General features: G+C 46.6%; 1 protein-coding gene across 3 annotated transcripts; it reads right to left on the bottom strand.

The window, feature by feature from the left end:
• Positions 1-79,171: 79,171 nt before the first annotated feature.
• On the bottom strand, positions 79,172-254,897 carry LOC147689514 (uncharacterized). 3 transcript variants are annotated; one of them, XM_086936903.1, is made up of 5 exons: positions 254,670-254,750; positions 249,124-249,203; positions 234,576-234,623; positions 167,597-167,657; positions 79,172-84,766 (listed from the first exon to the last, which is right to left on the bottom strand). In XM_086936903.1, the coding sequence occupies exon 5, from the start codon at positions 83,573-83,575 to the stop codon at positions 82,196-82,198; it is 1,380 nt and encodes a 459-aa protein (XP_086793029.1). In that variant the 5' UTR covers positions 83,576-84,766; positions 167,597-167,657; positions 234,576-234,623; positions 249,124-249,203; positions 254,670-254,750; the 3' UTR covers positions 79,172-82,195. The 3 variants fall into 3 exon arrangements, with proteins under 3 accessions (XP_086793029.1, XP_086793028.1, XP_086793027.1); XM_086936902.1 differs by lacking the exons at positions 167,597-167,657; positions 254,670-254,750 and adding an exon at positions 254,802-254,897; XM_086936901.1 differs by lacking the exon at positions 167,597-167,657 and having other exon boundaries at positions 254,670-254,855.
• Between the last annotated feature and the right edge of the window lie 33,461 nt (positions 254,898-288,358).

The raw sequence follows: 288,358 nt of genomic DNA, 5'->3' as shown, positions 1-288,358 counted from the left end.
CTAGCCAGACATAACATTGATGTTGCGATGTTACAGGAGGCCCATCATACCCCTAAGTCAGACAATAGGTTTGCAGCTGCCTGGGCAGACAACCACTTTTTTGCTGGATGTACCTATTCCCGAGAAGTTTGTATAATGATTCACGAAACACTCCTGTTCATTTCCCACACTGTGCTCAAAGACCCGGAGGGCCAATATTTATTAGTGGCAGGATCAATTGGTGCGCAGTGCTTTCTGTTTGTAAATGTCTATGCCCTTAATGTTGATGCCAGAGATTTCGTTTTTGGCCACTCTAGGTGTGGCAGGGTATACTCAGACATGAGTCCCTTTCTCACTGCTCCATCAGGATTCAAGCAAGCCGGGCCGAAGAAGGCTGAAATGCCAGAAACCGGTCCCCGGTAGCTTGTCTCCTTTCTGGTGAAGAATTGGCTTGGTAGTTTACTCTGCCCTGTTCCCATGATGCACTGGGCCAGGGACAGACTGATTTGCATATAGCCAGGTTCTGAGCTGGGATGGGGCAGTGAGATAAATAACGGTGATGGATCAAGCCCTGATCTTTGAACTGGGTAAGAGTGGTCTGTTTAACTCAGACACTCTGTTCATCACCACCCCCTTTTCTAAATCGTTTTTGGCCACTATAGGTGTGGCAGGGTATACTCAGACATGAGTCCCTTTCTCACTGCTCCATCAGGATTCAAGCAAGCCGGGCCGAAGAAGGCTGAAATGCCAGAAACCGGTCCCCAGTAGCTTGTCTCCTTTCTGGTGAAGAATTGGCTTGGTAGTTTAGTCTGCCCTGTTCCCATGATGCACTGGGCCAGGGACAGACTGATTTGCATATAGCCAGGTTCTGAGCTGGGATGGGGCAGTGAGATAAATAACGGTGATGGATCAAGCCCTGATCTTTGAACTGGGTAAGAGTGGTCTGTTTAACTCAGACACTCTGTTCATCACCACCCCCTTTTCTAAATCGTTTTTGGCCACTATAGGTGTGGCAGGGTATACTCAGACATGAGTCCCTTTCTCACTGCTCCATCAGGATTCAAGCAAGCCGGGCCGAAGAAGGCTGAAATGCCAGAAACCGGTCCCCGGCAGCTTGTCTCCTTTCTGGTGAAGGATTGGCTTGGTAGTTTAGTCTGCCCTGTTCCCATGATGCACTGGGCCAGGGACAGACTGATTTGCATATAGCCAGGTTCTGAGCTGGGATGGGGCAGTGAGATAAATAACGGTGATGGATCAAGCCCTGATCTTTGGACTGGGTAAGAGTGGTCTGTTTAACTCAGACACTCTGTTCATCACCACCCCCTTTTCTAAATCGTTTTTGGCCACTATAGGTGTGGCAGGGTATACTCAGACATGAGTCCCTTTCTCACTGCTACATCAGGATTCAAGCAAGCCGGGCCGAAGAAGGCTGAAATGCCAGAAACCGGTTCCCGGTAGCTTGTCTCCTTTCTGGTGAAGAATTGGCTTGGTAGTTTAGTCTGCCCTGTTCCCATGATGCACTGGGCCAGGGACAGACTGATTTGCATATAGCCAGGTTCTGAGCTGGGATGGGGCAGTGAGATAAATAACTGTGATGGATCAAGCCCTGATCTTTGAACTGGGTAAGAGTGGTCTGTTTAACTCAGACACTCTGTTCATCACCACCCCCTTTTCTAAATCGTTTTTGGCCACTATAGGTGTGGCAGGGTATACTCAGACATGAGTCCCTTTCTCACTGCTCCATCAGGATTCAAGCAAGCCGGGCCGAAGAAGGCTGAAATGCCAGAAACCGGTCCCCGGTAGCTTGTCTCCTTTCTGGTGAAGAATTGGCTTGGTAGTTTAGTCTGCCCTGTTCCCATGATGCACTGGGCTAGGGACAGACTGATTTGCATATAGCCAGGTTCTGAGCTGGGATGGGGCAGTGAGATAAATAACGGTGATGGATCAAGCCCTGATCTTTGGACTGGGTAAGAGTGGTCTGTTAACTCAGACACTCTGTTCATCACCACCCCCTTTTCTAAATCGTTTTTGGCCACTATAGGTGTGGCAGGGTATACTCAGACATGAGTCCCTTTCTCACTGCTCCATCAGGATTCAAGCAAGCCGGGCCGAAGAAGGCTGAAATGCCAGAAACCGGTCCCCGGTAGCTTGTCTCCTTTCTGGTGAAGAATTGGCTTGGTAGTTTAGTCTGCCCTGTTCCCATGATGCACTGGGCCAGGGACAGACTGATTTGCATATAGCCAGGTTCTGAGCTGGGATGGGGCAGTGAGATAAATAACGGTGATGGATCAAGCCCTGATCTTTGGACTGGGTAAGAGTGGTCTGTTTAACTCAGACACTCTGTTCATCACCACCCCCTTTTCTAAATCGTTTTTGGCCACTCTAGGTGTGTCAGGGTATACTCAGACATGAGTCCCTTTCTCACTGCTCCATCAGGATTCAAGCAAGCCGGGCCGAAGAAGGCTGAAATGCCAGAAACCGGTCCCCGGTAGCTTGTCTCCTTTCTGGTGAAGAATTGGCTTGGTAGTTTAGTCTGCCCTGTTCCCATGATGCACTGGGCCAGGGACAGACTGATTTGCATATAGCCAGGTTCTGAGCTGGGATGGGGCAGTGAGATAAATAACGGTGATGGATCAAGCCCTGATCTTTGGACTGGGTAAGAGTGGTCTGTTTAACTCAGACACTCTGTTCATCACCACCCCCTTTTCTAAATCGTTTTTGGCCACTATAGGTGTGGCAGGGTATACTCAGACATGAGTCCCTTTCTCACTGCTCCATCAGGATTCAAGCAAGCCGGGCCGAAGAAGGCTGAAATGCCAGAAACCGGTCCCCGGTAGCTTGTCTCCTTTCTGGTGAATAATTGGCTTGGTAGTTTAGTCTGCCCTGTTCCCATGATGCACTGGGCCAGGGACAGACTGATTTGCATATAGCCAGGTTCTGAGCTGGGATGGGGCAGTGAGATAAATAACGGTGATGGATCAAGCCCTGATCTTTGGACTGGGTAAGAGTGGTCTGTTTAACTCAGACACTCTGTTCATCACCACCCCCTTTTCTAAATCGTTTTTGGCCACTATAGGTGTGGCAGGGTATACTCAGACATGAGTCCCTTTCTCACTGCTCCATCAGGATTCAAGCAAGCCGGGCCGAAGAAGGCTGAAATGCCAGAAACCGGTCCCCGGTAGCTTGTCTCCTTTCTGGTGAAGAATTGGCTTGGTAGTTTAGTCTGCCCTGTTCACATGATGCACTGGGCCAGGGACAGACTGATTTGCATATAGCCAGGTTCTGAGCTGGGATGGGGCAGTGAGATAAATAACGGTGATGGATCAAGCCCTGATCTTTGGACTGGGTAAGAGTGGTCTGTTTAACTCAGACACTCTGTTCATCACCACCCCCTTTTCTGAATCGTTTTTGGCCACTATAGGTGTGGCAGGGTATACTCAGACATGAGTCCCTTTCTCACTGCTCCATCAGGATTCAAGCAAGCCGGGCCGAAGAAGGCTGAAATGCCAGAAACCGGTCCCCGGTAGCTTGTCTCCTTTCTGGTGAAGAATTGGCTTGGTAGTTTAGTCTGCCCTGTTCCCATGATGCACTGGGCCAGGGACAGACTGATTTGCATATAGCCAGGTTCTGAGCTGGGATGGGGCAGTGAGATAAATAACGGTGATGGATCAAGCCCTGATCTTTGGACTGGGTAAGAGTGGTCTGTTTAACTCAGACACTCTGTTCATCACCACCCCCTTTTCTAAATCGTTTTTGGCCACTATAGGTGTGGCAGGGTATACTCAGACATGAGTCCCTTTCTCACTGCTCCATCAGGATTCAAGCAAGCCGGGCCGAAGAAGGCTAAAATGCCAGAAACCGGTCCCCGGTAGCTTGTCTCCTTTCTGGTGAAGAATTGGCTTGGTAGTTTAGTCTGCCCTGTTCCTATGATGCACTGGGCCAGGGACAGACTGATTTGCATATAGCCAGGTTCTGAGCTGGGATGGGGCAGTGAGATAAATAACGGTGATGGATCAAGCCCTGATCTTTGGACTGGGTAAGAGTGGTCTGTTTAACTCAGACACTCTGTTCATCACCACCCCCTTTTCTAAATCGTTTTTGGCCACTATAGGTGTGGCAGGGTATACTCAGACATGAGTCCCTTTCTCACTGCTCCATCAGGATTCAAGCAAGCCGGGCCGAAGAAGGCTGAAATGCCAGAAACCGGTCCCCGGTAGCTTGTCTCCTTTCTGGTGAAGAATTGGCTTGGTAGTTTAGTCTGCCCTGTTCCCATGATGCAATGGGCCAGGGACAGACTGATTTGCATATAGCCAGGTTCTGAGCTGGGATGGGGCAGTGAGATAAATAACGGTGATGGATCAAGCCCTGATCTTTGGACTGGGTAAGAGTGGTCTGTTTAACTCAGACACTCTGTTCATCACCACCCCCTTTTCTAAATCGTTTTTGGCCACTATAGGTGTGGCAGGGTATACTCAGACATGAGTCCCTTTCTCACTGCTCCATCAGGATTCAAGCAAGCCGGGCCGAAGAAGGCTGAAATGCCAGAAACCGGTCCCCGGTAGCTTGTCTCCTTTCTGGTGAAGAATTGGCTTGGTAGTTTAGTCTGCCCTGTTCCCATGATGCACTGGGCCAGGGACAGACTGATTTGCATATAGCCAGGTTCTGAGCTGGGATGGGGCAGTGAGATAAATAATGGTGATGGATCAAGCCCTGATCTTTGGACTGGGTAAGAGTGGTCTGTTTAACTCAGACACTCTGTTCATCACCACCCCCTTTTCTAAAGAGATTTCTTTACTGGCATCTCCTCCCACATAACTTCTATACCGGTTGATACTATAGTATTTGGGGGGGGGGGGGGGACTTTAAAGTCACACTACAGCCTGGAGCGGACACCACCGGCACTGGACACAACTCCAAGCCTTGCTCTACGAAGGAGCTTCAGGCATTTATACATATACACCTGCAGGCGGATGCCTGGCAATACCGATACACGGCTGCCCGTGGATATTCATTCTAATCGGCACCACACAGTAGTTGGTCCTATATCAACTGGTCTCTAGTCCCACGCATGTGGGTGGTCGTTTGCTAGACCCCATTTTTTCTAACATTGAGTCAGCTATTGTGGCGATCCCCACCCTTGTGGGCTGGTCGGACCACCTGTTGGTGGAAATGTCTTTTCCTATATCTGAGACGTTCGGCAAGAATGCTCAGTGACCTGTTTTCAAACGCCCTTGGCGGAAATTGAGATTAGAGGATTTTCATGCACTTCTTAGAGCTGACCCTGTGGGTCCTTTTAATAATGTTGAGTTAGGTTATGAGATGTTTTGTAACTGGATCACACGGGCGCTGGACTCCCTCATCCCGGTGGGCTGGTTTGAGGGTCGTACTCATGACTCTAGTCCTCGGTACAATGAAGCCTTGACTAAATTAAAGAAGGCTTGTGAAAGAACAGAGCGTGCTTGGAGGAAAGACTATGACCCTGGGAAAAAAGCACAGTACTTGGCCGAACTTAAATTTTACCATAGAGCTGTATGTAATGCTCGGGCGGCCTACTATGCCAATGAGATCAAGCTCAGCTCTAACCCTGCTAAATGCATTTTTAAGATTTTAAAAGACCTCAGAGCCAGAAAAAATACGGCGCCTGTTATTACATCGGAACGTCAGTGTGAAGAGTTTGCCTCCTTCTTTGTAGAGAAAGTGCAGGCTATTTATAGGTCTTTTTCCCCTACGGCCTCTCCCCTTAGACAGTTTTCTTCAAGACCATGTCCGAGCTCTAATCTTATAGTTATCCCTGAGATTTCCCAAGAGGAGCTGACTAGGCTGTGTATGAAAATTAAATCGGGCTCTACAGCGGATCCCTTAAAGCCTGCTCGTTTTATGGAGTCTTTTTAGCTTTTTTTAGCACCTCTCTGCCAGATAATTAATTCCTCCTCCTCAGCCGCGGTGCCATCACGATGGAAACAGGCATGGGTGTCCCCCATTCTTAACCCCTTCCATGCTAATGACAAGGTCAGCTCGTCATGGGTGTTACCTGCGCTGCGCTTATGACGAGCTGACCTTGTCATGAACAATGGGAAAATAAAGATCCAGCACCCAGCGGGAAAACCCTTAGCAGCCAAGGTGTTAAGAAACCATCGTTAGATTGAGGAAATTCAAAATCTTCATTCTCAGGGGTCTTCCTAATATCAATAAAGAACTTGACACAGAAGCTGAAATATGAAAATACATCTTTATTAAATTTAATAAATGAGGCCACGTCACACAGAAACCGTAGTAACTGAATGAGGTAGTCTGAGGAACACAGAAAACAGAGGCTTTTTATATGTTTTAGGGTTAAATGACTCAGCACAAAGTAAGGGGCAGTCCTAACTTTTGCAAGCATGCCAAAAAAAACAACATTCCTTCTTACACAAGCTGAACAAACCCATAATAAAAGACCACAACCCATATCGTAAACAGGTCATAAAAAGAAGGAACAGAAACAGATGACAGGTAGGATAAGGGGTGTGTATGTGCATACCAAACTTTACAATCTCCTGTGCTCTGATCCTTAATCTTGATCAGCTACTGGGCAAGGAACTGGCTTAACAAGGTCAGCTTCAGGCAACAGGGTCAGTTCACTCAGGTCATCCAGCAGTCAGCTAAAGTCATCAGCCTATGTGAGGGCAACTAAAAAATGGCTGCCAGGCACAAAATGGAACCCAAGGATTCAGAACGAAATCTTTAAATACACAGTGAATCCATCGGTGTAACATGATGAAAACACTCATACTTGCTGAGCTCACTGTTTACGGTTCGCTGTTACCAAAATCGTAACAGAACCACGACCTTTATGACCCAGGTTCAGAATTCACGGAACCTCAAGATGCGGCCAAGCCTGTGAACCTTAGGCCTACATCTCTTCTTACCTCTGTGGCAAAAGTGGCGGAGGCTCATGTTAATATCACCTTAACTAATTTTTTGCAGTACAATGACATTCTGGATGCGTCGCAAAACGGCTTCCGCTCCGGCCATAGTACCGAGACTGCACTCCTGGCCATGAATGAACACCTGCGGACCATTCTTGACTCTGGTCAGATGGCGGCACTCATCCTGTTGGATCTTAGTGCCGCCTTTGTAAATGTAAATGTAAATGTACATGTATTTATATAGCGCAAATTACCCACATCGCAGGCATCTAAGCGCTTGCTTAGGGAACCCGTCCTGGTATTCCCCTGTGAGATAACCCCGGCAGGGTATCCACAAGGTGAAAGCCAGGCATCCCGCCATGAGGGGCCGTTGTGGAGATTAAGCAAGCTATTGCCCAGAGTCGCAGAGTGTGAACCCGTGAGTCGAGTAGGCACCAGAGTGAGAATTATCGAGTCCGTGGAATTATTGAGCCCAAGCCCCGTCGAGGTGGGAAATTGAACCCTGGTCCAGGGCCGATCCCAGCTTCCGGGTCTGCCGCCTCTAACCCCTGAGCCACACTTCTACACCTTGACACGGTCTCGCATGGTGGACTGTTACAACGTCTAGAGGAGGCAGGCATTACGGGTCGCGCTCTCGAATGGCTCAGATCTCTTTTGATCGGAAGTTCCTTCCGAGTATCTGCTCCCCCATTTCTATCTCTTGTCCATTCCATTGAGCAGGGCTCTGCTCTTAGCCCCACAATATTTAACCTGTATGTCCAGCCTTTAGCTACGGTCACCAGGCAGTGGGACCTTTCAATTGTCTTATATGCGGACGATACGCAGCTGGTGGTTGCATTGGCTGAGGATTCCACCTTAAACGCCTCTAGGTTCAGAGATGGCCTGAGGGCCGTGGCCGAATGGATGACCACTAACTATCTGCAGTTAAATGCTAGCAAAACTGAGGTCCTAGTTGGTAAAGAATGCAAGCCTGTGGGGTGAGCATTGGTGGCCGAAGTCGCTAGGCAAGACTCCTGAACCCAAGGAGGAGGTTAAGAACTTGGGGGTGTGGATGGACTCCTCTCTTAGCTTTCGAATCCACACCAAGAAAGTTGCCGGGACATGCTTTTGGTCTCCTACAAGGTCTTAAACCCCTTCTGAAGTTTTTTTAACCCTCAACACGCCAGCTGATTGTACAGTCGACTATTCTATCTCGGCTGGATTATGTTAGTTCCCTGTTATTGGGGGCTAATCAAGCTGAGATTACCCAATTGCAACTGATTAAAAATGCGCGGCCAGAGCCTTGCTGGGGCTTCCTCGGTTCTGTCCCATCTCTGACACCATTCGGAAACTTCATTGGCTTCCCATGGTGGAGAGTATCCAGTTTAAAACTCTATGTCTTTCTTTTAAGATACTGAAGCTCGCTAGGCCCAATTTGCTTTGCAATTTGCTGACCCCGTATGTTCCATCTCGCGCGCTGCGTTCTGTAGGGCGATACAAAAGGTGATGATGGACGGAGCATTTGAGCAAATCAAACACTCAACCCCAGTCAACTGATCTGGGTTTAATCCATCACTATTCTTTAGCTCACTCAGCCACCCCAGTTCAGACATGGCCATATGCAAATCAGTCCGACCCTGTGCCTCATGGGAACAGTCCAGCCCGAACTGCCAAGCCATGTCTTCCCTGGACCGGAAACAAGCATCCTGGTCGGTTTCGGATTCAAAATCCTCATCAGCCAGGCTATCTTGAATCCAGTGGCCAAGTGAGCAAGGGACTCACGTCTGAGCATACCCTGCCAACTTAGGGCGAACAAAGCGATAAACAAGCATTTGCAATGCAATAGGTCTCGCATTAGGAAAGTTTGAGCTATTGGTATTGTAAATGACAAATTTTGTATTTATGTGTTGGTTTTGAAAATAGCTAAATTAATAGCTTTGTCATTTACAATGGCAATAGTTATAACTTTCGAAAATGTGACACCTATAGCATTTGTAATGCAATGTATGTTGTATTTACGTGACTTAGATGTATTTATGTTACAAATAACAATGGCTTTTAATTTTTTAAATAATTAATACTTAACTAAAAGGTATTGTAATGTATAATGCCAATAGCTTAAACTTTTGTAAATAACTTGTGTGAAGATTATGTTCAATGTATTTTATTGTGACGAAAATCCAAGAACAGAAGCGAAAACATTTAACATCTTTTTATGACATTTGTAATAAAGCTTGAAACATTGACAGAACATATTTGAACCAGTTGTTGTTGAATGGTTGCACAGATTGATGCTGTGGTGGCGATGAGTGATGTTGTTTTGGCGACAAGTGATGCTGTGGCGTTCAGTGATGCTGTTGTAGCGCATAGTGATGTTGTGATGCCCCTGAGTGATGCTGTGGTGGTGCTGAGTGATGCTATGGTGATGCAATAGATAGAGTGAGTGCGATAGATAGATAGAGGGAGGGAGGGCGATAGAGGGAGGGAGGGCGATAGAGGAAGGGAGGGCGATAGAGGGAGGAAGGGCGATAGAGGGAGGGAGGGCGATAGAGTGAGGGAGGGCGATAGAGTGAGGGAGGGCGATAGAGTGAGGGAGGGCGATAGAGTGAGGGAGGGCGGTAGAGTCAGTGAGGGTGGTAGAGTGAGTGAGGGTGGTAGAGTGAGGGTGGTAGAGTGAGGGCGGTAGAGTGGTAGGGTGAGAGCGGTAGAGTGAGGGCGGTAGAGTGAGGGCGGTAGAGTGGTAGGGTGAGGGTGGTAGAGTGAGGGCAGTAGAGTGAGGGCGGCAGAGTGGTAGAGCGAGGGCGGTAGAGTGAAGGCGTGAAGGCGGTAGAGTGGTAGAGTGAGGGCAGTAGAGTGGTATAGTGAGTGCGGTAGAGTGAGGGCGGAAGTGTGGTAAAGTCAGGGCGGTAGAGTGAGGGCGCTAGAGTGAGGGCGGTAGAGTGGTAGAGTGAGGGCGGTAGAGTGAGGGCGGTAGAGTGGTAGAGGAAGGGCGGTAGAGTGGTAGAGTGAGGGTGTGAGAGTGGTAGAGTGAGGGCGGTAGAGTGAGGTCGGTAGAGTGAGGTCGGTAGAGTAGTAGAGTGAGGGCGGTAGAGTGAGGGCGGTAGAGTGGTAGAGTGAGGGTGGTATAGTGAGGGCGGTAGAGTGGTAGGGTGAGGGCTGTAGAGTGGTAGAGTGAGGGCGGTAGAGTGGTAGAGGAAGGGTGGTAGAGTGGTAGAGTGAGGGCGGTAGAGTGAGGGCGGTAGAGTCCGGTCAAGGAAAACTAATAAAGGAAGCTAAGCATGCATGCAGAGAGGCGAGTGAGAGACTAGCGCTGCCTGCTCCGTAAGCATTAGAAAGAAAAGTGTGTGGCAGAAGTACAGGCTACCTGACTCTTCACACGCACCCATTCAGATGTTGGCCTCTCAGCGGAGTCTGCCAACTAGACAAAAACGTGAAGGTGGGGCGGTTAACTAATGAGGCAGTAAAAAAAAAAAACAGTGCTCTCTGAATTAGTAAGACCGTGGCAGAAGTACATGCTACCTGACTCTGAACTATCCCCCAAAGTGGGTCATCACACTGCCCTCCAAAGTCTGGCCAAGGAAAACTAACAAAGGGAGCTAAGCATGCATGCAGAGAGGCGAGTGAGAGACTAGCGCTGCCTGCTCCGTCAGCATTAGAAACAAAAGTGCGTGGCAGAAGTACAGGCTACCTGACTCTTCGCACGCACCCATTCAGTTGTTGGCCTCTCAGCTGAGTCTCCCAACCAGACAAAATTGGAGGTGGGGCGATTAACTAATGAGGAAGTAAAAAAAAAGCATTAAAAATGCAATAGGTCTCGTCTTTGATTAATTTAAAGCCATTTGCTTTGCTATACAATACCATTAGCAAAGCAAATGGCTTTAACTTAATCAAAGGTGAGACCTATCGCAATTTCAATACTTTTTTAGCTGTCTCCCACAAGTGCTTACCACCCCACTCGTGTTGCTTTCTCTCATCCTATTCGCTTTTTCTTCTTTCACGCTATTATCTCCTTTTTTTTTTGTTTTGGTTTTGGTCTTGGTCTAAAAAATAATTTTCTTCTGCCATCCTAGATCAGTACACCATGGTACCCATGTCATTCTGCTGGTGCACACTGCCCTAGAGATGTAGGTTTCCTGGGCAATCTGATCACACTCTTTTCGCACCATCATAGGATTTCACAAATATTGCATAGGTGACACTTGAATCCTGTTCACCGACACGCCACAGGCAGTCAGGTTTTTGAACATTTTAACATTTGTGCCCCATCTCGATGATGATAAAACTTCGCCACGTTTTAAGATGATGGTGATCTGGGCGCCTATGTGCACCGGACTCCTTCCTGGATGGTATACTTCAGTACTGGTTTCCTTATGCAGCCTCCCCTATCTGCAACATTTAAAATAAACCCGGAAGTGAACAGCTGGAACCACCCAGGCGGAACGGAGATTATGAAGGAAGGTAGATGCAGAATCTGGGAAATTACAGAGCATGGCGGGGACATCTAAAGAGCACCAGCTGTGACCCTGCCCTGCTGCGTACCTAGTGAGGGCTGCCTGTGCCTGTTCTTTGCTGTCGCAAGGGGACCACGCCTGCTGTGCCGCTCCTCCTGTAATGTCCATAGGTCAGCAGTAGTTGTCTCTAGTATCGAGCAGGGGTGTAGCTACCAATGTTGCAACAGGTGCAGTGGTCCCAGTGCTCTCTTCAGGTCTTGTGGTGTCCGTAGTTTAATAAGTGTGTTTCTTGGGTCTGACCGGGTTCCTAGGTGCGCGCGCTTCCTTGCCCTGGCACAGCCATTTTTTTCTATAAGCCAGCCTGCCGGTCTGTCCGGTCTAAAAATGTCTCTAGACGTTCATACTGCACGTGCTGATACTGTAGGTGTGAAACTCTCCCTTGTTAGCCGTACGTCAGTGACCCTAGAAGACATACAGAGCGCTGTGCGAAAAATATAGTGTGTTATCCCATTTGGCACGATTTCCAACCGTTCAACCCAAGGACAAATAACCCCAAGTGGGGGGCAACATTAACATCACATGCCCAAAAATCTTAATGCTTTAAAAAACACAATCATTTAAACACTGTGCGGTAGTTTAGCGCTTGTACTTTTAACATTCACAAATCAAGGTACTGTAAGGTAAATAACACACCCCGCACGCTTCAAGTTAAAGTAACTAAACAACAGGGTGTTTTAATAAAAACATGTGAAAACGCAAACAGACAATAGGCAAATTAAAAGCAGACACCCACATAAAGAAATAAAATGCAACTCATTGAGATCTATATGCTAAAACGAAGCACTGAACGTTGTTGGTAAAATGCATAACGTGGATCACGTCTATTCTACTAAAATGATTGTTTAAGAATGGCTAGCTAGAAATAGCACTATGTACATCTCTACCTACTAAATTGGAACTTTCTGGTTTCTTGAATTAATAGCAGGCTAAAGTTGTGAATTCAAGGTGAAAGTGTGTTTCAGAATTTATACGCTAAAGACAAATGGCTGAACGTCCAAATATATTTAAAGCAGATTTTAGAGTGAAATCGTGCTGGAAGACCAATTACTAAATTTTCGTGCTGAGGTGCTGCAGGTGGGATTGGCATGGGAGAGGCATTCGAAATTAGCAAAGCCATTTTCACATTACTGCTGACATCACTGCCTGATGCACCCAAGGTGAAGTGATCACTGCTGGTAATCTTTCATACGGTGGGCACATGTGATCTTGTCGGATCTGGTCACTATTAGAACACCAATATTAGTAGTGCACAATGATTTTAATTAAACATAAGTGGCTCTTAGAACACAATGGGCTGGTGGTCCCAGTGTATACCCTCAAATAGGTCCTGAAAGCGTAAGCACAGCAGCTGATTGCACGACACAAATGCGATAGCACGATGTAGTGGAGTATACACTCATTCGGAAAAAACACGTTTTAGAGAAACATTTGCATGTTATGGATTTTAAGGTATAGCACTCAAGTTAAAGGCAGTAATGAGGACAAACGTAAACATTCGGAATTTGGGCGCATGCGATACTTAAATAAGAACCATTTTTAAAACTATACAGATTCGAACTCGTAAACAATAGGTCAATGTGCGGCGCGGGAGCGTATGTGCAATACTATCGGACAAATGACAGTTAATCAATGGCACTTTTACACAGGAACACGACATACCCGAGAAGAATTGCCCTATCTCTTCTTTATCACACCCGAACGGGAGACCGCGAAGACGAGCAAAACCATTGTTCGCCGTGTCTGGGCTGTTAGGGCCTATGTGTTTTAAAACCCAATCCACGTTATTCAACCTAAACACTGAAACAATGAGGGGGAAACGGGTTATGAGAACATGGTTGTCGAGGAATACAGGATTATGAACTTTGATGTGACACTCCAAACCAACCTTCAACGTATCGGTGGCCCATTATTTCACGGTCCTTTTTCAGTGCCATTTTCACGTCTTCTTCGTCTTCCAGTTCAACAAAAGCATCTCCACTAGGCCTCCCCTCGCGGGTGTAAATAAAACGAATACCTACAGCTCCATTCAATATTTTGCACTTTTGGGGGGGAAAGTAAATGAATAGTTCAGTTGAACACTCAGCCAGAAGCCAACTTCCAAAGCGTCTCAGACTAAGATGAGAAGCGACGTCTCCCTCAATGGTGAAGCCGCTCACAAACCTAAAGCATAGTTAAACAAGCCGTGGGCGTGCACACTCCCGAACTTCCGGTTTCGGGATGTGAACGCTCACGGCTGTCGTGGGGCGGGACTTATGTCTTTCCGAGAAGCCCGCGCCCACGGAGTGGATGGCCCAGGGGACTGGTGGCAGCAGAAGGAGTGGCGGCTGAGGCCACTGATGCGGTAAGTGGGGCTTGGGGGCTTGGCAAGTGTGTGTGTGTGCGTGTGTGTGTGCCTGTGTGCGTGTGTGTGTGCCTGCGTGTGTGTGTGCCTGCGTGTGTGTGCGCGCAACTAAGAGAGAGGCATGGCTGACTGACTGAGATGTGCACGGCTCCGGGGGGCGGGGCATGCGCGTCAACGCTGTGAAATCGCCGCGCGTGCCCCTGTCTACGTCCCTTGAGAGCCGACTTAATAACAATAGGTCTCGAACGAGACCTAAAAAGGGGATGATGGACGGAGCGTTTGAGCAAATCAAACACTCACCCCCAGTCAACTGATCTGGGTTTAATCCATCACAATTCTTTAACTCACTCAGCCACCCCAGTTCAGACATGGCCATATGCAAATCAGTCTGACCTTGTGCCTCATGGGAACAGTCCAGCCCGAACTGCCAAGCCATGTCTTCCCTGGACCGGAAACAAGCGTTCTGTAGGGCAGCAGCTGGTCATTGTCCCTCGCGTGAAGCGCTGCCGAGCGGGAGGACGTTCCTTCCGTTGTACGGCGGCCAAACTTTGGAACTCATTGCCGGTTCAGATACATGGTCTGGAGGGTATGTTGACCTTTAGGAAAGCTATTAAAACCTATCTCTTCCCAGCACAATAGCCTTTCTGGCCTCTGTTTTGATATTGGAGTCTTCCCGCTGTGGTATACAGGTTCGTTCTCTGTTGTCAGAAGCGCCGGGACGCTCCTTTGCTGGGGCAGCCGTGCGCTATGTAAGCACTGATAACATAACATAACATATTGATAGATGGTATACCATCCCTAACTTGCTCATTAACATACAAGAGGTAGACCACTTGCCGCGTACTCTCTCGGACCACTCGCCGGTTCTTCTGTCACTTGTTCTGCCCGCGATTGTGCCTCCGTCCGTGGCCTGGCACTTTCCTGTTGAGGCACTTCTGGATACCATTTTTAAAAGTGAAATACATGATGCAATTGCGGAGTACTGTCAGATAAATACTGTCTCGGTGCCCCGATATGCTACCATGTGGTAGGCCTTTAAATTCTATATCAGGGGTATTTGTATTGCTAAACAGTCCGGGGTGCTTTGTACAATTCGCCGTGACCTCGATGCCACTGAGCGAGATCTACGGGAATAAGATGCGCGCTAGCTGGCCGGGACGGGCCCTGCTCCGTTACATTAGCGCACCAAGCTACTGGGTGAATTAACACCATAAGTACGACCTGTATCACCGAAATGGCATGGGTACAGCATCTAATTGACATATTCTCTATAAACCCCAGGACATCGCTGTTAATAAAGGTAATCCCAGTGCATAAAACCCTAAATGCAGAGACTCAGTCGACAATTGCTTCTGATTTGCTAAATATCTCAAATGATAAGCAGAGGGGACCAGACCACACACCACAAATATACGAGGAAGTTGAAATACTACAAATAATAAAGAAAAGCAGGCAAGATAGTGCACCAGGTCCGAATGGCGTTCCCCAGGCAATCTATAAGGAAGACTCCCATTTCTGGGCCAGTACCCTTAATAAATTGTTTTTGACGATAAATATTTCCAGTCAGATTCCGGAAAGTTGGAGAGGGGCGATTATCAGCCCAATATATAAAGGCGGTGATCGAAAAAATCCAGCAAACTACCGCGTGATAGCGCTCATCGACGCAGAAGCTAAGTACTATGCCTCCCTGGTATTAACTGACCTTATTAAATGGTCTGATGATAACAACAAAATTCCAGTAAACCAGTCAGGGTTTCGCCGTGGCATAGGTACCATGGCAAACGCCGTAGCCATAAGCCTGTTAGCTGAAAAAAGCCTGCAAAAATAACAAGCGTTGTACCTATGTTTTGTGGATTTCAAGTCGGCCTTCGACCGTGTTAGCCGACAACTACTTTGGTCTAAACTAAAGGAACAAGGCCTGGCCGGATGGAATCTTGAATCCAATAATGGAACTATACAGCAACACCTGGATGCAGGTCAAGATTGCTAACAGCAATCGGCTAACACGGAAGATCAGTACGTACGAAGGATTAAAGCAAGGCTGCGTCTTGGCCCCACATCTGTTCAATTTATTCATGGCCGATCTAACACCAAGCCTAGACGAGATCAACGCACACCCTCCACGGCTTGGACTGCTGCCAGTCACGCACCTCTCCTATGCCGACGACGTTGTTCTCCTTAGTCAGACTAAAATAGGCCTGCAATGCCTTATTCAAGACCTAGCCGAATACACCAGACAGAATCTTATGGAAATAAAAAAATTTAAAAAACAAAGTTCATGACAATAACCCATCGTCGTATAAAACCAACGAACTTCACACTCGATAATAAGTATTTGGAATCAGTGGAAAGTTATAAATACCTGGGAATACACCTGGACAGACGGCTCACCTTTTCCACGCACTTTGATGTCATTGAGAAGAAAGGAGCAGCCCTACTACACGCATTCAGCACCCTATCTAAACAGCTGAACGGCCCATTGTTTACTCCGGTCCTAACAGTCATCAAAGCCAAGCTACTTCCAACAATAGCTTACGGCAGTGTGGTACACTGTGGACGAAGCGCTCTGCTTTTGGATAAAATTCAAACTAGAGTGTATGAACGGGTATTTGGCTTACCACGTAACGCTTCAACGGCACAAGTTCGGTTGGAATTCGGCCTGCAGTCTCAAATATTGCACAAAAAATACGAGACAGTAAAATTTTGGTATAGCATCTGGTTGAACCGCGAGATAGAAATTAACCTTGCAATCTGGGAAGCCATGGAAAGGAATCCTACTTCCCAGCATGCGAAGTATCTAAACTCCTCTTTGGAAATCACTGAATTGGCACCACTATGGCAAAAGAACCTGCCAGTGCCCCAATTTAAGCAGGCCGTAAAAAAGGCAGCCAACACGCACTCGCTGATTGACGACAAATTAACTCTGAGACAACGCTCACACGCTTGAATGATACTGCAATCTTATAAAAACCCGGCACCTGCAACCCATCTAGGTCTCGCCTTTCCATCACACGTTAAACAAAAATATTTAAACCTACGTATGGGTAAATTACCAACAAATTCCGATCAACCCGGCTGGAAGCAACCGGGCCCCAAGGAGTTTGCTCTATGTGGCGCTGCTACACAAGACTTTATTCACCTGATCTGCATTTGCCCCGCACTGGATAGTGAAGGCCGGAGCTTACTAAAGGCAAAATTTAAAGAAAAAGGAATGATACTTGTCGCTCAGCGATTTTACAAGTGATGGACTCAATAGACCCACAATTTATCTGTCGAATGATTACATTTGTCACTAATTTCGAAAAAAACAAACAAACAAAAATGTTTTGTAATGAGTTAATACCACCTTGAATGTTTAGGATTCTCAAAACTGTATCTCCTATTAGTGAATCAACTTTTCTAAACTAATTATATCAATGTTTTTTAAATTTTTTATCAACTGCTGTTTTTAATACTGTGTAATAATGCATGTTTCTAAATATTTTAAAACAAGATTGCATTTCATATTGTAACGGTTTTTATTAACTATACAATAAAAGAATTATACTTGTGGCATATGTGTTACTGGGGGAATTCCAGGAGCTGGCGCAAAGAGGGACTACATATTTGGGGAATTACGCTTGCGCACGGGTATATGTGGAGGGAGAGAGAGCGGGGCACACTATGGATCGCCTGCTCACCCCAGGCAAAACGCTACAAACATTACACAGATCCAAGATACAGATGGCACCCACGTGACGGAAGGTGCTGATATCCAGTCGTGTTTATTGTCCTACTACACTCAACTCTATGCCACAGGGTCACCGCCGACTGGCGAATCATTGACAAAATATCTAAATGAAATAGCGATGATACGGCTTGAGGGGACAGCATGAGCTCCTTGCCTCGCCCATTGGTGCAGACAAAATTGTTGAGGCCATAGGCAGTCTGGAGGGCTCGCGGGTCCCTGGCACAGATGAACTCACTGGCGCATTTTATAAGGCCTACAAGGAGCAACTTGTTCCACAATTAATTGACGTCTATGCAGAAGAGTTAGAGGCGGGTGAACTTGCCCCCACTATGCGGGAGGCAATAGTAACTCTGCTATTGAAGCCAGGTAAGCCGGCTGACAACCGTACCTCGTATAGGCCGCTGTCCCTCCTTAACCAAGACTACAAAATATTGTCTAAAGTACTAGCCACTCGTATCTTGCTTATAATTGGACAGATCATATCCCCCTTTCAGTCGGGCTTAATGCCGTACAGGTCCACATCAGTAAATCTGCGGAGGCTGTTCGCAGTCATTAACCAAATTAACCCTGAGCTCCCTGCCACGGCAATTTTGTTAGATGCTGAAAAAACATTTGACACTCTAGAGTGGAATTTTCTACAAGCGGCTTTAAGTAAGCTTGGCTTCCCTCAAAATTTCCGTTCACTGGTCCGCCTGCTGTACACCAACCCAGTCGCACAGTGACGTGTAAATGGTGTACTGCGCACTAGATTCACGCTATCGAGAGGCACCCGGCAGATGTGTCCGTTATCACCTCTGCTTTTCATCATTGATATGGATCCACTAGTACGACTTCTGCAGGAGCGGCACCTGCAACGAGGGATAGGATTTCATCAAGGACCCCTGCTTGCATCACTATACGCGGACGGTATTCTTTTGTTCTTCGTGAGCCTGTCCTGAATCTCCCCCTATCATGAGAGAGGTGGTATGGTTTGGTGTCTTCTCTGGGCTGGTGATCATTGGAGGAAATCAGAAATATTCCCTTTGACTGATTCCACCCCACCTTTTACGCTGCAGTTCCCACTGCGCTGGTGCAAGGACCCCCCCAAAGTACCTGGGGGTAATCACATATCGCACGGCCTTGGAGGTGGTGCGGCTGAATTATTGTCTGGCTATTGATAGGCTTTCCGGACAGATGAACCGCCGGATTGCATTGCCATTATCGACAGCGAGCGCATCACAATAATTAAGATGGTCGTGTTGCCCAGGTTCTTGTATCTTTTTATGAATATTCCCATCCCACTCACAGTAACCTTTTTTAGAACACTAAGAGGGATGCTGACTCGACTGATTTGGGCGGACAGACAGCCAAGAGTGGGCTGGAAAACTCTTATTCAACCCTTCGAGAGGGGAGGATTTGGGGTACCGGACTTTTATTTGTATTACCTAGTGACACAGGCGCACTACGCCTACTTTTGGTATCACCCGGATGCGCGCCTTCAGTTTTTGGAGCCTGAACACACGCAAGCCTGGCCCCATTCTTTCGCACGGGCTTAAGAGAACCCCGACTGAAATTCACACTCTACAAACAACTAGTTGGGCCTGGGAGCTCCTGCGTAGGTAGCTGGGGGCTGAACACCAGGGGCGGATTGGCACTGCGGGCATTCGGGAATCGGCCGAAGGGCCGCTGTTTCAGTGCCCTCTGTGGGCCGTTTTGTTTCTCCCCTTTCCCAGTCCACAGAGAGTGCTCTCTGCTGTCTGCTCTCTGTCGACTGGGAAATGGGAGAAAAAAAACGGCCCACAGCACGGAGACAGAGACAGAAATGAAAGCGCTTCACTGTGCAGGCCATACAGCGATTATCAGCGGTGGCCTCTACTGCACCCCCTGCCCTGCAAAGCGATCACTGCAAAGCGATCACGCTGAGGGTGGCTGGGGAGGGGGTGATTGTTCACAAGAATCGGCCTCCCTGGGGGCCAGGTGTTTCTCAGGCCTTTTGAGCCATTTTCACCATGGCCCCCCTGGGGCCCACGCTGCTGGGGAAACAGTGATAGTCTTAACACCTCGCCCACAGCCCCTCACATTCAGGGCACAGTGAGCGAGGAAGAATGGGTCTGGCTGTGGGGACCAGGTGATGTTTTGAAAGCGCACAATCTTCACCTTAGCCCCCCACCCCCCCCCGTGCAAGAAGTTTAAAAAAAAAGGGTTATAGTCCTTTCTCGGTGTCATCATTTTAGAACTGATGCATTTTTAATATTACATTCAAGGAAGTCATGGTTGCAGCTTTTCTATTTTATGCAACTAACAACCATTGACAAAACCTATAGTTCTGGCTTGTAGGTGTAACTTTACTTTCTGTATTATATATCTGAACGCAATGACAGAAGCAGCAAAATACCAGTCGGGCGGCGCACTATGCTAAGCACAGATGTGTAGCTTAGGTGTTTTAAGCTACGCCCATAATTACATTGAACACCCCCTTTGGAGAGACCCCTCAGTTTTGTCATCCCACTTAAAGCTCTGGAAACAACACCATGTCACAGACACCTCAGGGCCTGGCACTGTGCATCATGCATGACTCATGACTTCCAAGGTTTCAGATTGACTATGTGCAGGGGCATCTTGAACACCTCCCTTTGCTTTAGGAACTACAGCGGGGGGTGAGTTCCTGATGAGTCTCTTCTGTCTGCAACTCTGCGTACAAAGGCTCAGCTCACAATTATTGTGAAAAGGTGGGTGAGAGAGTAAGTGAAAGGATGGCTGGATGGATCAGTGAAAGGGTGAATGGATGAATGAAAGGTTGAATGGATGGATGATGAGAGAGAATGGGTGGATGGATGAGTGAAATGATGGATGGATTGATTAATTGATAAGTGAAAGTGTGAATGGATGAACAGATGTGTGAAAGGGTGGCCGTAAGGATGGATGAGTGAGTGAAAGAGAGGGTACATGGGCAAAAGATTGGATAGATGAGTGAAGGAGTGAAAGGATGGATGAGAGAAAAGATGGATGGATGATTGAAAGGATGGATGAGTGATAGGGTCAATGGATGGATGCATGAGTGGATGAGTAGATGGATAGTTGGGTGGATGGAAGGAAGGATGGATGGCTATGTGAAAGGGTCGATGGAGAGAGAAAGGGAGAATGGATGGCTGAAACGGTGAATAGGTGGAAGGATGAGAGACTGGGTGGATGGATAAAGTGAAAGGATGGCTGGATGGGTGAGAGGGCAAATGGCTAGATGGATGAGTGAAGAGATGGATTGGGTGAAAGGGTGGATGGAGATAAAAAGTGAGGATGGATGTGTGGATGACTGAAAGGGTGAATGTGTCTAAGGGTGAGTGACTGGGTGGATGGATGAGTAAGTGAAAGGGTGGCTGGATGGGTGAAAGGGTAAATGGATGGATGAGTGAATGGATGGATGGGTGGAAGAGTGGATGAATGGTTGGATAATGGGTGGATGAGTAAAAGGGTGGATGGAGGGATGGATGAGTGAAATGATGGATGGAAGAATACATGATGGATAGGTTTGCAAATGGTTGAATATGTTTGGATCTGGACTAGCGGCATCTTATGTTTGCCACTTTACATCTCACAATGACTATCCAAGCAGATCTTCCCGACCATTTCTCTCACCAAACATGCCTGCTCAGAAACATGAATTGTACACAAAATATCAGACTGGACAACCCAGTGCTGTAACCATATATATAGATTATTATCATATGAAATATCACAAAAAGAACTGCACAGTTGATCAAAGCTGCGTGCATACTGAAAAACCGTGAAGTACACGATTGGTTCAACCTGATATAAACTTATTTTGACTAGTGCTTAAATATTTGTCTATTTACTTACTTACATAATAATGCGCAACCTCCTCTGATGGGTCTGTAAAACGTACCTTTTGTCCAGAAGGTTTGTTCTGAATTTCAACCCTTTGTCCTGAATTTCTACACTCCCCATCCTGAATTTGCACCCATGCCAGTTGGTCACACTAGTCCTGACACTCCCATACAGAACTACAGAGTGTTCACCCTGCCTTTTCTATTTGGTTACTCTTGTAACCAGATGCACCACACTGCCAAGCTCTAACTCAAGAGGGGCCATCTAATCCCCTTGGCATCGCACTCTCCACAGGGCTGACCAAAGTAGGCCGAGTAAAGCAGTACTCAAAGCTACAACGAGCGTGCCTCAATTGTCATCCCACCGAATCCAGAAAATACTGCACTAGACTCAGTGCAGTAGGTCTTCCTCAAAGGTTTACTTGACTTGCCACATCCAGCACCCAGAAATGCAATGTGTTGCTAGTAGGCGTGGGCGGAAAATCCGTTCCGCTCGCGGATTTTGCGGATTTTCGGGAAATCCGCAATCCGCGAGATTTGCGAATTTCCCGCAAAATCCGCAAATCCGCGAGCAGCGGATTTTGCTCGCACTGCTCGCACTGTTCGCGTGAGTTCGCGCCCCGCGAATAAGTGCAAAATTGCAGAAATACGATCTTAGCAAAACTGAAAGTAACTACTTACCAGGTTCAAAAGTTCAGGCTCATCATTAGTAGCCATTTCCTGGAGTGCTTCCTGAGGGGCCCCTCCAGAGTTCAGTTGCCAGTTGAAACTATTATGTGACCCTGCTCTGAACCTCAGAATAGTTACACATATGCCACAAAGGTCCTGAATTACAGCTAAGGGAGACAAGCAGGAGCCAGGCTGGAAGTTAAAATCCATTAATCAGCCCCTAATTCATTATTGTCAGTTGGGGCAGGGCAGGTGTTGTAACTAATTTTGCAACAATGAAAGCACTTAGCAAGTGCAAAAGATCACTAATCAGGGCGCACTAAGGAAGCAGGTGCCAGCTAAAAAAATATTCTGTGACACATGAATCAGCCCCAAATTAATTCAGGTCACTTGAGGCAGGGAAGGTGTGCTTTGCTTTGCCGAAAATAATGTACACTGGACAACCAGAGGGTGTGGTGATGAAACAGAGGGTGGCATGGGTGGGCCAGAGGGTGGCATGAGTAGTCAGAGAGTGGCAGTGGTGACAGAGAGTGGCAGTGATGAAGAAGAGTGTCCCAAACAGGCTGGACACGTAGAAACAACAAGTTCGCGAAACTTGCGACCCGACAGGTAAGTTCGCAATTTGCGAAAGTGTACAAAACCCTCGCGAACTGGCAGAAACACGGGCGAACACAAAAAAAAAAAAATCCGCAAATTCGCGGGAATTCGCGGATTTTGCGGATTGCGAATCCGCAAATCCGCAAAATTCGCGAACGCGAGATCCGCAAAATTCGCTCATGCTTAGTTGCTAGCCGATCCCTTCCTCTGAAGCAAAAAGGAACCGGTAGGAACCATTTTGTTTACCATTTCTTTGCACAATTTACTGATTCATTTGTGTGCCAGTTAATAATGTAATTTTATTTTAAAGGCCTCATCCAAAATGCAGACAAGGGGCATATTTCTCTATATGCCAAAAATATTAATTAGTAAGTTTTGGTTAGTTTTTGTTTGTAGTGTGTAGGTCTGACTGCACTCTATTTTAGGTCCTAGGCCAGAATGTGGCAACATGTTTGTGTGTTGATTTCAGGACATGTCTAAGACTTTGTGTCATGTGATTTCTCAAAAGAGAGCTGTTTAGCCTCATTATAGGCTAGGCCTTGTTCGAGGCCTAAGCAAAATTTGCAAACTTGGCACTTCTTTCTCTGTACAGAAGAATTAACTTTTCTAGCATGTTCAGGTTAGAATTCCATTTTGCAGATTTTATATCATTTTCATGGTTAATTGAGTAATCCTCAGTCTCCTCATGGCCCAGACTTGAAGGCAGCAACAGATGTGAATAAAACTGTGTTTTTTGTATATAGACATCACTTGCTGGCTGTGAAATAAATTTATGACTAGATTGTACAGATACATTTTTTCAGCATTCTTTACACCCCAGACTGCCTTTTCCTCATTTGTGAATTCTTACTTTTGTTATTACATGTTCTGTTCCCAGAGATTCCAGTCTTACCCTTTCTCCTTGACTTTGTACTAGATTTCTGATTTATGTGATGATTAGCTGGTTGGGAAAGAGTATCTAACGACCTTGTGCAGGGCGTTAAGACTGCATGTAAGTATTCAGTTATCAGACCTGCAGTGCTCCTAGTCTTTACCAATGTTACTTGCTCTGTAAGCTTTAAAAGGCTTAATTTACTAAATATTTCTCTACGAATTAGACCTCAAAGAGTAACCAAATAGTGTTTCATGAAAGGGCACGCCCCTTGAATGTGGGCCATGCCCCTTAACTGTAGGCCACGCCCCTTACATGTATGCCACGCCCCTTAAATGTATGCCACGCCCCTTGAACGTGGGCCACTTTTTTCGTCAGTGCCCGGGCCAAATTGTGATTCCAATCCGACCCTGCTGAACACTGTTAGACCTGGCACCTTGGCGTGAGTTTCCCTTCCACTTTTTGCTGGTGTGCCTCCGATGTTTTGCTGGTTTTCCGATACTCAGGGCACTGCGCCACGGCCAACCCGTGCCGCAGTGCAAGTGCTCCCTACTGTAAATTGTACATGTGATTGATGTCCATGATTGGTTCATTGGATTTACTGTTAGTCCCTAGTAAAGTGCACTAGGAGTGCCAGGGCTTGTAGATGCCAATACTGCTAGTGGGCCTGCAGCGCTGGTTGCGCCACCCACAGAAGCAGCCTTAAGATGTGTCTGGGGTCTGCCACCGCAGACCCCGCGTGCAGTCTCGTATTGTCATGCCGGCTGGGCAAGTGCACCCACTCGCCAGCCCCTGAACCTTCCCTTGACTGCATATTAGTCACCCCTATGGTAGGCCTACGGGCAGGGTGCATTGTAGGTGTAAGGTAGGACAAGCCCTGATGTGTGTGGCATGTCCTAGTAGTGAATTACAACTAAATTCGTATTTCACTATTGTAAGGCTACCTGCTTCCTTTAGGCCAGAACGGGCTGCTGGAATTATTACACTCTATAATCCCAGCAGGCTCAGGGAGCATGGTGGAGAGTCATGTTTAGTATGCCTGAAATCAGAATAATAAAATATTTCTTTTAGTAAAGTTTATTTTAATATCCTGTGTTTGCAAATGCTACTTTTAGAAAGTTAGCATTTGTTTGCCTAACCATTTCAGCCCGCCTCTGCTGGTATGTGTATCTGACTGTCTGGGATGTGTGAGTGACAGGGCTGGGGGATGACAGGTGGTGAAGGCGTAGATTGCACCTTAGTGGGAGGTAGGAGTGGCTCTTGACTCTGAATCTTGCTGTGCTCTGCCACCACAATGCCGGCTCCACCCTCCTGGGGAGCGACTGATGACTCAGCCGACACCTGGCCCAGGAAGGGCGAAGCCCCATCAACAAGGTACTTCTGGCTGCCCCTGTCCGCACAATGCTGGCTCCACCTCCTGTGGGGCGTCTGATGTGCCTGCCCCTCACACTGAAAGCAGAAGCCGGATTGCACCCACCAGAGTACTCAAGGACTGAAAGTGGCTATGCAAAGGCCCCCCGGGCCTGCGAGAACAAAAGAAATGCAGTATAAAAGTAGGAGCCCTGCTCCTTGTAAATTAGATCCTGTTTGTGCTACAGAAGAAACTCTGCCCGACGAGAAGGACCTGGAAGGACAAGGAAGGGTGCTGACTCTTGCCTGTGTCTGGTGCCTTGCTGCAGAAGGAGAGGAGAAGGAAAGACTACAAGAAGACTTTTTGCTTTGTAAAACTTTGTGCCAAACTCTGCTAAAAGATCTCCAAGGGCTTGCTGCTGAACTTGCCCCCTGACCAGCGCCCCAGGACCAGTGGGCGCTACACCCTGAAGAAAGCGACTGTGTGTGCTGCTTATCGCTGCAGTACTGACAGAGGAGTCTGGGAGCGCTGGGCAACCCCGCCACGCTCCCCGTAACCCAAGGCATCGACATCCCCCCGAGCACCGTGACCGGGGCCCCAAGCAACAGCGAGAGCAACGTGAGGTCCAGCCGCCGCTGGCCCGAACACCGTGACCGCATCTGCGCCGGGAGCCCGAGAGCAACGTGAAGGAGGACCCGTTCGGTCCAAGCTCCCGAATTGACTGCACTTCGAGCCGTCGATCCACCTGCGAAGACGGACAGCCGCCCTGTGGTAACTCCCCTCTGGTCGGTATCCTGCCCGACAGCTCAGCTGTGAGCGCACAGCTGCAACTGGCACTTTGGCTGGGTACGTCCTGCACTTGGGGACCGTACTGCCACTTGCCGCCACCACACAGCCGCCACCTCCAGGGTCGGAGCGAACGACGAAGGAAGGACCCTTCCGCCACTGAACACCGCCGCCCCGGATGACCCGTGACCTGCCCGGCTGAGAGCCGCAGCGAACAGCGACCCCGGAAAAGCAACGCGATGTGGGACAGCTCCCCTGAAAGCCACCCGCTCCACAAGAATTAGAAAGGTACTGTGTTGTATCCTCACGGTGCGAGCGTCCTGCAACTCGAGCTCGCACCGCGCTATCTGCTCCCAACGCGAGCCGCCTCTGAAACCGAGGCTCGCACAGCTCCGGGTCCTAGAGGCCCGATCTCCCCTCCGAAGCAAGCAGAGACAGCGGAAAGCGCATTGAGGCGCTACAAGACACTGAACCTTACTGAACCCGGGCAGAAGGCCCAAAAGATTGCTTATTGCTAATAAAGAACTGTGGCAACCTGAACTCAAGTAAACTGGAACCGCTATTGAAAGTTTGACAACTGTATTCACAAACCTGCTTGAAATCTATATAAAGATATATATTTTTACAAATACAGTTTGGTGTCATTGTGTGGTGGGTTGGTTGTGACGGTGTAATATTGCAAATGTTTAACCCTATGTGCCCCAAAGATTAGCCTAAGACTGCTTAAGCCACACTACCTAGAGGGTAAGCAGAGGTTGTCTGGAAGGTAACCCTCAGCCCTGACGAGGAAGAGAGAGTCCCTGCTTGTCGTTAGTGTTGCACTGCGCCAACTAGAGACTCCCCCTTCCTACATTGGACGCAGCGGTGAGGATTTTCGAATTTACATTTGCAGTGTCTATACCTTAACTTCTGACCATTGCACAGTGATTTCAGTCCAGATTTGGACCGGAAGAACGGGAGAATTGCAAACATTTGAATCAGTCTCGATCACCACACCATGCTCTATGAGTTCTTGGATTATTTTTAGTAAGGCTTGTTCAGCCTCGGGTGGTATCTTATATTGTCGTATACGGGGTAGGACTACACCCTCCTTGAGTGTGACTTGATGTGGGGTGATGTCCATGTATCCGACATCAGTCGAGCTTTTTGCCCACAAATGTTGCGGGATGTCTTTTAGTCTGGGGTCGAATTCTTTTACTGTGAAATGTCCTTTGAAATCTCGCAGGAACAATTTTACTCCTTCCGGTGAACAGCATATTACTGCTCCTAGTTCTTTGAGTGTCTTGATACCTAGTAAATTCTCTGGGCACGTTTCTGTAAGGACCAAATCAGTAGTACGTGTCAGAGGGCCTACTCCTAAAGAGACTTGTTCAGATACTTTGTTTATGATCGGTTTTCCTGAAAAGCCCAGAGATATATTATGTGAGCCAGAGAGAGGAACCTCTGGGACTTCCTTATGACTTATGGTAGTCCTACTCGCCCCCGTATCTATGAGGAATTTTCTGTCTTGTCCCAGTAAGTGAGCTTTTACATATGGACCTTTCTGATCTACTGGAACGGGAATAAGGGGAAAGTCACTTTCTCTCTCAAGGCCGTCTCATGCACATGGTTCAAACTCGGGGTAATCTGACTGTGCGTACTGGTACATCTGTGCGGCAGCAGTAGCGGGCGTTTGAACCCGTGGCGGCGTAATGGTTTGAGGCTGCTAAGTGTTACCTGTTCTAGGAGTGTGAGGGCGTTCTTTCGTCTTTCCTGTCGCTATGTTATGTTTCAGAACTGGACATTCTTTCACAAAATGGCCCTGCTGCTTGCAGTAGTTACAAGTACCTTTATTGCCCCCCACATTACCTTTGGGGCCTGTGTTTACTGGTGCCGTCTGTGCAACCAGTACCTTCATTTTTGTGTCTTTTACTCTCTTCTTTTCCTGTTCCTGTTCCTCCCTTATTCTGTTGTGGTGGTACTGTAACATCTGTAACATTTGTGAAGGACTATTTGCTTGCCAGGTACTCTCGATTTTCAACACTCTATTCCTTATGGAGGTAAGGCTTTGTCCACCAATTTGGACACAAAAAGATGAGGATATGCCTCGCTGCTATGTGCGAGACCACTATTTATAGAAAAACATTTCTCTAATCTGGTGTAGTAATCACCTGTATCCTCGTCTGGCTTTTGTTTACAGGCAGAAATGGCATCCCAATCTTCCTTTTTCGTTGTCAACAACAGAGGCAAGACCTGTATGAGGAGACTGGGCAGTTCTCTTACGCGCTCACCTAAACCTTCACCTGGTTTTCTGTCTGTCTCTTCTTGTTCTAGGGCAGTCCACGTGATCTTTTTACCACCCACCTCCCAATCCTTTTCCTTCAATTTGTCAAATATGTCTGTAGGTAGAATTACTTTAAAGAGTATTATTATATCTAGATATGTAAAACTACCCATTTGGAGGATATCTTTCAACTCCCTATGAAATCCTCCGGGATCTTTTTCGTGAGAGGGCACCATCTTTTTCATTTCCATTATCTCTAACTTGGTTAGGGGAGTATACACATGTATTCGTTGCAGTGTACCATCTGGCTGGGGTATGGGGTGGACTTCTCGTAAGGGATATTGGCCTTTACTGTAAGGTTCATGATCTGATGAGGCTAAGGTAAGTTGGAGGAAACGGATGCGCAGATCCAGGATGGTGTTGATCAATTCCGGTCCCCGAGACCTCCATCTATCTGTCACTACTTCTTGTAACAATTTGTATAGTTTGTCTGGTTGGTGGAAGTTATTCTCGTGTAAGGTAGCCAGGTGTTGGACCATATAAATACCTGCTAGTCGTTGTTCGGCTCGGGGAAGAGCCAAAAACATTTGCGCTATTATATCTGGGCCATATACCCGATGCTGTGATATCCAATGGGTGGCAGACCGGGCCAATTCTTTTTCTTGCTGTGTAAGGGGAGGCTCATTGTCCATCCATTCATCTAGGGCTCTTTCTGTGGACTGAAAAAGATCTTCCGAAGAAGGATCTAATCTTTTAATTTTCTGCGACACTCGTGGGGTTCGCCACTTGGGGCCAGGACAATGTCGCGCTACACCCAGGAAATTCATTCTATCTAGTGTCGGACTCTCATCTTCCTCTGAGTCATCCTCTTGTGTGATTTTCTCAGAGTGAATAGTGACAATTTTCTTAAACAGTCTTTTAGTTACTTTGTCGATCTGATGTACCAGATCGTGTGCTCCTCTGTGTATCTGATCGATAAGATCTATTAACTCAGAGTCTACGCTTCCATTACCCGGGTCTAGTTCCCGGATCAGACAATTTATGATGAACCGCAGGAGCAGTCCTCTGATGGGGACTTTTCTGTTTTTCATGACCTGGACCAGAGTATCCGGACCTTCACCTGTCCGTATGAATTCGTAAACTCTATCCAAATGCTTCGTTATATCAGGGACCTTTTGGAGTTGACCCACGGCTAGTCTTAATCTCTCTGATATCGTGGCCATTAAGCCATTACCAGGTTCGGGGTCGTAAGGACACTCAAGAGGCGGGACATCGTCTTTATCCTCAGCCCCGTTCCCAGACACTCCTAAATCAGAGGTGGAACCATCGGCTACTAGTTCAGGAGCACGTATGGACGGGTGTGTTCTAGGCATGTTTACATAAGCGGGGGGTGGTTCGGACAGATAGGCAGGGAGGACATTTTCGGGAGCAGTGGGAATTACTTTGACTGGGGACTTAGGGTGTTCTTCTACAATTTCTTCAGACAAAACGGGATAAATACCAGTAACAAGGGCATTTCTCTCTCTCTCTACCTGTTCAGCTAGTACTTTCTCACCTTCTTCCTGTAATTGTTTTTCTTTAGCCTGTTCCGACATTCTCTTACTTTTCTCGACTTTCCCTAGTTCTTTCTGGGCCCTCCTATGCGCTTCCTTACGCCATAACTCAATGGCTTCTGTCTGTGAGGGCCTCGCCTTCCTTTTCCATAACTCTTCCTCCACTCTCATAATGCATTCTATATCCCATGTACCTGTGGCAGGCCACCTATACACCATCTCTAATTTCTCGGTATAGTCTACCCAAAGGTCTAAAAATAATATGGCACTCAACCCATGTTTGTTGTACATAAAATATCCAGGTGTATCTCTAGGCGGAACTTTAACTGGTTTTTCTAATAGATTCTTTTTGGTGCCGATCGTACGTAATTTGGAAAACAGAGGCATTCTTAAACTCAACCAATTACGATTTAAAAGACTTGGAATGTACAAAAACAAAACGAACACTTTATACACTAGAATATAGTGCAACTGTACCGGTTTCACAAATGAAACACGTCTTTACCGTTTTCCAAAAATGGAACCCGTCTTTATACTATCTCACCAAGAAGCAAAACTTGAAGACCTGGTCATCGGACTCTTGACGCTTGCGCAGGAATTCGGGGCTCCAAAGACCTCGGACTCGGCGTTCTCACTGGTCGGGCTCTGGGTTGGGACGCTCCGCTATCTTCTTCACCGCCTCGTGTGGATGATCAGTCGCAGTCTGCCTCCTCCTCGTCTCGAGGGAGTTAGCGGGAACACCCCGCTGTTGTGCACTTGAAGTCCGTCGAAAGTATGGAAGGGACAAGGACCCGACTTACATCGCCGGCTCGTAGGGAAGAGGGAGCGTCCCTGTTCAGGCGCCAATTAATGTGGTAAATAAAAAGCTAGTTATTTACGCCGTTCGGAATTTCTATAATTACCCAAGAAAATGGTAATGCATAAAATGAGGAGCAGAGTCCGTGGTCTTCGAGTTGAAAGGGTTTTATTCCAGAACTCGAGTTAAGGGAGAGCTCCTTCACCAAGCGGGTTCAGGAGTAGTCTACTTTACTTGGAACATAACAGCACTTTTATACAATACGAGTACAATCAAAAAGAAAGAGTTTCCCTTAGACTTGATTCAATCATTTCATGATGTAGTCATACAGAAGACATAGCATATTTGTTCTCGTTTAAAGAATAACCTGAATAGCATTTACACATAGACAAACATATTGCATCGGGGCGATTGTGGTGACAAGTTACAGAGTTGCTAGTATCTGAGGACAGAGAATCGAGGCATTGTCACAGGGTCATTTCTGTCAGAAAGGTAAAGAGGACGAGGCATTGTGCGTTCTTTACTTCGTACACAAAGGCGGTGATGTCTCACAATGGTATGTGTGTGCAGCTGGGAAGAAGGAGAATGGGCTGTAGTAAACTATTCTTCTTCGTGGCTGTCTCGTGTGTGTGATTAGGTTTTCCCTTGGTTGTTAACCCAACCCGTGGCTGTCCTCGCAAACTAGGAAATCATTGATGAGCGAGAGCTGCTCGTTCGGTAACAGAGTTAGGGAGGGGGGGTTTTCCGAGTCACCCATCCGACTGACTCCGTTCTGGTCTAAAGGAAAATATCGAACGGGACGGAAATCCGTAGGTTACATAGTAGCTGGTCATTATTCTTTGCATGTGTCAGTTTTATGAGAAAGAGAGCAGGCAAGAGGGGGTACAACGGGATTTGTGCTTGAAGTAGGAGGATCGGCTTGCCTGGTTGATGTCAGGGTGGATAGGGTGCATGATGGGACACCAGGGGAAAAGGGAGCCTTTTTTAGTCAAATTCCACACTCCTTACCTGAATGCATTCTACCTCTCTTGAACAGCTCACTCAGCACAGGCACTGTCCCGAGATCCTTCAAAGAAGCCATCATTGTCCCGCTACTAAAAAAAACAGGCGCAGACCCAGCGGAACTCTCCAATTATCGCTTCTGCCTTACTTTTCAAAACTCCTCGAAGCACATGTTACCAGATGCCTCTCCAATTTCATTGAGTCCTCCTCCTATTTGGAGCCTAATCAGGCCGGCTTCAGGCCTTCATTTTCCACTGAAGCCGTCATCCTAGCTGTCCTCGACACGCTGAGGAGAAATGCAGACTCAGGAACCCCCCAGGCTCTCGTCCTCCTGGACCTCTCGGCCGCGTTCGACACGGTTGACCACAACATCTTGCTCAACCGTGTCGAACAGGCTGGCATCCAGGACTCAGCTCTCAGCTGGATCCGTTCTTTCCTGTCTGACAGATCCCAAGCCGTCCGCTTGGGCCCCTACACAGCACCCAAGACCCCCACAACCTGCGGAGTCCCCCAGGGCTCCTCCCTGTCACCTTTCCTGTTCAACCTGTACCTCCGGCCCCTACTCCATTCACTCCGTAACTGGGACATTACAGTTTTTAACTATGCCGACGGTTTGCAGATCATTTTTCCACTCAACTCCCCCAATGCAATAGACAACTTTCACTCTGCCATGCTCCATATCCAAGATTGGATGAATTCCAACCAATTGAAGCTAAACCCCGGGAAAACCGAGCTCCTCCTCCCGGGCTCCAGCCTCTCCTCCTGGGGAACCCAGTTCTGGCCTCCCGAACTGGGCCCCCCACCGACCCCTTCCACCTCTGTAAAAAGCCTTGGTGTAATTATCGACGCCGAACTCTCCCTCCGACCTCATATCGGCTCCGTGATCTCATCCTGCTCCTTCCAACTCAGAAAGATCCGGAAGGTCAGCCACCTGCTTCCCACACCTGCCTTGACTCAGGTTATCATCTCTCTTGTGCTCTCCCGTTTGGACTTTTCCAACTGCATTTATCACAGACTTCCCAAAACCCTCCTCTACCGCCTTCAGGTGGTCCAAAACCAGGCAGCCCGGATCATCTTCAAATCTCCAAAATGGCAATCTGCTAAACCGATGATGTACAAACTTCACTGGCTACCAATTGAACAAAGGGTGGCCTTCAAGTTGGGCTGTCTCACGTACAAAGCCCTCAACTGCCCCAGTCCTGCCTTCCTGATCTCCCTTATCACTCCCTACTGCCCAAACAGCAACCTTCGCTCTACCCATCTTAAATCACTTATCACACCCAAAACCAGAACTAACAAATTTGGTGGACGAAGGTTTGCCTTTTTGGCTCCGAAATTCTGGAACTCCCTTCCCTTGAACATCAAATCAAGCAGCTCCCTCCTTCATTTTAGGAAGTTGCTTAAAACTTTTCTTTTTCCCCCACCCTGCTAACCCTGCACTAATCCTCAGTTCCGGTATTCGATGTTCCATAGCGCCAGGAAACTCATGGTGTCAGCGCGCTCTACAAATTCCATTTAATAATAATAATAATAAATAATAATAATATGAGTCCAGATATAGGTTTAGATATAGGTATACTATATCTAAGTAAGGGGTGATTACACCACCTTGCCCCAGCTGAGTGATCAGCCAGTTGTGTCGATTTAAGAACCAGCCAGGGGTGGCAAAAGATATACTGCAGCCCCTGGTAGGCCTTGGATGCACCTATGCCCTGAGCACCCATAGTGCATGGTACAGGGGCTGACAAGGTGTCCAGTTCCAATTGGGTTATGTACCTATAGTACATGTATGTGAATTTAGAGAGAGAACAGCAGGCTGGGGGTCTGATTAGCAGGCCACATTAAGTCGAAAACCAGTGAAGCAAAAAGCAAAAATTGGGGTGACCATAGGATGGCAGACCCTACTCTCCTACAGTTATATGCTATTGAGTGGAATTGGTAAGAATGTTGTGTGTTTGTGGAAGTCTCTGTAGTTAAGGTCTGTAATTTTAGTTCTCCAATATATGTATATGATTATTTTGCACTTTTTTTTAATATATTCTTGTCTTGAGTGTCACTCTTGTGTTTTCCCCTAATTAAGTAATAGGGATTTGCTAATGGTCATGAAGTAGCCCTAGAAATTTTACATATTTGTACTTTCCCTGTCTAGGTGTACTTCTTACTAGTTCCAGGGGTCCCCTTCTTTTTGAGAATAGTAGCCTACAACACTCACCAGTGAGTCGCCGCAGCAGGAAGGAAAGCGGGCCGACCCACAAGAGGGTGAGACGACCGACTCACGGCCAGCTGAGGTCCAGCAGCAGGGGGCAGCAGAAGGCGCCGGAAGCGGGGAGCCCTGCAGTAGAGCAAGCACCGCAGCAGCAAGGGAGCAGCTGAGGGAGCTGGCCTCCGTGGCAGGGCGCCCTGCGAAGAAGAGGGGGGAGCGGGGGGGGGGGGGGTGGTTAGCCCAGGACGACGTGTGGGCCTCTCCTGTGGACGCAAGGCACATGAGACACCCAATAGCGAAAGGTGTGTGAAAGCCCTGGCACATACAGGGGGCTGAAGTGGCAGACAAGCAGCGCTGCAAGAGCGCAGGCCACTACAAATTTATCACATCAGCAGGGGGTTCCTGTGTCCAACCCCGAGTTAGACATCTGAGGGAAAGAGGATCCAGAACCAGGGCACGGCAACAGGAGGGGCATAGCAGGAGAGCCCGGTCAGATAGCGAATAGCAACCTCTAACTCCCCAGCTCCCCAGAACAGAGGCAGAGACAGCTGGCATAAGGCGGTGAGCAGACCCGGGATCGCCAACTGGGGACATGAGGAAGAGAGGTGAGGACCAACCAGGGGCCATGTGAACTGGCGCTGAAGGAGCGGAAGCCCACAGAGAGGGCAGTGAAAGCACCACAGTGGCTTTGCGCAAGGCACCAGCAAAACAAGAGTCCCTGTTCAAACAGTGGTAGGCTGGAGTGGCCTGACAAAATAGTGCTAAACGGGGTAGGAGATATATGGATAGTTCTCCCTATACTATTTCACTCATAACAACCTATGTAAGCAAGGCAACGAAAGGACATTCACACAATCTTCCGAAAGTATACTCAAAAGATCAATTTTTGTCGGTTACAAAAAATAATAGTAAAATTTATTCCCTCCCAACATGGGTTACATTCTAAAACATAATAAAAACATTAGGATTAAAAACCACCAACGGTGGTGAGACAGTAAATATATAATTGAATCAAAAGTGAACAAAACAGTCAACGCGGCGTTTCGGTGTTTTCTAAGTCTTCACACCTTCTTCAGGACTTTTGCAACATATTGACTCAATATCTGATTTAATGTAAAAAAGGATTTAAATTTCCTTCCATCTAGATTTGGATTGCTCGTATTATTGATCTTTTCACAGGCTTCACAGTCGATGGAAAAAAGCCTACATGTGCACGGAGGAGCCACCATAAATATCAGGATTAGGTCCTCTTTTTTCTTGTACCTAGAGGGGTCATATAGATCTGTTTCTGTTTGTTAAGTAGGTCTTGAGGATATGGACCAAAAGGCGACAGTCTCTTTGTCCCAGGCTTCACCTTCTTGCTTTAATGAAGTCGTCTTAGGATTAAAATGCGGCCTCCCTGCTCCTCCGTGCTTCAAACTTCATGGGGATTCGAAGAGCACAGGCCACTACAAATTTATCACATCAGCAGGGGGTTCCTGTGTCCAACCCCGAGTTAGACATCTGAGGGAAAGAGGATCCAGAACCAGGGCACGGCAACCGGAGGGGCATAGCAGGAGAGCCCGGTCAGATAGCGAATAGCAACCTTTAACTCCCCAGCTCCCCAGAACAGAGGCAGAGACAGCTGGCATAAGGCGGTGAGCAGACCCGGGATCGCCAACTGGGGACATGAGGAAGAGAGGTGAGGACCAACCAGGGGCCATGTGAACTGGCGCTGAAGGAGCGGAAGCCCACAGAGAGGGCAGTGAAAGCACCACAGTGGCTTTGCGCAAGGCACACCAGAGACCTGAAATCGCTACATAGGAGCGAGCATTGAGGGCGAAAGAGAGCCAGAGGATCTGGAACCGACTGGGAATCACCCCTGAGCAGAACCTAAACCCAAACCAAGCACTGTGTCTCCCGATCAGGGTACACAGTGGCCAGAGAATGAAAGGAGACAAACAAAACAATGGGATAATCAGCCAAGAGCTCTTTCCTGGACTGACACGTACGGGGCCCACCTAAAGCACGAGGAGTGCCAGAGCCTGTATCATAGTCTGACGATCACAACCGGGGGTACCAAAAACAAAGCCTGCAGCGTGGCTCCCATCGCAAAGAGACGATCACTAAGGGAAAACCCCCAAAAAGACGGGATCAGGAACAGCAAGAACTGCCGGGAGAAGAAACGGGGGCACTTCCATGAGGACAACGGGCCACAATGCAGCGAAAGAGACACCGGAAGACCCATCACTATCAGACATCCTCCTGGCCATAGAAACATCCAGGACGGCTTGGGCATACTGAGGGCGGACCACCAAAAACTAGCAGACCATGTCTCAACAACAGAGGGGGAAATGAGAGAACTGAAACCCCAGCTGACCACGGACAATCAAAGGTTCTCCGACATGGAAAGAAGAGTACAAGTTCTGGAACTTCGTGCAGAAGATGCCAAAAACAGAGCACGATGTGATAAGCTACACATAGTGGGCCTCCCGGAGAAGGTGAAGGGAAACAACATGGTGGCCTACATAGAACAATGGATCCGCTCCGAAGTAGCAGAAGAAGGGCTACCCAATACTTTGCGCAGGAGCGAGCGCACAGAGTTCCCGCAAGAGCGCCCCCACCAGGACGGCCGTCGAGGCCGGTGATGGCATGCTTACTATTCTACCAGGACAGGGATTATGTGCTGAGACAGGCCCGGCAGAAAGGACAGCTCAAGGTGGCGAAGAGCATCATCAGGATCTTTCCGGACTTTTCCCGGTAGGTCTAGACACAAAGGGCATAATATGTAGTTGCCAAACGAAAGCTGAGGCAACTGAACATCCAATATTCAATGGTATTCCTGGCCAAGTTAAGACTGTCAATAGCAGGCGGGACCAGGTTTTTCAATACACCACGTGAGGTGTGAGAATGGATCGATTAGCAGGACCCACAGGACAACGAGGACAAGAGACAGGAGGGACAAGACAGAATCAGGACCCGTCTCAGGGGGAACAGAGGGTAACTGATGAATTAGCCCATGGCGAAAGAGACACAGAGGGAGAGGGACAGCACAGTGGCGGCGATGGCATCCCTCAGCGCCCATGAACGATGAGATACAGCTTCAGTATCCGGAGAAGACTTAAGAGACTCGGACTCAGAGCACAGCACAAGCACGGTGGGGAAATTCAATCTGGAACTTACACACGTCACTCCCAGATCAGCGGACGACATCTTATGAAGAAGGCACGAGATACGTATGTATATCAAACCAAAAACTGATAAACATGGGCGGGGGACCCGGCTCCATGCTCATGTGATCTAATGGGCTGGGAGAACCCAGGAGCACGTTCTGTGGACTAAAGCCTGCAAGTACTGGGGTGGGGGAAACTCGGGGTGGAGGGGCGGGAGAGCATGGCTCCTTCTCAAGTAGGCATCAGACCCATCACTACCGGAACTTTGGACACTTCTAAAGAGTTGCATTTGAGTGCATAGTTTGGATGGGGGAGAGAATCTTACTTGTTCTGGGGGAGAGGGGTGTTGGGGTTATTTTAGAGTTTTCAGTTGGGAGCACTGCAGGCCACTAGGAATAGGACTATAGAGAATCCACATCATTCATAATGGCCAAACCCGTACACTGTGGGATTCTGGCCTGAGGACCAGAGGGGGAACAAGATAAATAATCAACGATGGGGGAATGGAGTACCGTATAACCTGATATCCTGAATCATAAGAGGAATGCACTCTATGCACAAGAGATACAAAATCTCCTCCTACCCTAATAGACAGGAAGTACACATCGCCATGCTGCAAGAAACACACACATTAGCTTCTGAGAGGGCAGCACTACATCGGAGGTGGAGGGGCCAGGCCTATTACATTTCGTTCTAAGCATTTGCGAGGGGGGTATTAATTTGGATCCTGCAGGGGGTCTCCTTCGAACACAAGGGACACATTGGTTGACCCGGAGGATAGGTACCTCATAGTCACAGGGAGACTGGACGGATAAGATGGAACATTGATCAACCTCTTCGGGCCGAATACAGACTAAGCGGCCTTCCTGGAAAATTTGAGTGGGGTATTGAGACCTTATATGACATGCTCAATCATTATAGGGGGAAATTTCAACTGAGTAGCGGATCCGAACCTAGACTGCTCTCACCCTCCACTACATGACTGTCCAATACATAGGTCAGCCAGAGGTTTTTGGGACTGACAGGCTCGGTGGGGACTGATAGATACCTGGAGGCGCACGCACCCCGTTGACAGAGAATACTTTCATCTCTCACATGCACATGATCTCCATGTTAGACTTGACACAGTCCTTTGCACTGCAGACATGTACACTGTGATGCGAGAAGCGGCAGACCTGACGAACAATAAAGGATCACAATCCCCTCCTTATGAGGATGCAGCTGGGAGTCCTGCTACACCCCATTCAAACATGGCGCCTCAGACCAGAGGCGCTCGAAGATCAGATGTTCCAGCAGGAGAGCAGGGGTCACATTGCCTCCTAATTTGCAGATAACATTCACTCCACAGACTGCAGACTGATGGAACGGGAAGCCTTCAAGGCAGTAATAAGGAGGAGATGCATGGCAGCATCAATTGGGGTTAGATAGACACAAATCAGGGACATAGAGAAAGCTGACCGTGTGCTAAGAGAGCTAGAGGAGAGGTGCCCGAGCATCCAGAGCTCCACCTGGAGCTACTAGAGACAAAAGAGGAAATAACTCTCCAGGAGGAACGCTTAAGATGCTTCAATTACAAAAAGTACATGGGTCGGACACATGCGGAAAGGTACAGGGTGAGCAAACGACTTGCATGGCTGGCCAACCCATCCCGCAGAGGGAACACCATCATAGAATTTACCAATTCAGGAGGTCACCTCTATACAGGCAGGCAGACATAAATAACAGGTTGCTCGATTACTATAAACACCTATACAAGAGCTCTGGGCCCCGGGGGGAGAGGCGATCAGCGATTACTTAGAGGTGCTCCCCCTCTCCACCATATCTTAAGAAGATGCAGACCAGCTGGGAGCTGACATTTCAGAACACGAGATTAGGGTAGCTATCAAGGGCTTGGCGAAAGGCAAAACCCCAGGAACAGACGGATTCCCCACGGAATTCTACGCCACCTATGTAGAGTAATTGGCCCCCAGGCTCGTGAAACTATACGGCAAGGGAGGAGGGGTACGTCCAGAGACCACCCAGGAGGCAGTTGTGATCCCATTCCTAAAACCTGACAAGTAACCCCTTGACTGTACGACTTACAGGCCTTTATCGATGCTCAATCTTGACTTCAAAATTCTAAGTAAAATGTTGGCGTCCAGATTGATCCCGCACATATCGTCCCTGGTGCATCTCGACCAGGCGGGGTTCATACCCGGTAGAAATACAACCTTGAACACAAGAAGACTCCTTTTAATCCTGGAGATGGGTTGCAGAGCAGAACGGGAAGGAGTGAGATTCACCATATATATAGAAAAGGCCTTTGACAGCCTGGAGTTTGAATTTCTCTATGCCATGCTAGCAAAAATGGGAATGGGGCAGGGGTTCCTTCGCTGGGTGAGACTGGTGTACACAGGCCCAAAGGCAAGGGTGGGCACTGGCTGCATGATCTCAGAGCAGTATTGAGTGGAGAGGGGCACTCGTCAGGGGTGTCCCCTCTCTTCCCTATTGTTCACCCCTGCAGTTGGAGGGACAGGTACATCATATAGCGTAATAAGCTGATGACCTTCTACTGTTCCTGGAAGACTCAGGAGAAGACATACGCGGGCTAAGAACATGATGGAGGAGTTTGGGGTTCTCTCTGGCCTGAATGTGAACTGGCAGAAATCCAGACTGTTCCCCATGGTGGCAGACCGACAACCGCCCGAGGGGCGGAAGACCTGAGGTGGGAGCTGCGCTGCTTCCGATACCTAGGGGTAAAGATTTTCCATTCGCTCCAGGACGTACAGGAGGGAAACTTAGGAATTCTGGGGAAAACTCTCCATCTCAGTGGCGGGAAGGATCTCCTTGCTAAAAAGTGGTGGCCCTCCCGACTGCTGTACTTCTTCGTCACACTGCCTGTGTGTATCCCTGGGCATGGTTCTGGGAGATTGACTCATGCCTTTTGGCATTCATCTGGGGATCTGGGAGGCGGCGAGTGCCCCTAGCCACATTAAAGCGGCCGTCGACGGAGGGAGGGATGGCGGCCCCAGACTTCGAAGCATACTACTTGACGGGGCAGCTGCAGAGACTCACACAATGGGTGGCGGGGAGTATCACACCTAACGGGGGTGCACCCTTTTACCCCAGGGAGAGATGAGCTGCTCAGAACACTAATGAGGACCACAAAACCACATCACATACACACCAACGAACATAGAGTGATACAGAGGTGTTGGAATAGGAGTCTCCAGAAGACCCAGACGAAATACCCGTACTCTCTGGAATTCCCGCTGACTGTACTCAGGGCTCTGCCACACAGGGTTCAATGGAGAGGCTGAGACAACTGGGTACAGGCAGGGCGACAAAGATATGGGATCTCTACAGAGATGGAGAACTGCTCTCATTTGAGGAATTAAGTACGGATTGGGATATCCCACAGGGCCACTTCCTACTGCACAGAGCAATCACGGGTACGATATAACCAGCACAACATGCCACATGTGAATATATCGGGATAGCCGGTGGGGCTATTGGAGGAGACTTTCAGACCATTAGAGGAGATAAGGAACCGCTAGGCAGGGGATATAGAACGTCCCATAAAGGATAAGGACTGGGAAAATATACTGCAAAGGGCACCAAGGGTGTCTAGAAACACATGATTCAGGCTAATAAGCTTCTACACGCTACATCAATCAATCAATCAATCAATCAGAGTACTTGTAAAGCAGGCTACTTACCCGTTAGGGTCTCAAGGTGCTATGGGGAGGGGGGGTGCTGCTACTGCTCGAAGAGCCAGGTCTTGAGGAGTCATCTGAAGGCGTGCTTCCAGCTTTCCGGGAATGTCGCTGTTTCAAAGGAGATGTTGATGACCTTCCGTAGTTGGGGTGCAATGGCTGCGTCTGCTTTGTTGAATATGTGGTGTGGGCACGGGTCTGACGGAGATCCTGAGTGGATGGAGTTCATGACCTTGCGTGACTCGTCGTCGTTGACGTTGGACCAGGAGATCAGGCGGTTGGCGCTGGTCGTGTTTACAGGGGAGGTGGAGTCTGTAGTCGGGGTGGTCGTGGTGTTGAAGCTGTCGTGGATATCAGTGATCTTGCGGTGGAAGAAGATGGCTAGTGAGTCGCACAGTTCTTGTGAGGGCGGGATGTCGTTGGCGTTGGCGTTGGGGATGGAGAGTTCCTTTACGATGCTGAAGAGCTCTTTGCTGTCGTGTGCGTTACTATCCAAGCGGTCTTTGAAGGAGGATCTCTTGACTAATCTGATGAGGTGGTGATGTCTGCGGGTGGCGTCCTTGTGGGCTGCGTGATTGTCCGGTGTGTGTTCGTGGAGCCATATCTTCTCCAGTTTACGGCATGCACGTTTGGAGGTCTGGAGCTCGTTGGTGAACCAGGTGGCTCTCTTACTGGAGTGGCTGTTGGTGGGTTTCTTGAGCGGGGCGAGGGTGTTGGCGCAGTCGTCGATCCACTGTCTGAGGTTGCAGGCTGCGGTGTCTGGGTTGGTGGGGTCGACGGGTGGGTTCTCGGGGCGAAGGTGGTGATCAGCTGGTCTTCGGTGACTTTGTCCCAGCAGCGGCGAGGCACAGAGCAGAAAACGAGGCAAAAAAGGGGGAACAGTGGTACAGAAGGCAAAATGGGGCACAAGGGGGGGGGAAACAAGTAGCGCTGAGCAGAAAACGAGGCGCAAGAGGGGGAGACAGTGGCACAGAAGCAAAAAGGATGGAGAACACTTACCAGCGGCAGTGGCAGGGGCAGCAGGAGCACACAGTCGGAGCTGCGTGGAGGGGGAGCGACCTACCAGGAGGGTCAGGGGTCGCTCCTGCATACATCACCCCAGAACAAATAAACTGATACTTCCACAGCGAGGACACTGAATTCACTAATTGCAGGGAAGTAGGAGTGATTTCATCCAGATGATGTGGAACTGTCGAGCGTTATCCCACTACTGGTAGGAGATCATGAGGGAGACAGTCCAAATCACTGAAAAAATAGTACCTTGCACACCGACACACTGCCTATTCAATATGTTCCAGCACACGGCCAAGACAAACGTTACCGCCAGGTTTCAGGACTTGGCTTTCGTATTAGCCAAGCGGGAAATCACTAGCAGGTGGAAGGCACCGGATGGCCCTAGCATCACTAGATGGAGGTGGGAGCTCGAGAGATGGGCAGGCTGCAAGAGCAGAGTCCTGAAGAGAAATGTGAGACTAGGCATAGGCAGAATAGAGGAGGCCCAAGCATGGAAGACACTGGTGGAGGAGATGAAGCATAGTGGGCAAGAACCTGGCATCACTTCCCCAGCGGCAGGATCCAGACAGGGGAGCCCCCAAAGACAGGAACCAGAACCTGACTCGGAGCGGTCACCCGGGAGAATGGCCCACAGAACTAGCAAAGTCGGATAAACCGAATATGAGTAAGAGTGGTAAATATGAAGACCACCCAGCCCGCTAATGTTTATGAAAAAAGCGGCAAACAACAGAGGGCGAGACTTGCAAAGGCCTGCAGTGCGATGGAGAGTTCAGGGGATTGTGTGGAGTTGGGGAGGGGAGTTTGACTGTACCCAATCAATTTGAAAGATACCAGGACTGTAACTCGGTCATTGGAAAAACAGTATGTAATCCACCAATTGACGGCTATGGATTATATATTATGTAACTCAAATTGATGACAATATTAGAACGTGTGTCACACCAAAACCCCCCAATTTTTTTTTTTAAACAGTGCTCATTGGGTCTTCCTGCCTCCTGGTCACTACAGAGTGGCATAGACTCTGTCCCCTCTGCTTGCAGGTTCTTCACTTCCAGAATACACCCTCGGATTCCACCAGACTTCTTTACCGTCTTCTCCAGAAGAATTTTTTTCCTAGTATTCCGTTGTCATCTACAGAGGTAATTGACCCCTATGCAGCTGGCTTTCCTGGTGTAGGTCCTGGTTCCAGGGGCATCCACAGGTGGGGTGGCTCTCCAAAACTTCCGTCCTCCAAAGGAATTCTTCGGGGTCCTCTGGGGAGGATCCTTCTTCTGTAAAACTGCAACAGCAACTTCTCCATTGACTTACTTCGGGTACGTGCTGTGTTCCCACTTTAAACAAGCCCCGTGGGGTCATGTGTACTAACCTTGGGTGGTTCCTTGTGTTTCCAGCTCCTCTGTGTTCCACCAGAATCGTTCATGAAAGGGCTCTTCTGAACCTTTACTACAGTGAAAGCTCCTCCTCTGGAATGGCATCTCAATATAGTTTTATCATAACTGATGAAGCAAACTTTTGAGCCTATCCATAGGGTGGACATCAGATTTCTAATGTGGAAGCTTGCTCTTCTCCTAGCTCTAGCATCCACAAGGAGAGTCAGTGAAATACAGGCTTTTACTATCAAACAACCTTTTCTATGTTTCACGAATGACTCTGTGGTCCTCAGAATTAATCCTAAATTCATCCCTAAGGTTCCGTCACAATTCCACCTACATGAACCTGTTATTCTCAGAACATTCTTTCCCAGTTCGGCTTGGCAGCAGAACAGACTCTGCTTACTCTAGACATTGAGAGGTGTCTTTAAATTCTACCTGCAAAGGAATAAGAATATCTGCAGGACTGACCAACTTTTCGTAGCCTATGAGCAAGGTCGTCAAGGCACTGCAGTTACTTAGACGACCACTGCCAGCTGGACCGCAGATACAATGCAATTTTATCATGACAAAGCCAGCATACCTTTCTGAAGACAGTTACAATGCATTCCCATGAGCAGTCTCCACCTCGGCTGCTGTTTGCAGGCATTCCACTGGAGAAAATCTGCAGGACTGCAACGTAGAAAAGCACCCACACGTTCACGCAGCATTGCTGCCTGAAATCAATGCAGCATAGTGACACAGCCATAACATAGGAGGTGTTACGTCATTTATTCCAATAGGGTGAGCCTCTTTCTATAGAGGTGTTTATTTACGTTTAACCAGCGACCTCTGTTTCCTATGTGATCTTAATGTTTGACTTTTGAAAAAGTTTAACTTATTCAGTCATTTTAATAGGAATGTTTATTCTGTTTATCTATACATTTACATACATATGTTTATGCTTGAGTATATTCATCAGAAATATGAGTTTGTATTTATATTTTCATACGATGTTAATGTTACCCACCATCCGCTAAGGTTCTTTACAGTTGTTTTAATACTGCTTGCTATTCTAATTCAAGCATGTGAATCTATGAAAGATACTGTAGTGTAGTTCCTATATTCCCAATAGGCGCATTGGAATAATATATCCTATAGATTTGACCTAGGATTGAGGTCAACTAGGTCTCCATCGAATATACTAAACTTAATAGTGAGTGCCAGCTAGCTCAGGGGTCACTAGAAACTTTCTCGAATTCACAAGAAGGGATTAGTTTCTGAAAACCACATAAACATGACAACTTTGTTTCCCACAAATAAGAATATATCTCTCAGAGTCGCGGAAACAATAGATAAGTATTTCACTCAGTCAATTATGCATGCTTCGTTTCTACAGAGTTGCAGAAAAATAGAGAGACGGGCGTTTTCAATACAAAGGTTTATTGAACAGTCTTCTTTCTCATGCAAGAGAAGTGAACTGCTACAATCGTTAAGCAGACTGCAAACTATAATGCGTACAGCGAGAATAGTATTATAAAATAATACTGTAAGAGTATTGTATGGTTTCTAAGCCATATAAAAATACATTCATAAATACACAGGCTAAAATACTCAACTGGTGCTTCTAAAATACGCCAACCCCAATGTACCTAACCTAAATCTTGCACGTGGGAAGAAGTAGGTATTGTCTTTTGCATAGGTTTATTGTTGCCAAGAATCTACCAAAGGTTTCTCTAGGTTCTTATCAGCTCCATAGCTTAGAATGAAGGAGGTCTGGTATCTCAGTCTCGGGACTCGATTTCCCAACACCCTGAAAGGGGAGTCAGAAACACTGGAGCTGGATTTCTCAGCAGAGTACCGCAGCTTCCTGATCAGTGCGTCAGCTGCCTTCGGCACTTGCTGTAGCGAGCTGCGTCAGGCAAGTAGATAGTCGAACTGCTCCGAACGACCGTAGTTTGCTATAGCAAGTGAAGGTATATTTATACCTTGAAGGTGTTTAGGAATGCCATCTTTGACGTAAAGTCGGGCATATGAACGTCATGAATGAACCCCTGGGGAATAGTTGTTCATTTTAAAACTAACTGAGTTCTTGGAGAAATCAATATTCATGCAAGGGGAAGTCCCTTACGGCTTAAGCTGGTTTTCCAAGAAATCGTTGTGATGTTTGGTGAACGATGAAAGAGTCATGCCTGTATTTGGGCTGCATGGGCTCTGCCTAAATAAGTGCTTGATTCTATGCCTATATAAGGGCAACGTGAATTGCACCTATATAAGGGCATGAATCAGGAAAATCCATTCGGAATCTAAAACGATACACAACACCCACTCCACTTTCTTATGTACGACTCCTACTAAAATACTAAGTCCTAAACACAGTAAACATATCTAAACATGATGGGTAAAATACCCACCTAAAAATACATAAAAATGCATTGGAACTGGTTGTACACGAAAAGAGCATTTGTGCTGTACGCATTTAGGCAATGTGTCATTCAAAGCATATAGTTTGACATTTGAAAATGCTAACTGAATGAATCACGAAAATACATTTATGAAATGGCTCGTAAATACAGAAAAGAAAAAGTGCCGAAACCATTTCATGTCATAATACATATAACTGTTGGTATGAGGACAAGGTCAAATATTGCCTCTTCCAGTTTTTTACAAAGAATTCTAGTTCTCTATGAATTGTTCTACTTTGAGTAGATTACTTTGTGCCAAAAAAGGAAGAAATACAAACTTGGAAAACAAAAATTAATCATAGGAAAAAAGTTCCAAAGTTAGAAACTTTGTTTTGAAAAATTGAAGGTCGAATTCAGAGTCTCTCAGAACACTGTACCAAATCAAAAGTCAGTGTTATTGTTTGGAGAAAACATCAAGGGCCAGATGTAGGAAGCCTAATACCGGTCGGTAACGGCCGAAATTACCGAATTTCGGCCGTTACCGACCTGTATTAGGCTTTTCAGATGTAGGGGCCTAATTTAAGGATTCGGTAATTTACCGAATTGGTAATTTACCGAATCCTTAAATTACCGATTCGGTAAATTACCGAATCCTTAAATTACCGATTCGTTAAATTACCGAATCCTTAATGTAGGGAGCAATCAAATGAGTGCTTTTCCCATTTTAGAATTCGTTATTTACCAACTACAAGTTGGTGGTAAATATCGAAAACCCCAAAAGAAGCAATTTTTTGCAAATTATTACAGTGGCATGTGGCACACATACATGCCCTTAGGGCATGTATGTGTGCCACATGTGCACCCATACACAATTCAGGGGTGCAACAGGGTGCCAAAGTGACATCCTGACACCCTTCAATGTGTTCCCCCTTTTACCGAATCGGTATTTACCGATTCGGTAATTCCAATTCATTCCTATGGGCCTCGGTATTTACCGAATCTTACCGATTCGGTAATACTTACCGAAAGTATACCTACATCCCATTTACTGATTCTAAAATACCGAATCGGTAAAATTCGATATTTTAGAATCAGTAAATCTGGATTACCTACATCTGGCCCCAAATCTTCTAAGTCTGTAAAGAATTTGTCTACCATTGTAGTTGAAAGTTGGATTACCTCGTTAAGAAGATCAATCGCACATAGATGTGAAGCATCGCCGTCAGTGTTGATTGCGTTAGCAATGTTCGTATTAGATGGAACCTGCGTTTCTCGTACCTCAGCAGTAGCATTTTGTGTCTGTGAGATCTCAATGAATGTCGTCATCAGAATTGGTAGCCTTTGGGGACAACACAGTGCATGAGCTGTTACTGGTCCAAGCAAAGTATCAACATCCGTTGGCAGGACTGATGGGAGTATCAGATAGGTGTCTAGCACGCATTCTTCTCCGCATAGCAGACATCGTAGAACAGGTAAGATGCAATCTTGCCAAAGTGGTCTGAATGATAGAAACCATGTGGTATTCAATTCTCTTAGACGAGGTAGTCCCGAAATTTGGACTATGCGCTAACGATTACTATGGGAACAAAATCCGTTCCGCTCGCGGAATTTGTGAATTTTCAGCCATTTTGCGAACCACGAAATTGCCGAAAAATTCACAAATTCGCTCGCGGGTGGATTTTTTAGCACATGCCCGCGTTGAAGCTCAAATAATCAGCCCAAACAACTAGTGAACACGGTCTAGGCTAGGCAGGTGAGCTACCTCCCTATATCTACCGCCTACAATTAGATGTAATCCTTGATGGAGGTCATTGCATCCACGAGTTTCTCTAACGCAATCCCGTGTACTTTCTGTGACCAGGAGGCTGCTTTCTTCTCATCTGCTGCTCTGATCGGTCACTGACCATTTATAAACAAGAGGCATGTGAACATGCATAGAAGCCCCACCCGTTTGTCCCCACCACACTCACACTAGGGTATGCAACGTCTTCCCGCCCTTTCCTCACTATGATGGACAGCTCACTTGAGGGACCTCGGCGCCTTTCGGCGCAGTGGAAAAGTTACAGAGTAGACACACGTGGTCACTGGAGACAACTCTTCTGGCCCTTTACGCAGCTGTATTGTAGCAAAAGCACTATACATTTACTGTGTGACGTCAAACTAAGGGTGAGGCTTAATCTATGAGTTCGTGCCTACTGAGTGCGCAAACTCATAAATTAAGCTTCACCCTTAGTTTGACGTCACACGCTGACGGTGTAGGCATGGCCGCCGCTCGTTTGGATTAACGTTTGCATTCAGCAATATACCAGCGCGCAGGAGAATTAGATATTCTCAGCAGGTAAGCATAGCGGGATGATTTGTGATGTAACAAGTAGTGCAATGCTGGAGAGCCGAAATATAGCATTATCTGTTTTACCTACACATGTTGACCTTTTTTGTAAACTTCCACGTACTACATGATGATACAGCCGAGCATTAGGTAGATGGCAGATAGAATCGAGCTATTGAACGGGAGGTCATCTTGGGATAGAAACAAATGTTTAAATATAACACGATATGTATATATAACATCAGGCAACGATTTTTGGATTTAGTGTATAGCCGATAACCAACTGATCAAGATGATATATATTGATTATATTCACATGCGTTAAATGTCTAATCACGTGTTTTCAGTTATTTGTTAAATAAGGGGTAGAAATTGAAGAAGTTTTTGTTTTTCTATCGTAGATTTCCCTGATGAAGGCAGTAATGCCGAAATGCATTGGAATGGAATGATGAAATATGCAACTTAACACTTGATTTTATTATAAACACGCCAATGTTTAAACATGAGATGGAATGATAAAGCCTGTTTAATTGTGATGAATTGAGTATGAATAAAATACTCTTAAGACATACTACATAAAGTCTCTTTGGATGAACTTTTTTGGCAGATTTGTTAGCACCCTTCTGTGCTCCTGGAGACACTAGCACATTTCGTGGTGGTACAACCTTTCAGATATACTACTCCGACGCAGGGAGTATTCCGGAGGAGCACGAACACTTTTGTTTAAAATATTTGTTTAATACCAGTAGTGCGCGGTCGTTACATAGAAAGTTACAGAGTAGACACACGTGGTCACGGGAGACAACTCTTCTGGCCCTTTACGCAGCTGTAGTGTAGCAAAAGCACTATACATTTACCGAACGAGGTAGCACTTGCTGATTAGCCAGTAGAAAGTACTCCAGTTGAGTAGAGGTATGGCAAAACACGGTGGCATCTTCATGGATAAATATGCAGGCAGGATTCATTCTGGCACGATGCTCCTGTCACAGAAATTAAACCGCAACAGGAAGCACTTACAGATATAAGCAGGTGCCTGAGTTGAAGCTTAAATTCTGTTGCGCATTATAATGAGCCCAAACAGCTATTGAGCACGGTCCAGGTGTGCCTCCTCCCCATACCTACGGCCTACAATTAGATGTAATCCTTGATGGAGGTCTTTGCATCCACGAGTTTCTCGAACGCAATCCCCGTCTACTTCCTGTGACCAGGAGGCTGCTTTCTTCTCACCTGCTGCTCTGATCGGTCCCTGACCCTTTATAAACAAGAGGCATGTGAACTTGCATAGAAGCCCCGCCCGTTTGGTCCGGCCACACACACACTAGGGTATGCAACGTCTTCCCGCCCTTTCCTCACTATTATGGACAGCTCACTTGCGGGACCTCGGCGCCTTTTGGCGCGGTGGCAAAGTTACAGACACACGTGGTCACTGGAGACAACTCTTCTGGCCCTTTACGCAGCTGTAGTGTAGCAAAAGCACTATACAGTTACCCAACGAGGTAGCACTTACTGATTAGCCAGTAGAAAGTACTCCAGTTGAGTAGAGGTATGGCACAACACGGTGGCATCTTCATGGATAAATATGCAGGCAGGATTCATTCTGGCACGATGCTCCTGTCACAAAAATTAAACCTCAACAGGAAGCACTTACAGATATAAGCAGGTGCCCCAGTTGAAGCTCAAATTCAGTCGCTCATTATAATCAACCCAAACAACTAGTGAGCACAGTCGAGGTGTGCTTCCTCCCCATATCTACCACCTACAATTAGATGTAATCCTTGATGGAGGTCTTTGCATCCACGAGTTTCTTGAGCGCAATCCCTGTGTACTTCCTGTGACCAGAAGGCTGCTTTCTTCTCATCTGCTGCTCTGATCGGTCTCTGACCTTTTATAAACAAGAGGCATGTGAACTCGCATAGAAGCCCTGCCCATTTGGCCCCGCCTCACACACACTAGGGTATGCAACGTCATCCCGCCCTTTCCTCACTATGATGACAGCTCACTCGAGGGACCTCGGCGCCTTTCGGCGCGGTGGCAAAGTTACAGACACACGTGGTCACTGGAGACAACTCTTCTGGCCCTTTACGCAGCTGTAGTGTAGCAAAAGCAGTATTCATTTACCCAACGAGGTAGCACTTACTGATTAGCCAGTAGAAAGTACTCCAGTTGAGTAGAGGTATGGCACAACACAGTGGCATCTTCGTGGATAAATATGCTGGCAGGATTCATTCTGGCACAATGCTCCTGTCACAAAAATTAAACCTCAACAGGAAGCACTTACAGATATAAGCAGGTGCCCGTGTTGAAGCTCAAATTCAGTCACGCATTATACTCAGCCCAAACAACTAGTGAGCACGGTCCAGGTGTGCTTCCTCCCCATATCTACCGCCTACAATTAGATGTAATCCTTGATGGAGGTCTTTGCATCCACGAGTTTCTCGAGCACAATCCCGTGTACTTCCTGTGACCAAGAGGCTGCTTTCTTCTCATCTGCTGCTCTGATCAGTCTCTGACCCTTATAAACAAGAGGCATGCGAACTTGCATAGAAACCCCGCCCGTTTGGCCCTGCCACACACACACCAGGGTATGCAACATCTTCCCGCCCTTTCCTCACTATGATGGACAGCTCACTCGAGGGACCTCTGCGCCTTTCGGCGCGGTGGCAAAGTTACAGACACAAGTGGTCACATTATTTGTGCAAATGGCAAAGAAATCCGCGAGTTAACGGGAAAATCCGCAAACTCGTGGATTTTTTTGCTATTTCGCGTGAATTCGCGGACCCCGAATCCGCAAAATTAACCCATACTTAGCTCACGACCATTCATCCCCAGTAGAGTGTTCTCCACTGCGAACTGGGCGTCGCTTGTGGATTGACTTGCCATATCGCAGCAACAGGAGCAAAAATACTATCCCTGCAGCAAATCCCAAAATGAGAGGCAATCCGCCAAACACAGAGTGCACGAAGTTTGTAATTATTCTTAAGACTGCTTGAAAAGGTGCTAACAGTCCCGAAAAAATTGTCTTAAATACATGTACAATACCACTCCTATCAGACATGTTTAAGATACGACCTAACATTTCTGAGAAATGTATAGGGCAATTTGTGGTTAAAAGGGCATGTATCTCTACAGAAGTCCTTGCGACTTGCAGATCATACGTCTCTTTGGCCGAGGTCAGTGTCACAGTTTTTTGCAAAAGGATGGCTTTCATTCTGCTCAAAGTATCAATTCGTATAGAAGAGATGTTCAGTGAAGGCCAAAGTGGCGACTCCCGGTCTGTCTTAGTTTTAGGAAACAATACTTTCATATATCAAGAGACCCTGGCTGACACAGTAACTAGATAGGGTGTGCCTGGCAACATGCCACAGCAGCTGTGATCATTCAACATGAGGTAACTTCCATTATTTGCAGGAAAGCTGGCCAAAAATTGGATCAATCACCGCGACTGGATAACCTTGAAGGTGGCAGGATAAGTTGTTTGATGAACCATCACAGGCCCTGTGTAAGTTAATACCCTGACAAAGGAGTGAAACACTTAGTGCGTTTTCACAATTTTTACCACTAAGAAACACTTCTTTCCCCCCACTCCAACATATGTGTGTGTATGGTAATTCCCAGGATGTCTTGATGTACTCTTTACCCAACCTTTCATATATGCCTTCTGGTATATGTCTTAAGCAATACTGAAAATGGAATATTGTAACAGGAAGGGGTTTTTGTACTGTGTATTATCCATTCTGTGGCTGGTCTTTCAGAGACAGTTAATGGCAATCTACTAGTTTTTCAATGCTCAGCACCGTATAGTCTGCTCCCCTCTGTGCCAGTTTGATCTGTTTATCAGTGAGACTAAATTCTGAAAACAGTGACGTGGTGTTGATTAGACGCCAAGGCACATAGCCTGAATGTAGGTTTTGTAACGTCCAGCCTAATAGCATGATAGAACAAAATTGTGACTGACCATGTTGCAACATGACCAAGTCCTGTTCCATGATGTCTATGGCAGAAGATACTATCCTGTCCAAAAAATATATCATGGATGACAGAGTCGTTAACTGATTGTCAACTAAAGACCGAGATTTCTCTAAGTTAATAAAATCAATTTCTCGTATTCGTTCTGCAGTCTCTGCTTGCGTAATCTTCCATGCTTCATTATACGGATGTCTGACAAAATATCGAAATCAAAAATATCGAAATACAAAAATATCAGAACAAAAATATCGAAGTCAAAAATATAGGAATCCTATCCCTAACAAGGTAAGTACAAAAATATCGAAAAATTAATATCGTAGTACAAAAATATCGAAATTAAAAATATCGTTTTTTTAAATGTATTAATAATAATGTAAAAATAATTATAAAATACATATAATGTTACAAATAGTAAATACAAATATTAAAACATAATTAAAAAATTAAAACTAATACATATACATTTGAAATAAATTGAAAACTTAATAATTTAATGTAATTTTATATTTTTTAATTTCATTTAATTGATTTAATTTACATTTTTTTTATTTTTACCCTGTACGACTGTACCCCAAAAACCCAAAACTGACCCTGAACCCTAAAAATACCCCTTTACCCAAAAACCCAAAACTGACCCTGAACCCTAAAAATATCCCTGTACCCCAAAAACCCAAAACTGACCCTAAACCCTAAAAACACCCCTTTACCCAAAAACTGAAAACTGACCCTGAACCCTAAAAATACCCCTTTACCCAAAAACTGAAAACTGACCCTAAACCCTAAAAATACCCCTTTACCCAAAAACTGAAAACTGACCCTGAACCCTAAAAATACCCCTTTACCCAAAAACTGAAAACTGACCCTAAACCCTAAAAATACCCCTTTTCCCAAAAACTGAAAACTGACCCTGAACCCTAAAAATACCCCTTTACCCAAAAACTGAAAACTGACCCTGAACCCTAAAAATACCCCTTTACCCATGAACTGAAAACTGACCCTGAACCCTAAAAATACCCCTGTACCCATGAACTGAAAACTGACCCTGAACCCTAAAAATACCCCTGTACCCAAAATGAATTAATATTATTTAATTACCAATTAATTATTAATTAACAATAACAATAAAGTAAATATATTAGCACATTTGCTGCAATTAATTTAATCTAATAATTAATATTATTTTGCCCAATTAATTAATTAAGAATAACAATAAATTATATATAAAAAAATTACTGTAATTAATGTAATAAAATAATTAATAATAATTAATTACCAACTAATTAATAATTATAAATATGTAAAAAATTATAATCATTAATTAACTAATTAATAGAAATTAATTACCAATTAATTATTAATTAAAATATGTACAAACATATATCAATTAATTAATTATTATTAAATTACTTCCCACCCTATTCCCCTATAAACCCATAACCCACTACAGAACATATTTATCAATTAATCAATTAATTAAAAATAATTAAAAATTAATTCTCAATTAATTAATTAATAATTCCTACTAATTAATAATTAATTTAACATAATTAAATTACTTCCCACCCTATTCCCCTATAAACCCACAACCCGCTACAGTAGTAAAAGACAATATTTAATTAAATTACATTAAAAATAAATAATAAAACATAATAAATACAATATAATATACACTAAATTTATTTAAAAATTGATATTAGTAACATCAAAGTTATTAATTTCGATATTGTTAACATCGATATTTACAACTTCGATATTACTGATATCATACCAATACCGATATTTAGACAGTCGATATTACTTACCTTCGATATTTTTGTATATAACTCGATATTTTGTCTGTGTACCTCATTATACATGGCATAGATACCGGCGTATATAAAACGTTTATGACACGGTGTTCTTGGACCTAGCAAGAATTCTCTAAGATCAGCGCCATCTTTAAGTAAAGATAAGTGTTGTTTTACATCCTTAAGTGTAGATCTACGTAGCCATTCAAGGTATAGCTTCCCTACACTGTGTGTTGTTACTATTCCTGGTGCTGTCTCTGAACATATCTTGGATCTGGCCTATTGAATTTGAACCCCTGTGTTTTATTCAGGAATCTATCTTGACAGGTGCGCCAGATTAACCATTTTTTTCAATCTGGATTTGTTCTGTTGTGATGCAAAATAGTATGTACGTCGACCTCCCCCTCTGAAGTGTTACTGCTAACAGGTGTAAGTGTAGGTATAGATGGATTGTTTAAGTCTTTTATCTTGGCTAACCCAAGACAAGACGTCTGTTGGAAAGTGTCATTCAAAAACATAATTTGCTCTGGGATGATGCATGCTCTAAATAAAGCTTCTATCCCCTGCACTTGCCAATCTTTTGTGCCCCAGACAGTTATTGTCTCAATGTTGTCTTTCCAAAAGTCATAACCTAATGTAGACAGCTGAGCATAAAAGGCTGCAGAATAAATTTGCTTGGTATTTGTTAACATACTTTTCATTCTGTCTTATTAACATTTTTAAAGTAAAATATTTTTGGATCTGATGCATTAAAACCTGAAAAGTATAGAACTTTGCCATACAATGTTTTTGAGCTACCCTTTGGTGGCGTAGGACAATGTTCCCATTGGTTATACATTGATACATTTCTACGATTTGCAGATAACAATACATTTGTTCATAATTTGATGAACCTTCTAAGTATACATGATTTGTAAATTTTGCAGACATTTCTGACATCATATTATTAACAGTCTCTAAGTCCCAATCATCGGAAAAGGTACTAGATGAACCAAAGTCACTCAAGGAAATGTTGAACTGGTGTGGAATCTTCAACAACTCCGACGGGCCAAAAATGTCATAATCAGTTCTGTCCCAAGCTATACCCCCCGGTTTAGGAACGGCTGTGATGTTCACTGATGAAAAGTCTCTTTGTTCACGATGAGATGATTTGTGTGGCTTGAGGAGTAAGTTGATGTTCTTACTTGCTGTGTCCTTTTTAACATATCTTCCATTTATCAGCATTCCCAAAGATATTACAAGAGTCAACCAAAGTAGAAGAAAAAGCACACCCAACACAATCCAAAATTCAATCCATGGTGAAACCAGATAAGTCTTTTCCAGGTGATGAAAAAGGTCTGTTGCTTGTTCTTTTTACTGGCGTCGTTTCAGGCTCGCTGAGATCCTCGGAAAACGTATCAAAGGTAATGAAATAGCCAGAGACAGTTCTGTCAATTGTTGGGATTGCATCAGGATTTGTTGAAATCGCTGGAACCACTTGATCACTTGGTACATTTGTATAGTCAGATGCTATTTCATTGTAGACAGGCGTTTCTTGACGAACTATTATTTGGGATTCAAGAGGTACAAGTTCCATAGCTTTGTTGCTTAGTCCTTCATTTCGCACTGCAGATTCTTCAAAGGTGATGTCTCTCAGTTTGAACCTCTTGGATAGTAGCCAGATTATGGTGTCTGCTACATCGGCGGAGTCCACTTGGCCTACTGCTTATGATCGGCCACATGATGTGGTTTTACCAGGTCGATGGACACAAACCTGTTCTCCTTTTTTCCAGCAAGGGGCAACCGTAAAACTGTTCTTGGTCCGTGGATGGCTAGAACAGGTACTGGTTGTCTGTAAGAAGGCCCAAATTCCTTCTTGTTTGCGATCTTTTCTCTAACTAGATCCCCAGTCTTTGGAATCCAGACAGGCCTTGCTGGGATGGTCGGTTTCTCTTCAGTGGTTGTTTTCTTCAGGAGTATGTTACTTTGTCTTTTCCTTATTACATTTCAGTCCTGCAAAACAGCCAAACGGTCTTTGATATCAAAGGGTTTTTGTTCCACCACTGAAGTCTGACAATTGAGGTCCGACACAATCATTCTAGTTCCAAAAAGGACTTCATATGGAGTGATAACCCATAGAGAACTTCCTGGCAGATTGTTAAGACTATGTTGGACACTTATTAGATGTTTAACCCACCCGTCACCCAAGCCTAATACCCTAGCTGTTATAGATTGCTTTATGTCCCGTTTTTTTCTCTCCACTACCGAATTTCCCTGTGGATGGAATGGACTAGAGTACCGCTATGCAACGCTCAGATTGGCCATGGCCTCCTTGTAAGCTTTAGAGCTAAACGCAGGTACCTGGTCAGAATGTAGCGTGCCGACTGCGTATGTGCTGATAAAGACTTGGAAATCTTTTATAACAGTTTGAGCGTCAGCCAAGCGCTGAGGCCACATCCAAATGAATCTTGAACATGAATGTTATGTTATGTTATAGGGTTTTATATAGCGCTCAGCTGCCCCTGCAAAGGGGCGTCCCGGCGCTTTTAACAGCAAAAGAAAAGCTCACTACTGCGGTGAAAAGGCACAACATAACTCAGCATAACAGCTGCCAAAAAACCTAGTCTAAGGGAAAGAGGAGGGTTTTGATGGCCTTCCTAAAAGTCAGCAAATCCTCTAAGCCTCATGTTTGGACTGGCAATGAGTTCCACAATTTGGCAGCGAGATAGTGGAAGGAGCGACCGCCCGCCCGGGAGTGTTTCACCCACGGAACCACTACCAGGTTCTGACCCAGAGAGCGCAATGCTTGCGGAGGAACATACGGGGCAATGGGATGGAAACGGGGAAGTCCTACCAGAGCTCTGGCCGCCGCGTTTTGTATATGCTGCATCCTCTTGATCTCCGCTTGGTAGCCCCCAGCCGCAAGGAACTAGCATAATCCAGGTGGGAGAGAATAGTCGACTGGACTATGAGCTGGCAGGATGGTGGATCGAAAGTTTTTGAAATAGGTTTAAGACCAAAACAAGTACCTGCCACTTTTTTTGTGTGTATACAATGGCTAAGGGAGGAGTCCAGCCACACCCCTACGTTTTTTACTTCCTTGATGGGTTCCGGGGCCTTGCCTAAAATATTCGGCCACCAGTGCTCACCCCAGAGATTGTCATTCTTGCCGACTAGAAAAACTTCTGTCTTACTAGCGTTTAGCTGCAAGTAGTTAGAAGTTATCTAGTGTGCCACGGCCGTCAGGCGATTTCTAAACCTGGAGGCATGCAGGGTAGTGCCATCTGCCAAAGCAACCACAAGCTGCGTGTTCTCCGCGTATGAGACCATTGAAAGTTCCCATTGCCTGGCGACTGCAGCCAGGGGCTGGACATAAAGATTGAACAATGTGGAGCTTAGCGCCGAGCCCTGAGGTACCCCCTCCTCGATAGAGCGTTCCTGGGACAGAAAAGGGGGAGTGGAAACACGAAAGGATCTACCGTTGAGAAAGGATCTGAACCACTCCAAAGCCAGGCCCGATATTCCTGCTTCTTCCAGACGATGAAGCAAAACACCATGTGAGACCATGTCAAAGGCGGCACTCAGATCCAACAGGATCAGTGCCGCCGTTTGACCAGAGTCAAGAATGGTCCGCAGGTGCTCGGTCATGGCTAAGAGTGCTGTCTCTGTACTGTGGCCGGAGCAAAAGCCGTGTTGCGTGGCATCCAGAATGTTATTGGAGCACAGGAAGTTTGTAAAAGTGATATTGACATGTGCCTCCGCCACCTTTGCCACCCAGGGAAGAAGGGAAATACATCATGGTCTACTGCGACCATAATATATTTATAGTTACCATCCCTCTGTAAGGGACTGCAGTGATTCAGGTAAACACAAGCTAATGGTTTATCTGAAATTAACAGGGGCATCTGTGCAGGACGTTTTACAGTAGAGACTTTCGTCTTTTGGCAGATTTCACAATCCAAAACATAGTTTTTGATTTGTTTCCTCATGCGCGGCCACCAGTATCTCTGTTTTAATAATGACACTGAGGCGGAAATACCTGCGTGTGAAGAGGCGAGCCCTTCATGTGCTGCTAAGATTAGTCCTCATCTTTGTTCCATGTTTGGAATTACTCTATCCCCCACTCTAGGGATTTGAGCAAATGGAACATTATTCGCATCAGTTATGTATGAGTCTTTGCTTGAAGCATTGAAGCATTGACAGCTTGCATTATTTTGCCATCTATTTTCATTTATCAAGTGATTGCAGCTACGGAAGCCGTTTGTACAGCTGCCTTCGCGGCTTCATCAGCCAATGAATACCCTGCAACATGAACGCCAACACGTTGATGACTCAGTGTATGTATCACGTGAGTGTTTTGTAGTTCTTGTTGTAACTCATCTACTAGTTCCCAAAGCAACTTGTGCTTGATTGTGCCGCCTTTTGCATCTTTGTAACTTTGTAACCGTTTTGAATCCAGTTCTGCAAGTATTCATTGTAAAATTGAGCACAATAATAGGAAGCGCACACTATGAGTGTGGGGAATTCGCGATCAGTATTTTCAAGCGCCATCTTGAATGCTTGTAGTTCAGCTTGCTGAGATGGACAATCTCCTAGAGATTGAGTTTTACTGACCATTGGTCGGAATTTTCCTTCTCGCCAATGACCTTCAACCCCTTCGCTGCTAGGCCTTTTCCCCTCCTGTGCTAAGCCTTTTTTTGGCGATTTGGGGTAGTGTGAGCTTAGGCCCCTGTAACTTTTTGACCACATAAGGTATCCACGCCAAATTTGAGTCCTTTTCTTCCAACATCATGTGGATTCTAAAGGTGCCCAGGGTTTGTGGATTCCCTTGGAGGGGTCCCGGAAATTAAGCAAAATACAGTGAAATTTTAGTTTTTTGAAGAAAAATTGGAAAAAACGGGCTGCAAATGAAAGCATCTGGGTTTTTCCCTGCAAATGTTATCAAAAAAGGGTTTGTGGGGCTGAAATCTCCATTTTCTAAGCTTTTAGGGAATGACAGTCTTTTGTCAGAGAACCAACATTTTTCACACAGTTTTGGCATTTTTCTGGGACTTACCCTATTTTTGCTATTTTTAGAGCTTTCAACCTCCTTCAAGTTAATGGTAGAAATGAGTTTGAAAGCAATAATGGATCCTGGAAAGCTATACCTTTTCGAAAAGTAGACAAAATTCTGAATTCAGTAAGGGGTGATTTGTCTAAATCCATGAAGGTTTCTTTAAAGAAACTAACAGTTAAATATTGGAATAATTGAAAATTAGTTGGAAAAAACAGCCTTTGTCTCAACGTTTCCACCTATAGCTTCTTGTAATTTTGACAGTTCTTTGAAAACTATATACCGTTACATCCGTTTGACCTTCCTGGTTGTGGGGATATATAGGACTTGTAGTTTCACTAAGAACCTGACGAACCCAGAGCTAAAAACTGAGCAGCAACTTGCAATGGTATTTTATTATTTACTGGGTATAGAGCACTTATTCTTGGAAAATGTATACATGGAAAAATCGGTATGAAAGACAGCTATGTATTTATGAATTGGGTACAAAAAATATAGTTTAGAAACAGTATATATTTGCAAATTTTCAAAATTGGGAATACTCATACTAGCATGAGAATTATTGGTAATTTTTCAAAAAGATTTTTTTTTACACAATGTCTTTCATTGGGAAGGGAGAAATGCATGAAACCTCAATAGGTAACAGTTGATTTACAAATCTGAATTACCCTAAGTCTCCCGATAAAAACGGTACCTCACTTGTGTGGGTCGGTCTTGTGCCTGCGACAGAAAACGGCGCAAAATGCCCCAATTTTGCAGTTAAAAATTGACCCTTTAATGGCAAAGTGCCTAGCTGTAGTTTTTGCACCCTAGCTCTGCCGGCACCTAGGGAAACCTAGCAAACCTATACATTTTTGAAAACTACACACCCATGGGAATTCAGGATGAGGTGACTCGACTGCCTCCCACCAGGTTCTGTTACCCAGATTCCCCTGCAAAGCTAAATAATTGACCAAATAAACGCATTTTCCTCACATTTCTGTGGTGGAAAGTTCTGGAATCTGCGTGGATCAACAAATTTCCACCCACCCAGCGTTTCCCCAGGTCTCCCGAAAAAAATTGTACCTCAATTGCCTGGGTCTGCCTAGTGCCTGCGACAGGAAGCAGCGCAAAACACAACGTGGTTGCTCCTCAATTTCGCTGTGAAAACGTGCCCTTTTTTGGCAAAGAGCCTACCTTTCGTTTTTGAACCCTAGCTCTGCCGGCACCTAGGGAAACCTAGCAAGACTATACATTTTTGAAAACTAGACGCCCAGAGGAATTCAGGATGGGGTGATTCGACTGCCTCCCACCATGTTCTGTTACCCAGAATCCCTTGCAAATCTAAAAAATTGTGAAAAAAATGCATTTTCCTCACATTTCTGTGGTGGAAAGTTCTGGAATCTGCGTGGATCAACGAATTTCCAGCCACCCAGCATTCCCCCAGGTCTCCCAAAAAAATGGTACCTCACTCCCTGGGTCTGCCTAGTGCCTGCGACAGGAAACAGTGCAAAACGCAACGTGGTCACACCGCAATTTCACAGTGAAAATGTGCCCTTTTTTGGCAAAGAGCCTACCTTTTGTTTTTGAACCCTAGCTCTGCCGGCACCTAGGGAAACCTAGCAAACCTATACATTTTTGAAAACTACACACCCAGGGGAATTCAGGATGGGGTGACTTGACTGCCTCCCACAAGGTTCTGTTACCCAGAATCCCTTGCAAAGAAACACACTTTCCTCACATTTCTGTGGTGGATAGTTCTGGAATCTGAGTGGATCAACAATTTTCCACCCACCCAGCGTTCCCCAGGTCTCACGAAAAAAATGGTACCTCACTTGCCTGGGTCTGCCTAGTGCCTGCGACAGGAAACAGCGCAAAACACAACGTGGTCGCACCTCAATTTTGCAGTGCAAACGTGCCCTTTTTTGGCAAAGAGCTTACCTTTCGTTTTTGAACCCTAGCTCTGCCGGCACCTAGGGAAACCTATACATTTCTGAAAACTAGACACCCAGGGAAATTCAGGATGGGGTGACTCGACTGCCTACCACCAGGCTCTGTTACCCAGAATCCCTTGCAAAGCTAAGAAATTGACAAAAGAAAACACATTTTCCTTACATTTCTGTGGTGTAAAGTTCTGGAATCTGCGTGGATGAACAAATTTCCACCCACCCAGCGTTTCCCCAGGTCTCCCCAAAACAATGGTACCTCACTTGCCTGGGTCTGCCTAGTGCCTGCGACAGGAAACAGCGTAAAAAGCAACGTGGTCGCACCTCAATTTTGCAGTGAAAATGTGCCCTTTGTTGGCAAAGAGCCTACCTTTCGTTTTTGAACCCTAGCTCTGCCGGCACCTAGGGAAACCTAGCAAACCTATACATTTTTGAAAACTACACACCCAGGGATGACTGCTTCCCAAAAGGTTCTGTTACCCAGAATCCCTTGCAAAGCAAAACAATTTACAAAAAAAACGCATTTTCCTCACATTTCTGTGGTGGAAAGTTCTGGAATCTGCGTGGATCAACAATTTTCCACCCACCTAGCGTTTCCCCAGATCTCATGAAAAAAATGGTACCTCACTTGCCTGGGTCTGCCTAATGCCTGCGACAGGAAACAGCGTAAAAAGCAACGTGGTCGCACCTCAATTTTGCAGTGAAAATGTGCCCTTTGTTGGAAAAGAGCCTACCTTTCGTTTTTGAACCCTAGCTCTGCCGACACCTAGGGAAACCTAGTAAACCTATACATTTTTAAAAACTACACACCTAGGAGAATTCAGGATGTGGTGACTTGACTACCTACCACCAGGTTCTGTTACTCAGAATCCCTTGCAAAGCTAAATAATTGACAAAAAAAATGCATTTTCCTCACATTTCTGTGGTGGAAAGTTCTGGAATCTGAATGAATCAACAATTTTCCACCCACCCAGCGTTCCCCCAGGTCTCCCCAAAACAATGGTACCTCACTTGCCTGGGTCTGCCTAGTGCCTGCGACAGGAAACAGCGTAAAAAGCAACGTGGTCGCACCTCAATTTTGCAGTGAAAATGTGCCCTTTGTTGGCAAAGAGCCTACCTTTCGTTTTTGAACCCTAGCTCTGCCGGCACCTAGGGAAACCTAGCAAACCTATACATTTTTGAAAACTACACACCCAGGGGAATTCAGGATGGGATGACTCGCCTGCCTCCCATCAGGTTCTGTTACCCAGAATCTCTTGCAAAGCTAAACAATTGACCAAATAAAGGCATTTTCCTCACATTTCTGTGGTGGAAAGTTCTGGAACCTGCGTGGATCAACAAATTTCCACCCACCCAGCGTTTTCCCAGGTCTCCCGAAAAAATTGTACCTCGATTGCCTGGGTCTGCCTAGTGCCTGCGACAGGAAGCAGCGCAAAACACAACGTGGTTGCTCCTCAATTTCGCTGTGAAAATGTGCCCTTTTTTGGCAAAGAGCCTACCTTTGGTTTTTGAACCATAGCTCTGCCTGCACCAAGGGAAACCTAGCAAAACTATACATTTTTGAAAACTCGACGCCCAGAGGAATTCAGGATGGGGTGATTCGACTGCCTCCCACCAGGCTCTGTTACCCAGAATCCCTTGCAAAGCTAAAAAATTGTGAAAAAAATGCATTTTCCTCACATTTCTGTGGTGGAAAGTTCTGGAATCTGCGTGGATCAACGAATTTCCAGCCACCCAGCATTCCCCCAGGTCTCCCAAAAAAATGGTACCTCACTTCCCTGGCTCTGCCTAGTGCCTGCGACAGGAAACAGCGCAAAACGCAACGTGGTCACACCGCAATTTCGCAGTGAAAATGTGCCCTTTTTTGGCAAAGAGCCTACCTTTCGTTTTTGAACCCTAGCTCTGCCTGCACCTAAGGAAACCTAGCAAACCTATACATTTCTGAAAACTACACACCCAGGGGAATTCAGGATGGGGTGACTTGACTGCCTCCCACAAGGTTCTGTTACACAGAATCCCTTGCAAAGAAACACACTTTCCTCACATTTCTGTGGTGGATAGTTCTGGAATCTGAGTGGATCAACAATTTTCCACCCACCCAGCGTTCCCCAGGTCTCACGAAAAAAATGGTACCTCACTTGCCTGGGTCTGCCTAGTGCCTGCGACAGGAAACAGCGCAAAACACAACATTGTCGCACCTCAATTTTGCAGTGAAAACGTGCCCTTTTTTGGCAAAGAGCCTACCTTTCATTTTTGAACCCTAGCTCTGCCGGCACCTAGGGAAACCTAGCAAACCTATACATTTTTGAAAACTAGACACCCAGGTAAATTCAGGATGGGGTGACTGACTGCCTACCACCAGGTTATGTTACCCAGAATCCCTTGCAAAGCTAAGAAATTGACACAAAAACACATTTTCCTTACATTTCTGTCGTGGAAAGTTCTGGAATCTGCGTGGATCAACAAATTTCCATGCACCCAGCATTCCCCCAGGTCTCCCGAAAAAAAACGGTACCTCACTTGCCTGGGTCTGCCTAGTGCCTGCGACAGGAAACAGCGCAAAACACAACGTGGTCACACCTCAATTTTGCAGTGAAAACGTGCTCTTTTTTGGCAAAGAGCTTACCTTTCGTTCTTGAACCCTAGCTCTGCCGGCACCTAGGGAAAACTATACATTTCTGAAAACTAGACACCCAGGGAAATTCAGGATGGGGTGACTCGACTGCCTACCACCAGGCTCTGTTACCCAGAATCCCTTGCAAAGCTAAGAAATTGACAAAAGAAAACACATTTTCCTTACATTTCTGTGGTGTAAAGTTCTGGAATTTGCGTGGATCAACAAATTTCCACCCACCCAGCGTTCCCCCAGGTCTCCCGAAAAACGTGGTACCTCACTTGCCTGGGTCTGCCTAGTGCCTGCGACAGGAAATAGCGCAAAACGCAACGTGGTCGCACCTCAATTTTGCAGTGAAAATGTGCCCTTTTTTGGCAAAGAGCCTACCTTTCGTTTTTGAACCCTAGCTCTGCCGGCACCTAGGGAAACCTAGCAAACCTATACATTTTTAAAAACTACACACCCAGGGGAATTCAGGATGGGGAGACTCGACTGCTTCCCAGCAGGTTCTGTTACCCAGAATCCCTTGCAAAGCTAAAAAATTGACATAAAAAATGCATTTTCCTCACATTTCTGTGGTGGAAAGTTCTGGAATCTGCGTGGATCAACAATTTTCCACCCACCCAGCGTTTCCCCAGATCTCATGAAAAAAATGGTACCTCACTTGCCTGGGTCTGCCTAATGCCTGCGACAGGAAACAGAGCAAAACGCAACGTGGTCGCACCTCAATTTTGCAGTGAAAACGTGCCTTTTGTTGGAAAAGAGCCTACCTTTCGTTTTTGAACCCTAGCTCTGCCGACACCTAGGGGAACCTAGGAAACCTATACATTTTTAAAAACTACACACCCAGGGGAATTCAGGATGTGGTGAATTGACTGCCTACCACCAGGTTCTGTTATCCAGAATCCCTTGCAAAGCTAAATAATTGACAAATAAAATGTATTTACCTCACATTTCTGTGGTGAAAAGTTCTGGAATCTGCATGAATCAACAATTTTCCACCCACCCAGCGTTCCCCCAGGTCTCCCCAAAAAAATGGTACCTCGCTTGCCTGGGTCTGCCTAGTGCCTGCGACAGGAAACAGCGCAAAACACAACGTGATTGCACCTCAATTTTGCAGTGAAAACATGCCCTTTTTTGGCAAAGAGCCTACCTTTCGTTTTTGAACCCTAGCTCTGCCGGCACCTAGGGAAACCTAGCAAACCTATAAATTTTTGAAAACTACACACCCAGGGGAATTCAGGATGGGATGACTCGACTGCCTCCCACCAGGTTCTGTTACCCAGAATCCCTTGCAAAGCTAAAAAATTGACCAAAATAAAACGCATTTTCCTCACATTTCTGTGGTGGAAAGTTCTGGAATCTGCGTGGATCAACAAATTTGTACCCACCTAGCGTTTCCCCAGATCTCCCAAAAAAAATGGTACCTCACATGCGTGGGTAGGCATAGTGGCTGCAAGAGGAAAAGGCCCAAATCGTATGGTGGAGACTTAAATATTACCTTTAGCAAAACTACCTTGTTTTTGGGGGGGGCACCTGAGTTTTTGGCCCGGGGCTCGGCGGCCATCTTTGGAAACTACCAAACCCAAACAGTTTTGCAAACTAGACACCCGGGGGAGTCCAGGGAGGTATGGCATGCGTAGGTCCCCCAACGTTTTCCTACCCAGAATTCCTTGCAAACCTTAAAATTAGGTATAAAAACAATTTTCCATATATTTAATGTGGGATCTCCATGCCGACACAAATATCCTACCACCATGCGTTCCCCTTGTTCCCCCGAGTAAAATAATACCTCAGTTGTGTGGGTGGGCCAAAGCGGAACAGGCCAAAAATGTAGTTTTAAGAAATTGTAGTTTTTGGGGCTGTCAAATTAAGCACATACAATTCTACTGCTTTAGGGTCATCCTAGTCACAGGCCTTTGGCCCACCCACACAAGTGAGGTATCATTTTACTCGGGAGAACAAGGGGAACGCTAGGTGGTAGGTAATTTGTGCCGGCATGGAGATCCCACGAAAAAATGTATGGAAAAGTGTTTTTTTAACCTAATTTTAAGGTTCGCATGGAATTCTGGGTAGAAAAACGTTGGGGGACCCACGCATGCCATACCTCCTTGGACTCCCCCGGGTGTCTACTTTTCAGAACTGTTTGGGTTTGGTAGTTTCCAAAGATGGCCGCCGAGCCCTGGGCCAAAAACTCAGGCTCCCCCCCCCCAAAATAAATAGTTTTGCTAAAGGTATTTTTTAAGTCTCCACCGTACGATTTGGCCCTTTTCCTTTTGCAGCCACTATGCCTACCCACGCTAGTGAGGTACCATTTTTATCTGGTGACCTGGGGGAACGCTGGGTGGGAGGAAATTTGTGTGTGCCCAGTGATGCCACGCTTTCCCACACAGAAATGTGTGACAAATCCAATTTTTTTTCAGCTAAAATTGACGTTTGCAAGGGATTCTAGGTAAAGGAACGTTGGAGGATCCACGCAAGCCATACCTCCTTGGAAGCCCCCGGGTGTCTACTTTTCAGAAATGTGTGGGTTTGGTAGGTTTCCCTAGATGGCCGTCTAGCACAGGGCCAAAAACCCAGGTAACCCCTCTTGCAAAAGCTGGTGTTTTTGACATAGGCTAAACCAGCAGCTTTTGCAAGAGGGGTTACCTGGGTTTTTGGCCCCGTGCTAGACAGCCATTTAGGGAAACCTACCAAACCCACACATTTCTGAAAAGTAGACACCCGGGGGCTTCCAAGGAGGTATGGCTTGCGTGGATCCTCCAATGTCCCTTTACCCGGAATCCCTTGCAAATCTCAACGATATCTAAAAAAAATAAGATTTTTCACACATTTCTGTGTGGGAAAGCGTTGCATCACTGGGCACACACAAATTTCCTCCCACTCAGCGTTCCCCCAGGTCCCCCGATAAAAATGGTACCTCACTTGCGTGGGTAGGCATAGTGGCTGCAAGAGGAAAAGGCCCAAATCGTATGGTGGAGACTTAAATATTACCTTTAGCAAAACTACCTTGTTTTCGGGGGGGGGGCACCTGAGTTTTTGGCCCGGGGCTCGGCGGCCATCTTTGGAAACTACCAAACCCAAACAGTTTTGCAAACTAGACACCCGGGGGAGTCCAGGGAGGTATGGCATGTGTGGGTCCCCCAACATTTTCCTACCCAGAATTCCTTGCAAACCTTAAAATTAGGTAAAAAAAACACTTTTCCATATATTTTTTCGTGAGATGTCCGTGCTGACACAAATATCCTACCACCATGCGTTCCCCTTATTCCCCCGAGTAAAATGATACCTCACTTGTGTGGGTGGGCCAAAGCGGAACAAGCCAAAAATGTAGTTTTAAGAAATTGGAGTTTTTGGGGCTGTCAAATTAAGCACATAGAATTCTACTGTTTTAGGGTCATCCTAGTCACAGGCCTTTGGCCCACCCAAACAAGTGAGGTATCATTTTACTCGGGAGAACAAGAGGAAGGCTGGGTGGTAGGTAATTTGTGCCGGCACGGAGATCCCACGAGAAAATGTATGGAAAAGTGGTTTTTTTAACCTAATTTTAAGGTTCGCATGGAATTCTCGGTAGGAAAACGATGGGGGACCCACGCATGCCATACCTCCCTGGACTCACCCGGGTGTCTAGTTTTCAGAACTGTTTGGGTTTGGTAGTTTCCAAAGATGGCCGCTGAGCCCCGGGCCAAAACCTCAGGTGCCCACCCCCCGAAAACAAGGTAGTTTTGCTAAAGGTAATATTTAGGTCTCCACCATACAATTTGGGCCTTTTCCTCTTGCAGCCACTATGCCTACCCACGCAAGTGAGTTACCATTTTTATCGGGAGACCTGGGGGAACGCTGGGTGGGAGGAAATTTGTGGGTGCCCAGTGATGCCACGCTTTCCCACACAGAAATGTGTGAAAAATCTGATTTTTTTTAGATATCATTGAGGTTTGCAAGGGATTCTGGGTAAAGGGACTTTGGAGGATCCATGCAAGCCATACCTCCTTGGAAGCCCCCGTGTGTCCACTGTTCAGAAATGTGTGGGTTTGGTAGGTTTCCCTTGATGGCTGTCTAGCACGGGGCCAAAAACCCAGGTAACCCCTCTTGCAAAAGCTGGTGGTTTTGACATAGGCTAAACCACCAGCTTTTGCAAGAGTGGTTACATGGGTTTTTGGCCCCGTGCTAGATGGCCATCCAGGGAAACCTACCAAACCCACATATTTCTGAAAAGTAGACACTCGGGGGCTTCCAAGGAGGTATGGCTTGCGTGGATCCTCCAATGTCCCTTTACCCAGAATCCCTTGCAAACCTCAATTTTAGCTGAACAAAAATCAGATTTTTCACACATTTCTGTCTGGGAAAGCGTGGCATCACGGGGCACACCCAAATTTCCTCCCACCCAGCGTTCCCCCAGGTCTCCCGATAAAAAGGGTACCTCACTTGCGTGGGTAGGCATAGTGGCTGCAAGAGGAAAAGGCCCAAATCGTATGGTGGAGACTTAAATATTACCTTTAGCAAAACTACCTTGTTTTCGGGGGGGGGGGGGGCACCTTAGTTGTTGGCCCAGGGCTCGCGGCCATCTTTGGAAACTACCAAACCCAAACAGTTTTGCAAACTAGACACCCGGGGGAGTCCAGGGAGGTATGGCATGCGTGGGTCCCCCAACGTTTTCCTACCCAGAATTCCTTGCAAACCTTAAAATTAGGTAAAAAAAACACTTTTCCAAATATTTTTTCGTGGGATCTCCGTGCCGAGACAAATATCCTACCACCATGCGTTCCCCTTGCTCCCAGAGTAAAATGATACCTCACTTGTGTGGGTGGGCCAAAGCGGAACAGGCCAAAAATATAGTTTTAAGAAATTGGAGTTTTTGGGGCTGTCAAATTAAGCACATAGAATTCTACTGTTTTAGGGTCATCCTAGTCACAGGCCTTTTGGCCCACCCAAACAAGTGAGGTATCATTTTACTCGGGAGAACAAGGGGAACGCTGGGTGGGAGGCAATTTGTGCCGGCACGGAGATCCCACGACTAAATGTATGGAAAAGTGTTTTTTTAACCTAATTTTAAGGTTCGCATGGAAATCTGGGTAGGAAAACATTAGGGGACCAACGCATGCCATACATCGCTGGACTCCCACGGGTGTCTAGTTTCCAGAAATGTGTGGGTTTGGTAGGTTTCCCTAGATGTCCGCTGAGCCCCATGCCAAAAACTCATGGGAACCCCCTTGCAAAACCAGGTTGGTTTTTGATAGGTAATTTTGATGTCGCCTCATTAGGTTTTGGGCCCTTGCCTGTTGCGGGTCCTTGAGCCACCCACGCATGTGAGGTACCATTTTTATCGGGAGACCTGGGGGAACGCTGGGTGTGAGGAAATTTGTGTGAGCCCAGTGATGCCACGCTTTCCCACACAAAAATGTGTGAAAAAACAGATTTTTTCAATCTAAAATTGAGGTTTGCAAGGGATTCTGGGTAAAGGAACATGGGGTCAGACAGCTAAAAACATGCCCCCAAGGGGAGTATATATTCATTGGTGGTCCAGTGGGCTGATAAATATATAAATATATAACCATCCCCCTCGCCCCCTGGGGGGGAGGCAGACACCGTAAAATGATATGCACCCCTTGGGGAGCGACCCTTGCCCAAGGGGCCACTCCCCCAAACAGAAAACACACAAAAAAAATCCCTGAGTCTAGTGTGCATTCCTGCTGCACGATCGTGCAGCAGGAATGCAAAAAGAGGCATCAGGGGAAAGAAAAAACCTTTTTCATTCCCCAGATGCCTCTTTTACTCTAATCGCTGCTCGGGGATGATCGCACTCACCTGTTTTCCCTTCGGTGCGCTGCATCCAAATGGCAGCCACCGGTGGGGAAACAGAAAGTAAATACCAACTGACGTCAGCGTGGCTCGCGCGCTGATGTCATCGATGACGTGGCAGGGGGCGGTGCGGGAGGCAGGGGAAGGTCTTCCCCGGCCTCCCCAAGTAAAATTACCGCGATAGGGCACTCGCGGGGGAGCACCAGCCCTCCCCCCGTGGGTGGGTGCCATGACGGCCAGGAGCCGTCATCAGCACACGAACCTTGTGTGCCATGACGGCCCCCGCCGTCATCAGCATCGAGGAGGTTAACAATCGCGCATGCAGCACTATAAGCTTGTTTACCCCCCCTCCCCCCGGTAGCGGCCTGTGCTGATTCGTCAGTTTAAATTATACATCCATACTTTTCTAGATTCAGAATTTTAGTAGGCAATGGACATTGTTGTTCATATTATAGAAATTCTTGTGTTTTCAGAAATGGATCACATCTCGGATGTAATGCTTTAGCATTCGGAGTGCTTGCTTTTGTCACTGTCTCCAAGGCTGGTATAGGTGTAATGACCATAATGCGTTTTCCATGTGCGAGGGCTCTCTTTTGCTACTGCAGTTTGAACCACTGTCAGACTTTTTTCTGTAGAAGTGAATTTCATTTCTGCTTGTGTGTACAAGTGATTTGTATGCTATTGGTACTCTTTCTCCTTCGTTAAAGGTTAAGTACATGAATCTGCATCTTCATGGAATGATTCGGATCACTAAGCAGTGTACGTTTACGCATATTTGTAAATGTTTTGTTGCTAACATGTCTATTTGGAACAAACATAAAATTTCTGTGTGTTTTTGTGTCCAATTAACTGTTTTAAAATCAGGTTTGATTAATTCGTAGAGAGGTTTAACCCTTTCTGCGTAATTTAGAATGTATGTTCTTCCGAAGTTCAGGAAACCTAGAATTGACTGTAAGTTCTTCTGCGTTTTTGGAGTTTGGAACAACGCACATTTTTCTAAAAAATTGGCTGCCAGGCTTTTGCCTTCACTTGATAACTAATATCCTAGGAAAATGACGTTGAGGTGGGCAATTGTTGATTTTTTTAAATTGAATTGTGATGGTGTTCACTCTGTTCAAGAGCCTGTCCAAGTCATCGTCTGTTAGATAGATGTCATCCACATATGATAAGGCCCCCCTGTGCAACTTACAACAAACACTTGCACTTTCCTTGCTTCCAGAGAATTTAGTGGGGCGGTGCCTGAACCCTTTACTTACCGGCTGCCCTCCCTCCTGCCGCCGCCGAGGAACACCAGGTGGCCGCTGTGCAGAGGGAGGTGAACTACATCTACCGGCATCCCCTGCGGGCGCTGACGCCCGAGACGCGCCTGGAGGCATTTAAAAACAGACGGGAGGTCCGGCAGAGCGGGCCCCCCTGTGCAACTTACAACAAACGCTCGCACTTTCCTTGCTGCCAGAGAATTTAGTGGGGCGGTGCCTGAACCCTTTACTTACCGGCTGCCCTCCCTCCCGCCGCCGCCGAGGAACACCAGGTGACCACTGTGCGGAGGGAGGTGAACTGCATCTACCGGCATCCCCTGCGGGCGCTGACGCCCGAGACGCGCCTGGAGGCATTTAAAAACAGATGGGAGGTCCTGCGACGCGGGACGCGCGCGGGACAGAGCCCGGGGCCAAGCCCGGGCTAAGGGCGGGCCCTCTGAGGCCCTCAGAGGCCTGAGGAGCCTGGCCTGGGCCACAACCCCTGCCCGATATCCTTCAGCCCAGTAACTATCGGATACAGAAACTGTAAGTCTGCATACAGCTCATTACTAGCCACAGGGTTCTTAATTGCTAATCATTGTTAAGATCTAAGTATCATCACACTGTTAATATTTTAAACGGTCATTTGTGATTAGCAGTGGGGACTGTCATGAATTGTCGGGAGACTAGAAGCATGGCTGTTGCAGGAGCGAAAAAGTTAACCGGGACTCTGGACGACTTCATTGTTCGCACCAATGCATTAATTGATGAGGGGATAGTATTAATGGACAGGAGGGTGTCTCAAGATCTAGCCATGGCCAAGAGATCTTCCCTAGGCCTCATTGCCCAGGCATGTACGCCCAACATCGAGTCCCGCCCCTACACTCTCGCCATGGTACACAATACTGGGGATACTGGAGATTTTGATGTCTTAAGTTCACAACAGGATTTGGAAGCCACCCCTAATCTTAACCTTCTGACAGAGAGTAGCTTAGACATAAATGAGCTAGTTAATCCACCCCTGGCCAGTGCTCCAAATCAAAGGGGTTTAAAAGAAGGGGCAATCCCTAAACAAAAGGCCAACAAATCCACCACCCTTAAAGGGAAAAAAAGCACAAACCGCCCACAACCGGGACAATACCACCTTAGACCCGGCAATTGTGAATATTAACTTGGCAGTCTGTGCAAATGATATAGGGGGGGTGCATTCGACAAAAATTGGCTTGCCTCTAAGTCTTCCACATGATACCCTTATTGACAATAGTCTGGAGGAAATCCTTGAACTAAGTGGTGAAGTCACCAATCAGGCCAAACATAGCCAGGACAGGAGTGGGTTAAGCATGGTAAATAATATTATCCTTAACATGTTAAAAGCACTACTCGAACCCATAGAGGTGAGGCTACGTTGTCTAGAAACAATTTTGAAAAACATTCATAAGGATATAAGCGCCCCAAGCTTTACCTTGAACACTAAGACACCCCACGTTGCGAATACAGCCAATAAGTCATCTTTGGCTGGTAAAAGCGTCACTGTGGCTAAAAACAATGCTCCCAAGAACCCTAGTAATACCCCAAACTTGGGAGGCACTAAAGCAAAGACCCCTGATCTTAAACAACCAGAGAATCCAACCAAATCCAAGACAACTCCCCTAGTTAAATCTAATGATCCCACACTCCCGACCCAAACCCAGACCCGGCCCCAAGAGTTAAGGCAGCGGCCCGAAAGAACATCCATCTTCCCCCTGACGCCTGCCCTTATGTAGTGATTCTTACCGGAGTCACGGAAATTTCACCACCTGAAGTAGAATCCTACCAGGCCCTGAAAAATAAAGTGTGCCACTGGCTCTCCAAAAATCATACCCTACCGCCAAATATTTCAAGTAACATTCTAATGGTGGAGAGAACCCCATGCGTGGGAGGGAACAGAAAAAACTTACAAGGGGACTGTGTTGTGGTCACTTTTGAGAACACACAGGTGGTAGAACATATATGTAGAGGAACTTCTCGTTATCAAGCAAGCACCGTTACTGCTAGGCCCCTCTCTTATTTCGACCTACCTGGGAATCAAGCAGATACAAGATGGAGTTGGCTAAGGGGCCCACACGAGCAAAAAGCAAGACAGAGGTTTAACCCCCCATGGGAGGCGCAACCTTACGGTTGGGATGAGGGTGGCGATGAGGAATGGAATCCGGTCAGGAGAAGAAGAGGCAGACCGCCTCAAGGTGGGTTTGTTGCAGGGCCTCAAAATAGTTACCCATATTATTACCATCAGACTGCAAATGGATATGATAATCATTTCAACTTCCCAACTGCTAATCGTTATGAATGTCTGTCAACCCTGGACTGGGTCGACTGACAAACACAGGGCTCACCACCTAGACAGAGACCTAACAACTCCCCCACCTCTCTGCGAAAAGAAAATAGCATCTTGGATATGCAGAGATTAAAACTAATCCCAACTCTTGGTAAGGGTGCCGAAGGCGGGGCCCCATTGTACAAAAAAATGGACGAGGCACCGGGCAGATGGGTGACTACTATGGCAACATGGAACATCGCGGGTCTCAAAAATAAAGTGGATGATCCGATCTGGCGGGACCTCATAGGATCTATGGACATAATAGCTATGCAGGAGACCTGGGACACCAAAAACTTACTGACAGTGGATGGTTTCACTACTTTCTTTCTACCGGCTGTCGGATCAACGAGGGGGAGGGCCAGAGGGGGATTGGTAACTCTGATCTCTGCTAAAATCCAGGGTACATACACGCAAATAGCTACTGGCTGTCCTTATTGTCTCGCTGTTTTAATCGCCCACAGGGGCTACCATAATGTTTTGGTTATAAACTTTTATAATTCATTTGATAGGGACAGGCCAGTCAGTAACCTGATGATGTTAAGTTCTTTCCTGGTTGATTTTAAAGAGTCCGCAGAGTATGATTGTACCATCTTGTTGATGGGAGATTTCAATGTCCATGGTTGTCAAGATAAGTGCCCCCCAAATGTGTTATTTGGCCCCCCGGATGAAGAAAACATCCACTTTGAACACTCAGAGCAGGGTATTTTTTTAGAAACATTGTTGGCCGAAAATGGGTTAATACTGCCAAATGGGTGTGAGGAGGACACCCCCACGTTTACAGGTCATGGCAGCGGCTCTGTGATTGATTATATATTCCTCAGTAATATTTGTGGAGTCCAAATCAGCAGCTACTCAGTCCTGCGGTCCCACTTTAGTGACCACAACCCTGTTGTATTAAAAGCCAAGAACATATTTGTTATCAAGGAAAGTTGCCCAAATTTGGTAGATAAACATGACATGCGGCTGACTGACCAAGCACGCAGAATCAAATGGTGTAAACTAATACCAGAAGAGTTTTTCTGTAACCTCTGCCTTAGCAGTAGGGAGGACCTAAAGCTATGTATGGATGATCAGGCTGGGGACAATGAAGTAATGGAGGCGTATAAAGAGGTTTGCCTCGACATTCTCTCCAACCTGACGCGTCAGGGCAAAGGCAGAACACAAGGGAAGGAAGGCTGGTTTGACAAGAACTGCTCAGCGGCTAAACATAAACTTAAGGTAGCACTCAAGTCTAATCCAGTAGACAGACTGCTCGTGGCCACTCTCAGGAAAGAATACAAGGCCGCAATCGAAAGAAGGTGGCGTGAAATTAGAGAGGATGCCTGGGCCGACCTGACCTCAATTGATGTTTTAAAAAGTAGCGCCAAGTTCTGGGCTGTGGTTAATCAACCCTATTTCTCTGATCCCAGCAACAATGAATTGGATTGTGGAATCCAAGAAGACAAATGGCACTCGCACTTTAGGTCCGTTTACGAACAAGAGACCTTGGCGGCAGAAGGCATGACTGCCTTCCCCCAATTGCCTTATAACTTGATCGTGAACGAGGAAGAGGTGGCCGTGGCCATTGGTACGATGACCAGTAATAAAGCTCCTGGACCAGATGGCGTTCCCTCTGATATTTTTAAAGTCGACATTTTATTTTGGTCCAAAGTTTTAGCTAATGTTTTTAATAGAGTTTCTAGGACAGGCATTCCTGAGTCATGGACTCAGTCGGTAATTGTTCCCATTTATAAAAAAGGGGACAGGGGCGACCCTGGCAATTACCGACCCATATCCCTCATTGACTCTGCAGTTAAGGTTTTAGGGAGAGTGGTTCTATGTAAATTGACCAATTGGCTAGAGGAGACTGATACACTTTCTCCTCTACAGTATGGTTTCAGAAAGGGGCGCAGTACTATTGACCAAAGCCTAAACCTACAATTGCTTATTGGGAAGTCCACCTTAGCTAAGCAAGGATCCTTGTACATTGCCTTTATGGATCTGTCCTCGGCTTTTGACCGAGTCAACAGATCCATGCTGTGGGGTCAGCTCCTTAACATCGGAATAGATCCAAACATTGTGCACTTCCTAGCAGACCTCCATAGGGACCTCACTGCAACGGTCCGTTACGACAGAAAGGGGAACTGCACGGAAAAAATCAACATCATTAATGGCGTGAGGCAGGGTTGCATTCTTGCTCCCCTGCTCTTTACACCATATATTAATGACCTAGGTAGAGTTTTGGGCGCAGTGTGCAAGGACATCCCGAGGGCAGGGAAATATTTACTGCCAGCCTTACTGTATGCGGATGACGCTGCTCTCTTAGCCAGAACTGCAGTAGGACTTCAATGCCTGTTGAACTCTTTTTATGTTTTTATGAATAATCTTGATTTAAGTGTTAACTTTGGTAAATCCCATGTCATGGTGGTGGGCCATTAAGCGAAGACCAAAAAAAATGTGATGTCATTATATTGTAACGGACATAAGCTGTCAAGAGTTCCTAGATTTCCCTACTTGGGGGTTGTTTTTGATGAATGCTCTACGTGGCACCCTCAAATGGTGGGAAAAAAACAGCCCTGGCACGCTCGATTTCTACGGTGTTGGGCTTCTCCCGTAAACTAGGGGTGAAGCCCATTGAGGCAGTTTTAAAAGTATATGCTGCCAAATGTACTGCCATCGCCATGTATGGTGCGGATTTGTGGGGCTTCAGACCAGTTACATCGCTCCAGGTCACGGAAGATAATTTCTTAAAAACGCTTCTTTCCCTCCCAAGATCCACTGCAAGCTTCATAGTTCATCAGGAATGCGGCGTGGACTATTTGGAGGACAGAATTGCCATGGCCCCCCTTTTAAAATGGATATCAGTCTGGCTCAATCCAGAGCTTGATGTGAATCATGAAATCCTAAAAGACTGTCTAATGCTAGCTCACTGGGAAAAGATCCCCTGGTTGAAATATGTACAACAAATGAGCGAAAAGTTGGGCCGGCCTGAATTGTTCGACAAACCTTCTAGTCTAGTGAAAGGTGATTTGAAATGGGCTAAAAATACTTTTTTGTTGAATAGAGGAATGGACAGAGAAGGCAGGGAGCTGTTAAAGCCCTCTGTCAGGACCCATCAACTGATTGTTAATGTTAATGTTAATGTTAATATGCATTTATTAAGCGCTCGTACGCCCAAGGGCTTCCTCTGGCCCTGAACCGGAACTTTACCTTAAAGTTGTCAGCAACTCCAACCACAGGTACCTTTTAACGAAGTTCCGACTGAACAAAATTCACCTTTTAATTTCTGGCCGCCCTGGCTGGACCAGGGGCACGGACTTAGACCTATGCAAATGTGATGGCTGCTCAATAATGGACACTGCCCACTTTCTGTTCTTTGGTGATTATTTTAAGGGCATTAGGAAAAAGTTCATTATACCATTGTTAAAAGGTAAAGGTTTTAGGCAAGTGAAGCCAGCTTTGATGTATCTTCAACTCTTGACGGAAATATGGGAAATCTACAACGTGGCTAAATTTTTAACCATAGCGGTGAGACTCAGCAAAAAGATTGCCTGGTCCTAGTTGATTTCTCACATATGTTGACCATTGTACCTTGAATCAAGTTTTTTAAACTTACAACTTCTGATGATTTTTCCCAATTATTTGATTATCACATATGCGGTTGTTTTTAAATTCTTGCCACCATGTGTTGCATATTTTATTGGGTACTCCTTGTCTTTTTATGCTGTATTTTATTATTTGTTATGCTGCCTGGTGACTTGCGGACCTTTTTTATGCTTGTGTACTTTTATGGTTTTTGTGATTTGAACCGAATAAAGCATCTTTTGAACTTTGAACTTTGATAAAGCTTCGTCATCATATGTTTGTAGTAACTCTGTTACTCTAGCTAAACATAACCCAGGAATATTCTTAAATCCCTGAGGGAGACGACAGAAGTGACGCTGTGTTCCCATAATTGAAAAAGCGGTCAAATACCTGCTTTCATGTGCAATATTTTTGCAGAAGAAACTGTTAGAAATATCTAATGTAGTTTTGTACTTTTTAAACACAATGTTATTCATTAAAGCTGCACTATGTGCATTTTGTACAGCACCGGTTTTGCAACAAGAGTTTAAGTGTCTGTAATTTAAAACTAGACAATATGTATTGTCTGGTTTGGAGACAGGAAACAAAGGATTGTTCATGGACGAGGTGCATGTTTCAATCACCCCTTGGTATTCAAGTTGATCTAATATCTCCCTGACCTGATTTTTAGCTTCTTGCTTAACTGGATACTGCCTTTGTGCAGTTGGTTGAGTTTTCAACTGGATTTTATGGCGAGGAAAATCCTCATCCCATCCTACATGATTTTTATATAATGCAGGAGCCTGGGCTACTGCCCAACTGCTGGGTCCCAGGCACTCCACACCACTGGAGTCAAGCTAGCCGGGTTGATGAGAGGTGTTACCTCGAAACCGGTCCGGTCCTCGGATGCTTGATTCCGTTCTGGGAAGGACATGGCTTTTGTAGTTTGGACTGGACTGTTCCCATGGGGCACAGGGTCAGAGCTGATTTGCATATCGCCATTGTCTAACCCAGGGTGGTGTGGAGTGCAAAAAAATGATGGATTTGGGCCCAGATCTTTGGACTGGGTTGAGTGTGTGACATTGATCCACATTCGGTCCATCACCTGTTGTGTTTGCATATAATGCCCATTTCCTGGCATAGGTATATTTGAATTGAATTGGAATGTGGTTGGAGAAGGCTTGCATAATGATGTCTTCGCCATGTGGGCACTCCCTGACCCATTCTGGTGGCCGGTCTTGTTCAGGGAGAAAAATGTAATAACCCTGAGAGAGTCGCTCCTAAAAGCGTGCTCTTATTTTTCTTGGTATATCTCCCTCCAGCCGGAGTGTTACTTCATATAACTTATGTGGATTACTAACCCTGGTATCTGCAGTTTCAAATTGAATGTATTCATTCAATTCCACTGTCTCCAGATCATCCTTCAAGTTCTTGCGAGCTAAGGTGACTTCTGCTGCGCTGTCCAACATTGTCTGAGCCCACTCCCCGTTCCTGAGTTGTGTCCTCAAGATCCTCGGCCTGTCTGATCTTTAGACCTGCTACCTTCTGTTTGATGAATTGAGTTTTCTTGTTTTTCGGAACGTGTTGATCGTCTATGGAATTCACACATTCTTCCTTATGTTCTGACCGTCCTCTTTTTTTGGATTTCTGTGACGAAGTCTGAAAGGTACGAGAGGAACGTGTATCAGTATCTTGAAATCTATCAGGTTTTCTTAAATTATCCCTGTTCCTGAGGTTATACCTCCTTTCAGAGGGCTCCTGTTGAGGAGACATACCCCTGGAATGAGAACGCTTCTCTTTAGAAGTTTATTTAGTGCTCTCCCACTTCTTTTTAGGAGGAGTAGGAGTGTTTTTAATAAAGACCTTCTCAGGACTTTCAGTCAGTTGGGGTTTAACTGGTTTACCATCCAAACTGTCTCTTCCTAATTATTTATAGGATTTTTCAACTTTTCTGGCTAGTTCTTGAGGTTGCTCAGTTACATCGAATTCCCTTAATTTCTGGCGGATCGCCACGGATGCTGCTTCACCTTTAATATTAGCTAATATAATTGTTGAGACCTGTTTGAAATCTTTCAGTAGTTTCATACCCAGATTTAAGGCAGGCTCTGCCCCGTATTCATTTTGAATCTGTTTTAGGACGTCTGGTATCTTCCCCATAGACGGAACACAATGTGTTTTGGTGTAGATTGCAGCAGAGACTGTACCCCAAGTGTTGCAGTCCTCCAGATGTGGTGCGATCCCCATTGGTAAACAGATTGTTAGAATTTTGTGTTTCTCATGAGCGGTAGTATCAGGAAATACTGCTTCGATTGGATTAATTTTTTGAGCTATCCAGAATGGAATTTGTTCCCCTTTTGCGGGTAGTTTACCAACGACTGAATGTAGAGTCTATGGTGTAATTTTATTTATGTTCCCCTGATAAGGGTGTGTTGTGGAGTCCTAATTGCCGGTTGGACTGTTAGTGTCTGCATGACATATTGGACCAATTGTCTATAGATATTGAGTAGCACTTTTATTTGAGCCAGTAGTTCATTATTTGACATTTCTTCGATGTCAGGATGAGGTGTATAGCTGGCTAATACCGGCCATGTTGCTCCCGGTCTACCTATTGGACCGAGCCTGGTAATGTAATTTATATGTTTTAGGGCGCCTTTAAACCAGAGCGCATGCTCTTAGTATGTTCGTGAAATTTAAATGTCCTCGAAAGGAATGTATGTCGTTGGTGGTTCATCTTCTTTGTAGAAGTGAAACACTTGTGTTATTGGATTTGTTTCAGGGAAGATTTTCCATGAAGAGAATACCTCTGTCAGGTGATATTCATGTGCCTCTATCACAAAAACTACCCTACCACCTCTTGCTGATAGGCCATTTCGTATGAGTTTTATAGTGATGGCTTTCCTGAAATTTTCTGGAATGCTTATAGCATCCTCATCGGCTTCATTAAAGCATGTGTCAAGAGCTCGTACCGCGTTGTCGCTTGTAGCTCTACTGGCCCTGGGATTGTTTTCATCTGCCATTTTGTTGACTGGAAGTTTGCAGAGCAAGTTTCAAGGAAACAAAGATAAGGTGCACAATATTTTGGAACACTGTATCCTTCAACGTTGAACAAACCAAAAACTAATACATAGGATGTTCGTCCTACTCAGCTATGGCGGATATTTTATCCTTTTACCCACTCCAGACGTCTAATAGAGTATTTGCGGAAAAAAGGGTCTCTGAGAAGAGCACGACTGAGTTATTTTAGTATCTAGCGTTAAATGAGTGCCTTACCAAACATTGAGCGCCATGTAGTGTAGTTCCTATATTGCCAATAGGCTCTGCGCATTGGAATAATATATCCTATAGATTTGACGTAGGACTGAGGTCAACTAGGTCTCTATCGAATTTACTAATCTTAATAGTGAGTGCCAGCTAGCTCAGAGGTCACTAGAAACTTTATCGAATTCACAAGAAGGGATTAGTTTCTGACAACTGCATAAACATGACAACTTTGTTTCCCAAGAATAGGAATATATCTCTCAGAGTTGCGGAAACAATAGATAAGTATTTCACTCAGTCAATCATGCATGCTTCGTTTCTACAGAGTTGCAGAGAAATAAAAAAGATGGGTGTTTGCAATAAAAGGTTTATTGAACAGTCTTCTTTCTCATGCAAGAGAAGTGAACTGCTACAATCGTTAGGCAGACTGCAAAGTATAATGCGTACAGCGAGAACAGTATTATAAAATAATACTGTAAGAGCATTGGATGGTTTCTAAGCCATATAAAAATACATACATAAATACACAGGCTAAAATACTCAACTGGTGCTTCTAAAATACGCCTACCCTAACGTACCCAACCTAAGTCTAGTACGTGGGAAGAAGTATTGTCTTTTGCATAGGTTTAGTTTTGCCAAGAATCTACCAAAGGTTTCTCTAGGTTCTTATCAGCTCCATACCTTAGAACGAAGGTCTGGTCTCTCAGTCTCGGGGCTCGATTTCCCAACGCCCCGCAAGGGGAGTCAGAAACACTGTAGCTGGATTTCTCAGCAAAGTAGGGCAGCTTCCTGATCAGTGCGTCAGCTGGAGAGTCAGCTTCCTTCGGCACTTGCTGTACCGAGCTGCGATCGGGCAAGTAGATAGTCGAACTGCTCCGAACCACCGTAGTTTGCAAAAGCAAGTGAAGGTATATTTATACCTTGAAGGTGTTTAGGAATGCCATCTTTGACGTAAAGTCGGGTATATGAACATCATGAATGAACCCCTGAGGAATAGTTGTTCATTGTAAAACTAACTGAGTTCTCGGAGAAATCAATATTCAAGCAAGGGGAAGTCCCTAACGGCTTAAGCTGGTTTTCCAAGAAATCGTTGTGACGTTTGGTGAACGGATGGAAGAGCCATGCCTGTATTTGGGCTGCATGGGCTCCGCCTAAATAAGGGCTTGATTTCTATGCCTATATAAGGACAACACAAATTGTACCTATATAAGGGCATGAATCAGGAAAATCCATTCGGAATCTAAAACGATATACAACAATACCCCAATAATGGATAATTAAATAAGTTACTTACCTGTAACTGCAGTTATCCAGTATTGGTATCTTTCATAGAGTCACAACTCTGGGCATTAGCTTGCCTCATCTCCACAACGGCCCCACACAAACGCCGGGGATGCCTGGTTTCACCTTGGAGACCCCCAGGAGGGACTATCTCACAGGGAAAGCCAGGACGGGTTCCCCAGCGGTCTATAGCGCTACGAGGCCTCCGGGTAGCAGTGCGCTTTACAAGACACAACAATTTACATTCCACCCAACCTCCTCTGTTGAGAGGCTCCCCTTATACTTCGGCATTACCTATTCACACTTGCGCTGGAAAATCTGAGGGATACAGCCTCTCTTGGGAAGGTTCCACAGGGTGCTAATAACTGATTGGTTGTATCTAACGTGTGTTCTTTTTTTTAAAGGAGGCAGATAAGCTATTAAATTCAAGGCCTAATGCTATGAAAGCCTATGGAAACTTTTCATACTGCTTTATTTTTAGTACACTGGGACTCCCACTTCGACGGGGAATGATTCCAGCATGTGAATCTATGAATAATACCAATACTGGATAACTGCGGTTACAGGTAAGTAATTTATTTCTTTTGGTGAATGTCTCCTCCCCTGCTGCCAGCCCCACCAGCGTGGCCATACCCCAGGATGTGTTTTTTTGCCCCAGAACAAATGTTTGTGAGTACCCATGACCTAACACGAAGTCTACTATAATCCCAGTAACACCATAATACATTTGGACCTCTGTATAGGTCTATGATAATGGATATGCAGTTGCAGTTATTGTCAATGAAGACCTTGTCTTCTCTGCTTTTCTGAGTGCTCTCCTGCTTTTGCTTTGTTTTTTACTGCTTTCTCCGTCCTTTTCCACCATTTTTCTGGGTGCTGTCTATTGCTTTTGCCTAATTTTTCAATGCTTTCTCCGTGAAGTAGCTAGCAACTCCAGCATCATGAAACCCTCACTACTGATTTGCTGCACTGTATAAATCCCGATTGATTGATTTGAACTTCTTTATATGTCCATGCTAATGGATATGCGGTTGCAGTTAAGTAGTGTGGCTCACTGGTTAGAGGCGGCAGACCCGAGAGCAGAGGACGGCCCGGGATCAGGGTTCGATTCCCGGCGCGGCAGGTTTCTGGACCAGGGTCAGCGGACTCGATAATTCTCTCGCCTCGGTGCCCACTCTGATCAGCGATCACACTCGGCAACTCTGGGAATTAGCTTGCCTCATCTTCACTAACGGCCCCACCAGACCGCCGGGGATGCCTGGTCTCACCCTGGAGATACCCATTAAGGGACCATCTCTCAGGGAAGCCAGGAAGGGTTTCGCAGCGGTCGAAGCGCCTTGGGACCCTACGGGTAAGTAGTGCGCTATATAAATGCCAATACATTTACATTTACACAGTTATTGTCAATGAAGTCTTTGGCTTGTCCTGTTCATGGAATAGGTGCTTTGGGTATAAATAGGCCTTAGCCTATTTGCATATGGTAATTGCTTTGTACATCTAACTGACATGTAGATTTGTGTCAAACCCACTGTTCAGGATATGATACTTACTCAGAGCCTAGAGTTTCTCACATTCAATCACAGAGTTCTTCTCCATTAGTATTCATGTCCTGTAACTCTTTCTACTTACTTGTTTAATCATAAATTTACTTGTGATCACCTCCCACCCAGTCAAGTAATTGTTTTGCCCATTTGCAAGCCCACATTCTATTCTAGTAACTGTGGATAATGGTTTACTGTTTACAGTTGCTTTATAAAATCAACATTACTTTATGGTAAAGAGATTGCCCATCTCAAAATTATGGTCTCCAAATTAGAATCATTTTAATACTGATTTCTCACACGGAGTTAAAGACTCCAAGTTCTTTTTTTTATTGCATACATGTCTTTGCAAGAACAAATATTTCAAAGTAAGGTCATGATTAGATAACATGTAGCTTTTAAAAAAGATTTAATGACAGTACTCTTTGTAATTCCTTATGAATCTGTAAGTTGTCCCCTGTGGGTGCCTTTAAGACATCTCATCAATATGGTTTCTATGTTGCAGCATTAGCCGGCTCTATTTCTTGAAAGGCCTATCACACTCAGTAGATTTATGTGGCCTTAGCATGATCTGCTTGATGTCTCTTTAGAGAGCCATTTGAAAAGTAAGCTTTGTCACATTCAGAGCATTTGTATCGTTTCTCACCGATGTGCGTTCTTCGATGTAACAACAACTGTGCCTTTGTAATGAAAGCCATATAACATTCAGTACATTTATGGGGTTTCTCTCCTGTATGGCACTTCTGATGCCGTGACAGATGACCCACTTGTTCAAACGCTTTGTCACACTCAGAACATTTGTATGGTTTCTCACCAGTGTGGTATCGCTGGTGCACAGTTAGAGTACTCTTTTTGATAAAAGCCTTGTCACATTCAGAACATTTATATGGTCTAAAGCCTGTGTGGCATCTCTGATGTAGCGACAGCTCTCCATGGACCCTGAAAGCTTTCTGACATTCATAGCACTGATACGGTTTCTCACCTGTGTGCATTCTCTGATGTACGATCAAGCGTGAATTTGTTACGTAAGCCATGTCACATTCCGTGCACTTATACGGTTTGTAGCCAGCGTGCTCTCTATGGTGTAACATTAGCTGTTGCTTTCGAATGAAAGCCTTGTTGCATTCAGCACATTTATATGGTTTCTCACCAGTGTGCAGTCTCTGATGTAGCATAAGGGCTATCTTACTAATGAAAGCCTTTTCACATTCACAACATGGATAGGGAGTCTCCCCTGTGTGACATTTGTGGTGTGTTGATAGATGACTCCTTTGCCTGAAAGCTTTGCCACATTCTGCACATTTATATGGTTTCTCATAGGTGTGATTTCTCTGATGTACAATTAGCAGCCCCCTTGTACTGAAAGCCAAGTCACATTCAGTACATTTATGTGGTTTCACACCAGTGTGAATTCTCAAATGTACTGACAAGTGACCCTTATGAGAGAAAGCTTTGCTGCACTCAGAGCATTTATAGGGCTTTTCCCCATTGTGGGTTCGTTGATGTATTAACAGAGCTGCTTTTTCAATAAACGTCTTGTCACATTCAATACACTTATAAGGCCTTAGTCCTGTGTGGCATGCCTGGTGTCTCTGTAGATTGTCTTTTCTAAGGAAAGAACGATCACATTCTGTACATTTAAACAGTTTCTTGCTGGTGTGGACTTTCTGATGTCGTGATAGCCGGGACATTTGCTTGAAAACCAGGTCACACAGAGGACATTTAAATGGTTTACTGCAGGCTTCATTTTTCTGATGCCTTCTCAGATTACCCTTTTTAATGAACATCTGATCACACCCATTACATTTATATGGTATTACTCGTGTATGGGTTTCATGGTGCTTCTTCAGAGAGCCCTTTGCAATATAGTTTTTGTCAAATTCATAACATTTATAAGGTTTCTTGCCATTATAATTTCTTTGATCGTCCATCAGTTGTTTTTCTTCAATGAAAGCTTTTCACACTTAGTATACAGATAAGGTGTCTCCCCGTTTTAGTATAGTGATAGCTGCCACTTTAGACTGTAAGTCTTGTCACATTGAGAATATTTATGTCGAATCCACACCACTATGGCTTGCCTGGGATTCTTAGCGCTCCATTTATAATGAATACTTTGATAAATTGAGAACGTATCCCGTTTCTGTCAAGTGTGATTTCACTGAACTACCATCAACTGTGCTCAAATGCAAGCCTTGTCACAGTCAAAGCATCTGCACAGTTTCTCACAAGGGCGAGTTCTCTAATGAATCATCATCGGCTGACCCTTTCTAGTGAGAGCCTTCACACATTATGCTTATATGGTTTCTGCCCAGTGAGGAAAGTCTGATAACAAATTAACCTTTTGCACAAGAGCCTTGTAACATTCAGTACACTACTCTGATCTCTCAGTAGTGAGACTTCTCAGATCTAGGATTATATGTTAATTTGTTTTGTAAGCCATGTCACATTCATTTGACCTCTTGTTGGTGGGACGTCTCTGTTACTGACCAGATAGATGTCCCCTTTTGCATGAAAGCTTAGTCACATTCAGTACATTAACAGTGGTTCTCCGCTGTGGGATTTATGATGCTGTGACAAATTACCTTTTCTCAAGAAAAATTTGTCACATTCACCACATTGATATGGTTTCTTGACTGTCACATCGTTGTAACGATGTCTTTTACATGACGAACATAAAAAAAATCCATTCATCATCTTATTCATTACATTTAAGGTCTCTAGTAGGTTATTATTCACTATGTGAATTTTGTGTTGCCCTGTTACATTTGTTTTACAGAACAATTTTTGACAATGAATCACCAGGTTGGTCCCTCAGATAGTGTTGTTGTATTTGCATTTACTGGGAAATGTTTGTCACAATGTGTTGCAGTAGCCTGTCTACTATGTGCACAAAGGATAAAACTGTTAATGGCTCAGAGTTCATTTCTAAGGTGTTATCCAATTCACTGGACATGGATCTCCACCGCTGCACGTTGTACTCGCTGTTTGCAGCAACAGACCATTTCAATAATAGAAGCTCTTTCAACTCCAATAACAATTGTGGAACTTCTAGGACACTTCCAAATTGTTTCTGCTTTTTTCTGGGGTTGGTGTCTTCAAACTGGGATTGGATTCTCTGGTGCCTGAAAAAATAATAATGGGGCATTAACTATCAAAAGATGCATCCCTGGTCAGCACTTACACAGCAATTTCTGATTCCTTCAAGTACATTTACACAAGACAATACATAGAACACAGAAACATAATAAAACAAGTTGAAATGTGTGCACTCAAGTGACATGCATTGAGATTCTCATCAATTTCAACACAACTTTGGGGCATATTTACAAGGGGATTGCACCACTGGAACGTCACGTTTACTGACGTTCCAGTGGCGCAATGCCCTGCTTCATATTTACAAAGTGCCAAAAAGCCACTTTTTGTGGCTTAAAGCTGCTTTATAAATAGTGTACCCTTTCACACAGTTTTCAGCGTGAAAGGGGCGTGCAATGGGTGTTGCTATGGACATTCCACCACAACACCCGTTACTTTTTGACGCTGCCCCAGATTTACAAGGATGTGTGAATCTGAGGCAGCGCCAAAAACTAATGTCATGAAAAAACAGGAGTTAGATTGGCACAACGAGGAGAAATACTTTTATATCGCCTCATTTTTGCTTATTCTATGTCTTGAGGCACACATAGAAGTATGCCATTATTGATTGTTTATGGCAGGAAGGAATACCTTTATGCACATAAACAATCGTCCCTGCAATGCAGGAACCCTTGCACTATGCCACAAGGGTGTCTGTATTGGTGCTAGGCAGCTATTTGTAGCACAAGTGCTTGGGGAAACACTTGGGGAGAGGTATGGCTGACTCCAGAGCGCGGGGTTCCCAGTTCGGTCCCCGGGACAGGTGGCAGCTCTGCCCAGCATCATGTGACTCTGGCCAATAGCTCATTTAATCTTACCGGCAGCCCCCTGCACGTTGAATTCCTTAAGGGGATGATATGTTTGTGCTTTACAAATATGAATATATTTGATTATAAATTAAACACAGAGGTAAGTTCTATCCTTGTAATTATGGTGAATCCCTGCATTTTTGGAAATGGCGCAGCACTGCCAAATTTGGTGCAGCCATTTTGTTGTAAATGTGCCCCTTTTTACATAAAATCCAATGTAAAAACCTGGCGAATTAAAAGCTATATAAAGTATATATACAAATCTCGAGAGGCCTTAGAGAGACAGTTGCAGGAACAGCAGCAGAACAAACGTATAATGTTCCTGTTATTCACAGTGAGTCATAAGCAAATTCTTAGGGTCTATAGTAAAAAGGGTTAAAGGCAAACCACAGATCAAGATGTAAAGAGGGATCTTGTGTACTGGGGCTAGAACTTACAGAGGTTGACATATGTAGTGCTTACCACAGGTACAGACTTGGCTTAATGCTGTTGGGCTTAAAGTGCATAGGACATATTGACAAGCAAAAAGGAAAAGAGACTATGGTTAAAGTTCAAGTACTTAGTATCAGCTGAGCTGGAGAGCTACCTGTTGTATTGAAAATTAAAGTTTGTAATTAGTGTTTCAAGAGACCTGAATATAGAAATCACGATAGCATCATACGCATGAAACTTATAAAGACCTGTAATTCCAATTGTATTTTGGGGCTGGGGATAGCTTTTTAGCGCAAATCCCTGCTAAGCCTGTGCACACCTTTCGAAGCATGCGCACTCACTCTTCACAAACAACTTACCAGCAGATACAGGAATGGGAGATATTACAGTCCAAAGGACTCACCGATTTAAACACCTCAGCAGTCCTTGGATCTGACAGGGTCGTCGCTGCCTGTCCAGAGGAGGCAAGCTGAAGACGAGGTGCGCTCTTGTAGAGGATTTGGGGGAGTGCAGCACAGGTTTTGGGTCGAGTCCATAACCGGATCGAACCTTTCACACTTCTGGGCCGCCATCCAGGTGTGAAAAGAGGCTGGTTTGTGTCCCCTGCCCCATCTTCTCCAACATCGAGAGAGGGGATTGACTGGCCACCCCCTAGCCAGTCCAGCATTCGAGAGAGGGGATTGACTGGTCACCCCCTAGCCCACCACGCAACGAGGAAAAGGAGCCAGTCTCGGGAGTAGCGACAGCCGTTCCTGCTACATCCAGGCGTGAAGAGATTGTGGTTTGTCACCCCCGGTAACCCCAGCATTTGAGAGTGGAGAGTGCCTTGACAGACCATCTCTTAGCCTGCCGCGCAACAAAGAAAAGGAACCTGTCTCTGGAGCAACGACAGCCGCTCATGCTACGTCTGGAGTGAAGTGGCGCTGCACCAGAGGAGAAGGTGCCAAGCACAGTTGCAGCAACAGCCGCTCCTGATACAATCAGGGTGGAGGGCATGCACGCTCCTGGGAGGCGAACCGGAGCCCGGCGAGGCTTCCAGTAAATCAGGCGTGAGGGCAGTGACTAGGAGCGGGTAACACTGAGGTGAGCGCCGCTGGGTAAAGTGGGGAGGAGCGTCCAGCCAGGGGACAACTGCAGGACATACAGTGGGTCTATGGTGCAGCTGACTATGGAGTCAAGTGTGTTTGGCTTACTGAAGAGAGGGAACCTCCGGCTCTCTCACTACTGAATAGGAGGCAGCAAAAGAGGCACATTCTGGAGAAATCTGGGAGTCTGAGACTACCCGTGGTGGTGAAGGGCAACCTAGCCATCAGGGAGGATAGGCATTGAGCGATATGAGCTGCCCTAGACTAATCTCTACCTCTATATACTGCCACTAGATCCTGACATTTTGTTGCGATCTGATCTTCACCTTATCTATTCGGTAACAGCAAAATGGCTGAGTACTAAGCTAACCCCTTCCACAACAATCACGGAAAGAGGACTAGGGAGAAGGGGTAAAAAATCTCTAGAAACCAAAATAGGACTTGCAACACCATAAAAATACTATCACCCAGCAACGGAGGTCGGAAGTAGCTCCCCCTCACAACAATCGCAGAAAGAGGACCTTTACCAACGTAAATGAAAAAGGACAATCATTAAGCGATCCAGGAATTAAAGATGAGTGTTCTTTGGTCTCCCGTTTTATGAAGATTGCTAAGTGAACCAGTGTAAATAATTATATAAATAATTAATTAAATAATAAGGAAAGACCAGCAATACCACATTAAAAAATTATTTAAATAATTAATTAAATACTTAGGAAGACCAGCATTCCCAGAATATGTTTTTTATAAGCACATTAATAATTAGGAATGACAATCCTCACCAGTAAAAATATAATTCTGTCAAATGAATAATTGAATACTGGAACCAACAAGGCAACACCGCTGACATCATCACACATACTCCACTGAGGGGAGCGGCTAAGATGGATAGCGGGACAGATCAGGAGAACCAGCACCCTAGATCCCCCAGTACAAGATACAGTAGTAAGACACACCTTATAGCCAACAATCCAAAAGTAGACATACCCAAAGCAGTTACCATTGAATTCGTAGAAGCAAACCAGTTAACTTCTACCAAGCGAAGCAATCTGCACACATCAGTGGCAATTACCTTCACAACCACATAAATAGTCAATCCCTTAGACACAGCACCCATCAATTAGGACCCCGAGAGGTTAAATATCAAGACTGATAATAACAGACAGCTTGAACCTCAGATCAAAGAACAAACTACAGAAGGAACTGAATGTGTCCACAAGCATTCTGAAGTTGAACCATCCAGCATACCATTCCACAGGCCACAGTCGCGTTTCAAAAGAATCATCTCTCTCCTCCCTCAAGAGGGGAATTAGAAATGTTCAATGCCTAGACTGATAGGATAGTTACAACTCAAGGGTAAACCTGGAATCACTGGGACCTGGGTACTAGACGGTATATATTAAAGTGGTCCCAGTGTATTACTGGCTTTCACATGGAGGGGAGATTTTTTTATTTTATTTTTAAACATAAATCATGAAAATGTGCTTTCAACAGTATGAGAGAGGAAACAATAATGTTCGACCAATGTTATTTAATCACATTGGAAATGCATTTTTATGAACAGTCTTAAGAAAAACCTAACAAAGTAACAAGCTCATATGGGTGGTGCCCAGGGGGAAGGGGTGTTAGATAGTAAGTGATGGGAGAGAGAGTTTGGTGACGGTGACAAAGATATCACAAACAGTTTTGGTATATATTAGTCATATACCAGATAGTCAAAGTCCACATCCTATACACATATTTGCCATATAGCATATGAAATCACAGTTTATTTATCACTGTGGATACGGTAATGGCAGATGCAGTAAAGTTGACGTTTCGACCCCTATATTCGGAAGTATGTTGAACCTTACTATCGGGGTCTTCCTCAGGACAGGTGTGATGTGAGAAGGACTGGGAACACCATGAGTGTAGCAGCGGGAGGGGAAGGATTCTCTCACAGATCAGTTGTTGAGAAAGAGGGCTCTGTAGCTCTCCATGGTATACAGAGTTGGTAGGAGTGAGGTGTCACTGCATGTGTGTGTGTGTGCGGTGCGCAGAGTTCCAATCTGTCAAAAGGATTCCTTCACAGGTAGACAAAATTATCCCCAAAGTTAAAAGTGAATCCAACAAAACCTGAGTCAATCGAAGGCAGTAAAACGGAATCAATCCATTCGGCCACTTGACAGCGTCTATGGGAATGATAGGATAGCTACAGACATGGCAAACGCTATTAGGAACATCAAGAATATTCTACTTCTCTCAGAAAGCTATCTCTCCAAAAGTATCCATAGTCAAAAAGCGGTACACACACTCCACAATAAGATTAACACTACCCCACTGCCTTTGTCTATTAGGATTTACCATCCACAAATTGTCGTTAGATATCTGATGGACATTGAAACTCAAACCTTACCACTATCTTATCAGGTAACATCCAGCCTCACTGCTAAGATAAAAGAACAGAATTCCTCGAGAAACGGACTTCTAACTCCAGACGGCTTCAGCCACAGCCAGTTTAAGTCCAAGAAATGTTCATAGACTGAGGTTCCGTGACGATTTTAACCCGTGTTTTCAATATTGTCGGAAATACATAATATTGGTATCAGCGAACCGCAAATGATCCATTTAGCATATCCTGGTGTTTTCGCTACGCTACAAGCAAGAGTACTCCTGTAATAGACACATTTCTGATCCACCCATGGCATCCATCTTAGATCATGGCAGCCATTTTGTGTTTCTTGCCCTCACATACGCAATAACCTCTGATCACTTCATTTCGATTAAGGACACGTAGCCTTAGCCGGAGATTCACCTCTCTAGTGACACGTGCTCCTTAGACCAGAACACGCTGTAGCTGCATGACTCGACAAAGGCTGCCTCCCCTGCCCGAGGCCAGTCCTGCTAAACTGGTTCTCATGTCCGTCGACCTGATCACGATTAGGCGGCCGAAGCCGGTAGCCTTGCTCATTTACAACCTACAAACATCCCTTATCCTACTTTCCTATCTTCCACACCTGGCTCCGTTCCTTTCTTTCTGAATCTTCATTAGGGGGAGGTAACGAAATTTACGATGAGGCGGTCCGGCTCTTGAATGCAATATTGACAAGGGATTGTGATGAACTAGTGGGAACCCCTCTTCGTAATGTTTGGCATCAGATATTATCGACAGTTCCTGTGTAACGCCAAATATTTATTGTTTAGGACACAAAGGTTCTGGGAATGTATTACATGTAAAGAATTTGCCTCAAGCTCAAATTTTAGTATATAAGGAGCAACCCTCTTTGTACAAATTGAACAGGCTCCTAGACACTGCCCATGCGTAGTTTCTGTGACTTCTGTGTCCCTGCAGTAATAAACCTTTGGTCTTTGACGCCACCATCGAGAAGCCCGTGTTTCTGTTTATTTGTGCACCAAGACAGGTGGAACTCCGGGGTCTTCGGGTGTTGTTCCCTGACACCTCTGGACGGAACCAAAAAGTCCAGAACTCCAATTGGTGCCCAACGTGGGGCGACGTCATTCGGTACCGGTCCAAAAGCCTGAAGAGTTCGAGAAGCTTCGTGTGAAGATTCCTGAGGGAGGCGCCCCACTTCATCGATCCCGGCATATCGCAAAAGTGGCCCGAAGTTCTCTTCCACGAGGGTTCCCGTTCAGGACGGCTGCAGTGGGCCGTTGCCTTGACCGTCGCCCTGTCTTGGACCCGAGGTGCAGTCCTTAGTACGGCGAAACGTGACGGGTTTCTCCTTGGTGACGTCTTCAGTGCCTCAGTTAAGTATTTAGTGGTTGCTAGCTGGTTATTTCGTGAGGGTTGCTAAAATCCTTTTTAGTTCTTGGTTTGGTTTGGTTTTGTAAGATTATCACTGGTTGTTCTGGGTACGATAATCTATTTGGTTTAGTTTGGGTATCGATACATCAGTTCGCTTTTTGGTAGGCCTAAGTTTTTGGTTCAGGTGCACATATCTGTTTCTTGTTTTGTTTGTTCTGTGTTCCGGATTGCAAAATGGTAAGTCGGAGAAATTGTATGTTGTCTTGTTTTGGTTGCAACAGTGATTCACGATTGGAGGACTCATGTCTGGTTCCTCCGATTGGGACTCCCTTATATGATCTTTACTGTAAGCATGGTGTGGGTCCTATATCTTATAATGAGGTGTGGGTCCGCTATACGGAAAAGGACGGTGTCCTTAGTTGGCCACTGCATGGTAGCTTTGAACCCGAAATCCTTGACAATTTAGAAGCGAAATTGTTTAGGAAGAAAGCCCGGCCGGCAATGTTTGATTCTTTCCCTTACTGGCGAAAAGAATCCAAACAAAGAGAGATTAAAAGGTTGAAGAAAGAACAGAAAGAGCAAGAGTTAACTTTAGAACAAGCTGTTAAGCAGCTGCAAGTCAACGAGTCTGAGAAGGCCGTAGAGGTGGCCATTAGAGAGCATAATTTAGCGATCGACAAGTGCTATCCTGCCTTGCCATCGAAAACGGCTAAGATACTGGAGGACCCCGAAAACGATCCTCTGTTGTCTTATCTGTTACAGTCACCTCCACCGTATGCACAAGGTGTTACGGTTCCACCTGTAGCAAATGTTCAATTGCCGGTTGCTGGACAACCTGGTATTCCTGCTCCTGCCCCTCAGAATCAAGCTCCTGTACCTCCTGTGGTTAATGTGAATGTTCCTACGGCACCTCCTCTTCCTGGGTTGCCGACTTCTCTACCTATACCTGTATCGCTTACACCTACTATTCCACAAGCTATCTTCCTCGATACTCCTACTGTCCCGCTATCTGTTCCAACTGCTACTGTGTTTTCTGCATCTGCCAGTATGTTAACTCCGCTTTCTGTTCGTCGAAGAATCACTGATTCTGTTTCTAACATTCTGTCTCCTTTTTATAAAACTTTAATTAAGACTCCTACTTCTGACTCTGTACAAAGACGTAGTCAGCTCCCAAGTACTGAGGAACGGGGAATATTAGATTCCACGGCTCTCAGATGGATTTCGAAGAGTAGGAGATATAGTACGAGAGATGTACTAGATACATTTATGCAGTGGAATGAACCAACGCAACGATATGTTTTCGATGAGATGTGCTCTCTTTTACGTGAGGAATTAGAAGAAGATGACTCTGAATCGAATTTAGAAGACTTAATTAAGGTTCAGAAAGAGTTTGCTGCAGGAATGATAGTAGGTCCAAATATAAAAGAAGCGATGGAACTGATTTTAAGTTATAGGAATGATCCATCACTTCGTTCACCGAGAGATTTAGAGAAAAGTAGTATGAAGCAGACTCGCCAATATCCAATGAGGGAGGTTCCTCCAATTTGGCGCGAAGCTGTGCAAGCTGATGCCATTAATGGTATTGTAGCCGCTCCGGCGCAATTCCAGAGAGTGTGGATACACATTCCGTGGAAGCGAGCCGAAGTGTTAGCAGTGAAACAGGCCTTGCCAGATCCGCGTAAGAATCCTGCCGGATACTATAAGGAATTAGCGCAAACAGTTGAGGCTTGTGTAATGAATCTGGCGGACATTGACATGTTATTTGGTAATGTAGTTCCGCAACCAATTTGGGCTAAGATACGTAAAGAGAATCATCCAGTTGCCCTAGGTGGTGATTGGGCAGCTATCATTGCCGCAGATGGTCAGCAAATAGGTGGTTCCAAACCCGAACCTCTAATTGCTAATCTTCCAGGTAGAATAATCGACTTAATGAAGACTTTGATGCCAGCATTGCGCGTTAATTGGGACAAGTTGGCCGCATGCAGGCAGAAGAAAGACGAAAGTGTCTCCGACTTCTTCACGAGGTTCGAAGAGACTTTTGTAGATCATAGTGGTCAGGATATGAGTACAGAAGGAGGACAGAGATTGTTTGTCGATAAATTCGTACATAATTTGTTACCTGAGCTATGCAATAAATTAAAGGATTCTGAGAGTGCGTGGGCTGTTTCTACAACTGCACAAATACTTGCAACCGCACAGTATTATGAAAATAGGGACAAAGAGGAGAAAGAGAAATCAGACAAGAAAACGAAAGATTTAAAGACTAAAGTCCTTTTGCAACAGGCGTATCCGCCTCGCATGAATCAGACTAATACGCAGCAAGGGTCGTATCAAAGGACAGATTATAGTTCACCGAGACCTCAATATCAGTGGAATCAGTGTGCGTATTGTAAGAAAGAGGGTCATTATAAAAATGAGTGTCCAGTTTTAGCGCAAAATAATGCAGCAGCAGCTCAGAGAGGTCGTGGTGGTTTTGTGCAGAATTCTAGAGGTCGAGGACGAGGTGCTATGCCTCCACAGACGAATGATCGCCCTTCCAATCACTTTGATCAACGAAATGGACAGTCTGCCCAGCAAAATAGATCTCAACAGTATCATGTTGAAGACTATTGTGAAGTAGATGAGGGATTTCAGCAAAATGGGTACTAGGACAGCCATGGACAGAGAGAGGGAGTAGTATCAGTTCCAGTGGATCAGAGTGGGCCTTATGTCACAGTAGCAACATCAGGTGTAGTCGAACCGTTTCTGTTGGATACTGGTGCCGCAAAAAGTTCTATCATTCATGCGAAACTCCCTGGCGCACCTTTGTTCGGCTTAACAAATGTTTCTGTAGGTTTTTCAGGCGCCCCTGTTTACAACCCCATATCTGGTCCTTTGTCTATTTCTGTTGGACCGTGTCAATTGAAAGCACCCTTGATTTTGACGACAGGTTGTAATGAAAATCTGCTTGGTTTAGACTTGTTAAAACGCCTATATGCGACATTGTACTGTTCTCCGGAAGGAGTACAGCTTACGTTGGGTAAAAGAATCACCTCCCCGATGTACTTGTCAATGGATGCACTGCCACCAGAGCTGCGTTCTCTCCCTGATTCTCTTTGGGCGACTGGTCCTAATGATGTAGGCCTTTTGGAAATACCACCATATGTAGTCACTTTAAAAGCAAATGTAAAATTTCCACGAATTCCTCAGTATAAAATATCTAGTGAAGGTGAACGTGCACTTTTACTGATTGTGCAAGATTTGATTAAGAAAGGTGTGGTTGAAGAAACTAGAGGAAATGTCTGTAACAGTCCTGTATTACCGATTTTGAAACGTACTGACCCGACAAAGCCTCCAGTATATAGGTTTGTCATTGATCTCAGAGAGGTTAATAAGATTGTGGTCCCGCAGTTTCCTGTGGTTCCAGACATTACTGCCTTGTTAACATTGATTCCTGCTACAGCCACATGGTTTTCAGTCATTGACTTGAAAAATGCCTTTTTCAGCATTCCCATAGCCGAAGAAAGCAGAGATATTTTCGGCTTCTGTCTAGGAGGTCGAAGCTTCAGATTTAAACGCGCTCCACAGGGCTATTGTGAGAGTCCGTCCATTTACAGTCAGGCATTAAAAAGTCAGTTAGATTCTTTTGTACTTCCTCAAGGTTCTGCCCTAGTACAGTACGTAGACGATCTGCTAGTGGCTGCCGATGACAAGGAAACTTGCAAAGCAGCTACGATTTCGTTATTACATCATTTGTCCAATTTGAATCACAAGGTATCACCTTCGAAAATGCAATACTGCTGCCAAGAAGTGACCTACCTAGGTCATCTCTTGTCAAAGGAGGGAAGGAAGTTGACCCCAGAGAGAATAAAAGCAATTACGCAAATGAGTGTTCCCCGCACGCAGAGAGAAGTACGTGCCTTTTTAGGTATTACCTCGTACTGTAGGCAGTGGATCCCAAATTTTATCTCTTTTAGCAAAACCATTGGTAGCTTTGACTGGGAAAAATGTTCCGAGTCCGGTGCCATGGTCTGATGAAAGTCAAGAGAGTTTTTCTGAGTTACGAAAAGCATTGTGTTCAGCTCCTGTATTGGGTACACCCGATTACAGCAAGCCATTCACGCTCTATGTTCACGAGAGAGAAGGTTGCGCGTTGAGTGTTCTGACACAGAAATTTGGTGACAAACAACGCCCTTGTGCGTATTTTTCATCAACATTGGATCCGGTAGCTAGAGCGTTACCTAGTTGTTTGAGAGCTACAGCGGCAGCTGCGGCTTCCATTCGACAATCTGCTGGTTTGGTGATGAATAACATGCTAGTGGTTATGGTTCCTCATGCTGTGGATACACTCATGAACCGAACCAAGACACAACACCTTACCAGTGCAAGATTATCTGGCTACGAGCTGACACTGCTAGCAAGTCATATTCAGATCAAAAGATGCAATGTATTGAATCCAGCAACATTGTTGCCGGCTAATCAAGAGTCGAGTGATTCCGAGCCCCATGATTGCTGTTTTAGAACTGAGGAAGAGACAAAAGGACGAATTGAGTTAAAAGACACTCCATTGTTAGATCCAGATGGCACGTTGTATGTTGATGGGTCATGTTTTAAATTGGAGAATGGTGATGTGACTGCTGCCTATGCAGTAACGACTTTAAGGACGATTGTGGAGACTGCAAGAGTGAGTCAGAATTCTGCCCAAGCTGCAGAATTAATAGCTCTAACAAGAGCGTGTGTTTTAGCTAAGGGAAAGAGAGTGAATGTGTTCACAGATAGTCAGTACGCGTTTGGCGTGGCCCATAGTTTTGGCCGTTTGTGGAAAGAAAGAGGTTTCATTACGTCCCATGGGACTAAGATTCAACATGGTCAGCTAGTTAACGACCTGTTGGAATCTCTAACCTTGCCGACTGAAGTTGCAATTGTGAAATGCAGTGCTCATAAAGCAATCACGGATGATGTTGGTCGTGGGAATGCGTTTGCTGATGAAACCGCTAAACAGACAGCTAGAGATATGATGAGTAGAATGTATGTTGCTACGTCTGCAAGATGGATTTCTGAGTCTGGGATGTGTGAGGATACAGTGGAAAGTGTGAAAGAGATTCAGAAAGAAGCGACTGAGGAGGAAAAACGTGCATGGAGAGAAAGTACGGGCAAGTTAGATTCGAGTGGGTGTTGGATTGATTTGTCGGAACAACAGCGTTGGATGTTGCCTGATGCCTATGTGCTTGCAGTGGTGACAATGGCGCATGGAGTAGCGCATATAAGTTCTAAAGGAATTTGTAAGATGTTGGCCTCAGTTTGGAAGAATGATGGGATTAGTAAATGTGCAGAGAGAGTGGTGAAAAATTGTATGGTATGCCTGATGCATAATCCTGGCAAGGGAACCCCAACTCCTGCTGGTCACTTCGCTCCTCCATCCTGCCCCTTTGAGGTAATTCAACTAGATTTCATACACATGGATCGGTGTAATAATTTAAAATATGTCCTGGTGGTAGTCTGTGCTTTCTCCAGATGGATCGAAGCATATCCACTAAAGGACAATACTGCCCTATCAACTGCCAAAATTCTTCTCAAAGAATATTTCCCTAGGTATGGAATGCCACGGATTGTATGGTCAGATAACGGAAGTGAGTTTATAGGGAAAGTTATGCAGAGTGTGTGTGCCGGTTTGGGCATTAGACAGAAATTTCACAGTGCAAACCATCCCCAGTCTGCTGGTTTAGTTGAGGGTTATAATGGCACCCTCAAACTAAAACTTGCTAAAATACAGGCATCCACGGGTTTATCCTGGCCAGACGCACTACCCCTGGCTTTGTTATCCACAAGAGCAACTGTGCATTCTAGAGTAGGGCTTAGTCCATACGAAATTGTTTTTGGCCGTCCTGCGAATGTTTGGGGAGTGCCTAGGCCGAAAGAGTTCTGTTCTCTGGAATATCCTATGTTGATCGATTACCTTTACGACTTGACTGCTAAATTGAGTCTTATTCACCAACAGGTTTTCGATGCATTGCCAAAGCCTCCGGAGAGTCCAGGTCATCAGCTGAAACCCGGTGACCACGTTGTGGTACGAAATTTCGCGAGGATGAAGAACCTTCAACCCAAGTTTGTCGGCCCCTTCCAGGTGCTGCTTGCGACGAGAACTGCTGTTCGTGTGGCTGGACGTAAGCACTGGATACACGCAACTCATGTCAAACGTGTACCTTTGCCACTTCCTTACGACGACTGGGTGAAGAAGGGAATTGGTGCCTCTGAATGCGAGCAAACACCCAAGTTTATCCCTTTCAGCGATGCCGAATTGATAACTGACACTCCGAACTCTGACTCTCCTCCTGAAAAGACTCCTTTGAACTCTGAACATTTGTCCTCTGCATCAGAAAAAACTCTGTCATCTGCGAACCTGAACACTGCAACAGCTACTAATGATACGTTATTTGCCGATCAAACAGTTCCTGCAAAACTGAGATACAACTTACGATCTCGTAATATGGACAAATAAAGCAGGAAACTGCCTATTGTGATATTTGAAATATTGAACTTTTGCCTTCAGCCAGGAAGTTTGCTATTGTTTTCTTGTTTTAAAAATTGCCTTGCCGTCTGGGTAGCCGTAGGGTCGTGGCTGTGTGCCTAGTTGAATCTGCAGGGGTCAGACACAAGGTCGATCTTTCTGTTGGTTCTGGGAACTCCCAGGGCTGATAGAGGCATTTTCATCTACGTACACATCATCAGTGGTCGCGAGCGGATTGTAGAAGATGGAGCTTCCTGCGCTGCAACGAGAAAATGTGATTTATGTTCGCAGAAACAGACTTTACAGAATTTTTCACAGCAAATGCTTTCTGATACAATGTGCCATTACATTTTTGATTGTTTTGATAACGTTGGTGGGTGGAATCGTCTTTGGTATGAGTTTGATTTTTATGCCAGTAACTACAGTACCTCCCCTTGATCCTGCTACTTCTACTGTTTCTTCTATACACTCTTTTCACTCGTTTCCGGAACATGAGCAAGCTCGACGCTCAGAATTCATCAATAACACTTTTGTACAGCTCTTGCACCAACACCAACTGGTAGTTAACACTACAGACTGCTGGGTGTGTGGCTTGATACCCCACACTATGGATAAAGGTATTCCCTATCTGGTTTTGCCTTTCAGCAATAATGGATCATTTCAGGCCCTTCAAACCATCTTTGCTTATGCCCTTGAAACCTATCCTCCGCGTCCACCACGTTCCACTAAATATAACTCTGCCAACAAAGCTTTAGTCCAGGGAATTATTGACATGATCAAGGACGTCAATAATACTCCATCTTACCCTAGAGACGAATTAAGAGTATATTTGAGTTGGAATTCTTCAGAGTATCGCCTTAGTTTGGGAGAAAGCAAGCGTAAAAGCTCAACTCCAATCTGGGTCGTACTTCACCGAGGTCAGGTCTGTTTGCAAGGTAATGGGAGGAATCCGAGAGCTCAGCTAGGGAGGAGTGAGTGCGTAGAGACTTACGTGTTTCCGTCTAACTCTTCCCCTGCTTTTCTTACTGCTAGGGGTACCTACTTCATCTGTCAAGACAGAGCGTATACATGGTTGCCTGCTGACTTTTCAGGTTCATGTTATATTGCTCGACTGTTGCCTCCGACATACACTGCTTCTTCTGACTACCACAAGACCAGAGTAGCAAGAGGTGTCTTCAGCAAGGAAGATACCGCTGGTCAGGAAGCTGGAGACTTCTTCAAAGGTTTCCTTCCGTTCTGGGGGCCTATGGCCAATAGTAGAAACATACGTCAGCTAACACGGGTAGTTGAATCTACTATCACCGAAACTGCTGGTGCCCTTAGCAATTTGACAGCTGAGCTTCAGGCGGATAGACTCATGACGTTGCAGAACCGTATGGTTCTAGACGTAATACTTGCAGATCGAGGTGGGGTATGCAGAATGATCCAATCGAGCTGCTGTGTCTTTATTCCCAATAATGCTCCAACAGTCTATGAGGCGATCTCTAAGCTACACAAGATTTCCGACTCTATTCACGTAGACAAGGGAAACTGGTCCTTCATGGAGTGGTTTTGGACTCTGATATCAGCGTGGGGATGGAAGGTTCTGATGGTCATTGGTGTCATCTTAGTATTCCTATTCTCATGCTGCCTGATTATCCAGTGTGGTCCTGCTCTGTGTAGTCTTTGTGCTGCAACCTGTTTTAGAAAACCACCTGCGTTTGGAGAAAAGGCGCGAGAAAGAATGATGATACAACAACATGTCACTGACCTGATGAGCATAGAATTAGACTCTGACATAGACTGAGTAATTGCCTATGTAAGGGCAAAAGGAGGGTCTGAGGTTCCGTGACGATTTGAACCCGTGTTTTCAATATTGTCGGAAATACATAATATTGGTATCAGCGAACCGCAAATGATCCATTTAGCATATCCTGGTGTTTTCGCTACGCTACAAGCAAGAGTACTCCTGTAATAGACACATTTCTGATCCACCCATGGCATCCATCTTAGATCATGGCAGCCATTTTGTGTTTCTTGCCCTCACATACGCAATAACCTCTGATCACTTCATTTCGATTAAGGACACGTAGCCTTAGCCGGAGATTCACCTCTCTAGTGACACGTGCTCCTTAGACCAGAACACGCTGTAGCTGCATGACTCGACAAAGGCTGCCTCCCCTGCCCGAGGCCAGTCCTGCTAAACTGGTTCTCATGTCCGTCGACCTGATCACGATTAGGCGGCCGAAGCCGGTAGCCTTGCCCATTTACAACCTACAAACATCCCTTATCCTACTTTCCTATCTTCCACACCTGGCTCCGTTCCTTTCTTTCTGAATCTTTATTAGGGGGAGGTAACGAAATTTACGATGAGGCGGTCCGGCTCTTGAATGCAATATTGACAAGGGATTGTGATGAACTAGTGGGAACCCCTCTTCGTAATGTTTGGCATCAGATATTATCGACAGTTCCTGTGTAACGCCAAATATTTATTGTTTAGGACACAAAGGTTCTGGGAATGTATTACATGTAAAGAATTTGCCTCAAGCTCAAATTTTAGTATATAAGGAGCAACCCTCTTTGTACAAATTGAACAGGCTCCTAGACACTGCCCATGCGTAGTTTCTGTGACTTCTGTGTCCCTGCAGTAATAAACCTTTGGTCTTTGACGCCACCATCGTGAAGCCCGTGTTTCTGTTTATTTGTGCACCAAGACAGGTGGAACTCCGGGGTCTTCGGGTGTTGTTCCCTGACACCTCTGGACGGAACCAAAAAGTCCAGAACTCCAAGACCAAGGAATACTGAACCCAATAACATAATGGTCAAGTAAGCAAGCCTAGCCATTACCATACATCTTCCCCCCAAAACATATAAGAAACCACACACACACACAAAGCAAAACAAATTATTTATAAATCACAGAAATACAGTTTAAATTCCAAATGTGCTCATCTTCGAGTTTCACTGCACTACGAAACAACTTAGTAACTTTGGAAGGCTTGATGAATTTAGAATTACAGCAAAAATGCACACAGGATTTTACCACAACACATCTCCTACAGTCTCTTTAACATCACTTTAGGCGGCCATCTTAGGAGGGTTGATGCGCTAGTCTCCCATTTCGCCTATTCTATATAGCCCCTCTTCTTCCCGCGCAGCGGTGACGCGCAGCGGTAGCGCCGGAGACGCGCCGAAGAGGCGCCAAAGAGAAGCCAGTCTGCGCCAGTCCGCGTCCAGACGCTTCCTGCTTGCTCGCAGTCAGGATCATCACCATGGTAGGGTTCCCACTTTCTTATAGCTCCTCATCGCTTCTTGCCCTACGTCCTCTCACTAATTTGTCATGTCGTCACTCGTTCCTCCCATCTCACACCGAGTACCATTGTAGAACTTGTAACTGGAGCCCACTCCCCCTACGCACCTGTCACTCGCCCCCTCTTCAGGAATGGAGAATGTTTCTCCTCAATTGTCGGTCTTTACCCAAACATCACACCGAACTGCGTATATTGATTGAAGAGCTCAACCCTGATGCTCTTTTTTTAACAGAAACGTGGCTTCAGACAGATAACGACCCGACTACTGTATGGGTCACTCCCCAAGGGTACACGCTTAAAAGACTGGATCGCCAGACCGGGAGAGGTGGTGGATTGGCCATTATATATCGAGACAGCTATAAATTCCGTATCACCCCTACCACCTCACCAACCTGCGAGAGTCTTCACTTCTCGCTAGAATTCTCCCCCACTACCACCTTTTCTGGCATCCTAGCCTATCGTCCACCTGGCACCCTTAACAATTTTATCACTAAAATAACAGACCTTGCTGCAAGTGTCGTGTTGTCCTCGCCTAACTTTACTTTGCTGGGGGATCTTAATTTACATCTAGACGATCCCCACGACACTTCAGCCAATAATCTTCGTTCCAACCTACAAGCCAAGGATCTATACCAAAAGGGCTTTCATGTAACCCACAATAGGGGTCATCTTCTTGACCACATCTACAGTAATGTAGATGATCTTATGGTGGAGACCCCTTTACCATTACCCTGGACCGACCACTTTTTAATACCTTTCACTTGGCACACCAACCCCCCTTCCTCCTCTCACCACCTCGCCAGGCATTGAGGAAGGAAGTGGCCCTCACTTCCCCTCCCTGCATGGGAAGTCGCCCTCGCCAGAGACACACCTAGGAAGGTAATGAACCCCAATACGACCACCAACAATTTCGACAATTGGATCACTAGCACCCTTGACCTGGTCCTTCCCAAACACTCTTGTAACTCCATAATAAGACCCAAAGCCACCCCATGGTATACACCCGCCCTCAGAATCATGAAATTAGCTTGCGGTAAACGTAAGAGAGCCTGGAGGCAGGACCACTCCCAACTCAGAAAGGCCGAGTACAGAGCTGCTATAAAGCTCTATAAACAAGAGATAAAGGCGGCACAAGCTTCTTTTTATGGAGGGAAAATCAACGCGGCCGCGAATGCCCCAAAGGAAATCTTTAAAATTGTTAAATCCCTTATCTCACCCCCTGCGGAGCGTCCCTCTGCTGAAGGTGCCCAAAATCGCTGCAATGACTTGGCCGTCTTCTTTTCCCAAAAAATCCAGGCCATATATTCCTCTTTCAGGGACGCTAAGAACGATACGGAACCTCCCGTGCCCACAACCTCTGACCCCTTTTCTTCTTGTACGCTTGATACAATTCCACTCTTGGACATCCCTGGCTTGGATAGACTAATCCCCAAGATCTCCTCTGGCTCCCCCAACGACCCAGCACCCCCTCAGACCCTCACTAAGGTCATGAACGTCATTCGCCCGGTCATATTGGACGTTCTCAATACATCCATCACCTTCAAATCCGTACCACCTCCATGGAAGTGTGCGATGGTGAGGGCCCTATTGAAGAAACCCAATCTCGACCAGAACAACTTGGCGAACTACTGTCCCATCTCCTTACTCCCATGGTTGAGCAAACTGCTTGAGAGGCACGTAAATAACACCTTGGTGGACTATTTGGAGTCCAATAGCCTCTCAGACAGGGTTTCGCCCTCTGCACGGGACCGAAGCCGCCCTCTTAGCGGTAATGGAAGAGGCGAGAGCCGTGTTGGACCGGGGTGGTAAAGTCGCCATTATTTTACTAGATCTCAGCACCGCGTTCGAGACGGTCAACCATGCCACGCTATTACAACGACTGGCGGGCATGGGCGTGTCGGGCGCGGCCCTGGAATGGCTGACATCCTTCCTGGCTGACCGTTTCTTCCAGGTCTTTGAGGGTGAGACGGTGTCTCCCAAGCACCCACTCAGGTGTGGGGTCCCCAGGGCTCCTCCCTGAGTCCCACCCTTTTTAATGCTTACATGGAACCCCTAGACAGGATAGTCCACCCCTTCGGTGTGCGTATCGTCACCTACGCGGACGATACCCAACTGGTGGTCTCCTTAGACCACTCTGAGGGATCGTCCCACACCTTAGGCCCCTGTCTAGAGGCTGTTGCTAGATGGATGCAATCTTCTTGTCTGAAACTCAATGGGGAGAAGACAGACATCATCTTACTGGGCAACCCTTCTCCCTCTGCCCTTGCATCCATCTGGCCACCATGTCTGGGCCCGCCCCCCGTCCCTAAGTCCCAAATAAAGAGCCTCGGGATCTGGCTCGACAAAGCTCTGGATTTCTCGGTCCAAGCTACTAAGACCGCCGCCACCTGCTTTGGGCTTATGAGGATGTTGCGGAAGGTGCTCCCTCTGCTCCCATTCCAGGCAAGAAGGGTCTTGGTCCAGGCCCTTATACTCTCCCGCCTGGACTACGGGAATGCTCTTTATATGGGAGCTCCGATTTTCGTCACCCAGAAGCTCCAAGTCACACAAAACAGTGCGGCCCGCCTTCTCTATAACCTCCCCCGCTGGCAGTCAGCGAGAAATGCCCTAAAGGAGCTTCACTGGCTCCCGGTAGTGGCAAGAGTACAATTCAAGGCCATGTGTATCCTACATAAAGCCTTTCATCGTACAGGTCCCGCAATCCTACATCCCTTGGCTACTCCTTATGTCCCGTCTCGCTCCCTTCGTTCCTGCACCCTCCAGCTGGCCACCTCCATCAGAGTCAGGAAAGCCCGCTGGGGAGGCCGCTCCTTCTCTCACACTGCGGCTAAACTCTGGAACACCCTCCCTCTATCTCTTCGAGGAAACAGTAACCACATGTCCTTCAGGAAAGCTCTGAAAACGCACCTGTATGTTAAAACCTGCTGAACTACCCTGAGTTCGCGTTAAGCAATCAGTCACAAGCGCTGCGAGGCCTCCGGGTAGTTAGCGCTATCCAAGTGCAATTTTCATTCATTTCATCAGCAAAACCATGTGTATATCATATGTAGTTTTTCTTTGCACTTGCTTGTTGCACTCTTTCTCAAGGGAGTAATCAACAATTCCATGATTGTATTTTACCCAGTCACTTTCATTGTGACCACTCCTTTCTTTCAATCAAATAGGACACACCTTAGTATTGGGCAATCTCCTTCCAAATAACTCAAACTGGCTTTGTTCAGTAAAGGTAGGTTGTGTATATCTATAAGCCTCAATGCTTATCTACAACTCTTTTTTCCAATCTCTGCCACATGCTCTTGAAAGTTGAATGCCCACTTCAAGCGTTCTTTTGAATTTCTCAATCGTACCATTGGTCTGTGGATGGTAGAGTGAACACATCTTATGCCCTATCCTTCTTTCCATAAAAAATTCCTCCATTTCACATGATGTGAATTTAAATCCCTTATCAGTCAAAATGGTTCCATGATTACTTTCTTTACTGAAAACTTTCTCCAAAAACTTGATAACACAAGTTGTAGTAATTTCTCTCACCACAGCTACTTCTGGCCACAAAGAAAACATACTGAATAAATACTGAAAGATAAGTAGGTATGGATCCTACCAGCAATAGTCCCAAAATGTCTAAAGCCACTTCTGTCCATGGCTTCTCTAGGTCTCTGCACATTATAGGTGGTGCCCTCAACTTCCTTATCTTGTCACTCTGACAACACTCAAGACAATTTCTAATCACCATTTCTATTTGTAGAACCATCTCTGGACACCAATAACTACATCATAGTCTGTCCTTAGTTTTACTCATCCCAAAATGTCCAAAGTGTTCTAAATCAATCAAACGACTTCTTAAAGCCATAAAGGGTACTAACAGTGAGACTTTCATGATTAAACCATTATGCGCAGACAGTTCAATATATACTTTTCATTATATACTTTACTGAACGATTTCTCAGCTTCACTGGTAGAATCCCATTTTCCCACTCCTAGACGTTTGTCCCGAACGCTGATAAGGATAACATCCTTATTTAATTCCTCCATCCATTCTGGTTCTAAAACACATCCATTAATGATCTTACATACTTTAATTTCTTCATCTACCCACCAATCATAAACCATATCAGTTTCACTACCTTCTTTAACCAGTCTCGAGAAACTGGTCTGAAGCTTTATTAGAGACCCCTGGGATGTCCTTTACATCAAACTGAAACTCCTTCAATGCCAAAATCTATTTGCAAATGTGACTTGACACAAAATCTAAACCTTTCCTCTCAAATATTTCAGTTAACGGTTTATAAGCTAACAATACATGGAATCTCGGTCCTCACAATTTGAAAAAAAAATGTTATATCCCAATATACTGTAAGAGCTTTGTCTTCAAGTCTTCAATTGTTGAGTATATAGCCTCCAATCCTCTAAGTGCTGATGAAGGCAATTAGCCCCCATATTTCATTTCCTGGTTTACCTGGACATTCATTCAGAATGGTGGTTTCAAGGAGAAACCTCAGATTCTGGATGTTATCTTTAACAGCTACGCCCTGAGAGATTAGAAGCAGAACTGTCAACGAAGAAGGCAGATTGGCCAGCCTTCTATTGGTTGTAAAAATAAAGGAAGCTGTTTCACTGCATCTTTTGTATCTGTAAGCAGACATAGCATATAACAAATAGTATTCACATGCAAATGGGGATTTTTATTGGGATACTGAACCAAATTGATAAACGACACCTTTAGCAAGTGGGAGGACCAGGAAGTAAAACAGATGTTGTAATCATATTTTCGACCTAGAGCTCTATGCATATCAAAGCATGAAACACAATGGTTCTTATGGACTTATCAACATCAAGAGGCTAAGCAAGTCTTCTGAGAGATGAAAAACTATGCAACTGCCAGCCTCACAGTCCATCACACTGCAGATCATCAAAGTCTGTATAGAGTCATCCAGTAACACATAAGGTGGAAAAAAGTGCTACAGCGCAGTGCACGTAAGTTGTGACAAATGTGGCAAGCAAATAATGAACGACTCACAATGGTATCAATCCTTTTATTTTTTTCTCTATATTCATAATGAATATTTATTGTAACCGTAGATCCTCAGGGGCCCATTAGGATGGCGGGCGTATCACCCCCTTCAGGCAGGCCGTAGCCAACGCCGGCCTGGCAGGGGCAATCCACCCGCATCTGTGCCAGAATGACCCCCCACCATATTAGCATGGCTGGGGGTCCGCGGCGGACGGAAAGACCATCTGCCACGGAAAAGGGTTTATATGGTGGTGGTGTCTATCAGACACCGCCAGCCATATTACTATGGGCATTTGTGAATGCCTTTGCCGCCACAGAAAGGCATGCAGAGTCTGCTCTGGAGGCCAGTTGCGGGCCCCCATGGACTCCGGGGGGGGGGGGGCATGCGCATGGGGGGTACCTATGGTACTCCCCTGCATTTCAAAGTACAAAGTGGCAGGCACCGAGCAGTGCCTGTCACGTTGTGCTTTGAAATGTACAACATGTATTTTTACCATTGCAGCGGGAGGTAGGATGCGCCTGCCACTGTGGCGGGTGCATCCTAATTCCCCCCACGGGACCCCCGCCCTTATGGTGGGCGGTCCCTTTCCACGACTTTGTCCGCCCGTCATCCTAATGAGCCCCTTAGTATCAGTATAAGGTTGAATAACAATTATTAGCTGTTTACAATACTTTAACAATACATGTTGGGTTTAGCAGAAGATTTTTTGCAAAGCAATAATATTAATAATCCTGCTTGGGATAGCTTATACAAAACCATGTTCACAAACTGAATAAAGATAAACAGGACAAATGAAAGACCGATTGCATTTCAAATGTGTGTTTCTCATGGTACTTAACACTTGATTCATAAAGTCCATTAAAACCCTGCTCTAGGCCCCCTCCCGCACTAGGCCCCCTCCCGCACTAGGCCCCCTCCCGCACTAGGCCCCCTCCCGCACTAGGCCCCCTCCCACACTAGGCCCCCTCCCACACTAGGCCCCCTCCCGCACGAGGCCCCCTCCCGCACTAGGCCCCCTCCCACACTAGGCCCCCTCCCGCACTAGGCCCCCTCCCGCACTAGACCCCCTCCCGCACTAGGCCCCCTCCCGCACTAGGCCCCCTCCCGCACTAGGCCCCCTCCCACACTAGGCCCCCTCCCACACTAGGCCCCCTCCCACACTAGGCCCCCTCCCACACTAGGCCCCCTCTCGCACTTGCCTGGGATAGAAACTGCCAGCTTCCACCGATCGGCGCACGTCTGCTGCTTGCTTTTATAAAGCGCACATCACGTCGTAGACAGCCTCGTGTTCACCACAGAACTTTCCCAGCTCTTCTCAGGATGGGGTGGGGCCATGAGGTTTTTATCTAACCAATGCTGTGACGAGTCAGGAAAAGGGTGTGGCGCAAACACACACACAGTGCACCCTCGCTGATTGACAAGCAGCCTTGGAAACCCAGGGCTGATGCTTAAAGTGCCCAGGCTATTTTCAGTCAACAAGGCTGCACTGCGTCATCAGAGGGCAGTGACGTAGAGTGTTGAAAGCCACCAGGGGGCCAGGGCTGACATCAGGTAAACCCTCTAAATCCTGCAACGGCCGGCGCATTGGCACATGCGCTCTAGCACATATGGCTGGTTATGCCTGACCCTCACACAGAGCGAGTAATACATTTACGGTCTTTAAAAATAAATAAGACATAGCAATTAAGGCAGAAATTAAAACAGGGTGGAGCCCTGCCGACCTAATAAGCAAACCGCCCCAGAACATTATAGTCATTTCTATTTAATCCTTGAATGTATCTGAAAACAGCACTTAATTCTTTGTCGCTCTCATCTGTAGAGACAAAACAAGGTAAACCAGAGACAAAGCTACTCAAGTTCTGAGCATTCCTCAGACTCTACGTGACACATACAAACTCTATCACATTCTACACTCCTTACAAAATGATTTTACTCTTATAACAATTCATGTAAGGTTCCTGTTCTGGAGGCAAAATTTGGTACAATGGGAGAGTAAAACTCTGCCATCCCTAAAAATGTGTGTGTGTATCCTCCTCCTTCCAGGTTTTGACAACTTTTCTGTAACACTGACCAAACTTTCCTTAGGTTTAACCCCTTTTCCCGAAAACACATGACCCAAATACTCCATCGTCTCTTGACCAAATTTACATTTCATAGATTTCAGTGTATTCTCATTATCACACACGGTACTAAGAACTTTTTTTAACTCTCCATATTCTACCTAGCATTACTTCCAAATATCAGGAGGCCGTCCTGACAATACTAGACTCCATCCATATGCCCAAATATCCTTGCCATCAGTCTTTAGAATTGTGAAACCACAGAACTTAAACCAAATGGCATATAATTCAATCTGTATGTACCAACGGGTGTTATTAAAATAGTAAGATGTTTAGACCATTCTGTAAGCTTGACCTAGAGGTAGGCATAAGTAAGGTCTAATGTAGTGAACAGTATGGCTCCCGAAAGAGCTCATAAAGTTTCAGAAATGTTGGGAAGAGGAAATGTGTCCTCCACCACTCTTTTGTTAAGCTCTCTCAAATCAATGCACAGAATATTCTTATCGTTAGGATTGCGAGCCACTACCACTGGGGCCAACCACTTTGCTTCCTCAATAATACCTTCAGTACACAATATGTTAAATTTTGTTTGACAGCTTCACTAACATTGTAGAGAATACTCCTCACTTTACAAGAAAACACAGTCTTTAAGCTTTATGTCATGAATAAAATTTTTCAAGCAACCAATTTTACCAGAAAATACCATGGACAATTTTATGACTAGATCTTCAGGAATTCAGTTGGTGCAAGTGACCTAAACCTCAGAACTGGCATTGGGATTGAAGGTAATAACCAATAGCTTCTGATGTGGCAAACTCAACACAGTGCTAGCAACCACAGGGCCAAAGACTTTATCTTCTGCTTCATTACATTTGAAATAAAATCTTCCTTCAGTCACTAACCAGTTCTTTTTGTCAACCCCTATAGCAGAGGTCTTCAAACTTTTGGATGCCTAGACCCCCCTGTCAACATTTTCAGTCATAAGGACCCCCTCCTGACAAACATTTCTAAACCTGTAGGCAGGGCTTCTGGAATTACGAGGCAGGTGAGGACCAAATTACACGGAAGGCTTGACTAAATTGTGTGAGAGGAAAATGTAAATGTTATGTGATGCCACGTTATTTTGGGATAGAATTGCTTCATTATTTTGACATTTTTTTGCTCACAATAAAACGGTACCAGTTTACAACCAAAATTCAGCAATTAACATCAGAAAGATGTCTGGTCAACCTTTGTGATGGGCCTTCCACTCCGCAGGAATACGTGCTGCCACATTAGAAGCTCACCTGGCCCTGTCCGGGAGCAGCAGGGGTCCCTAAAACCCTGCCCTCCGTGGATGAGAAGAGTGCCCATGTGAGTGCACGGTGAGCGATGCAACTGTATGAGAGTAGGGAAAGAGGAGTGACTGCAGGGTGAGTGAGGTGGCCATATGAATTTGAGTGTGGATATAAGTGCAGAGTGGGATGAAAGAATGCATGGTTAATGATGGGCTTGTTTGAGCGAGTTGCAAACTGAGCAGTGAGGGGGCAGGTGAATGAGGTGTCACATGAGTGCAGGATGAGTGCAGATGAGTAGCGTGACTGCAGGTTGAGGTACAGGGAGAACAACGCAAGTGCATTGTGATTGCAGAGTGATCACTGCGAGTGCAGGGTGAGAGGGTGAATGATGTGAGTGCAGGGTGATCAGTGTGAGTGCATTGTGATCGCTGTGAATGCAGGGTGAGCATGAAAGTGAAGTGCTAGAATGAGAAGTGAGTTCTCTGAATGCAGGGTTCATTTCCAGACACTAGAAGTAACTCAACATATTATTGACTGCGGCGTAGGGTTTAAGATATAGGTTAAACTATTGCTATTATGACATTAATCAGGGATCGAGGGTGGAGGAAATAAATATTTTGATCTTGCAACATACTTCCAGTCCTATGATTAGGGTTGCCTGCTCAATATTTTGATGTCCCAGACGGTACAAAAATAAGCAGTCACGTAAAGCTGTATATTTCAGCACTCATCTGTGCATACTTGGAACAGCAAATATAAATAGAAAGCACTTTTAATTGTGTTCTAGGGCTGCCTCAATGATCCATGACTGATAAAGGGAACAAAGACCGAAAAGTCACATTACGAATGTATTTATTTATGCGTTTGTATATAGCGCGGACTTTACCCGAAGGTGTCAGAGCGCTTCACAATAGGAACAGTAATGTTACATGAGGAGAAAATTACTAGTGAACTAAGTACAAAAGCAAATGTTAAGTTACATGAGGCAAAAGTGACAATAGCGAGCAACCAAAATACAAGAGGTAGCAAACGGTACATTACAGGAGGAAAAAGTGATGTGTGCAGGTTACAAAAGCGTACAAAGTAAAAGTAGAGGTATAATACTGCAATAAATGGCACACTCAAACACAAGAACAAACGTTACGTGGGCAATGGTGGCACTTGTGCAAGCATATAAAGCAAACAAAATGTGAGAGGTAGCAAACAGTGTGTTGAAAAATGGCTGGTATTTTTTTCTTCTGGCAGCTCTACTTTTTATTATTTCTTTTCATGAAATACATTCTCACACTATTGCAGTAAATGTAAAATCCAAATGTAAGGGAAAGGCTGAGTTGGGGCTCAGGGGGTACTGGAACTATAAAGAAAAACTAAGCCTCAGTGACCAGTTTTCAAAAGGTATGTAAATATGCAAATGGCCGTTAACGACCTGTGAAACTCAGGGGTGCCGGGCTGTGCTGGAGATAAGACTGCAGACACAGCCCAGCGGAGCTCACTGCAGCTCGAGCTGAGACACACTACGGGGGAGGAGGGGGGCTGAATCCCTGTAGTCAGATGGGCCCCGGGCAGAAATGTGATCGGGAATGCGCGACCCCCTTTCAATCACTCCGTGGCCCCCCTGGGGGTCGCGCCCCACACTTTGAAGACCCCTGCCCTATAGGCATATGGTTTTGGTTTGACATCAAGCTCAACCAACTTAAGCTTCCCTTTCAAATATTTATCAAAAATTATATCAGATATCAAGGTCAGACGTATTGCAGAATTCATCATCATTTATATAGGGTTCACAGACAAAATATCGATGTAAAATTATAGAAGTAAAAAATATAGATGAAAAAATAAAGAATGCAAAATATTAACTCCCTATAGTTAAGCAGGTAAGTACAAAAATATCGGGAAAAAACACTGATGTAAAAAATATAGTTGTACATAATAATCATTTTTTTTATATATATTCATAAAATAAAAGAATTAATGAGAAATATGTTAAATAATAAAATGAATATATAAAAATAAAGTAGATTTAATATAAATGTTAAAAAATATAATAAATAAACCTAATTAAAAAACTTACACACATACATAATAATTCATATATATTTACTTTAAAACAATTAAACTATTAATTGTTAATTATTTTATAATTTTAAAAATATATAAAATGTACAACTATATATATATATATATATATATTCACAGAAAAAACCATAGGTTATAGTGGATATATAGTTAGGAATTTGCATTTACAAAACCTTGAAAATTCAATGAAAAAACCATAGGTTATAGGCCATATATAGTTAGGAATTAGCATTTACAAAACCTTATTTTACTCGCATAAAACCATTGAAATTCCATATATAGTTAGCTAACTATAAGCGCTAACTATATATCGCGCACCCGCAATCCACTGCTGATGATGTCACATATTACATCATTCATGACATGGTCAGTGACATCACTGATGACATCACTGATCAAAACAACCAGTGATTGTATGTGTCTGTAAAGTTTAAATATGTTTCACATATTGAAGAATGAGTGGATGTATAAGTGTCTGGATGAAGAATTTAGTAGGTGCATGACTGACTGTATGAGTGAGTGATTAAATGTGTCTCACTGAGTACATGGGTTAGTGACTAAACTGTCTTAATTCGTGCATCAGTATGTTTGTTGTTGTGTAAGCTGCTGCATGTGTTGATCAGTAGCTATAAGAGTGGCCATATGGGTTATTGATTGGTTGCCCAAATATTTGAATGGGAGGCTGAGTGTGTGTGTGGGTGGCTGGGAGGTGCGTGACTCTGTGCAAAGATGTGTAAGCAGTTGATTCACTAGGAGTATGAGTTCAAGAGTGCATGTGGAAACAGCTATATGGGCGGTTGACTGTGCATGGGTGTGTTGGTGAGTGAATGGATTTCTCATTGCTACATGTGCAAGTAAGTACGTATGTAAAACACAATACATGTGAGAGTTGAGATATATAAATAACTGAACATAAGACCCAGTGAATGTGTGAGTGGCTGTATCGATCACTGTGAGCTTGTATCAGGGATTATATAAGAGAGTAAATATGTGTTATTATATGTTTGAATAAGTAAGATGTGTATAACTGTATAGTTGAGGAAATGGAGGTGTGATTGATTCTTTGCATGACTGACTAGGTGTGTGAGTAACTCCATGGATGAGTGACAGTCTGTGAGTGTCTGTTTATACTGAGTGTATGTAAGGTTATATTAGAGTCTGAAGAGGTTCATTGTATTATCACATGAGTGATGTGATCAGTGATGACAAATGAGATGTCATCAGTGATGTCATTTGAGTTGTCATCAGTGATGTCATCAGTGATGTCATTTGAGATGTCATCATTGATATCATTTGAGTTGTCATCAGTGATGTCATTTGAGATGTCATCAGTGATGTCATCAGTGATGTCACCGACCATGTCATGAATGATGTAATATGTGACATCATCAGCAGTGGATTGCGGGTGCGCGATATATAGTTAGCGCTTATAGTTAGCTAACTATATATGGAATTTCAATGGTTTTATGCGAGTAAAATAAGGTTTTGTAAATGCTAATTCCTAACTATATATGGCCTATAACCTATGGTTTTTTCATTGAATTTTCAAGGTTTTGTAAATGCAAATTCCTAACTATATATCCACTATAACCTATGGTTTTTTCTGTGAATTTCATTGGTTTTTTAATAGCAAATATGAAAAGCTTTAAAATGTCAAGTACGTGATAGATAAAAACATTTTCGTATTTATGCACGCTGATGTGCTTTGAACGCTGCCCCCCCCCCCTCCCCTCTTTTGCCTTAGTAGTACTCTCTCTTTGCAGATACAGAAGGGTAGTTAACGCAGGCCTTTACCCCCGTTGTAATCCGTCGTACCTCCTTGTCTCTCCATTTGATTGATTGTTGTCCAAGCATTTACTGTTTTAGAATTGGTTCTCTTTGGATCATTCTCTATTTACAAACAAGCACAAAGTCGCAATACTCTGTTTAGTCTTTGCAGATAGTGAAAAATCGTGTAAAAAAATAAAAGTAATCGAGCAAAATCAGTAGGCCACTAATTGGATCTCTTTTTGACCTCGCTAAAATAGAAATATTAGGAACAACCCTTCTTGAGAAATACGAAAATAGTGAGATGAACTGAGCTCCACACCATGAGGGCTGCAAGACAGCTCGGCTCCATCACCCATCCCGCACAAAATAATGACAAACCCTATGCAAATATTAAAAATAAAGACAACACACCAGCAAAGAAACAGGGTAAAACATTTTATTAAAAAACTATTTACATAACGTTGGTTTATAAGATGATGTCAGTAGTGGACCGATGTGTGAATAGATCGAAAACAGCACAAGGCTCCAAGATCCGGATAGCAAGCTCCTGGATGTTGGGTGCCATAGTTTAGAGTTCTGAATTTCAGCCTTTTTCAATGCCTGTGCTTTGTTGAATCAAAATGGCGGCTTGACACAAAGCTGACTCAAGCGTTGTTACTGATGCTATGCAGACCAAAACTGGTTTTCAGTTTGTACATTTTTCTAGATTTTTCAATCCAAGTTTGGTTGACTTTGTAGAACGATGGCTTCAGATTTTCAACATACGGTGTGGTGGCGCTGACTGGGAGGGGGCGCTTCGCTCCTGCCCCCTCCCCAAGTAAGATTTTCATACGTGAAAGTACGTTAATGGTTTTGGTCCCTGAGATGCTTCGATGTCACTACCATTCTCAAATAGCATAAGTTCTGGATGTTGGGTGCCATAGTTAAGAGTTCTGAGCAGCGCTTGTAACACTGTCTGAAGCTTATTTCCACCTACTGCAGCTTCACTATTCTCAAAGTAAGTGAGTGTCGTTTGTGGACCTGACTGCATTAGAAAACAATGTGATATGTTACCTTCCTAAACAGCTTGACGGAGGCCCCTGAGGGGCGCTGTGATGGCCATGGACTCGGAGAAGACGCTTGGCTCCGACACCCTCCCCAAGTCTTATAGCACTGGTGTAGCCTGAGATCGCCCCCGACATAGGCGGCCGGCTCCCGGGGTCCGGCGGTACTTTTTGCCTTTTGATGACTCTTCAATTCTGGACCTTGTCCCACAATCCGTTTGACCTGAAGACAAGCTGTAGTGAGGCGCCCCTTTATCGTTTTAGTTGCCATTCCGCCCGCTTTTGCTACACTGTGCCTCTTCCGCCATTCAGCTGTTTTCCGCCCGCTCTTGCGACTACAGCGTCTCGCTCACCATGTAGTTGAGATGCGCCCGCTCTTGCGGTGCAGCGATAGGCGGCTGCCACAGGACTCTCAAAATGGCGGCCGGCTCTTCGGTTTTGGGCCTGGTCCACTAAAATGGCCCTGGGACACCTTGGAACTCGGACGCTTGTCTGCTAGGGCTTGGGTCCCATTCTCGAAAAGCGTCCCCTCAGCCGTGAAGATTCTACAAAAGTCTTGGGGGCCTCCGACTCCCGCAGGCTTCTGGTGGGGAGCGGCTGCCATGATTGCTCGTGGAATGGCCACGACGGAGCTACGAGATGGTAGTGGTCTCATGCTGACGCCAGCTTTAGTCTGAAACATCCAGAAACACTGTAGACTACCAATTCGATCAGTTCCGGTAGCGCCCCAACATGACCCGGAAGAGAAGAACTTGCCCTCCCCTCTTTGACTGATGGTTCTTGTTGCCTGTCCCCTCTGTTGTCATTTAACAGAACTTTTTGGACTGCTGAAAGGGGTTGTGTTCTGAACGCTGGTTGGTGGAGACATTTAGACCATATTCTTGACCTACGTTGTCGCGTAATGCGTTTTATGACACGCCGCGTTAGCGCACCCGGAAGTGATCCGAGGCGCGGCGCGCAGCGCGTAACGTAAGCATAACAGGTCATGTGACTTGTTAATAAAACTTTTCATTGGTTCATTTTACTTTTGTTAATTTAATGATGAAAAGCTTGGTCATATGACCTAAAAATTACGCTTTTTATTATTTTCGAACAATATTTTTTTTTCAAACATATGTTATAATATTCCAGGCTAATGTACTTTCCCGGAAAATTTACAACTGTCTTGCAAGTAAAATATATTCCTTTTTCGAGAAAAAGGGCGTTTCTTCCTTCCATGACGGAGCCGTTGAGTAAAAGAGATTCGGCCTGCTGTCTTAGTCGCCGATACGCCTGATTATCAGATTCTTATCGATCACTTTATGTTGCAGACATGAAAAACACAACTGCCCTTGACCATTTATCTTTACTGCGTTCCTACATATTATACCTTTTATCCGTCATGTAATTGGACTGCTTTATTTCACTTGCCTTTTACTGATTCGAAAACAGTCACTAAAAGTAAAAACTTTACAAATGAAAATACTACTACCGTGTTTTGTTTTAAAAACCTTTATTGTGAAAATGTCAGTATACAAATACGGGCCTATAACCACGTGGGCCGGCCACGGAGCAAACTCAAATCGTATATGATGAGGAGACATTTACACTGTAGAAGAACGTAACGAGCGGGCCATTAGGTGACAAGAACAAAGGTGTCTAACAGTTGCGGAATCGGTGGACGTACATTTTGTAATTAAAATACGACAGGGCCACTTACAATAACATTTTCTAGATATACATTTGCGGGCAAAGAGTTACGAGTCCCATTTATACCGGCGCCATTTTGGGCGAGGCCGGGCAGGTCCAAGATATAGTCAAAATGTCTCCACCAACCATCGGCCAGACCAGAACCCCTTTCGGCCCTTTATGTTACAAGATGGTGTCTTCCATTCAGAAAATATTGGTGGCAGCATTTTGAAAGGAAACAGAAACAGCCGTTCTCCTAGTGAGTTTCACATTGTTACATTTAGGAAGAATGTTGAAGAGTAGTATGTGGAAAATCTGAAGCCATTTTTCTACAAACTCTCAATCAGACTTGGATGGAAAAAAAAACCTGAAGAATGTACAAACTGAAAACCAATTTTTGTCTGTATAGCACCAACAGTAACGCTTGAGTCAGCTTTGTGTCAAGCCGCCATTTTCATTCAATCAATAGCGTCCCCCTGCACACATTCAGGGACCTGGTCGTGTCTTCAGATGAAACGCATTGTAGGAAAAGAAGCAGAAAGGAAAAGGAAAAAAGTTCCGCCGGACCTAGTGAAGCTGCAGCAGGTGCAAATAAGCTTCAGACAGTCTTACAAGCACTGCTCAGAACTCTCAACTGAGGCACTCAACATCCAGGACTTGCCATTCGGATCTTGGCGCCTTGTATTTTTGTTTTGTTTTTGATGGAGGGGAAAGAACAAAAAACAGACATTGAAAAAGGCTCAACAGTGCAGGGCGCCTTGTGCTGGTTCCGACCTATTCACACATCGGTCCGCTACTGACATCACCTCATAAACCAACGGGGCACCCCACGCCGACTTTCGGCGCAGCATTGTAGGATGGCCACAACAGTGCGGCAATTTGCTGGACACCACCTCGGTGCCATCCAGATCTCGGCGCGTTCATTCATTCAATAGCGTCCCCCTGCACACATTCAGGGACCTGGTCGTGTCTTCAGAAGAAACGCATTGTAGGAAAAGAAGCAGAAAGGAAAAGGCAACAAGTTCCGCCGGACCTAGTGAAGCTGCAGCAGGTGCAAATAAGCTTCAGACAGTTCTACAAGCACTGCTCAGAAATCTCAACTGAGGCACTCAACATCCAGGACTTGCCATTCGGATCTTGGCGCCTTGTGCTGGTTCCGACCTATTCACACATCAGTCCACTACTTACATCACCTCATAAGCCAACGGGGCACCCCACGCCGACTTCCGGCGCAGCATTGTAGGATGGCCACACCAGTGCAGCCACTTGCTGGACACCACCTCGGTGCCATCCGGATCTCAGCGCGTTCGAGTCACTGTGCCGGAAGAGTGACCGGAACTCAGCTGAACACGCCGTCTTTCGGCGCAGCATTGTAGGATGGCCACACCAGTACGGCAATTTGCTGGACACCACCTCGGCGCCATCCGGATCTCGGCGCGTTCGAGTCACTGTACCGCAACAGTGACCGCAATTCAGCTGGACACGCCGTCTTTCGGCGCAGCATTGTAGGATGGCCACAATTTGCTGGACACCACCTCGGTGCCATCCGGATCTCGGCGCGTTGTGCTGCCTTCGGCCTATTCGCACATCGGTCCGCTACTGACGCCGCCTCACGTGCCAACGGATTTTCTACGCTTTTTGTAGCCCTATGTCGCATAACAGGTCATGTGACTTGTTTATAAAACTTTTCATTGGTTCATTTTACTTTTGGTTTCCTAAAGATGGAAGGCTTGGTCATATGACCTAAAAATAACACTTTTCATTGGTTTAGAACATTTTTTTTTCCCAAACGATGAAAGCCCCACCTTGTTTCTGGATCATTCAGACTGAAGCTGGCGTCAGCATGAGAGCACCACCATCTCTTGGCTCCGTCGTGGTCATTCCGCGAGCAATCATGTCAGCCGCTCCCCACCGGAAGCCTGCGGGAGTCGGGGGCCCCCAAGACTTTTATACAATCTTCACGGCTGAGGGGACGCTTTTCGAGAATGGAGCCCAAGCCCTAGCAGGCAAGCGTCCGACTTCCAAGGTGTCCCAGGGCCATTTCAGTGGACCAGGCCCAAAACCGAAGAGCCGTCCGCCATTTTGACAGCCATGTGGCAGCCGCCTATCGCTGCACTGCAAGAGTGGGAGCAACTCCACAACATGGTGAGCGAGACGCTGTGGCCGCAAGAGCGAGCGCAACTCAGCTAGATGGCCGCCACCTGGGGAGGCCCGTTCACGCCGCCTCCCCTCCCCCCCCCCGGGCCGCCGCACGCCAATTTTCGGAGCAGCATTGTAGGATACCAAAACCAGTGCGGCAGTTTACTGGACATCACCTGGGTGCCTGTCGTACATGTTGTGTCAGCCATGTGACACTGGACACAGACCGCTACTGACGAGGCCTCCCCCCGCACCACCCGGGACGCCCCACGCTGTTTTTCTGTGCTGCATTGTAGGATCCCTAAACCAGTGCGGCACCCAGGCGACATCACCTGGGTGCCGTCCAGAACTCTGCACGTTGTGCTGCCTTGGGACTATTCGCACAACAGACCGCTACTGACGAGGCCTCCCCCCGCCCCACCCGGGACGCCCCACGCCAATTTTCGGAGCAGCATTGTAGGATCCCTAAACCAGTGCGGCACCCAGGCGACATCACCTGGGTGCCGTCCAGAACTCTGCACGTTGTGCTGCCTTGGGACTATTCGCACAAAAGACAGCTTCTAACCATTGTTGCTTTTTGTGTTAATAAATGTTTAAATGTTTTTAGTTTTTGTTCTGTTCATTATCGTTAAAAGTTAATAAAGTTTTATAACCTTAATTTGTTGGAGTGTTATCTTTTTTTTGAAAAACGGGTGAATGGGGCCTTGAATCGGGTTATTGTCATGTGTGGGCTTTGGAAGTGTGCTGCTGCAGGATCGGACATTTCAAACTCAAATGCACGTTCTTTTTCTTACCTTTCCGAAGCATGGAGCGCAATAGCAGGCAGAGAAAGGGTGATGCACGTGTTGAACACTACCTGACCTGGCAAGTTGCTGGCAGTGCCCCCCCGCCCGCTCCTGAAAGAGGGCACACACACACCGCCGCCCCGAGTACTTCACAAATCTTTAAAAGACCATGCGCTTGTTCATGAGGCTTAAATGGCTTATCACCTCTTCTAGAACCCCTACATCGACCCTCTGACGTTTCATGGAAAAATTACCATGTAACACAATACCAAGCCCTGTCAGCTGAAACCCCCAAGGAATCGTGGGGCATATTATCAAGGGGGTTTATCTCCGCTTTTTTGGCTTTAAAAACCATGAAAGCGGAGATAAAATTATTTCCCTATTATCAAGCTGTCGCTAACACCAGTTAGTGACACCTAAAAGGAGATAGCGACCATCTTGGGCCCGGCTTTGCATGTCAGTGATACTTATCACTAATGACATGCAAAGTGGCGTGCCAAGATGTTAGCGACTGGAAACAGTCCCTAACATCGCTACCTTCTATTACCAACTTTTGGAGATATTCGCGCTAAGCGCGAATATCTCCAAAATCTAACACCTGCCCTGAGCAGTTCTTAGCCATGTTATCCAATGGGAGGTGGATAACATGGCTAAGAGCATTAGGTCGATAATACATGAATATCGCTGACTTTTCTGCGATAATAGCAAGGTTTATCTGCGATAAAAATCGCCGATGTGCGGCGATAATTTTTGTCTCTAAACAAGTTATAGACAAAAATTATCGCTAGTTGTTCGTAATATGCCCCCGGGTTTTTGCTTGCAGAAATCGGGAGGCGGGAGACTAGCACTGAAATCAGTACTCACACGCCTGAATCAGGAGGATTGGCATGTCTGAATTCTCTACAGCTGGGGCCATAAACTACATCCGCAGGGGTAGGTGATAGCCTGGGACCAGCCTGGCATCTAAAATGGCTGCCGTGCACGACAAAATTGTGGCATTCGAAAAAAGGCAAGATGGCGCAGCCGCTGGAAGAGATATATCAACATATATCAGCCTCCTCAACCACCCTCAGGAAACATAGGGGATTAGGATATGTCTCCCGCACCCCCTTATACCTAGTACTTTAATTAACGAAGCACAAAATGGCGAATTCCCGTTTCGCTACCAGTTTGCGGCCCAGTTCGCGGCCCGTGAAGCGCTTCTACCGTGAAAAATCTTTTTTTTTTTATTTTCCCCACGGGACCCTTTAATAACCCCAACAACATTCCTAGGGGGTCAAGAGGGGGATACCTTGCCCCCTTTCATTAAATTCCCCCTTAGTTTTTCACCTTTTCTTCTCTCTCGATCCTACCGAGAGACAAGATGGCGGCCGCTCCGGACTGTCACGCAGCAAAAAAAAAAAAAAAGCTCACGCACAGCCGCTGGAAGAGATGTATCAACATATATCAGCCTCCTCACCCACCCTCAGGAAACATAGGGGATTAGGATACGTCTCCCGCACCCACTTATAACTAGTAATTTAATTTACGAAGCACAAAATGGCGAATTCCCGTTTCGCTACCAGTTCGCGGCCGCGCTTCTACCGTGAAAAATCATTTTTTTTTTATTTTCCCCACGGGACCCTTTAATAACCCCAACAACATTCCTAGGGGGTCAAGAGGGGGATACCTTGCCCCCTTTCATTAAATTCCCCCTTCGTTTTCCACCTCTTCTTCTCTCTCGATCCTACCGAGAGACAAGATGGCGTCCGCTCCGGACTGTTTAGAATGTTGACAGACACCGGAGAGCCAATCAGCTTTCTGCGCGCAAAGTTCCGATAAGCGAAAAGTAAGCGGACCGGATCGCTGCCCGGAGCGCTGTTACAGATATATATCTTGGTTTGAACGTTAATTTCTCAAAAACTACTGGAGCACATATATTGAGACCTAGCAAAGGCACATCGGGCTAACAGTCCCTACAATTTTGCCAAGTTTCGTGAAAATCCATTCAGCCGTTCGGGCTAAAAGTGAGTCCAACCGCCCTATGGAAATTAACATGGGAAAAACGCGTTTTGGGACCCCCCTTTTTTCTCGGCCCCCCCTTGACGAAACTCCACCACATTTTCAGGGGCTGCTCGGAAACAAAATGTGCCATTTTCCTGAAAATTTCAGCCGATTCCGTCCACAAACGCCAAAGTTATTAGACATAGAATTTTCAGAAATCCCATAGGGAAAAAATCCTAACTATATATACCTACTGGCTATCGCCAGTAGGTAATATATATATATATATATATATATTACCTACTGGCGATAGCCAGTAGGTATATATAGTTAGGATTTTTTCCCTATGGGATTTCTGAAAATTCTATGTCTAATAACTTTGGCGTTTGTGGACGGAATTGGCTGAAATTTTCAGGAAAATGGCACATTTTGTTTCTGAGCAGCCCCTGAAAATTTGGGGGGGGTTCTTCAAGGGGGGGCCGAGAAAAAAGGGGGGTCCCAAAACACGTTTTTCCCATTCATTTTTCCATAGGGCGGTTGGACTCACTTTTAGCCCGAACGGCTGAATGGATTTGCACGAAACTTGGCAAAATTGTAGGGACTGTTAGCCCGATGTGCCTTTGCTAGGTCTCAATATATGTGCTTCAGTGAATTTTGAGAAATTAACGTTTTAAACAAGATATATATCTGTAACAGCGCTCCGGGCAGCGCTCCGGTTCGCGTACTTTTCGCGTATCGGAACTTTGCGATGCGAAGCTGATTGGCTCTCTGGTGTCTGTCAACATTCTAAACAGTCCGGAGCGGCCGCCATCTTGTCTCTCGGTAGGATCGAGAGACAAGAGGAGGCCAAAACAAAGGGGGAAATAAAGGAAAGGGGGCATGGTAGACCCCTTCTGACCCCCTAGGATTGATGAGGGGGATATTATAGAGCCACGCGGGGCAAAACAATTTTTTTTAAAAAATTCCGATTTTTTCGCCGTAGAGACGCGTCCCGGTACGCGAACCGGGCAGCTAACCGGGCAGCTAACCGGGCAGCTAACCGGCAGCGTAACGGGAGTCTGAGGAGTAGCTGATTGGCTGTCAACATTGTAAACAGTCCGGAGCGGCCGCCATCTTGTCTCTCGGTAGGATCGAGAGACAAGAGGAGGCCAAAACAAAGGGGGAAATGAAGGAAAGGGGGCAAGGTAGACCCCTTCTGACCCCCTAGGATTGATGAGGGGGATATTATAGAGCCACGCGGGGCAAAAAAATTTTTTTAAAAAAATTCAGATTTTTTCGCCGTAGAGACGCGTCCCGGTACGCGAACCGGGCAGCTAACCGGGCAGCTAACCGGCAGCGTAACGGGAGTCTGAGGAGTAGCTGATTGGCTGTTAACATTGTAAACAGTCTGGAGATCGAGAGACAAGAGGTGGAAAAAAAAAAGGTGAAAATGAAGGAAAGGGGTAAGGTGAACCCCTAGGATTGATGAGGGGGCTATTAAAGTTGCCCGCGGGGCAAAAGAAAAAAATATTGCGATTTTTCGCGGTAGAGGTGCTTTCCGGTACGTTAACCGGGCAGCTAACTGGCAGCGTAATGGGAGTCCGACATATTGTGTTTTTGGAACGTTTGTGATATGTGCACGTGTGGATTTTGTCTAATTAAGGTAAAAAAAATATATATATATCTTTAAGCGTGCTCTGGCGCGCTTACGTTACGGGTTTGGTTTGCGCTGCAGAGACGATACGTCACGGTTATGCGATGCATCATGAGGCGTCTCACGGGCTACGTGATACGTCACGTAACAAAGAATATATTTTACAGCTATAGATATTAGCTTTTAAAAAACCAATGAAATTCACTGAAAAAACCATAGGTTATAGACCATATATAGTTAGGAATTTGCATTTACAAAACCTTGAAAATTCACTGAAAAAACCATAGGTTATAGACCATATATAGTTAGGGATTAGCATTTACAAAACCTTATTTTACTCGCACAAAACCATTGAAATTCCATATATAGTTAGTTGCACTAACTATATATCGCGCACCCGCAATCCATTGCTAATGATGTCACATATTACATCATTCATGACATGGTCAGTGACATCACTGATGACATCACTGATGACATCTCAAATGACATCACTGATGACATCACTGATGACATCTCAAATGACTTCACTGATGACATCACTGATGACAACACCCAGTGACTGTATGTTTCTGTAAAGTTAAAATATGTCTTACATATTGAAGAATGAGTGGATGTATAAGTGTCTGGATGAAGGATTTAGTAGGTGCATGACTGACTGTATGAGTGAGTGATTAAATGTGTCTCACTGAGTGCATGGGTTAGTGACTAAACTGTCTTAATTTGGCAATCATTATATATGTTGTTCTGTAAACTGCTGCATGTTTAAATCAGTAGCTATATGAGTAACTATATGGGTTATTGAATGGTTGCCCAAGTATTTGTATGGGAGACTGAGTATGTGTGTGGGTGGCTGGGAGGTGTATGACTCTGTGCATAGATGTGTGAGCAGTTGATTAACTAAATGTATGGGTTCAAAAGTGCATGTGGAAACAGCTGTATGGGCGGTCGACTGACTGCATGAGTGTATTAGTGAGTGAATGGATATCTCAGTGCTACATGTCAAAGTAAGTACATATGTAAAACACAGTCCATGTGAGAGTTGACATATATAAATAACTGAACATAAGAGCTAGTGAATGTGAGAGTGGCTGTATCGATCATTGTGAACTTGTATCAGGGATTGTATAAGAGAGTAAATATGTGTTAGTATATGTTTGAATAAGTAAGGTGTGTATAACTGTATAGTTGAGGAAATGGAGGTGTGATTAATCTTTTGCATGACTGAGTAGGTGTGTGAGTAACTCCATGGATAAGTGACAGTCTGTGAGTGTCTGTTTATACTGATTGTATCTAAGGTTATATTAGAGTCTGAAGATGTTCATTGTATTATCACATAAATGATATCATCAGTGATGTGATCAGTAATGTCAAATGAGATGTCAGTGATGTCATCAGTGATGTCATTTGAGATGTCATCAGTGATGTCATCAGTGATGTCACTGACCATGTCATGAATGATGTAATATGTGACATCATTAGCAATGGATTGCGGGTGCGCGATATATAGTTAGTGCAACTAACTATATATGGAATTTCAATGGTTTTGTGCGAGTAAAATAAGGTTTTGTAAATGCTAATCCCTAACTATATATGGTCTATAACCTATGGTTTTTTCAGTGAATTTTCAAGGTTTTGTAAATGCAAATTCCTAACTATATATGGTCTATAACCTATGGTTTTTTCAGTGAATATATATATATATATGTATATATTACCTACTGGCGGTCGCCAGTAGGTATATATAGTTAGGATTTTTTCCCTATGGGATTTCTGAAAATTCTATGCCTAATAACTTTTGCGTTCGTGGACGGAATTGGCTGAAATTTTCAGGAAAATGGCACATTTTGTTTCTGAGCAGACCTTGAAAATTTGGGGGGGTTTTGTGGAGGGGGGGCCGAGAAAAAAGGGGGGTCCCAAAACGCCTTTTTCCCATGTTAATTTCCATAGGGCGGTTGGACTCACTTTTAGCCCGAACGGCTGAATGGATTTTCACGAAACTTGGCAAAATTGTAGGGACTGTTAGCCCGATGTGCCTTTGCTAGGTCTCAATATATGTGCTTCAGTGGATTTTGAGAAATTAACGTTTAAATCAAGATATATATCTGTAACAGCGCTCCGGGCAGCGATCCGGTTCGCGAACCTTTCGCGTAACGGAACTTTGCGATGAGAAGCTGATTGGCCCTCCGGTGTCTGTCAACATTCTAAACAGTCCGGAGCGGCCGCCATCTTGTCTCTCGGTAGGATCGAGAGACAAGAGGAGGCCAAAACAAAGGGGGAAATTACCATAAGGGGGCATAGTAGATCCTCGTTGACCCCCTAGGTTTTATGTGGAGGTTTTAAAAGGGCCTAGGAGGGTCCAAAAAAAAAAATTTTTTTTTGCGTGGTAAGCGCCAAGTTCGCGAACCGGATAGCTTTCTGGGCAGCGAACTTTATGGATAAAAGAATGAAAGACTTTTCTAATACTGTATGTTAATTGTTTGTTGTTTTTCTTGTTTTTTTTTGTTTTCTTTATTTATTTTTTTTTTTTATTATGATTGTGTTTCATACTTTATTAAATTTTCTAACATTTCATTGTCAGAAATGTCATAATTTATTATAGGGTGTAATTGTTTTTCATTTTGAAGCAAGTTGTCTACTGCTTCAACACATTGTAGAAGTTCGTGGTCTCTACTGTCATCCATAAAGTCATCAAGTTTGTCTTGGCTGCTCTCCTTCAGTTCAATCGAAAATGAAACTTGCTGCTCGCCTTCCATTTTGCCTGAAATTTGGATTAAAAAAATATATATTAGTAGAGATAGGGCACTGTTGGGATTAATTTTAGATAGGCAGTTTTTATCAGTGAATTTATCTTTTGGCAGTGTATAGTATGAGAGTGGAAATAGGACTAAAAAAAAGTGTATGTGATTTAACCAAGACACTACTACTACAGAGGGATAGTGTATATGTAGCAGAAAAAGTCTACTATATTAAGTCATAGTGCACAATATATTAAATTATAACTTACCTTCACAAAGAAGTTGAAGTTTTTTGAAGCTTTTGAAATAGGAGGTACAACAAGAAGTAGTAGTCAAAATGGCTGTGTTTCCTTCTCTCCCTTTATATATATACAGGTATATAACCAATCAAATGTCAGGTAATAAAAGTAGAAAATGAAAGTAACATTTTCATTGGTTGTCAATTCCAACAATTCAGATGTGTTTTGTGAAGTAATTTACCTCACGGTACTTGGAGAGGTCTACAGGCTAAATGGCTAAATGGAATTTCAATGAAATTTGTGAGAATGGAAGGGATTGTTATGTAGTATGAGCTAATCTATATTTGGTGAGAGTGTTTCTAGTCGTTATTCTGTAAATTACTTTCCCGCCTTTTTTTAGGACCGCTTTCCGGGAAGCTGCCCGGTTAGCGAACCTTAAGCGTCACGGGAGTCCACCATTTTGTGTTTCGTTCGCATTAAGATACAAGATGGAGGGCAAATAATGTTTAGAATGGGTAGAAGGGGTCATGGTAGACTTATCTTGACCCCCTAGGTTTTCTGAGCGTGGCTGAGGAGGCTTATATGTGCGGAAAAAAAATTTTTTTTAAAAAAATTCCGCGAGGTTAGCTTTCGGTTAGCGAACCGGGTAGCGCTCCGGGGAGCGAATTTTGTGGAAAATTAGTGAAAAAAGTTAGAGAAAAATAATAATTGTGAGTGATCAGATGTAGGGTAGCTCTGAGAAGAGCTTTTGGGTTTATGGTACATTTAGGTACTTATAAGTAGGTACCAATGCAGAGTCTTAAATTCAGAATGAAAATTCTGTTGCCCTCATCTGAGAAGTGAACTCCATCTCCTCTGTAGATATCTTGCATGTAGTAACGCAAGTTATTGTTGTACAGAGAGCCCATTCCATGGTCTCTCATGTAAGCTGAAACAGATTTGTTTACATGCTTCCTCGCTTTCTCAATTTGTGGACAAAATTGGTTGGACCACCTCCATTTCTGTCTTTGGCATATATTGGAATATACCAAGGCAGTTTGAGGAAAAAGTGCCATTAATTGCTCCAAGGTGTCCTTTAAAAGCATTTCCAGACCTACCCCTGTCAAAGTGCCCAAATCATTACCTCCACAGTGCACTATTAACAGGTCAGGTTTTGGCAAATGCATAAAGGTTTTCACCAATGGTATCAATTGGTGACATTTTAATCCTCTTTGGCCCAACCACTTAATTTCCACATCTTGTAAATTGAGGTTGTGTAAATTTCTGCTCTCAGCATACCTTTGAGCCCAGTGGATGTAACTATGTCCAACAATCCAGACGTTAAACATGGTGGAAGAAGGTTGTTCTGCAGTCAGATGAAGTGTGGTAATGAAAGGGCAGTTGAAACAGTAGGAGTTTCTAAAGAAAAAAAACTGTGGATTTACAATGCTAATGATTCATTAGCAGTGATTGGTGCATTTCCATTTCTGAAAACAGAAAGTTAGGGTGCATGGATGTGTTCTTTGAAAGATGTAATTTGAATGGTCAAGGAAGAAACATTTAATGAAAGATTGCACTGGATACGCAGGTGCACTGAGAGTTCAGAGTTCAATTGAAACATTGTTGTGTGAATTTGCAAACATGAGAGGTCTTCCAGGAGGTGGTTGCTATGGAAACAAGGCAGACAGGGCAGAGGGGGGAAGGGTTTTGATTTGAAAAAAGTGAGGGAAGAGGTATGATTGGCTAATATGAGAGATATGTGAAAAGAATATCTGTATTTCTGTGCTTTCAATAGCTGCAGCCTTTGGAGTGCATCCTTTTTCTTCTGCTGAAGACAATTTGGTGTATTTCTGAGACTGTTTTCAAAACTCAAAAAATATTTGCTAAGGTGAGAAAAGATTTATTTAATTTAGATAGAGAATAGTATGATTTAAGGAGAAAATGATGAAGAAAGCTGTGTTTTTAAAATGTGGTTTTGTCTCTAGTGATATACTAATAGAATTAGTTTCAAAGAGAAATTATAATTGCATATTTGGTGTAACATTCTGGCATGCAGTTACACAAGATATTGTAATACATGGAGGCCATTTCATGGTCTGTTATGTAAGCTGAAACAGATATGTTGCTTTTAAAAACGATTTAAGAAATCAATTACATTTCTAGATATGTACTGCTAGAGCTTCATAGGTTGTTTTGGGCCATATTTATAAGGTATTTGAGTGTCTAAGATGTTGTGTTCGCCTTTTAAAATGTAAAGTGTTCCTCATGGGACAAGTGTCTTGTAAATACGCTCCCACTTGTGCTTGGCAAATTTAGATTTTGATTATGGGAGTTACCTAGCCATGTTAATAGTGTCCCAAAAATGGTGCTAGGGCATTCCAGAAAACACTTTCATGTGTCTCAAGGACATTTTTAGTCATTTCTTCATGAATGCAGGTATACAATTGATTTATATGCTGTGTTTAAAAACGAATTTTGAAATGAATTAAATTTCAGGATATGTACTGTTAGAGCTTCATAGGTTGTTTGGGGTCATATTTAGAAGGCATTTTAGTGTCTTTGAAGTTATTTTTCCCTTTTTAAATGGAAAGCGTTCCTCATGGGGCCCTGAGCAGTTCTTAGCCATGTTATTTAATAGGAAGTGGATAACATGGCTAAGAGCATTTGCTGGGAAATGCATGAATATCGCTGATTTTTCTGCTATATTCATGCATTGTGGCCGTTTTTTTTCACATTGCTTCATAGGTTGTTTGGGTTCATATTTAGAAGGCATTTTAGTGTCTTTGATGTTATTTTTCCCTTTTTAAATGGAAAGCGTTCCTCATGGGGCCCTGAGCAGTTCTTAGCCATGTTATTTAATAGGAAGTGGATCACATGGCTAAGAGCATTTGCTGGAAAATGCATGAATATCGCTGATTTTTCTGCTATATTCATGCATTGTGGCCGTTTTTTTCACATTGCTTCATAGGTTGTTTGGGTTCATATTTAGAAGGTATTTTAGTGTCTTTGATGTTATTTTTCCCTTTTTAAATGGAAAGCGTTCCTCATGGGGCCCTGAGCAGTTCTTAGCCATGTTATTTAATTGGAAGTGGATAACATGGCTAAGAGCATTTGCTGGAAAATGCATGAATATCGCTGATTTTTCTGCTATATTCATGCATTGCGGCAGTTTTTTTTCACATTGCTTCATAGGTTGTTTGGGTTCATATTTAGAAGGCATTTTAGTGTCTTTGATGTTATTTTTCCCTTTTTAAATGGAAAGCGTTCCTCATGGTGCCCTGAGCAGTTCTTAGCCATGTTATTTAATAGGAAGTGGATAACATGGCTAAGAGCATTTGTTGGAAAATGCATGAATATCGCTGATTTTTCTGCGTTATTCATGCATTGCAGGCCTTTTTTTATCACATTTGCAAGCATTTCTTAGCCATGTTATCCAATGGGAGGTGGATAACATGGCTAAGAGCATTTGCTTCAAAGGTTGTTTGGGGTTATATACCATTTTTGGGAAATTATTAACATGCCTATCTAACTCCCATAATCAAAATCTAAATTTGCCAACCGCAGGTGGGAGCGTATTTACAATAAATTTGCACCATGAAGAATGTAAAATAGCATACTAGATACTCAAATAACTTATAAATATGATCCAAAACATCTTATGAAGCACTAGTAGTGCATATTTCCAGAAATGTATTGGTTTTCATTTAATGATTTACTTCATTGGTAGGCCTTCACATGTTTTTTTACCTTGGTTTTTTTTCAGTGAAAATCTTATCTGCAACCATGTGTTGGCCTCACCTCAAATAAACAAAACAGGTGATGGACTGAATGTGGATCAATGACACACATTCACCCCAGTCCAAAGATCTGGGCCTAAACAAACCTTTAGATAGGCTACATCTTATCGTCATCCTGAATTAATGATTTAAAATATTAGGGAGTGATTTATGAGTGTTGTATGCCTGTTTTGTACCATTGAGTGTCATTTTTGTGATGCAGTGCTGGTGGAAAATATTTGCTATGTTAAATAATTAGTACAGCATTAAGTTTTAGATGACTGTTATTTATTTACTGTTTGGTAATAGTGGTTAATAACATTTTATATTATATTTTTTCACAGATTCAACTGCAGATTCTTTCATAGTTTGGAAAATGCCTTCCAGAAGTCGAATACGAAAGGCTAGAAAACGTCAAAGACAGCAGGATGATGTTTTATTGCAGCAGTCCTCTTCCCCAAATACTTGTCAAAACACCAAGAAAGGTCCGGGTAAGAGCACGAAATCATTCTTAAGAAATATTTGTAGTAAAAAAAATTTTGCTCAAAAAAATGTGTCTCTTAACAAAAAGAGAAGTAATTTAAATGGAAAGGAGAGACCCATCACAAATGTTACTGGTAGAGGAAGAGATAACTCTGTGCATGATAGTAGAAGGAAACAACAGTTTAGGGACATTCGACAACGAATGTTCCGTAATAGGATATTAGTTAATTTATTGAAAAATATTAAAAAGAAAGGCCAACAGAAAGCGGCATTTTATAGGAAGAAGAAAAATGTAGAGAAAATTATTGATCATGCTTTTGAAATCAAGCGAAAGTTGTTTATTTTGGTAATCAATAGAATTAGGAAACTAAGCAAGGTAATTTCTGATTTCAAAACAAAAAGTAGATGGAAGAGAGTAGTAAATCGTACTAACTTTTGTGAAGTTTTTTCTGGAGAATGGATGCATAGTTCAAGTTCTGAGGCATTTTTTAATGAGGAGACTTATTTTCAGGATAATGATTTGGTGCATGCAGTTGACATCAGTGGTCGAGCTTATGAAGTGAAGGATGGTTGTCCAGTTGAAAAAGAACTACTTGTGACAACAGAGACAGAAGAGGCGCTAAGTGATGAGGTTTTAGGAAGACGTCCTAAGGGTCCTGTGTACATTTGGAAGTGTAGTTCTATTTGCAGTGTGCGACAGGTTTCCATCAATTTGCTATGTGATTTTATACGGACATTTAATAAGAAAAGTTTGAAGCAGAAAATGAAGTTGTTGCAAGATTTAGATCCTTGCAGAGTGAGACAAATGACAGGTTTGCGTGGTCATTCACTGGCTTGTCTTTCCAGGAGAGTATGCCAGAGTGTTTTTCATCATTTCAGGATGCTAGCAGTGCATCATAATAAAGTGAGAAAATTAGTGAGAATGTTGTATTATGCTAAGAGTCCAGCAATTATGCTTAAACAGTTATGTGCTGCTCTTTTGCATGGTTCTGAAATAGATGTGAAGAATCTTTGTGAAGAAATTGAGTTTTGTTACTTTGGTAGTAAAGATGAGAATGTTCAAATTGACCCTGAAGTAGAGGGTAATGTGGAAGATAATGTACAGGTTTCCAGTACAGATAATTTTCAGAAGGAAATTGCCACGTTTCAGATGAAATCAAGTGAGAGGCCTAATTTCACTTGTGTATGTTGTCGACGCACTTATTATAAGAATCAGACTAAGGTAGTGGATTTATATGCAAAAAGTGAAAGGGAAAATAATAGTGAATGGAAGGATTTAGCCACATACTTGATGGTAGAAAATTATTTTGATTTGGGATCGGATCAACGTGTGTGTACTTATTGTTGTAATAAATTAAACCAAAACCAGATGCCTGCTAGGGCAGTTCATAATAATCTGGAATTGGTTGAGATTCCTTCTGAATTGAAGGATTTAAATACTTATGAATCTATTTTGATTCAAAGTATCCATCCCTTTCAGGCTATTGTAAGAATGGAGCCAAAGACAGGGAAATTGCCTCCAGCAGATTTACAGAGAGGATTAAAGGGAAGAGTTGTTTATTTGCCTCTAGATTTGAACAAAAACATTAACACAATTGGAATAGAAAAAGTGGAAGAGGAACCTCTGGTTATCTTGGTTAATGGGGTTCCGACAAAGAATAAGAAAATATGGCAAGATTTAGTGGATGTTAGGAAAGTCAAAAAGGCAACAGTGTATTTGAAGAAAAATAATAAGTACTATAAGAATGTATATGTTGCAGAAGAGGAAGTAAGTGATGAAGAGGATAGCGATTTGTGTGCTGGCCAAATTGAGAAAGTAGAGGCCTCTAAAAGTGAAGAAATATATGAACATTATAGTGTTCATCCTTTGCATTCCAAGGAAGTGATGGGGAATGCTATTGAGTTGTTTCAAATGAAACAAGCCAAAGGGAGTCCCATTAGTGTTTGGGAGGAAAGTTTGGAAGCTCGGTGTTTCCCACAGCTATTTCCCACAGGTCAAGGAGGAAGATATGATGAGCGACCTCGTGAAATTCCTGCGTCTGAATACCGGACTTTACGATTGTATGCAGAAGATCCTAGGTTTCGGCAATGCATTCCCTATTTGTTTCATCTCCTGTTTGAAAGCGATCTGTCTGGACTGTCATATGCAGTGAACCACATCTTAAAAAGTGGTATACAGATGCGAAACATCTCGGCAAGTGACTTTATGCATAAAGTCAATGTCCAAGACAGTATTTTGGATTCTCACTTAATTAATCTCATGGCGTGTCAGCGTGGTACTAATGAGTACTGGTACCGTCGTCATGGTGACTTAAAATGTATGCTGAGGAACTTAGGAACTCCGACATGGTTCCTCACTCTGAGCTGTGCCGAGTATGGCTGGGATGACTTACTTGAATTTCTACGAGAGGCAAATGGAAATATTGAAAACATTGAATTCAAGACACCTGGAGAACTGTGTTCTTTGGATCCTGTGAATGTATGCAGGTACTTCAATCATAGATTTGAAGCTATGATGTCTTTCATCACAAATAAAAAGAATCCACCTCTTGGAGAGGTGTTGGATTTCTTCTGGAGAAAGGAGTACCAAGCAAGAGGTGCCCCTCATATACATATGTTGCTGTGGATCAAGGATGCACCTAAATTTGGAACAGATCCGGATGACTTAGTGATGAATTTCATCGAACAGTATTCTACGTGTGCTGTTCCAAACGCAACGGAGAAGAAAAGTCTAAGAGAACAAGTTCTACGTTTCCAAAGCCATCGTTGTGGAAAGTACTGTCGTCGTAAATTCAGAAACAAGGACAAGTTCTACACCAAATGTCGTTTCAACTTTCCACGACCGGTGATTTCTAAAGGAAGAGTGAACAGTTTGATGTCTTCGCTGCGACATAATGTGACGAGGAAATCACCCAAGAATACATACAATTTGAAAAGGAACGAAGAGTCCAAGTACATCAATGACTACAACCCAGTGATTTTGTCCATGTGGAATGCCAACATGGATATACAGTTTGTGGCTGACAACTGTATGGCTGTGGCTCGGTATGTGACATCTTACATCACCAAAAAAGAAAAGACCGAACTGAAGGATATGTGGGAGGACATTTCCCATGAAAAGAGCCTCAGCAAGAAGTTGTACAGTTTCAGTCTGAAGATGTTGTCGCATCGAGAAATCGGAGCTTACGAATGTTCTGATCGATTGTCTTCAGCAAGTCTCTATGCCAAATCCAGGAGTCTCGTTTGGGCGAGTCTTGGTCTTGCTGCAACGCGAAATCGAGTTCTTAAACCTGTTCGGGAAATTGAGTATTTGGCAGAAAAGGAACCAAACAGTACCGACATTTTGAAGACCAACATGTTGGATACATATTATCCAAATCGAAGCAGTCACCTTGAGAATATTTGTCTATATGAGGTTCTCCAAAATTATATATTCAAGAGGAACATCAAAGAAGATATTGAGAAAGGAGTGTATGCTGTAATTGGAAGTGAGGGATGCCTGGTCAAGCAAAGAAAATGCCAATTAGTAAACCATCGAAAATTAAGTGGCGAATCTCCAGAAAAAAAGGAGTTTTTCTATTTAGCACTTTTGCAACTTTTCAAGCCTTGGCGTGCAGAAGAGGAACTGCTTGGAGATTTCCTCTGTTACGAAGACTCTTTCAATGCAGCCAAGGAGTCCATAGAATGTCCTGCTTTTTCTAAATATCAAGAAATGCTAACTTTGGAAATTGAGCAGGAAGCAACGATTGCAGCCGAGATTGCCAGAGACAGTTCTCAGGACAGTCAGAGTTCTGTTTCATTGAGTCAAGATCCACTTGGAGGACCTATTATCGAAAATGAAGCTGCCACTGCTATGAATGAAGTAGAAAGAGCCATGGCACATGCTCAGGAGGATTCAGTTAACTTACAAGACTTGGAAAAACAACTCAACGTTGAGCAGAGGAAAATATATGATGAAGTTACCAAGGAAATTGAGCACGGATTAAGTCATGAGAAGAAAGAGTGCTCGTGTACGTCGTTGAAGCCTGTCCGACTGTACGTGAGTGGAGAAGCGGGAACTGGAAAAAGTTTCCTCATTAAAGCAATCTCTTGTTATTTGCAGGAAAGGACTGAGTCATCGCTGTCTTGTGTTGTCACCGCTCCTACTGGACTGGCAGCACATAATATTAAAGGTATTACTTTGCATCGTCTATTGATGCTGCCGGTGGAGCATGACAACAAATTACAATACAACAAGTTATCTGGAGATGCTTGCTGTGAAGTTTCAAGAGTTTTGAGGAAAATGAAACTACTTATCATTGACGAAGTAAGCATGGTTTCCAATGTCATGCTTGCCTTTGTGCATTTGAGAATGCAAGAAGTACTTAAAACTGAATATGATGTCTTATTTGGTGGGAAACACATTATTGTTTTCGGAGATCTTCTACAGCTGACACCAGTAAAAGGTCAACCTGTGTTCAAAATACTCACGCATGAAGATACCAGGAAGTGCCTAGGGAGCATTGGCAACGTCAATATATGGTTAAACTTCAATTATGCAGAACTGCATCAAAATATGCGTCAGGCAAAGGATGAAGATTACAAGAATATTCTACAAGATATTAGAATTGGAAAAGTGACCGAGCATGGGAAAGAAGCTTTAAATGCACGGTTACTGTCAAATTTGTATCCCAAACAAGATATTGTGCCTGAGAATATTTTTCAGAAAATTACTGAGAAGAAATCCGGGATATGTCTCATGCCAACTCTTGCAGAATGTGCCATCTTCAACAACAAAATGTTGAATTTAGAAAAGCAAGAGATTGTGAAACTTGAAGCTATCGACAAATTAGAGCATATGGGATCAACAATTATTTTGTCAGACAATTTGAAATCAAAATTGGATTCATTAGAGAAGACTATATCTAAAACAGCGGGTTTTGAAAAGACTTTGAATGTGTGTTTAAATTGCCGAATTATTTTGAGAAGGAATTTACATGTAGAAAGAGGTCTGGTAAATGGATCAATGGGTAATGTTGTTGATTTTGAGAAATACAGAAATAGAGATGGAATAGAATTTTTAAAAATTAAATTTGATGGCATTGAGGAAGTACAGCAAATTGGTCGTTGTTCTGCTAGGTTTTTGCTTGTTAAAGATTTATATGTTCGCCGTAAACAGTTTCCTGTTTGCTTGGCATATGCGGTGACAATCCATAAATCGCAAGGTTTAAGTGTAGACTGTGCATTGGTGAATATTGGCAGTTCTGTGTTCAAGGAGGGTATGGCATATGTGGCATTGTCACGAGTTAGAACTTTATCGGGATTGTACTTGATTGACTGTGATGTCACAAACATTTGTGCGGATCTAGATTGTGTTAAGGAATACAATAGGTTAAGAAGAGAGTATGCGCCACATTTGCCTCAATATCCTTTGTTTGAGAAACGTGTGGTAGGCCGCAAACGTAGAAATAGCAGTAATAGTAGGGAGGTTGTTGCAAAAAGACTAAAAGTCAATGAACCGAAAATTGTTAGCAGAAAGAAAGTGGATTCTGTTGAAGATGTTGTCGGTTTTCAATTTGAAAACAGTTCTGGTGTCAACTGCTATGCAAATGTAGTGGTTAATGTTCTCTTTTCACTAGAGAGTTTAAAAGAACAGATTCTGTTGAATTCTGAACAAATTTTATGCTGTTTGTTGAATTCTGTTTTCGAGAAATGTAGCAGTGATCGAACAAAAGTAGAAAGTGTGTCTGAAGTTCGTTATCTGTTAGATGAATGTTCAGGTCAAACAGACTTCTCTGAAAATAATCAGCAAGATTGTCAGGAGTTTTTAATGTATATGCTTGATATATTGCAAGTTGAGGGTGTAGATGTAGATCACCTGTTTGGGCTTTCTTATCAATGGCAGCATGACTGCGAGAACTGTATGGTATCAAGTACTACTAGTGTAGACTCAGAAAGATTTATATATTTAACTTTGCCAGACAGTAAATCAGTCTCCTTTAATAAGCTAGTAAATGCAGCGGATCACAACATGGAGTGTAGCCAATGTAAATGTGATATGATGTCAACATTATTTATACGTAGATATGGCCAGTATGTCATTTTAATGATGCAACGATGTAGGCCTGATGGAACAAAATTGTCAACTTTAATAAAAAATTTTGTGGCTTCTCAGCTGTCAATATCAGGGAGGACTTTTGTTACTGTAGCAATTATCTATCACGATGGTCCATCAACAACATCAGGACATTATACAGCTTACTTAAAGTCTGGAAACGGCTGGTCATTCTGTAATGATTCTGTTGTAACGTTCAAAAAAAAATTGCCGTTTGACCTTAAAAATTCTTACCTGGTGTTTTTAAAACCAAAATTTTAAGTAGAGGGAATGTAAGTCTGCAATGCTGTCTCGATTAAAAATTCAACTATATAAACCTAATGCAAGTAAGTCTGCTTCATAGTAAGCAGTATCAGTGTCATAGGAAAAGGAGAACATGACTGACAAAGAAGAGTAAGATATTAGTAGTCCAGGATTGTGAAAATAATCTCAAATATTTTATTTTTGAAAGTTGCGAAAATAGAAAATGTCGGGATTTGATTGGAAGAATTACAAGATTTGCGAATCGCGGCAACATGATTTGGCCTAGTGGAAACATGTGATATAATGAGAGAAGTTTTTTTTCTATGTAACATATTTCACGTATCGATGGAGGTTTTCTTTCAGAAAGTGGCGGGCTGAAAATATTTAAAGCACAACAGAGTGGATGCTGTTTATAGGAGATCCTTCGACGTCATTGAAAGTAAGTTAATTTTAAGAAGTTTTGAAATCAGATTTCTTAGGTTGTATGGGTTTTTTAAACACAGTCATTTTGATTGTGTTTTTTTTTCCCCGCTGTTACATGATGAATACCTTCAAGTCACTGATTTAAGTGAAATTTGATACATTCTGAGAACAGCAAAAATAAACCATTTAACATGTATAATTAATGTTATGCTTTTTGTCCTTATGATATACATTTAGAAATGTGTGGTACATATGGGTAAGGTGAGTTCTGTAAATATCAATTTTAATGCTTAGAGTGCTGTACTTCTGGGTAGTGTTTTTTTTTTATAAAAAAAAGAGGCCTCACCTCAAAGAAAGCTCTTGAAAGCACACATCTTATTTGCATCCTAAAACAATCATTTACAATGTTAGACACAATTTTATTATGACTTTACATCTTTTTTGCGCTGCTATTGCATCACTATTGTGAGACATTAGCAGTGCAAGAAAAACATCATGTTTCAAAATAGGCCTCAGTTCAGCAATATCAAGATACAGTTTCTTTCGAATATATATCTTTAGGATTGTGTAGGGAACGTAGAGAAGCAGAGACTTCTGTAAATGTCAAAGTTGTTGAAAAACTGTTTGTTTTTGAACCTTTTCCCTTGTCTTTTCTAATTTTTAAATACATGTTTTAATATTTTTTGAAATGTTTGTTCTTTGTTTTACAGATTGAAAGTATGAAAAAATATTTAAAAAAGGTAACAAGAATTATAAGGTAAATGTTTTCCACTCTTTTTACCCGCAATGCACTGCTGATGATGTCATTGACAGTATCTCTCATTTACTCTCTCTAGCTGTCTTTCTTTTTACATTATTCTCTGTTTACTTCCCTTATACTAACTCTTCTTTTTTTTTAAAAAAATATTTTTTTTAGTTCGCTTAAAGTTCGCGAACCGGTCAGCGAACTTGAAGCGAACCAAAAGAAATAGAGCTTGCCAGAGTGATAAACATTCTAGCAATTTTGTTTGAAAGGGGAGGTAGTTCTGAAAAGAACTGTTTTTTTTTGTTTTTGTTGTTTTATGTTTTTTTTGTAATTTTTTGAACATTTTTTGATTTTTTTGTATTTTTAGAACTGTTTTATGTTTTTTTTGTGTTTTTTAAGGAGGGGAGACAACAAAAAACAGGCTTTCAAAACGGCTCAACTGGAGCAAAAAAAAAGAAAATTACTTTTTGGGTGCATTAGGGCACTTATGATTTTCATATGCAATGTTCATGAGGTTGACACTCATGTTGCCATATGACAGCATAGCACCACAGTAAATACAAGACACCTTCATGTGCTGGAAGTTACGTTGGATGTTTGGCACAGTCTCTTGTGCCTCTCTTCCCGTCAAAGACAATGTGGATGTAGATCTTGCCACAGGAGTTGCCGTCGGATTGTCTACAAGATCCCTTAACTCAGCCCGGCTGTAGTTCAAGGGATGCCACCTGCTCATGTGACGGTGCATTGTATAGTTCCCCATACTGTACTTCTTTTCTGTGCCTCTCGACAATCTGTGGTCACAGATGAGGCAGGTGGCATATTTTGCATTCACTTTCTTGGTTCCAGGAGGGATGGTGAAAAACTGCCAGATGAAACTGGTTTTTCGTTTAGAAACCCGGGGCAACTCATCAACAAATTGTTGTCCCTCTCTCTCCTCTTCTTCTTCTTCCTCATCTTCCTCCTCTCTGTTAGTCATAATTTGACTGGGTGGTCCTCTCTTCTTATGGGGAGGTGGAGGTGGTGGTGGGGGTGCACCAGCTGCAGCAACAATGGAAGCCATTGTGGATCTTCAGATAAATGGTCTTTCTCTCACCAAGATGAAAGTCAGAGTGAGGAAATAAGGAGGGGTTTACTTGATTTGGGGAAAACAAAAGTTCTGAGCCAATGAAAAGTGTTATTTTTAGGTCACATGACCTAGTCATACATCATTTGGAAACCAAAAGTGAAATGAACCAATGAGAAGTTTGATAAACAAGTCACATGACCTGTTCCGCTTACGTTACGCGGCGCGCGCCGCGTCCCAGATCGCTTCCGGTTCGCGGTCCGGAGCACTTCCGGGAGCGCTAACGCGGCGCGTCATTAGACGCATTACGCGATAACGTGATACGTCGCGCTTCCGCGGCGCGTCACTGTTCCGCTAACGTAACGTTGACCGGTTCGCGGACTAGATCGCGGCATCAAGATGAGCTAACGGAAAGCTTCCCGGTTCGCGAACTAGAAGCGAAGAAAAAAAATATTAAAAAAAAAATTATCAATAAACATCTAAATATATTTTGGGATTTAAAGAATAATACATTTTACAGCTACAGATGTTAGCTTTTAAAAAACCAATGAAATTCACTGAAAAAACCATAGGTTATAGACCATATATAGTTAGAAATTTGCATTTAAAAAACCATTGAAATTCAATGAAAAAACCATAGGTTATAGACCATATATAGTTAGGAATTCGCATTTACAAAACCTTATTTTACTCGCATAAAACCATTGAAATTCCATATATAGTTAGTTGCGCTAACTATATATCGCGCACCCGCAATCCACTGCTGATGATGTCACATATTACATCATTCATGACATGGTCAGTGACATCACTGATGACATCACTGATGACATCTCAAATGACATCACTGATGACAACATCCAGTGACTGTATGTTTCTGTGAAGTTAAAATATGTCTTACATATTGAAGAATGAGTGGATGTATAAGTGTCTGGATGAAGGATTTAGTAGGTGCATGACTGACTGTATGAGTGAGTGATTAAATGTGTCTCACTGAGTGCATGGGTTAGTGACTAAACTGTCTTAATTTGTGCATCATTATGTCTGTTGTTCTGTAAACTGTTGCATGTGTTGATAAGTAGCTATATGAGTAACTATATGGGTTATTGATTGGTTACCTTAGTATTTGTATGGGAGACTGAGTGTGTGTGTGGGTGGCTGGGAGGTGTATGACTCTGTGCATAGATGTGTGAGCAGTTGATTCACTAGAGGTATGGTTTCAAAAGTGCATGTGGTAACAGCTGTATGGGCGGTTGACTGTGTGCATGAGTGTATTGGTGAGTGAATGGATATCTCAGTGCTACATGTCAAAGTAAGTACATATGTAAAACACAGTACATGTGAGAGTTGACATATATAAATAACTGTGCATAAGAGCCAGTGAATGTGTGAGTGGCTGTATGGATCATTGTGAACTTGTATCAGGGATTGTATAAGAGAGTAAATATGTGTTAGTATATGTTTGAATAAGTAAAGTTTGTATAACTGTATAGTTGAGGAAATGGAGGTGTGATTGATTCTTTGCATGACTGACTAGGTGTGTGAGTAACTCCATGGATGAGTGACAGTCTGTGAGTGTCTGTTTACACTGATTGTATCTAAGGTTATATTAGAGTCTGAAGAGGTTCATCGTATTATCACATGAATGATATCATCAGTGATGTGATCAGTAATGTCAAATGAGATGTCATCAGTGATGTCATCAGTGATGTCATTTGAGATGTCATCAGTGATGTCATCAGTGATGTCACTGACCATGTCATGAATGATGTAATATGTGACATCATCAGCAGTGGATTGCGGGTGCGCGATATATAGTTAGCGCAACTAACTATATATGGAATTTCAATGGTTTTATGCGAGTAAAATAAGGTTTTGTAAATGCGAATTCCTAACTATATATGGTCTATAACCTATGGTTTTTTCATTGAATATATATATATATATATATGAAGAAATGTTCCTGTTCCGTCAATGAATGACGGAAACACACCAGGTGCGGACCTCCAGACCAACTCGTCACTGCAGCGAAAGATTTTTCCGAAAGAAGATACAAATCCTCAAATAGGTGGCAGAGTAAAGTTTTTATTTAAATTAAAGGACAAATGTCCATCCGACGACGCGTTTCACTCCTCTAGGGAGCTTGATCACATGAAACGCTCAGAAAGCTGGACCATTATATAGTGAACATAGTAGTGGGACAAAATAATTAAAGTGCACACCCTCACAGTGAAAAGGGTGTAAAAACAAATGACAGACCAAATTTTCTAGTTCTGCTTGTAGTATACAAACATACACGTCATTTTGAAACGATTAAAGTGCCTAAGAATGTTAATACATTTTGTTAACCTTAATGCATATCTTGTAATCATATTGAATCACATTAAAGCAGATTCTTTTCAGTTTAGAAGCGGAATAATCAGCTAGTGAATTAATTCAAGGCAAAAAATAATAACCATTATGCAAAGCAAAGAAATAATTCCGACATAGTGTCCTAATAACAATTTGCGTCGCAAATAAATATACATTTTGACAAGTGTCAATAATTTAAATATATGTGAACAATTCATATTGTTATTTCCGCAATAAATGATACTACAAAATTTATACCAAAATTATATCAAGTATGCATATAAATAGTTTTGCACTTTTATGCGTTTTTAAAGATTATCGGTTGTCAATAAAGTGCTCAAAAAGTGCAGTTTCATAACAAACATAAATTATCATAATTGTAACCCACAAAGAAATATGATAAAAATATGTATGGATCACAGCCGAGTAAACAATCATGACAGCCTTACACAGTCCTTTAATAATACGTAGAAATTGTTAAAGTTGTTGTTTCAGATGAATTCCTACATGAAAAGATAGTTTCTTTGATTATCATCCGATAATCAAATCAATGCAGTGTAGTCTCATAAAAAAAGAGAAGGATACCCAAACATCATATTTGTTACCTGAACGGATTAGTCATTTAAATTGACTTTACAGAAAGTTGTTTAAATCTTCCGTTAAATTCAGACCATTTGGAGCCTTGGTATCTAAAGCTAGTATAAAGTGCGATTCTTTTTGCCTGAGTAATTTGTCCCGGTTGCCACCCCGTCCAGGCTGAGGTACCGAACACAAAACAGAATATTCAAGGCCTTTCAGCAATTTGCTGCCTTGCCACAGGATAGTTTTCATCACTGCTGACAATTGCTCTTATGTGCTGTAAGATGCGCTTATGCACTGGGAGTTTTGTGCTCCCTATGTATTTGAGATTGCAGGTACATTTTAATTTGTAAATTACAAATTCTGACCTGCAAGTTAAATGTTCTTGAATAGGCACAGGAACCTCACTAAAAGCTGTCATATAGTGGGTACTGTTTTTTGCAAATATATATAAAAGTAGCAGTAACATAAAATCTAATAAAAATCATTCTATTTAAAATTAAAACAAACTATTTAAAAATCTTCAAACTTACATTTCCCACTCCAGTGAATACAACAGTATGGAACTTGTTGGATAGCGGAAGGGTAAAAATTACTATTCCCATAGCGGTGAGTGCAACAACAGGGAAAGTGTTGAATAGCAGAGCCGTAAAAATTACTATTCCCACTCCAGTGAGTTTAACAGTAGAGAAAATTTTGGATAGCCGATGGGTTAAAAATTACTATTCCCACTCCAGTGAATGTAACAGTAGGAAAAGGGTTGGGTAGCGGAGGAGTACAAATTACTATTCCCACTCCAGTGAGTGCAACAGTAGGCAAAGTGCTGGATAGCGGAGGGGATACAATTACTATTCCCACTTCAGAGAGTGAAACAGTATGGAAAGTGTTGGATAGCGGAGGGGTAAAAATGACTATTCTCGCTCCAGTGAGGGCAACAGTAGGGAAAGTGTTGGATAGCGGATGGGTAAAAATGACGATTCCCACACCAGTCAGTGCAACAGTAGGAAAAGTGTTGGATAGCGGAGGGGTAAAAATTACTATTCCCACTTCAGTGAGCGCAACAGTCAGGAAAGTGTTGGATAGTGGAGGGATAAAATGTACTATTCCCACTCCAATCAGTGCAACAGTAGGGAAAGTGTTGGATAGCGGATGGGTAAAAATTAATATTCCAACTCCAATAATTGTAAAAAGTAGGGAAAGTGTTGGATAGTGGGGGTCAAAATAAATATTCCCACTCCGGTAAGTTCAACAGTAGGGAAAGTGTTGGATTGCGGAGGAGTAACAATTGATATTCTCACTCCAGTCAGTTCAAAATTAAAAACAAACAATATTAACAACAAAAATATTTAAAAAAATAAATAAATTAAAATATAAAAAATATGTTAAAAATTAAGACAAGTTTTTTCATTAGAAATTATTTAGAAACACAGACATTATTACATACATTTACTTTTCTATTTCCTACCCTATTACACCACACAATTCACAACCCACATCTAAATTTAAAAATATATACTTTTTTAATTAACATAATTAATTACAAATTAAAGAAATATTATTAATTAAAAAACAAATTTAAACTCATAAAAATTATTTAACTTCCCACACTTTACCCCTGTAATCCCCACAACCCACAGCTAAAATTAAACTGTAAAAAATTAATTACACAACTAAAACTTATTTTCAATTTAAAAAAACTAATAGTATTTAACAACTAATTATGAAGTAAGTAAAATGTATTTACTCCCCACACTGGACCACTATAACAGTAAAACCCTCAAAAAATATAAACAATACCCTAATTCAATATTAATTAATAAATAAATATGATCAACTAGTTTTTAATTAAACATAAATTGCTTCCCACCCTTTACCCCAATAAACCCCACAACCCACACCTAAAATTTATTACACAAATTCCATATTTAATTTTGAATTAATCAATATTAATTAACAACGAAATATTAATTAAACATAAATTACTTCCCACCCTTTATCCCATAAACCCCACAACTAAAATAAATCACACAATTAGTGGGGAGGTGCGGTGCAGCGGCCAGGCCAGCTGACTTCGGATCACAGGGTTCACGGATCCCCGACTCTGGCGGCAGCTCAGCTCAGCACTGTGTGACTCTGGGCAATAGCTCACATAATTTCCACGACGGCCCTCAGCGCCTTGAGACCAGTAAGGGTGAGTAGTTTGTGCTTTACAAATATGGATTTACATGTACCCAAATTAATTCTAAATTAATCAGTTACTATAAATTAACAACTAATTATTAAATAAACATAATTTACTTCCCACTCTTTAACCCAACAACTCACATGTAAATAAAATCACACAATACCATAATCAGTTAATGTAAATTAACAACTAATTATTAATTAAACATAAAATTATTTCCCACCCTTTACCCCTATAAACCCCACAACCCGCACCTAAAATGAATTACACAATTTCCATAATTAATGTTAAATCAATTAATTAATATAAATTAACAACTAATTATTAATTAATCAAAAATATATTACTTCCCACCCTTTACCCCTATAGGCCCCACAACCCGCACCTAAAAAAGATTACACAATTACCATCATTAATTATCAATTAATTAATATTAATTAACAACCAATTAATAGTTAATTACAAATAAATTACTTCCCACAATTAACACTATAAAATATAACTTAAATAAATAAAAAATATTCAATAATTTATTATAATTAAACTACTTCCCACCCTATTCTCCTATAAACCCACAACCTGCTACGGAACTAAAAAATGCAAAATGTAATTAAAATAAAATTCATAACTACTAAAAATTTAGAACATATAATAAAAAACAAACAATACTAATGCAAACAACATTCATCACATACATTTAAAATCTAAACTAAAATACATAACACTAATTAAAAAAATCAATATTTTAAACAATTATATTTTTGCAAACAATATTAATGACTTCTATATTTTTAAAGATATTTCTTACCTTAAATGCGATATTCTTGACCACTATATTCTTGCTGTTGATATTTGTGAATCACAATATTTCCAACTCGATATTTGTCTAAATCGACATTTCCAACTCAATATTCTGTCTCAACACCTTCTATAGCAATACCATTCACTAAAACCATATCAGTGGGATTTCTAGAATCTTCACTGACCCAATTAACAGCACTTGTGACTTGCAAAAGATATGGTTCCTCAATAGTGTTAATCTCATACATTTTTCTATTAACACTTCCATTAACTTTTCCCTTGTCAGCAAAACCAGTCTTGCAGCACTTCCCAAAATGCCCCTTCTTACCACAAACATCACACACACTTTTGATTGCCGGACAATTCTTATTCACCTCTAGCTTTGCAGGATAAGGGCCCAATCCTACCCAACAAGACAGAACCACATAAGGTAGTCGTAAACTTAACCCATTATGAGACAAACCCCACAAGTTTATACATCTTAACCAAACCCACCGATATACAAACAAAGCTGGACAGGATGCATAGGAAGGCCAAATAGGGGCAGATGTCACATGGCCCCAAGATTTCCTGGAAAAGAGATAAGATATTTTTATAAGTAGGAAAACACTTAACTCAGTGCACAAACATGTCTACTCCAGCGCCCACCTGCGGACCGAGAGTGGCTCTTAGCATAACCGGGGCAGTCTTCCTAAACAACAAATGGTCTCGTGACATAGAATTCCAATGCAGGGCCGTCCAGCTCGGAGATGAAAATGGGAATGGGTCACATGGTAGAGGACAGAATGGAAGTATGTCCTCCCAATGTCAGGAAATTTAGGACAGTGAGGTGGGTCGATACACTTGCCTAGACGGGAAGGGACAAACCTTAATTGTTCAGAAACTAACCATGCACTCCTTATGTTTTAGGGGAAAATGGACACTCCCAATGGGCATGAATGCTAACTGTGGAGTGGTTTTATATTAAGCATATGCAATTGGGGACCTCAATGCTTCCGGATGGAGAGGACTGTGTTCCCTGGTCACCTTGCAGAACTATCAGAACTATCAGACTTGTATCAGCACCCGTTAAGGAATAAGACAACCTTGTTGCACCAAACTCATGAGACAAGACCCGCAGAATATTTTGGCTGGGCCCAGTTCCTGGACATCCTAGAAGAGTTTAGACTGGTCACTGAAGCACAGCTGGGGGTTGGGTTGATAACCTTCTTCAAGCTGCCCACTGGTTGCAAATCACCAGGTGGGAGATGCTCAAAATGATGAACAGCACTGAGATCGGCCTCAATTCCATCAAAGAAGAATTGTGAAAAACCTGCCTCATGGTAAAGCAGCAACGATATGTGCTGGACTTAATGGCTGCGACGGAAGGAGGGGTCTGTGTCAAGATCGGCTCTTCATGTTGCACTTTCATTCAAGTTCAAGTTCAAAGTTCAAGTTCAAAGATTTGTATAGCGCACTACTCACCCAGAGGGTCTCAAGGCGATTGAGGGAGGGGGGTGCTTTACTTATTGAATATCCAAGTTTTTAGTTGTTTTCTGAAGGAGAGGTGGTTCTGTGTAAGGCGGAGGTGGGAGGGGAGAGAATTCCACATTTTGGCTGCTAAGTAGGAGAAGGATCTTCCCCCCATGGTGGATCTAGGTCGTAGAGGGCCTTGTGTGCGTGGGTGAGGAGACGGAACGTTATTCTCTTGTTGACGGGGAGCCAATGGAGGTCTTTCAGGTGGCCGGAAATGTGAGCTTGCCGAGGGATGTCCAATATGAGTCTGGCTGAGGTGTTTTGGATGCGTTGGAGTTTTTTCTGTAGTTTGGCTGTGGATCCGGCGTAAAGGGTGTTTCCATAATCCAGTCAGCTTGTGACCAGTGCGTGGGTGACCGTCTTTCTTGTTTCGATGGGGATCCAACAGAAGATTTTTTTGAGCATGCGTAGGATGTTGAAGCATGATGATGAGACGGCGTTGACTTCTCTGGTCATCGAGAGGGAGGAGTCCAGGATGAAGCCCAGGTTACGTGCGTGGTCCGTAGGTATGGGTGCAGTTCACAGGGACGGTGGCCACCATGTGTCGTCCCAGGCAGAGGGGGATGACCCTAAGATGAGGACTTCCGTTTTGTCCGAGTTCAGTTTTAAACGGCTGTTCTTCATCCACTCTGCTACTTCTTTCATTCCTTCGTGTAGGTTGGTTTTGGCGGTGTTTGGGTCTTTGGTGAGGGAGAGGATCAGCTGGGTGTCGTCTGCGTAGGAGATGATGTTGAGGTTGTGTTGGCGCGCGATGGATGCGAGGGGACTCATGTAAACATTGAAGAGGGTGGGGCTGAGTGATGATCCTTGTGGTACGCCGCAGATGACTTCGGTGGCCTCCGATCTAAAAGGGGGGAGGAGGACTCTTTGGGTTCTTCCGGCGAGGAACGAGATGATCCAGTCCAAAGCTTTTCCTTTTAATACGACGTTGCTGAGTCGTTGTATAAGGGTACTATGACAGACTGTGTCGAAGGCTGCGGAGAGGTCAAGTAGGATGAGGGCAGCTGTTTCTCCGTTGTCCAGTAGGGTTCGAATGTCCTCTGTTGCTGCGATGAGGGCTGTTTCGGTGCTGTGTTTGGCTCGGAAGCCGGACTGTGAGGGGTCGAGGGATTTGTTGGATTCGAGGAAGGCGGCGAGTTGATTATTGACGGCTTTCTCAATGACTTTGGCAGGGAATGGGAGGAGCGAGATGGGGCGGTAGTTCTTAAGTTCAGTGGGGTCTGCTGTGGGTTTCTTCAGAAGGGCGCTGAGTTCGGCATGTTTCCAGCTTTCCAGGAAGGTAGCGGAGTTGAAGGAGCAGTTAATGACATTGCGGAGATGGGGTGCGATGATGGAGTCTGCTTTGTTGAAAATATGGTGGGGACATGCGTCGGTTGGTGATCCTGAGTGGATAAAGTTCATCAGGCGGATGGTGTCTTGGGTGGTGATTGGGTTCCAGGTGCAACGGTTGTTAGATTGCAGTTTTGGTTCGGAGGTGGGTGGAGTGGGCTGGTGTCCGGACTGGTTATCAAAACTGTTATGTATATCGGCGATTTTGTTGTAGAAGAATGAGGAAAGAGAGTCGCAGAGGTCTTGGGGAGGGAGTGATGTCGTTGGTGCCAGCGGTGGGGTTGGTAAATTCTTTGACGATGTTGAATACTTCCTTGCTGTTTTGGGCATTGTTGTCAAGTCGATCCTTGAATGCTGATTTCTTGGTGGATCGTATCAGTTGGTGGTGTTTGCGGGTGGCGTTCTTGAAGGTGGCCAGGTTGTCAGTGGTTGGGTTTTTTCTCCAGGCTTTCTCAAGAGTAGGACAGGTCTTCTTGGATTTCTTAAGGTCATCGTTGAACCAGGGGGCTTTTTTGCTACTATGCTTGAAAAGATGGTTCTTCAAGGGTGCTAGTTCGTCGGCGCTGTGGGTGATCCATTGTGTGAGGTTGGTGGCTGCTTGGTTTGGGTCCTATGATATGGCAGGGGGGTTTTGGTGGAGCGAAGTGAAGAGCTGGTCGGTGGTGATTTTGTTCCAATTTCTTTGAGGAATAGCATGTGGGAGGTTGTCGGTCGAGGTAATTTTGTAGCTGAAGTGAACGCAGCTGTGGTCCGTCCAATGGAGAGCTGTGGTGTGGTCGAAGGAGATGTGCTTGCTGGAGGTGAAGATAGGGTCAAGCGTGTGTCCGGCAAGGTGGGTGGGGTTGTCAACAAGTTGTTTGAGTCCGAGATTGGCCAGGTTGTCCAGAAGGGAGGTGGTGTTGCTGTCGTTTTTCTTTTCCAGGTGGAAGTTGAGGTCTCCCAGTAGAATGTAGTTCTTGGAGGGGAGGGCATGAGAGCTGATGAAGTCCGTGATGTCTTCGCTGAATTGTGTGCGGGGTCCTGGAGGTCTGTAGATGAGGTTGCCTCTGAGTGTGGTTTTGGGGTCAGTGTGGATCTGGAAGTGAAGGTGTTCGGCGGAAGCGAGGTTGTCGTCAGAACTGTTTGGTTGATGCGGTCCTTTCGGATGATCTTGTAGCTTTCCGGGATGGCTATGGCGATGTCGGGCGCTGATGAGGCGTTCATCCATGTTTCCGTGAGAAAGGCGACGTCCGGCAATGTAGTGTCAAGTATGTTCCAGAGTTCAATGGAGTGTCTGTGGAACGAGCGGGTGTTGATTAGGATGCACTTCAGGTGCTTAACGTCGGAACTCTGTTTGGAGTCTGTGGATTTGGTGTGGGTCCTGATGCAGTCGAATTTGCAGGAGTGGCAGGTGAAGGGTCCATGGGTGTGTCTTGGGGCGGCTTGGTAGCAGTCTGGGAGGCGGCCGGGGTTGAGTGCTGAGAGGGTAGCGGAGTCGTACGTTATGCGGGTGGAGTGGATTTTGCGGGGACAAGGGGGTCTGGCGCTGGGCGCGGTCCAGGCGCGGACGGGCGTAGACGGGCTTACATTTGGCGCACCTTCAGTGCGCGTAGGGCGCGACCGCTGCGCGTGAATGCTGCGCGCAAATGCATCTGTCATAAGTGTCATAAGTGGAGAGTGGAGGGGGGGCGAGGGAGGATCAGCTGGGAGGCGGGAGCGGGGTGGAGACCCGGGCAGGGAGGCACAACAACAACAACAAAATGGCCGCAAGCCGAAAACGAAACCGGAATGGGGTACAAACAACGCGATGCCAATGGCAGTGGCACCGGTACAATCAAGCACAAAAGGTTTCTACAGGCAGCACAGCACAGTTCAAAACATTATACAAGCGCACTTTGGTAATCTAGCGCTACGGTATAATTATGCTTAGCAGTTTGTTGTAAATAAAGTCACGAACAAGAAAGCAATGTACAACACAGTTCATAAACAGACAAACGGGCAATCTAGCGCAGATATTCAGCAGGCAGTAGCGATTATGGGAACAAAGGCGAGGTGGCAGACAGCACTCTAGCAGAGAAGAGCTACGATACCAGGCTTCCTGTAGGGCAGGGAGCTGCGTGAGGAGCGGCCGCTGCTGATAGAATCAGGGCGGATGCTGATTCATTTCAGGGAATAACATGGCAATGGAACACTGACACTTTCCATCCACGCATGCACAATCTACAAAGAACTATGCATGAAGAGGGAGGTGCCCCTGAGTAGGAGTGGTTTTCAAATTGGTTCTCCTGGCTCTCAAGATGGATATCCCATTCGCCGCCCGCTCCCACCTCCCAGCTGCTCCTCCCTCCAACCTCCCCATTATGGCAAGCCCGTCTGTGCCTTGCCGTGCCTGGACTGCGCTGTTGCATTCAGTAAAATAAAGATGATGGGTCCTCGTTGTAACGTTCAAGTATTATATTTATTCTTGGGATTAGATGGTCAGGTACAGCATTAAAGTAGAAATGAAATCTGGTAAGAAACCTCACCGGGAGCAGATAACCTCTTGCTCAGCCTCCAGGTAACTGATAAATCCCTTGAACAGCAACAGGTAGAATCATGGATGACATCGCAGAGACATGACATAGACAAGCAGACACTAACACTAAGGAGGGACAAAGAGGGAGGAAGAGCAGGATGTAACACAACTCCTCCTTTAACTGAAAAGATGAAGAAGATAAAACAGAAGATGGCAGAAGCAGAAAGGCAGAAGAAAGAAAAAACATAAACGCACAAGAAATAAACACCCTCGTCAACATGGTGGAAAGAAGAGATAACATCAAAGGGGCGCAGGTACAAAGGTTGTACAAGCACCGTAAGCTAACAAAAGAATGTAAGCTTAAGTAAATGTAGTAAAGTCCATAAGATGACAAATCCACAAAATGAAAACTGAACATCTCAAAACAAATGAGCAAAGGTACAGTATGGCTCAGTACCGTAGATAGAAAATGAAATATCAAACTCCTCAAAATCGAATATTTTTGATTCCTCTAAAATAAAGCACAATAAAAATGAGCCCAACTCCTCACAGTAAATACATGAACTCCTCTAAACATAGAGCACAGTAAAAGTGGTTCATGACAATAAAACGGCTCTTCACAGAAAATGCACGACTTCTCTATCAATAGAATAAAACTGAGACCCTGCAGCTCCTCACAGTAAGTAACAGAAAATCAGCAATAAAACTGAGCCCTGCGGCTCCTGACAGTAAATAGATGAACTCCTCTAACCATAGAGCACTATATGTAGTTCATCTGAAATTACAATAAAATTGAGCCCCTATGGCTTCTAATAGCAAGAACATGAACACCTCTAACAATAGAGCACTCTAAAGTGGTTCATAACAGAAATAAACATCAAACCTGAGCATCACTCTAGCTCATCACCACTAAGCATTAAAACAAATTGGAGCACCTCAAGATAGTTGAGCACATAAATGACCCCAATAAGCATAACGCCTACAAATCATCACCAAAATGAAAGCAAATGAGCACCTCAACGGAGGTTGAGCAAAAAGATGGCTCCAATACAAGTACGCAATAATAGAATCAATAAATTCAAAACCCATCACTCGCAAATCCACACAGAAAAGAACACGAAATAGCTTACATCTATAACTTAAAACCAGAAATATAAGGATAAAGAATATAAATCAACATTGAGCATATCAGAGTACTTCAAAGAAACGTCATGACTGACCCACGCTGTAAATGAAAACAAATATGCCAGTCAGTCAGTCAAACCACTTTTTCGATTAGTTTGAAATGATAAAAGTACATCACAAAATACACAAAACATTAAAATACAATACAATTGTGATACAAGAATATTTAAAACACGCTCATGTTGGGCTAGAAAAATTCATGTTACAGTAATTACAGGATATCTTATTTTTCTCCTCCTTGCAGCAGCTACAAAAATGTTTGCAATATTAAAAATATTCCATGGGTTATCTAGTAACTGCAGGTACATTAAGGCAGGTTTGACCTTCAGAAACCCCTTCCCCCATAGAAGTGGGAAAATAAACTTCTTTCTAATATCAGAGTACAGATCACAGAATAATGTCAAATGAACCGTATCTTGAAGTGAACTGTGATCGCACTCACAAAGTGCTGCGTCCTCTGGTTTATTCCAGCTCTGAAAATTGCCCAATATAAAATGAATCAGATTAAAACGGAATCTTGTCAATAACCAGCGATGGAATAGCTTATTTATTAGCTTTAGGTAAGGCTCAATAGATGGGGAGGTGATTAATAAATAATGAGCCTTTACCAAGGGTTTTTTTAGTTCCTCTCTCTCACGTTCCTGTGCCCTCAAACTTAGATAGTGTACTTTCACCCAGCTAATATCACCTTTGGTGATTTTTTCCGGTTTTGCAAAGATTTCGGGGCGCCCTAGTTTAAAAAACATGGCCTTTATATAGGAGAGCCCAGGTATATCATTTGCCCCATTTAAAAGGACACAGTCTTTTCAAATCTGCCGGCTAAGAGTAAGTACGGGGTTCAACCATGTTTTAATCCAGCAAATCAGTGGGGCCATACTAATCAAATCAGAGACGTATCCCATCCCCAGCTCCTGATGTACAGCAAATGTTGGGGATGATTGGGGGATAGAGAGGAGGGTACGAAAACATTTATTTTCAACCTTCTGCACCCCTTCTGGTTGCTTATGCCCCCATATTGCTGCACCATACGTCGCTATTGATAGGCATTTTGCCTTATAGATTCCAAGTACTGCCTCACATGGCTTACCACCCAATCGACGAACAGAACTTAAAATGGCAGAAGAGGACCTGGCTACACTATTTCTTTTGGCCATAAACTGGGGGACCCACGAGCCTCTATCATCAAACAGGACACCTAGGTAGGTAAAAACCTTGACTCTTGTAACCTCTGCCCCAAGCCAATAAAAGGTTCTAACCTTATTTTTACATGGTCCCATAGTCAAGATGTGGGATTTAGCGATGTTACCACCAGGTCCAGAGAGTTCATAAACTCCCCAAAGGACTTCAAAAGTCTCTGGAGACCTAGTGGGGTACAGGCTAAAAGTACTGCATCGTCTGTGTATAGGAGAACCGGGATGGAACAGTTTCCTACACCCGGAACGTCCAGACTGGCGTTGCCTAGGGTTTTGTCTAAACTGTTGATATAGAGAGTAAAAAGTAAAGGGGCCAGGATACACGCCTGTCGAACCCCTCCGCCCGATTTGAACTGTCGGGTACATTTACCCTCGTGGGACACCCTAACCGCCGCGAACTAATCCTGATGTAGGTCTGCTAAAAAATAAACCAAGCAGGGGTCTAACCCCAGATCTAGCAAAATGGTCCACAGTCTCGATCTATTCACCAGATCGAAAGCGGTTGATAAATCCATAAAGCCCAGATACATGAATCCTTTTGTAGCTATGGTAAACTTATTTATTAAAAAATACAGATTTAAGCACTGATCCATTGTGCTTCTTCCAGATCTAAAACCGTATTGGAGATCCAAAAGGATTCCTTTTTCTGTGACCCAAACTGAGACCTGATTCAGGATTACTTTACCTAAAATTTTGACAGTGGAATCTATTAAAGAAATGGGTCTGTAACACCTCGGGTCACCTCTTTGCCCTTTTTTAAAAACAGGAATGATGATCGATTGGGACCATGACCCCGGGAACCCCTGAACAGCACTAGCATTAAAAACATTGGTTAAAATATTGGTCCATAATTCAACATTACTTTTATAAAGATCAGCAGGGACACCATCTGGTCCAGGAGCCTTATAACTAGTTGATTTTTTTATTGCCCTCTTGACATCCCTTTCTTTAAAAACTAAAGCAGGTAAAGGAGAATTACTAACTGGGGCCTTAAAGGGTTCAAACATCACATTCCTTGCATAAATGCCCTCGAAGTGAGTCAACCACTCATCTTCAGAGATATTAATGTCAAGTAGACCATTTTCCTACCCCGTAAAGAGTGGGTTATTTACAGAGGCCCAGAACTTTGAACTGTCTTTGAGGACCTCGATAGTCATTAAAGCATCCCATGCTTCCGTTTTAATTTCATTTTTACGCCTCTGAAAAGACGATTTTCAGTGATTTTATCAAATTTTGGTGGGCACTAGAGGATTTAGAATCAAACTATCTTTTAGCCTGCGTTACTTTGGGGCTAGGAGTAGTAGTTAGGTCAGTAGTGACCTGTCTACAGATTACTTCAAAAGCCAAGATGGTTTCCCGACCCGGAGTAAGATGATCTGTACATTTCCTAAAGTCTTCACTGACTTTCGTCCTTAAACTATCCAGGAAGCCATCAGGGACTACATTAGCCCATTTTAATTTCCTCCCTTGGTCTTTAGGGACCACAGAGATAGAGCCCTTCAGAGTTGGTTTATTAACTTCGGGACAAGGACCCTTATCCAGCTCTAAGATCACTGGGTTGTGGTCACTGAAAGGGGAACGTAATGCATTACACTTCAGTACGCTCCCTAAAAGTGCGGGGGATATGAATATATAATCGATAATTGTTTCACTATCCCTAGCTTCAAAAGTTGCAATCCTCTCACTCTTATCGAAGAAACCTGGCTCATAAAGGTCTGCGTGTAAAAGGAGTTCTTCTAGGGCCTCCCCTCTTAAGGTATGTTCAAAATGAGGTAAATCGGAATGAGACGGGCCATGGAATTCATCAATTCGGCAAGTAAAATTACATAAGTGAATATTAAAATCACCCATAAGAATAATGTAAACAAAAGTGGTTTGATGTGCTTTATGAGATTCTAAAAACCGTGACAAATAGCAGAGATGCTCATTCAAAAACTCACTTTCCCCAGAATTGTAAAAGTTTATTAACAGTGTTTTTGGATAATTCATATTTGTGAGCTCTGCTATTAAACAGTTGGGGGACGCCACATCTAACATTGTCACAGAGGCCTTTAGTTAACCGAAATAAGGAACATCAACCCTCCCTTGGCTCTACCTGCTGATGATGGTCGGGCAGGCTGCGAGTAAGTTCCATATCCATCAACCCACAGATCATTATCCGTATCCCAAGTCTCTTGTAGTGCAATGATATCATAATCACAAAGAAATCTTATCCAAATTTGATCTTCCCTTTTGGAACGTAACCCTGCTATATTCCAACTCAATAGTCTCATTGTAACCCCCACTTTGACAGGTGTGTCTGGTTCATTAACAGGGGTACAAGGGGAAATAACAGTTTGGGCTAGTCAATCATTTTCGTCTAGCCGGGATAAGGGCGTAAACCTATTTAATAGGGGTATTACCAAACTCTTACTGTTCGCCCGGGGACCTTTAAAATTAGACTGAGGTATACCTCTGGGGGTGCTCTAAGTAGTCGAGTCGACCCCATTAGGAGCACTGTGAGGGGTCCAGACTTCACTCCCTTGTGGCTGTTCTAAGCAGCCACTTCTTGCTGTAGGTAAGTGTTAGATCTGGGGGTCTCTAGTTGGCAGAGGTAAGTACCTTAGACCAAGTAGGGACCCTTGCTTCTAGTCAGGGTGAAGGAATACACACAGTAGATAACCTCCGCTCTCCCTCTAGGTAGCTTGGCGCGAGCAGGCAGGCTTATCCCCAAGGCAATGTGTATAATATTTGCACTCAACACAACAATAATCCCCAATCCACCACAAACTGAGACCACACAGGTAAGTATTTTATAAAAATATAAATAACTTTTATCTGGTTGCAGCAATGTAAATAAGCAGGTGCACGATAATCACTTCAGTATAGCAATGATGAACTTAATCTTAATTGGTGTTTCTAAATTTCAGGAAGTTCTTGAAGCAAATGTCTCTAGTCTCTTTAATCAGCACACGATATGCCAATATTATGTGATTGAAAACGCTCTTCAAAATGAGCCAAGAAGCAATGCCAGCGTTTTGTAATGTAAGCGCTCTTAAAATGAGCAAAGAAACAATGCCAATGTTTTAGGAATCAAACGCTCTCAAAACGAGCAGTCAGAGCAATGTCAGCGTTGAAAAATGCCACGGCGAGCCCCTGGCATCAGGGACTCCAAGCGCTACAAGCGCGTCTCACCCGGATACTGGAGGGAGGGGGACTCCCTTCCCCTCGCTCGGTGTTACTTGGGGCGTTCAGGCGCGGCGAGCGCTCACTCTCGCTCCAGCCCGGCCGGTCTCCGGACGCTCTCCGCCCGCTCTCCGTCCTTCAAGGAGCAGCGGGGAGCAGAGACGGCAGGCCGGGGCTGGAGCACTTGGAATAATCCCTCGGCGAGGTCAGGTCAATCTTTCCCGGTCCCGGCGGTGATCTTCAGCGCTTCCTCGGCTCCTCGGCAGCTCCAGTCGAGGCAGCCAATCCCGTCGCGGCGTTCAAGTCGAGCCCCTCTTGAGCGCGAGGCCGCCAACCAATGGCAGCGCGGCCTCGCTGATGACGCTCCGCCACAACAACCAATCCCGTCGCGACTCTGGTGAGGGGGCTCGGCCCTCTCGCCCAATCAGAGCGCGGCGGGCTCGATCTTCAGGACACAGCCACCGGGATGATACGGGGCACTTTTCACGGGGGTTACTGACCCCGGGCTGCGACGGTGACACGGCCAACAATTATTTTTCAGCGCTCCTTACGCTGGAAAGGCCCACAAGCTTCCGATCTTCGCTCCCTACATGTCGATGAACACGTCGATCTCGGCCACATGGCAGGCTGGTTCAGCGCGGCGCCCTCACTCAGATTAGAGAGCAGCCAGTGCGCTACACAGCCCCACGCAGTGTTTCACGATCTCTGCACTGCACAGCAGCTTCAGGGGGGCGCAGCAGAATCTTGTGGTCCTTTGGGCAACCTTTATGTTCTTGGGTTGCAGACAGGGGGCCAGCTCTTCTCAGGCCCTTGGAGATTCAAGTTGTAGACACAGCACACAGCAAAGTCTTTTTAGTTCAAGCAGGCAGGGTCACAGCACACAGCAAAGTCCCTTTCTTCTCCTCTCCTTCAGTTGGACAGCAGGATAGGTCAGCCCTTAAAGCACACAGCAAGGCAATCTTCCATCAGCTCCTTCAGCAGTCCTTCTTCTGGCAGAGGTTCCTCTTGATTGTAGAATCTGATTTTCTGTAGTCAGGGGTCCTTCTCTTATACCCCAAAAAGGCTTTGAAGTCCTTTGAAGTCTTTTGAAGTCTTTGTGCAAAGGGGGCCCTGAGCCCGGTCCAAACCAGTTCTGGGGGTCTGGGGTGTTTCTGGTTTCCTTCTTCCTCCCTGTCCCAGGGACAGAGGTGACAGTCGCCCAGCAGGAGGTGGAGCCAGCTTTGTGGTTAGGCAGGCACAGCCCTTCACTATCAGGTGCTATCTCCTCCCACTTCCCTGGCAGCAGATGCTGCCTTTCATCCATGGGGCTGGCTCAGATAACCCCCTGGGGCTCTGCAGACCCTGTCATCCTCAACCCAGACAGTCAATCCACAAACAGTCCCAGGCACACAGAAAGGTTTAGACAAGAGAACAGCCACTTTCTAAAAGTGCCATTCTCAAACACAGAATTTAAAAACAACCCTTACTAAAAGATGTGTTATTAAATTCTGAGTTCAGGGATATCTTTCACTTATGTCCCATCTTGTTCCTATGGGAAGATAGGCTGGGATCCAATGGGACCAGCCTCCCCCATGTTACTCTATGGAGCAAGATAGCCTTACAGCAGTGAGCACACAAAATGGCTGCTGCTCACTACCAGAGCATGTTACCTGCACTAGTACATGCTCTACCTTATCCATGCACTGCACCCTGCCCAGGGGGGTACCTTGAGCCTTCCATAGGGGTGACTGGTGTGCACAGACAGGGAAGGGTTAGGCCCAGCTAGTGGGGACACTGGCCAGGCGGACATGGCAGTCCACTGACTGCACACAGGCCCTGCGCTGGCAGGCCTGAGACATCATTTTAGGGCTACTCATGTGGGTGGCGCAATCTGCGCTGCAGGCCCACTAGTAGCATCTGTCATCACCAGCCCTGGCACACACAGTGCACTTTACTAGGGACTTCATGGTGACACAAATATGCCAATCAGGTATACCCAATCAATATGACAATTTACAGAGGGAGCACTTACCCTCTGACACTGATCAGCAGTGGCAGAGGGTCCAAAGCATCTAAACCAGCAAAAACGAAATCCAGCACAGCATCAAAAATACATGAGTCAGAGGCAAAAAGATGGGGGAAAAACCACGCCAAGGATGTCAGGTCTAACACGTGTCCCCTCCAGCTGAAAGTGGGGAGAACTACCCAACCTCTTGGGAGTCCTCATCACTAAGGCGGAAGAACCTGGACAGACCATCAGCATTGGCGTGTTCTGTACCAGGGCGGTGCTCCACCGTGAAGTCCATCCCCTGTAGGGAAATGGACCACCTCAACAGTTTTGGATTCTCACCCCTCATATGCATTAACCATCTGAGGGGCCTGTGGTCGGTCTGAACACGGAAGTGAGTCCCAAACAGGTAGGGCCTCAGCTTCTTCAGAGCCCAGACCACAGCGAAAGCTTCCCTTTCGATTGCACTCCATCTCTGTTCCCGGGGGAGTAGCCTCCTACTAATGAAAGCCACCGGTTGGTCTTCACCCTCCTCATTGATCTGTGAGAGTACTGCTCCCACGCCTTGCTCTGAAGCGTCAGTTTGCACAATGAACTCACTTGAAAAGTCAGGTGCCTTAAGCACCGGTGCTGTGCACATGGCAGTTTTGAGGGTGTCAAAAGCAGTTTGACAGGCCTCAGTCCAATTCACTTTCCTGGGCTGATTTCTAGATGTCAGTTCTGTCAAAGGGGCTACAATGGTGCCATAACCTTTGACAAACCGTCTGTAATACCCGGTGAGACCTAAAAAGGCTCTCACCTCAGTCTGGGTCTTGGGGGGTTCCCAAGCCAGAATGGTATCAATCTTTGCCTGTAGGGGCGCCACCTGGCCGCTCCCCACCTGGTGTCCCAAGTACACCACAGATCCCTGCCCTATCTGGCACTTACTGGCCTTGATAGTGAGGCCTGCCTTTTGCAGAGCCTTCAACACTGCGCAGAGGTGTTGCAAGTGTTCCTCCCAAGTGGAGCTGAACACAGCAATGTCATCCAGGTATGCTGCGCTGAATTCCTCCAGCCCTGCTAATACCTGGTTGACCAGTCTCTGGAATGTGGCAGGGGCATTTTTCAACCCAAAGGGCATGACACGAAACTGGAAGTGCCCCTCTGGTGTTGAAAATGCTGATTTTTCCTTGGCCCCCTCAGTTAAGGCAATCTGCCAGTAACCTGAAGTCAAATCAAAGGTGCTCAGGTACCGGGCAGCTCCCAACCGATCCACCAGCTCATCAGCTCGGGGGATGGGGTGCGCGTCAGTCTTGGTGACCGCATTGAGCCCACGGTAGTCCACGCAGAAACGGAGTTCCTGGGGGCCACCAGGGGTAGCAGCTTTCTTAGGCACTAAGACCACTGGGCTAGCCCAGGGGCTGCTGGAGGGCTCAATGACCCCTAGCGCTAACATCTTAGAAACCTCTTCTTTGATGCTAGCCCTGACCTTGTCAGCCACTCTGTAAAACTTCTGTTTCACAGGCAGGTTGTCACCAGTGTCCACATCGTGGACACACCAGTCAGTGACACCTGGGGTCAGGGAAAACAGGGGGGCGAACTGACCCAAGACTTGGCGACAGTCCTGTTGCTGCTCTGGGGTCAGGGTGGGTGAGAGTATCACCCCATCAACTGACCCATCTTGCTCCTTGGTTGCCAGGAGGTCAGGGAGAGGATCACTATCCTCCTCCCCTCCAGCATCTGTAGCCATGAGCAAAGTCACTGCTGACCTCTCAAAGTGGGGTTTGAGGCGGTTTACATGCAACACTCTCAGGGGCTGCCTGGGAGTCTTCAGGTTAACCAAGTAGGTAACCTCGCTCTTGCGCTCCACCACCTCATATGGCCCAGACCACTTGTCACGGAGCGCACAAGGCTCCACTGGCTCCATCACCCACACTTTCTGCCCAGGTTGGAACTCCACAAGAGAGGTGTTCTGATCATACCATCTCTTCATTTCCTCCTGGCTAGCCTCCAGGTTCTCTTGAGCGAGCTTCCTGAAGCGCTTGGTCTGGTTGCGGATGGCCAGCACATAGCTGAACACATCCTGAGGGGTTTCCCACGGGATTTCTCCCACCCCTCCTTCACCAGAGTGAGAGGTCCTCTGACAGGGTGGCCATACAGCAACTCAAAGGGGCTGAACCCTAAGGATTTCTGAGGCACCTCCCTGTATGCAAATAACAGGCATGGTAACAAGACGTCCCACTTCCGCCTCATGGGCTCCTCTAGGCCCATAATCATGCCCTTCAGGGTGCGGTTGAATCTTTCAACCAACCCATTTCCTTGAGGATGGTAAGGTGTGGTGAACTTATATGTCACTCCACACACCTCCCACAGAGACTTCATGTACCTAGAGATGAAGTTTGTACCCCTGTCAGAAACCACCTCTCTGGGGAATCCCACACGGGAAAAGATCCCCATTAAGGCACGGCCCACCACAGGGGCTGTGACTGTCCTGAGAGGGACTGCTTCAGGGTATCGGGTGGCATGGTCCACCAAGACCAGGATAAACCTGTTGCCTAAGGCTGTCTTGGGGTCCAGGGGCCCCACGATGTCAATGCCCACCCTCTCAAAAGGGGTGCTCACCACAGGAAAGGGTTGGAGGGGTGCCACGCACTTCCCTCCGCTCTTGCCACTGGCCTGACAAGTTTGGCAAGACTTACAAAAGGCAGCGACGTGCTTCTTCATCTGGGGCCAGTAGAAGTGGGTGACAAGCCTGTAATAGGTCTTGTCTTGCCCCAGATGTCCTGCGAGAGGCACGTCATGAGCCAGACCCAGTAGGAAGTTCCTGAAGCGCTCGGGTACCACCAGCACACGGGCTGCACCGGGCTCAGCGAACTTAGGCTCACTATAAAGTAAGTCATCCTCCCAGTAGATCAAATGTTCCTTGGACCCCAGGCCTGCTGCCTGGTCTGCAGCCTGCTGCCGCACACCAATGAGGGAAGGGCACTCCTTTTGAGCTTGGCAGAATTCCTCCCTGGAGGGACCACCATCTTGCTGCCACTGGGACAGCTCAGGCAATTCCCCTAGTTCGGCCACCTTTTCCCCTGTAGGTTCCAGGGCATCCCCCTCAGGTTCTGCTTCCTCCTGGACCGTGGGAACAGTGGGGGCTGGTTTCCCACGCCCTCTACCCCTTCCTCTCTTGGCAGGTCCCTGGGCCATTGTTCCAGGCTCCAGTTCTGCTAATCCACCCTTACTGGCTGCCATTGCACGTGTGGTCACACAGATCCACGCAGGCAAGCCCAACATTTCCAAGTGAGTCCTGTGCTCTACATCTTTCCATGGAGAGCTCTCCAGGTCATTACCTAATAGACAATCTACAGGCAAGGCATCACTGACAACAACTTCCAATGTACCGGAGACTCCTCCCCACTCAAATGGAACACGTGCCAACTTGCAGAGGCGCACTGAACTGTCAGCTGCCACCACAGGACGGAGTACATCGGGAATGATCTGCTCTTCAGACACCCATTGACACCTGACAGATGTCACACTGGCCCCTGTGTCTCTCAGAGCTTCTATCTCTTTTCCATTGATGGTCACCTTCTGCCCATATTTCTTAGTGTTTAAGGGCAGCAAGGTTTCCTGGGCCATCTCTTGGTCTCCTAAAGAGACAAGGGTCATTACTGCTAACCCCTCCTCCCCACTAGAAATCAAATCCCCTCCCAAAGCTACACTAGCTAATGCCGGTGTTGGAGCACCAGTGGGTGCTGGAGGTTTCTTTGGACATTTGGGGGCAATGTGCCCCACCTCCCTACAGGCATAGCAAGTAGGTGGGGGCCTGTTGTCCTGCTTGCCCTTATGGGGCCAGGACTTCTTAGACTTGGGGGGTTGAGACTCTTTCTCCTGGGAACTATTTTGGGGCCCTTTAGAAGACTCCTTTTGATTACCCGTGTCCCCCCCACTCTTCTGCTGGGGACCCTGTCCACCCTTGGCTGGGGTACTTACCACCCCCTTGTGGACCCTGGTGCTAGTCCAGCGGTCCGCCTCTTTAGCAAGCTCACTGGGATCAGTTAACTTGCTGTCTAAAAGATTCTGGCGCAGCTCTGGAACACATAAACTACTTAAGTGCTCCCAACTAATCAAGTGACACAACCCCACATAATCAGTAACTTTGCTGCCCTTTATCCAACCTTCCAGTGCACGCGTGTACATACTCACACACTCCACCCAAGTACTTGAATCAAGCTTCTTGAAGTTCCTAAACTTCTGGCGGTACTGTTCTGCAGTGAGCCCATACCTGAGGCACAAAGCCTCCTTCATGGAGGGGTAGGCTAAAGTACCTGTTGCTTCCAAGGGTGCCAAGACATCCCTCCCAGAGGCCTCAAAGTGCTTCCATAAACCTGCCCCCCAACTTTTCTCAGGCACTTCATTCATCTTTAGGGCTAGTTCATACGCTCTAAACCACGCATAAATATCCTCACCCCTCTGATAATTCTGTACCAGATCCTTTGGTATGTATACCTTACCCGCCTGTACTGGTTGTGCGCTGCCACCATTAGAGCTGGACCCCCCTTGCTTTTCTTTGATGTCCAGCTCCCTCATGTTCCTCTCATGAACCAATTGGAGTTTCTTCTCCTCCAAAGCGAGAGCATGTCTTCTCTCCTCCGCCGCCTTCTCATTTTCAAGGCGCATTCTCCTTTCATCTGCTTGGGCTCTGAGTTTAAAAATCTCAATCTCATGAGCCCTAGCTCTCTGATTTTCCTCCAGCTCCTCTGGAGAAATAACCCTACTGGAATGGTTGCTGCCAGCCTTAGATGCTGACCACGCTGGCAAATCACTGAGCAAAAAAACATTCTCCGGTGCGCCTTCCACTTCAGTAGCTTCTTCTGAGACATGTTTGGCCTCCCACCAGGCCCTTAGAGCTTTCTGCAGCTCTTCCTTGTTTGCGCTGCCCTTCACTGGGCATCCAAGCTGTTTGCAGAATTGTTTCAGGATATCCTTTCTGTAGTTGTACAGCTCCTGAATTTCGAATTCCACTTCCAATTCTACTCTCACGCTTGCCGCTTTCACAGACATGATGCTTCCTAACCTTTTCAACAAAAGGTTTCACCAAAAAGAAAAAAATCTTGCGCAACCTGTGCTGCTAAACTAGACTAGTGATGTACAAGAGATCACTGCAGGTCAAGTGCAATTATTAGTTCAGAATCCGCACCGCTGTCCAACAATGTTAGATCTGGGGGTCTCTAGTTGGCAGAGGTAAGTACCTTAGACCAAGTAGGGACCCTTGCTTCTAGTCAGGGTGAAGGAATACACACAGTAGATAACCTCCGCTCTCCCTCTAGGTAGCTTGGCGCGAGCAGGCAGGCTTATCCCCAAGGCAATGTGTATAATATTTGCACTCAACACAACAATAATCCCCAATCCACCACAAACTGAGACCACACAGGTAAGTATTTTATAAAAATATAAATAACTTTTATCTGGTTGCAGCAATGTAAATAAGCAGTTGCACGATAATCACTTCAGCATAGCAATGATGAACTTAATCTTAATTGGTGTTTCTAAATTTCAGGAAGTTCTTGAAGCAAATGTCTCTAGTCTCTTTAATCGGCAAAAAGATATGCCAATATTATGTGATTGAAAACGCTCTTCAAAATGAGCCAAGAACAATGCCAATGTTTGATGAATCAAACGCTCTCAAAACGAGCAATTAAACAAGGCCAGCGTTGAAAAATGCGTCACAGCGAGCCCCTGGCATCAGGGACTCCAAGCGCTACAAGCGCGTCTCACCCGGATGCTGGAGGGAGGGGGACTCCCTTCCCCTCGCTCGGTGTTACTTGGGGCGTTCAGGCGCAGCGAGCGCTCACTCTCGCTCCAGCCCGGCCGGTCTCCGGACGCTCTCCGCCCGCTCTCCGTCCTTCAAGGAGCAGCGGGGAGCAGAGACGGCAGGCCGGGGCTGGGGCACTTGGAAAAATCCCTCGGCGAGGTCAGGTCAATCTTTCCCGGTCCCGGCGGTGATCTTCAGCGCTTCCTCGGCTCCTCGGCAGCTCCAGTCGAGGCAGCCAATCCCGTCGCGGCGTTCGAGTCGAGCCCCTCTTGAGCGCGAGGCCGCCAACCAATGGCAGCGCGGCCTCGCTGATGACGCTCCGCCACAAGAACTAATCCCGTCGTGACTCTGGTGAGGGGGCTCGGCCCTCTCGCCCAATCAGAGCGCGGCGGGCTCGATCTTCAGGACACAGCCACCGGGATGATACGGGGCACTTTTCACGGGGGTTACTGACCCCGGGCTGCGACGGTGACACGGCCAGCAATTATTTTTCAGCGCTCCTTACGCTGGGAAGGCCCACAAGCTTCCGATCTTCGCTCCCTACGTGTCGATGAACACGTCGATCTCGGCCACACGGCAGGCTGGTTCAGCGCGGCGCCCTCACTCAGATTAGAGAGCAGCCAGTGCGCTACACAGCCCCACGCAGTGTTTCACGATCTCTGCACTGCACAGCAGCTTCAGGGGGGCGCAGCAGAATCTTGTGGTCCTTTGGGCAACCTTTATGTTCTTGGGTTGCAGACAGGGGGCCAGCTCTTCTCAGGCCCTTGGAGATTCAAGTTGTAGACACAGCACACAGCAAAGTCTTTTTAGTTCAAGCAGGCAGGGTCACAGCACACAGCAAAGTCCCTTTCTTCTCCTCTCCTTCAGTTGGACAGCAGGATAGGTCAGCCCTTAAAGCACACAGCAAGGCAATCTTCCATCAGCTCCTTCAGCAGTCCTTCTTCTGGCAGAGGTTCCTCTTGATTGTAGAATCTGATTTTCTGTAGTCAGGGGTCCTTCTCTTATACCCCAAAAAGGCTTTGAAGTCCTTTGAAGTCTTTGTGCAAAGGGGGCCCTGAGCCCGGTCCAAACCAGTTCTGGGGGTCTGGGGTGTTTCTGGTTTCCTTCTTCCTCCCTGTCCCAGGGACAGAGGTGACAGTCGCCCAGCAGGAGGTGGAGCCAGCTTTGTGGTTAGGCAGGCACAGCCCTTCACTATCAGGTGCTATCTCCTCCCACTTCCCTGGCAGCAGATGCTGCCTTTCATCCATGGGGCTGGCTCAGATAACCCCCTGGGGCTCTGCAGACCCTGTCATCCTCAACCCAGACAGTCAATCCACAAACAGTCCCAGGCACACAGAAAGGTTTAGACAAGAGAACAGCCACTTTCTAAAAGTGCCATTCTCAAACACAGAATTTAAAAACAACCCTTACTAAAAGATGTGTTATTAAATTCTGAATTCAGGGATATCTTTCACTTATGTCCCATCTTGTTCCTATGGGAAGATAGGCTGGGATCCAATGGGACCAGCCTCCCCCATGTTACTCTATGGAGCAAGATAGCCTTACAGCAGTGAGCACACAAAATGGCTGCTGCTCACTACCAGAGCATGTTACCTGCACTAGTACATGCTCTACCTTATCCATGCACTGCACCCTGCCCAGGGGGGTACCTTGAGCCTTCCATAGGGGTGACTGGTGTGCACAGACAGGGAAGGGTTAGGCCCAGCCAGTGGGGACACTGGCCAGGCGGACATGGCAGTCCACTGACTGCACACAGGCCCTGCGCTGGCAGGCCTGAGACATCATTTTAGGGCTACTCATGTGGGTGGCGCAATCTGCGCTGCAGGCCCACTAGTAGCATCTGTCATCACCAGCCCTGGCACACACAGTGCACTTTACTTGGGACTTCATGGTGACACAAATATGCCAATCAGGTATACCCAATCAATATGACAATTTACAGAGGGAGCACTTACCCCCTGACACTGATCAGCAGTGGCAGAGGGTCCAAAGCATCTAAACCAGCAAAAACGAAATCCAGCACAGCATCAAAAATACATGAGTCAGAGGCAAAAAGATGGGGGAAAAACCACGCCAAGGATGTCAGGTCTAACAGTAAGCTTATGGGTGGAGGGGGTAGAAGTGACCCAGTGATAGAGCCCTGATATTTCCTTCCTCCCCCTATAACTCTGAAGCATCCCACAGCATACGGGCAGCTTCTTGGGGTTTATTAAAATTAACCACCACACAGTCCCCATTCACACATTTCTGGGTACCTCCTATCCACCCCACCCGCCTGGCCATTATAATGTTAGGAGAAATTTCGGAGTCACCTGAACAATGTAGATCACACCAATTTCTAGTAGCCACTAACAGTGCTTCTGTTGATTCCACCTCACCCTTCGCCAATGGGGGAACTCTAACAAGAATGGCCACCAGCGATGCAGCCTCCGAGGTCAGATTAATGTAAGGTTGAGGTTGAATGACTGTATTGCTCCTAATCTGTGAGGCCACACTATTACCATTGGGCCTAGGTAGAACTGGGGTACTATGAGGCTTGGGCTTCCTGCTTACAGTCGTCTCACTGTCCCCGTCACATATAAATGTTGGTCGAGAACCAGGCACAGGGATCACAACCGTGACAGGACTCGTGATCATGGGCCTTTCCCCATCCCTCCTCCTAGACCCATCTCCAATTAGCGCGACTCCGCAAGGCGGCATGAGTGATTGATCAGAGCAGAGTGCATGATTTGGTAAAGAAAAAATAGTGTTAATACGGTCACATTTCGCAAGCAGGCTAGCAACACACATGTTCAGAGTATCAACAATGTCCTTTGCCACGCTTGTTAGAGCTTTCTCTAACCGGGCAGTAAAAATATCCTCCACCGTATCCCAGACCGTAGACTGAATTTGTTTAGTAATTTCGGGGCCAAGGTCCGGAGTGGCAGATTTAATGATTGCGTCCCGCTTGTTCAGCCTCTTTATAGTTCGCTTTGACGCCTTCTTCTGAGTAATTACTTGCCCGTTTTCAGCTAGGACCTCACTAGGCACTTCATACAAAGTGTTGTTTAAAGAAACCGTAACCTTTTCGTCACGTGCAACAGGATGTAACTAATGTGCACATGATGGATTATTCACAAGAATAGTGGGCTCCAAGGGAACGAGAGTTTTCACTGTCATGGGTGGGGAGCCACTTAATTGTGCGACATTTGCATCCAGCACAAGTTCCCTCTCTGCCATAGCGATTTCAGTTGTCACGATACCCACTGCAGAGGTTAAGTAGGATATAATAGAAGCAGACTTTCTCTGTACTTTAGCTTTAGCTCCCCCCTGATCTTTTAACTGGTGGAGTTTTCGCTTACCCATTCTGGAGTCTCAGCTTAAAGAGGGGGGCCCACACCGGCCTCCTCCGGCCCCGGACGGCCACAGACGGCCCGCCCTTTGCCGGGGCTTAGCCCGGCGCGGCCTGCTCGCGCCCCGTGAAGCGGGGGATCCCAGCTGCTTTATATCACCCCCGGGCGCCGGAATAGCATAGGCGGCGTCCTTGCTGCGAGTGCTATCGGGGGTTGTGGTCCCTGGACAGGCAGGAGTAGTTCCTGGCTGCAAAACAAGTGGCCCGGGACAGCGAGCAACAACAGCTCTGCACGGAGGATGATGTCAGCATCATACAAGGGTAAGTGGCCCCTGTGATTGATTCAGACCCCCCAAATATGCATAATGTACACAACATTTTAAACATAACAAATTAAAATAATAAAAGTAGTCACTGTAGTCTTAATTTCGGAGAGAGTTACTCCTCTGAGATGTGGCACCAGGAAGACAAAAAGTAAAGTCAAACTTGAAGAAAAGTCAAGTCATAATGGTGTGCACAGCTGTGTCTGCACTGGCGAAAAAGAAAGTGAATACCTCTGTTGTCGGGAGGGCAGACACTCTGTGAGTGAATTCGGGCGAAATTAACATGTTGCTAAGGTACCAGGCAACAACACATCCAAAAGTGAAATGAAGATGGCAGCTACGCAAGTTCACGCTGCGTGACCTTGCACGATGACGAGTGCTGGAAGTGCAGTTGCATTCCAGGAAGAAAGATGACATCATGGAGGAGCTCGAGCAGGACAACTTTAAAACGCTGGAACTTCTTTAAAAATGCCTCTTCTCTCTGGATGTACCAACCGTCACTACGGGAGGTAAGAGCATTGTTTATTCAATATATTTTAAGCTATGTGTGGTGTTTTGATGTCACTTGTAGAATTGAGAACATGGAGTTGTTCTGGATTCCACATGGGACAGTTGAGACCTAGGGTCAAGTATAGGGCGTGTTTCTCTACGTGTGGAAATAAAGGCTGTTATAAACATACCATTCATCTGAGGCTTCATGAATACAATACTGGCGACGATCGGAGAAGAGCCGATGAGCCTGGAGTCCTGTTAGCAGCAGACCAAATGACTATCCAGTAAAAGTCACTTGCTCAAGTTCGCGCACTATTCCTAGTGACTAGAGGTGCTTCGTATCATTCAAGGAATATGCCCTGTGAAAAGCGCATCTTTCCAGGACACTCGGTGAGTGTTTCACACATTTTTAAAGATTTCCAGCAATCGGACTTGTCCGCTGGTTACCGGCGCGTACTCCGTGTATTGAAACGTGACGTAGGTACGTCACAGCAAGAAGTGGCCATATTTTGGGAAGTGAAACATGGCTATTGATTATGCGTGACGTCAGCACGCATCACGCATGCGTCTACACGCATGGCGGCCATATTTTGGGACCAAATAGCGTAAAGGCAGGCATTATTTACCCGAGCAGCTGATATCACCTTACGATCATCGTTTAGATCGTATTAAACACAGATTGAAGCAATTTTAATGCAGGATTTTGGTCATAATTTTGTAGCATCATTATTTTTACGTTTTGGTGCATATAAAAAAAAAATTAGAAACATTGGCATAATATTGTAGAATCATCACTTTACATATACATTGCTCAATATCTTCAGATCATTTGAAATGGAAAAATGTTCTGCTCCTGCACCTTTCTTGGCTTCACCTGGAGAGCCCATATTGGAATGGAAAAGATGGAAAGAAGGTTTCCAAGCATACATTGAAGCGATAGGGGGCGATGATTATACAGAAAAACGCAAACTAGCAATTTTGAAACATTGTTTGGGTGCAGAGGGTAGACATGTTTTAAGCCACTTACCTCCAAGTGGAAATATTGTATCATCAACTGAAGGAGGAGTGGATGTTTATGAAGAAACCATCTGTCAATTGGATAAACAGTACATATAAAAAGTCAATGAAGTGGTCTCTCGTCACAAGTTTTTGAGTAGGGGTCAATTGCCTAATGAATCTATTGATTTCTTTATGAATGATTTGAGAATTAAAGTATCCAAGTGCAACTACTCAACTTTTCAAGATCAGATGTTGCGTGATCAAATGGTACATACAGTTGCAGATGTTAAACTTCAAGGGAAGCTACTGGATACAGAAGATTTAACATTAGATAAAGCCTCAGACATTGCTCATCGTTTTGAGGATATGAAAATTGGTTTAAAAGAACTTTCTGAACAAAAAGTATCTGAAGTAAATCTTGTCAAGAAAACCAGTTATGAAGACAATGTATCCATCAAGGTGAAAAACAAGAGCCAGCAATATCAAGACAAAAAAGAATACATATGTTTCAAATGTGGTATTTCTGGTCATTTAGCGAATGATAGGAAGTGTCCTGCCATGGGCCAGGTGTGCAGATACTGTAAATTAAAGGGACACTTTACGGAAATGTGCCGAAATAAGTACAAATTCAAAAGTAAAAATTTTGATTGTGAAGGTCAGATTGAGGAAAAGGTAAAAGAAGTTATGAGTGACATTGATGATGATGAATTTCTTTTGGCGGTGTATGAAATCAATACATCTGTAAAAGATGCTCCTTATTGTACAGTTTTCATTGGGGGTAAAGATGTAAATATTATGGCTGATTCTGGTGCAAGACACACTCTTATTGGTGAGGAATAGATAAAAGAATTTCCAAACTTGTGTTTATCTCCACCTGACAAAAGGTTAATTGGGTATGGTAGAAAACCCGTAGATGTGTTAGGATTTTTCGAAACCACCATAAATTTCAAAGGTAAAACGATTTTGTCAAAGGTGTATGTAGCTAAGGATGGATCCTGTCTCTTGAGTTGACCCTAACAAAGAGATTTGATGATAACATTGGATCCGATTCACCCTGAGTAAGTTCTTGGGTATTCAGATTTAACTTTAAATGTTGAATCTGACCCAAGTTCGGAATGGGAAAAGAGATTTCCTAATGTTTCGAAATTAGGCCTTTTGAAGAAATTTGTACATAAAGTGAGAAATGTCCCGTTGCGTTTAAGACAAGCTGTTAAAAGTGAACTACAAAGATTGTGCAAGTTGGATGTCATTAAAGAGATAGAATCTTCGGAGTGGTTATCTCCGGTGGCTGTTGCACATAAACCTAATGGTAAGGTGAGATTATGTGTTGACTTAAGAGATCTCAACGATAACGTGTGGGTTGACAGGCATCCATTGCCCAATATAAATGAAATGTTCACGAAATTGAAAGGGGCATCCATATTTTTTACTCTTGATTTGTCTAATGTGTACCACCAGATAGCGTTACACGAGGATAGTAAACATCTCACTTCCTTCATCACGTCGGAGGGAGCCTTCAGATATAAGAGGATGCCATTTGGGTTAATATCTGCTTCCTCTGTTTTTCAGAGGGTGATGCACAATTTGTTTAAGGATATTGAAAATGTACTATATTTTCAGGACGATATTTTGATTTTTGCGTCAAATTCTTCAGAACAAACAGATATATTACACAAGGTTTTGTGCATTTTGCAAGACAATGGGCTTACTCTCACCAAGGATAAATGTAAATTTGGGGTGTCAATGTTGACTATTTAGGTCATTCAATTAGTAAACACGGCATTTCTCCGAAACAAAATCTGATCAGGGCCATTGAATTAGCTCCTGATCCTGAAAATAAGGATCAGCTCAGATCTTTCTTGGGGCTTGCCGAATATTATGCAAAGTTTGTTCCATTGTTTGCTGATAAAACATTGAACATGAAATGCTTAATGAAAAAAATGTATCATTTTTGTGGGATGAAAATTGTAAGAAATAATTTTTAGTGTTAAAGAACAGTATTGCATCTGCACCTGCTTGGAAAACTTTTGATACGTGTAATTCAATTATCATTACTGATGCAAGTAATGCTGGCATTGGAGCAGTCTTAATGCAAAATCAAAAAGGTCAGTTGGTTACAGTTGGTTTTGCATCGAGACTATTAAGGGGTACTGAAAGTAAGTATTCTACTTTAGAAAAAGAAACTATTGCCTGTTGGTGGGGAATTGAGTATTTTCGTAAGTATGTTTATGGAACTATTTTCAAAGTCCGAACTGATCATAGACCCCTAGTTGATTTGTTCACCACAAAAGGTTGCAGTAAAGCATCTTCAAGAATTGCTTGATTTTTATTTCAAAGTAGAGAATATTCCAGGAGTAAGGAATGTAGTAGCTGATTGCCTGTCGAGATTACCTGCTCCTGATGACAATGTGGTTGGAGAAGATATTGACTTAGAAAATGTTGTTTCCATTTGTGAAGTGTCAAAGGTTGTATTCAAGAGAGTGAATGGAGATCAGCGTGTGAAAAGGATACAACAGTGAGAGATGTTATAACGTTTGTAAAATCATCATGGCCACGAAAAGTTGGTTTCTCAGAAAATTTAATTCCCTTCTTTCTGATTGCTCATGAATTATCTCTAAATGATGATGTATTATTTAGGGGCCTACAATTGGTTGTGCCTGGTGAATTGCAACAAAAAGTTTTAGATATGGCTCATGAAGGTCATCTAGGCATGACAAGTATGAAAAACAGAATTAGAAGCGAGTTTTGGTGGCCAGCTATAGATAAAGCAATTGAACAAAAAGTTAAAGATTGCATGGAATGCTGTTTGAGTGACAAGTCTCAGAAACTTATTTCATATGAACATTTACCAATGTCTAGACCTAGTCGTGTTTGGGAGTGTGTTTCCTTAGATATGCAGGACCCATTACTTACAATATGCCAGGAAATGCTCCTGAGTCCGCCTCGAGAATTCGCGCCTACCAAGACTACAACTCCCAGAGGGCCATGGGAGGATAGGCGAGTGGTTATATTGACGCACGACGCTCGCGCTAGTGTGCGTAATTCGGAATTGCCGACGAGGGATTTCCGGAGGCTGCCGCGCAGAGAAGCCGGTTTTGGAGTTCCAGACCCCCCCCCGGGCTTGGTGAGTCCTATTCAACCTGAGGCGATGGGTGAAGATTCACAGCGGAAGCCTTTTGTCCTCTCTCATCGCTTGGTCCAAGCGATATACTTGTAGCAAGGCTGCGCTTTTTGGAAGATTCATTTGCTACTGTTGGGATCTGTTGGAAGAGTGGGCGGCGGTGATATTTAACCGCGTTCACTCCTCTTCTTTGCACCATTGATTTTGTTTATCTTTTTGGGAACCTTATTCGTTACCGTGCAACAGTACGTCTAGTAGAGGTATTTTGGAGCTGAGTTCTAAACTGTGGTTCGGTCCTTGAATAGTAGGCGGCGGTTGTACTAATACCGTGGAAGCCTGTTCTACCTTTTCTTTGGGGATCAAGTTCAGAGGGCAGCAGTGGCGTAACCGCGGTTGGCCCGACTTTTTACTTTAAAGAACCTTCTTCTTTTGGCCTGAAGGTATTGAGGCGGTGGTATTCTACACCGTGGAAGCCCAGCCTTTATTATTTTCTTTACTCTTGCTTCATGCCGGAAGAGATGCATTAAAATACTCTGGATAGTACTGGCAGTACGAATCTTATATTCTTGCAGTTATATATTTTTATTTATTTTGTAGACATTTCTCCCCCATAGAACCGCTGAGCTAGTGTGAATATTATTCAAGCTATATAAAGTGAAAGAATGTTTGGATGTGTCTTACAATAACTCATGTTCTTTTGTGTATCAGATTATTTCAATTGGAGTGCTCTGTTATGATGGAAGGTCCAAATAGACTATGCTGATCCAGTTGATATACAAGGTATGCAATGGCCAGTAGCGAGATCTATTGAGAGTAGATTACATATGCTTTATGTTTCTGATCTTGTTCCTTTTCTTTTTCCAGTTTCTCATCCCCGCTGTCCCTACCTTTGTTTTCCCTCACCTGATCGACCTTAGACTCTGTAAACTATTTAGTCCGAGTTTGGGGATATCTGGAGGTGGACCCCATATTGCATCATCCAGATCCTGAGGAGTGCTGGTTCTGACACAATAAGAGTGTTGTGTATCCATTATTTTGGTAGATCAATTGTCGCAGTGGCCAGAGGTAAAAATTGTTTCTAGTATAACCTCAGGTGTGGTGATAAAATTCTCTGGAGTGGTGTGGCTCAGTGGAGTGGTGTGGCTCACTGGTTAGAGGTGGCAGACCTGTAAGCAGAGAACGGCCCGGGACCAGGGTTCAATCCCCGACGCGGCAGGGTTGTGGACCTGGGTCAAACGGACTCGATAATTCTCGCCTCGGTGCCTACTCTAACCAGGGAACACACTCAGCAACTCTGGGCATTAAGCTTGCCTCATCTCTACAACGGACCCCCACAGACGCCGGGGATGCCTGGTTTCACCTTGGAGATACCCAGAAAGGGACCATCTTACAGGGAAAGCCAGGACGGGTTCCCCAGCGGTCTTCGGCGCCAGGATACTCCTTGGAGTCACAGTGCGCTTTACAAGTACACCCGCATTTACATTTAGATGAAATAGTTGAAAGAGAAGCTTTTCCTGTTTCCATTACAACTGATAATGGTGTGCAATTCATCTCTGTTGAAATGAAAGATTTTATGAAGAGTCATGGCATCAACCATAAAAGGGTTTCTGTCTATTATCCTCAGAGTAATGGAATTGTCGAAAGGGGGATAAAGGTATTTAAAGAAGGTCTACAATTAGCTTTACAAAATGGAAGGGATTGTAAACAAGCTTTAAGTGTAATTTTGTGGTGTTATAGAAACACTCCTAGGAATATGGGAGATGTATCCCCTTTTGAAAAAATGAGAGGGAGGAAGAGTGTTTCCAATATGAGTCAGTCTTGGATGAGAAATTTGATTAGTAATAAGGTCCATACTAAAGACTTTCTGAAATGTGTTTCTTCTCAAATTGGGGTAAATGACTGGGTTTGTGTTAAGAAAAGCAGATTGGTCAGATCAGGAGAGTAACGTTATTCTGGTCCATTAAAGGTTTTACGTATTCGTAGACAAGTAGTGGAGTTGTCTGATGGCAATGTGTAGAGTCTATCTAAGATTGTTAAAATTCCTCGTTGGTTGTGGCCAAATGGTAAGGACAATGATTCTTCTGCATCTTCGTATTCTAAATCTGCTAATAATGCAAAGAATTGGAGGAAATTCACGGTTTCATCAGGTGATGTTTCACATAACCAACGTTCACAGAGAATTCGTCAAAATCCTGTGTGGTATAAAGATTATGCATTTGACAAGTAAAATGTCTTTGTACTAGATTAAATGTTTTTCTTTCTGGCATGATTGTTAATATGCTGTTCTCTTTGTACTTTTCATTTTATTATACTGGTTATAAGAATAAGTTGTTTCTTTTGTTTAATTTTGTAATTAATCACTTTGTGGAGTTATCTGCATTTTATTGCTTTTTTTTATTTTATATTTTGTTTTACAAAGGGAAATGTGTGGTGTTTTGAGGTCACTTGTGGAATTCAGAACACAGAGTTGTTCTGGATTCCACAAGGGACAGTTGAGACCCAGGCTCAAGTATAGGACGTGTTTCTCTACGTGTGGAAATAAAGGCTGTTATAAACATAACATTCGTCTGAGGCTTTATGAATACAATGCGATGCTCTTCTGTTCTTTTCTTAAATGTTGCCAAATCCACCCAAGTTGTGCTGACGAAGTTCAGCTAAGATGAGAAACTCTTTGGCTCCCCTCAGTGGTATGCAGTTAAATATAGCAGATCAACCAACAGTTCACAATACATCAAATTGATTTCTTTTCCTGCAGTCTGAGAACAGTAGCATTTAATAGGAATGAGCGAACTTGTTCTCAAATAAGTAAAAGTCTGTAGAAGGTAGATGAAAGTGCCAAACACGGAGTCCACACAGATTGATGCAGGCACACTTTAATTTTAATTGCAGGTTGTAACGGGTCAAGTAGCGCTTTTGTAAACAGGGGACCTTTAAACAGGAGGTTGGCACAAGCAGTGCAGGCACACCCAGAATAGTCAGCAGTAGAAAAATCACTCATATGTAAGCTGACTCACTGGCAGAAGGCAAGGTTATCCTTTAGATTTGTGCCAGAGGTTATTGCATATAAATAGAAGCAAAGTCGCTTCAGTAAAACTTACATAATGGTCTGGGTTGAGGCTGTCGGTTGGATTCAGACACCGGTGGGGTACCCAGAAGCAGGAAAGTAATTTTAAACGTTTCTTTTCTTGTCTTTGGTTGCAATGATGACCTTTCTAAATTCAGTGAAGTCCTTTTTCTTTTAAATGGGTCCTTTTTAGGTCTCGGCTAGGCAGCGCATGCGCTGGCTCGTTGAGAGATGCTGTGTACAGTATAGTGGGGATAAGCTCCGCCCACTTTCCGGCAACAAATTTGATTGGCTACAATGAAAAATTATGCATTTTGATTGGTTTTTGGCACCTTAGTCCCGCCTCCTGACTGCCATGACCTCATTTTTGCTCTTCCGAGGCTATCAGCCCCTTTACTTGTAAAAAAGTTTTGTTTCCCTGTCTCTCCCCATTCCCTCCTGCAGTCTGTAACTTCTTGTACCACATCCACCGCCCCACCCCCTCCCGTTCGTGCCTTCTTTCATGCGGCACTTCCATTTAAAATGCAATAGGTCTCGGTTAAATCTGATTACTATTGCATTTTCATTGCTTGTTTGTCCCGTGATTGGTGGGCTACTTTGCACTATATTTTGCCTGACCTGTCCTAATGACATGCGCGATACAAAGGGCTCTCCTTCACATGCGTCGGAGATGTCTTTCTGTGGTGCTACAGTGTTGGTTCAAGTTACTGCTACCGGTGTGCAGCACCGAGGCTCATCCTGACTGCCTCTGTGCAGCGCGAAAGCTCACTGCCGGTGTGCAGTGCCGAGGCTTCCAGGGCTCTGGCTGATGCTCTGGAGTATGGTGTGCCTGCTGCGTGCCCACGGCTGCCTGGCTCTGTGTACCTGCAGCGGGACCACGGTGGACTGCCAGAGACTGAGACTCGAGGCCGTGCCCAAGAACATCCCCCAGAGCACGGAGAGGCTGGGAGAGTATACATACCCTAGTGCAATGCGCCTTACTACACCTGCCCAAAGGGCAGCGGCCAGCCCGCCTCGCAGCGTAACAAGCCGCGGGGTCTTAGCCTCGTGTGCGTGTTCACATTTCTAAAAGACACTGTGCTTGGTTTTACAGCACGCTTTATTTGTAACTGCATGCAATAGGCTAGTTTTCATTTTTTGTACAACGGTGGCAGGGGCTGTGGTGGTGATGAATGAAGCACGCACGGAGGAGGCCAACACAATACTTGTGTCTCTCTCACTCCATGACACATTAAAAATATGTTTACATATAAAGGCCTCTTGGGTACGCTGAACATATTTCATTCCCAAAATAGACAATGTGCCTTTTTGTGCTGTACCGTTGTACCACGGAGAACAGAGATGCTGTTTGTCTGCGCCCCAGGCAGAAGATTATTTTGGGTGTGTCGCGCAGTCATTAGAGTGCCAACAAAAACTTTGAGGTGAGAGGAGGCTGCAGGGGAGAACGAGGGAACAACTGCTCACCTCAAAATCAGGCGCCCTCGTCCAAAAGCAATTAAAATGCAGAGTAAAACTCGTCCTCTGCAGACGGGGAGAATAAAAGAAGTCGGAGCAATGGCGTAAAACAAATGGCAAATTCAAATCAATTCCTCTGGAAACATCTTTGAAACTGGGAGACAGTAGACTGCTTAACTGCCTGCTCAGGGAATTCATTAAATCCAAGTATTCCAGCTATGCATTGATAGTTCTTGGGTATTAATGTTACATTTCAGCGATCCAAGTTCCAGTCCTGCATAATATACGAAAGTGTTTATTAACAATTCATATACATTCATGGGACTGCAGTTATATACGGCAATGCTGAAGTGGAACTTTAAATACTGACAGTGAAATGTTTATTGTACCCGAGGATAGGATTTAGGAGATCTTGCCAACCTGGGTTATGCAAGCACAGTTTATATTATTTAGGAGATTGCCTGGTGGCTAAGTTGCTGTATAGCACCAGGTTTTGAATCCTAGCGCACCCTCTTTTTTGCATCGTGTGGTCTTCGGTATATGATATCGTTTAACCTCCTTCCCATATTTGTCGAAATTGGAATTCCTTACAAAGTGTCTAAATGCGAGAAAAGGGAGCTGTTGACTTTTATGTACTTCTAAACCATAAAAACCAGCATTTGGAAGTAAATCATAGATTTACTGTAGTGAGGGAGGGCGAAAGAAGTGCTATCTGTCAATCAGTGACAAGAAACGCCTCCCTTGAATCAGTGCTCGCTGGGATAATCTGGAACTCGAAGACCCAGCTGCCTATTGCTGTTCCAGTGGCCAGCCCTCTGGCTGATGGAGAAATGCAGGTTCCACTGTTATCCGGCATGAAACCGCGGGGAAGTGCCCGTTTAAATTTGGGTGAGTGCTTGGCAGGTTGGTTCCAAACATGAAACACATACAAAGTAGTCAGAAGCATTTTAGGACCAATTAACAATGGTACAGTTCTAGACACATAAACAACACAGAAAGTTATGCGTGTGTGTATGTGTAGTCCACAACATCTTATATATTTATCTTGTGTCACTCGCGCAGATCGAGATTAGTGTGGCAAGGTACGAGCAAGTACTGCATGTTCTAACCAATGCCTATGCCTACAAAAAATATATTATCAAGTTGTTCTAATTTGCATTCCATTTTACAACATGGATATCTTCATATATATACAATGAAAATACACTACTTACCAGATTCTTTATGCATTTTGATCATTAATGAACCAAAAGATGGCACATTTTAAGGTACAAGATTACAACTCAATTATTGTAATTAGGAACTTGATTAAAATAAAGAAATAAAATGAAAAACAAAATTAAAAAACATTATTTTCAATGCCAAAAGCTCAAACTTTAATAAATGCAAGACCGATTGCATTGCAATTGCTTGTTTACCCCGTCCCCAGTGTTGCATTCAGTAAAATAAAGATGATGGGTTCTCGTTGTAATGTTCATGTAGTATATTTATTCTTGGGATTAGATGATCATGTACAGCATTAAAGTAGAAATGTAATCTGGTAAGAAACCCCACCGGGAGCAGATAACCTGCTCAGCCTCCAAGTTACTGATAAATCCCTTGAACTGCAACAGGTAGAATCATGGATGACATCAGAGACATGACATAGACAAGCAGACACTAACACTAAGGAGGGACAAAGAGGGAGGAAGAGCAGGATGTGTTAAACGCGGCCAGAACCTCTGGCCCCCACGAACGCCACGACGTCTGTCTCCGCTACGATGCCAGCACACTCCTCGCACTCAACACCGGATGATCGCACACCTGTTTCTGGGCCGCCCCGAAGGGCACCCGAGGACCCTTCACCTGACAGAACTGCAGCTTCACCAGCATCCAATCTACCAATCCACCCACCGGGAAAGAACTCAACCACCTCAGCTGCATTCTTCTCAACACCCTCTCCGCCCACAAACACGCCGTTGAACTCTGGGACCTACTAGACTCCACCTCTGCAGACGTCGCCTTCCTGACGAAGACCTGGATGAACCCCTCCTCGGCACCCGACATCTCCATAGCAATCCCCGACGGCTACAAGATCACCAGCAGGGACCGCACCAACGGTACAGGAGGAGGAATCACCATCGTCAACAGGAACACTCTCAGAATCTCGACCAGCACCGACGACACCCTCAGCACCGCCGAACACCTACACTTCCAGATCCCCACTGATCCCAACACCACCCTCAGAGGAACCCTTGTCTACAGACCCCCCGGACACCGGCCACAGTTCAGCGACTCCATCGCCAACTTCGTCAGCACACACGCCCTCGCCTCCACAGACTACATCCTCCTCAGGGACCTGAACTTCCACCTTGAGAACATCAACGACACCAACTCCACCACCTTGATCGACAACCTCGCCAACCTTGGACTCAGACAGCTCATTACAACACCCACCCACCCACTCTGCCATCCACACGCTTGACCCCATCTTCTCCGCAAGCTCGCACGTCGCTGCACTACACGTGAAGCGGTTGCTCCTGCACACCTCCTACAAGCGCCTCAGTGGTATCGTTATTGCTGCTTTGCCTCTGACTTTTATTAACTATTTGGCCTCCCCATTCCGATTTAGCACCCAGCTCCCTGCGTAGCGCTCCGCATTTGCGTAGCCATTTAATCTCACTCATTCATTTCCTACGAGCATCGCGCTGCTGGCTGCCGATTACCATTTCTGGGCTCAAGCATCGCGTTTGTTGACATATGTGATTAGCGCTGCTGCTGGAATCCTCGTTGGTGTTTATTTACTTGTTGCCTGACCTCCCATAGCGTCCTGCTGTTGCATTTGTGCCCTCCATTTTGTTGTGCCTGCAGACCGTCCCTCCCACTTCGCTAACGCCTCCCAGCTACCCCTCCCACGCTCCGCCCCCCCCCACCATCCATTTATGGCCAATGCCCCCACGCGCAGCGTCCACGCGCTACGTACACGCCGAAGGTGCGCCAAAGGTAAGCCCGTCTACGCCCGTCCGCGCCTGGACCGCGCCCAGCGCCAGACCCCATGCCCCTCGCGCTCCCCAGCCCCCCCGCATTAACTATGATGCCGCCTCCCTCCTAGCCCTTAACCCCGGCCGCGCCCCCAACTGCGTCCAAGCCGCTCCTGGACACACCCATGGACCTTTCTCCTGCTACTCCTGCAGATTCAGCGGCACCGACAACATCTCCGCCACGACCACACCACGGGCTCTAGAACCCAACCACCTACAATGCATCCTTCTCAACACCCGATCTGTCCACAGGCACGCCATTGACCTATGGAATCTACTAGACACCATTTCTCCAGACATCGCCTTCCTTACAGAAACATGGATGAATGCCTCTTCCGCACCAGACATTACCATTGCCATCCCTGAAGACCACAAAATCACCCGCAAAGACCGTACCAGCCACACAGGAGGAGGAATCGCTATCGTCCATAAGAAATCAATCCGCATCTCAACCAGCTCTGACGCCAACCTCGCCAACTCCGAACACCTTCATTTCCAGATCCACATCGACCCCAAGACCACACTCAGAGGCACCCTCCTCTACAGACCACCAGGACCCCGCGCAAAATTCAGTGAAGACATCACAGACTTCATCACTCCACACGCGCTCCCCTCCAAAGACTACATCCTTCTGGGAGACCTCAACTTTCACCTTGAAAAGATCAACGACCGCAACACCACCACCCTCTTGGACAACCTCGCCAACCTAGGACTTAAACAACTAGTCACTTCCCCTACCCACATCGCAGGTCACACACTCGACCCCATCTTCACATCCAGCAATCATGTCTCCTTCAGCCACACTACGGATCTCCTCTGGACCGACCACAGCTGCGTCCACTTCACCTACAACAAGCCGATACCCATCATCCACTCTCAACCTATCCTGCAAAGAAACTGGAACAAAATCACCACGGACCAAATCTCCGCATCGCTCCTTCGAAACTCCCCAGCCATCTCTTCTAACGCCAACGAAGCCGCCGCCAACCTCACCCTATGGTTATCCAACACCGCTGACACCTTAGCTCCACTGAAAAAACGCTAAAGCAAACCTGGCATCAAGAAGGCCTCATGGTTCAACGACGATCTCAAGAAGTCCAAGAAACTCTGCCGCTCCCTCGAAAAGGCCTGGAAAAAAGACCCAACCACCAGCACCAAGGACGCCTTCAAAAGCGCCACCCGCACTCACCACCAACTGATCCGAAAAGCCAAGAAAACAGCATTCAAGGATCGACTTGACAACAACGCCCACAACAGCAAGGAACTTTTCAACATCGTCAAGGAATTTTCCAATCCCTCAGCCAACTCCAACGACATCACCCCCTCTCAAACCCTCTGCGACTCCCTAGCCTTTTTTTTCCACAACAAGATTGCAGACATCCACAACAGCTTTGACAACCAACCCGGAAACCAACCCACCCTACCATCTGCCGACCCTCTTCCCCCCGCGAACACCCTTAACGCTTGGAACCCAATCTCCACTGAGGACACCATCCGCCTGAAGAACTCCATCCACTCAGGATCCCCCACAGACCCATGCCCTCACCACATCTTCAACAAAGCAGACTCCGTCATAGCACCGCACCTCCGAAACGTCATCAACTGCTCCTTCAACTCCGCTACCTTCCCTGAAGACTGGAAACACGCTGAACTCACCGCCCTTCTGAAAAAACCAACAGCGGACCCCACCGAACTCAAAAATTACCGCCCCATCTCGCTTCTTCCATTCCCGGCCAAAGTCATCGAGAAAGCCGTCAACAACCAGCTCGCCGCCTTCCTCGAAGCCAACAAATCCCTCGACCCCTCACAATCTGGCTTCCGAGCAAAACACAGCACTGAGACCGCCCTCATCGCAGCAACAGACGACATTCAAACTCTACTGGACAATGGAGACACAGTCGCCCTCATCCTCCTCGACCTCTCGGCAGCTTTCGATACAGTCTGCCACAGCACCCTTCTACAACGCCTCAATAACATCGGAATTCAAGGAAAAGCACTTGAATGGATCACCTCGTTCCTCACCGGAAGAACCCAGAGAGTCCGCCTTCCTCCATTCAAGTCCGAGGCCTCTGAAGTCATTTGCGGCGTACCCCAAGGATCCTCACTCAGTCCCACCCTCTTCAACGTATACATGAGCCCCCTCGCGGCCATCGCACGCCAACACAACCTTAACATCATCTCTTACGCGGACGACACCCAACTGATCCTTTCTCTCACCAATGACCCCAGCACCGCCAAAACTAACCTACACGAAGGAATGAAAGAAGTTGCTGAATGGATGAAACAAAGCCGTCTGAAACTGAACTCAGACAAAACAGAAGTCCTCATCTTAGGTACATCCCCCTCTGCATGGGACGACACTTGGTGGCCGGAAGCCCTTGGAAAAGCACCCATCCCGACAGACCACGCACGGAACCTTGGCGTCATCCTGGATTCTTCACTCTCAATGAACAGACAAGTCAGCGCCGTATCCTCTTCCTGCTTCAACATTCTTCGCATGCTCAGAAAAACATTTCGCTGGATCCCCTCCGAAACAAGGAAAACAGTCACCCACGCTCTGGTCACGAGCCGACTGGACTACGGAAACACCCTCTACGCAGGCACCACCGCTAAACTCCAGAAGAAACTCCAACGAATCCAAAACGCCTCAGCCAGGCTCATATTAGACATCCCACGCAACGAACACATCACTGGTCACCTTAAAGACCTCCACTGGCTACCCGTCAATAAGAGGATCACTTTCCGTCTGCTTACCCACGCACACAAATCACTCTACGACATCGGACCAGATTGCCTCAACTCTCGACTGTCCTTCTACACCCCTTCCCGCCAACTACGTTCTTCCGGCCAAGCCCTCGCCACGGTACCTCGCATTAACAAGACCACCATGGGAGGCAGATCCTTTTCATACCTGGCTGCTAAGACATGGAACTCACTCCCCGCTCACCTTCGCCTCACCCAGAACCACCTAGCGTTCAGAAAGCAGCTTAAAACGTGGATATTTGACAAATAATCCTCCTCCCCTCCTAAGCGCCTTGAAACCCTCTGGGTATGTAGTGCGCTATACAAATTTTATGACTTGACTTGACTTGACTTGACTTCAGCCACACCATCGAACTCCATTGGACTGTCCATCGCTGCATCCACTTCACCTTCCTGAAACCCACAACTGCACCCAACAGATCCCTCACCGCTGCTGGAGAAAAGTCACCTGAAGACCAGCTTACCACCACCCTCGCCCGGAGCCCACCCGCCGATCCCACCAACCCCAACACCGCCGCCCGCAACCTCAGACAGTGGATCGAAGATTGCTCCAACACTCTCGCCCAATCAAGAAACCCTCCAAAAGACACACCAGAAAGAATGCCAGCTGGTTCACTGAGGACCTCCAGGTCTCCAAGCAAGCCTGCCAAAAACTAGAGAAGAAATGGCACCGTGATCAGACAACGGACAGTTACACGGCCCACAAGAACGTCACCCTCAGACACCATCAGCTCATCAGATCCGCCAAAAGGACCTCCTTCAAAGACCGCCTAGACAACAACGCACACAACAGCAAAGAGCTCTTCAACATCGTGAAGGAACTTTCCAACCCCAGCTCCAACACCGACATCCCACCCCCGCAAGACCTGTGCGACTCCCTTGCCACCTTCTTCCATCACAAGATCACAGACATCCATGACAGCTTCAACGCCACGACTGCCCCGACAACCACTGACATTTCCGCCCCCACGGCCACCATCCGCAATGACCCCCTGCTCTCCTGGACTAACATAAACAACACCATCAAGATCATGAACACCGTCCACTCCGGATCCCCGTCAGACCCCTGCCCACACCACATCTTCAACAAAGCCAGCACCACCATCGCACCCCACCTCCGGAAAGCCATCAACATCTCCTTTGAGACAGCGACCTTCCCAGAGAGCTGGAAACAGGCCGAGATCAACGACCTCACTCAAGAAACCTAAGGCGGACCCCAAGGACCTCAAGAACTTCCGACCCATCTCGCTGCTCCCGGCGAAGGTCATCAAGAAGACCGTCAAGAAACAACTGACAAGCTTCTTCGAGGAGAACAGCTTCCTAGACCCGTCCCAGTCGGGATTCCGCAGCAACCACAGCACCGAAACCGCCCTCATCGTCGCCAACAATGACATCAGGAGCCTGCTAGACAATGGAGAAACCGCTGCCCTCATCCTCCTGGACCTGTCAGTCGCCTTTGACACCGTCTGCCACCACGCACTACGAACACGCCTCTACGACGCCGGAATCCAAGAGAAGGCCCTGAACTGGACCGCCTCCTTCCTCTCCAAAGCCACCGAGATCATCTGCGGCGTACCCCAGGGCTCATCCCTCAGCCCAACGCTGTTCAACATCTACATTGCACCGCTCGCCCACGTCACCCGACTGCACGACCTCAACATCATCTCCTACGCCGACGACACCCAGCTGATACTCTCCCTCACCAAAGATCCCCACACCGCCAAAACCAACCTCCACGAAGGAATGAAGGCCGTTGCCGAATGGATGAGGAACAGCCGACTGAAGCAACCTCGGATCCACCCCCCCGGCCTGGGACGACTCCTGGTGGCCGACTGCACTAGGAACAGCTCCAACACCCACCGACCACGCACGCAACCTAGGGGCCATCCTCAACTCGTCCCTCTCCGTGACGAAGCAGGTCAACGCCGACTCTTCCTCCTGCTTCAACACCCTCCTCATGCTCCACAGGACCTACTAGTGGATCCCCACAGAAACTATAAGGATGGTGACCCAGGCCTTCGTTAGCAGCAGACTGGACTACCAAAACGCCCTCTTACCAGGAGCCTCGGCCAAACTCCTGAAAAGGCTCCAACGCATCCAGAACGCCTGATCCTCGACATCCCTCGCCGCAGCCACATCACACCACACCTGAGAGACCTTCACTGGCTCCCTGTCAACAAGAGGATAACCTTCAAACTCCTCACCCACGCACACACGACACTCTACAACACCGGACCAGCGTACCTCAACAGACGACTCAGCTTCTACACCACCGCCCGCCAGTTTTGCTCCGCAGACCGCACCCTCGCCAATGTCCCCCGCATCCGAAGAGTGACCGGCGGCGGCAGATCATTCTCCCAACTCGCCACCAAGACATGGAACACCCTTCCCATCCTCCTAAGGCAGACCCAAGGCCTACTGACCTTCAGAAGACTCCTCAAGACCTGGCTCTTCGACAGTAGAAGCATCCCCCTCCCCCAGCGCCTTGAGACCCTCACGGGTATGTAGTGCGCTTTATAAATGCTATGATTGATTGATTGAGGAGAGAGCGTGACGCAGCTTGCTATTGTGTACCATCTAAGATGCAGCAAATGTTCAATATTAAAGTCAATTTCCCGATATGCGTTTTTGCATTTTTATTCTTAAATTAAGGATGCTGTAGGGGCCTACAATATGGCCCGTCTTAAGCGACCCACTACTGCTTTATGTTATATAACTGTATTGTGCTCAGTGTAGCTAAACATGAATTTCGGGAAAAAGGTAAGTTGATACAAACGCGACCGCGAAAGCGACTGCGGTGAAAGGTGCTTTGCATGACTGGTGTTACCGTGGTGGCGCCTGTCTGCTTACTTGAAAGAGTTGTTACAGTAGTGTTTGTATGTAAGTATGTGGAAGTGTCCGAGGAGGCGTTAACAGCATGTAGATTTAAAGTGACGGTTGAGTAATTTTTCCTTTTGGGGGGGTGGGGTGAGTAGGGGAGACCAAGGAGGAGTGAGAAGAGCAAAAGAGGGTTTTGGTAATGTAAGTGTTTAAAATGAAAATCTTTGTGCGTAAAGGTATAAATATTTCCACACCCAAACCTCGGATGTTTTTATTTTAGTTTCTTTTTTTTCGCATGCTCCAAACCATGTGTAATGTAAAATTGCTGATGTGAGTACCTAACGCCATTTGGTTGATCTAGCACATGGGTACTCATAGTACGGCCCGCGGGCCAGTGGCGGCCCGGCAAGCCTTCCTTGGCGGCCCGCGGACTTTGCAAACATCGTACCCATGTATTATTATTTTTTTTTAAGAGTGTCTGCTGCAGCGCGACTCTGAGAGTCTCTGCTGCTCTGTGGGGGCTGGGCGTTTCTTGCATAGCCAGAGTGGAGCTGCAGGGGCCTAAGATGAGGTGAAATACAACAAAGCCGCATTAGCATGCAAATGGCCTTTAATGACCTATGAAGTGCTTGGGTGCGGCAGTGTGTGTGCGCCTGGAAGCTGTCTCAGCCCAGGCTGACACACAGGCAGGGTGAGATGACAGAGGGTGACAGAGGGAGGTAGAGAGAGTGAGGGAGGGGGAGAGCGAGGGAGAGAGGGAGGGGGACGGGGAGTGAGAGAGGGAGGGAGACGAAGAGTGGGAAGTGAGGGGAGAGTGAGAGAGGGGGAGTGAGAGAGGGAGGGAGCGAGAGGGGGGAGTGAGTGAGAGAGGGAGTGAGAGAGAGGGAGGGAGTGAGAGAGAGACAGACAGAGGGAAGGAGACAGAGAGACAGATAGTCAGAGGGAGGGAGACAGAGGGAGGGATGGAGAGAGGGAGCGTGGGAGAGAGGGAGCGAGAGAGGGGGAGGGAGAGAGTGAGGGAAAGAGGGAGGGAGAGAGGGAGTAAGAGAGGGAGAGAGGGAGAGGGAGAGAGAGAGGGAGAGAGAGGAGTGAGGAGTGAGAGGAGTGAGAGAGAAAGGAGTGAGAGAGAGAGGGAGGGAGTGAGAGAGAGAGGGAGTGAGAGCGAGAGGAGTGAGAGAGAGAGGAGTGAGAGACAGAGGGAGTGAGAGAGGGAGTGAGAGACAGAGGGAGTGAGAGAGAGGGAGTGAGAGACAGAGGGAGTGAGAGAGTGGGAATGAGAGAGACAGACAGAGGGAGGGATCGAGGGAGAGAGAGAGGTAGCGAGGGAGGGAGAGAGAGGGAGAGAAGGAGCAAGAGAGGGAGCGAAACAGAGAGGGAGGGAGAGAGGGAGGGAGGATGGGAGAGAGGGAGAGAGAGAGAGGGAGGGAGTGAGTGAGTGATGGAGTGAGTGAGGGAGTGAGTGAGTAAGAGAGTGAGGGAGTGAGAGGGAGTGAGAGAGACAGACAGACGGAGGGAACGAGGGAGGGTGGGAGTGAGGGAGAGAGTGAGGGAGCGAGACAGGGAGCGAGGGAGGGAGAGAGGGAGCAATATAGGGAGGGGCAGAGAGGGGGAGAGAGAGAGGGAGGGCGAGAGAGGGAGTGAGTGAGTGAGGGAGAGACATGTGTGTATGCCGGGTCTGGTGGCTCAGTGGACGAAGGCATTCGCTGCAGGGACCTGTGATCAAGCTCATGGTCATAGTTTGTTTTGTTGATCTAGCCCGCACCCACCCCCACGGACCCCGCCCCCACCGGTGCGGCCCTCAGACACAAACCACACTGTAAATTTGGCCCCCGAGAGAAAGTTTGTGAGTACCCATGATCTAGCACCTAAATGTTAGTGTAGTACACACATAAGAGCATTTTTGTGGAATGGAAGTATGCAAATTGTCAATGCGATGTGCGTTAGTTATTTAAAGTAAACCGAGCATAGGCACACCAAAACAGTCCATGGAGGAGACAGCGTGATGCAGCTCACTACTGTGTACCATTTCAGTTGTAAAGAAGTCATTGTGAGCGTAAAGTGAACATTAAAACAAGCATTTGCAATGCAATAGGTCCGATTGCATTGCAAATGCTTACGTTTAAAGCTGAACGCGGCGCCACTTCACGGACACTGCGCTGGGTTTCTTTATATATTTCTTAACTTTAACACTGAGCGCGGTGTCCTTGAAGTGGGCACTGAACTCAGTGTTAAAATTAAGAAATATATAAATAATCCGAGCGTGGTGTCCGTGAAGCGGTGTGTAATAGGAAAAAAAAGGATTCCCCCCACCTTCTTAGGCTGACACAAGAACTGATTGTGCCAGCCATATTGGTAAGGATGAACAATTATTTAACTAGTATAGGTAGGACCACTGGAATTATGTGATTGTGTGGCAATTTTTGCATAATTTAAGATTTGACACATTTGCCGCTTAATCCATAATTTTGCGCATAATCTGCAGATGTTAACAAAAAAAGATAATTGTTTCTAGCTCAAACAGTTCAAAGTTACTAAAAATTCAGCAACACATTTCGCCACGCAGTGGAAGGCTCTTTGCAAAGCTGGACTGGTCATCTTTCTGTTGTTTTTTGCTATGTTTCGGTGTTAAACTGGTATTAACGAGGTTCAACCAATGCTCAGACAGTGTTACTAAGTTTAAAATTGTCGAAATAATGAAGTAATACTATTGCATAGTTCCACTATATGACGAAAGGGGAGCAGTAGATGGTTTGCCCAGGATCACACACTGAAGGCCTGGTTCTCAAACGTGAACCTACACTTTCGTATAAGTATATAATTGTTTGTTATTCAAAAGGGATTTACTTTAGGACTGCGGAGTCTCCACACATAAATTACCTATACTTTGTAATATGCCGGGACTCGGCTCTCGTAAAGATACTGCTCATAGAGCCGGAGGTATGGCTTTTTGACTCCGGTGGGGAGCAGGGGGGGTGGTTGTAGGGGGAGAGTGACCTCACTAGGCTGTCCTCTATAGTCCTTCTGCCCTTTCTCCTCCCAACCTCTCTGCATCTTCCTCTGCCACCTAGAGGGGCATCGAGTTCATGGGACTGAAGGACACCAGCCACCCTGGAAATACTTTCATGAAGGGTGCCTTGCCCTCCTCAGCAGACAGTCAGGGGCTGCTGGGGGGACGAGTTCAGCCACTACTGACCCCTCGTCCTGCAGACTACTACTGCCTGCCACAAATAAAGCACCTTCCACTGGGAGCCTTTTAATCTTTGAACATTTGTGCCTCACACTGGCACAGTTGACTTTGTAGAGACTGAGGAGGTGGGCAAGCTGTGGCAATCAACAGATGTGTTATGCCACTTCCAGATGTCTATGGCTTTTGACAAAGGAAGGCTCAGCGTCACACATGGTGGGCAGGCTGAATGAAGGTTACCACATGTGCCATAAATGTGAATATCGTTCTGCTGTTTGATTGCTAATCTCGAACAACATATTGTAGGCACAGTTAAGTTTTATATCGTTTTTTTCCGTAGGTAGTGTAGACTCACGTCATGTGGGATATTTTTAGCAAACAGCACTTTGTATTCTCAGATTTTAGAGCCAATTTTTGCAAGGAATAAAGTAAGACTACCTATACCAGAATGCAGCATGCTGTGGAAAATAAAGCCAGGATCGGCTCACATAACAAGCTTTCCATGGCAGCAATGGGAGTTCATAACTTCTCCAAAAGAGTATACATTAAGTTATTGGTAAACATATTTTTCGCTTGCCAGATAATAATGTACTTGTTTGTCACTAGGCAGGTTGAACCTTGCCACTGATTAGACCAATCCATTATCCCCTTTGAAAGTGATAAAATGTCTTTGGCAAGGGTGGGGTTGTGTTTGGGCCTGTTGTAGTTCTATGTAAACTAACATTCATTACATTACATTTTGGAGATGTGAATGTCTAGTGGTTTTTCAGTGGCGCATGAACTGTAGGTGACACCAGACCTGGCAATGTTATGTTACCAGATTCTGTAAAGTGCACGTCCGCCGAAAGGCCTCTCTGCGCTAGAGCTACAGAAGCAATTTTGCAATTAATCTTAAGCCATCCTAAAAAGCCAGGTCTTCAGGAGTTTCCTAAATTTGAAGGAAAACTGGTGTCGAAAGGTAGGGTATTCCAGATGTGGGGCTCAAGTTTTGAAAAACTGGCTTTTGTTATTGTTCATTTTGATGGGCCTTTTTTTCCTGCCACAAAGTGTTTTGCCAGTTAGTGATTTACCATTAGGTGTTGTTACAGTAGGTGAGGTAAAACAAGCATAGAAAATGCAATAGGTCTTGCCTTTGATTCAGTTAAAGCCATTTGCTTTGCTAATGGTATTGTACAGCAAAGCAAATGGCTTTAACTTTAGGAAAGGCGAGACCTATTGCATTTCTAATGCTTGTTGTTTCAGCTGCTGTGTTGAAAATTTCGAGGGATCCGTCAAGCAGGGTCGCGATAAAAGGGGGGGGGGGGCCCAAAACACGTTTTTCTCTTGTTGTCTATGGGGATTTTTCATTTTTTTAACACAAATACAGCCGAATTGGTGAACAGAATTACAGCAAAGTTGGAAGAAAGCTAGATGTTGGTCCAGAAAGCGTGCTTTTTAAAATATATTTATATCAAAGCTCCTCCGTTCCTTAACACCAGCACTCAGGGTACCAATCGCAGAAATCTTTATTGCTTTCATAAAACAAAACAAACGCGTTTTGGCGGAGCGCCTTCGCCGGTGCACCAACAAAGGCGCTCAGCCGAAACGCGTTTGTTTTGTTGCTTGAAAGCAATAAAGATTTCTGCAACTGGTTCCCGTGAGTGCTGGCTTTCTGTTTCGAGATAAGGAACGGAGGAGCTTTGATATAATCACTGTGCACTTCAGCGATGCCGGCACCCATTTGCAAGTGCTTCCCGACAAAGGTGCAGTGGAGCGAGAATGGATATATATATATATATATATATATATATATATATTCACTGAAAAAACCATAGGTTTCACACCAGTTATAGTTAGCTGGAAATTTTACTGATATAAAACCATTGAAATTCCCACGTTATAGTTAGTCGGACTCACTATAACTTGCGCGTACAATGCACTGCTGATGACATCACTCATGACATCACTGATGAGACCATCCAGTGAATGTGTGTCTTTCTGAAAAATAAATTTGTATTATATATGTATTTGTAAAGGTCGATGGAAGAATAAATGTTTAAATAAGTGTGTAAATGGATGTTTTTTTAAAAAAAATTGGTTGGGTAACTGGCATATTATGTGTATCTTAGTGAATACATATATTAGCGAGTATTGTTTAAATATTTAAATGTTTGTATCAGTGTTTCTCTTTGTGTATAAGTGGCTGCATGGGGTTGGTGACTGACTCACTGTTTGTATGTGTTTTGAAGACAGCATATGTGCAGGACTGTATGGGTGGATGAGTGTATATATGTGTGTGTTAGTGAGTGAATGACTGTCTCACTAGTGTCTTCATTAGTAACGACATATGTTTTAATCTAGTATATGTGAGTATTGATGTATATAAGTGAGTATAGTATATATAGTGCGAGATTGTAGGAGTTCCTGTGTAAATAAGTATGTGTTTCTATAAGTGATTGTTTAAGAGAGTAAGTATGGGTAAGTTTCCTTAGAAGTAAGGTGGCAGTGTGTGTATAAATGTATATGCAAATAAATGGATGTTAAATAGTTTATTTGCATGTGTGAGTATGTGTGTGAGTAACTTTTGGATGATTGCTGATGTGTAACAGGATGTGTAGGTGTATCACTACATATGATGAGTGAGTATATATGAGTGACTATATAGAACTGTTGGTGAATGAGTGGATGTGTATATAGATGGTGGAATTACTGAATTGGTTGTTGTTACTGGTTTGGGTATCTCCATTTTTTTGAAAATGTTTGTTTCTATTTTTGAATATGTGTTTCAAGCGTTACATTACACTGAAATTAGGTCTGTCACTCTGTCACAAGGATGGTGTCATCAGTGATGTCATGAGTGATGTCATCAGCAGTGCATTGTACGCGCAAGTTATAGTGAGTCCGACTAACTATAACGTGGGAATTTCAATGGTTTTATATCAGTAAAATTTCCAGCTAACTATAACTGGTGTGAAACCTATGGTTTTTTCAGTGAATTTCATAGGTTTTTAAAATGCTAATTCCTAACTATAACTGGTGTGAAACCTATGGTTTTTTCAGTGAATTTCATAGGTTTTTTAAATGCTAATTCCTAACTATAACTGGTGTGAAACCTATGGTTTTTTCAGTGAATTTCATAGGTTTTTTTAATGCTAATTCCTTTGTATATCGAGTTTCTAACCTTTTTTTTTTTACAATTTGCTGTTTTTTTTAAGTATTCATTTTTTTTTATATTTTTTTCTTTTGCGCTCTGGGTGCGCGCTCCTGGAAGCTTTCAGCTAAGCTCTCCTGTAAGCTTCTCCGAGAGCTCATCTGAAAGCGCACCCAGAGCGCAACTGTCGTTCGTGAAAAAAAAATATGAATGAAAAGTTAATAATAATGCAAAACATTTCGTACCATACAAATAAAATTTGTTTTTTTTAATATTGAAAATGATTATGCATTTCTATTAAAGATTGATGACGTCACTTCGGCGCGCAACGTACGTGCCCTCGGAAGCGCCTACGTGCGCGGCTCCTAAACGCACGCAAAAGCGCCTACGATCGCGCCACGTGTGCGCCCCGGAAGCGCCTACGATCGCGGCACGTTTGCGCCCCGGAAGCGCCTACGATCGCGCCACGTGTGCGCCCCGGAAGCGCCTACAATCGCGCAGCGTAAACGCACCCGGAAGTGCACCCGAGCGCGCAGCGTAAGCGCGTCGGGTCATGTGACCCTAAAATAACACTTTTCATTGGTTGCTAACAGTTTTTTTTTACAATGAATGAAATCCCCACCCATTTCCTTCACTTCTTCTTTCACTTTTGTGACTGAAAGACCTACCTTTTTTGCTGCTCCTTTTTTCTTGGTTCATCATGGCTGCCAGATCATCCAGCAGTGAAGATGACTTCATTGATGAAGAGCCACCTACCCCAAAGGTGAAGGGACATTTCATTTGGAAATTTTTTAAGTTTCCAGAAGGCCAGAAGAAGGTGAATGCACCAAAAGTAGAGTGCAGGATCTGCAAAAAGGTCCTGTCACGGGGTAACCCCCTAAAGAAATACTCTTTTGGCAACTTCACTATGATTCGCCATGTGGAGACCAGGCACCCCCAGAATTTTGCCCGAGAAAGTGTCAGGGCTCTGGCACAGGAGGTTCCCAGAGGTGGGGCCTCTACATCAACAGGAGGAACAACTTCTTCTGGAAGAGACCAATCTCAGGGGCAGGTGCCAAACATCCAACCTGCATTCAACCATGGGGTCGTCAGATGCAGATACTGCAATCAACTCCTCACCTATGGGGAGCAAAGTGTCCTGCTCATGGTTCGGGCATTAGAGAACCATCACTGCCCTTCCCACCCCTAATTTTTTTCTTTTCTTTTTGCTCCTGTTGAGCAGTTTCTATTCCCTGTTTTTGTTCCTCTTCAGTTAAAAGAAGAAAACCAAAAGTTCTTTTCAGAACTACCTCCAATTCTCATCAAAGAGCTATAATCTTTAAAAATGAAGAGTAAGTGAAATATAGTGCATTGATAATTGAAAGGAGAATGAGTAAGAAAGAACAGAAAGGTATGAGAGGTGAAAGGAAGTGAAGTAGGAGGACTGAAAGAAGGTGAGTGTTAGAAAAGAAATTTATGACACAGTGAATAAACTGGAGGCCTCATTTCTGAAAAGTGACGCATCGCTACGTGAAAATAGCGATGCGTCACTTATCTGGACGCACTCCTTATGACATTCCACATATGTCATATTTAATATATGACTAATCAATTCGCAAGGAGTTACAGATATGTCAGTATTTCTGACATATCTCTAAACACAAAAGTAACGCATTGCAGGAGTGCGTCACAAAAGTGACGCAACTCCAGTAATGTGTCCTTTCACATGGAAAAAGCACCATGTGAAAGGTTTGCTGAGAAGCAGGCGCAAGATTTTGGCGCAACTGCATCCTAAAAGTGACGCACTGCGTCATTATTAGCAAGCTTTTTGCAAGGAACACCCCCTCTGCATGCATTATACCTGACACTATTTTTTAAAAAGTGACGCATCTAGGTACATGGGTCACTTTTTAAAACTCTGCGCCATATTGTATCTGCATCAGGTATAATGTATGCAGAGGGGGCAATCCCTCGCAAAAAGCTTGGTAATAACAACGTACTGAAATCTATGAGATTTCCCTGCGTCATTTTTTGGATGCTATTGCGTCAAAATTTTGCGCCGGCCTCGCATCACTTTTATGTTTACACATATGTCAGAAATACTGACGTATCTGTAACTCCTTGCAACATGATTCGTCATACATTAAATATGACACATCTGGAATGTCATAAGGACTGTGTACAGAAAAGTGACGCATCACACCAGCAGTGTAATAAAATGTGCCTCGTTGCACTATATTTAAAGGATGCAACAGCATCCTAAAAGTGACGCAGTGAAATCTCAAACATTTCACTGCGTCGCTATTACAAAGCTTTTTGTGGGGGAACACCCCCTCTGCATACATTATACCTGACGCTATTTTTAAAAAGTGACGCATCTAGGTACATGGGTCACTTTTTAAAACTCTGCGCCATATTGTATCTGCAACATGATTCGTCATACATTAAATATGACACATCTGGAACGTCATAAGGAGTGCGCACAGAAAAGTGACGCATAACACCAGCAGTGTAATAAAATGTACCTCGTTGCACTATATTTAAAAAGTGACGCATCTAGATAGATGCGTCACTTTTTGAATATTGCATAACAATGCGCATTTTTTTACACCGCTGGTGCGTCACAAAAATTGACGCACAGGAAGCGCAAAACTAACAGCGCAAGGCCTTCATAAATATAGTCCTGGATTTAGGGGGTCAGAGGGGGTCTACTCTTCCCCCTTATGATCCAATCAGCTTCCTGCGCGCAAGTCGCTCGTCGCGCCTGGAGCGCTCTCCCGTGCGCGCACGGGAGAGCGCATATGCCCGCGCAAAACGAAAAAAAAATTTTAATGCCCTGCAGGACCCTATTTTAGTCCCTACATCAAACCTAGGGGGTCAGAGGGGGTCTACTCTTCCCCCTTATGGTCATTTGCCCCTTTTTTTTTCAAACCCCTTCTGTCTCGATTTTACCGAGACACAAGATGGCGGCCGCTCCGCACTGTTTAGAATGTTTACAGACAACTGAGATCCAATCAGCTTCCTGCGCGCAAGTCGCGTGTCGCGCCTGGAGCGCACTCCCGTGCGCGCACGGGAGCGCGGCTATAGATATATATATTTTTTTGAACCTTAATTACTTAAAATCCACTGGAGCACATATCTTGAGACATAGCAAAGGCACATCGGGCTACCAGTCCCTACAATTTTGCCAAGTTTGGTGGAAATCCATTCAGCCGTTCGGGCTAAAAGTGAAATCGACCGCCCTATGGAAATTAACATGGGGAAAACGCGTTTTGGGACCCCCCTTTTATCTCGGCCCCCGCTTGACGAATCCCCCCCAAACTTTCAGGGAAGGACCGGACCGCCATGAGACCATTTTCCTGAAAATTTCAGGCAGATTCGTCAACCGGCGCCAAAGTTATTCAAAATAGAATGTTGAGATTTAACATTGAAAATTATCCTAACTATAACTACCTACTGGCGACCGCCAGTAGGTAATATATATATATATATATATATATATATATATATATATATATATATATATATTTAACTACAATGCCCACAATGCAATGTGTGTCACATGTGTATATAATGTAAAAGTGAAGAGGGACTCACTGTTTGAAAACTTGCCGTGATCAGGAACGCTACGTTCGAAACGCGTAGGCGATCACAGTTATGAAATAAAACGCTGTAAAAAATCCCCGAGTGGAGTGCCATCAATTTCGAACTTCGAATTTGCGTGTGGATATTGAAACGGGATACTGCCTTGATCCCGGCGACGGCACCAGCTCCTGAGTGCTCCCCCTGCGACGAGGCAAGTTGCGAGGCTATATATATATATATATATATATATATATATATATATATATATATATATATATATATATATATATATTCACTGAAAAAAACATAGGTTAGAGACCATATATAGTTAGCTGGACATTTTATTGATATAAAACCAATGAAATTCCATATATAGTTAGTTGCACTAACTATATATCGCGCACCCGCAATCCACTGCTGATGATGTCACATATTACATCATTCATGACATGGTCAGTGACATCACTGATGACATCACTGATGACAACTCAAATGACATCACTGATGACATTATCCAATGACTGTATGTTTTTGTAAAGTTAAAATATGTCTTACATATTGAAGAATGAGTGGATGTATAGATGTCTGGATGAAGGATTTAGTAGGTGCATGACTGACTGTATGAGAGAGTGATTAAATGTGTCTCACTGAGTGCATGGGTTAGTGACTAAACTCTTAATTTGTGCATCATTATGTCTGTTGTTCTGTAAACTGCTGCATGTGTTGATCAGTAGCTATATCAGTAACTATATGGGTTATTGAATGGTTGCCCAAGTATTTGTATGGGAAACTGAGTATCTGTATGAGTGGCTGGGAGGTGTATGACTCTGTGCATAAATGGGTGAGCAGTTGATTCACTAGAAGTATGGGTTCAAAAGTGCATGTGGAAACAGCTGCATGGGCGGTTGACTGTGTGCATGAGTGTATTGGTGAGTGAATGGATATCTCAGTGCAACATGTCAAAGTAAGTACACATGTAAAACACAGTGCTTGTGAGAGTTGACATCTATAACCGTGCATAAGAGCCAGTGAATGTGTGAGTGGCTGTATGGATCATTGTGAACTTGTATTAGGGATCGTATAGGAAATTAAATATGTGTTAGAATATGTTTGAATTAGTAAGGTGTGTATAACTGTATAGTTGAGGAAATGGAGGTGTGATTGATTCTTTGCATGACTGAGTAGATGTATGAGTAACTCCATGGATGAGTGACAGTCTGTGAGTGTCTGTTTACACTGATTGTATCTAAGGTTATATTAGAGTCTGAAGAGGTTCATCGTATATCACATGAATGATATTATCAGTGATGTTGTCAGTGATGTCATTTGAGTTGTCATCAGTGATGTCATCAGTGATGTCACTGACCATGTCATGAATGATGTAATATGTGACATCATCAGCAGTGGATTGCGGGTGCGCAATATATAGTTAGTGCAACTAACTATACATGGAATTTCATTGGTTTTATATCAATAAAATGTCCAGCTAACTATATATGGTCTCTAACCTATGGTTTTTTCAGTGAATTTTCAAGGTTTTGTAAATGCAAATTCCTAACTATATATGGTCTATAACCTATGGTTTTTTCAGTGAATTTCATTGGTTTTTTAAAAGCTAATATCTATAGCTGTAAAATATATTCTTTAGTAGCCACGTGAGACGCCTCATGACGCGTCGCATAACCGTGACGTATCGGCTCTGCAGCGCAAACAAAACCGGTAACGTAAGCGCGCCGGAGCACGCTTACAGATATATATATATTTTTAACCTTAATTAGACAAAATCCACACGTGCACATATCTTGAGGCCTTGCAAAGGCACATTAAACAAACAGTCCCTACAATTTTGCCAAGTTTGGTGGAAATCTATTCCTTTAAATTTTATTTTACTGTTTCTCTTGGTTTTCCCCTTGTCACGCTTACCGGAACGCTACCCGGTACGCAAACCGGACGCTCCAAAAACACAAGATGGCGGACTCCCGTTATGCTGCCGGTTAGCTGCCCGGTTCGCGTACCGGGAAGCGCCTCTATCGCGAAAAATCGCAATTTTTTTTTCTTTTGCCCCGCGGGGAACTTTAATAGCCCCCTCATTAATCCTAGGGGGTCAGGAGGCATGGTGTAATGTTAGCAACTCATCCAAACTTTAGAAAACAGCCTACCTGGCTCTTGGGAGCTGCTGCTGGCAGCAGTGAGAGGGGGAGGTCCCCCTTGCAGCCATGTCTTCATGACAATGGAGAGGGGTGGGGAAGGGGTGTTTAACAATGACCTGTCACTGGCCGGAGCAGGTGGGGGTGGGATTAGCTTTATGTCCTGTGAAGAGGGCTAGGAGGCAGGATGACAGAGGGGGGAGGTGCGTGCCCACAGCTTGAGCAAAACAAGATAAAGCAAAAAAAAAAGAAAAACAGTAGAAAAGCATGCTAAGGGAGACTCCACTACAACCGCCGAAGAAATGCACTCATGGGGAATGTGCAGCCCGTGTACAGTAGAGAGAGGTGAGATGAGCAGAGATTATAAATCCATCTACATATCTATAACTATATAACTATAATAACTATATAAATATATATATATCTATAGTTATATATCTCAGAGAGAGAGGGGTGGTGAGATGAACAGAGAGAGTGGCCCGAGAGTGTATATCTATATATATTTAGAGAGAGGGGGTGGGCAGGGAGCTAGAGGGGCAAACAGAGTCCGAAAGCTTGAAAGTAGGGGAATAGACAGAAGTGTAGAGAGCTATATGGAAAGATACAGGAATGAAGAGGGCTAGAGTGGGGGGGGTGACCTACAGAGAAGGATAGGGAGTCTGTGAGAGAGATAAGGAAACAGTGAGAGAGAAATTGGGTATGGGACAGAGATGGACAGTAGGGAGAGGAGGAAGGGAGATGTGGAGGGGGGGTAGAAAAGGCATATGAACAGAGATACGGGAATGAGAGATACAGCCGGAAGCAGAGGCTGTCCAAGATACTGAGCCACAGAGAGGAGAGGGGTCTTGACAGTAGAAGGCTGAGATATCGAGAGTGACAGAGATGGAGGGAGAGAAGTACAAGACAGAGGGATGCCGTGAGAGTGACGGAGGTGCAGAGAGAGGGGTGGATGTACAGTGACATACAGAGACACGGAGCCGTACAGGTGAGAGACAGACCGAAAGAGATAAAGAGAGGAGTGTGATAGAGTGATACTGAAAGTGGTGGATACAGAGAAATACGGAGTGGCAGAGATACAGAGCCACAGAGACGAGAGAGCTCATGAAAGAGGTCCTGAGAGTTATGGGATGACAGAAAGAGATACCGAGAGAGCGACAGAAATACAGAGGGTGCTAGAGAGAGACAGGGCATGACAGACAGACAGCTGCGAAAGAGAGAGATGATGAGTGATAGAGATATTGAGAGAGTGACAGAAATACAGAGGGTGCTAGAGAGCGACAGAGAGACAGCTGCGAAATAGAGAGATGATGAGTGATAGAGATATTGAGAGGGTAACATATATGTTACGAAATGCGAGACAGAACCTAAATAAAGGCAGCGCCTCCTCTGTCGGGAGCGAGGTCCCGAAAGAGTGACAGGGAGAGTGCCACAAGTGAGAGAGGTCGGAGAGGTGCTGACTGGGAGAGTACCACGAGTGAGAGAGGTCTCGGAGAGGTGCTGACAGGGAGAGTGCCACGAGTGAGAGAGGTCTCGGAGAGGGGCTGACAGGGAGAGTGCCACGAGTGACAGAGGTCTCGAAGAGGTGCTGACAGGGAGAGTGCCACGAGTGAGAGAGGTCTCGGAGAGGGGCTGACAGGGAGAGTGCCACGAGTGACAGAGGTCTCGGAGAGGTGCTGACAGGGAGAGTGCCACGAGTGACAGAGGTCTCGGAGAGGGGCTGACAGGGAGAGTGCCACGAGTGACAGAGGTCTTGGAGAGGTGCTGACAGGGAGAGTCTGGCCGCAGGCCGGGTCGGGGATGCTGCAGGACACACGCTCCCCTCTCTCGGGCACCGGAAGTGAGGTGGGGATCCACGAAGAGACTACAACACTCACTCACCCAGGTGCAGGAGCAGCGGCAGCAGCCAGCAGACGCGGCGTCTCCAGCACGGCTCGGATCCCATCCTGGGGCAGGCTGAGAGGGTCCCTCCTCCTCACTGCGGTCCTCGGCGAGCACCCCCTGTCCTCAGGGGAGCCTCCTGCCCCTCACACGCCCGTGAGTGCCTCGGTCCCTGATCCCCGCGCAGCGCCTCTCCAGAGAGCTGCAAACTTTATAGCGCCCTGGGCGGCCGCAGGCCTCCTGAGCAGAGCGCCGGTACTGCGCGCTGTACCTGCCTCCCCGCCGCTGCCTCACATGCATAGGTGATGGGAGCCCGGGCGCATCTCCTCGGCTAATATTCAGGCAGAAAAAAAGCGCGCTGCCGAGCCTCCATGGAATAGCCTGACCCCTCCCCCTGCGCTGCCTCCTCCCGCATCCAGCGCCTCTTAAACCAGATTAAAAAGCTTTCATTTCCTCCACAGGCAGCTTTCACTGCTGCTCCCCCTGCGATGAATGGAGAGGCCGGACCTGCGCCTCACGGGATAACAATACATTGTTTTATTAACAAACATGCGCCCTTTGCCGGAACCTGAGCTGCCTCGAGTGTTGATTGTGCGTCTTTCTGAGCGAATGCCCAGAATTCTTTATGCGATGGGCCTCTGCCCTCTGCGCTTGTCAGAGAAAAAGCAAGGCAGAGCAGAGGTGAGGTGAGGCTGCAGCGTAAAGGTGTCACCCCATCATTATCCGGTCTCCCCCTTGACACGAGAGACCGGCGGACACATCAAAGGCTTCCCCCAAGCAGGGGGAAGCGGAAACCACGTCCTCCCGGCCCCGCCCACAACCAGGCGGCGGCCATCTTGAGGCGCCTCGGGCTGCGGCGGTAATCTCGGGAGTAAAACGAGGGGTGGGCACCCTCGAAATTAAAATTAAACACATTAAAATAAAAGAGAGAAGCCCCCCAAGTCCCCCTCCCCCCCCAAAAAAAAATTCCGAAAATTCGCGGGGGTGCGCGCACGGGTGCGCGCTTATAGATATATAATTTGTTTCTCTTTTATTTTTCTCAGGAACCACTGGAGGGATTTACACTATTGTACCAAAAGCGTGATCTGCGTACCAGACACTAACATTTTGACAAGTTTGGTGTAATTCCCTTCAGCGGTTCAAGCTGTAGCCGTGTCTAAAGGTCCTATGGAAATTAACATGGGGAAAACATGTTTTGGGACCCCCCTTTTTTCTCAGCCCCCACTTGACGAATCCCCCTCAAAATTTCAGGGAAGGAGCGGAGCGGAGCGAGCCATCTTCTTTGAGAAATTTGCGAAGATTCATCAACCAGCGCCAAAGTTATTCCCAATAGAATGTTGGGGATTTCCTATGGAAACTAGGTCCTAACTATATATACCTACTGGCTACCACCAGTAGGTAATATACATATATATATATATATGTCCACAAACCCTCCAGCAAAACTGTAGGAAGAGGCCACACGGGGAACTCAGGAAACAAGCCTTTATTGGATACGCAGGTAAGGCATAATGCATTTCGACCTGACAGCCTTCCTCAGATGCCACTGCTGAACCAACAAACAGCCCCACGCCTCCACGTTTAAATCCATCTGCAGACCTCCCACTTCAGAGAGGAAGCACCTCCCCTGCCTTGTGATCGCTCACCTGCTGCAGTGCTGTCAGTCATACAGCTCCCAGAATGCATCATCTCTGGGTTGGTGCTGCGAGGGGAATAAAGTAATACAATCCATGTGGAAATGGCGCACTGCAGAGCGGGGCGCCCTGTAGCTGGTGCAAATAAAGTCCTCGGGCGTCCCTGGGTCCCCGCAAAACATCTCAACCGCCGCAGCACAAGTCTGTAAAGTCATAGGCTGAAATAATATCCAAGCCTTTCCGTGAAGTCACGAGCTGCCGGCAGGCAGCAACCCTGCTTGACTCGTGCTGGAGAGGTTGGCTGAAGCTATCCGTTACCTCGGGTGCAAAGACAAAGCTGCTTCCGCAGACGCCAGTAACGCCACAGCCACTTGAAAGATGGGGCCTCTTAAAGCGTCTCTGGCTGACGCTGTAAATGTCCACAAACCCTCCAGCAAAACTGTAGGAAGAGGCCACACGGGGAACTCAGGAAACAAGCCTTTATTGGATACGCAGGTAAGGCATAATGCATTTCGACCTGACAGTCTTCCTCAGATGCCACTGCTGAACCAACAAACAGCCCCACGCCTCCACGTTTAAATCCATCTGCAGACCTCCCACTTCAGAGAGGAAGCTTTCACTGCTGCTCCCCCTGCGATGAATGGAGAGGCCGGACCTGCGCCTCACGGGATAACAATACATTGTTTTATTAACAAACATGCGCCCTTTGCTGGAACCTGAGCTGCCTCGAGTGTTGATTGTGCGTCTTTCTGAGCGAATGCCCAGAATTCTTTATGCGATGGGCCTCTACCCTTTGCGCTTGTCAGAGAAAAAGCAAGGCAGAGCAGAGGTGAGGTGAGGCTGCAGCTTAAAGGTGTCACCCCATCACTATCCGGTCTCCCCCTTGACACGGGAGACCGGCGGACACATCAAAGGCTTACCCCAAGCAGGGGGAAGCGGAAACCACGTCCTCCCGGCCCCGCCCACAACCAGGCGGCGGCCATCTTGAGGCACCTCGGGCGGCGGCGGTAATCTCGGGAGTAAAACGAGGGGTGGGCACCCTCGAAATTAAAATGAAACACATTAAAATAAAAGAGAGAAGCCCCCCAAGTCCCCCCCCCCCCCAAAAAAATTCCGAAAATTCGCGGGGGTGCGCGCTTATAGATATATAATTTGTTTCTCTTTTATTTTTCTCAGGAACCACTGGAGGGATTTACACTATTTTACCAAAAGCGTGATCTGCGTACCAGACACTAACATTTTGACAAGTTTGGTGTAATTCCCTTCAGCGGTTCAAGCTGTAGCCGTGTCTAAAGGTCCTATGGAAATTAACATGGGGAAAACATGTTTTGGGACCCCCCTTTTTTCTCAGCCCCCACTTGACGAATCCCCCCCAAAATTTCAGGGAAGGAACGGAGCGGAGCGAGCCATCTTCTTTGAGAAATTTGCGCAGATTCATCAACCAGCGCCAAAGTTATTCCCAATAGAATGTTGGGGATTTCCTATGGAAACTAGGTCCTAACTATATATACCTACTGGCTACCACCAGTAGGTAATATACATATATATATGTATATATATATATATATATATATATATATATATATATATATATATATATATATATATATATATATATATATATTCACTGAAAAAACCGGAGGTTTCACACCAGTTATAGTTAGCTGGAAATTTTACTGACATAAAACCATTGAAATTCCCACGTTATAGTTAGTCGGACTCACTATAACTTGCGCGTGCAATGCACTGCTGACATCACATATTACATCACTCATGACATGGTCAGTGACATCACTCATGACATCACTGATGACACCATCCAGTGAATGTGTGTCTTTCTGAAAAATAAATATGTTTTATATATGTATATGTAAAGGTCGATGGAAGAATAAATGTTTAAATTATTGTCTTAATTAATGTTTTTTTTTTTTAAATTGATTGGTTAACTGGCTTATTAAGTTTATCTTAGTGAATACAAATATTGGCGAGTAATATTTAAATATTTAAATATATGTATCAGTGTTTCACTTTGTGTATAAGTCGCTGTATGGGTTGGTGAGTAGCTACATGTGTGTGTATATAGGTTATTATATGTTTTTTTAGTATCAGTATGAGTGTCTGTATAGTTTGGTGGGGGTGTTACTTAGCACATAGATGTATCAATGACTGACTTACTGTTTGTATGTTTTTTGAAAACAGCATATGTGCAGGACTGTATGAGTGGATGAGTGTGTATATGTGTGTGTTAGTGATTGAATGCCTGTCTCACTAGTGTGTTTATCAGTAACAAGATATATTTTAATCTAGTATATGTGAGTATTAATGTATATAAATCAGTATATGTGAGAGTGAGAGCTTGTAAGAGTTCCTGTTTAAATAAGTATGTGTTTTTATAAGTGATTGTTTAAGAGAGTACATATGTGTAAGTTTCCTTAGAAGTAAAGTGGTAGTGTGTGTAAATCTGTATATGCAAATAAATGGATGTTTATTAGTTTTTTTATATGTGTGAGTAACTTTTGGATGATTGTCGGTGTGTAACAGGATGAATAGGGGTATCACTACATATGATGAGTGAGTATATGTATGAGTGACTATAGAAAACTGTTGGTGAATGTGTGAATGTGTATATAGATGGTGAAATTACTGAATTGGTTGTTGAAACTGGTATGGGTATATCCATTTTTTTGAAAATGTTAGTTTCTATTTTTGAATATGTGTTTCAAAGGTTACTTTACAGTGAAAGGAGGTCTGTCACTGTGTCACAAGGATGGTGTCATCAGTGATGTCATGAGTGATGTCACTGACCATGTCATGAGTGATGTAATATGTGATGTCATCAGCAGTGCATTGCACGCGCAAGTTATAGTGAGTCCGACTAACTATAACGTGGGAATTTCAATGGTTTTATGTCAGTAAAATTTCCAGCTAACTATAACTGGTGTGAAACCTCTGGTTTTTTCAGTGAATTTAATAGGTTTTTTAAATGCTAATTCCTAACTATAACTGGTGTGAAACCTCTGGTTTTTTCAGTGAATTTCATAGGTTTTTTTAATGCTAATTTCTAATTATAACTGGTGTGAAACCTTTGTTTTTTTCTGTGAATTTCATAGGTTTTTTTACTGCTAATTTTTAACTTTTTATAGGGCTTCATACCTATGTACTTTTTAGTGAATTTCTAAGCTTATTTTTTCGCAAATGTCTATAGCTGAGAAAGGTATGTTTTTCTATAAATGAACCCTATATTGTATATTAAGAGGGTCAAGAAGTGTCTACGGTGCCCCCTTCTACTCATTCCGAACATTGTTTGCCCTCCATCTTGTGTCTCGATTGTACCGAAACACAAAATGGAGGACTCCCGTAACGCTGCTGGTGCGCGCACCGGTGCGCGAACCGGTAAACGCTCCACAAAAAAAGGTGGGAAAGTAATTTACAGAAAAACCACTGGAGACACTTTCATCAAATATAGAATAGGCCCTACTACATAGCAGTCCCTACCATTTGCCCAAATTTGGTGAAATTCCATTGAGACATTTAGGCTGCAGACCTGTCTAAATATCCTGAGGTAAATTACATGACCAAAACACATATGAAGTGTTAGAATTGACAACCAATTAAAAAGTTTCTTTCATTTTCTACGATTATTTCCTGACATTTGATTGGTTATGTACATGAATAAATAAAAAAAAGAGAAGGAAACAGCCATTTTGACTACTGCTTCCTGAAGTACATTTGAAAAGAAATAACACTGACAACTTCAACTGCTTTCTCAAAGGTAAGTTGTTATTTTGGAAAGTGAAGTATGTTGTGCACTTTAAGTTAATTTGAGAAAAAATATTCTGTTAGTTATATATAGTTATAGATTGAGATAGGCTTCTCTGTTATAGTTATGGATTGAGTTAGGCTTCCCTTGTATTATTATAAATTTACTTATGCTTCATCACATACTCTTTGTTATATTTCAAATTCCAGCCTGATACCATACACTGCCCAAAGATAACTTCACTCTTAAAAAATCCAAACTACATGTCTGAACTTAAACCCAACAGTGCCCTATCTCTACTGATATAATTATTTTTTATGCAATTTACAGCAACAGAATGGAAGGAGAAAAGAATATTTCTTTTGAAATTGTTTTGGACAACAACCATGATGGAAAAAATGCTGAAAATGATAACATTGACTTTATGGATGAGTCTCTAGACCTTGAATTACTTGAGCGTGTGGAATCAATGGAAACACAAAATGTAAATGAAGAGATTCCCGACAACATTTTATTACAAGTTTTATTAAATTATGAAAAAGAATCAGAAGAATAAATTTATATTTAATAATCAAAAATTGTTCGAGCCATTATTCATTTTTATATGTAATTCATCAAGTAGATCAAAAATGTTTAAAATATAAAGTGAAACTTATAGTATACTGTCCAACTTTATTGTGTTACATAGAAAGTTTGCTCATAGTTACTTCCTTTCTCCCATTATATCATGTCCAATGTGTATTTAACATCTCTTTATCATCTCCTGCCTCCATGTTGTTTGAGCTTTCCTGACAGACTATGTTATGAATTCCATATACCACAATAACTTCTGTAACAACATGCAAGATATCTACAAAGGAAACGGTGTATATTAAATTATAGACTCTGCATTGATACCTAAATGTTGGTACTTAAATAAAAAAAAAAAAAACAACAAAAAGAACAATTAATAAACATACAATTTTTTCCCCATAGTACGCTCCCCGGTGCGCGTACCAGGCGCTCCCCCTGCGAAAATCGAAAATAAATAAATAAATTTGGAGACCCCGCGGGGCCCTTAAATGGTCCCCACATCAAACCTAGAAGGTCAGGGGGGTCTACCCTGCCCACTTATGGTCAATTCCCCCCTTTGTTTTTGCCACCTCTTGTGTCTCGATTTTACTGAGACACAAGATGGCGGCCGCTCCGGACTGTTTAGAATGTTTACAGACACCCGAGAGCCAATCAGCTTTCTGCGCGCAAGTCGCGTGGCGCGCGCGGTGCGCTCCCCGGTGCGCGTACCGGAGTGCGCCTATAGATATATATATTTTTTTTAACCTAAATTACTCAAAATCCACTGAAGCACATATCTTGAGACATAGCAAAGGCACATCGGGCTACCAGTCCCTACAATTTTGCCACGTTTGGTGGAAATCCATTCAGCCGTTCGGGCTAAAAGTGAAATCGACAGCCCTATGGAAATTAACATGGGGAAAACGCGTTTTGGGACCCCCCTTTTATCTCGGCCCCCGCTTGACAAATCCCCCCCAAACTTTCAGGGAAGGACCGGGGTGCCGCGAGGCCATTTTGAAGAAATCTTCAGGCAGATTCGTCAAACGACGCCAAAGTTATTCCAAATAGAATTTTGAGATTTAACATTGAAAAAAATCCTAACTATAACTACCTACTGGCGACCGCCAGTAGGTGATATATATATATATATATATATTCACAAACCACTCTCCTCCTGGAAAGTTAATGAGTCGCACACGAGACTTCTTTTCTGCCGATTTTTATTTGGTGATTGGAACAGCATATGGCATTTTCCTGGCGCGTTTCGTTCTCCTCTAACTTTTTCAAAGGTGAGCCATTTGCACCAAAACACGCCATTGGTTACTGCAGTTCAGTGTTGTATTTAGATTCACTTCCTCCGATGGTGCTTTAATGTCAGGATCACTTCCTGTAGTGAATTGCATTCTGGAGCCTGCAGTTCCAAAGGCTGTGTCACATTTATATCCCTCCAGTGGGTAGTGTCATTTGCTGCTGTTCTGAGGTAAAATCACTTTAATCAATTTGTTCACTTTCTTGGGTGAAATCAGTTGGCTGAAGTTTCCCCGTGTCAGCTCACTTTTCAAGCTGACTCGGGTCCAATACCAGGGCAGGTCGCTGGCGGCACCGCATCCCCCTCTTCATTTTCACGACTCAACACGAAAGGCTCAGGGTTGGAGGATGATGGCGCTCTTCTGGTGGTGCGTTACTCTTCGGCGGAGCCAGCCGATCAATATTCACAAACCACTCTCCTCCTGGAAAGTTAATGAGTCGCACACGAGACTTCTTTTCTGCCGATTTTTATTTGGTGATTGGAACAGCATATGGCATTTTCCTGACGCGTTTCGTTCTCCTCGAACTTTTTCAAAGGTGAGCCATTTGCACCAAAACACGCCATTGGTTACTGCAGTTCAGTGTTGTATTTAGATTCACTTCCTCCGATGGTGCTTTAATGTCAGGATCACTTCCTGTAGTGAATTGCATTCTGGAGCCTGCAGTTCCAAAGGCTGTGTCACATTTATATCCCTCCAGTGGGTAGTGTCATTTGCTGCTGTTCTGAGGTAAAATCACTTTAATCAATTTGTTCACTTTCTTGGGTGAAATCAGTTGGCTGAAGTTTCCCCGTGTCAGCTCACTTTTCACGCTGACTCGGGTCCAATACCAGGGCAGGTCCTTGGCGGCACCGCATCCCCCTCTTCGTTTTCACGACTCAACACGAAAGGCTCAGGGTTGGAGGATGATGGCGCTCTTCTGGTGGTGCGTTACTCTTCGGCGGAGCCAGCCGATCAATATTCACAAACCACTCTCCTCCTGGAAAGTTAATGAGTCGCACACGAGACTTCTTTTCTGCCGATTTTTATTTGGTGATTGGAACAGCATATGGCATTTTCCTGACGCTTTTCGTTCTCCTCTAACTTTTTCAAAGGTGAGCCATTTGCACCAAAACACGCCATTGGTTACTGCAGTTCAGTGTTGTATTTAGATTCACTTCCTCCGATGGTGCTTTAATGTCAGGATCACTTCCTGTAGTGAATTGCATTCTGGAGCCTGCAGTTCCAAAGGCTGTGTCACATTTATATCCCTCCAATGGGTAGTGTCATTTGCTGCTGTTCTGAGGTAAAATCACTTTAATCAATTTGTTCTCTTTCTTGGGTGAAATCAGTTGGCTGAAGTTTCCCCGTGTCAGCTCACTTTTCAAGCTGACTCGGGTCCAATACCAGGGCAGGTCGTTGGCGGCACCGCATCCCCCTCTTCGTTTTCACGACTCAACATGAAAGGCTCAGGGTTGGAGGATGATGGCGCTCTTCTGGTGGTGCGTTACTCTTTGGCGGAGCCAGCCGATCAATATTCACAAACCACTCTCCTCCTGGAAAGTTAATGAGTCGCACACGAGACTTCTTTTCTGTCGATTTTTATTTGGTGATTGGAACAGCATATGGCATTTTCCTGACGCGTTACGTTCTCCTCGAACTTTTTCAAAGGTGAGCCATTTGCACCAAAACACGCCATTGGTTACTGCAGTTCAGTGTTGTATTTAGATTCACTTCCTCCGATGGTGCTTTAATGTCATCAGCAGTACATTGCGGGCGCACGAGTTATAGTTAGCTGAACTAACTATAACGGGGGAATATATATATATATATATATATATATATATATATATATATATATATATATATATTCACTTAAAAAAACCATAGGTTTCAGACCTTATATAGTTAGGAATTAGCATTTAAAAAACCATTGAAATTGCTCCTATATAGTTAGTTGTACTAACTATATTTCGCGCACCCGCAATCCACTGCTGATGATGTCACATATTACATCATTCATGACATGGTCAGTGACATCACTGATGACATCTCAAATGACATCACTTATTTGACATCACTGATGACATCATCCAGTGACTGTGTGTTTCTGTAAAGTTTAAATATGTTTTACATATTGAAGAATGAGTGGATGTATAAGTGTCTGGATGAAGGATTTAGTAGGTGCGTGACTGACTGTATGAGTGAGTGATTAAGTGTGTCTTACTAAATGCATGGGTTAGTGACTAAACTGTCTGAATGTGTGCATCAGTATGTCTGTTGTTGTGTAAGCTGCTGCATGTGTTGATCAGTAGCTATATGAGTGGCTATATGGGTTATTGATTGGTTGCCCAAGTATTTGAATGGGAGACTGAGTGTGTGTGTGGGTGGCTGGGAGGTGTGTGACTCTGTGCTTAGATGTGTGAGCAGTTGATTCACTAGGTGTATGAGTTCAAGAGTGCATGTGGAAACAGCTATATGGGCGGTTGACTGTGTGCATGGGTGTGTTGGTGAGTGAATGGATATCTCAGTGCTACATGTGCAAGTAAGTGCATATGTAAAACACAGTGCATGTGAGAGTTGGCATATATACAGGACTATACATGAGAGCCAGTGAATGTGCGAGTGGCTATATGGATCATTGTGTACTTGTATCAGTGATTGTATAAGAGAGTAAGTATGTGTTCGTATATGTTTGAATAAGTAAGGTGTTGTGTGTATAACTGTATAGTTGAGGAAATGGAAGTATGATTGATTCTTTGCATGACTGACTAGGTGTGTGAGTAACTCCATGGATGAGTGGCAGTGTGTGAGTGTCTGTATAGGTGTATGAGTGCATATGATAGTGTTGTATTGATGAGTGACTGTATGTATGAGTGATTCTATGGGTGATTGAGTGAATGTGTGTGTAGATCTAGGAATCAGTGAGTGCGTATGTAGTAACTGGTATTGGTGTGTCAATGGTTTCAAGAATGTTAGTCTGTATTTAACACTGGGTGTATCAAAGGTTATATTAGAGTGTGAGGAGGTGCATCGTATTATCACATGAATGATATCATCAGTGATGTGATCATGATCAAATGAGATGTCATCAGTGATGTCATTTGAGATGTCATCAGTGATGTCACTGACCATGTCATGAATGATGTAATTTTGACATCATCAGCAGTGGATTGCGGGTGCGCGAAATATAGTTAGTACAACTAACTATATAGGAGCAATTTCAATGGTTTTTTAAATGCCAATTTCTAACTATATAAGGCCTGAAACCTATGGTTTTTTAAGTGAATTTGCAAGGTTTTTAAAATGCTAATTCCTAACTATATAAGGCTTGAAACCTATGGCTTTTTAAGTGAATTTGCAAGGTTTTTTAAATGCTAATTCCTAACTCTATAAGTCCTGAAACCTATGGTTTTTTAAGTGAATTTGCAAGGTTTTTTAAATGCTAATTCCTAACTATATAAGGCTTGAAACCTATGTTTTTTTCAGTGAATTTGCAAGGTTTTTTAAATGCTAATTTCTAACTATATCAGGCGTGAAACCTATATTTTTTTTCAATAAATTTCAAAGGTTTTGTAAATGCTAATTCTATTAGCGGATAACGTTTATATACGTTATTATCCTTCTGGGACCACCTGAGCAGCCATCTTGTTTCTCAGGAGAAATGAGGCACAAGAGAGCACAAAACAAGAGTGGAAAACACGAAAAGGGGGCAGGGTTGAGACCCCCTGACCCCCTAGCCCTTCTCAGGGGGTCCCAGAAGGACCACCAAGTGCAAAATTGTTTTTATTTTTATTTTAAATCGCGGGGTACGCGCACAGTATGCGTACCCTAAGGGTACGATGCGCGTACCCTGCGTTTGTTTTTTTGACCTTGGGGGTCCTTTTGGGACCCCCTGAGAAGGGCTAGAGGGTTGGGGTCTCTCTACCCTGCCCCCTTTTCGCGTTTATCACTCTTGTTTTGGGCTCTCTTGTGCCTCAGTTCTCCTGAAAAACAAGATGGTGGCCAACACTTCCTGGTTTGGACAGTTTGGAATGTTGACAGTCGACTGCCTGCCAATCAGAAACTCGCTCGCGCACGTAAGGGTACGCGCACGGTACGTGTACGGTGCGCGTATGGTGAGCGCATATAGATATATAATTTGATCAAATTCAATTTTCTCAACAACTACTGGAGCGATTTTCACCAAATATAGAAAAGGCACTACTGCATACCTGTCCCTACCATTTTGCCAAGTTTGGTTTAATTCCGTTTAGCCGTTCGGGCTGTAGCCGTGTCTAAAGGTCCCATAGAAAATGCCATTTGAAACATTTGAAATTCAATTTTCTCAAGAACTACTGGAGGGATTTTCACCAAACATAGCAAAGGCACATCTGCATACCAGGCCTACCATTTTGCCAAGTTTGGTGTAATTCCATTCAGCCGTTCTGGCTGTAGCCATGTCTAAAGGTCCCTATGGAAATTAACATGGGGAAAACACGTTTCGGGACCCCCCTTTTGGCCCCCGCTTGACGAATCCCCCTGAAACTTTAAGGGAAGGAGCGGAGCGGAGCTGGCCAAAATTCTGGAAAATTACACAGATTCCTCAATCGGCGCCAAAGTTATTCCCAATAAAATGTTGAGCGCATATAGATATATAATTTGCTCAAATTCATTTTCTCAACAACTACTGGAGGGATTTTCACCAAATATAGAAAAGGCAATACTGCATACCTGTCCCTACCATTTTGACAAGTTTGGTGTAATTCCGTTCAGCCGTTCGGGCTGTAGCCGTGTCTAAAGGTCCCATAGAAAATGCCATTTCAAAAATTTCAAATTCACTTTCCTCAAGAACTACTGGAGGGATTTACACCAAACATACAAAAGGCACTGCTGCATACCAGTCACTATCATTTGCCAAATCTGGTGTAATTCCGTTCAGCCGTTCGAGCTGTAGCCTTGTCAGAATGTCCCTATGGAAATTAACATGGGGAAAACATGTTTTGGGACCCCCCTTTTTTCTTGGCCCCGCTTGACGAATCCCCCCGAAACTCTCAGAGAAGGAGCGGAGCGCAGCGAGGCAAATTTAAGGAAAATTACAGGCAGATCCCTCAATCGGCGCCAAAGTTATTCCCAATAGAATGTTCGGAATTTCCTATGGTAACTAGGTCCTAACTATATATACCTACTGGCGAATGCCAGTAGGTAATTTATATATATAGGAAGCCAAAATCCTGAAGGTCAGCAAATTCGCAGCGACACAGCAATCAGGTACAGACCACTCCAGCATTCTTAGTGAAATAGTGCTTTATTTCTCCATATCAGGTGGCACGACGCGTTTCGACCGGGGCAACCCGGTCTTGATCACATATATATATATATATACACACATACACACACATATTTATACGAACACATTTATAAAAAACGTACTGGCGGTCGCCAGTAGGTAGTTATAGTTAGGACCCAAGTTTCCATCTGAAAAGTGTTTTTTGATATGCCAATAACTTTGCAGCCGCTTGTTGCATTTTCACAAAAGTTCCCAAAAGCGTCCCTTTTTAGGTCTCGCCTAGGCAGCGCGCATGCACTGCACTATAAAAAAAGATCTCTTGAAATCGCTCCGGACTGACTTCCAGCCAAATTCACTGATGTTTTTAAAAATTGTATTGTATTGTACCTTGCCTTTTATGATTTTAACAAAAATCGAATAAAGTGTATTTTGACTGACTGACTGACTTCCGGCCTATGGCTTGCTGTTACCCGCACCAGCTCGCGCACACCACTCGCAGGACGCTGCAGCTGCATTTGCAGCCGCGCTTGTTTTTCATTACTTGCAGCCTTAGTTGAGTGCCCCAGTGCTGACAGCTCAGTGGTAATTCAGAAAAGCAGAGAGAACAACGTGTAACAAACAACTGCACATTTGCTTGTCATGTGGATTTATGTTTACATTTTGTGGCAGCAAACTTTTGTCACTCTTGTGATCGAATCCTAGGAGAATTAATGAATGAGACACTTGAAAGGCATCATTGTAACATATACCTTTGTTTTAAAGTTTGCAAATATTAAAAATACTTTGTTAATGTTCTTTTTTAAGTATCTCGTTTTTAGCTAGAGTTGTCACAATCTATTCATATGTTCAAGAATATTGCAATATAATTCACTATTGAGCCATATTTTCACAAATAATGTCTCGGGATACCACCTTTTCCACATCCAAGCTCCACTCTTAAAGCTATTTGCTCATTTGCTACACACACTTACTTGTTCAGTAACACCAGGATTTTTTAGAACCCCTATATTTTTATTGAACTGATGGTCCTGGTAATCACCTCCCATTTAGAAAAATTGTTTCAGCACAACTTTCTGGATCTGGTCATTGGAGATTTCAACAGTGGCACAGAAACATTGTGACATAGGGAGCCGGACAAGTCTGTTTTTGTTGTTGTTGTTGATCTTCATTACATGTGTATGATTTATGTTTGTATGGACGTTCTTGTCCTTCAAATAGAAGAGCACTGACTGGATATTCTCTTACTAACAGGCCATAGAGGCTGTTATACGTTCTTCTGAGTTTCTAGCCTAAACCACCTCTCTGAGGAATCTTTTTGGACTGTGATGCCTTATTATCACTGAGAAAAGTTTGAAAGACGAGTGCTTGGATTCAGTTTGGCCCAGAATACCAGTGGTAAACAACTCATGTTGTCACAGTCCAATCCCTGCTCTGAGACACTGTGAACTATTTTTCACATTACTTTTTTTGGTTTAAGTACAAACAGCTTGATTTCTTTCTATAACAAGCATTGGCATAGCCAGTAGGTCTCGCCTTTTTGACCATATAAGTATTTAATTATGCAGCATAATATCTTTGGTGCAACATCAACTGTTGCATGGCTAAAGACGTATAATGTCCCAAAGGCGAGACCTATTGGCTATTCCAAATGTTTGTTTAGTTTAGCTGCTGTATTGAAAGTTTCAGGGTGATACGTCAAGCGGGCCAAGAAAATAGGGGGTCCCAAAACATGTTTTCCCCATGTTATGTCTATGGGTATTTTTCATTTTTTGAACACGACTACAGCTTGAATCGCTGAATGGAATTACATCAAATTCGGCAGAAAACTAAAGGTTGGTCCAGAGAGCATGCTTTTGTGATTTGGTGTAAATCCATTCAGTATTTAGTGAGATATTTAGATTTAAAAAATACAGATATCTGGGGACGCGAGTCCTTGCAGTGGACTCGTTGATCCTACAGAAATCTGATAGGCTGTAACAGAAAGTTGCCCTTTGCTGCTGTCCCTTGGACCCCGCACGCCTGTTCTTTACTCCCAGCCCCTGGAGGGGCTGCTACACTACAAAAAGCTGTTTGAGGTTACACAGCGTGGGACACACACGGGGCGAAGACCGGGGCGAAGACGGGCCCGTCTTAGCCGTCATAGACTGGAAGAGGCTGGGCTGGACCAAATCTCTTGGTTTTTGGTCGCAGTAAGACAAGTACATAATTTTTGTATAATACATGACTAAGTGGGGCTAAGTGGCTAAAAGTGATATTCTAAGAAGCGTTGTATTGGAAATTTTAAAGACCTTCGAAGGGCAGAAAGGTCTGTGGACTTGAGCGGAAGGGGAAGCGGCCTGCCCAAGGAAGTTAATCGATTTATTGACTTGAAAACTGTACCTAAATCCACTTGTCTACTATGGGCGCCTCGCAGCCACCAGGCAAGCGACCAAGAAATATAGATTTACCGCTTGACCCCACAATAGCGCCTGTATCCGAGGTGATTAACCCTATACATAAACACTCTAAGAAAATAGCTAAAAAAGTCAAGTCACAAACCAAAGCTAAACAAAGTAATAAGGGAATATTGGCTGTGGAGAGTGAAAAATATCTTAAGAATGATTTAAAATTCTTAAAACTTGAAATGGGTTCTCTGGATAATATCATTAGAGATTTTATGTCCACTATCTCCACTAAATTAGATGTCTTAGTGACTTCATTGACAAGGCGTGTAGAGCCTCTTGAGAAATTGGGTTTGCCAAATAGAAGTGCTGTTTCGGGGGAGCAATCTTCTACCTTGCACTCTAGCCACGGAAACACAAGAACAAAGAGTCAACTGTCTACGAGGGCCCATCTAGGCAAGGAAATCCCAAGTAACCACTTCGCACAGACAGTTGTTCTGTCTAATCCACCTATGCCTGTTCCCTCATCTCTATCTAACCATCAGAGCATTCGTTCTTAAATAAATCATTATAAGACCCCGTCAACAGAGAGGCTAGATCCTGGCCCACAACCCTTAAGATCCGCAGAGGAGAGAAATATGGGTGCCCGCTCAATACCGTATAACCAGGAAGTCTTTTAAAAGGTTACTACGCTGGACCTCCCCCCCAGCGGTCACGCCATATACTGTGGTATTAGCTAACGTACCGATATTGTCTCATGGGGTTGAAGAGTCCTGGCATCCGCTTAGAAACAAAAGTCTCTGTTGGTTAGGCACAAAGATTGGCCATACTGAAAAGTTATTTTCCGAGTTTAAGATGGCGAGAAGGATATGTTGGGTAGGGCGTGGGTTAAAAAGGCCAAGCGGCGATTGTGTGGTACTATCATTTGCCAACCCGCGGTTTGTGGAAATGATTCTGCCTAGGGGTGGTAACCAGGCTGTTTTACGAGATGGCATAAACATTCTTCCCCCGGGTTATTTTTATCAACCAAAATATGATCTTTCCCCAGTAGGTCATACAGCCCCCCATTTAGTAAATTATAAACAACAGTATAATGATAATGTCCAGGTTCATAATAGATTTGAGTCCCTCCCTAACCTAGAAGAGGTGATTGACTGAATTCACATAAGTGTAGGAAGCAGGCCTCTCTACCTGTGTTTGCAGTAACAACTCTGAGAGCACTCTGGAGTTCCAGCGTGACAAAAACATTAATGCCCAAATGGGGAAAGATTCAGGACCCATGTAGGTTTAGCACGGGACATATACTTAGCAAAAATGAGGGCATTCTTATGGGTGCTGAAAATTATATTAATAGTCCTATTGTTACTGACATAAATATTAGATCCTCGACTGTGCAGTACCAGCAGTCTATTCCTTCAGTAGCTAAAACAGGAGTGTCTGCAGTGGCGAAGGGGGAAGATAGGAGGATTTGCTGCCAGATTTTGATTTGGAATGGTGCAGGGCTGAAAACAAAAGTGACAGATCACACTTGGTACGATTTTGTGAAAGGGTTCGATATATTTGCTGTCCAGGAGACTTGGACTCAGGACCCCATATATATAAATGCTTACAGATCCTTTCATACCCCAGTTATTCCATCATATCACTGAAGAGCAAAGGAAGGTCTATGTCTTTATGTGTCGAATCTTTTGAGTCTGGAAAAAACTGTTTTGATTAGCACTGACACTAACTATCAGGTCCTGTGGCTCGCCGCTGATACTTTGCTGTGCTTGTTGGTTGTTAATTTCTATTATAATATTCCACCTGAAAGGTTCGAAGATGTATTGAGGTCTGTTAATACCATTGTACAAAATACCCAGGTTTCGTCCTCTAGAGATGTGTGCATACTATGGGACAGGGATTTTAGCTGCAACATATGTAAGTGTGCAGATAGTGGGTGCTGTGGTATTTTTTGTGATAAAGATCAGTAGTTTCAGCATTTTGTACGTAATAAATACAAGGACATTTTAAATGAAGTTATGTTTGATGCAGACTTGGGATTTGCGAATGTGTTATGTTCTAACCCAGTGCCTTTTAACCCTACCTATAACGGGCAAGGTAAATCCTCAACAATTGATTGTATTTTGATGACTTGTAGGTATGCCTCTAGAGTTGAGGATTTTTACACCCATGAAATATTAGTGAGTGACCATTTCCCCTTGAGCATTTCTATATGGACAAAAAGAAATTTAGATCGCACTAGTGACCAAACATCTTCAACCGTAGGGAACATTACTTTATCCAGGCAAAATGGTTATGCCTTAAAATGGGACAAATTGAACCCAGATATGTTCACAGGGAAGGTCAATACAAACTTCAATGAGGCGGTTAAGGTCTGTCTAGACGAATGTTCCTCGCATAAATATATTATCAATGGGTTTTTGGCAATTACAAATTACATTAAGCAGGACTTATGAAGGAAATGTAATAAAAGTACTAAGCCCAAGTTAGGATGGTTAGATGCAAAATGCTCCAAGGCCCAGACCAAACTTAAAAAGATTCTACACACAGAGCCTAGAGTTGTGGAAGAGGTCAGGAAAGCGCGGAGAGAGTATAACGCAGCATTAAAATTAAGGAAAACAACTCTTAAAAATGAAGCCTGGCAGAGTTATATCTAGCATCAAAGTCACAGGACTCTTCCGCCTTCTGGAAGGCAGTCAATGCGCCCTTTCCGATGGAGAGCGACAGGGCATCTATTGAGATAGCCATTAGTGAGGCAGAGTGGTTGGAGCATTTCAAAAAGCTATATAGCAACTCCATCCTCACACCAGTGGTAGAGTCGGGGCCCGAAGAGCCCTTGGTAATTACACAATGTACTGAGGTCAATACCGTGAGATTTGAGTTGAGTGAAGTCAATATAGCCATAGAATCAAGCCTGGGAGGAAAGGCTCCTGGACCGGATGGTATTTCAGTTGATCTTTTTAAATATAATAATCTATTGTGGGCTCCTCTTTTAACTTGAGTCCTAAATGCCTGTAGTACAACTAGCCTTTTACCCTCTTGGTATGAATCAATTTTGGTCCCCATTTTTAAAAAAGGGGACAGGACAGATCCAGACTGATATCTTTACTTGATTCGACAATTAAAATCGGTAGAGTCTTATTATTAAGACTACAAGACTGGGCGGAAGATCACTCGATTCTCAGTAATATACAGTTCAGCTTCCGCAAGGGCGTGGGCACAATCGACCAGGGTTTACATTTGAATATGTTGGTCGGTAAATACACCAAGGCACAAATGGGAAGGCTGTTTTTAACATTTGTAGACTTATCAGCAGCGTTTGATTGCGTAATTCATGAGGAACTTTGGAGAATTTTAATGAACCTGGGGGTGGAAAGTTCTATGGTATTATTTTTGAGACAACTATATGCGGGGGCAAACGCTAGGATTTTATACGGGGTGGGAGGGGAATGTACTAAGCACTTTAGGGTGAGGAGGGGCATGAGACAAGGGTGTGTCCTGGCACCCTTCCTGTTGATACTATATATCAATTATCTGGGAAGTACTTTGGAGAAAGAGTGCCAGGACCCCCACAAGTTGGGAAGAGATCTATACCCACATTAATGTATGCTGATGATGCGGTTCTCATGTTGCGCACTCCAGTAGGCATGTAGAGGTTAGTTTGCAGTTTCTCCAAATATATGGCCAAATTAGGGTTAAATGTTAACATTTCAAAAACATTTATAATGAAATGTGGGCTAGGCAGCATGAAATGTAGACCTGTCTCATTGGGAACGAAAAACATTGAATGTTGTAATTCCTCCTCTTACCTGGGGATCCTATTTGATAAGAGGGCGACTTGAACCCAGGCGATTAAGACCAGGAGGTTGCTGTTTTCAAAAGCTGTAGCTGCACTTTTAAATTTTAGTAGGAAGTTGGGAAAACGGGCGCCAGAGGTCTTACAACAGATTTACAGGGCTAAATGCATCTCCATGGCTATTTATGGGGCAGGCATTTGTGGCTATGAGAATGTTAACACACTACAAAGTATTGAGAACAGATTTTAAAGATTTTTAATGATTGTCCCTGATAGCACCTCCACTTTTATTTGCCACACTGAATTAGGTATGTCTTACATTTCCGATATATGCAAAATTCAACCAGTACTTTTGTGGCACAGGATTTGGACCTCGGAACAGTTGGAGCTAAACAGATAGGTACTTAGAGACTGTGACAGTCTGGCTGGGGCTCTGTATATTAAATGGCTGGTGTTGGACTTGGCCCTGCTTGCAGGGTCATCCCGAAACTTTTAGCCTTCCCCCTAGTCTCTTTGCTGTTGTGGAATTGGTGGACGTAGGATATGGGACACTTTAGCGCTGGTTAGCAGTGCAAAGTGTGTGTGCTTTTTGCCTTACAAAGGCTTACCCTAGGCACCCCCCCCCCCCCCATGGTAGAAAATGTAGAGACCATGTGTGGTGTGGAATGAAAATAATAAAAGCTGCGCAATGGTGTGGGCGAGTTCCTTTTCACTGGTTGAGAAAGGTCATTTTCAACAGTCGCCATTTCTGTCTGCTTTGTGCCTGCCTGAAGTGGGTTGCAGGTCTAGTGCTTGAAGTAACCAAGGCTGGCTCCGCCCCCTGGGTTGTGCCCATCGCACAAACTCCCAGCTTTTGGAGGGAAGCCTGGCAGACAGGGAGCTCTACACCTTCCCCAAAACTAGTTGGGACCAGTTTCCCAGAGAAACTTCTAGAAGCTTCTGGCCTTTTTTGGTAGGTTGGTGGTGAGGGGTCTATATATAGAGGAGCTGAGACTCTATGGATTTAGACTGAACGTTGACTTCATTGAAAGGGGATACTCTTCCAGGAGGTACCGCCGCAAGGGCCTGTGTGCTGGCCCCTGAGCCCATCTGTACCCATCTGCTGTCCACAGGGCCAGTGAGAGCCTTTGCTGGAATGAAGACTGCTATGTCTGGAGGAGTACCACTTTATGGGAGTTGACTGTTTCTAGGAACTGCTGTCCTGTACTGATGAGTGCCCGATGACTGCTGATCTTGCCCAGCCTTGCCTGTCTGCTCTCCTGCCTTCTAGCGCCTCGTGAGCGCTGCATTTAGCACCTGGTAACTACAGCAAGGACTAGCCTGTTGAGTGGGGCTGGGAGGAGAGCCCTGGGGGCGGCAGCAACGGTGGAGGGTGGAACCGGCGGCAGAGTCACCTGCCCAGCTCCCAAGGAGTAGTGAGACGGGCTGGGCGCTGGCTATTGCAACGTGGGTACCCTGCTTTTTGCCGCTCTCCACAGTGGCTTCGCAGTTACAGGCCGCTGCAACGTTTGGGCCTATTAATAATTTTAGAGTCCCAGAGAGGGCCTCCAAAGTTGGGTCTTAATTGTGCTTTTGGTGGGTGCTGCCCCCCCCCCCCCCCACCCCCCCCAGGCTAGAGGGAGCGTCCGAAGTGCCTGGCGATCGGGCCGGTAAGAGATGCCACAGAGTCACCCCCAGAGAGCCCGGTGAGTGGGGTTCCAAGTTGGCAATGCCGGCGCTCCCGGAGGCACCGGGAGTGCTGGAGTCAATTTTCCTGCCATGCGGTCCCGGTACCAAGAGCCCTGGTGAGTGGGGGCTTGAGTAGAGCTGCACCAGGCGGGGCATTGTTAATTTTAGAGCCCCAGAAGAGGGACTCCCACGTTCCGACGGACCAGGGCTGACTTTCTTGTACTCAACTGCCATGCTAGACAGGGGGCAGTTGCAACGTTTGGGGCATTGGTAATTTGAGGGTCCCATGAGAGGGGCTCCTGAGGCGCTGTGACACCAGAGACTAATCCGCAGTGTAGTGGGCAATGGTTTTCAGTGTTACAATGCGCGCACTACTATGTTGATGTTACGCCTAAAGTTTTCTGCTTACTCATGAAGATGCCCACATGCTTATGTGATTATGCGCTACGCTAACATGATTAGGCCTAATGCTCTGTCCTAATGCCCACACTACTTATTATTGGTGTTGTGCACAATATGTTTTCATGCCTTATGTCATGCAACTATGGTTCTACCATATGCCTAGCCTGATATAGGCCACTGTTTATGTTAATGAGGTATGCTTTATGGTTATGCCTAAGGCATTTATGTTGATAATGCTTTTCCCCCTAATGCATTTAGTATAATGAGGTTTCGTCTGCCAATGTTACGCAGGTGGTATGGTTCATGCCCAAGGTGGCCTAATCTAATCTGATGCCTATTACTAATGTCCTGCTGGTAGGCGAATGTTGATGCATAATGCTCACATGCTCATGCCTACTCTGTTTTATGCTCATGATGATACCTACCAGCTTACGTGATTAGGCCCTATGCTGATGGTATGAAGTAATGCCAACGGTAATGCGATTAGCCCTAATGTGTAATGTTCTCATGCTAATGTGATGATGCTCTATGTGTAGGCCTAAGGCTAGTTGCACAGTGACTAAGTGCGGGAGCTTGCCAGGAGGTCCTGGCTGCTTTACCTTTAGTACTGATGCTTCCATTTATTCTAATTGTGCTGGTGATGGTTCTGGCAGCGGCCCGATTGGCCCTGCCTTGTAAATAGTCCCCCTGTGAACTGCTACCCAGTGCCGGTTGGCACAGTTTATCTGTACCTGAGATTTCATTCTACAATGTGTTTTATAATACACAAGTTATTTTCATGCAGCCTGGTGTTGTGTCTCTTTTTGTAGTGTGCCTGGTGTTGCTTGTGAGTGTGCTATGCAGATGCTTTACACAATGCCTCTGAGTTTGGCCCACCCGCACCGCACCGTGCTACCCAATTTCTAACAGCTAGTGTATATTCAAAACTTTGTCTGTAATCTCGGCCACCCTGAAACACTTCGGAGCCCCTTAGTCTACAAGACGTCCAGAGGAAAGATCTTAAAGCCAGCTGTTTGAATTACCTGGAAAACAAGAGAAGATTAATATCCGTTCAAGCCCACCAGCTAATAGTTCCTGCTGACAGAATTCAGCCTTATTTAGGGTTAGCGAGAGAACACAATAGATTTCTGCTGACTCGTCTGAGATTAGGTATTTTTCATTTTGTTACTTTCCTGGACCAGAACGACTGGTCAAATGGGTTGTGTAAATGTCCATGTGATGATGTGTCCATTCAATCGACTATACATGTTCTGTTCTTTTGCAAATTGTATTCCTGTAATAGGAAAAGGTGGATTCTGCGGGTTTTAAAAAATAGTGGTTTAAGACTATTTCGCCCCTCCTTCCTGTTCATACAAATATTAGGAGAAGAACAGATTATTGCTTCAGTTTTAAAATTTTTAAAGAATGTTTTAAAATGTAGACATTCAATCATGATGTAATCAAATTTTTAAATTCTGTCTTTGCAGTGTATTGTCTTTATATCAATTTTACAAATTGGTGTATGTATAAACTGCGGTTCATATTCTAATGTGCTTTTCTGATTATTATTCTATAAACAAATAAAGCTGATTTAATTGAATTGATTGGCTGCCAACACTTCAACCATGAAGTGTTGACCGCCTTCCTGGGACTCGGCTGAAAAAAATTTTTTTTTAAAAGGTCCAGGGTAAGGGCGCCCTGCGCCCGAGCTGTGGTGCAGGGGTCTCCTAGAGACTTCCCCCCCTCCCCCTACCCCGGCTAAAAAGCTTTTTTTTAAACAAATTGTTGGTTCCGGCCTCGTGGCGTGGTTCCCCCCTCCCCCCGCGACTCAGCTCCCCATTAGCCCAGCTCCGTACCTAGAGATCCCTAGCTTCCCTACACATGTCCGACCAAACGGCCATTGCCCGCATCGGCCTGTCCCCGGCCACCCTTCCAGCCCGCACGCCCCAAACCCGCATGGCCCATAGGCCCATCGGCAGCCATTTTCCCTTCCCGAGATCCCTGATGCCGTGGGCCTAGCATGACCCCAGCCCCAGCGCAGCATAGGCTCCAGACGCGCCAGCCCCCGTTGGGAGGGTGAGGGCTACCCTAGTGAGAGAAGGCGAGGAGTTTCGATGGCACCTCCGGCCTCCCCGGAGAGACTAGTTTCGATCACACCTCTGGTCTCCCCCCCTGAGGGCCATTTTCGATGTCACCTCTGGCCTCCCCGAGTGCTGGCTCCAGACCTGCTGGGCGTCTGGGAATTCCCAGACCCATCCTCAAAAGGATCAAAGAATCAACCGCCGGACCTCACCCACGGACCTCCCCCCACAGCCTCGGACCCCCGCCTGCAAGGGTCCGGACATCAAAGGGCCACTGGACTATATCAAGGCCCGCCCCTGAACTAGCGGCAGTTGTATCTTGGACAAGGAAGCCCTGCTGATCTGATCGCGGCTAACTGAACCTCGTGAACTCTTGAGCCCTGCTGTCGCGGCTCGTTCTTGGAACTGAACCATCGGAGCCCTGCTGACCTCGTCGCGGATCGAGCTTGAATCTTGAAGACATCTACGGAACCCTCTGAGCCCTGCTGACGTGGTCGCGGCTCCTCCCGAACTTCCTCCAGAGCGAGCCCTGCTGATGCTGTCGCGGCTCGAGGAACATTCTAGTCCGGCTGGACTATCGAAGTTACCAACCCGAGAAAACCATCCTCAAGTGAGTAGGATCACCAGTGCGACCACCACCTCCTGTATCCCCCCGGCTCGAGGATTGAGAGCTGTGCGCAGGGTACGCTACGCACTGGGCTACGAACCTAAGACTGTCCCGCCACCCCCTCCCTAAAGACTTGAGACTTTCTGCGATCTCCCGATCGTTGTACATAAGTGTGATATTACTTTTCTTCGTGATTATAAAGAAGTTCATAACTACTCCTTCGGTGTTGTGTCTGTTCATAAGTGTGGTGTGTGTACGATTCACTACCTGAGGTCTTCCCCAGTGGAGATCTGTCATAAGGCTCGGCATTATTGGTGGGAGAGGTGGGTCACGGAGGAGCTGAGTAGACTTAACCCGACCTCTGAGATCGCCCCTTCTAACATTGGTGGCAAGCGACGGGATAAGAGCCTACGCCTAGAATCGTACAGTAAAGCGACTGACACACCACCCGAACAAGACCAACCATGAGTCTCATAGGAACCAACGAAAAAAACGCATTTCAGAAAGAAAAGCTGGAAGATTACACCCACAAGGAATAAAAACAATTCTGTAAAGATTTCCGCATCGCTACCACTGGGTTGAGCACCAAAGACGACTTCCAGAAGTCGCCGACGGCCTGGGTAGAAGCCAGGGCCCCTCTCCCCACGACTGAAGGAAACATTGGAGAGGAAGAGCCGCCGACCGAAACTGACGGCCCGAGGGAAGAGGGAGTCGACTCCCTGCCCCGAAATGCCAGCACAGAGAGAGGTCTGTTGATAGAAGAAATGGCAGACCGAGAGCGCAACCGAAACCACGAGTTGGAACTGGCCCGACTTAAAATCGAAGGTGAACTCAAGCTGGCAGAACAGAAACTAGCCATCGAGCAGTTACGGCTGCAAGGAGAATTGGAAGACAAGAAGCTCCAGCGAGAGCTAGAAGAAAAGAAGCTCCAGCGGGAGCTAGAAGAAAAGAAGCTCCAGCGAGAGCACGAGGGGAAGAAGCTCCAGCTCGAACACGAGCGCAGCTTGGAAGAGCTCGAGATTAAAGCCCGGAACGAAGAGACCCGACCCCCGGGGAACAGAGACCCTGCTCCCCCAATCGAACCCAAAGTACACAGCCCCAAGGATGTGGTGAAGGAATACTACAAGAACGACGATAACCAGCAGTGGTTCAAAGCGTACGAGGTCGCCATGACCGCCCATCGAGTACCTGAGAAGGATTGGGGGGCCGGATTATGGGGCCGCTTCCTCAGTGAAGGGAGAGATACCCTGCTGGATCTGCCCTCCGCCGTTGTGAACTCCTACACCCACATGAAGGACGCCCTCATGGCTCGCTATGGGCTCACCCCAGAAATGTACAGACAGAGATTTTGAGACTGCAGAAAGATACCTGGTACCACATGGGTGGAATATGTGAATTTCTACAGCCGAGCTTTGGACGGGGGGATCAAGGGCAGCAAAGTGACCACCTTCGAAGGTCTGGTAGACCTCATCGCCTATGAACATCTATCAAACAATTGCTTCATAGAACTTAAACAGCACCTTCTCGAGAGCAAGTTGGCTGACCCCCGGAAGTTGGCTGTCGAGGCTGACCATTGGGTGAACACCAGACTCCCACGAAACCCAGTGGGAGACTACAACCGAAACAAGCAAGAAAAGCCACGTCAGAGGGGCGGGGGGAATCAGAATAGACAGAGGGGTCCCCAGACAGGGCCTCCTCGCAGTCCCCCTAGGAACCAGCTAGGGACCTACCCGCCCGACGGCAGGGCCGGATTCCCTCCTGTTAGGTCAGGACCCAGAATAGCCACAGCCTGCTACAGATGTAACCAAACAGGGCACTACGCCAATGACCCCAACTGCCCCCTGCTCAAGAAGTCCCCTGCTGCAGGTCCCCCTGCGCGCCACCTCGCCAACGTAGCCCTAGAAGAGGAAGAGGAGCTAGAGGACCCGGAGGGGTGGGAACCAGCAGCCATGACCTTAGTTTCCCTGGGGGATAGAGAAATGGTCCCCGGAACCTTCCTGCCAGACAACACCGAGAAGTACCGACAGCAGGTGACTGTCAACGGGTTCCGCATAGGAGCTCTCCGAGATACCGGGGCCAGTATCACTGCTGTGAAAGAGCACCTAGTCACCCCAGACCAGATAGTACCCCGTGCCTCCTGCAGAGTGATCTCCGCGGACAATTCCGTCCGCACCTGTAAGATAGCTCAGGTCCCATTCGAATGGGAGGGCGTCTCTGGAGAGTTACGAGTTGCAGTCCGCACCGACATGCCCGTGGACTGTCTCCTCGGTAACGATCTAGAGAGCTCCCCCTGGAAGCAAGTAGAGCGCAAGACTCACCTCGAGATGGTGGGCCTACCCGAGTGGGCCTGCGTGACCACCCGGTCCATGGCGGCACGGGTGGCCGCCCCCGAGGAGGTGACTACCGAATTACCTCCCCCCGTTCCCGCCGAACCAGAGGGTGGCGGGCAGACGGAAGGCCTTGACCTCTTTCCCGGTGAAAGCAACGACCCTGACTCCGGTCATTTGGACCAAGCTGGTGAGCCAGCCCCGAGCACGGACGATCTCCCAGAGTTGGTCCAGTGGCACCAAGAGGGGGGGCCCTCCCGAGAGGAATTCTGCCTGGAGCAGACTTTGTGTCCCTCTCCAGTGGGGCCGCGGCAGCAGGCCGCCGCCCAGGCTGCCGGTGATCAGTCCGGCTCCCACCTCATTTATTGGGAAAATGGCCTACTGTATAGCGAACAGAAATCCGCCGAACTAGGGTCAGCCCGAGTGCTGGTGATACCCCTACGTTTCCTCGGATTCCTACTGAACCTGGCCCACGATGTATCCCTGGCGGGACACTTGGGTCAAGACAAAACAAACCACCGTCTGGTCCCCCATTTCTACTGGCCACACATGCGCTCCAATGTGGAGGCCCACTGCAGGTCCTGCCCCACGTGTTAGGCCAGCGGAAAGAGCGGAGGGCGACGCAAGGCTCCCCTCCAACCCTTCCCTGTGGTCAGTACCCCCTTTGAACGGGTGGGAATCGATATCGTGGGGCCCCTTAGGACACCAGTTCATTCTGGTCCTGGTGGATCACGCCACCCGATACCCCGAAGCCATCCACCTCCGAACGGTGATAGCCCCAGTGGTGGGGCGGGCCCTCATGGGGCTCTTCTCCCGGGTGCGGTTCCCGCGAGAAGTAGTGAGCGACAGAGGGACGAACTTCATCTCCAAGTACATGAAGTCTCTCTGGCAACAGTGCGGGGTGACGTACAAGTTCACCACCCCGTACCATCCCCGGGGGAATGGCCTCGTTGAGCGGTTCAACCGCACCCTCAAGGGGATGATCATGGGCCTTGAGGAATCCCTGAGTTGCAAGTGGGACGTCCTCCTCCCTTGCCTCCTGTTCGCATACCGCGAAGTCCCCCAGAAGTCCCTGGGGTTCAGCCCTTTCGAGCTGCTCTACGGGCAACCCCGTCCGAGGACCCCTCAGCCTGGTCAAGGAAGGGTGGGAGACGACGACCTTGGAGCCCCCACCGGATGTGTTTCGATACATTCTGGCTCTTCGGAATCAGACTCGGAAGTTCCGAGAGCTGGCCGAGGCAAACCTCGAAGCCAGTCAAGAGAAAATTAAAAGGTGGTATGACCAGAATGCCACTCTGGTCGAGTTTCAACCTGGACAGCAGGAACCCTGTCCCTGCTGTGGACAGGGTTCCACAGTTTGTGGAACCCTGTGCCCTGCAGGACAAGTGGACGGGTCCCTTCAAAGTGGTGGAGCGGAAGAGTCAGGTTACCTACCTCGTTGATGTACAGTTCCCGAGGAACCCCTTGCGGGTTCTCCATGTGAACCGCTGAAACCCCACTTCGTGCGGTCCGAGTTGAGTTTCCTCCTCGCCATCGACGACGGAGCCGAAGAGGAGACGGATCCTCTCCCCGATCTCTTGTGCGTGAAGGAAAAAGATGGCTCTGTAGAGGGAGTGAGTCTCGCCCCCTCCCTCACCCCCGAGCAGCGCGAAGACTGTCGTCAGTTGTTGGAACAGTTCTCTGACCTATTCTCCCTCATCCCCGGAGTCACCAGTTGGTGCGTCCACTATGTGGACACCGGGGACAGCCCTCCAGTACGGCACAGGGCATACTGCGTTCCCGACAGAGTCCGAGCCTGCATCAAGGCTGAAGTCTCCAAGATGTTAGCCCTGGGAGTGGGCGAGGCCTCTGACAGCCCATGGGCCAGTCCCGTGGTCCTGGTTCCGAAGGCAGCCGCCCCCAGCGCTGTTCCCGAGCTGAGGTTCTGCGTAGACTACCGCGGGCTCAACGCCGTCACCTGAACTGATGCTCACCCCATTCCCCGAGCAGACGAGCTCATTGACCGCCTAGGGTCTGCTCGATACCTCAGCACCTTCGATCTGACCAGTGGCTACTGGCAGATCGCCCTGACCAAAGGGGCCCGAGAGAGGTCTGCCTTTTCCAACCCGGATGGCCACTACCATTTCCGGGTGATGCCCTTCGGCATGAAAAATGCCCCCACCACCTTCCAGAGACTGGTAAACCAGGTACTGGCAGGATTGGAAGAATTCAGCGCCGCATATCTGGACGATATTGCGGTGTTCAGCTCCCACTGGCCTGAACATCTCCTCCACCACCAGGAGGTCTTGTTAGCCCTACAGAGAGCCGGTCTCACCATTAAGGCCAGTAAGTGTCAAATCGGACAGGCGTCCGTGGTCTACCTGGGGCATCAGGTCGGCAGCGGCCTCATGGCACCTCTCCAACCCAAGATCGATGCGATCGTGGCCTGGGAGGCCCCCTCCACCCAAACGGAGGTGCAGGCGTTCCTCGGGCTCACGGGGTACTACCGCAGGTTCATAAAGGGATATGGTAGCATTGTAGTGCCCCTCACAGAATTGACCTCCAAAAACCAGCCGAAGAAGGTTAACTGGACCCCCGCCTGCCAGGAGGCGTTTGAAGCCCTGAAGCACGCCATGTGCACTGCCCCTGTGTTGCAGGCCCCCGACTACTCCAAAGAGTTCGTCGTCCAGACGGACACATCCGAGCATGGCATCGGGCCGTCTTGTCCCAGTTGAATGAGAAAGGCCTAGATCAGCCACTGGCCTTCATTAGCCGGAGGTTACTCCCTCGAGAACAAAGGTGGAGCACCATCGAGCGAGAGGCCTTCACTGTGGTTTGGGCTCTGAAGAAGCTGAGGCCCTACCTGTTCGGTACTCACTTCCGAGTCCAAACCGACCACCGACCCCTCCGGTGGCTAATGCAAATGAGAGGGGAGAATCCCAAATTGCTGCGATGGTCCATCTCCCTCCAAGGGATGGACTTCACTGTTGAGCACCGGCCAGGTGTTGACCACGCCAACTCTGACGGCCTGTCCCGTTTCTTCCGCCTCAGTGAAGAGAACCCCCAAGGGGATGGGTAGTTCTCTCCGCCTTTCAGCTGGGGGGGGGACGCGTGTTGGACCCGGCCTCGTGGCGTGGTTCCCCCCCGCGATTCAGCTCCCTGTTAGCCCAGCTCCGTACCTAGAGATCCCTAGATGCCCTACCCATGTCCGACCAAACGGCCATTGCCCGCATCGGCCTGTCCCCGGCCACCCTTCCAGCCCGCACGCCCCAATCCCGCAAGGCCCCATAGGCCCATCAGCAGCCATTTTCCCTTCACGAGATCCCTGATGCCGTGGGCCTAGCATGACCCCAGCCCCAGCGCAGCGTAGGCTCCAGACGCGCCAGCCCCCGTTGGGAGGGTGAGGGCTACCCTAGTGAGAGAAGGCGAGGAGTTTCGATGGCACCTCCGGCCTCCCCGGAGAGACTGGTTTCGATCACACCTCTGGTCTCCCCCCCTGAGGGCCAGTTTCGATGTCACCTCTGGCCTTCCCGAGTGCTGGCTCCAGACCTGCTGGGCGTCTGGGAATTCCCAGACGCATCCTCAAAAGGATCAAAGAACCAACCGCCGGACCTCACCCACGGACCGCCCCCCACAGCCTCGGACCCCCGCCTGCAAGGGTCCGGACATCAAAGGGCCACTGGACTATATCAAGTCCCGCCCCTCAACTAGCGGCAGTTGTATCTTGGACAAGGAAGCCCTGCTGATCTGATCGCGGCTGACTGAACCTCGTGAACTCTTGAGCCCTGCTGACGCTGTTGCGGCTCGTTCTTGGAACTGAACCATAGGAGTCCTGCTGACCTCGTCGCGGCTCGAGCTTGAATCTTGAAGACATCTACGGAACCCTCTGAGCCCTGCTGATGTGGTCGCGGCTCGAGGAACATTCTAGTCCGGCTGGACTATCGAAGTTACCAACCCGAGAAAACCATCCTCAAGTGATTAGGATCACCAGTGCGACCACCACCTCCCGTATCCCCCCGGCTCGAGGATTGAGAGCTGTGCGCAGGGTACGCTACGCACTGGGCTACGAACCTAAGACTGTCCCGCTACCCCCTCCCTAAAGACTTGAGACTTTCTGCGATCTCCAGATCGTTGTACATAAGTGTGATATTACTTTTCTTCGTGATTATAAAGAAGTTCATAACTACCCCTTCGGTGTTGTGTCTGTTCATAAGTGTGGTGTGGTCCTCGTGTGTACGATTCACTACCTGAGGTCTTACCCGGTAGAGATCTCTCCTAAGGCCCAGCATTATTGGTGGGAGAGGTGGGTCACGGAGGAGCTGGGTAGACTTAACCCGACCTCTGGGATTGCCCCTTCTAACACAAATCTCAGAAAAATCCACAGCTGGATACGCAAATGTATTTAAGATTAAAAAAACGTGGTCTCCTGCGCTTTTTAGGGCTCGGCCTCCGTCACCACGAAGTGGGGCGGAGCTTCGAGCTCTATTTTTATAAAAATAAAAAAAAGGTTTCTTTAGGGCTCTGGCCAGAAACATTCCAAACATTCCTTAGTGCGCGTGGCTGTTTTATGGCATCTGCATAGTGATTCGTCTTCGCTGTGCTGTCTTTGTAGTAGCCTTGACGCGATAGGCTTTATGTGATTTGCGTCCGCCATTGTGGGCATTTTCTCTGAGGTTTCGCGCACGGGCGTCCATAAATAAAAATTAGGAGCTGTCAGGGTGCCTCGTTAAGTGAATGCAGACGGCCGGGCGCGTTCACCATTCAGCAGCGCTCCGTGCGCTGGCTCGCTCTGCACTGCAGCCTCAGCCTCACCTCTGCTCTGCTGCCAGACACTCAGTGCTGCTAGCTCAGTGGGTTAGGCGCTGGTAGCAGAGGTCTATCACTTAACTTTCCATTCTTCTTTTGAGTTTGAATTGGAATACGGCAATACAATTTGTGTGTTTGCATGTGTCTGCTTTAAAAATTGTACTAATAATTACGTTTTGTCACCTGTAAAATCAATATAGAATATTAGTAAACTTTTTGGTTTTTCCAGGCGATGCCTCCAGGCTCATCAGCACAAGGCTGCATTCATACATCCTTTCCATTGCTTGTTACCTCATTAAGAATGCGGAAGTCGTCTGCTGTGAGTGTGTTTACGTCTGTCTTTGTTGCTCGTGGGTCATGAGGCGTGCAGAGTGGCGGTGACTGCAGAGTGGCGGTGACTGCAGAGTGTCGGTGAGTGCAGAGTGGCGGTGAGTGCAGAGTGGCGGTGAGTGCAGAGTGACTGCAGAGTGGCGGTGAGTGCAGAGTGGCGGTGAGTGCAGAGTGGCGGTGACTGCAGAGTGGCGGTGACTGCAGAGTGGCGGTAAGTGCAGAGTGGCGGTGAATACAGAGTGACTGCAGAGTGGCGGTGAGTGCAGAGTGGCGGTGAGTGCAGAGTGGCGGTGTGTGCAGAGTGGCGGTGACTGCAGAGTGGCGGTGAGTGCAGAGTGGCGGTGAGTGCAGAGTGGCGGTGAGTGGCGGTGAGTGGCGGTGACTGCAGAGTGGCGGTGACTGCAGAGTGGCGGTGACTGCAGAGTGGCGTGAGTACAGAGTGACTGCAGAGTGGCGGTGAGTGCAGAGTGGCGGTGAGTGCAGAGTGGCGGTGACTGCAGAGTGGCGGTGACTGCAGAGTGGCGGTGACTGCAGAGTGACTGCAGAGTGGCAGTGAGTGCAGAGTGACTACAGAGTGGCGGTGAGTGCAGAGTGACTGCAGAGTGGCGGTGACTGCAGAGTGGCAGTGTGTGCAGAGTGGCGGTGACTGCAGAGTGGCGGTGACTGCAGAGTGGCGGTGACTGCAGAGTGGCGGTGACTGCAGAGTGGCGGTGACTGCAGAGTGGCGGTGAGTGCAGAGTGGCGGTGAGTGCAGAGTGGCGGTGAGTGCAGGGTGAGTGCAGAGTGGCGGTGAGTGCAGAGTGGCGGTGACTGCAAAGTGGCGGTGACTGCAGAGTGGCGGTGACTGCAGCGTGGCGGTGACTGCAGCGTGGCGGTGACTGCAGAGTGGCGGTGACTGCAGTGGCGGTGAGTGCAGAGTGGCGGTGAGTGCAGAGTGGCATTGAGTGCAGAGTGGCGGCGAGTGCAGAGTGGCGGTGAGTGCAGGGTGAGTGCAGAGTGGCGGTGACTGCAGAGTGGCGGTGACTGCAGCGTGGCGGTGACTGCAGCGTGGCGGTGACTGCAGCGTGGCGGTGACTGCAGCGTGGCGGTCACTGCAGTGGCGTTGAGTGCAGAGTGGAGGTGAGTGCAGAGTGGTGGTAAGTGCAGAGTGGCAGTGACTGCAGAGTGACTGTGACTGCAGAGTGGCGGTGAGTGCAGAGTGGCGGTGAGTGCAGAGTGGTGGTGACTGCAGAGTGGCGGTGACTGCAGAGTGGCGGTGAGTGCAGAGTGGCAGTGTGTGCAGAGTGGCCGTGACTGCAGAGTGGCGGTGATTGCAGAGTGGCGGTGAGTGCAGAGTGGCGGTAAGTGGCGGATAGTGCAGAGTGGCGGTGAGTGGCGGTGACTGCAGAGTGGCGGTGAGTGCACAGTGGCGGTGAGAGCAGAGTGGCGGTGAGTGCAGAGTGGCGGTGAGTGCAGAGTGGCAGTGAGTACAGAGTGGCGGTGAGAACAGAGTGACTGCAGAGTGGCGGTGACTGCAGAGTGGCGGTGAGTGCAGAGTGGCGGTGAGTGCAGAGTGGCGGTGAGTTCAGAGTGGCGGTGAGTTCAGAGTGGCGGTGAGTGCAGAGTGGCGGTGAGTGGCGGTGACTGCAGAGTGGCGGTGAGTGCAGAGTGGCGGTGAGTGCAGAGTGACTGCAGAGTGGCGGTGACTGCAGAGTGGCGGTGACTGCATGGTGTCTGCAGAGTGGCGGTGACTGCAGAGTGGCGGTGACTGCAGAGTGGCGGTGACTGCAGAGTGGCGGTGACTGCAGAGGCGGTGACTGCAGAGTGGTGGTGAGTGCAGAGTGGCGGTAAGTGCAGAGTGGCGGTGAGTGCAGAGTGGCGGTGAGTGCAGAGTGGCGGTGAGTGCAGAGTGGCGGTGAGTGCAGAGTGGCGGTGACTGCAGAGTGGCGGTGAGTGCAGAGTGGCGGTGACTGCATGGTGTCTGCAGAGTGGCGGTGAGTGCAGAGTGGCGGTGAGTGCAGAGTGGCGGTAAGTGCAGAGTGGCGGTGAGTGCAGAGTGGCGGTCAGTGCAGAGTGGCGGTGAGTGCAGAGTGGCGGTGAGTGCAGAGTGGCGGTGAGTGCAGAGTGGCGGTGACTGCATGGTGTCTGCAGAGTGGCGGTGACTGCAGAGTGGCGGTGACTGCAGAGTGGCGGTGACTGCAGAGTGGCGGTGACTGCAGAGGCGGTGACTGCAGAGTGGTGGTGAGTGCAGAGTGGAGGTGAGTGCAGAGTGGAGGTGAGTGCAGAGTGGAGGTGAGTGCAGAGTAGCGGTGAGTGCAGAGTGGCGGTGAGTGCAGAGTGGCGGTGTGTGCAGAGTGGCGGTGACTGCAGAGTGGCGGTGACTGCAGAGTGGCGGTGACTGCAGAGTGGCGGTGACTGCAGAGTGGCGGTGAGTGCAGAGTGGCAGTGAGTGCAGAGTGGCGGTGAGTGCAGAGTGGCGGTGAGTGGCGGTGACTGCAGAGTGGCGGTGACTGCAGAGTGGCGGTGACTGCAGAGTGGCGGTGAGTGCAGAGTGGCGGTGAGTACAGAGTGACTGCAGAGTGGCGGTGACTGCAGAGTGGCGGTGACTGCAGAGTGGTGGTGACTGCATAGTGGCGGTGAGTGCAGAGTGGCGGTGAGTGCAGAGTGGCGGTGAGTGGCGGTGACTGCAGAGTGGCGGTGACTGCAGAGTGGCGGTGACTGCAGAGTGGCGGTGAGTACAGAGTGACTGCAGAGTGGCGGTGAGTACAGAGTGACTGCAGAGTGGCGGTGACTGCAGAGTGGCGGTGACTGCAGAGTGGCGGTGAGTGCAGAGTGGCGGTGAGTGCAGAGTGGCAGTGAGTGCAGAGTGGCGGTGACTGCAGAGTGGCGGTGACTGCAGAGTGGCGGTGACTGCAGAGTGGCGGTGAGTGCAGAGTGGCGGTGAGTGCAGAGTGGTGGTGACTGCAGAGTGGCGGTGACTGCAGAGTGGCGGTGACTGCAGAGTGGCGGTGACTGCAGAGTGGCGGTGACTGCAGAGTGGCGGTGACTGCAGAATGGCGGTGACTGCAGAATGGCGGTGTGTGCAGAGTGGCGGTGTGTGCAGACTGGCGGTGTGTGCAGAGTGGCGGTGACTGCAGAGTGGCGGTGACTGCAGAGTGGCGGTGAGTGCAGAGTGGCGGTGACTGCAGAGTGGCGGTGAGTGCAGAGTGGCGGTGAGTGCAGAGTGGCGGTGAGTGCAGAGTGGCGGTGACTGCATGGTGTCTGCAGAGTGGCGGTGACTGCAGAGTGGCGGTGACTGCAGAGTGGCGGTGACTGCAGAGTGGCGGTGACTGCAGAGGCGGTGACTGCAGAGTGGTGGTGAGTGCAGAGTGGAGGTGAGTGCAGAGTGGAGGTGAGTGCAGAGTGGAGGTGAGTGCAGAGTAGCGGTGAGTGCAGAGTGGCGGTGAGTGCAGAGTGGCGGTGTGTGCAGAGTGGCGGTGACTGCAGAGTGGCGGTGACTGCAGAGTGGCGGTGACTGCAGAGTGGCGGTGACTGCAGAGTGGCGGTGAGTGCAGAGTGGCAGTGAGTGCAGAGTGGCGGTGAGTGCAGAGTGGCGGTGAGTGGCGGTGACTGCAGAGTGGCGGTGACTGCAGAGTGGCGGTGACTGCAGAGTGGCGGTGAGTGCAGAGTGGCGGTGAGTACAGAGTGACTGCAGAGTGGCGGTGACTGCAGAGTGGCGGTGACTGCAGAGTGGCGGTGACTGCATAGTGGCGGTGAGTGCAGAGTGGCGGTGAGTGCAGAGTGGCGGTGAGTGGCGGTGACTGCAGAGTGGCGGTGACTGCAGAGTGGCGGTGACTGCAGAGTGGCGGTGAGTACAGAGTGACTGCAGAGTGGCGGTGAGTACAGAGTGACTGCAGAGTGGCGGTGACTGCAGAGTGGCGGTGACTGCAGAGTGGCGGTGAGTGCAGAGTGGCGGTGAGTGCAGAGTGGCGGTGAGTGCAGAGTGGCGGTGACTGCAGAGTGGCGGTGACTGCAGAGTGGCGGTGACTGCAGAGTGGCGGTGAGTGCAGAGTGGCGGTGCGTGCAGAGTGGCGGTGAGTGCAGAGTGGTGGTGACTGCAGAGTGGCGGTGACTGCAGAGTGGCGGTGACTGCAGAGTGGCGGTGACTGCAGAGTGGCGGTGACTGCAGAATGGCGGTGACTGCAGAATGGCGGTGTGTGCAGAGTGGCGGTGTGTGCAGACTGGCGGTGTGTGCAGAGTGGCGGTGTGTGCAGAGTGGCGGTGACTGCAGAGTGGCGGTGACTGCAGAGTGGCGGTGAGTGCAGAGTGGCGGTGACTGCAGAGTGGCGGTGAGTGCAGAGTGGCGGTGAGTGCAGAGTGGCGTTGAATGCAGAGTGGCGGTGAGTGCAGAGTGGCGGTGAGTTCAGAGTGGCAGTGAGTGCAGAGTGGCGGTGAGTGGCGGTGACTGCAGAGTGGCGGTGACTGCAGAGTGGCGGTGAATGCAGACTGGCGGTGTGTGCAGAGTGGCGGTGTGTGCAGAGTGGCGGTGTGTGCAGAGTGGCGGTGTGTGCAGAGTGGCGGTGAGTGGAGAGTGGCGGTGAGTGGAGAGTGGCGGTGAGTGGAGAGTGGCGGTGTGTGCAGAGTGGCGGTGTGTGCAGAGTGGCGGTGTGTGCAGAGTGGCGGTGTGTGCAGAGTGGCGGTGAGTGCAGAGTGGCGGTGAGTGCAGGTGCAGAATAAACAGTGTGTGACTATGCAGGGTGACATTGGGAGTGTGCGGGTGAGCAGTGTGTGAATGTGTAGGGGCAGTGTGTGATTGTGCAGAAAACACCACACACACACACACCATAGACCCATACACCACACACACCCCACACACACATAAGGCACACAGAAACCACACACCTCAGTCTCTCATCCCCACACACTCGTCACCACTCAACACAACACAACACAGTCACCACCACACTCACTCCCCAGGCTCACCGCCACACACTCACCAGTACACAGAATACAACACACAGAACAACACACCCCCAGCCGTCAATGAATGCTTTCACCATGCACAAACACCAACAACCATCAGCCATCTGTGCACGCTTTTACCAAGCACACACCCACCAGCCGTCAGTGCACCCTTCCACCAGGCACACACACCTCCAGCCGGAAGTGCACTTTTCCACCAAGCAATTGCAGCATGGTGCACTTTACTTTTAAACATATTCATATAAAAGACAGCATGCCACCATTGGTAAAATTACAATCCAACCCACATAATTCCACTACACACCACATGCACACACTCCATAACACATGGCGAAAAGACATTGGCATTTACAATGCCATTAGCTCAAACTCAAATAAATCCGAGCCCGATTGCATTTCTAATGCTTGTTTTTATTTGGCCCCTAGATGGGCCAGGTCCCAGGGGCATTGGGGGCTAGAAAAGGAGGGGGCTAGAAAAGGAGGGGGCACACAGGGTCCCCCTCCTAGGGTTTCGTCAGGAATCAAGGTCAGAAGTGCAGACAAACCTACCAGTTGGTCGGGGTTATCTCTGCCAACTGGAGGAAAAAGTGTGTTAACACCCCTTGCATTCAGAGGAAACATCACAAGCTGTCCTGGACCGAGTTGGTAAGCATGCGTTTCCCAAGATGGCTGCCAGTAACAGGTTAGCGCTTCAGTTTTCAGACTGTGAGCGCAAAGATCAGAGCATAGCTTGAAGCTCGCGCACACCTTCAGCACTGCGCACTTCACCGTAACTCGTCAGGAGAACAGCAGTGCTTCAGCATTCGTGCCTTTTCTAGATTAGTGTAGATAGAGAATTTCGCTGCGCAGTTCGGTTGGTAGCATTAGTATTCTGCTACTCGTTGGTTCTCGCATCACCTGAAGGAGGAGTCCAGAGTTGTTTCAGAGGTTTATCGGCAGAAGTATTTCCTGAGGAGAATTCCTGTGTCAACTAACTCACCGCTTCAGAATCAGTCTTGTTCAGTTACGCATGTACTGAGAAAAGATAACTCTAGGAAATGTCTACAGTTGGAGTTTCACTTACCCTAAAGATTTTGTTTCTCAACTGGGCATCCAGTGTTCTTTTCTGAACCTAAAAAAAAGATGGAGATATAAAAACATTACAAAATAATCCTAAGGTGTAAACTAGGTTGAACATATATATATATATAGAGAGAGAGAGCACAGCAAATAAGATATTCTTACTATTCAGTACTTAAAATCCCTTAGGTTATTCCACAACTCCTACCATCACTTACCGTGGAGAATATATAAGAAACATATAACCAAGCAAGAAGAGAGGCAATAGTCTAGTCTCTTGAGGGTACATTTTAAGGTGTCTAGACAGTGTATATACTTATTTTTCAGAGATGTATAACAAAGAGTTGTAGACTATAGTAATGTGTTAATCTGTTTTAGTGTCTATCTCTAATGACTGTGAAGGAAGAATTCTAGAAGTAGCAGTTTGGAAGACATAATTTTCAAGAGGACCAGACTGTCTCTTCTCTGTCCCCATCCCCTTTCCCCGACAGGGGTTTCCTTCATTCTCTCTTGAAATATTCCTTGGGAGCGTGGAGGGGGTCTCTGGGAGGCACTGGGAAAAGGCGTTGTTCTGCTCCTGAGAAGTATCTGGGAACCTTCCAGAAAGACTCTTGTCAGGTTTACAATAGCTCTGCAGACCACCACCTCCCTGGGGATTCACAGAAATGAGAGTGAGGGCCTACGCGGACCCTTCCCCTGCAGCCCCGGGGACCGCCGCCTACCTGGGGCAAACATTAATAACGTGCCTCCTGGTGCTCTTCTGGTTCGGGAAGAGGTCCACTTAGATGCGGAGGGTCCTTGGGGCCAACTACCCCATCTGTTATTTCCAGTAAGTCCCACATAGCAGGATTGCTGAGAAGTTGTCAGAGACCACGCTCCCTTTCTCACTACTCTACAGACGTGCTTCCTGGCATACTGATGCTTGGGGTGACAAAGTCCCCTTGGCTCCAGAGGGTACTTGGGGGTCAACAAGCCCTCCTATTACCTTCAGTAAGTCCAACACAGTGGGATTGCTGAGAGGTCTTCAGAGGCCATGCACCTTTCTCCACCACTCTGCAAACGAGCCTCCTGGCACAATACTGTTTGGAGGATGAAGTCCTCTTGGATGCTGAGGGACCTTGGGAGCCAAGAAGCCCTCCTGTTATCTACAGTAAGTCCCTTACAGCTGGATTCCTAAGAGCTGGTCAGAGGCCCAGCCCCTTCTCCACCACTCTGCAAACGCAACTACTAGTTAAAAACATAGCAATTCACTTAAAAACCAAAGGTTACAGGATCGTTATAATTAGGAAATAGAATTTTAAAAACCTTAGAAATTCACTCAAAAAAACATTATAGTTAGGCTTGCATTTCGCTCATACAAAACCAGTGAAATTCAGCAGTTATAGTTACCTGAGCTAACTATAACTTACGCTGCTGCAATGCACTGCTTATGACCTCATATATTACATCACTCACAACATGGTCAGTGACATCACTGCTGAGATCATCCACAGAACCACTCACACCTCAATACAACCTCTTGTATGCCCACTCACACACCCATACAACTACTCACATTCCCAGAACCATACCCATACTCACATACACACTCACTCCTCCAGAGGCACTCACTCACCCATACAACCATTCACTTACCCACACAACCATTCACTCACCCGTAAAGCCACTCACTCACCCATACAGCTACTTATGCACCCACTTATTTACCTAGTCACGCACACACCCATTCACTCACCCATACAGCCTTTTAATGCAGCCACTCACTCACCCATTCAAGCATTCACATACATACACAACCACTTAAATCCCCATTCACACATCTACTCTCCAATACAGCCACTCACACATCGACTCACTTTACCAAACAATCACTCAAACAACCATCCACTCATCCATACAGCGACTGACACACCCACTCACTAACCAGTAAAGCCACTCGCACATCCATGTATACTCCCATCCAGCCACTTACACACCGATACACACAAGTATACAGTCACAGAGCCACACACATAATATATGTAGAAGTAGTATCACTCAGTAGTGGTGCACCTAGAATACTAATTTAACTTTTGTAGTAGGTTTCTATATTTGCAAAGTTTTATATAGCGCTGGCTAGACCCGGAGGTATCAGAGTACTTTACATGAGGATAAGCGAGTTACAGGATAAGTAGTTATATCAGTTGAATCAGCGAGTTACAAGTTACATAGTTACATCAATTTGAATCAAAGAATCACATGGGAGGCGGAGGGAAGGAGACACGAACGGGGAGACGAGGAAAAACAATGTCAGATGACCGGCTGGGTAGGTGTTTAATACCCATGAACCCTTAAAAACACTTACACTCACTTGATGTCATTTGAGATGTTATCAGTGATTTAATATGTGAGGTCATAAGCGGTGCATTGCGGGTGCAAGTTACAGTTCGCTCAGGTAACTAGGACTGCTGAACTTCACTGGTTTTGTTCAAATGAAATATGAGCCTAACTATAATGTCCTTGTAACCTTTGCTTTTTTTTCAATGAATATATATTTTTTTTTTCTCAAGGTGCAAAGATATGGAGTTAAGAACAGTACATTGATACTACTTCTATGTGCTCTACGCTGAGACCATAAAATGGTGCAGCTGTGACAGTCCTTCCTCTTTCTTGCTGCTTCCTGGTGGCCAGTTAAGTTCACTTTATCTATCGTTTTAAACATTGTGATGCGGCGCCATCCCTTACCTCCCTTTGGCCGCGTCTCTTCGGACCTTCGAGTTGTATGGAAACCAGACCTGATGCGTCCCTAGCAACAACGCGACCAACCAGAAACCCAACCTTCTGTCTTCTGTTCCAGGAGCCAATCAGGAGCAGCCGTTTCCCAGAAGCACACCCTCACGACCCCGGAAGTACCTCCCCCATGCAGGAACCGGACGCTGGAAAAGCCGGAACCAGTCGAACGTCGGATCAAGCTCGTGGCAGGCGACCCAGACCGGAGTGGAGACGGAGAAGGCGACCGAGGAAGAAGACGAGTGGAGTGAGGACTGGTGGAGTCCGCAGGAGGTAGCTGGGGAGCGGCCGCAACTCAACCTGGAGAGTTGCGCCGGAGCGGGTGAGTGATCGACAACCACCCCTGTAGCACATTAGGTGCATTGTAAATACTTTCCCATTGTAAATCCTCCAGTAGAATCCCGCAATCACCCGTAGCACTGTATATAAACTGTGTAGCACTTCCTAACCCTGTATAGCACTGTAGATAGAGACTCTCCTTCCCTCTCACGTCCTATCACTCAGTGCACATTCTGCCTCTCGACTTCCGTCCTGTTTCCTGATCCTGACCCGACCCTACCTTCCCCTCCTCACTGTCCTTTCCTCCCTCTCACTTGTACCCGGGTGCTGGTGATCGGTTCTAACCTACAAAGTCCGGCGGGACTAACGGCTCCTTTATTTTTGTTTTCTCTCCCGGAACCTCTGAGGACCACCCAGACCCGAACTCCGGAGGAACCAGCTCTCCGCGTGTCCCGGACCAGAGCCCATCCACCACCCAGAGGAGCTATTTTGTGTTCATTATATAAAGACCCTTTCGTACTCTGTTTAACCAGTGGGAGAAAAATAAACAAACATTGCCCACTACATACGGCCTCCGCGCTTGATATTCCGGTCCGCCAGTCCCCCACGTCCACAAACATTCAATCATGTATTATTTCTCTGTAGTCTCATTTTGAACATGACAATTTACTGACTTGTCTTATTGACTACCTCTAATTAATTAAATCACATTTCAGTTGTCAGGAGCAGTGTTTCTTTTCTTTCAGCTTTGTGCCGAAGGCTATCGCTTCTGGGAGAACAGTGTTTATTTAAACTGTCATGCTTCCATCCTTAATGTAAGATTTCAACAGCCTCTCCTACAACTCTTTGTGTTCCAAAATAGATGATCTGTTATTTGTCATTAATTTGCTTTCTCTGCTCCCACAGGAGTTCTGTGTTACTGAATCAGGAGGCACCATTATAAAAAGCATAGGAAAGAATATAAAGCAACTGATGAAGCTGCTGCTGACGCTAGTTGTATCAGACTGTCCTCATCCTATAAAAGCAATGAGGATGATGAAGGTGCTTCTGTCGTTCACTTCCTACAAAAACAATGTCAAAATGTCCTTTTAAGAGAACTACCAAAACCAAACAAACAGATCCTGCTTCTGTGGCATCCGAGGCTTCTGGCCCAGTCAGCACGAATAAAGACTAATTGCTTCATATGAGTCAGGGTCAGAAACTGTTAGCCTCTCTTCATCAGAGGTAGAATCACGATCCAGGACTGCATGATATGGGATTCTATGATGGTTCTCATAATTATTCATATGAACATGTGGGATCTCAAGACTCGGATGGCACAGACCTTAACCGGTTTGGCTAAGAAGAAAAGTTCACAGATTTTTAAAAGTACCTCTGAGAAACCATTAAAAGCCTCAGGAATTCCATACAGCCAGGGAATTGGTTGACACGTCTAGACTTTAAAGACGCCTATCTCTCCATTCCCAAAGATTTTGCGCAACGAAAATCCCTTCAGTTCAACTGGCAACTTCTTATCAGTTCACCACCTTCCTTACTTATTTTCAGCTTCTTTGGGTTTCTGCAAATTGTTGTGACCGGTGATGACCCAATTCAGATCTCAAGGTATCAGAATCTTAATTTATCTGGACAATATCTTGACCATGTCTTATGACAAAAAATTAGCTATCCGTCATCTTCAAATCACCATCTCCTTGTTAAGAAAATTAGGGGTTTGTCACAGTCAAGGAAAAGTCTATAGTAGTTGTGGTCCAAACAAAAGATTCTAGGATTCACAGTAAATTGCATGCATTGTACACTGCATTTACCAAATTCAAAAGTATCTCCCATCAGAAAATAATTAACTAATTTTCATACAATGTCCTAATTTCTCTAAGACATCTAGGGAGGATAGAAGGCAAACACTCCTTCTCAATTTAAATAGCATTCTCTGGCCCACTTAACTAGAGTGCTCTACAGAGGTTAAAGATTTGACACTTCAGAAAGAGTCTTGGTTACAAATACCTAATTCCTTTGGAATTAGAAACAATTAAAAAAAGCATCTCCAAGCATGGAACTAAAGAACTACGTATGAAGTCAATGACTAAGAGGAGAGAAAGCAGGATTTGGATGGTTAATGAATTGTGACATAGTGTTCTTTCAGGAGGTGAGTCTACAACTGTTTCCTAATTTGGAGTAGCATTGGGGCTGTCCTGATGGGTCATGGATGCTGGTCCAGATAATGGATCATAGACGGAAAACACCTGCTGTCTAATTTTTCCATATTTATTCATTAGTCAGCAGTCTGATGGTGCCCTGGCTGCGGTTATGCCAAGAGCCACCAGAGACGGGGGAGCGTGGATGTATGACAGGCAGGGTGCTGGTCGCGACAGCTTTATAAATGATGCAGCTGGCTTTAAATATGGTACGGGGCGGCAAGAGGAGCCAATGGCGGGAAACACAGTCATGATTCTTCTGGCCCTGTATGCAACATGCATGATACCCCCAAGAGGTGGTGCCAGTGTGGATTCTGGGATGCCTTGGAGTAGGACATTACCACCATCTGGAAGTACAGGGGCTTGAACATCAGTTCTGAAGCGGCTTGCAGGACGAAACGTTTTTCTTTAGATGAGAGAACTTGTACCTAGAAGTCTGTTTTTTTCTTGGTAAGGTGCTCCTTGAGGGTGCGGTCAGTGTCCAGGGTGAATCCAAGTGACTTGGGATCTAGTGAAAGTTGGAGTACGAAGCTGTCACGGTTCACGTAATTTAGCCAGGTTTGTACTGTATCTTTTTTATTGTTCTTAGAAAGTACCAGGATTTCTGTGTTAGTTGGGTTGAGCTCCAGGTTTGGATGATGAGCAAGCAGTGTTTGAGGTGTTGGTGTCGGAAGCAAATGAAACTTTAAAGTGGAGTTGTGTTGTGTATCATCGGCATATTGGTGAATTTTGATGTTATCTGTGAGTAGAGTACCAAGGGGCTTCATGTATACGCTGAAGATGAAAGAAGACAGATGGAGCCCAGGGGGACTCCAAATGTGATAGGGATCGTTTGTGATCAGAATGTGCCCATGGGAACAAGCTGATGTTGGCGGAAAAGTAATTTGGTCATCTTCAACTGATGGTGTGGAACAATTACAATTTAATTTTATTACAGAAGGCCTTTCGAAAGAGTCTGTCAGACCCCCGGCACCTCCAGGGTCTATAAATCAACCTGGTCAGCACAAACTAGCTGGTGTCTGAAATTAAATTCCAATCTCTTTTCTTCACATTTCCACAATAGTTAATTATCTATCTTCATTAGTGCTTTTGGGTAAATCTTACACATGCCTCGAAGCATCAGAAACATTTTACCAGACCAACAGGTCTAGTGACATGAATAATCTACTCAGCCTAACTGTAATGAGTTTGAGCCAAAAAGTCATCTCAGATTGTGTGATCCTACACAAATATTTTATTTCACCAAGTCGCCATTTCTTCATTATCACACACAGGAGCACCTTCAAATATGTGAGCTCAGCATGGCCGCTGTTTAAAAAACTAAAAAACTTGTGTTTGATTTCATATTCTAATTTTTTGCTCCATGTATAATAAAAAATCTAGCCCACATATAGGGTGCACAAATCCCTTGACAAGCCTTCACTAATAGCATTGTCGTGGGGAAGGAATGTTTCTCAGTTCATGTTTAAGAACTCACTTTTAAGAAATATATTACTAAAGCATGATGTGTCTGTCTCTGTGGCAAACGTGCAAGATAAAAACAAGTTTTAAAGGCATCTTTATCGCTTATTGGCTTTCTGAATTAACAGAACACCTGTTTTTCGCCTGCTTGAGCTCTATTGCCAGTTGGAGCCAGTAGGCCCTAAAAAAAACATGCCCTGATAAAATCGGACTTGCCATTATCAGTGGACTTGCCATTATTAGTGGTCAAGTAGATTTCTTGAGGCCTGCTACAGGATGGTAAACACACATAGATCAGCTATTTCAATGATAAATAAATACATTACTGGAAAACCAATTGGTGACCAATATCCAATCACCTACAGACTTCTTCATGGAATAAGGATGAGTATTCTTCTTGTTCCTGAATATTAAACGCTATGGGATATAAATACTGATCTTCAATGCATTATTAGCTGGCTAGACAAAGACCTGTTGAATTTGAAATGCCTTTCTGCAAAACTTACAATGTTGTTATGCCCAATATCTTTTAAAAGAGTGTCAGACATCAAGATATTGGATCTATTGGCTAGGCGGTATATTCTTTCGGGGTTTTTTCCTCTATTTTCAGAAAAACTAAGACTATGGTTTCATCTGTCATTTCCCCATCAACCAAAGCTTTGCATTTGACAATGCCTAAAAGAATACAAGAATCGAACAACTGCTCTCAGATCGTCTTTCCAATTATTGATATCCTTTATTAAATCTCATTCTCCAGCACCTTCAGCTATTCTCACTAGATGGGTGAAATGGATCATTTCCCAGGCCTAAATATATAGTCTCAAATTTGAAGCACATTCCTTTAAATGAGCCAGGACCTTTAAAGATTGTGCATCTGGTGTAAGTTTGGAGAATATTCTGAAAGTAGCTGACTAGTCTTCATCTACGTTGAAATGTTTTTATTATAATTGCAGCTTTTACTATTATTGATTCGCTCTGAACTAGCATAATATGAAGCCTCCGTTCTTGACACAAAATGTGATTTTCGAAGTGTTAATGATGGACGGTCTTAATTTTGTTAAAGACACCGAGGCAAGTATTCTCTCACCACAAAATGTTGTTAATCGAATGTTAATGACTTAGTTATATTATTTTTAAAATAATTTCAGCCCATTATTTAGTATTATTCTTCATGCTTATAATTTATCATTTTGGACGCCCTTTACTTAATGCAATCTTTTCTTTTGAGTTTTCCGATCCACAAATCCTCATTCTGGATACTAACTCCAAGGATTACAATGAATGGATCATTATCACCTTGATGTTCGTTTTTTAAAATCTATTTCATATTCTTTCCACAATTCATCCACTCACGTTCGAACAATAACGAAAAAAGACTGTCACAGCTGCACTATCTTATGGATTCAATTTAGATCACTGTTAGGTCATACTATAACTCTTACTATATGAATCATGAGATTTGTAGTTCTATAGCACGACCAGAGGCTTTGGATTAGGCTTCTCTTTCTTTTACTACTGGACACAGCCCCCAGTTTGGTATGATTGCCTTCCAAGTGTAAACGTCATACCATCTTGTTTCTATACGAGGAAATACTTACATGGGCGGGTAACAAATCAACACAATATCATGACAATAAGCGTTGCATAACATACAACAAATACTCTCCGGGTGGGATAATCCTCGCCGCTGTGTCCTTATTTGAATTGAAAATTCTTGACAGTCTAGCTAGGATTTTTTTTATTGTCATCGTCAAAATACTTTCTTTTGGCCACCAAGGCCATAAAAGCACATATACAATACACAAAGAAATATCATAAAATGAGCAACATTCAAATACAATACAATTTATCATAAAACATCTGTTAGTGACAGATAGATGAAACCGTATTGAAACTTCTAGGCTCAAGCACAGTAGAAAGAGGGTGCATTATGAAAGAAATAAAAGCTTTCTGAACAATGTCCACACGGCCCCAAAACACATGGCAACAGGAATAATTAGGAATAAGGTGTAGTCTGCCTTCAAGATGCAGTGCTGCTAACAGGATACCTTGGTGTAAACGTCTGCAAGTAGGGGCTAACCAATACCTGCGGAGGCATGCGCAAGCGGAACAGAAAAAAATTGCAACACACTCGGTCATGGTGGAACATAGAGGACAAGAATCACTAGCCTCTTCAGACCAGCACTTCGTAAATGTTCTTAGCAGGAGAGTACCAGTTCCAAATTTAAAACACAGCTTCCTATTGCTGGGAGCAGTCACTTGATCCCACTATGACTCCTTCCATGTAGTTGATATTTAAACTCTAGGAATTTGTGTGATGGTCTAAGACAGTCAAATTTTCTTAAAGCTTTGGCCTCGATGGCGGACCAATAAATATTTTCAAGGCATGTTTGGATGGAAAAGAAGCTCGGGAGTCCCAATAAAGTGCAATAACTGTTGAATGTGCTGCAGCCAGGGGATCTTAACAGAGTGACTTGCAAAAATTACGCCCCGGAGGGCAGAGGTGTAATGTGCAAGTTCTGCAGTAGCCCATAAGTGCCTCATACATAACAGCAGACAAAATCTAGCCAAGAGAGTGTCATCTGCAAATAATATTGGAATTTTAACTTGGGCCGAAGAGAGTGCATCTGTGTCGACAAGGGTCAGTATGGAAACAATATAGTTTATATATAATGAAAATAGTATAGGGGCCAAAACGCAATCGTTTCTTACGCCTCTAGAGACTGTGACCCTATCCATCAAATAGATCTGCCTTCCCATCTTACAAGTGCAAAGTAATCCTCATGAAGGCAGGCGACCAATTCCAATAGCTGCGGGGCATTTTCATGTCCCCATGTGATTGCCAAAGACTTGAATGTGGCACTAGATCAAAGGCGACCGTAAATCCACAAAGGATACGTATAGGTTGTCCTTATTGATGACAACAGTACGCCAGTTGAGCAATAAAAAATGAAAAGGATGATATTTTGTTGAGGGTTTAGAACAAAAACCTGCCTGGTAGGGATTGAGAACGAACATGCCAGAGATCCAATCTTGGATCTTCTCAAGGACACAGCAGCAAAACAATTCTGTATGCAATCAATGAGGCTTACTGGTCTGTAGTTGCCCTGCTACAGCAGGGCCAGAGGCTATTGATTATGTTTGTTTAAAGCTGTGCCACACTGTTGAAGCCACATCCACAAAAGGTTTTTGATAAAACATTTTTGAGGTGGAATCAAATGACCAGTCTGAGGCTGCAATAATATCCTCCAATCTCGACTCCGTGGAGAAGGCTTTGGAAGCCATGGCGCCATGAACCTAATGCACACTAAAAATGGACACATCGATTCCTGCTTCCGCTTATAGCCACTTGACCCACCAGACCAGCGTCGCTGAAGAGACCAGACCAAAGGGCTTCTGGAGAGAAATAAGCAACTGCCCAGCTCGATCCTTGCGTACTTCATGGGCACGATCTCCGCAGGCCTTAAAACATTAAACCACACAGTTTCTAATGGTCAGGTGAAGCTGGGTAAGTTACACAATAGGAATGTGTCTTAGTACACTGAGAAATACAAAAAGACACTCAAGAGGGAGTGAACTCTACCTGCTACAGCCAGGACCTTCACATCAAATGCTCATCGACAAGAAATGACACACTAAAGTAGGGTTAATTTAGCTGCATTATCTTCCCAAGAAGAGTTTGCGTTCAGTTCCCTCCTGCTATAGCGTACTCGAGGTTGAGTGCAGGAAGATGGCTCTCTATATGGTGCACTAAAAATAAGTACACTGTGCAAAAAGTCCAGTGAGTCCTCAATTGGTTTACAAAGGCTAAAGTAGACAATACTAACGTTCTCTTTTGTGATAGTGTGGACGAGCAGTTAGAATTATCAGAGAGTGGTGTTTAGGCCAAATTAGAAAAATAACACTTCTTTTTAGGTCTCGGCCTGTCAATGCGCTTGTTTATAAATGTTTTAAAACCAAGAACTTTGTACAAACGGAAGTACTGTTTTCAATAGCAATATTCACAGGTAAGTAAAACGTTCAAACGTGCGCTTTTACGCACAATGCAATCCTATGGGAGGAAAGGTCGGTGTCAAGAGTTCACCTTCACGGTTCAGAGTTGTATTGGGCCGTGGTCCAAAGTACTACCAGCAGTTCTTAAGATATGGCTTGGGTGCCACCAGGAGCAGGGTGCTGGTGAGGCTGTTAGCTTGTGCGCTAAGAGTAACGGGGTCACCCAAACACAGGCTGACTTGCAGGCAAGTCTGATAGCTCCCAAACATGGGCTTGGAGCATGGGGGCACAGCTGATTCGTTGGGAACCAGGCCAAGTGGCTCGGGTTCAGAGTGGTTTGGTTGGCTGGGAAGGGTGGGCACAGATGCACCTCACAGTCAGAGACAGACAGCTGTCAGGGGCAAAATCGAAGCAGCTGGGCCACTCACGGAGTGGGTCTCAGTGATGCGGACGTCCCTCGATGGCAGCTTGGTCCTGGTGTAGTGAGAATCCAGGATGGACTCTCATGGTTGGTGCTTGGTGCAGGTTGTCCCACATTCCGGGGAGTGGTGCTGCATGGCTCCAGTTAGTCCGGGTTTCTGAACACTCGGTGGAGAGACAGATCTGACCTTCCAGAGCGCGAGTACCTTCTCCTGGTCATCCGCGGCGTCTGCCGGTCCGGGGAGCTGCAAGGCGGTGGACCGGACTCTGCTTGTTGGTGTCTGCGGCCTGCAGGAGAGTAGCTCCTCTACTCCAAGGTAGACTGTAAGCAATTTTCGAAGTGCTGGCAGGCTACCTGAATAAATAAATTAAAATCCAGTATTTGTAAAGCGCACAGTAAACACCCCTATGGGTCTCAAGGCACTTGGGGCCGTCAGGGAGATAACGTCAGCTATTGCCCAGAGTCACAAGGTGCTGAGCTAAGCTGGCACCGGCACGAAGATCGAACCGTAAGCCCCGCGCTCCGGAGTCAGCCACTCTAGCCACTGCACCACACATCTACCTGAGGCTTTTGTAGTTCTCCAGCTCACAGAAAAGTCCAAAGTTTTGCTGCTGTTCCCGCCAGGCAGTGACTCTTCTTCGTCCTTCTTCTGTTGATCCGTCAAATCAGATTTTTGGGGTTCAGGGGTGCCACCTAAATACTCAATTTAGGGGCGTTTACAGGGAGTGACAGGTAGTAGCCAATGGGCTACCTACGTTTAGGGTGTCTACACCCTCTATATGGCCACTTCAAGTGGGCATAACACTACCTTAGAATGCTAATTACATCCAAAATAAGATGGAGGAATCTGAAAAGTGGGGTCCACATCAGGGGTAGTGCTGGCTGAACGTAGGCACACCTCCTAATCTTACTAATTTTCCTGCCTGTCTTGCCGCCAAAAAGTTGGGTCAGGACCTGGGGGTGGGCACCTCCACTATCTGGAGAGGCCAGGCGTCGCATGACAAAGGTGGTAGGGCCTTCAAAGATTCCTGCCCTGGAATGCCCATCCTACTTGGAGAAGGTGTGAACACCTCTGACCAGAGCAGGCATTATTCCTGGCCTCCAGAAGAAAAGGATCTCACCTCAGGAGGTCAGAAACCTGTCTACGGTAGCGGGCTGGTCGAGACCAGTCAGTCAACACACTAGTAGTCGGCAGGTTTTCAGGGGCGCCCTCTAAGGGGCACTCTGGGTGTATAAGTTAATAAATCCATCAGTGAGGATTTATCAAGACGAGGTACCAAACACCTTGGGGTACAATGAAGCCATTGTGTAGCCGGGGAACTTGTAATAACAGGTGTCCAGCCCATGTGCTTGTTTTGGCTTCCCTGTGCCCTTGTAATACCTAAGGCTCTAACTAGATATCACAGGGACATATCTTTTCATGTAGATATGCCCACACATGGGTAGAGTGCATCCTGGCTTAGGGCTGTGAGGCCTGCTTTAGGGGTGACTTACCTATGCCACATGCAGTGTTTATGCTGGCATGGCACAGGGGTATGTGCCATGTTGACTCTTCCTTTGTTTCTGCGCCAAGATACGCTGGCTGCAATTACAGTTTGCATGACCTTGGTGAGGGATCCTTAAGGTGGCACAATTCTTGTTGCAGATCTTAGGGACCCTCTTCAGGTCTAATGCCCTGGGTGCCAATTACAAGGGACTTACATGGGGCCAAAGGGGGTGCCAATTGTGGAACAATAGTAAAGTTTAGGGAAAGAACACTGGTGCTGGGGACCTGGTTAGCAGGAACCCAGCACACTTTCGGTCAAAGTTGAACCAGCTGCCAGGCAAAAAGTGGGGGGTAACAATGTCAAAAGGGCACTTTCCTACACTGAGTAAAGGGGCGGAGGGCTTTGATCAATGCCCTGTTGACTGAATCCTGTACATGGTTGTCCAGTACCTACACCAAATGTTCCTCTACCTGGTGTACATATGGAATGTGAATGTACTTCCCATAGGAGTAATCTTGAGAAAAGGAGTGAGCCATACTGATGCAGAGCAACAGTCCAGTCATTCCAGAGGAATTAATTCAGTTAGGACGTGGAAGGAAGGGGAGGCAGCCTCAGCCAGGTGAAAATCGGCAATATTAGTGCCAAGACCAACAAGTTAGAAGTGGAGGGCGCCACCTGGTAAATTTACTCTAGGGCAAAGCCTTGCTTCTTTTAGTCAGCCCCAAACAAAGTGAGGGGAAAAGGAGCATGTACTTGCACTCCGGTCACCGGCTCGTGAAGTGCTCCTAGGACCAAATTCATTTACGGAAAGCATGCTCTAGTGCATGCACAGCGGTCAACCTAGATAGAGGACCTCGCCCTCCGTGCTGAGCGACACGTTTGCTCTGAGGTCCCTACTCCACGCCGAACAGTAATTATCAAAGGGATCGTGATAATTTGTTACACGTATAAAGGGTCAAAGCAAGTCTTATTATGCCAAATCGCGAAGCTGTGCAGCATCAACGAAAGAGGAAGAACTGTGGACTCATGAAGTTTTATATGTACTGATGGTACCTGACTGGTGGAGCAGTATGGAGGATGGGCATGAGGCTCATGGGAAATGTAGTTAATATTTCTGTATGTTTTGTGGAGAAGTGTGGCTCAGGGGTTAGAGGCGGCAGACCAGGAAGCTGAGATCGGCCCTGGACCAGGGTTCAATTCCCCGCCTCAGCGGGTCTTGGGGTAAAAATTCCACGGACTCGATAATTCTCGCTCCAGTGCCTTCTCGACTCACGGGTTCACACTCTGCGACTCTGGGCAATAGCTTGCTTAATCTCCACAACGGCCCCTCGCGGCGGGATGCCTGGCTTTCACCTTGTGGATACCCTGCCGGGGTTATCTCACAGGGGAATACCAGGACGGGTTCCCTAAGCAAGCGCCGGGAAACCCACTGCGGGTAGCTGTGCGCTATATAAGCTCAAATACATTTACATTTTGATTGGCTGCTGTGTTTAGTAGCAAAAGAAAGAGAATCATAATCCTTGACTCCGTGTCCTTAATAGAATTGAAAATTCTAGACGCACTAGAAGATTTTTTTATTCTCATATGCTTTGTTTATATATCTTTCAGAACATACAATTATATTTGCAAGGTTACTATGGGATTAAAGGCAAGAAGCTAAAGTGTTGTGGCTAACGTTTTATATTGAGTCAGTTTACTTTTTAGAACTAACAGCTACAGGTTCTGGTGTTCTACAGTCAGCAGCAAGGTGAGAGCGAACTTAAAGTACAAAATCTGGGAAATCTATGGAGCAATTTATTATTCAAATGGATTGTTGCTAAACACAAGCGCGTGCCCTCTAACATGCATGAGGAAATCTTTAGCAGCACTCTATGCCAGACACCAGGTTGAGGCCCACGCTCATGATCTACACTCCACTGGCGCTTCACAGCAGAGTAGGCCCTGTATTACCTTAACGATCTCAGTAAAACTGTTCTCCACAGAAACGTCTGACTTCCTCAAATCAGATGGACTCCACAATAAGCCTTCCCCTGCATTAAAACAAAAGGACTTTAGAACTTCAAGCAAAGAATGCATAATACTGCACTGACATCTACTTTAATAATGGTGCATTACAACCAACACTCAATATACATTAGACCTCAACCAACATTCAAGTTCACATTATGGATTTAAATCAAAACATTACTCACCCACCAGGTTTCTTGACATAAAGTCACTATTTCAGCAGAAGGAGCGTCGTATTTTTCACAAATTTGTGAAAAATAGGACGCTCCTTCTGCTGAAATAGTGACTTTTTAGATCATTTGGGATCCTAACGGTAGACCCCTGGAGGTTGAGCGTACGGACTATGGGAATTGGTGGATAATTACTAACATATATACTTTTTTCTCTGTGCTTATCTTTTCACCTATACTGTTTTTCTAAAATTGCAAGGTTTCTTGACAAACCCTGTCCAGCCCCGAACAGACTGACACTTTTGATAACTATTTGGTAGTGTTAGATGGTCAAGATATCAGTCTGAACATAAAAAAGCTCATTTGATAAGTGTGTTGGATAAAGAGGACCAACATGTCTTCAAGTTCTTGCCGGTGGCTTCAGACCCGCAAGGACAGCCTCTTCAAGACCCTCGTTAGGAAGCCAAACAGTGGCTAGAGACTAGATTTGACAAGTCGGTGAAAGTCGGCATGGTAAGACACAAATTTTATATGCAACCACAATGTCAAAACGTATTTGATGTTCGTCAAAGAGAACTAACCATCAAGTGTCAGTTTGGGTCGATGGCAGATTAGGTCATAAAGGATCAATTAACAGTACAATATTCCCCTAAGAAATGCAGGAAAGGCTCAGAGCTGTGAAGAATGGTTGAAGGAACAAGACAACGAAAGCATCTTGAATGAAGTAAAAAAACTTTCTAAGCAAGGATACTGTTAGAAAAAAGTATTGATAATTCAGAAGTAAGACCATGTGTGAAAATTCTTGAATTACTGTGGTGGAGCGTAGAGTGAGAAGAGAGTTGTACCACCTGGCTCATTGAGGAGCAGAGAATGCCCGATTACATGCAAGAGTCATTTGTAACAGGCAATGGCCACCATAAAAGTTAAATTGCTTTTCTGGTGGCCTAAAATATATGAGATTGTGAAGGTAGCTTAGAAGTGCAAATACTGCAAAGAAAGCAGGAAGAGAATAAAGTTTGGTGGTGGAGAAGACTTTCATATTCAAGATTCAGGTCATCCTTGGAGGTAAGTTGGCTTGGATTTTATTGGCGCCATCAATGCTTTGCCCTACAATTTGCCATGGTAGTGGTTGGTGTTCACAGAGATGGGAGCAAGTCGAATTCACGAGTTCCACAACAACCTCTAAGACAGAGAGTAATGAGGAAGATGTTTGATCGTGAAGGATTTGGTCATGCTTGGTCAGAGATAATGGCACCATAGAACTTTGGTGTACAAGCCACCAGCCTTGTAAAAAGAATTGTGTGATTAAGGGAGTAAGTGAAATAGTGTTCAAGTCAAGCTTGGATGTGGAATGGCTGTGTTGGAAGTAGCAGCAGCGCATCATGATTGCGAGAATAGAATAAGAGACATGACAACGTTTTCCATGAAGACAGGGCGAACGAGTCAGTCTATGCTAGTGTCGGCCTGGTTGAATTAGTGGAGACTGAAGAGGTATCAGATGCTCACAATGCTATTGGCAGAAAATAAATAAATGTGTCTCTTTAATAAAATTAGGACATTTCATCATTAACACTTAGAAAATCCACATTCTTGTGATCTGGAAAAGAAAAAAAAAGGGGCCACTGGTCCTTGAGAATCATAAAAAATTGAGACTTTTCAACTGGAGAACCGCTTGAGATGGGGAAGAAGTGTCCCTAGGGTCAAAGTTGACCGAGAAGTCTCCTCTTTGTGGCAGTCATCAGCTGTGAGAGGTGGGTAACCTAAATGGGTTTAAAAAAACTTATTAGGAATTGAAAGCCTGGGAGACATTTGGAGGGGATGATAATGTTTGATAATCTGCAAGCTGATTTTGGATTGGCGGATACAGAAAGGTAGGGGTACGTGCAGCTGAGCAACGCCCTGTGCAAATATATCCAGGATGGTGAAACACTGGCGGAGTGCTCTCTACTGGAAGGTAGACTACTCCTTTACCACATGAAAACTAAAGCCACCTCAGTAACGTACAAGGGAATCAGACCTGGGACTCCTGGAGACCGAGGCCTGGGAGGAGGCAGTGCAGAGTCCTCGTGACGTGTCAGTGAGTGCAAGGTTGCGTCTCCTGTTGCGAATCCTCCACAGGTCTTATGCTTCCAGGACACAGCTGCAATGATGGGGCCGGGGAGTTTCGCAATACTGTCCAAGGGGGTGTAGGGAAGAGGGCTCCTTCTTTCACATTCTCTGGGAGTGTAGGTATATTCACCAGTACTGGAAGGAAGGAACAAGAATAATGGCAGAAATCACGGAGGAGATCATCCCATTAGAACCAAGAAGGTTATGTGTAACAGGTGAGATAAAGTGGCCCAAATATGTAATGATTTGGCTGAAAAGAGCAGCAATAGTAGCAAAACGAAATATTGCCCAGGGGTGGGGGGCTGTCAGGCTGCCAGACCTTCGGGACTGGGAGGCAGATTTAGAGTGGTGCTCAGGGCCCGAAGAGGTAAGATACACAGCTAGAGGTTGCCCACAGAAATGGGATAAAATTTGGGGGCAGTAGAAGGTGTATAGAGGAATCTCAGAGTCTATAAGGTTCAAGTGGGAAGATAAGGCGGACATAGACAATACAGGAGAGGAGGGTGGTCCCTCTGGAATGATACAGCAATAGTGGACGATGGTTTGTGAAAATGCGAACAATATGTAATAGATGTTGTGAAAAGAGAGTGTTTACGTTATTGTAATGTTTGAATAATGAAGATGAACTGAGCGGAATCAGTAAAAAAGATGGTTAAAAAAAATCTGTCACTAGGGAGGGCGTCGCTCTTCTTGTCCACCATCTACAACCAGAACTGGAGCAATGAACCAGGCAGTGTGTGACACTGTCTGCAAACAGTGTAAGACTGCACAGCATCATATTGTGTGTGAAAAAGACATACTAGCTGTGTGTCACAGGATACCAGTGAATGTGGCAGATAATTAAGGGAGGGGTGCTGGTGTGGGGATGCAGAGCTGCTTCTAAGGGAGGGGTGGGGATGCAGAGCTGCTTCTAAGGGAGGGGTGGGGATGCAGAGCTGCTTCTAAGGAAGGGCGGGCTGTTCTTGTGAAAATCAGCTAGGAGTTGAAAGGCGGCCAGGAATGTTTCCATGGTTAGCCACATCTGTCCTGCAGACATGGAGGGTCTCATGACAGATGCCACAGCAGTTGAGGGCTTCTGGCAGGTGAAAAATAGCCAGGTAAGATCTCAGTGCCTGCTGTTGCGAGCCATGTGAAGGAGGCATGATGCATAGGATAAAGGGGCACAGGTTCTGTGCCCTCTGCACAGGGGGCTGTGCAAGGGAGGTCAGGCCTAAGGCACAGGGGGCTGTGCAAAGGAGGTCAGGCTCTGGACACAGGGGACTGTGCAAGAGAGGCCAGGCTCTGGGCACAGGGGGCTGTGCAAGGGGGGCCACGCTCCAGGCCCAGGGGGCTGTGCAAGGGAGGCCAGGCTCTGTGCTCACTGCACAGGGTGCTGTGCAAGGGAGGCCAGGCTCTGTGCTCACTGCACAGGGTGCTGTGAAAGGGAGACCAGGCTGTGCAAGGGAGGCCGGGCTGTGCAAGGGAGGACAGGCTCTGGGCCTACTGCACAGGGAGCTGTGCAAGGGAGGCCAGGTTCTGTGCTCACTGCACAGGGGGCTGTGCAAGGGAGGCCAGGCCTAAGGCACAGGGGGCTGTGCAAGGGAGGCCAGGCTCTGTGCCCACTGCACAGGAGGCTGTGCAAGGGAGGCCGGGCTGTGCAAGGGAGGCCAGGCTCTATGCCCACTGCCCAGGAGGCTGTGCAAGTGAGGCCAGGCTCCAGGCACAGGGAGCTGTGCAAGGGAGGCCAGGCCTAAGGCACAGTGGGCTCTGCAAGGGAGGCCAGGCTCTGTGCTCACTACACAGCGTGCTGTGAAAGGGAGGCCAGGCTGTGGGCACAGGGGGTTGTGCAAGGGAGGCCAGGCTGTGGGCACAGGGTGCTGTGAAAGGGAGGCCAGGCTCTAAGCCCACTGCACACGGGGTTGTGAAAGGGGGGCCAGGCTCTGGGCACAAGGGCAGTGCAAGGCAGGACAGGCTCTGTGCCCTCTGCCTATCTGCAGACGTCCCTCTGACGCCAGGACTCGTGATAGACTGAAACACTGTGATGCGCATGAGGCAGACGTCCCCGAGGCGTGATAAGGATAGATGGCTGTTACACTGGCCCGCTAACTCTCTTCTACAATTTTGGGGTGAATATTGCCAGATGATTGACCCTCCGGGTTCCTACGGAGGTAGATGACCACTACACTGGTCCGGTGACTCTTATTTACATTTTTTTTTGTGGTTGAATATTGCCCAGCGACTGACCCCGCAGGTTAATACGGAGGAGTGCGGGCCGACATCTCATCCATAGGACACTATTTTGTTTGGCATTGATACTGCTGCATGACTATCTAGTCGCGATTACAAAGAAATCAATTTGTTTGTGAATTCGAGCTCATGGGTTCAGGACCACTGGGAGTCTAAAGTGAGACATTTGAGCCCTGACGAGATTCTTATGGAAAGAAACAAGTTGGCTGAGGTTGAGTTTTACATTTGAAAAAAGAATAGAGGATATTTTTGGATACATTGGAAGCCTTTAGACTTAATTTTTGTGCACTGTCCTTTTCTTCTTGAAATTGTATATATAATCCTCAGTGGAGTAAAAGTGCGGCGAGCTCCTGACGTGTTTATACAAAGAACATATCTATTTACTTTGAAATTGAGGTGCTGAACCTTGCTCAGCCGCATTGTCCTTTAACCCCTCCCCTGCTGGTGACGGAACCGCTCCGTCATCAGCTGCGGTCGCGCTGTGCTGATCACGGAGCGGTTCCGTCACGGCCGGCTCGCGCGCCTGCGCGGATTCCGCGCCTGCGCTGAGCGTTTCATTAAGCAGGCGGGCCGTGACAGAACCGCTCAGTCATGAGCACAGTGCGACCGCGGCTGGTGACGGAGCGGTTCTGTCACCAGCATGGGCGCGCCGCGCAGCCCTACCCGCCCCCTTTGCGTTGCGGCAGAATAGCCGCCGCAGCGAAGGGGTTAAAATAACCTGAGGCGAGACCTGTGAGTCTAGGCCCCGCCTTGGATGCCAGAGGCCCTTCCCCCTGTCCTGGCAGTCAGCTGCAGGAGCTGCCACCAATGATCTGCGACTTAAGGGGAATACTGGGGTGCAGGCACCCTGTACCAGGTAGCACCGGCCCATTTAAAGCACACACAATACTGTACTGTACTGAACTGAACTGTAGAGAGGACCAGGCCCCTCCCACTAATAATCAATGCTTGAAAGGGGACTAATGATGTGCGGGCACTGCGTACCGGTCAGCTCCGGCACATGTAAAGCTCTGACCACAGAGGGCGGAGCCTGGGAGCCCCGACCCCGGGCGGAGCGCGCGGCGCTGCCCCCCCCCCCCAACGCCTCCCCCCAGGGACGGAAGTGAAGTCGCCGACCTGCCGGAGCGGGGCGGTCTGAGGAGCCACTGGCAGCGCGCGACAGGAAGCGGGGCTCCGACAACCGGAAGTCCCGCCCCCGAAACTCAACTCATGTCCCGCCTCCGGATACTCGTTCTTCCTCTGGAAACTCATCTCCTGCCCCGGAAGCTCAAAGCCTCTCTGCTTCGAGCCCCCTCCCGGGCTCGGTCTTGAAACGTCGTCCGAAGGGACCGGGGCGGACCGCAGGCCTCGGAGTGTGATTCTCTCACTGCACTGCCAAAGTACAACAGCGAAGCGCCCACAGGAAACACACCAGAACTACACTTCCCATAATCACCACCATGACATCACCAGCCTTCCACCAATCAGGTCCCTGCCAGCCCTGTAAGAGCTCCGCCCCCTCCTGAAAGAAGTGCTTCTGGTTTATTTATTTATTGATTAGTTCATGCAATTTTATATAGCGCGAACTTTACCCGAAGGTGTCAGAGCGCTTTACTTAAGCACCAGTTGAAAAACATAAGGACTTAGGATTACATGCGTTACAAAGAGGATACACTCGGAAAAAATTGCAAATGTACAAGATGTAAAGTCACACAAGGAGCAGATACAAGAGTCACATATGGATGGTATATGATAGTATAAAGGTCTACTGCATATACTCGTGATTAGAGTTATCTCTATATACTTAGGGAAGGGATACAGATGGATATACTTTCCTTTACTATGTAAATCACAGCAGCCACTCACATTTCATGAATGAAAACATTTAATTTCCCATGAGCCCCAGTAGTCCAGTATCCACTAATCATCGGGGCTTACAACATCTCTAAACAAGCACTGAAAATGCAACCGTTTGCGCATTTGATGAAGTTAAAGCCATTTGCTTTGCTAATGGTATTGTATAGCAAAGCAAATGGCTTTCACTTAATGAAAGGCGAGACTATTGCATTTTTAATGCTTGTTCTATTGCATTTTTAATGCTTGTTTGTTGTCTACTCACCTTTGGCAGTTCCCTTTATTTTGAACTGTCTGCTCTATCTCCTTGTACCCCCGGCGCCTGTTGAGGTTCTTCATGTGCACTCACGGCATGGGCCCTCATTCTGGAGGCTGTTCTCAAGGCATGGGCCCTCATTCTGGAGGCTGTTCATGGCATGGACCCTCATTCTGGAGGCTGCACTCACGGCATGGACCCTCATTCTGGAGGCTGTTCTCATTGCATGGGCCCTCATTCTGGAGGCTATTCTCACGGCATGGGCCCTCATTCTGGAGGCTATTCTCACGGCATGGGCCCTCATTCTGGAGGCAGTTCTCACAGCATGGGCCCTCATTCTGGAGGCTGTTCTCACGGCATGGGCCCTCATTCTGGAGGCAGTTCTCACAGCATGGGCCCTCATTCTGGAGGCTGTTCTCACGGCATGGGCCCTCATTCTGGAGGCTGTTCATGGCACGGACCCTCATTCTGGAGGCTGTTCTCATTGCATGGGCCCTCATTCTGGAGGCTATTCTCACGGCATGGGCCCTCATTCTGGAGGCTATTCTCACGGCGTGGGCCCTCATTCTGGAGGCTGTTCATGGCATGGGCCCTCATTCTGGAGGCTATTCTCACTGCATGGGCCCTCATTCTGGAGGCTCTTCTCACGGCATGGGCCCTCATTCTGGAGGCTGTTCTCACAGCATGGGCCCTCATTCTGGCGGCTGCACTCACAGCATGGGCCATCATTCTGGAGGCTGTTCTTATGGCATGGGCCCTCATTCTGGAGGCTGTTCTCACAGCATGGGCCCTCATTCTGGAGGCTGCACTCACAGCATGGGCCCACATTCTAGAGGCTGTTCTCACGGCATGGGCCCTCATTCTGGAGGCTGCACTCACAGCATGGGCCCTCATTCTGGAGGCTGTTCTCGCGGCATGGTCCCTCATTCTGCAGGCTGTTCTCACTGCATAGGCCCTCATTCTAAAGGCTATTCTCATGGCATGGGCCCTCACTCTGGAGGCTGTTCTCACGGCATGGGCCCTCATTCTGGAGGCTGTTCTCACGGCATGGGCCTTCATTCTGGAGGCTGCTCTCACGGCATGGGCCCTCATTCTGGAGGCTGTTCTCACGGCATGGACCCTCATTCTGGAGGCTGTTCATGGCATGGACCCTCATTCTGGAGGCTGTTCTCATTGCATGGGCCCTCATTCTGGAGGCTGTTCATGGCATGGGCCCTCATTCTGGAGGCTGTTCATGGCATGGGCCCTCATTCTGGAGGCTGTTCTTACTGCATGGGCCCTCATTCTGGAAGCTGTTCTCACAGCATGGTCCCTCATTCTGGAGGCTGTTCTCACGGCATGGTCCCTCATTCCGGAGGCTGTTCATGGCATGGGCCCTCATTCTGGAGGCTGTTCTCTTTGAATGGACCCTCATTCTGGAGGCTGTTCTCACAGCATGGGCCCTCATTCTGGAGGCTGTTATCACAGCATGAGCCCTCATTCTGGAGGCTGTTCATGGCATGGGCCCTAATTCTGGAGGCTGTTCTCTTGCCATGGGCCCTCATTCTGGAGGCGTTTCTCATGGCATGAGCCCTCATTCTGGAGGCTGTTCATGGCATGGGCCCTCATTCTGGAGGCTGTTCTCACAGCATGGGCCCTCATTCTGAAGGCTGTTCTCACGGCATGGTCCCTCATTCTGGAGGCTGTTCTCACTGCATGGACCCTCATTCTGGAGGCTGTTCTCACGGCATGGGCCTTCATTCTGGAGGATGTTCTCACTGCATGGGCCCTCATTCTGGAGGCTGCGCTTATGGCTGCTCTCACGGCATGGGCCCTCATTCATTTAGGCTGTTCATGGCATGGGCCCTCATTCTGGAGGCTGCACTCACAGCATGGGCCCACATTCTAGAGGCTGTTCTCACGGCATAGTCCCTCATTCTGGAGGCTGCACTCACAGCATGGGCCCTCATTCTGGAGGCTGGTCTCGCGGCATGGACCCTCATTCTGGAGGCTGTTCTCACGGCATGGGCCCTCATTCTGGAGGCTGTTCTCACGGCATGGGCCCTCATTCTGCAGGCTGTTCTCACGGCATGGACCCTCATTCTGGAGGCTGCACTCACAGCATTGGCCCTCATTCTGGAGGCAGTTCTCACAGCATGGGCCCTCATTCTGGAGGCTGTTCTCACAGCATGGGCCCTCATTCTGGCGGCTGCACTCACAGCATGGGCCATCATTCTGGAGGCTGTTCTTATGGCATGGGCCCTCATTCTGGAAGCTGTTCTCACAGCATGGGCCCTCATTCTGGAGGCTGCACTCACAGCATGGGCCCACATTCTAGAGGCTGTTCTCACGGCATGGGCCCTCATTCTGGAGGCTGCACTCACAGCATGGGCCCTCATTCTGGAGGCTGTTCTCGCGGCATGGTCCCTCATTCTGGAGGCTGTTCTCACTGCATGGACCCTCATTCTGGAGGCTGTTCTCACGGCATGGGCCTTCATTCTGGAGGCTGCTCTCACGGCATGGGCCCTCATTCTGGAGGCTGTTCTCACGGCAAGGACCCTCATTCTGCAGGCTGCACTCAGGGCATGGGCCCTCATTCTGGAGGCTATTCTCAAGGCATGGGCCCTCATTCTGGAGGCTGTTCTCACGGCATGGGCCCTCATCCTGGAGGCTGTTCTCACTGCATGGACCCTCATTCTGGAGGCTGTTCTCACGGCATGGGCCTTCATTCTGGAGGCTGCTCTCACGGCATGGGCCCTCATTCTGGAGGCTGTTCATGGCATGGGCCCTCATTCTGGAGGCAGTTCTCACTGCATGGGCCCTCATTCTGGAGGATGTTCTCACTGCATGGGCCCTCATTCTGGAGGCTGCGCTTATGGCTGCTCTCACGGCATGGGCCCTCATTCATTTAGGCTGTTCATGGCATGGGCCCTCATTCTGGAGGCTGCACTCACAGCATGGGCCCACATTCTAGAGGCTGTTCTCATGGCATGGTCCCTCATTCTGGAGGCTGCACTCACAGCATGGGCCCTCATTCTGGAGGCTGGTCTCGCGGCATGGACCCTCATTCTGGAGGCTTTTCTCACGGCATGGGCCCTCATTCTGGAGGCTGTTCTCACGGCATGGACCCTCATTCTGGAGGCTGCACTCACAGCATGGGCCCTCATTCTGGAGGCAGTTCTCACAGCATGGGCCCTCATTCTGGAGGCTGTTCTCACAGCATGGGCCCTCATTCTGGCGGCTGCACTCACAGCATGGGCCCACATTCTAGAGGCTGTTCTCACGGCATGGGCCCTCATTCTGGAGGCTGCACTCACAGCATGGGCCCTCATTCTGGAGGCTGTTCTCGCGGCATGGTCCCTCATTCTGGAGGCTGTTCTTATGGCATGGGCCCTCATTCTGGAGGCTGTTCTCACAGCATGGGCCCTCATTCTGGAGGCTGCACTCACAGCATGGGCCCACATTCTAGAGGCTGTTCTCACGGCATGGGCCCTCATTCTGGAGGCTGCACTCACAGCATGGGCCCTCATTCTGGAGGCTGTTCTCGCGGCATGGTCCCTCATTCTGGAGGCTGTTCTCACTGCATAGGCCCTCATTCTAAAGGCTATTCTCATGGCAAGGGCCCTCACTATGGAGGCTGTTCTCACGGCATGGGCCCTCATTCTGGAGGCTGGTCTCACGGCATGGGCCTTCATTCTGGAGGCTGCTCTCACGGCATGGGCCCTCATTCTGGAGGCTGTTCTCACGGCATGGACCCTCATTCTGGAGGCTGTTCATGGCATGGACCCTCATTCTGGAGGCTGTTCTCATTGCATGGGCCCTCATTCTGGAAGATGTTCATGGCATGGGCCCTCATTCTGGAGGCTGTTCATGGCATGGGCCCTCATTCTGGAGGCTGTTCTTACTGCATGGGCCCTCATTCTGGAAGCTGTTCTCACAGCATGGTCCCTCATTCTGGAGGCTGTTCTCACAGCATGGTCCCTCATTCTGGAGGCTGTTCTCACGGCATGGGCCCTCATTCTGGAGGCTGTTCTCACAGCATGAGCCCTCATTCCGAGGCTGTTCTCACGGCATGGGCCCTCATTCTGGAGGCTGTTCTCACAGCATGACCCCTCATTCCGGAGGCTGTTCATGGCATGGGCCCTCATTCTGGAGGCTGTTCTCTTTGAATGGACCCTCATTCTGGAGACTGTTCTCACAGCATGGGCCCTCATTCTGGAGGCTGTTATCACAGCATGAGCCCTCATTCTGGAGGCTGTTCATGGCATGGGCCCTCATTCTGGAGGCTGTTCTCTTGCCATGGGCCCTCATTCTGGAGGCGTTTCTCATGGCATGAGCCTTCATTCTGGAGGCTGTTCATGGCATGGGCCCTCATTCTGGAGGCTGTTCTCACAGCATGGGCCCTCATTCTGAAGGCTGTTCTCACGGCATGGTCCCTCATTCTGGAGGCTGTTCTCACTGCATGGACCCTCATTCTGGAGGCTGTTCTCACGGCATGGGCCTTCATTCTGGAGGATGTTCTCACTGCATGGGCCCTCATTCTGGAGGCTGCGCTTATGGGTGCTCTCACGGCATGGGCCCTCATTCATTTAGGCTGTTCATGGCATGGGCCCTCATTCTGGAGGCTGCACTCACAGCATGGGCCCACATTCTAGAGGCTGTTCTCACGGCATGGTCCCTCATTCTGGAGGCTGCACTCACAGCATGGGCCCTCATTCTGGAGGCTGGTCTCGCGGCATGGACCCTCATTCTGGAGGCTGTTCTCACGGCATGGGCCCTCATTCTGGAGGCTGTTCTCACGGCATGGGCCCTCATTCTGCAGGCTGTTCTCACGGCATGGACCCTCATTCTGGAGGCTGCACTCACAGCATTGGCCCTCATTCTGGAGGCAGTTCTCACAGCATGGGCCCTCATTCTGGAGGCTGTTCTCACAGCATGGGCCCTCATTCTGGCGACTGCACTCACAGCATGGGCCATCATTCTGGAGGCTGTTCTTATGGCATGGGCCCTCATTCTGGAAGCTGTTCTCACAGCATGGGCCCTCATTCTGGAGGCTGCACTCACAGCATGGGCCCACATTCTAGAGGCTGTTCTCACGGCATGGGCCCTCATTCTGGAGGCTGCACTCACAGCATGGGCCCTCATTCTGGAGGCTGTTCTCGCGGCATGGTCCCTCATTCTGGAGGCTGTTCTCACTGCATAGGCCCTCATTCTAAAGGCTATTCTCATGGCATGGGCCCTCACTCTGGAGGCTGTTCTCACGGCATGGGCCCTCATTCTGGAGGCTGTTCTCACTGCATGGACCCTCATTCTGGAGGCTGTTTTCACGGCATGGGCCTTCATTCTGGAGGCTGCTCTCACGGCATGGGCCCTCATTCTGGAGGCTGTTCTCACGGCATGGACCCTCATTCTGGAGGCTGTTCATGGCATGGACCCTCATTCTGGAGGCTGTTCTCATTGCATGGGCCCTCATTCTGGAGGCTGTTCATGGCATGGGCCCTCATTCTGGAGGCTGTTCACACGGCATGGGCCCTCATTCTGGAGGCTGTTCATGGCATGGGCCCTCATTCTGGAGGCTGTTCTTACTGCATGGGACCTCATTCTAGAAGCTGTTCTCACAGCATGGTCCCTCATTCTGGAGGCTGTTCTCACGGCATGGTCCCTCATTCTGGAGGCTGTTCTCACGGCATGGGACCTCATTCTGGAGGCTGTTCTCACAGCATGAGCCCTCATTCCGGAGGCTGTTCATGGCATGGGCCCTCATTCTGGAGGCTGTTCTCTTTGAATGGACCCTCATTCTGGAGGCTGTTCTCACAGCATGGGCCCTCATTCTGGAGGCTGTTATCACAGCATGAGCCCTCATTCTGGAGGCTGTTCATGGCATGGGCCCTCATTCTGGAGGCTGTTCTCTTGCCATGGGCCCTCATTCTGGAGGCGTTTCTCATGGCATGAGCCCTCATTCTGGAGGCTGTTCATGGCATGGGCCCTCATTCTGGAGGCTGTTCTCACAGCATGGGCCCTCATTCTGAAGGCTGTTCATGGCATGGGCCCTCATTCTGGAGGCTGTTCTCACAGCATGGGCCCTCATTCTGAAGGCTGGTCTCATGGCATGGGCCCTGTAAGAACGGGGGTCTCCAATCCCACGGGGGTAGCTTGGCGCGAGAAGGTAGGCACCCGAAAGCTTAGGTGTAAAGTGACCATACAGCACACGCATCCACTGAGCCAGTAAGCGCACACAATAACAACTGACACCACTCCAGTTAGGTTGATTAAAATCAATTAGCTTTACCCAGAATCAAATTCACGACTAGAAAATCATTCAGGGCAATTTCAATATTCAAGGTAGCAAGAACTCAATAGTGCATTTCATCAGGGGAGCAAAGGGAACATTTCAATCATCAATGCAGCATGTTTCAATAACCATTTCATTGCAGGAGCAAAGGGTGTAATTCCCTAATCAATACAGCATATCTCCATAAACATTTCATTAAAGGAGCAACTCAAGTTCTAACTATGGGCATTTCCTCGACCTTGCATTAGGCAAAGGCTAACATTACATTATTAAAAAAGCATTTCATTAATCCAGGGTAAAATTTCCTTAGGCAAAAATAGCCATCTCCTTATGTAGGCTAAACATTTCATCAGGCAATAGTAAACAATTCATGAGGCCAGTTGACGTAAACCTCTGGGCCGGCCTAGGGTGAGTGGGAGCTATCAGTTCCCCCAACACGGGGTTGTCTCTGCTAAACTCAGGCCCCGATTATGTGCTTCAGGGCTCTGGCCCAATTCCGGTACTTCAATGGACCAATTGGGGCCAACGGGGCCCAACTTCAGCTTCCCCAGGGGAGGGGCGAACTCGGAGGCTCCTCTGGCCTTCAGCCCTCCTCCCCGGGGTGTACCTTTTCCTTCGGGCCTCCTCGGCCCCTTGCGGCGGGGCGGTAAGCTGGGGGAGGGCTTGTGCTCTTTCCAGAGCCCTCCGGTGTGGGTTGAGCCGGTCAGGGGAGACCCGCGCTGCTCCGGTGCTCTTCCCGGGCCTCCCTCCGGCCCCTGGGCAGTTCCGGCTCTCTTCCCGGCCGTTGCAGGGACCCTGGGCCAATCCGGTTGCGTCCTCTGGAGGCAGGGTAGCCGGTCGCCAATAACAGCGTGGCCGGCTAGGGCCTCGGCCGTGGGGACCAATAGCGGCACAGGAGAGGAGGGGGCGCGGCCAGTAATGCGGCCGGGCGCCCCGTCACGTGGAGTGAGTGCGGGCACCTCACTGGGCCTAGTGAGGCCTACCTCCGCGATGCGGAGGCCCTCTCCTGGGTCCGAGGGCCGCCGGGACGGCGCCAAAGGCAGCGGAAGTCGGCACAGTCCAGCGCCAGGCCGGGCGGTGATGATGGCCTCAGCGTGGCTTTGCGGCAGCGCCAGTGATTCCCCAGGCTGCAGCGAGCGGTGAGTTGGGGGAAAGAACGCTTCGAGGGGGCAGCTCTCCAGGGCACACACTCAGCGCTGGATAGGCAGCAGGGTTCTGTAGCACAGCGCGATAGCATGCAGGGGGGCGCTGGAGGATTACAGAGCCTCGAGGCACAGGAGTCACGGGGCACAGCGCTGGTATGCACGACAACAGTTCTTGGGGGCCACAGCGCTTGGTAGAGATAGCGCTTGGGGCAGTCAGCAGGTCGGCAGGTTACAGCGCTTCCCAGGGGCATAGTAGGAGAGCGCTAGGTAGGTAGGGCAGGCAGTTCAAGCAGGACAGGCCACACGACAGTGGCAGAACAGCAAAGGGGGCTAGGTTAAATCCAGGGGCGCAGAAGTGACACAGCCCAGTACCTGGTTGATCCCCAGTGGTCCTGGTGGCACAAGTAAGTGGTCTTCTTGGTGCTAGATGGCTCCTGCGCCCTTGGTAGGCAGTTTCTTGAAGGGGGGGGGGCGGTTGAGTTGGTGGCTGAAGGCAGGTGGGTCCTTGTAGGTCACTGCAGGTGGTCTCTGGGTTCCCCTCCCGCTGGGCCAGATCAGTAGGCTAGATCAGGGTCCCTGTGAGAAGTTGGCCTGATATATGATGTTTCCAATTCTGGAACCACCTTGTATCAGTCCAAACAATCCCTTATGGTGTCTGGTTGTAAGTCAACCTTATAGACAAGCTATCTTAATGGTAGCATAGACTAAGCAGCCTTAAAGGCTAAACTCAAGAGGTCGTGTTAAGCGAGCTGTTTTACCAATCACATTCCTGTAATATCAAATGAAAGGACACCACACAAGTATATATAAAAAAAATATATGTGTTTATTTCTAAAATAATCCCCAGTACTCTTTATGAGCAAAGGGGCACAAGCGTTAAATCAAAAGCACAGTATAACATATGAAAGTTGCACAATTATGGATGAGGGCGGGTGGCCACTCAAACCATATATTAAGAAAGTGGTATAAGAGATACCAATCGAACAGTGGTTAGGCCTAGGGCCTAGGGAATCGCTGGGAGCAGTCGGGACAAGCAATGCTGAAGTCGGGAAAAGCCAGCGGGATTCGGGTGCAGTGCTTAAAGGACACGCATGCACCACTGCAAAGTCAATGGTGCCTAAAAGTTACACAAATAGAGTTTAACACCTTGGCTGCTAGGCGTTTTCCCCCTCCTGTGCTGGGAATTACCATTTTGCTGTTTCCATGACGAGCTCACCTCGTCATCAGCACACGACACCCGTGGGTGATGACGAGCTGAGCTCGTCATCAGCATCGAAAGGGTTAAGGATACTTCCGCTGAACCTAGAAGGACAAAACTTTAGACACAGACCCTAGAGGTGTGTACCAGTGTGGGAACACTGGCGTTGCTGAGTTACCTCACCCACAAAGCGGGTGCATAGGGTCGAAGTGGCGTCGGGTTTCGTCACGCAGGTTGTTGGTGCTTGAAGCTGAAGATGCTGCAGGCGATGTGAAGGAGAAGTGTCCGGTGTGATCCAAGGGTGGATCAGAGTAGAAAAGTACCTGAAAGCAGAGGGTACAGAGTTTGGGTCACTCAGCAGTGACCAGGGTGGAACCAGGACGGAACCAGGCAATGTCGGGCGCAATCAGGTGGATGTCAAGGAGCTTCTCTCCGCTGCCACGTGGGCTCTGGGGCATCTGCGATGTCTAGGAGCGGGTCACGAGATGTCCCACGCAGGCTCTCACCGTCGGCGCTGTTGGCTTCAAGATCGGAGCAAACAACACTTGGCAAGAGCAATTCACGCAGAACTGGAAGATTGCTTCTCACTCGGACCAGGAGGGTCAGAGCGGGTGCTCCTTTTCAGAGGAGCTGGTGCAAGTCTGGAGCAACCAGAATCGCAAGTCATATGTAGGTTTTCGCCGGCACAGGGGCCACAAGCCAGCTGGCAAGTGACCGGGCCAACGCATCGAGCCAAAGAAAGCAGAAAGGCCCCACGCAGCACTCGTGGAGTGTAGAGGGGTGAGCTTCGGTGCAAAAGTGGCTCAGGGATGGGGCTTCTCAAACCCCGGTGTACAGCTTCGAGGGTCACTTGTGGGCTGCACAGTCAGCGTCTCGTTGTCTTTTTAAGATGGCGTGCCCCACGCTTCCGGTCGCCTCCACGGGTCTCAGCTCTGCAGGGACTGTGGATCGGGCTGTAAGAAGGCAGGCAAGCTTAATCTCGTTGATCTCTGTCGCTCGAGTTCTGGCGGGAACTGCAACAAAGCAGACGTCGAGGTGCTGGATGGTGCCTGTTTGGTTTGCCCTGTTCCCATCATGCACTGGGACAGGAACAGACTAATTTGCATATAGCCAGGTTCTGAGCTGGGATGTGCAGTGAGCTAAAAAACGGTGTTGGATCTAGCCCTGATCTCTTGACTGGGTGAGAGTATTCTGCTTAATTCATAAACTCTGTCCATCACCACCCCTTGTTGTTAAATATTTTGTCCACCATAAGCGTGGAAGGGTATACTCAGATGTGAGTCCCTTGCTCATTGCACCATCAGGATTCAAGCAAGCCGGGCCGACGACGGCTGAAATGCCAGAAACCGGTCCCCGGAAGCTTGTTTCCTTCCCAGTGTAAGAATTGGCTTGGTAGTTTGGTTTGCCCTGTTCCCATCATGCACTGGGACAGGAACAGACTAATTTGCATATAGCCAGGTTCTGAGCTGGGATGGTGCAGTGAGCTAAAAAACGGTGTTGGATCTAGCCCTGATCTCTTGACTGGGTGAGAGTATTCTGCTTAATTCAGAAACTTTGTCCATCACCACCCCTTGTTGTTAAATATTTTGTCCACCATAAGCGTGGAAGGGTATACTCAGATGTGAGTCCCTTGCTCATTGCACCATCAGGATTCAAGCAAGCCGGGCCGACGACGGCTGAAATGCCAGAAACCGGTCCCCGGAAGCTTGTTTCCTTCCCAGTGTAAGAATTGGCTTGGTAGTTTGGTTTGCCCTGTTCCCATCATGCACTGGGACAGGAACAGACTAATTTGCATATAGCCAGGTTCTGAGCTGGGATGGTGCAGTGAGCTAAAAACGGTGTTGAATCTAGCCCTGATCTCTTGACTGGGTGAGAGTATTCTGCTTAATTCAGAAACTCCGTCCATCACCACCCCTTGTTGTTAAATATTTTGTCCACCATAAGCGTGGAAGGGTATACTCAGATGTGAGTCCCTTGCTCATTGCACCATCAGGATTCAAGCAAGCCGGGCCGACGACGGCTGAAATGCCAGAAACCGGTCCCCGGAAGCTTGTTTCCTTCCCAGTGCAAGAATTGGCTTGGTAGTTTGGTTTGCCCTTGTAGCGTTCTAATCTAGGACCCTGATCGATACTGTGACCTTATGCCCCTATACGGCTATAATCCCCTTGTACCACTATATTGGCATAACCGATCAAATACAATATTCAGAAACTCGTCTCTGGCCTCACACGAACAGAGCCACATTTCAGAATCGCTTCCTCTGCCACTTCCTTTGCAGCTAATTAGTGCAATGACATAGCAGAAGTTACTATCTAAGATTCCAAGATTAACACTCCGAGTTCTTCAACAAGATAAAAACTCAGCAACCTGGGAAAGCCCCGTTTGCTATGTTTTGATTAGTAATAGAACTCTAATGAGCACTGATAGACGATCACTTCCTAGTGACATCTTTATTGACGTCTTATGTCCAAAAACTTACGTCAAACAAGGCACCTTTCAGGTATAAATATTACCAACGTTGCCTTAAGCAAACGCTGCTGTTGTCGCTGAAGTTGCTGTTTTTATGCTGATGATAGCATCGCTGCTATCACTACTGCTATCGCTGCTAACGAGCGAACGATGGTGTGGTGAACTTGGGAGCTGAACAGCCGTCCCCTGCAAGAGCCCAGCAGATGCAAGCTGCCCGCGGACGCTGCCCCTCCTCTTCCTCGATGCGCTGAGAGAGACGCTGTCTTTTCTCCTGCAGAGAAATCCAGCTCCGGCGTTTCTAGTCTACCCTTGCGGGTGACTGGGATATCGAGCCCCTGAAGGAGATACCAGACCTCCATCATTCTATTCCAGAGGTATGGTGTTGACTAAACCCTTAGAGAGAATTCTTGAAGCAAACCTTGGCAAAACCAACTTAACTAAAGTTACTTACTTACTACCCTCCAAGTATTAGGCTTAGGTCAGGTACACTGGGGTAGGGGTAGTTAGAAGCACCAGTTGAGTATTTTAGCCGAATGTACATATGAATTTGTATATGTTTTATTCCTTTTAAACCATTGTATGGCTAAGAAACAATATCAATGCTTTTACAGTATTATTTCGCAATACTCATCTTACTGTACATACTTTTTATAATAACAAGTCTTGCAATTGTGGCAATTCATTTCTCTTGTACGAGAAGAAAGACTGTTCAATAAATGTTACCCTTTATTGAAAACGCCCGTCTCTCTATTCTCGACATATTGTGAAAGTAATCTGCACAACCACTGACTGAGTAAAATAACTGTCTATTGTTCACACGACTCCTGAGATTGATTCTTATCTGAGGAGCAAAGTTGTCATGTTGCACGGTTGTTGGAAAACTGAATCCCTTCTTGGCTGTGCCAGGGAAGCTGATCACTTCCTATTCAGTCAAGAAAGTTTCCAGTGACCTCTGAGCTAGTTGGTAACAAACCCAATTAAGTTTAGCATAGTCAGTAGAGGCCTGGAAGATCCGCACTTCTACGTCGATACTACTATTTATGTTATTCCAATGCGCAGGGCCTATTGGGAAAATAGGAACTACACTACACCCTTTTCCCATCATGCACTGGGACAGGAACAGACTAATTTGCATATAGCCAGGTTCTGAGCTGGGATGGTGCAGTGAGCTAAAAAACGGTGTTGGATCTAGCCCTGATCTCTTGACTGGGTGAGAGTATTCTGCTTAATTCAGAAACTCTGTCCATCACCACCCCTTGTTGTTAAATGTTTGCACAGGGTGGTCACTCCTTGACCACAAGGGAGATTCTTCAGTCTTCTACGTTGAGTAGGGTGTCGAAGGGTCCAGAGTTTCGTTTCAAATGTTTCATCAGGATAATCTGAGTGCGTTGGCACTGCTCCCATTCTTATACCAATCTTGGGGGCTGGATTACCTGCTAGGTCCCCTCCTATGGGTGGGACCCAGGAAGGGGGTGGATACACCCCTTTCCCTTTGATCCAGGCCGCGCTGGGACAGGGGGTGGTGTGCCCCAGAACCGGGTTGGCCGGATTATGCAAGGGGCAGCCTTGTGCTCCGCAGGCAGTGTCTGGTTTCTTTCAAACCTCCCTGCTACAATCCACTATCTCCTGTCTGGGGTGGTGTAACACCTCCCTGCAACAGGAAAGCCTTTGTCCAGGCCTCCTCTGCTGAGTTTCGGTCAGCAGCAGGAGGTCAGACTTGTGTCTGTGGCAGAAGCATCCATTTTGTGGATCTGAGGCTCTTTTAAAATCAACCGCGTTTTAGCAAAGTAACATGTCGTCTCCCTCTCGAGGACTGGTGAGGGGGTAGTATTCCAAATCGTATGACACCTTACACGACATGTTTTGATAAAGCCAAGCCAAACCAAAGTTAACATATAACCGCGAGGATTATAATGCACTTAATTGTATATGGTATGGCATTATCCCGGAACAGTTTAGGGAATTGGTCCAGACAGCTGCAGACAGGCTCAGCTCATGCTAGAGCACCATCTCACATAAAACCAAGCACTCTGCCTCCAGGATTGTCAAGGCCTGCCATAGGAGTGGCTTATAGGTTTATATGTGTCCAGATAGGTTTAGATATAGGCATTCAATATCTAAGCAAGGGGTGATTACACCACCTTGCCCCAGCTGAGTGATCAGCCAGTTGTGTCAATTTTGGATAGCCAGCCAGGGGTGGCAAAAGATATGCTGCAGCCCCTGGTAGGCCTTGGATGCACCTATGTCCTGGGCACCTATAGTGCTCTGTCCAGGGGCTGATAAGGTGACCCAAGCCAATCTAGTTATGCACCTAGGGTACATGGAATCCATTTTACAGAGAGAGCAGATAGCCTGGGGCCCTGATTAGCAGGGAACCAGGCCAACTAAGTCGAAAACCAGCTAAACACAAGGCAAAAAATCTGGGGTAACCATAGTCAGGTAGCCACCTTCCTACAGTCCCTCACACTGCTTGGTGGGCAGCGCCTAAGCCCTGTCACCCCAAGTGGTATAAGTCCCCCTCTAGGCCCTCCCGCTTAAGTCTCCTGCGTGGGTTCCCCCAGGTTAGTGTTGCCCCAACTAACTAAAAACGTTCCCTCCTTTCCTTATATATGCCCTGTTCAGGTGACCACACTCTAAGGCAGCAAAAGCAGACCCCTCCTCTGTTCTGGAAGGTTCCAGGAGCTTCCCTAGGCTAGCTATAGGGAAAAAGGCGGGCTGGTGTTGCAACAATGTTTAAGGGTCCCAGCCAGCTCCTGGCAACTAGGGTGCTATTAAAAAGACCACTCTGCAGTAGCAGGGTCCTGTGGAAGCCATGTTGGAAGAAAAGAGCGCCTGCACCTTAGCATTGATTAGCAATGGGAAGGCCCTCGGAGACCTACGGCCAACGAAAAAGAGGGTGGGAAAAATAAGGCAAGGGCAAAAAAAGAGGGAAAGACCACCCTAGGGCTGACAGGTCTAACATGCATCCCCCCAGCCGAAAGTGGGGAGAGCTACCCAACCTCTAGGGAGTTCTCGTCACTAAGGCGGAAAAACCGGGAGAGACCGTCAGCATTGGCTTCGTCAACTCCGGGCCTATGTTCCACCCGAAAGTCCATCCCTGTAGGGAAATGGACCACCTTAGCAACTTGGGATTCTCGCCTCTCATCTGCATGAGCCAGCGAAGGGGTCGGTGGTCGGTCTGAATAAGGAAGTGAGAGCCAAAAAGGTATGGCCTCAACTTCTTCAGGGCCCAGACCACAGCGAAGGCTTCTCGCTCGATGGTACTCCACCGTTGTTCCCGAGGGAGGAGTCTTCTAGAGATAAAGGCCACAGGTTGGTCTTTGCCGTCGTTGTTCAGATGCAAAAGCACAGCGCCTATGGCGTGCTCAGAGGTGTCCGTCTGCACGATGAATTCCTTTGAGAAGTCAGGTGTTGCAAGCACCGGAGCGGTGCACATCGCTTGCTTCAGTGTCTCGAATGCCTCTTGGCAAGCAGCCATCCAGATCACTTTTCGTGGCTGCTTCTTGGACATCAACTCAGTCGAGGGGGCTACGATGGTACCATACCCCTTGACAAACGGGCGGTTATATCTAGTGAGGCAGAGGAAAGCTCGGACCTCAGTTTGGGTTTTGGGGGGCTCCCAGGCCATGTTGGTCTCAATTTTGGCCTGGAGGGGTTGCACCTTACCCCCACCCACCAGGTGTCCCAGGTAGACGACAGATCCCTGTCCAATCTGGCACTTGCTAGCCTTGATGGTCAGGCCAGCACGTTGCAGAGATTGTAGCACCTCCTGGAGATGCTGCAGATGGTCCTCCCAGGTGCTACTGAAGACAGCTATGTCGTCCAGGTACGCTGCTGAGAAGGACTCCAAGCCAGACAGCACCTGGTTCACCAACCACTAGAAAGTGGCCGGAGCATTCTTGAGCCCGAAGGGCATCACCCTAAATTGAAAGTGGCCCTCAGGGGTGGAGAACGCTATTTTCTCCTTAGCTCCGTCGGCCATGGCAATCTGCCAGTACCCTGATGTTAAGTCGATGGTACTGAGGTACCGGGCTGCTCCCAGCCGGTCGATTAACTCATCTGCCTGTGGGATCGGATGAGCATCTGTTTTGGTGACAGAGTTCAATCCCCGATAATCCACACAGAACCGAAGTTCTGGTGTGGTGCCCGGTGGGGCCGCTTTCTGCACCAACACTATCGGACTAGCCCATGGGCTGCTAGAAGGCTCGATCACCCCCAGCTCCAGCATTTTGGCCACCTCACCCTGGATGCTGTTCTTGACTCTATCGGACAGCCGGTAAGACTTGGTTTTTAGAGGTGGGCTGTCCCCTGTGTCCACATCATGGGTACACAGATGTGTGACTCCAGGCGTGAGGGAGAATAACGAAGCGTACTGCTCCAACACCTGGCGGCAGTCCCTCGGTTGATCTGGGGTCAAGGATGGGGAGAGGACCACTCCCTCCACCGATCCATCCTTCTCCTGGGCCGCCAGAAGGTCAGGAAGAGGCTCACTCTCTTCCTCCTCGCTCCCATCCGTCACCATGAGGAGAGCAAGCTCAGCTCGCTCATGGTGAGGCTTCAGGCGGTTGACGTGGAGCACCGATGGGGCTGTCGGGGGGTTTTCAAATCAATGACATAGATAGTCTGGCCTCGTCGCTCCACACTTTCGTACGGACCAGTCCACTGATCCTGGAGGGCACTAAGCTCCCCAGGCTCCATGACCCACACCTTTTGTCCAGCGTCCAACTCCACCGTCCGAGCGTTGCGGTCATACCACTCCTTCATGACGGCTTGGCTACCCTCCAGGTTGTCTGAGGCTTCCTTCCACAGTTTGGCCATCTGGCTGCGGAATGCCAGCATGTAACTGACGACATCACGGAGAAGCTTCTTCGAAGTCTTCTCCCACCCCTCCTTCACAAGGCTGAGGGGCCCCCTAACGGAGTGGCCATAGAGCAGCTCAAAGGGGCTGAACCCGACTCCCTTCTGTGGCACCTCGCGGTATGAAAACAGCAGGCAAGGGAGGAGGACGTCCCACTTCCGCCTCAAGTCCTCTGGCAGGCTCCGGATCATCCCCTTCAGAGTCTTGTTAAAGCGCTCTACGAGCCCGTTAGTCTTGGGGTGATAAGGAGTGGAGAACCGGTAGGTCACTCCGCACTCCTTCCACATGGCCTGCATGTAGGCCGACATGAAGTTCGTGCCTATATCTGACACCACGACCTTCAGGAATCCCACTCGGGTAAAAATCCCCATCAGGGCCCGTGCCACCACAGGTGCAGTGATGGTCCTCATAGGTATGGCCTTCGGGTAACGGGTGGCGTGGTCCACCTACACCAAAATGAACCGGTGTCCCGAAGAGGTCGGAGGGTCCAACGGCCCAACAATGTCAATTCCGACCCGCTCAAAAGGGGTCCCGACAACCGGGAGCAGTTCCAAAGGGACCTTCACCTTAGTCCCAGTCTTGCCACTTGCCTGGCAAGTCTTGCAGGTCTTGCAATAGGTGTCAGAGGCAACTCTCATCCTGGACCAATAAAAATGCGGGACCAACCGCGCAAAGGTCTTGTCCTGACCCAGGTGTCCAGCTAATGGTATTTCATGTGCCAAATCCAATAGGAAGGCCCGGTAGCATTGGGGGACCACTAAGGCCCTTGAGGATCCATGCACCGGAACCATAGGCTCACTGTAGAGGAGGCCATCCTCCCAGTACACATGATAACTGCTGGTCTCTTGGTTGGTCGCTTGGGCTTCAGCCTGCCGCCGCATGCCTTCAAGCGTGGGGCACTCTCTCTAAGCCCAACAGAATTCCTCCTGGGTAGGCCCTCCTTCCACATGCCACTCTTCAAGGGTCGGTAAGTCCCCCACGGGAACAACATCCACCTCCGCGGACTCCGGGGTTACCTCCACTGGCTCCCCATCCATCACACGGGGCGTGTTCTCCACAACATTCTCTTCTTCAGGACCAGCATGGGGTTGGGTCATAGTTTCAGGCTCCAACCCGGGTTGAGTGCCTTGCCGGGCAGCCATGGACCTCGTGACCACGCAAGTCCATCCTGGTAACCCCAGCATCTCAGTGTGGGCTCGGAACTCCACTTCCTTCCAGACGATATGTTCTAGGTTGTTCCCGAGCAGACAAACCACGGGCAAGGCAGGGCTTACAGCAACTCTCAATGGGCCTTTAACTCCTCCCCACTCAAAGGGAACCTGAGCCACAGGATAGTGACTCAGACTGCCATCAGCCAACACGGCCGGATGGAATACGTCAGGGATCACTTGCTCAGGGGACACCAGCCGCCTCACCACGGTGGTCATGCAGGCCCCTGTGTCCCTCAGAGCCTCCACCTCCTGTCCGTTAACCTGCACCCTCTGCTGGTATTTAGCAGTGTTTGATGGTAAGGACATCACTGGGACCAACTCTCTGTCCCCGAGTGAAACCAGGGTCAGGCCTGTCCACTCCCCTTCCCTATCTAGGGGCAACTCCGTCCCAAGCGCTACACTAGCCACCCCGGGACTCTTACCTCCTGTGGGGGCTGGTGGTCTCTTGCGACACTGGGGATCCCTCTTGTAATACTTGTAGTATCCAACCTCCCCACGTTCGTAGCACCGGACAGTTCTTGGCTGCTGACTCTTGTCAGGGTAAGTGGGCTTTGGGGAACTGGACTGCGGTGGGGTACCTACTCCTCTCCCAAACTGTCTAGTTTGTGGGCCTCGTGAGAACTCCTTCTTTTTATCTCCCCCCTCTCTCTTCTGGGGGAAACCCTGTCCACCTTTCGGGCCATCTCCCCCGGGGCCCTTGTGAGACAACCGGGTGCTAACCCAAGTATCCGCCTCCTCTGCAAGTTCATGGGGATCGGTCAGCTTGCGGTCCACCAGATGTTGGCACAGCTCCGGAAAACATTTATCCAAGAGGTGCTCTCTCAAAAATAGGTTGTACAGGCCTTTGTATCAATCAATCAATCAATCAAAAAATTTGTAGAGCACGCTACTCAGCCGGTAGGGTCTCAAGGCGCTGGGAGGGAGTGGAGTCGCTACTGCTCGAACAGCCAGATATTGAGTTGTTTCCTGAAGTAGAGATGGTCCTGGGTCAGCCGTAGGGGGGTCGGGAGGGAGTTGGCCGCCAGGTAGTAGAAGGATCATCCACCAGCTGTGGCTTTGCGAATTTGTGGGACGGCGGCTAGGGCGAGGCTGGCGGATCGAAGGTGGCGGGTGGTTGTGTAGAATGTGAGGCGGTTGTTGAGGTATTTGGGGCCCAAGCCGTGGAGAGCCTTGTGTGCGTGGGTGAGGAGTCTGAACGTGATCCTCTTGCTGACGGGGAGCCAGTGCAGGTCTTTCAGATGGGCAGAGATGTGGCTGTGACGGGGGATGCCCAGGATGAGTCGTGCAGAGGCGTTCTGTATGCCCTGCAGTCTTTTCTGGAGGTTGGCTGTGGTTCCAGCTTAGAGGGGGTCCCATAGTCCAGTCGGCTGGTGACGAGGGCCTGAGTGACTGTCTTCCTCGTGTCGGTGGGGATCCACCGGAAGATCTTTCGGAGCATGCGCAGGGTGTTGAAACAGGATGACGAGACGGCGTTGACTTGCTTGGTCATCGTGAGGGATGAGTCCAGGATGAAGCCCAGGTTGCGTGCATGGTCCGTGGACTTGGGGGCGGTGCCCAGCGCAGAGGGCCACCAGGAGTCGTCCCAGGCAGAGGGGGATGGTCCCAGGATGAGGACTTCCATCTTGTCTGAGTTCAGTTTCAGACGGCTGAGCTTCATCCATTCCGTGACGTCTTTCATTCCTTCCTGGAGGCTGGCTCTGGCGGTGGTGGGGGCGTTGGTGAGGTAGAGGATCAGCTGGGTGTCGTCAGCGTAGGAGATGATGTTAAGGTTGTGTTGGCGTGCGATGGCTGCGAGAGGGCTCATGTAGACGTTGAAGAGGGTGGGGCTGAGTGAGGATCCTTGAGGAACGCCGCAGATGACTTCGGTGGCTGCGGATCGGAAGGGGGGAGGCGGACTCTCTGGGTTCTTCCGGCGAGGAACTAGATGATCCATTCCAAGGCCGCTCCTTGGATTCCGGTGTTGCTGAGGCGCCGTATCAGGGTGCGGTGGCACACTGTGTCGAAGGCTGCTGAGAGGTCCAGGAGGATGAGTGCAGATGTATCCCCGTTGTCGAGCAGGGACCTGTCGTCGGTAGCTGCGATGAGGGCGGTTTCGGTGCTGTGGTTTGCTCGGAAGCCGGACTGCGAGGGGTCGAGGGATCCGTTAGTCTCGAGGAAGGCGGAGAGTTGTTTGTTGACGGTCTTCTCCATGACTTTGGCAGGAAAAGGGAGGAGCGAGATGGGGCGGAAGTTCTTGAGGTCAGTGGGGTCCGCAGTGGGTTTCTTCAGGAGGGCGCTGAGCTCGGAATGTTTCCAGCTCTCCGGGAAGGTGGCGGATGCGAAGGAGCTTTTGATGATGTCCCGGATTTGGGGTGCGATGATGGAGTCGGCTTTGTTGAAGATGTGGTGTGGACAGGGGTCGGTTGGGGAGCCGAAGTGGATGGTGTTCATCATGTGGGTGGTGCCTTCGGTGCAGACCGGGGTCCAGGTGCAGAGGGTGGTGGTGGGGGGCGCTGGTTCGGTGGTGGGGTGCGTGGTCTGTTCGCCGAAGCTGTTGTGAATGTCGGCATTCTTGCTGTGAAAGAACGAGGCGAGTGAGTCACAGAGGTCTTGCGAGGGCGTGATGTCGTTGTTGCAGGCGCTGGGGTTGGAGAGCTCTTTAACATTGCTGAAGAGTTCCTTGCTGTTGTGGGTGTTGTTGTCCAGTCGTTCTTTGAATGTTGTCCTTTTGGTGGTGCGGATCAGCTGGAGTTGTTGGCGGGTGGCGTACTTGAGGGCTGTCATGTTTTCTGCTGTCTGGTTGTGGCGCCAGGCTTTCTCGAGGGTGCGGCAGGTTTTCTTGGTGTTTTTGAGGTCGTTGGTGAACCATGAGGTTTTCTTGCTGCCGGGTCTGCTGGCAGAGTTCTTCAGTGGTGCAAGGTCATTGGCGCTGTTGGTGAGCTACTGTGTGAGGTTGCGGGCAGCTTTGTTGGGGTCTGTTGTGTTGGTGAGAGGGTTCTGGCTGAGGGAGGTGGTGAGCTGGTCAGCGGTGATCTTGTTTCAGCTTCTGCGGGGAACCTGTTGCGGGTGGTGGTGGGTCGTGGTTCTCCTGAAGTTGAAGTGGACGCAGCTGTGATCTGTCCAGTGTAGTCCAGTGGAGTGGCTGACGGAGATGTGCTTGCTGGAGGAGAAGATGGGGTCTAGCGTGTGGCCGGCGTAGTGGGTGGGGGTGTTCACCAGTTGCTTGAGTCCGAGGTTGGCGAGGTTGTCCAGCAGGGCGGCGGTCATTGTTGTTCTCCAGGTGGAAGTTGAGGTCCCCTAGGAGGATGTATTCAGAGGAGGTGAGGGCGTGCGGGCTGACGAAGTCTGCGATTACTTCGCTGAATTGTGTGCCTGGTCCCGGGGGTCTGTAGATGAGAGTGCCTCTGACGGGAGGTCTTGGGGTCGGTGTGTATCTAGAAGTGGAGGTGCTCGGCGGCGGTGAGGGTGTCGTCGGAGTTGGTCGTGATGCGGATGGTGTTTCTGTGGACGATGGCAATGCCTCCTCCGGTTTGGTTGGCGCGGTCCCTCCGGGTGATCTTGTAGCCATCCGGGATGGCTATGGTGATGTCAGGGGCTGAGGAGGCGTTCATCCAGGTTTCTGTGAGGAAGGCGACGTCTGGTGATGTTGTGTCGAGGAGGTTCCAGAGTTCGACGGCGTGCCTGTGGATGGAGCGGGTGTTGAGCAGGATGCACTTGAGGTGATCGTTGCTGGCGCTTGGCTTGGTGGGTGCGGTGCAGGTTCGGAGGCAGGTAAATTTGCAGGCTTGGCAGGTGAAGGGTCCGTGGGTGCGTTTCGGGGTGGCTCGGTGGCAGGGGGGGTTCCGGCCGGTGTTGAGTGCGTGGAGGGTGGAGGCATCGTAGGTCCGTCGGGTGGGCTGGCGTCGTCGAGGGACAGGGGTCCTGGCGCTGGGTGCGGTCGAGGCGTGGACAGGCGTAGACGGGCTTGACTTTGGCGCGCCTTCGGCGCGACAGCGGCGTGCCCGCTACGTGCGTCCGCTGCGCGGTCGCTTCGTGGTCTGCATAGGAGTGTTGACGGGAGGGAGGGTCAGCTGGGTGGCAGGAGCAGGGCGGCGAATGGGGAGCGAGGTGCCTCAGAGGGGCGGGGCCGCAGGGAGGCAGCGGCGGGAAAATCGGCAAGAATCGGCAAGGAGACCAGTGAGCAGACGGCAGCGGCGTGGGGGCGACCTAACTTGAAGGCAGGGTCAGAGGTCACTCGTAATCATGCACCTCGCTGCCACGCACCCAACCATCCAGAGCCTTACGAGCATAATCAAAAAAATCCTCCCAGTTTTGCATGGACAGCTTATGGCTGCCTCAGAACCTCTGGCGATACCTTTCTGGGTTGAGGCCAAACTTCTTAAGTAGCGCCTCCTTCATGGGGTGATATCTGACTTGGTCTAACTTCTCTAGGTACAGGAGGGTGTCCCTTACTGTGGGAGGTATGCATCGATACAGGCCACCTCCCCAGTAGCTCTCAGGCACCCCATGGGCTGTCAAGTCCACCTCATACGCCTCCAACCTCTTGGCGATTTCATCCCCCACAGTGTAACTCGCTATCACCTCTTTGGGTAAATAAAACTTAGGCTCATGTGGAGCCTCTGGTACGCTGCCACCATTAGGACATCTTGGCGCACCTAACTGCAATGCTCGCAGCTCCAACTCCTTAAGCTGAAGCTTGTGCGCCAGCTTCCTCTCCTCCATTGCGAACCTCCTGTCTTCCCTTTCTCTCTCCCTTTCTTGGTCCAGCTTGGCAAGTTCCCATCTCCGCTGACTACATCCTCCTCGGGGACCTCAAATTCCACCTGGAGAACAACAACGACCACAACACCACCACCCTGCTGGACAACCTCGCCAACCTCGGACTCAAGCAACTGGGGACCACCCCCACCCACTACGCCGGCCACACGCTTGACCCCGTCTTCTCCTCCAGCAAGGACATCTCCTTCAGCCACGCCACCGGACTCCACTGGACAGACCACAGCTGCGTCCACTTCAGCCTCAGAAGGACCACGCGCCACCACCACCCGCAACAGGTCCCCCGCAGAAGCTGGAACAAGATCACAGCCGACCAACTCGCCACATCCCTGAGCCAGAACCCTCCTGCCAGCTCAGCGAACCCCAACTAAGCCACCAACAACCTCAAGAGGTGGATCAGCAACTGCGCAGACGACCTCGCTGCACTGAAGACCCCCCGCCAGACCCGGCACCAAGAAAGCATCCTGGTTTACCGACGAACTCAAGAGCTCCAAGAAGAACTGCCGGGCCCTCGAGAAAGCCTGGCGCAGAGACCCAACTACAGACAACATGACCACCCTCAAGCTAGCCACTCGAAAACATCACCAGCTGATCCACACCACCAAGAAAACCACATTCAAGGAACGACTAGACAACAACGCCCACAACAGCAAGGAACTTTTCAACATCGTCAAAGAGCTCTCGAACCCTAGCGCCGGAAACAACAACATCACTCACTCGCAAGACCTCTGCAACTCGCTCGCCGCGTTCTTCCACAGCAAGATCGCAGACATACACAACAGTTTCAGCACACAGCCGACGCACCCTACGACCGTACCAACGCCCCCCACCACCACCCTCAGCGCCTGGACCCCGGTCAACACCGAAGACACCATCCGCACGATGAACTCCATCCACTCCGGATCACCAACTGACCCCTGCCCTCACCACGTCTTCAACAAGGCCGACTCCGTCATCGCACCCCATCTACGGGACATCATCAACGCCTCCTTCGACACCGCCACCTTCCCAGAGAGCTGGAAGCACGCCGAACTCAGCGCCCTACTGAAGAAACCATCAGCAGACCCCATCGACCTCAAAAACTACCGCCCCATCTCGCTCCTTCCTTTTCCTGCCAAAGTCATTGAGAAGACCGTCAACAGACAGCTGGCCGCCTTCTTCGAGATGAATGGATCCCTCTACCACTCGCAGTCCGGCTTCCGGGCCAACCACAGCACCGAGACCGCCCTCATCGCTGCCACCGACGACATCCGAGCCCTGCTTGACAACAGGGAAACAGCTGCCCTCATTCTCCTGGACCTCTCCGCGGTGTTCGACACGGTCTGCCACCGCACCCTAGTGCAGCGCCTCAACAACATCGGAATCCAGAAGAAGGCACTAGAGTGGATCATCTCCTTCCTCGCCGGAAGAACACAGAGAGTCCGCCTCCCTCCGTTCAGATCCGAGGCCACCGAAGTCATCTGCGGCGTACCACAAGGATCGTCACTCAGCCCCATGCTGTTAAACATCCACATGAGCCCCCTTGCGGCCATCGCACGCCAACACATCCTCAACATCATCTCCTACGCCGACGACACCCAGCTGATCCTCTCCCTCACCAACGATCCAGCCACCGCCAGAACCAACCTACACGAAGGGATGAAAGACGTAGCCGAGTGGATGATGAACAGCCGCCTGAAACTGAACTCAGATAAGACGGAGGTCCTCATCCTGGCATCTTCCCCCTCCGCCTGGGACGACTCCTGGTGGCCCCCTGCCCTGGGCAGCGCACCCAAACCAACAGACCACGCACGCAACCTGGGCTTCATCCTGGACTACTCCCTCTCCATGACCAGACAAGTCAACGCCGTTTCCTGGTCATGCTTCAACATCCTACGCATGCTACGTAAGATCTTCCGGTGGATCCCCACTGAAACCAGGAAGACGGTCACCCAGGCCCTCGTCACCAGCCGACTGGACTACGGCAACTCCCTCTACGCTGGAACCACAGCCAAACTCCAGAAAAGACTCCAGCGCGTTCAGAACGCCTCAGCACGCCTCATCCTGGACATTCCCCTACACAGCCACATCTCCGAACACCTGAGAGACCTGCACTGGCTCCCCGTCTGCAAGAGAATCACGTTCCGACTCCTCACCCACGCACACAAAGCTCTCCACAACCAAGGACGCAGATACCTCAATGACCGCCTGACCTTCTGCACTCCCACCCGCCAGTTACGCTTGACCAGCCACGCCCTCGCCGCCGTCCCCCGCATCTGAAGAGCCACAACGGGAGGAAGATCCTTCTCCTACCTGGCTGCCAAGACGTGGAACTTCCTCCCCATCCACCTCCGCCTGACCCAAGTCCACCTCTCCTTCAGGAAGCAACTCAAGACCTGGCTGTTCGAGCAGTAGCAGACCCCCTCCCCCAAGCGCCTTGAGACCCTCCGGGTGAGTAGCGCACTATACAAATGCTTTGATTGATTGATTGATTGAATTGCCTCTCATCCCTCCTGTCCTCATATTCCTCTGACGACGTACTACTTCTAGACCCACTACTGCCTGCCCTGGAACGTCTTCCTGGCAACACATTTTCACTCACATCAATATTCAGTATTCAGTAGTTCTTCTGGAGCACCCACCTCCCCTTGTGCGCCCTGCCCCTCCTGTCCCCCATCCCCTCTCCCCTCTGGGTGGGCCCTTACCCATTCCCTCAAGGCTTTCCGGAGCTCCTCTCCTTTGGCTCTCCGCCCAACACACACCCCCATCTCCTGACAGAATTCCCTCAGCTGCACCACTGTATACTCTTCGAGGTTGGCTAGCTGGAACTCCATTTTGACAGGTGGGGACCCAGATAAATCAAAGGGAAAGATACTAGGACGTAGGCAACAGTATCAGGTCTAAACAGGCTCTGCACACTCGGTTTAGACAGTGGGGGGTCAATTGATTAGGCTTGCATACACAATAGGTGTCTAGTCTACTTGCGGCGCACACTGACTCACAGGAGGGTGCTGTATAGCCACAGGCCCTGATCCCACCGCTCGCCAACAATGTAGGAACAGGGGTCTCCAATCCCACGGGGGTAGCTTGGCGCGAGCAGGTAGGCACCCGAAAGCTTAGGTGTAAAGTGACCATACAGCACACGCATCCACTGAGCCAGTAAGCGCACACAATAACAACTGACACCACTCCAGTTAGGTTGATTAAAATCAATTAGCTTTACCTAGAATCAAATTCACGACTAGAAAATCATTCAGAGCAATTTCAATATTCAAGGTAGCAAGAACTCAATAGTGCATTTCATCAGGGGAGCAAAGGGAACATTTCAATCATCAATGCAGCATGTTTCAATAACCATTTCATTGCAGGAGCAAAGGGTGTAATTCCCTAATCAATACAGCATATCTCCATAAACATTTCATTAAAGGAGCAACTCAAGTTCTAACTATGGGCATTTCCCCGATCTTGCATGATGCAAAGGCTAACATTACATTATTAAAAAAGCATTTCATTAATCCAGGGTAAAATTTCCTTAGGCAAAAATAACCACGTGGAGTGAGTGCGAGCGATGCGGAGGCCCTCTCCTGGGTCCGAGGGCCACCGGGACGGCCACAAAGGCAGCGGAAGTCGGCACACTCCAGCGCCGGGCCGCGGCGGTGATGATGGCCTCAGCGGGGCTTCGCGGCGGCGCGAGACAGTGCCAGTGATCCCCCGGGCTGCAGCTGTGAGTTGGGGGAAAGACAGAGCTTCGAGGGGGCAGCGCTCCAGGGCACGCACTCAGCGCTGGACAGGCAGCAGGGTTCTGTAGCACAGCGCGATAGCAGGCAGGTGGGCGCTGGAGGATTACAGAGCCTCGAGGCACAGGAGTCACGGGGCACAGTCCTGGTATGCGCGATAAAGGTTCTTGGGGGCCACAACGCTTAGTAGAGATAGCGCTTGGGGCAGTCAGCAGGTTGGCAGGTTACAGCGCTTCTCAGGGGCACAGTAGGAGAGCGCTGGGTAGGTAGGGCAGGCAGTTTAAGCAGGATAGGCCACACGACAGTGGGAGAACAGCAAAGGGGGCACAGGTTAAGTCCAGAGACGCAGAAGGGACACAGCCCAGTACCTGATTGATCCCCAGTGGTCCTGCTGGCACAAGTAAGTGGTCTTCTCGGCGCTTGATGGCTCCTGCGCCCTTGGTAGGCAGTTTCTTGAAGGGGGGGGTTGAGTTGGTGGCTGAAGGCAGTTGGGTCCTTGTAGGTCACTGCAGGTGGTCCCTGGGTTTCCCTCCCGTAGGCTGTTCTCATGGCATGGGCCCTCATTCTGGAGGCTGTTCATGGCAGGGGCCCTCATTCTGGAGGCTGCACTCACAGCATGGGCCCTCATTCTGGAGTCTGTTATCATGGCATGGGCCCTCATTCTGGAGGCTGCACTCACGGCATGGGCCCTCATTCTGGAGGCTGTTCTCACGGCATGGTCCCTCATTCTGGAGGCTGTTCTCACGGCATGGGCCCTCATTCTGGAGGCTGTTCTCACGGCATGGGCCCTCATTCTGGAGGCTGTTCTCACAGCATGAGCCCTCATTCCGGAGGCTGTTCATGGCATGGGCCCTCATTCTGGAGGCTGTTCTCTTTGAATGGGCCCTCATTCTGTAGGCTGTTCTCACTGCATGAGCCCTCATTCTGGAGGCTGTTCTCACGGCATGGGCCCTCATTCTGGAGGCTGTTCACACGGCATGGACCCTCATTCTGGAGGCTGTTCTCACTGCATGAGCCCTCATTCTGGAGGCTGTTCTCACGGCATGGGCCTTCATTCTGGAGGCTGTTCTCACGGCATGGGCCCTCATTCTGGAGGCTGTTCTCATGGCATGGGCCCTCATTCTGGAGGCTGTTCTCACGGCATGGGCCCTCATTCTGGAGGCTGTTCATGGCATGGACCCTCATTCTGGAGGCTGTTCATGGCAGGGGCCCTTATATTTGAGGCTGTTCTCACTGTATAGGCCCTCATTCTGGAGTCTGTTATCATGGCATGGGCCCTCATTCTGGAGGCTGCACTCACGGCATGGGCCCTCATTCTGGAGGCTGCACTCACGGCATGGACCCTCATTCTGGAGGCTGTTCTCACTGTATAGGCCCTCATTCTGGAGTCTGTTATCATGGCATGGGCCCTCATTCTGGAGGCTGCACTCACGGCATGGACCCTCATTCTGGAGGCTGTTCTCATGGCATGAGCCCTCATTCTGGAGGCTGCACTCACGGCATGGGCCCTCATTCTGGAGGCTGCACTCACGACATGGACCCTCATTCTGGAGGCTGCACTCACAGCATGGGCCATCATTCCGGAGGCTGTTCTCATAGTATGAGACCTCATTCTGGAGGCGGCACTTATGGCTGTTCTCACGGCATGGACCCTCATTCTGGAGGCTGTTCTCACGGCATGGGCCCTCATTCTGGAGGCTGTTCTCACGGCAAGGACCCTCATTCTGGAGGCTGTTCTCACGGCATGGGCCCATGCAGGTCATAAACACTACCTGGTACTGTGCACTCCCTGAGGACCCAGTCAAGCAAATTCAAGGACAGATTGCCCAAATTCTTGAACTTGGGAAAGAGGGTGGATATTTAGCCACCAAAGAATATGACTATCTTCTTAAGAAATTCCCTAGGACTTCTGTCCTTTATCTTCTACCGAAGATACATAAGAACTTGCAAGAGCCGCCAGGCCGCCTCGATTATTTCAGGATGTGACTCGTGCCTTGAACCAATTGCCCAATATGTAGATTTTTTCTTAAAACCTTTTCTCAGTCAAGTGAGGTCCTACTTTCGAGATACAACTGACTTCCTGCTCAAAGTGGAAGGGACTGAATTTGACGCCCAATTGCAAATAATGGCCACCATGGACGTTACTTCCCTCGATACACAAATCCCACAAGAGGAAGCACTAGCGGTCATGCAAATATATCTGGACAAGAGAGAAAGACCCCATAGGGTCCCCACCTCTTTTATTCTAGAATTAGCTGCAATAGCACTTAAGAAGAACTACTTCACCTTTAACGGTGAGTACTTTATGCAAGCGAACGGGACTGCCATGGGCTGTCCTTATGCCCCAGAGATGGCACTCCTTTTCATGGCACAATATGAGGAGAAATTTGTGGAGATGAACAATCCCTTCAAACATTGCATCTTACAGTGGTATCGCTACATTGAGGACGTCTGGCTCCTGTGACAGGGGAGCCAGACCGAACTACTGGCATTCCATGGTTGGCTGAACACAAGACACAGAGACATCCAATTTTCCATCGAACACAGCACTAGCCGCATGACATTCTTAGATGTTGAGCTTATTTGCGATCAAGGACATCTAAAAGCTTCTCTTTATAAAAAGCCAACAGATAGGAACACAATTCTAAATCACAGGAGTGCACACCCGAGAAATTTGAAAGCCAACCTGCCCTATGGGCAACTACTCAGGATCAGGAGGAATTGCTCCGATGTGCACGACTACGATAAACATGCCCGGAACTTTTGCTCAGATATGCTACAAAGAGGCTACCCCAAAAAACCTTTAAAACATTCATTCAAAAGAGCCAGATACACGCCCCGTGAATGCCTTCTTCAAGTTAAGAAACATAAATCACTTGAGAAACTTGTGTGTGTCACGACGTTCTGTCCAGAAACACACAAATTAAGACAGGCAGTGTTAAAGGATTGGCACCTTTTGGAGGGCCTTGATTGCCCTTTTCCCAAACCAACTTTTGCTTATAAAAAGAACCAGAGCATCGGACAACATTTGATTAGGGCAGATATTGCAGTACCCAAGCCAAAAAGCGACTTGCTGTCACAATGGCATTTGAAACCTATTGAGGGCCATCACAAGTGCGGTAACTGTGTCGCATGCCCAAATACCATGGAAGGTAAGGAATTCAGCCATCGAGGAGTGAAATGGACACACACAGAGTGTTCGAATTGCAGGACTACGAATGTTGTCTATGCAATAGTGTGCCCCTGCAATAAAATATATGTTGGCAGAACCTGCCAGCAGATCAATCACAGAATTAGCAAGCATCGGTCTCGGATTAAAAAGAGAGTGATATCAGCTCCCATGGTCGAGCACTTCTTGGAAAAGGGACATAACGAGCATGATTTCAAGTGGTCTGTACTATTTACAGTTCATTCAAAAAATCGATGTCTTGATGTTGAACGCATTCTGCTTCAAAAGGAGGCTTATCTAATCCTCAAATTTAATAGCGTGCAAACCGGCCTCAATAATCTTTCAGAGGTAGCACGTCTGTAAATGTTCAACCATGTATTAGCTTCTGGAGTGACTTTGTTTTCAGGTTGACATGCCTTGCCAGGCGAGTGGGCCCTGTTCCTCTATTTCAATAAAATAGCAATATTCCCCGAGGGGTTTTCCGGACTGTGGGCGACCGCACTATTTTTGGGAGCCTTCTTACTTTATAAGGCATTTCTACAACTGTCTACTGCGGTATAAAGTTCGAATGCACCGTTTTTAAATAATGATATACATCAAAAGTCCTGTTTCTAAAATTCGGGACCTCCGCAAAACTACATAGTCCATATTGCATCTGGGCAATGCTTGAATAAATCAACCTCAGACGCCAGACGGCCATCTTGATTGAAAATTGCAACGCATCCAGTACCAGAGGACGCGAAATTTGAGAAGGTAATGCCTGAGACATAAAGGGCCCAGTTTGTCTAGTCATTTATTCAACCTTATGGCATTGTAATTTAGCGTTCTTTCATTCGACAGGACTTCGAGCGCCCACAACATTTAAAATTTATGAGAAACGAGGCCAGCTAAAAGGTAGGCTTCGATAATTCCTTTTAAGTGCTCTGCATAATAAATGAGCACGAGAGATGGTTTTGTATGACGCTTTCAATATGTTCCCTTTAGACACGGTATAGAGGACAACACCTCTCAAGCCATCACGCCTCTAGGCGGCATGAGAAATAGGAACAAGGAAGGTAGGCGAAAGCGGCCCTGTAGGAGAGTAGGATCTGCTATCCTATGGTCACCCCAATTTTTGCTTTTTGCTTCACTGGTTTTCGACTTATTGAGGTTGTGGGCCTGCTAAACAGACCCCCAGCCTGCTGTTCTCTCTCTAAATTCACATACATGTACTATAGGTACATAACCCAATTGGAAAATGGACTCCTTGTCAGCCCCTGTACCATGCACTATAGGTGCTAGGGCATAGGTGCCACCAAGGCCTACCAGGGGCTGAAGCATAGCTTTTGCCACCCCTGACTGGTTCTTAAATTGACACAACTGGCTGATCACTCAGCTGGGGCAAGTTGGTGTAATCACCCCTTGCTTAGATATAGTATACCTATATCTAAACCTATATCTGGACACATATAAACCTGTGAGCCACTCCTATGGAAGGCCTTATCAATCCTGGAGGCAGAGTGCGTGGTTTAATGTGAGATGGAGCTCTGGCATGAGCTGAGCTTGTCTGCAGCTGTCGGGAACAACTCCCTAAGCTGTTCCGGGATAATGCCAAACCATATACTATTAAGTGCATTATAATCCTCGCGGTTATATAGCAACTTTGGTTTGGCTTTATCAAAACATGTGGTGTAAGGTGTCATACGTTTTGGAATACTATCCCCTCGACAGTTCTGTCGACGGGGATAGCATTCCACCCCTCTAGAGACAGAAGACATGTTACTTTACTGAAACGCGGTTGATTTTTAAAAGAGCCTCAGATCCACAAAATGGATGCTTCTGCCACAGACACGAGTCTGACCTCCTGCTGCTGACAGAAACTCAGCAGAGGAGGCCTGGACAAAGGCTTTCCTGTCGCAGGGAGGTGTTACACCACCCCAGACAGGAGATAGTGGATTGTAGCAGGGAGGTTTGAAAGAAACCAGACACTGCCTGGGGAGCACAAGGCTGCCCCTTGCATAATCCGGCCAAACCGGTTCTGGGGCACACCAGCCCTGTCCCAGCGCGGCCTGGATCAAAGGAAAGGGGTGTATCTACCTCCTTCCTGGGTCCCACCCATAGGAGGGGACCTAGCAGGTAATCCAGCCCCCTAGATTGGTATAAGAATGGGAGCAGTGCCAACGCACTCAGATTATCCTGATGAAACATTTGAAACGAAACTCTGGACCCTTCGACATCCTACTCAACGTAGAAGACTGAAGAATCTCCCTTGTGGTCAAGGAGTGACCACCCTGTGCAAACAGGCACCATCCAGCACCTCGACGTCTGCTTTGTTGCAGTTCCCACGGGAACTCGAGCGACAGAGATCGACGAGATCAAGCTTGCCTGCCTTCTTACAGCCCGATCCACAGTCCCTGCAGAGCTGAGACCCGTGGAGGCGACCGGAAGCGTGGGGCACGCCATCTTAAAAAGACGAGACGCTGACTGTGCAGCCCACGAGTGACCCTCGAAGCTGTACACCGGGGTTTGAGAAGCACCAAACCTGAGCCACTTTTGCACCGAAGCTCACCCCTCTACACTCGACGAGTGCTGCATGGGGCCCTTCTGCTGTCTTTGGCTCGATGCGTTGGCCTGGTCACTTGCCAGCTGGCTCGTGGCCCCTGTGCCGGCGAAAACCTAAAACCGACTTGTGATTCTGGTTGCTCCAGACTTGCACAAGCTCCTCTGAAAAGGAGCGCTCACTCTGATCCTCCAGGTCCGAGTGAGAAGCAATCTTCCAGTTCAGCGTGGATTGCTCTTGCCAAGTGTTGTTTGCTCCGATCTTGAAGCCGACAGCGCCGACGGTGAGAGCCTGCGTGGGACAGCTCGTGACCCGCTCCCGGATGTCGCAGATGCCCCAGAGCCCACGTGGCAGCGGAGAGAAGCTCCTCGACAACCACCTGATTGCGCCCAACATTGCCTGGTTCCGTCCTGGTTCCACCCTGGTCACTGCTGAGTGACCCAGACTATGTCCCCTCTGCTTTCAGGTACTTTTCTACTCTGATCCACCCTTGGATCACACCGGACACTTCTCCTTCACATCGCCTGCAGCATCTTCATCTTCAAGCACCAACAACCTGCGTGACGAAACCTGACGCCACTTCGACCCTATGCACCCGCTTCCTGTGGGTGAGGTAACTCAGTAACGCCGGTGTTCCCACACTGGTACACACCTCTAGGGTCTGTGTCTAAAGTTTTGTCCATCTAGGTTCAGCGGAAGTATCCTTAAACACTATCTGTGTGACTTTTACGCACCATTGACTTTGCATTGGTGCATGCGTGTGCTTTAAGCGCTGCACCCGAATCCCGCAGGCTTTTCCCGACTTCAGCATTGCTTGTCCCAACTGCTCCCAGCGATTCCCTAGGCCCTAGGCCTAACCACTGTTCAATTGGTATCTCTTATACCACTTTCTTAATATATGGTTTGAGTGGCCACCCGCCCTCATCCATAATTGTGCAACTTTGAATATTATACTGTGCTTTTGATTTAACGCTTGTGCCCCTTTGCTCATAAAGAGTACTGGGGATTATTTTAGAAATAAACACATATATTTTTATAATATATACTTGTGTGGTGTCCTTTCATTTGATATTACAGGATTGTGATTGGTAAAACAGCTCGCTTAACACGACCTCTTGAGTTTAGCCTTTAAGGCTGCTTAGTCTATGCTACCATTAAGATAGCATGTCTATAAGGTTGACTTACAACCAGACACCATAAGGGATTGTTTGTACTGATACAAGGTGGTTCCAGAATTGGAAACATCATATATC

Source organism: Lissotriton vulgaris, chromosome 9 (genome assembly GCF_964263255.1).
Source record: "Lissotriton vulgaris chromosome 9, aLisVul1.2, whole genome shotgun sequence".
Lineage (NCBI taxonomy): Eukaryota > Metazoa > Chordata > Amphibia > Caudata > Salamandridae > Lissotriton > Lissotriton vulgaris.
The sequence above is the reverse complement of the archived record's forward strand: the minus strand, read 5'-3'. Positions and strand labels throughout refer to the sequence as shown.

What these genes read in the sequence shown, in the direction of transcription:
- LOC147689514 (XM_086936902.1), bottom strand. Translation starts at nt 83,575, where the DNA reads ATGGACGATCAAAGAAATTATAATGGCAAGAAACCTTATAAATGTTAT.